This window comes from Silurus meridionalis, chromosome 11 (genome assembly GCF_014805685.1).
Source record: "Silurus meridionalis isolate SWU-2019-XX chromosome 11, ASM1480568v1, whole genome shotgun sequence".
NCBI lineage: Eukaryota > Metazoa > Chordata > Actinopteri > Siluriformes > Siluridae > Silurus > Silurus meridionalis.
This window is the reverse complement of record NC_060894.1, coordinates 9900001-10155000: the sequence shown is the minus strand read 5'-3', so window position 1 is coordinate 10155000 and position 255000 is coordinate 9900001. Positions and strand designations below refer to the sequence as shown.

Here is a 255000-nt window from a genome sequence, read left to right as displayed (position 1 = left end):
TGGAGGAGTTGCAACAACTACGTTATGTAGCGAGCTTTATAGGAATAGGAAATGTAGTTGGTAAACAACCCTGTTAGCTTTATTTTTAATTTACTGCCCTATTAAAACTAAAGATTGTATATCATTAAAAAATAACTTATCTTTGTCTAAAATATCATACAAACATAATGGGAAAATATACCCAAGATACTGTAACAAAGGGCCGTGCATTTTTTTCGTTTGTTTGTTTGTTTACAATGTCAATATAAAATGATGCTGCTTATGAGCATAGTGAGCATGTAGAAGTTTCCTTTGTTTTTAACCAGTGTAAGGACGCTAAAAACGTTCTTGTGTTTTCATTTTTGTCCTGTGTAACTAAGTGCTATGTTTTTGTGTTCCCTGTCCAGCACGCAAACAGGAGATCATAAAAATCACAGAGCAGCTAATTGAGGCTGTGAACAATGGGGACTTCGAGGCCTACGCGTGAGTCACTGCCTCTTAGTGCGCTACAATTAGCCTTCAGTATTGGGCACCTCTTATTTAAAGTGTGTCCTGATCTTAGACCTGATCATGGAACACTGAATCATATGTGCAGAAATAGCTAACACTGCTGGCACTTTGGCAACATAATTGATGCAATTTTTAATTTATTTTTTTTTGTAACAGGAAGATCTGTGACCCTGGACTGACTTCCTTCGAACCTGAAGCCTTGGGTAATCTGGTAGAAGGCATGGACTTTCATCGATTTTACTTTGAGAACTGTAAGTCAGTTAAAATATCTAAAGTTATAAAATATGCATAGTGCTATTTTGCTACTCATGATCATGTGAATTTACGCATCTTTACCTTGTATAAAATGGAATGGAATTCAGACATTTTCACGTTTTCTCACTTCTGTAGAAACTAGAAGTCAAAGTCAAAACAGTAATGCGTCTTTGTCGCTTCAAGCCACAGATGTTTTGGGCCATTTGAAAACATTTAAAAGGAATTTATTTTACAGCCATTTTAACCAAGAGACTTGATCAAAGATAATGCAGTATACAGTCAATCTTTAAAAAAAAAAAAAAAAAAAATCATACAGTATTGCAAAACACTTTTCTGTGAATATTCTACAAAAATGGTTTCTTATTTGCTATTAAGTAATACTGTTTACCCTACCCTATATACTGAAACTCACAAAAATGAGTACACCCCTCACATTTCAGCAACCATTTAAGTGTAACTTTTCAAGGGACAATACTACAAGTCAAGTCAAGTCAAGTCAAGTTCATTTGTATAGCGCTTTTCACAACAGACATTGTTTAAAAGCAGCTTTACAGAAATCAACAGTCAAGGTGAATGGTGTGCATTTATCCCTGATGAGCAGCCATGGCGACTGTAGCAAGGAAAAACTCCCTTAGATGTTATGAGGAAGAAACCTTGAGAGGAACCAGACTCAAAAGCGGAACCCATCCTCATTTGGGTGACATCAAGAGTTTGATCATAAATCTTTCAACAATACAGAACACTGGAGAGTGAGAACTAACATGAGCACTGGAGTATAAGATTATAAGTAAATGTTTTTTCTACAGTCTTTGGTATAAAAGTAGGAGCTACTGAGCTCAACAGAACTACAGAAATGAAACTTGGATATATTTTACAGTAGGCAATGTGCAGCTTCTATAGCAGTACAGATTTACTGTCATCTAAAAATAACTTAACATACAGCCATTATTGTGTAAATAACTGACAACAAAAGTGAGTACTCCAAGTGAACATGTCAAAACTGTGTCCAAAGTGTCAACATTTTGTATGAGCACTATTGTTATGTGGCACTGCCTGAATCCTCCTGGGCATGGAATTCACCAGAACTGCACAGGTTGTTGCTGGGATCCTCTTCCACTCTTCCATAATGACGTCACGGTGCTGCTGGATGTTAGACGCATGGCTTTCTCCACCTTTCGCTTGAGGATCCCCACAGGTGCTCAATAGGGTTCAGGTCTGGAGACATACTTGGCCACTCCATTACCTTCACCTTCAGCTTCCTCAGTAAGGCAGTTGTCATCTTGGCGGTGTGTTTGGAGTTGTTATTTTGTTGGTAAACGGCAGTTTGACCCAGTTTCTGAAGGGAGGGCATCATGTTCTGCTTCAGAATGTCACAGTACATGTTGGAATCCATGTTTCCCTCAATGAACCAGCAGCACACATGCAGCCCCAAACCATGGGATCCATTTTACCACCAGGGATCGGCAGTATTTATAATACATGTATTTGATTGATACATTGTATTTATAAATGCGTATTTAAAAAATAGAAAATAGGATTTTTTTAATTAGAATTTAATAGGGTTGATGAATATGGCTTCATATTTTGTATCGAAATACTTTAGTGTTTTGTATTTTTTGTATTTTTAAAATACTGTAAAATACTTTGTAAGAAGTCTACATGATGACATCATAAAAAAGCAGCCTCTGATTAGTGAATACTCAGTAGTTCACCCAGACTTGTTGAGACCAGAACAGAAAATTCATCCATAAGGAAAAAGTTGGTGAAGGTAAGAAACGTGCAGAACGCCAGCTTCCAAATAAGTGTCCAATGATTGATAAATAAATATTTGATTGCGAAATATTGTACCCTAATTGAAGTAGGATTATGATTTTGCATATCATTGTGTCAGTGTTGCTGATGCAAAGTAACCCTTCATTACCAAACACAAAGTAACTAAATTAGGATACAATTCTGAGTCATTCGCAAACTGTTAAACATTAAACTGTTGGTTACTTTAAAACTAACCTTCATCTGGGAGATCACAGGGTTTATGTATGTAAATATTTGATATTTGGTTGCATATGTCAGATTTACTGCATGACTCAGCCAGAGAAAAGCTGTTGCTATCAAACATTGTTTACTTAATCAACTGAGACAGGGTAATGGTAAAGATGACCAAATAGGCCAATTGATGGAAGGTTTACGAAGAAATGTCATGCTCCCTTCTAAAGTATTTTTTAGCATTTTTACAATACAAAAATACTGTAGAGTATTTTGATTTCAAGTTTATCTGTCTCATCAGACCACCGAACATGCTTCCAGTAATTCATGCTCTTGGGCAGGTTGTCTTCAGCAAACTGTTTGCAGGCTTTCTTGTGTGCCAGCTTCAGAAGAGACTTCCTTCTGAGATGACGGCCATGCAAACCCACTTGTTGCAGTGTGCGGTGTATGGTCTGAGCACTGAGAAGCGGACCTTTCGCTTCTGCAACCTCTAAAGCAATGCTGGCAGCACTTATTTGTTTGTTTTGAAGCAGCTTCTGCACCTGACACACAGCACAAGGACTCAACTTCTTTCGAGTGGAACCTGTTTTGTAAAACTTCTGTATGACCCTGCCCAGTGTACTGTAACTCAGTTTCAGGGTTTTACAGATCTTCTTATAGCCTAGGAAACATTTGTGGAGAGCAACAATTCTAATTCTCAAATCCTCAGAGTCTTTGCCATGAGGTGCCATGTTAAACATCAAGTGGTCAGTAGGAGAGAATTGTACTCAAAGTACCAAATATTAACTGCTCTAATACAAGATACACAAATACGTATGGTCCTGTCCAGCAGACAAAAACATGAACATGATAAATAGGACATGTGGCTTTGCAAAGTTACACAACGTACAGCTGTAATCACTTAGGGTGTACTCTCTTTTTTGACAATTATAGCTGTATGTTGGAGGACAGTAAATCTATACTGCTATACAACCTGCAGAATGACTACTCTAACATATATCCAAGTTTCATTTCTATAGTATTGTCTCTTGAGGAGACATCCTAAAATGGTTGCTGAAATGTGAGGGGTGTACTCACTTTTGTGAAAAACTGTACATTTCCTAAACAGTTTTTCTTCAGTAACTGTACTACCTAAAGTGTTTCTTAAATAGACTTAAACTTAAACATCCTATTCCAAAAACATGGGCATTAATATTAAGGGTTTTTTTTCTTTTGCCGCTATGACAGCCTTCAAAAGACAAGTCAATGCAAAAGTTTTTTATTCATGGCATACCCATTCAAACAGCAGTGCTCAGTCAGCCACACTTCAGCAAATGCCCATGAGAGCATTAAAAAATGACATGTTACAGTTAGATTCAGTCACTTTTTTAAGAGATGCTGTGTTCTTGTTGATGGTCATTTGAAGTATTGCTAAGTATTATACAAATACAAATCTAAAGCACAGACATTTTAGAAATACACTAGCATTGTAGCAGCAAAATATGGTTTGTTGTAAAATCTTCTGTTGTTCAGATTCAGAAAAATCTTTTAATGGTTTCCCAAAAGCAACAAACAGAAAAAAAGGAAATTAAATCCTAAATTTTTACTTTTTTGTATCACCTTTACATTAAAAGGTACAAAGAATATTCATGTTGCCATGAAATACAATCCTTGCACTTCTGTTGCAGTGCTGTCTAAGAACAGTAAGCCCATCCACACCACAATCCTGAACCCCCATGTGCACCTGATCGGCGAGGACGCTGCCTGCATCGCCTACATCCGCCTTACTCAGTTTGTGGATGGCCAGGGCCGGCCGCGTAGCAGCCAGTCAGAGGAGACCCGTGTCTGGCATCGCCGTGACTCAAAATGGCAGAACGTGCACTTCCACTGCTCGGGAGCTCCTGCCGCCCCACTCCAGTGAAGGTGACACTTACTCAAGACACAGTTTTTATACAGTGCTCTGATACAGTGTTCTGCTCTTTGGTGATGTATGTTCAGTTCAAAGGTTTAGGAGTGTACACTGTAATAAGATCTAAAATACTAATGTTGACCTTCAGTGATAGTGGTCAGAAAAATGTAACACATAAGCAATAAAACAAAGTTGCCAATTATTTTTGTTAAATATATGAATTTACACATTGTGCTTATAACCATTTATAATAACATTTAGAGTTAAATTGTTTTTATAAATTGCTAAAACTGTTGTTTCCTCACTCTTTGTTTGGGAAACTTCTTCGACAAAAATTGAATAAAAATCAACCATTTTTAAATAGAAGTTCAAATATTTTGCTAGATTTTCAGATTTGGTGAGGTTTCACCATACAAATTCATGTAATTGAAATGTTTGGGGGAAAAAATGTATCCCCATGTCCAGTTTTCCATTTGTTTTACTGCCACAGCTTTAATAATGTTTTTAAAATGACTCTGTGACATTTGGGTAATTTGTAGAGTGGGATGGCAGTGGGACGTGTTTCGACACTTGGTGAGAAGAACGAGAGGGAGGATCAGCGGGGACGGCAGGAAGAGTCCATCATTGGAGAGCTCTGAAGTTTTCAGCTTTCCAGTTCTGGTCACAGCTGTCCACACCTGCATGCAAAACCTATACCTGTGTCTCTACCTAATGGAATGCACTAAAACAATTATATCCTATTACACTTCCCTGCCACTCTAAACCTTTGCAATACACAACACAACATTGGCACCAATGCACACACACACATACACACACACACACACACACACACACACACATACACACACATACAAACCCCATACATACATCTTCATTGAAAGCAAGCACAGACTCCAGGTTCAGTGATATAGCCTGTGCAATGCCTTTGACCTGCATAATCCCCTCCTCCCTGCCTCACTCTCATCTCCATTGGCCTTATAACCCTTGTGCCCAGGCACTCCTCACTATAATAGTTCATGTGTTAATGAAGTACTATAATCAGCATTGTTATGATTGTTGTAACAGCTACTACTTTTTATTATTACTACTTCTATCATTTCAAGTATTGGTGTTGTTTTATTGTTTATTTAGTAAAAAAAAATATAGTGTATAAATAGTCAAATTATCGATTTCAATTGGTTGGAAGAGTTCTCCTGGAAGCAAGAATAATTTTTTCTTTATCTAGTGGGGGTTTTATATGTCTACGTGAGTCAAACTGTGTTTACTCCGGCAGCACGATGCAGGGTATAAATGAGCGTCTACTAATTACCGTATACACATCAAGAGAGGACACCTTTCAGACTATGGTTAACGTCTCTGTCTTATGTTTCTACAGCTTGGTAACGATTGTCTGTAGTCACAGTGTGCATCTTAAGGGATATTTGGGATTTTTATTTGTATTTATTTGAGGGGGAGGTGGGGGGTACACACTTGTGGGAAAAGTCATTTTGTCCCCTTTTTTAAAGCCACTTATAAGAAACTAAGTTTGTGATTCATGATTTCAGTTCACTGTTAGAGATATGATGGGATTTGACATGATTGGAAAAGTGTGTGCAATGTTTCCTGCCTATAGTGTATGGGACAATCAAAAAAGCAGATGTTATTAAGAGTTAAGGCACATTATGAATTGAGATCATCTTAATGGTTAGGATATGAAACATGAGATATTTATCTAAAACTAAGTTTGTTTTATCTGTCTGTATACAGAGTATTTACACGTTTCTGCATTTCAAAAAAATATATTTATTTGAATGCAAGAGGTGTTTTTTTTCTTCATTAGTCTTTTGAAAATTATGTAATGAGGCTGTATTTCATAAGTTTCCCCATTGATATGAGGATGAACAGTCTTCTTTTGACATTTTGAATGTGTTTAATATAAATTAATGGGAAGCTAATGTCCGTTTCCTATAAATACATGAGCTATGGTATGCAGAGGAGAAATCACCAATAGTTTTCCCCTAGATTATGAAAAGAATGGGAAAAAGCCACAGGATTACACGTGAAAAGTGTGTGTGTGTCTGTGTGTGTGTGTGTGTGTGTGTGTGTGTGAGAGAGTGTGAGAGTGTGACTGATTTTTATAATGCTGTTGTTAAGGTATCTCTGTTTGAGGAGCACCTCATTCTCAACCTGTCAAGGAAATTCACTGGAAGACTGCAGATTTTTTGTATTTATTTTTCATTTATTTCTCATTCATTCATTCACATTTTATTCTGAAATGTGAATACGGTTTTGTAGTATGTTGTTTTTTCGAAGCCCCACATATCACTCCACGGACGACCTCTTTGTAAGCGGTGAACGGTTGTGAGACAGCTTGCAGCAGCATGTCAGCATCCTGTAGTGTTGTAGTGGTTCTTTCTTTCTTCTGTGTGTTTAGTATTGCGAGGAATCCTTGAGATCTATAACAAGAGTTCCAGGTTTTTTTTTTAGCAAAATAGATATTTTGTATAATCGCTATGTAGTGCTAACATAATATAAGTGGCAATTAAATTGCATGACCTTTGGCATCTTTTTTTCTTTTTTTTTCTTTTTTTTTTTTGGTGATTTGATTTTTCATTCGATTATTGCTTTCTTTTCTACTGAATGCTAGTGAATTATGCTATCGCTACCAGTTCTCAGAGTTTTTTTGTAAGTGTGTATGACTATTTTAGGTCTCTAAATAATGATTATGATCAGCTCTGGCTATCACAGTAAACCATGTCATGATAATTGTATGGCATGCTTTTTGTACAGTGTTTTGGTGTTGTCTGAGCAGTGTTTGGAAAATCAGAATTGGAGTGTGCCATGAGGTAGCTTTTGACACAAGCATTTCAGATATGTTTTTATTAATATTCAAACCTAGGGTCTAAATATTTACCAATGGAAACATACTGTTTCTTGTCTAAAACTGTTCTAAGCATCTATGCCATTTTGCCTGCTATAATTTTATTTGTCCACAAAAAAAAGGGTGCTGGCCATTTGCATGACTAATGCAACATATTTCTATAATTAATTAATTAAAAGTATAATAATGTAAATGATCAACATTTATCATTAGCTAGAATTGAACTTGTTAGCTACTTGAGTTAGTCTGAATTTCCACTCTCAAAGAAGTCTAACTTAGTTACATATATTTACAGCATATTGGCTAAATATATCTTAGCATGCTTTCATCTCTTCTAGAGAGCCATTTTTATACTAGTCTTTGTTTATTCTGGCATTTTGAAACATTTTACTGAGGTAGGCACAGGAGGGTTCATCCTCCATTTCAGCAATGGAGTGTTAAGACACAAACCGATAGCTAGAGCACAGATGACAATTTTTTTATATATATATATGGATTTATTGGACTGAACTGATTGCTAAACTGATTTTGGCATATAGTCATAGACATTTTGAATGTATGGGGCACCCAGAATGCATAAGTTTTAAATATGCCAATAATAATAATGATAACACTTGAGTATAGTAACAGTAAAGTAGGTCTCTCACCCGATCACATGCAATGAATATTTAAGAATTTCCCTATTGGTGGCAGTAAAAAAATAAAAAATCATTTGTCCTGTTTACCAATACATATTACAACTGTTTGTAAGAAATTTGCCAGCTAAGCAAAAATATTGCACATGGAATTTACTGATCTTGCAAGTTCACCTCTTGCCTTTTAACAGCAACCAATTTAGATAAGACAGCATTAAGAAATATGTCTGAATGATGTAACCTCATGGCCTAAAACTGGGATTGTGTGTGTGTGTGTGCGTGTTGAGGAGAGTGAATAAATCGGAATTGAATCAGTTGTGTTTCACATACAGCTGCTCTTACAACATCAAGCCAATAACTATTTGTAGTGTTCTAATAAAATATCCCTCTTTTGTTCATAGTCGGTTTTTTGGTTTGTTTGGTTTTTTTTTGCCTTTTTTGAAATTTATTCAGCACTGAACCTTCACAATGTATCAGGATTCATTTTTGAAGGGTTTGTATACAATCTCTTTAACGTACATTGAGATTATGTGAAACTCATATAATGATGATGATTATTATTATTAGAAAATTAGTTTACTATGAGTCCCATGTTTCTCTTTATTCTTCCAGTGTTTTCTTTTTCTCGCTTTCTCCTGTATAAACTTAAAGGAAATGTATTAAGATGTTATCAATATGTTACCAATAAAAACAATTATATTGTCACAATGAATAAGGCCAGTTTTTTTTTCAGAGCTATTTCACAACCAAATAAACAAAACAGTTCTGTCTTGCATTCTCTGCTGCATTAGGCAATAATTCCAAAAAGCTGGAATGCTATGAAAAAATAAATTAGAATGCAATGATTTGCAAATCTCATAAATACATATTTTACTCACAATAGAAAATAGAAAACTGAGGAAATGTACAATTTTAAGCGGAAAAATGTGGATAGTTATACATTTTATGGCTGAACATGTCTCAGAAATGTTTAACATTGTGTAACTTTTTTTTTTTAACAACAAACAGTCTGGGAAGTGAGTAGACCAGTTGCTGAGCTTTTTTTGTTTGTTTTTTGTATCCGTCTGATACAGGATTTTATCTGCTCAAAATCCCTGTGTCTTCTCTGTCATTTTTTTTAACGTACTTCTCTAATACAAAGCCATGCTGTTGTAATAAATGATGTATGCAGTTTACCAATGTCTTGCTGAAATATGCAAGACCTTCCCTGAAAAGACATTGGATAGAAGCCATGTTGCTCTTAAACCTGTATATACCTTTCAGCAATGATGGTGCATCTCTGATGGTATGCATTAGTGCCTATAGAATGAGCAGCTTGCACATTCAGACCTTTTCAAATGTGCAAGCCGTTCATTCCATAGGCATTAATGTATACCATAAGAGATGCAGACGTTTGAACTGAGTGCTGGTAACAAGCCGGATGGTCCCTCTCCTCTCTAGTCTGGAGGATGCCACATTCATGGTTTCCAAAATAATTTCAAATTTTGTTTTGTCAGACCACAGAACAGTTTTCCACTTTGATTCAGTCAATTTTAAATGAGCTTTGGGCCAAAGAATACAGCAGTGCTTCTGGATCATGTTTACATACTGCTTCTTCTTTGCATAATAAAGCTTTAACCTGCATTTGTAAATGTTGTGACAAACTGTGTTCACAGCCAATGATTTCTGAGCCCCTGCAGTGAGTTCCATTACAGAATTCTGCTTGTTTAATGCAGTGCTTATTGTGGGCACCCAGTATTGATTTTTGCCCTTGTCTCTTGCACGCAGAGATTTTTCCAGGTTCTCAAATCTCGATTATATTAGGTCCTGTTGAATGGATTTTAAATTTTTTTGCAATTTATTGTTGATTACCATTATTCTGTAAGTTTCACAATTGGTAGACAGCTTTTGCACACTAGTGAACCTCTGCCCATCTTAACTTTTGAGAGACTCTGCTTTGCTAAGAAACTCTTTTTACGCCCAAACATGTTGCTGATCGTTTGCCAAACAACCTATTTAGACGCAAAATGTTCTTCAAGCAGTTTCTTTTTAGTAATACTTTTCCAGCCTTTTCTTGCCCCTGTCCCAACAATGTTGCAGCCATCAAATTCAAAATGACACTATATTTTCTTTAAAATGGTGCAATTCCTCTATTAAAACATATGTTTTCTATGTTCTATTGTGAAAAAAATATCGGTTTATGAGATTAATACTTTTTTTTCCCCAATTCCAATTCCAACTTTTTTGGAATTGGAGGTTTGGGGTTGAACAATAAAGTGATCAGTTAACTAAATGGCACGGCTGTAAATTATATGTGAACATTGCACACAATTACAAAGGACAAACTTTGCTATCTGCAAAGCTGCTGACTGCTTTCTCCTAAGGTCCAATTTAGACACGTTATTATCTCTATGCTTTTGTTTAGACCCTTTGAGCTTGTTTGTGTGCCTTGATCACATCAATCAGCAGTTTGTTCTTGTCTGGTTTTCTAAATCCATTATCTGTGATAGTGGAATGAGTCAAATTTACTTTCACAAGTTGTAATATATTATTGTATAATCAGTTGGTTTAAATAGTGGCATGCAAATTATGTGGCAATTTTGGCCAACTTATTTTTTCAAATATTAATGTACATTTTGTGTACAAAGTTTGTCCATTCTTCTCAATACGTATTTGGTAGGACCCCCTTTGGCAGGTATGACAGATTTTACATTTGCCTTCACTGGAAATAAGGGACAACATTGTTTATGTGCACTAACTAATTAACTAACTAATATTAGGATAGTTTGCTAATGTTTGGTGTGGAAGAATTTGAGTGGCCTACACAACAATCAGTTAGATCATTTAGAGCATCAGTCCTTCTTGTCTGAAATCAAATCTCAAAATCATGATTTATCATATTCCATTGGAAAGCCTAGCAAAAAGCCTTCCCAGAAGAGCGGGTGCTGTAGAGCAGCCAACTCCATATTAATGCCCTTGATTCAACCACACATACAAGAGTGAAATATCTTTGTGGATTCTGAGGTACAATTTGGATCATTGTCCTGTCTTACAAGCAAATCAGACTGACTGTGTCCCATTTGCTTCCAGAATTTGTAATGTATCCTGGAATAAATTTTTTTATCTACCTCTGCAATTGTTCTGCACGGCTGGCTGCTGTACAACCTCAAAGTATAAGGTATTAACCCGCCCACCTTTTCCTCTCATTGCGTTCCTGTTTGATGGTAGGCAAGGTTGCCTTCCAATGGTTCTTCAGTGGAGAGCATAATCGAATACTTATGCTCCAGGATAAGTATTTTTAATGACAGTTCTACCGAGCAAGTAGTTCAGTTTATCTTAAATGAGATTGCAGTGGCTCAAAGCAATTTTACAATCTGGAGCAAATTAAAGAAAAGTGTGCAGAATAGAGTTCATAAGCATGCTTAACAGAGGGACTGAGGTGTTGTGCATGCACACAAAGTTAACTATGAGGACTAAACAGTGCATATACAGTAACAGTAATATATCACTGTACCTTGAGAGCAGAATCAGATATAATTATATACTTAACTCAATTGTAAATCAACATTTATATCGGTTGACCAAAGTTGTCACCCATGTGTACACCAGATGTTATCTCCTAACACAAGTTCAATTCAAATCATTTTTATTTGTATAGCACTTTTAACAATGAACATTGTCTCAAAGCAGCTTTACACAGATAATGTGGTGATTAAAAGTAAATATGTTCTTTATGTGTAAGTTTGTCCCTGATGAGCGAGTCGGTGGCGACTGTGGCAAGGAAAAACTCCCCGAGATGGCATAAGGAAGAAACCTTGAGAGGAACCAGACTCAAGAGGGAACCCATCCTCTTCTGGGTTGCACCGAATGTCCATTTATAGCAGATATATGATGTTGCGGGGTACAGCAATGGTGATCAGAAGCGAAAAGTAGTCCTGAGTCAATGTAGCAGACTGTTGACATTAACTACAGTCCAATCCATCCTCAAAGCTCCCGTTCTTACTTCGGAATTTCATGGAACCACCCAAGCCGTTGATGAGAAACCGTCCCAAACTGCACAGAGTGGCCTCCAGTCGAAGAGAAGGTGACCTAAAACAAGTGACAAGTGTCACATAAAATGCCTTTATAAACATAGAGTGGGCTAGAAAGAAACCAGGCCCAGCCTCATTTTTTTCCATACAATGCAGTGTTGCCCTTTCTTCAACAAAAATGTCTCTGAGCTTTTGTAGCTTCTAATGTGAATGCCAAAGGTAAACCTTGTAATGACTCTATAATAAAGTACTTTTTAAAAGATTGCCTTGAATTGGCCTCCATGCTGCTAAACATTTTGACACACCCTTGTTTGCTATGTACGATACATGGGCTGGACCTCTGCACATGACGCCACATCCTTGCAATGACGTAATCCCATGAGCTGCCGGTGTTTGAAACTTGGCACACACACACACACACACACACACCAGTGATGGTGCTGGTGCTGGCTATGACATCGAGAATTCCAGCAATTGTGTAAAACGTTAAATTGAACTGTCAAAATTGTGAAGATTCTCCATCACGGTCACGAGGAAGAGAAGGTAAACTTTCAAAGATCAAAAGCTAATCCATTACTTGTGTGTGTATATATATATATATATATATATATATATATATATATATATATATATATATATATAAAGTTAGCCACCTTATAGCCGTTACATACAATGTTACAACTGTATTGTAGTCACCAGTGCGCATGTCAGGCACCTGGTCTGGTCTTACTGTATTGCTCGCATACACGCTGCTGTATGTCTTATTAACTAGTTTATTTTGATTTCATTTTAATTTCTGTATATTGCATTAGTCCTGGACTCCCTTCACAGTCCCTAATATCTAGTGTTTTTTCTAATCATTGACTGCATTTATCAGCCGAAGGCTTAGCCAGCCGCAAGATAGAAAAGTGTTATAATGCTTCCTAGCGCCATGCCTATGGCTCTTAGCTAACGGTAATTATCTCATTTCCACAGAAACGGTCGCTGGCAGTTAACCGGCGAGAAAATGAGCAGAATAAGTGGGTTGTTTTCTCCCGCTAGCATAGCTGCAGTGTTGTTAACTTCTTTCAGGGGAAAGTAGCTGACGTCTGCTTAAAACGCTGCGCGAAGCGTCCAGGTGACGTCACGGCGTATTTGCATATTCGTTACGCCGATATGGTCATGTGCATGTCATGATGTGTTCCATGAATAGATCAATAAGTATATAATAAGTATTTATCTATTCTGGATCTTCTTCATGGAAGAAGAAGAAGAAGATCCAGAATAGATAAAAAAGTATATAATAAGTATTTAGACCCCTTTAACTTTTTTTCAAATTTATGTTACAACCTGATATTACAATTGTTGAAATAGATAATTTTTTCCCATTAATCTACACTTAGTAACCTATAATGATACACTGGAACAAATTTCTAAAAACATTTTTTTTTTTCTAAAAGAAAAACTGAAAAACTACATATACATTATATTCTGACCCTTTACTCAGTACTTGGTTGAAGCACCTTTGACAGCAATTACAGCCTCAAGTCTTTTTGGGTAAGATGCAACAATCTTTGCACACCTGGATTGGGGGATTTTCTGCCATTCTTCATGGCGAATCCTGATCCTAAAGATGGATCAGGTTGGATGGGGATCGTCAGTGGAAAGCCACTTTTAGGTCTCTCAAGAGATGTTAAATAGGGTTCAAATCAGCGCTTTGGCTGGGCCACTCAACAACATTCCCAAAGTTGTACCTAAGCCACTTTACACACTTTTTCTTTATTAAAGAACAATACTAAATATACAAGAGAAAATAAGACAGGTCTCTTAGGTCACACAAGTAATTTGTTTACTTTTTTATTGCTGAAATTGCAGACAAGAATATCTGCGAAAACTAAACCCATTTAGTGCATTCAATTGGCATATTATAATAAAATGCAAATACAAATATAGAAATTAAAAAAATCTTAAATTAACAAAATATAAAAATTTATTTCAAATTACTTTTAAAAAATGTAAACGCAATGTACGCTGTATTTTTAGTTTGTAAAGATCCCTGACTTTAGAAATCTTCTCCTCGCCCTCGCTGTTTTCTCCCTGTTCCGCCATTTTTTGTTCTGCAGCGTCTTCTGTGTTTACCTGTTCAGAGCGCTCCAGAGTTTAGCGTGCGGTGCTACACAGTGCTCCATGTGTAGTTAAATGGTCTAAATGGACCATAATGAAGAAATAATTTGCCCCAATGCTTTTCGTATTTCAAACAGAAGAGAAATTCAATCAATATTTGGTGTGACCAGCTTTTGCCTGCAAAACAGCATCAATAATTCTAGGTACACTTGCACACAGACAGACTTGAGAGCAGGCCTAATCATCATTCCCAGATCTCCTTGTTCTTCTTTACGTTGAAGACAGTTCTTAATATCATTGACTGTGTGTTTGAGGTTTTTGTCCTGCTGCAGGTTAAATTTGGGGCCAATCAGATGCCTCCCTAATGGTATTGAATGATGGATAATAACTGCCCGTATTTCACAGCTTTGTCCTCAAACTCCATTTGCAAATATTTGGCCCCAAACTTGCAAAAAACCTCCACCATGCTTTACTGTTGCCAGCAGACACTTATTATTGAACAACTCTCCAGCTCTTTGGCAAACAACTTGTTTCCATGTTGGAGGTATGGCTTTTTGGCCCAAATTATTTCCATGAAGAGCGCTTCTGGCCGGACTTCTGCAGGTTTCGTCCAGTTCTTTGTCTACGGCACTGCTGGACCTTCCAATGTTGAAGGGATAAACAAATGATGTGTCTTAGTTTTCTTGGCCAACCACTGCATCTCTGATCCACGTTTCTATGTGCTTTTTCAAAAAACAAAACAAAAACACATCTTGAAACCCCAGTCTGCTTCGAAATCTTTGCCTGGGAGAGAGCAGTGTAAATAACACTTTTATTTTTGAAGTCATTCCCACTTTTCAGCAGTTTTAAAATGATTTGAACTGCCTAAAAAATAATGCACAGTTGTATGTGTCTGTCTTTGTGATTAAATGTCTAAAATTTCTATAAAAGCAAAAATTATTGTTTGTTCAACAATTATTAATATCATTAAGAAACAAGACGTGTGAGTGGAACAAGGTTAATGGTCAGTTGGAACACTCCTTGCATTTGACTTATCTTGGAGGTCTGTAATGGGAAGTCAGCGTTTAGACTGAGGTCATTTTTGAGCTCAGTGTGTTCGAGGTACAAGGTCGGAAAAACCTTTGTTCTTTTAATATTTTCCAAACAGGAACTTTTCTTGTTTAGGAAAATTTCTACTATTTTGATTGATGCACATTTTCTGTTTATTTTATAAGCCTAACAGTTGAAGGACTCGGCACATTAAAGATGCTGCAAAATATTTCGTTTCTGTAAGTTTTAGACTATTTTAGATTTAATGAGCATTTACATTGACTTATGGTCAGTTAGTCAGGGAGGTGATAAGTGATAAGACGACTGCTGAGTGCTGGATGTTCTAGCACTGAATAAACATACAGTGAATGTACAACACAGGCTTTGACTGATATAAGCAGAAAAGTACATATGGCATGAAAAAGATAAAGAAACCAACCAGACGAACTACAGCACTAGAAAGAACAACCTTCACAGAAAGTTGTTCTTTTATGAAAGGTAATAATGCACCTCAAAACAAAATTCCATCTTGTGACTTTACCGTAAATGTTTAGTGTAACATCATTTGATTGCCATACAATATTCAATTGAACACTTTTCTGTGAATATTCTACAAAAATGGTTACTTACACTATCTTATATTATATTCTGAAACTCACAAAAATGAGTACACCCCTCACATTTCAGCAACCATTTTAGTGTATTTTCCCAAGTGTCAATACTATAAAAATGAAACTTGGATATATTTTACAGTAGGCAATGTGCATGTCAAAACTGTGTCCAAAATGTCAAGATTTTGTGTGAACACCATTGTATCTATTATTATTGATTTCGGCTCGATCTCGAACCATGGTGACTGGATGGATAAACAATCTATAGGAAGTTCGATCATGTGCAAGTCTAGTTAGGTAGCCAGGGTCTTCTCCACTGTTATTGTAATTGTGTCGAGCCATCGAATTGATGGTCTTCCTTTTCGCCTTGTTCCTACTGTTCTTCCAAACATGATGTCCTTGTGATCGCTCTCTTTGTATGATGTGTCCAAAGTAGGCAAGTCGTAGCTTGATGATCCTTGATTCGAGTGACATGTCTGTGTTGATTTTTTTTGAAAATTGACTAGTTTGTTCTTCTGCCCGTGCATTGTATTGATGACATCCTTCTCCAGCACCACATTTTGAAGGTGTCTATTTGTCGTCTGTCTTGTTTCTTTATAGTCCAGATTTTGCATCTGTATGTTACCACAAAAAGACCACAATATGCAAGAGCCGTGTATTTGTCAATTGTTATCTAGCATTGCCTTAATCCTCCTAGACATGGAATTCAACAGAGCTGCACAGATTGTTGCCGGGATCCTCTTCCACTCTTTCATAATGACATCACGGAGCTGCTGTATGTTAGACACATGACGCGTCTCCACCTTCGGCTTGACGATGCCCCACTGGTGCTCAATAGGGTTCAGGTTTGGAGGCATACTTGGCCACTCCATCACCTTCAGAAAGGCAGATGTCATCATGCCGTTGTGTTGGGGGTCTTTAGTATTTTGGAAAACTGCAGCGCGGCCTCGTTTCTGAAGGGAAGGCATCATATTTTGCTTAAGAATGTCACAGTACATGTTGGAATCCATGTTTCCCTCAATGAACCACGGCTCCACAGTACCAGCAGCACTGGTACTGAAGCACCCTAAACCATGATGCTACAACCTCCATGCTAGTAGGCAAGTTTTCTTGGTACTTCTCAGCAGGGCGTCGCCACACATGCTGGACACCATCTGAGCCAAACAAGTTTATCTTAGTCTCATCAGACCACCAGACATGGTTCCAGTAATTCATGCTCTTGGGCAGGTTGCCTTCAACAAACTGTTTGCAGGCTCTCTTGTGAGTCATCTTCAAAAAAAGCCAGTTTTCTTCTGGGACGACTGCCATGCACCAAGGACTGAACTTCAATTCAATTCAATTCATTTTTATTTGTATAGCGCTTTTAACAATGAACATTGTCTCAAAGCAGCTTTACACAGATAATGTGGTGATTAAACATAAATATGTTCTTTGTAAGTATGTTTGTCCCTGATGAGCAACTGTGGCAAGGAAAAACTCCCCGAGATGAAGGAAGAAACCTTGAGAGGAACCAGACTCAAGAGGGAACCCATCCTCATCTGGGTTGCACCAAATGTCCATTTGAAGCAGATATACAATGTTGTGGGGTACAGTGATGATGATCAGAAGCAAACTGCACTCCCGAGTCAGTGCAGCAGACCGCCGACACCAACTACAGTCCAATCCGTCCTCAAAGCACCCGTTCTACTCCGAATTAAGAGACCGTCCCGAGCTGCACAGAAGTGTGAAGATCCAAGGAGGAGAGGGGCAGGAACACTGGTCACTGGAGCCTCAGGAGCATGTTTAACTCGACCGAGAGAGAGAGAGAGAGAGAGAGAGGGTGACGGAAGAGAAGGATATGGATTATTAAGTGTAACTATTGGTGTACGAAAGTTAATGTCACTGTGCAGTTTGGACTCCGCAAGACTCGCTATGGCAGCATAACTAAAAGGGAGAACCAGAAGGTAACACAGACATGAGGGATCTCTGGGATGAGGCGACCCACCACACCACCGTCAACAAACCTGAGTGAGCGTGTGAATGTGAGGGGCGACAGCATACAAATATACCAGTTCACCAAACACTCTATATCCATGTTCCTCCAGATCTGTGCCTTTACCTAAGAAATCTACTGATAAAAGGCTTGACTAAATAAATACGTTTTCAACCTCGACTTGAACACTGAGACTGTGTCTGAGTCCCGAACACTGATTGGAAGGCTGTTCCATAACTGTGGGGCTTTATAAGAAAGATCTGCCCCTGCTGTAGTCTTCATTATTTGAGGAACCAACAGATAGCCAGCACCTTTTGATCTAAGTAGGCGTGGAGGATCATACTGGTACAGAAGTTCACTCAGATACTGCGGTGCGAGACCATTGAGTGCTTTATACGTCAGTAGTAATATTTTATAGTCAATGCGAGATTTGATTGGGAGCCAGTGTAGACTGATTAAAACAGGGGTGATGTGGTCATATTTCCTAGATCTAGTGAGGACCCTTGCTGCTGCATTCTGGATTAACTGAAGCTTATTGATGCACTTACTCGCACACCCAGACAGTAAAGCGTTACAGTAGTCTAATCTAGAAGTAACAAAAGCATGAACCAGTTTTTCTGCATCCTGTAACGACATCATATTTCTAATCTTAGCAATATTTCTAAGGTGAAAGAAGGCGAACTTCTTTGATCGACCCTTGCGAGGCCTGTTCGGAGTGGAATCCATCTTGGAAATCCTCTGTGAGCCTGGCTAGTGTACTGTAACTCAGTTTCAGGGTGTTACCGATCTGTTTATAGCCTAGGCCATCTTTGTGGAGAGCAAAAATTCTAATTCACAAATCCTTAGAGAGTTCCTCAGAGAAAAAGTTATAAATTTGTACTGCTGCACATTGACTATTCTAAAATATATCCAAATTTTGTTTCTAAAGTATTGTCCTTTATAAGCTATACTAAAATGGTTGCTAAAATATACTTACTTTTGTGAGATACTATATATGCCATATAGAAAAACAGTTTGTGGACATCTGACACTAAGATTTGTAAGTGCTTTTTGAACATACCATTTCACATTTAGTCTTCATATGCTCTTGTTATTAAAAACAACATTTTTTTGGAAAGATTTAAAAAGTGTGGTTGTTAATATTTGTGCTCATTTAGCCACAAGGGTGTTAGTAAAGTCATGTACTACTGTAGAGTGAGGAGGCCTCTGGTGCAGTCAGCCTACCAATTCATCCCAAAGGTGTTCAGTAGGGTTGAGGTCAGAGCTCTATATCAGACCACTCACGATCTTTCAGTCCAAATAATGTAAATCATATTTTCATGGAGCTTACATTGTGTACAGGGGGAACTATCATGTTTGGATCTCCTAGTTCAAATACATGGAAAATTGAATGCTAGACAAGACATCATATACCTCCAACTGATTAATAACAATTTGGGTTTACCAGTACTTTTGTCCATGTGATAGTTTATTTACCTTTAGCTGAAATTTCTGCATTGAGAAAAGAACGAGGAACTCTCTGTGCTATATGTAAGATATTGAATGACTTGGTGCATTATTAGTACCAGACAGATTATTATAGTGTAACATGGCAAAAATGCACTGATGAATGTTGTTGTACTAGTTTGGTGTTTAAAATATTTAAATGCTTTTTGCCAGTTTAGCTTGTGGAACTGCCCAGACAAGAAGACATCTGTTAACATCAGGCGAGGTGTTTCTCTGTTGTTTTGGCACTAAGGAGTGACTTCTGGCTGTTCATTTGGATTGATAAAGAAGAGCAGAGCTGATTTAAAGACTGCAATGTATCACTTAAGGACTTGTGCTGCTCGTCTTCGGCCTCTCACAGCTGCAAAGGGGACTCAGAATGTTCTGCAGCAGAGGTCAGCAGCTTGTGCACTAAGGACATTTCAGCCATCCAGGTGCTACACGACGCCTGTTGTTGCTGAGCCTTTCCTCAATGGTACAAGTTCAAACTATTTGGAGGAGATGTACTATGCATGGCTGGAGAACCCTGGGAGTGTACATAAGGTAAGCTGGTTAAAAAATGTGCATTAAGGCCAAAACGTGGTATGCTTTTCAGTACAATGTTCAGTATATGCAAATATATTCCTACAAACAAGCAATGGAAGCTGTAGGTTAAATGTATGTGTTGATGTTGAGTAAAGATCTGACTTCAATTTACAATCTCAATGTAACTGATTCATTTGAATCCAGTAAATAATTTTTGTGAAATTGAATAATCACACACAAATTAGCAATTTTATTGTGTAACTGAATCATCTCTAAGTCAAGTTATGGTTTTAGAAGTATTTCACCGATTATTCCATCGATTAATCAGAAAATATCTTTTTTTTTTATATATTAAAAAGCAATACTAAATATACAAGCGAAAATATAACCGGTCTCTTAAAATGAAAATGAAAGAAATTAGTTTTTTCTTTTTTTCAAAAAATTTACATTTTTATTGCTGGAATTGCAGACAAGAATATCTGTGAAAACCCATTCAGTGCATGTAATTGCCATATTACATCAAAATACAAATATATGAATTAAAAAATCATAAATATTAAAATAAAAATTAATTTCAAGTTACTTAAAAAAATATTTTTAAAAACTCACTGTACAATGTTTTCCTTATGTTTTAGTGTGAAATTATCCAAAAATTTGGAAACCTTTTGTTGTGTTCTTTGGCCTAAAATCTAGAACTTTTTTTTTTATTTATTTTTTTATTCTTTTTTTTTATTTGGGTTTTTAATATTGTAATACCATTTACCTAACAGTTGTGTTTCTGGTTCACGTCTCTCACTCAGTCTTGGGACACCTTCTTTCGCAATGCTAACGCTGGCGTTCCACCTGGCACTGCCTACCAAAGTCCTTATTCACCTGCAGCGATAACATCAGCGCTTCCTCAGGAGCTGGTTGGATCTCAAGCCAAAGTAGAGAAGCTAGTTGAGGACCACCTGGCTGTGCAGTCTCTCATCCGTGCATACCAGGTAGACATCTCACTCTCCCAAACATATAGGAACCAAATTGTGTTCACTAAGGCACTTATTATTTTATTTACTCAAGATACACTTTGGTAATACAGTCCATGAGCAATGATGTGAATTTTTGCTGCTTTATTACTGATCCTGTTAATTGTTTTTCCCCTTTTTAAATAGGTGAAAACAGACTAATGCATTTGTCTGCGCCGATATGAAATTGTGTAATTGTACGAGCTGAAATATATTTTTTGTATTATTACTTATAGTTAATGTTGTTATTCAGAATGTGTCCAGTATAATTTGAACTCGTAATTAAATCATGTCTACACTACTTTGTTATTCCTCATATTAATTGAACGCTGTCCAGACAGAACATTGTGTTGAATTTATTTTAATTAACAGTAAAACTACACAAAATAAGATCCCCCAAAATAATATAGCATTTGCTTACCATTATAAGTGGTAATAAAACACTCAGTTATTTAGATAGCTCTGTTGCCTTGTTTGCAGGTGAGAGGTCACCACGTGGCCAAACTTGATCCTTTGGGCATCAATTGTGTAAATTTTGACGCTTCCCCGGTTACAGTGGGGTTCCACCAAGTGGGTGAGAAGCTCTTGTGCGGTGTCGTGTCTGTTTGAGCAACCTTGACCAGTCTGTGTTCATTTTGCTTTTATTTTTTCTTTCTGTTTTCATCCTTTCTGGCTGTTTTGGCTTTAACTGTTTCGCTTTCTTTCGGATTACTGTCTGTCTGTCTGTCTGTCTGTCTGTCTGTCTCTCTCTCTCTCTCTCTCTCTCTCTCTCTCTCTCTCTCTCTCTCTCTCTCTCTCTCTACTTCTTCTTTCCCCTTTTTATCACTTATCTATCCTTAAAACCTAAACTCTTACAGATACGTGGGCATCACGTTGCCCAGCTGGACCCCTTGGGAATTATGGATGCTGATCTTGATTTGTGTGTCCCCATGGATATTGTCACGTCTTCCAGTAAGCTTGGTGAGGTTACGTCTCGAGTCTGCGTGAAGAGAGGGGTTTTGGGGATTTAATGTTACCCTGTCCAAAAAGTTTGCACGTTCATCCACACTATGCTCGACTCTGCTTTACCTTGCATGACATGTCACTTCAGCCTGACTTGGCTGTTTTCAATGGGTAGGCCAAGTTCACTACAGGTTCAGTAGGGGGAAAGGGGAATAGACCGAATAAGCAGGAAGTCTAACGATCCTGTATGTTTGCCCATTGGAAACTGTTCATGTGACCTGTAGCTGTTTGTTGTCTTTCATGTAGTTGCTTATTTTCTTTTTAGAGTGTTCCGCAATGTTTTTATCATTGCTGTCTGTATTTCCTTGAACAACACTCTTTGTATTTCACTTTGAATTGTCCTCATGTCATTTATAGAGTTTACACCCAAACACACTTCTAATCAGGTGACACAAAAGACTAATTGCATAAAGGTTATCTAGCTTAAAAGTTGTGTTTTTGGCTCCAGTTTCTGCATTGTTTTGTCCCTAAGGCCATAATTTATATGAAAAGATGTTCCACTAGATGTTGGAGTGTGATTGTGGAGATTTGTGCTCATTCAGCCACAAGGGTGTTGGTAAAGTCAGGTACTGATGGAGGGTGAGGAGGACTGGGGTGCAGTCATCGTTCTAATTCATCCCAAAGGTGTTCAATAGAGTTGAGGTCAGAGCTCTATAGCAGGTCACTCAAGATCTTCCACGCTTACACATGTAAATCATATCTTCATAGAGCTTGCTTTATGCACAGGGGCAGTTCCATGCTGGAACAGGTTTGGACCTCTTAGTGTATGTGATGAGACAATGTACTGCTAATACAGCCAAAGACATATTGTACAATTCTGTGTCAATTTGGGTAACCATTTAGGAAAAAAACCACACGCAGTGCCTGTCAGAAGTTTGGAAACACCTAGTCTTTTCTTTTTTTGAGAGACATGCATGTTTATTCTGTTTATATGCACCAAACTAGGTTATTAAACACTATGAAGATCTACTTTGACTAAACAAATCTAGAAATGTAGAGATAAATCCTCCCTTAGCTTGAATAAAAGTTTTAAACACTTTTGGAAGCCAGACAGTTGTCAAACATTGCCGCTTGTAAAACTTGGCAAAAGTGTTCTTTGCTAGTTGGATATAATATCCACTTTATCCAAGAGACGTTTATTAGGATTTAGGTTCAGTGACTGGGCAGGCCTTGTTCAGGTCATGACTCGGTTTGGTCTTGTTATATAGTTAGGTTGATTCCAATAAGCCACAGTCTAGATGGAATTGTATGGCATTGAAGTATGGAATGGTAAAGAGTACACACATCCTTCACTCAAGTAGAAGTAAAAATACTCATGTTTTAAATGACCACGTTTTCACTTAAGTTAAAGTAAAGAAGTTTGGGCTCTGACATGTACTTACGTAAAAAGTAGCCATTACTACTACCTGTTTTATTGTCATGCTGGCAACTGGACCTCAATATATTAATATATTAATAGAAACAAATTTCAAATTTGGTTTCCTATTGAATGTATCCAGGATGAACAACCACCATATAGAACACAAGTAGAGAAAAGATGATGATGATCAGGTGATCAGGAATGTCTCATTCACGTTCGCCCCATACTTATTGTTGCCTTCTGCCTTGCTTGTTGTTATCTTTTTAAACTAGCCTACATCTGTGGTGTGTGTGAGCCAGGAAATGATGCATCAGTGGCAGGTTGAAAAAGTCGCGCAATATCAAGAAATAGGTTGATGGGCTGAAAATTGCAAACAATGAGAATAAAAAATATTAATTATGTAACCAAATAGATTCAAAATAAAGTAATGAGTCTGGTTTGATAATGTAAGACGTAGGAAGTACAGATATTTGTGTAAAAAATTTAATGGGTAAAAGTAAAAAGTAAAACAATATATATAGTGAAGTTAAGTACTGATACCAGAAAAATCAACTTCTGTACAATAAGTATTTTGTTCTTCATTACTTCCCACCTCTGCATGTCGGGGCATTATTCCTTGCACCCGGAATTCCCTACTTCCCAACCTTTAAGCTTTAATTTTCATGTTTGACTGTAGGAATGAGGCAGTCAGGTAATATCTTCTTTCCTGCTCTTTGTCTTACATAATTTCTTCTATTTGAGCCAAAAATGTCAAATTTTGTCAATTTTTTTGTCTCTTTTTTGCCCATATAGTCTAAATGTTGAGAAATCAGCATAGTGCGATGTGCTGTCATTGGAAACTATTCAGTATTTAAAAAGATATTCATTCAAGCCATTGGAAAACTTCAAGTCTAGGTTCATCAGGTGTTCAACATAAGGCCCCTGACCCAGGTGACCCAGCTGGGGATGATTAGGCCCTGGGTTTGTCTCCTCACCTAAAATGTCAACATATTAATCATCACAAGTTTGAGTGCATTGGTACTATAGAAACGATCACATATTAGAAAGAGTGCATTCAAATAAACCTGTGATTTACTTTCAAACCTGTAAAATCACAGCCTCTGTAATAGAAAATGTATTCATGCCTTTTTTGACATATTCAGCAGCGCTAATTTGTCAAAGAGGAAATAAAAAAATAATTTGAGTTACACCAAACAGTTCTATGATTACCGAAATCAGGATTGATATCTCTGCATTTGGATGCACCCACAGGGCTACATTCTTACATTGTGACTCTTCTGTGATTATAAATGGTTTTTCCTGCTTTCACTTTCCCTTTTAGCATTATGGTTAGAGGCAAAACAACTCCCACACTCAAACAAGGACTGGCTGCTGTTTTTCTGTCTGAAGATTCAGGCTGTGGGAACAGGGGTAGCTCAGTGGTTCAGATGCTGGACTGCTGATTAGAAGGTTGTGAGTTTAAATCCCACCACCACTACGCTGCCACTGCTCGACCGTTGAGCAAGGCTCCTAACCCACAACTGCTCAGTTGTATGAACTAGATCATTGTAAATCGCTCCGGATAAAGGCGTCTGCCAAATGCCATAAATGTAAATGTAGGCGTTCAGCCGAGCCCCTGGATGCTTTAGTGGTGCTGTGGAGAGGAGCATGTTAAAGAGGTTTCATTCAAATTGAATCGTGCACAATTGACTTGTAGGTTTGCAGTCTTCAAAATATTGACCTCAGAGTTTAGTGTAATACATTTTTACTTTAGATTTGGAGGACACAACAACCCGCTTGCTACTGTATCTTCCCTCCATTCTATTACAGATAAAAATAATGTAATAATTTTTTGTTTTTTTAGAGCCGGTAAGGACATTGAGTTTGTTCACATTTAGAGCCTGTACAATAATTGAGAAATTGGTTACGTCAAAGCAGTGCTTGTGGCTGTTTGAGTACGAAATCTTTGTATAGTGACAAATTGGGAAAATCAAGGCATGCATTATTGTTATTATATTATTTTTGTACTTCATGTAAGGAGTGGTCTTGAACACAGGCCTTTTGAAGAACAATCTTCTTGTGAATCTGGTGCTTATGCATCACTAAAATCTGCCGACTTTTCACCTAGAATGTCAACTTGTAGAATGTAAGGCAGTTTTCGGAACACATCAATGGAAAAAAGTGACCATAAATTACAGTACATGACTTCATGTTCCTACAATCTTTTCATCACTTTTTTTTTTTTTTTTTTTTTGCTGTCTTTCATATTCTCTGCATGCATCATTAACGTGATTTTTTTTTCTCACGCTCTCTCTCTCACTCTTGCTCTTTTTTCTCTTTTTCTCTTTCTGGTTTGGGTATGTTTGTTGAAGGTGACGGTTTGTTTTAGTCTTCTCTGTCTCTGTGTTTAGGTTTCTACGGTTTGAGTGATTCGGACCTGGATACAGTGTTCCGACTTCCCACCACCACCTTCATCGGGGGCAGTGAAAGTGTCCTGCCACTCAGGGAGATTATTCACCGTTTAGAGGTGCACATTCCACATAGCTGTATTTGACTTCTGATACTTCAGCATGTTGGATCTAGAGGTTTGGTTCAGGCAGACTGTGATCAGGTGAAATGAAAGTGAGGTATATGGAAAGAATGATAGCAATTTTTATTTTTATTTTTTTTTTAATTAAGAGAGCCTGTACAGTTATATTTTTGAGTAAGAAAACAAAAGAGGTTAATTCGAGCTGCTCGAACTTGTGAAAACAGGAATGAAATGACTTCCATATTATTTAATGTAATGGTTAAAAAAAGATTCTAAAAATATATTTTGTGTTTAAATAAATAAACATTGTTAATAAAGTGTGTAAAATAAGGAGGATACATTTTTTTTAATAAAAAAAATGTATTAAAAAAACACTCTGTCATTGTTTTTGCTAATTGTACTTAAACCCAAGTACTGAAAGTTATAGTTTAGTGTTAAACTATTCCTTTAAACACTGTTCTGTTCTTGCATGGTTATGAACAGATTGGTTTGCAGTGGAAGGATGTTTTAATGTTTTAATGCTTTCCCCTGCTTGCAGATGGCCTACTGTCAGCATATTGGAGTGGAGTTTATGTTCATCAACAATTTAGAGCAGTGCCAATGGATCCGGCGGAAGTTTGAAACGCCTGGCACGATGCAGTTTACTCCAGAGGAGAAACGAAATCTTCTGGCCCGCATGGTTCGCTCTACTCGGTGGGCAGTATTTTCCCAAATCTTTTCCAGCTGAAATGAAATGAGTTTTGTGGTTCCTTTCGCAGACATGCTAATTTTTTGTGTATTATGCCTGGTTGTGGTGGATTTTCTTTGCTTCTCAAAGGTTTGAAGAGTTCCTGCAGAGAAAATGGTCCTCAGAGAAGCGTTTTGGACTTGAGGGATGCGAAGCACTCATCCCTGCCCTTAAGACAATCATTGACAAGTCGAGTGAGAATGGCGTAGAGAATGTGATCTTGGGCATGCCCCATAGGTACCTCGGACACTTCTCAGATTTCTTCCTCTCGGTTTAAATGTTTGCCACTTTTTAGTCATTGCACAAGCTTCGGTATGTTTAAGATTGCATGCATCAAGCAAGTTTCATATCAATATTTTTTCCAACAGAGGACGTTTGAATGTACTGGCCAACGTCATCCGTAAAGAGCTGGAGCAAATTTTTTGCCAGTTTGATTCCAAACTCGAGGCTGCTGACGAGGTTAACTTTTTTCAATTTCTTTGTCACACTAATCATGACTGCTCATAACTGTAAATATCCAAGCTGATTTAAAAATATTTTTTTGCATGTTTGTCACACTTTAATGTTTCATATCATCAAACTAATTTAAATATTAGTAAAAGATAACACAAGTGAACACAACACGCAGTTTTTAAATAAAGGTAAACAAAACCCAAAACTAAATAGCCCTGTGTGAAAAAGTGTTTGCCCCCCTGTTAAAAATGTGGTTTATCACACTTGAGTTTATCATACCTCTAGCCACACCCAGGCCTGATTACTGCCACATCGGTTTACATGCCGAGATCCAAAGAAATTCACTCTCTCTAACTTTTTATCACAAATCACTCCTGCCACTCTTCTCCACCCACTTCACCCTGCCTGCACTCTTTTCCTCACTTCCACTCTAACACACTCTCCATTACTTCGCTTTGTTGACCCCAAGTACCTGAACTCCTCCACCTTTTCTTCTACAACTGCACCACTCCACTGCCCTCCCTCTCATTCACACACATGTACTCTGTCTTACTCCTACTGACTTTCATTCCCCTTCTCTCCAGCGCATACCTCCACCTCTCCAGGCTCTTCTCAACCTGCTCCCTACTCTCACCACAAATCACAATATCATCCGCAAACATCATAGTCCAGGGAGACTCCTGTCTGACCTCGTCCGTCAACCTGTCCATCACCACTGCAAACAGGAAAGAGCTCGGAGCCGATCCTTGATGCAGGCCAAACTCCACCACAGTTCATCATACATGTCCTGCATACATCTCTGAGACTTCTGACTTCCTTTTACAATACCACAACTGCTTACTGCTTCACCATCTCCACATAATCCAACCTTCTCTCTCTCTCTCTCTCTCTCTCTCTCTCTCTCTCTCTCTCTCTCTCTCATTTTTCTCATTTATCATAATTTAGTAATGTTTAATATTCCCAAATAATAATAACAAATATGAAATCTAATGATAGTAAAATAATTTACAAACAATTTCACAGTATCTGTTTTATAATGTCAGCCAGCCTTCAGTCACACCCTTCTAAATGAGAAGACTAAATCCATTCAAAGTATAAAAAGAAAGAAATTTAAAGAATTCGAATTCCAGTGGATGTTGCACATATTTGTTGTCCTGCTTAGTATTTGCCAACCTGAACAACTTGAACCTCTACAATTTGGAACATTTCCAGCATTTCATTCTGTTTTCTTTCTGTTTCCCTTTCTGTTGTCTGTCTGCCAGGGTTCAGGTGACGTTAAGTATCACCTGGGGATGTATCACAGACGAATTAACCGTGGGACTGATCGTAACATCACCCTGTCCCTGGTGGCCAATCCCTCTCACTTGGAAGCAGTAAACCCAGTAGTGCAGGGCAAGACCAAAGCTGAGCAGTTTTACTGTGGGGACACTGAAGGCAACAGGGTCTGCACTTAACATATATATCATAACACAAACTTTCCTTCTAGATGATCCCCTAGGCAATACATAGTAAATTATTAAACATAATAAACTGCTTATATCTTGTTTAACTTAAAGTCTGTTGCATGCTTGTTCAACGTACATAATTTGTATCCTAAAATTCTGCATACAGTCTTTGTCTTTAAATTGGAATGCACATTACTTTCAATATCTGTGCAAATTGGGACATTACAGGCAGGTGGCAAAATAAAACAAACAACAACGAAGTGTTTAAAGCTTTTGGGTCCCATGAAAGGCCCAGTCATCCTAAAAGACACACACTCACATTAGAAATGTTTCAATTAGGGTATACAATAATTTTGTATGGCTTTTCACTGACACTTCCCTTTAAAAGGACGCAATCTGTGCCAGCAGACCTCAGTACCATTCTCTTGACATATACCACTCATTCTCTTTTCTACGTCTTGGGAACATAGTTGAATAAAGGTGACTTACATGCCCTCTCTGTAGACTGATAAATGTTTTTCATGGTATACCTAAGAAAAAGATCTGTACTTTCTTTTCATTCAGTTACTCAGATTTTACCTGTAATTTGAACTCTTCTTACATATGTTCTATACATACTTTCATTCTGTAGAATCTTACCTGGCCAGCTTTTAACTTTTATGAGAACAGGGGTTGCAACATAGACATCTTGAATGTTTTTACCTGCTTCATTATAGCAGACTACAGTGTTGCTGTGTACAATTGTGCAACATTAATGTGAAAACACCTGCCACCTTCCTCACAGGTGATGTCTATCCTGCTGCATGGAGATGCTGCATTTGCTGGGCAGGGCATTGTGTATGAGACCTTTCACCTGAGTGATCTACCCTCCTACACCACTCATGGGACAGTACATGTGGTAGTCAACAACCAGGTGTGTACTATCCCCTGATTTCAGATGAACCTGCTTAAGTCAGCTACAGCAAACCTTCAGCTACACTATATGGAGAAAAGACACCTGATGTTTCCAGCCATATGTGGTTGTTCCTCAATCTGTTAACACAAAGTTTGAGGCATACAATTGTATAGGATGTCTTTGGATGCAGTAGCATAAAATTTTTTATAAATAAAATGGGAGATCCAGACCTGTTACAATATGACAATGCACCTGTGCACAAAGCAAGATCCATTACTATATGATTTACATGGTTTGGAGTGGAAGTTCTTGGCATTTAGTATTATACAATACAAACACTTTGTGGGCATATAAACATTAATGGAGACATGACTGAATAAAATTACCAGTGTTGGACAGTAATCAAGTAAATGTAATTCATTACTGTACATATGTAGCTTCTTCATGTATAAGTACCTTGCTGAAATATTTTCTTCTTGTCCTTTACTTTAACTTTATTACATTTAAAAGTCAAGTATTTTACATTTTACTCTACATTTTATTTACTTACATTTAACTACATTTGTGAAATCAAACATTCTTCTTATTTTTTAGTGGATAAAAACGTAACCGGTCAAGCACCCAGCAAGCCACCAATCAGGGTAGAGTTTGCGCTCTGTTTTGAACTTGTTTTGATTGGCGCTTGATGGTATCTACTTAGCACAAACATACATCAGTTCAACAGCAAGCAGAAGATTTTTAAAGGAATAAATAATGGAAGAAACTTCTGACTCTAACTTGCAACAGCACCCGTGCCCTTATTTGTATGATTTTTTGAAGTCGTTGAAAAGGAGGTTTTGTGCTCATTATCATTTATTAGATATCAATCAGTGTTTGACTCATTAATATCATTCTATTAATAGATTGTTGTGCTTAGAGTAACATTAAAGTATTTTTACATTAACTGAGTTTATTAAGCAAAGAGTCTTGTGAATAAAATGATAATAAGACATTTTTGCCATAATAAATCATAGTACTTGAATTTTTAAGTGCATTTTAAGGCAAATACTTTTGCTCAAGTGAAGGTTTAAAAGGGGGGCACTTTTACTGGAGTAATAGTTTACCTACTGTATCTCTACTTTCACTCAAGTACATGCTTTGTGTATTTTGTCCACCACTGCCATTAAGTGAAATCCATGTGCTTAAAATCTTTACCGGATACTACCCAAATATATGAAATGGTCCCATGAAAACAGGCTATTTACGGATGACTTTATATATGACCTTGTGTTGCCTTATTAGATCGGCTTCACCACTGACCCACGAATGGCTCGCTCTTCCCCCTATCCCACTGACGTGGCTCGGGTGGTTAATGCCCCCATCTTCCACGTCAATGCTGATGACCCAGAGGCTGTGATGTATGTGTGCAATGTTGCTGCCGAGTGGAGGGCGACATTCCATAAAGACGTGGTAGTGGACTTGGTAAACTGCTGTCTCCTTGTTCTTTCCTACTGAAAAGCATTACCTCGTAGTACCATTTACATCTTATGTGTTTGGTTCAGTTTCTCTTTCTATTTTAATATATGGATGGACTTGTAGGTATGTTACCGGAGGAACGGGCACAACGAGATGGATGAGCCAATGTTCACTCAGCCTCTGATGTATAAACAGATTAAAACGCAGAAGCCTGTGTTGCAGAAATATGCTGAAAAGCTCATATCAGAGGGAGTTGTCACCAGCCAGGAGTATGAGGTCAGATGGCATGATGTCTGTCTACAATGAAATCACAATTTAGCACATGTAGACATAACACTCATTAAAAGAATAGTAGATCGTTTTTGGAATTATAAAATTATAAAATGAATGTTTTTTTTCTGTGCACCATTAGGAAGAGGTTGCCAGTTATGACAAGATCTGCGAGGAGGCTTACGCTCGCTCCAAAGACAAGAAGATCCTCCACATTAAGCACTGGCTTGACTCTCCTTGGCCTGGTATGTGTCTGTGACAGTGTGTTCTTTATTTCTACTATAGAGTTGCTCATAACCTTCTCGTAGAGGTGTTTCACATATTCTACTTCTGTACTAGTGATAAAAAGAAATGCATCCTAGTTGTAGTCTTATTGACTTGGGAATGACTGGGTGTGCAGATTTCTTCATGCTGGATGGCCAGCCGAAGAGCATGAGCTGTCCCTCCACTGGTCTAAAGGAAGAGCAGCTTGTACACATTGGAAAGGTGGCCTCTACTGTGCCTGTTGATGGTTTCACCATCCATGGAGGTGTGTTTAATTTTTATATATAGTATAATTCATTATCACTTTCACTCTACAAACTTTAACAACTTCTCAAATCTATTTTTCTCTACCTACAAGGTCTGAGCCGCATCCTGAGGAGCAGAGAGGCGATGGTAGAGAATCGGACAGTGGATTGGGCCCTGGGCGAGTACATGGCGTTTGGCTCCCTGCTGAAGGAGGGCATCCATGTTCGGCTTAGCGGGCAAGACGTGGAGAGAGGCACCTTCAGGTTCTTCTCACATCAGTGCTCCTATTGCAGTGTTGATTGTTTACCTCTGACATGACTGGAAATTTGTCAGATTGTTAGAAGGTTCTCTAATGGACTTGTTTTGTCCTGACCACAGCCACCGCCACCATGTTCTGCACGATCAGAAGGTAGACAAGAGAACCTGTATCCCTATGAATTACATCGACCCAAACCAGGCTCCTTACACTGTGTGCAATAGTTCACTCTCTGAGTATGGGGTATTAGGTAAATGTTTTAGATCACAGAATTTTTTTCTAACACTGAATGCAGTCTGACATTATTGGTTCACATGACATGCATAGGTAAACAGATAACAGTTGGATATTGGGATGGATTTTTAGACACAACTTCTACCTATAATGTGTGATTGTTAACCGTATCTTCATCTAGGCTTTGAGCTGGGCTTTGCGATGGCAAGCCCTAATGCACTGGTGCTCTGGGAGGCACAATTCGGAGACTTCCACAACACAGCGCAGTGCATCATCGACCAGTTCATATGTGCTGGCCAGGCCAAGTGGGTGCGCCAAAATGGCATTGTTCTGCTGCTTCCCCATGGCATGGAGGGAATGGTTTGTTCCAGTTCTCCTAATATTCTATTTATTTATTTGAAATCTTAACTCGTCATAACACACAGCGGATGTACTTAGGGTCCCGAACACTCCTCTGCACGTCCGGAGCGTTTTCTTCAGATGTGCAACGATGACCCTGATGTTTTCCCTGTAGGTCTAACACAACATACTTTTCAGTTGGTGCAAATGTCAAGTAATAGATACTTGTGTGACTGCTGCTATTTTTATTCATTTCAGAAAATCACAGCAAACTTTGAGGTTCAGAACCTGTATGACTGTAACTGGATTGTAGTGAACTGCTCCACTCCAGCCAACTACTTTCATGTGCTAAGGAGGCAGATCCTTCAAACCTTTCGCAAACCTGTGAGAGCTAAAATCACACATTTACACTCCACTATTTAATACCTAAAGTTTACTTGGATTCTTGGAGTTCATGTAAATTCTACCAGCTACTACAAAAACCAATTAACCCAATTTCCTTTTAGACTTTTTGAAATTCTTAAGAGTTTCATTTAATTTAATTTTATTAAACCCAAAGAAATGTCTCTGGACAACAAGAAATGGTAATATATAAACCTGAGACCCTTACCTTGTTGAAAGATTCTGGCTTGATACTATTTAGACTTCAGGATATTATTTCTTTCTTACAAAAATGCTGCAAGGCTGTTGAGGTGATCTGTTCTGGACTTGATTTCCCATTATTTCGAAAAATGTATCATATTTTGTTACATTTCGTGTCACTTTACTCAGGACATTTTTATTATGCAAATAAAGTGATTTATTTATAAAAACAACAAAAAATGTATCTCTTCTGAACTTGCAGTAAAATGGAAAATGTGTAACTCTTTTTATTTGTATCTACAGCTCATTATTTTCACGCCCAAATCCTTGTTACGCCACCCAGAAGCCAAGTCCACATTCGATGACATGCTCCAAGGTGAGTGCTTTTAGTACATTAAAATTTTTTTTTGCCACTGAAACGTTTTTTTCTTGTATCAAATTTAGGGCAGTACCATTTCAATATAAAACAACAATGAATTAATGATTGTTATTCGACACAGTGGGGTTGTAATGAGACTGGATTGTGCACATTCGTTTCTGACAGAAAGATTGATCCGCTTTCTGTGTGCCGGTTTCCTGTGTGTTTCTGCCTTCAAAGACATTTATAGCGAATGAGTGTATTGGAGACTTTAAGTTATTTGGGATTGGAGAATTAGGCTCTGAGCCTTGATTTTACCATTTTACATCTAATTAATGTAGTTTTATAGATTTTTCCTTTGTTTCTGAGTGAAGTACTTCAAACGAACACACAGACCAAACTACTGGTCACTGCACTTTAACGTACACTATATGTACAAATGTATTAGGGCACCTGACGTTTTTCAGCTATATGTAGTTTTTCCCCCAAACTGTAGGAGGCTCACAACTCGATGTCTTCATGTGTGGTAGCATAACATTTTCCATTCACCTGAACTAGGAGACCCAAACCTGTTGCATCATGACAATGCCCCTGTACACAAAGCGAGATGTGGTTCACAAATCTTCACAAGCACACAATAAGTCGAATGAATTCTCAGAAGATTATTAGAACAACAAAAAGGACTAAATGTAAAATGAGACGTTCGAAAAGCCCATACGAATCTTATGGTCAGGTGTCCACAAACTTTTGTCTTTTTTTTTTTTTTTTTTACCTTTATGAAAAGGTTTGTGTTGTTTGGATGTGTAGGTACACACTTCAAGCGTTTGATCCCAGAGGAGGGCTTAGCATCCCAGAATCCAGCTGGAGTGAAGCGCATAATCTTCTGCACTGGAAAGGTGTACTATGACCTGACCAAACAGCGCAAGAACAAAGAAATGGAGGCTACGGTGGCCATTGCACGCATTGAACAGGTGCTATGCACAGACACATGCTGAACATGACCATGCAAGAAGCTGAAATTCTGTGATCATAATGTTCTTTAGATCATTGATCACTGCTGATTTTAGCTAGATTTACATTTACAAAACACTGCTGCAGATTTGAAAAATAAAACTTGCTTGTAGTACGTACAATATTAACATATAGGAAGGTGTTGGTATGATAATGAGTGTTACGTTTTAATGCTGTGTTAATGTATTATGCAATATTATACTGAATGAGTGGCATTTTAGTGCAGAAACGTATGTATTATTCTACTAGACAAGTACACACTTTAGCCAAAAGTTTGTGGACACCTGACAATCACACTCCTATGGTCAGGGAACGTTCCCCACACTGTTGTCACAAATTGTATATTTCTATTCTAAAGCATTACAGTTTCACAATTTAGCTAACTTTTAATGTTTTTGCAGCTCTCGCCGTTCCCATTTGACTTGGTAAAAGCAGAGATTGATAAGTATCCAGAGGCTGATCTGGTGTGGTGCCAAGAGGAGCACAAGAACCAGGGTTACTATGATTACATCAGGCCACGCATCCACACCACCATCGCCCGGGCACGTTCTGTCTGGTAAGCTTTTCTCCACCTCTCAGAAGTCTCTTTTTTTTCCATGTGTCCTGTTCACAGCAGGCTTTATGTTGTGTTAATCTTATCCTCAGGTACGCTGGCCGTGAGTCTGCTGCTGCCCCAGCCACTGGGAACAAGAAAGCCCACCTACTTGAGCTGGATCGTTTTCTAAATACTGCCTTCAGCCTGGATGCCTTTCGTGACCAGTCCTAAATACCAGTCAACCCCACCACAGTTATATACCGAAACCATTTTCCAGTCATTACACTGGCACCTCTCTGTATTGCTACAGTAGAAATGGAGCATAAGAGATGGTAAGTCAGGTTACACTTTGGTGCAATAATTGTTTTATTTTATTAAGTTCAAAACACTGGTTACATTGAAACTGGGAACATTGTTGCTGGTATTCTAGGAGAACGGAGAGACTGGTTGCATATTATAAATATTGCTGCTTTTACTGCTGACGAGATGCATGAATCAATAAAGACATTTTAGCCTTTTTATTTTCTTATTTTGTTTACACTATTTATGTATCCAAATGCACGCAAAAATGCAAAAGGATTGTGACACAAATTCATGTCCAATTGTGTGTGTTTAACCAGGTGGATAAGGCCAGTAAAAGTTTAATGAGCAAGTGGAAACAAATGGACGTTTTCATTAATTTGAATGTGTGTATATTGTTTTTAAACAAATGGAATGGAATAGAATGTTCTGTGCTTGCCTGTTTTAGTTATTAAATTTCACTGATTAATTGATTGTACACAAGATCCTGTTTTAATTGTCCTGTGTATGTGTATCTTCTGTTATTTATATCCTCATCAATTTTTATCAGACCTCTATGCAAAAAACTCAGGATGCTACCGAGGTCAAAATATAAAGTATTATTTTATTGTCAGCAGGATGCCAAACAGACCAAACTAGTGCAAGGGAATTTTGTTTATTTTCTTATATTGCACATTGGACAATAAAAATACCTCATTCAATAAAAGTATATTGGTTTTGTTGATTTTCTTTTATTTTGTTTCCCGGATTATATGTACACAGTGTTGCAATTAAACACATTTTTAATTAGATGTACAAAAAGAAAAAACACTGCATTACTTATTAAAAGATTTATCTACTCTGATTATTTGAAAACCCCCTTAAAACATATACAGTGCTTCACACCAAAGAAAAAAAATATTTACCGGTAAGTTTAAACTGCGGTTAAATGTAAACCCTGAAACCAAGTTTGGTATAACATTTTTTTTTCATTAGGAGAAAGACAGTATTGATTTAATATATTGCTTCCTAAGAACTGATGGTTTTCACAGCTGGCTTGGGTGAACACCCATTTTCTCACTGATGTAGTCAGACACACTCTTCACATGATGATGATGATGATGATGATGCTTACAGTAGTCCAGCAGCAGGTTGTATAACTTGCCTGTGGAAGGATGGAAACTTTTATTAAGATTATACTATCAACATTTTGTTAGCATTATGTTCATTTAGGATATATGTCCTACCCTGTTTCACTACTGTTTGAAATAGATTGAGAATAGATTAAAACTCATGTGCTACTCACCCACAGTCACCTTGTGACTCTTCAGTAGCTTGTACGTTCTCTTCAGATCCTCTGCCTGCTTCTTATTGCCGAAGGTGAAGTAGGCCAAGTCTCGGTGAGCCACAGCTGCAGCCATCATCTGGATAAGAGCTTTTACAGGCCAGTGAGTGTTTAGTTCCAAAAATGTTTTCAGATATGCTAATGTCTATTATATACAGCAAAACATGATGTTTGAGGCTGGTATTGTGACTTACCTTTAAGCATTGGATCACCTTTAAAAGCTCCACATCCCCAGTTACCAGTTGCAATTGCAGGAGTGTAATCAGTAGGAATTTGAGGATCTCCTTTGAAACCGACGTACGCCTTTAAACACAAACGATGGAAATTCAGCCCAGCACAATATAAGGAACAGTATAAAGTACAAAGTTGTGCATGACGGCTGTAGAGAGACCTTGAGCAGCTCTCGTTTTATGTTTTTCTCACTGTACTGCTGTCTTGGGTCATCAAATTTTATAGCATCAATGGCAACAATCTGACAGTAACGCCGTTTCCATTCATCTCTACAACAAAGAGATAGAGATAAAACCTCCACTTACAATGCTTCATCACTGAAACTAAGGCATAATGGATAATTAATTATTACATTATCAAAATAAATTCATTAATAAATAAGATAATCTTCAGCATTATTCATCATGTCAAATTGTAAGTCCCAGATTTCTAGATTACTTCAGTCGAGCTTGTTTGCATTTTCTTGTTTTGGTATTTACCTTTGGGTGCTGTCTGTATGGGGGCTGTTACACTGAAAGCTATCGCTGTAGCCGGTGGTATTGCTGTATACCTGGGCACCTGAAGAAACAATTTCTTTTTGTATTAAGTGCATTTAAATTATTATTATTTTTTTTTTTTTTTTTTTTTTAGCACTGGGTGGAAATTCAGTTGTTTGTTGTGGAGTTATAGAAAAGTGCCAGTAATTCTTTCATTCTGACAGCATGCAAGGGCTCGATTTTAGGGTCCGAAATCACTACAGTGTACACTGTACCAGCAGTAAATGTTCAGCTCACTGATTATTGAATTGTGCTCCTTTAAACCCATGTGTTGTTGCTAATATTAAGACTTCCTTTACTTTTTATTTGCTGATATTCCTTCTGGTACATTTTCTCACTTGATTCAGCTGATACTTATTAACTTCAACATATTTCTGCCTTTTTAGTTGAACAGCATTACTAGTTGTTGTTTTTTTCTAAATATTCCTGTTTGGCATTTGCTTGTATTCCAGGGCCATGTTGCCATCCAATAAGAAGATTTGTTATATACATGCTAAAAACAAAAATGACTTGTATCTGTTCATTTGTTTTTTTTACATTGTTCATGTGTTATTAAATTTACATTTTAGTGAATATTCAGAGCCTTTGGTTTTTGCTGCTAGTATTTGATAATGCCACACAAGCCCTATTACTTAAGATGGCTGAACATCTCAGAAAACCTAGACAAGCCTTACCTGTGATCTTTAAGCATTCATTGTCTCCTAGTTTTTCAGTAAAGAGTCTGGCTACGATCAGTTCAGGGCACTGTATGAAGCGAATCTCTTCCTGCACCAATCCTTGATTGAGCACTCCTCCACCGATCATGTTGGAAGCAAAATCCACCTTTTCAGAGTGAACAGGAAAATGATCATGATGTTTCTACTGGTTAAACTTAACTAAGCACATCTCAACACAAAGCTCTTAAAAAATAAAATAATGATCCCAAAAATGACCAGTAATCTGCAACAACCAACCTTAGTGTTGAGTTTAAAAGACTAACCTGCAGCATTCCTTGACCCTCTTTTTCAATAAAGCCGTTCAAATACACATGGAGGTTCGTCATATTTTCTTTCTGCCTAAAGTTCAATTGAATTAATAAGAACTTGCTCTGTATGATTGCATTTACTTTAAAAAACAAATGAAGTTCACTTACTTGCTCCAATTTGGGAATTCAGATTGTGAAAGGCAAATTCTTTCGAAGGTGACCAGTCCTTTTGGTTTGGTGGCTGTTCCACAACACAGAACAATGTAAATGCACTAACAGTGTTATTTATTTGTCAGAATGAGTTGGGAGAGAGTGTTAAAACTTTAATAAGCTTCACATCTGCTCATGATCAAACAATTAAAGCAAGACACTGTTTTAATGGCAATATACTGATGCGCCTTACCCTCTTCAGTTACAGTGTTGAAGTAGTAAAAAATGGCTTTCAGCTTCTGAAGCGTCCGTGGAGATGCATTAGACAAAAGGCTGTGCAAAGAACAGAAGCAGAATGCATGATTTAGACTTGTGTCTTTAGTGGCTTCATGTGTCTCAGGGAAGCACATTCAAGCATTCACCCTCCCCGATGGTCACGTTATAGCTAAACCTGACAAATGACTAAAATGGAAAGAAAACTGAGGTAAAAAATATTTAGAAATAAAAGCTGCAGTGCACTTCAGCAACAAATGTATTGTTTGGAAAAATCTGAAAGGGCAGCCTGCCTACGTTGATAAGCACCTTTTCAAATAAAGTGCATCTACACAAAGAAGCATGTAGTACAAAAGAAAGTGAAGAAAAGTAATCTGTGACACCTGCTGAAGTTGATGGTGGGGAAATTGCTGTATTCACTACCCGGCTGCGTTGTGTTCCTGTGGGGAAAGGTGCAAAAAAATGCATTGGCCAGCAGGCAGGCGATCTGTTCCTGGGACATCGTTATGGCATGGGATTGGTTCTGTCTCAGCATAGGGATTTTCTGAAACAGAAACAAATGAATCCCCCAAAATAATGAAATGGTGAAAACAATTTACAATATTTGTATGAAAATGGAAAACCTTTAAAGACTTAATACATGGAATGCTAAAGAGATGCTTACCGTTTGAACAAGGGAAGGCAGTGTTAATGCCAGCTGGGCTATTTTTGAGATCACAGAGGAAAAATAGCTCCTTGATCCACTCTAGTAAACAAATTCATAAACAACCAATCACTATTGTGTAGAATATATCACTAGGTTACTTTAAAGTTATAGTGTAGCCCAGCTGATGCTATTCACAAATTCACTCCCTCTCGATTCTATATAATGGCCAGGGACCACTAAAGGACCACAGCAGAGACGGGTGAAATCTGTATAATGAACAATTTTCAGTCAGCAGTGACATGGACACAATTGTGTTTATCAGGCAGAGTAGCATTATTTATTTATTTATTTATTTATTTATTTATTTATTTATTTATTTATTTATTTTTTGGTCACTGATCACTGTGTTTGACAAAGCTACTTTGTTGTTCCAATTGGTAGGTATACAGTAGGCCATTTTTATACTTGGTGTGAATAAAGCACCTACACATGTCCCATTATTCACAAACTCATCTGCATACTTTTCCTAACTCTCGAAAACCTATATGACCACTTCTGCTATACAGCTGAACAATGAAAGATGATATGATTATGATAACATGTATCTTTAGAAAGCGGCAGAATCTGTGGAAGTGGTGTCAAAGTAGATGGGAACCAACATTGAACCAATCTTGTTGTGACACCAAATATTTTACAGATGCTGCTTATGTTCTTCAGTGCATTGCAGAGGGAGTGTGGCCACTTCAACTGGTTTGTGGTTTGATTCTCTCCCTCTCAAGTAGGTCAACTGGCTATACTAAATGACCCCTAGGTGTGAGCCGGCATGTGCAACACCCAAAATATATCTGGTAAGCTGTGGTCCTCTGATCGTCTTTGTTTACTGATCTACTACATCACATAAATTGCTTCACTGACCTCATAAAATCTGTAAAGAGTATTGAACCTCCAGTCAGTCTTGTGCTTGTGATTGTAAGTTTTAATGGCCATCTGAAATAACAAAAGACACCTAGATGACACTCTCTGTACATACCTTGTATATTTATGTTGTTCATACATTACGATACCTCTACATCTTTGGCTGAAGCACCTCTAGTAAGCTTTCTCTCTTTAAGTGCTTTTTCTGTGACTGCCCAGCGAGACTCAATGCCATTTTGCAGTGGCTGGGGAAAAAAAAATCACAACATAATTACATTTTCAGAGCATAGGATCCCCTCTAAAAATGTATTCCCAAAGGTGTTGGAAACAAAATACTTACATAATTGTGGGGTAATTTCACAAAATGGCTATTCCAAACATGCTGTCCCTTATGTGGAACTATTCTTCCAGCCATAAATTCATTTGTCTGTTGAGAGATGAGTCAAACAGATGTTATTACTTTAATGCCACAAGCTGCTTAACAAATACAGCCTGGCATGTTGCTTTTTTATGATTTGATATCAATGTTAAGTCTCTTACATCTATAAGCACTGTGTGATTTTGGTTTGGGAACAGTTTGTCCAGCTGCATGTGGCACTCAGGTTCCTTCTTCAGCTTTCCTTCACCCCATGGATCGCTTGATTGTGCCTCAGCACCCGTTTTTTGCTTCTGGTCATCAGCTTCAGTTTTGTAGGACTGACTATGTCTTCTTTTCGTGTTTAATCCACCCATGTTCTCTTGGCTGCAATCTGCTTTGCTTTCCTCTGCTGCGTCTGTGTGTTGAATCTGTTGATTTGAATCTGCTTTGTTTTCCTTGGCCACATCTGTATGTGTGAGGCAATCCCTCACTTGAGAACTGTCATTTATTTTATCCATCTAATGGGAAACAGGGTGAAAGTGGATTCATTTCCAATCTATTTCTATTTTCATCCAGTTCCGACAATAGCTGTATAACTATTTATCCTGATTAGAATTTAAAATGAAAATGCAAATACAAAATTCTTCAGGTCCAGGGTTCCGGGGATGCACTCTGAAAGCACAGAGAACCTGAAGATGAATGAATTTTTTATGAATAAATATAAAATATTTCCACATTGTTATGGCTAACACACCATCGACAGGCATTAAGTTAACAAAATTACCATCCATATTAATTTTTTGGTCACTTCATTAAGATACAAACAGAAAATACAAGTGTACACTGAATAAAAAAACACCATTTTCACAACAAAGGGGTTCAGGCAAAAGTCTGTATTTAGTGTGACCTCCCTTTGCACTAAGCACATCTTGACATCTTTTAGGGAGATAGTCCTAAAGTTTTCTGAAGTAATCTTCTGGTATATTACACCAGGCTTCTTTCAGCACTTCCCAAAGTTCTTCTTTACATTTCGGTTGTCTTGTTTTTTTCTCTGTCCAGGTGCCCCTATAATATTCAGGTCTGGACTCTGTGAAGATCAGTCCATGACTGTCAGTGTTTAATCAACTGTTTCTCTCTTCAACGTTTGATTTGCAGTGTCCAAGATTCTTCAGACTGTAGAAAGGTCAAGTTGGCATTCTGAAGAAGCTGCCAGAGACTGCGCCATGAGCTTGGTAAACAACTTCTGGTCTCTCAAAGAAGAACCTCTGAGTAACCTCTCATTAGATTTTGAAAGTTTTCTTGCCCAGTATACAGTTTGTTTACTGATGCAAAAGTTTCATTTGACAACTGTCTATTTTTTAACATTTTGATTGAATGATGTGACTGAAAGTTGGTCTAATAGCAAATAGTAACATAGCGTATGTAATGCTCAAGCATGTCTTGCACAAACCTGGTGTAATAGCAGTCGTTTTGACGTGAACTAGGACAAATACAGGTGTTAACAATGACATTAATTAGGGTTCCATTCCTTTAAGGATTATAAGAACCAGGTTTCTGTTATTGCTCATGTGTATGAGGAGGTCACACTAAATATTTTTGTATTTATTTGTTTTTATAAAGCATACACATTTCTTGTATTTTCTGGGTGCATTCACCTAAAGAGACTGAGAATGAATTATGTATGATCACCTTTATTTAGTGCTTATTCTTCTGCCATCGCACAAAACACATACAGCAAGGAGTTTTTGGTGTCATTTAAAGAGATTATTACTCTTAGGCAATATTTAGCTAGACTTAGGAATTGAGACTTTTCTTGTTTTCTTGCACAATGCAACGCCCGAACAGTGAGTAAACAAAATATGGTTAACGAACAACAAGGACGTTTCCTACTAAATAAATCGGATTAGAGAGCTGTGTTACTGACTGGTTTAATGTTAACAGATGAAACTATTCGGCTATGTCATGTCTAATGCCATGTATAAAGTCGGCAGCTTATTTACTCACAGTGTGTCGGTCTGCTCCGTCCACAGTGAATGCTGCATGGGAGAAACGAATGTGAAAGTAAAGAGGGCGAGTTTCGTTTTACACACACACACACACACACACACACACACACTCTGGGTTTGACCTCGGAGTAAAATGTTATGACTGTAACTGCTACAAAACAACGAAATATCGCATAAATGTCTTCATGTTAATCTTTTAACTTCTCAACAGGAAGGCTAATGTATTTTTGTGTGTGTGTGTTGTCTTTTTTACCTCTTATTTTCCTCTCACTTTACGCAGCGTTTACATCCTAAATTCATTTGAATAGCGTGAAAAAAAAATCTAATTTTAAAGCGGAAATAAAAAAGTTCACGGATCGCATATATGAATTTCCACTGCAAAACATACGACTCTTAGCCTAGCTTGGTCACGTGACAGTACAAAGACGAGTCAAAACAATGAAATTACGGTAAATTATTTTAGTCTGTTTATCGTGTTTATCGTGTACAAACGCAAACAACTGGTTTTGAATGAACAAAAGCTCACATATACCAATGGTTACTTAGCTCGATGTATCATTGCTAAGCATCATATTTAAAAAAAAAAAAAAAAAAAAAGGTAACTGATGGTGCTTTGAAACATATTTTTCCTGAGCACTGAGGCGGTGTGATCTATTATGCGCCTATACACCAGGTTTTACGTTTTAAAAAAATCCGACGGCAAACTAAATACATTTCTTTGAACTTTGCACGCGCGCTTTTAGTTGGTTGAAATAAACAATATAATTAATATACAATTAAATAATCTTTCTCCAGTATAAAAACTTTATACATGTTTAGGCATATATTATATACAAAATGTCAGTTATAATATATAACATGAGATAATATTAGATCTTCTTCCTCTTCATTGGGCTTCTCCCATTAGGGGTCGCTACAGCGGATCATCCGTCTCCAAACCCCCTGTTCTCTACATCTTCCTCTTTCAACCCAACAACCTGCATGTCCTCCCTCACCACATGCATTAATTTTGTTCCCAAAACGTCCCCTAATCCTGAATATTATATACATGGCATAATACTTGTACAGAAATGTTGCACATCATTTTGAATAATTTTAAAAAGCTTTTATATATAGCATATAGTGTTGGGTTTACCTGCAGAAGTGATTCATGCCCAAGCAGCAGGTGTCTAAAGTTCCTTTGCTGCATTCAGGTTGCTTTGGACTTTATAGCGTTCTAAAACCTCAGTGGGCGTGGCCTTGAAATAACACTGGCTCAGTACAAAAATTCACACTGTAACATTCTTACATTATACTATAGAATCACACTACTGGGTATACTGGTGTAGTTGGTCAAACCCTTCAAGTGTCCACCACAGTGTTGCGCTGCTATAGGTCTATCAGCAGTGTTATACTGGGCTTTTTAACTTCGAACTCTCTCACAAGCCATTGCTTTTTGGTCACCTGCTGGATTTCCAAGCACTTCCTTAGTGCCCAGGTTTTGGCCACGGGACAACTTTTAGCTCCACAGCAGTACTGAGGCTTCACTTCCTACAAAAAGCTGCCTATTGACTCGTAGATCACTTTTCAAATTCAAAATAAAACTAATGAAGGATGCCTTGCATTGCATGAATATTGCATGAGTATTGCAAGAAGAAGTAAAGCAGGTTCTTTAAAATTGTCGTGCAACAAGTACAAGGTACCATCTGATTTCCCTACAACTTAAACAACATTCCACACACAGAAAGAAAAAGAGAAAGAGATATGATGCAACTGTAAATGATTTGCAACCAAATATGAATGTGGTTTAGTTTTTACAGTTCACTGCCCGTAGTGTTTTTAATATGTCGCAAAGCATATAATAAAACACTTGTTTTGAATCCGAATCAAATCTAAAACAGGACTTTTGGGATTTAGGTATACAATCTAATACTTGTTACACTTTTTTGTATTTTTAAGAGAAGCTCCATATGTTCAAATCTTCTGAGTGGTATGTCAGGTAGTTGTATATAATTGTATTTGTTGTATATAAATACTTATATATAGTATGTATATAGTTGTATATAGTTGTATATAAATACTAACAGCTAATACTAAATTAATTAAAACCCCACACATTTACAAAGTTGTTGTTATAAAATACTCAAATACACATTAGGGATAAACCATATGAGACGAATTTGTACTGCAAATCTAGAACCACTCGAAGACTTGGGTAGTTTAATAAAGTCTTGTGTCATGTTAAAGGTTAAATTTAGATTTGTATTACATCCATTGTAGTATTTTAAAAAGCTTTCTTTCATGGTGGAAATCATTTTGAAAAATCCATATCTTAAAATTAATATTGTTTGCCTTCATTAAGTTTAATGTAGACATTCCAGTTTACTGCAGTATGGGGATGGTTAGCCAATGTCTGAGACAGTGATATTAGCTAGCTGAGTGGACTAGAATACACACCATGGCCAAATGTTTGTGGACAACATGTTATCACACCCATATGTACTTGCTGAACATCTCATTCCAGATTTTGTTGAACCTTTTGCTATTATAGTAAACTCATGTTTGGCAACAAATATGCAATCAAGTTTTAATGCACCAAATGTTATAACACTACTTTAGATTATTCTGAACATAATAATATGGATTTATTTATAAGTCAGGCTAGTTTGACAGATCCCACAGCCTCCATCTCATGTTAAGAATGTGTTACTTCGATGATGTGAATGACAATTTTAAAAATGAAAGGAAAGTGTGATGGATCAAGAGAGACAGAGAAATGAAAAGTGAGGAGAGAGAAGAGATGGAAATAGTTTTATAACAAATGAAACTGCAAAATTTTTTTAATTAAATTAATTAAAATAACTAAATTCATTGCATGGTATTACAAGACCACCTGCTGTAAGTGTAATTCTACCAATAGATGGCGCTACCACTCAAGTCAAAACATTATATACACCGTTTCAATAAAGTGAACGTAATAAACGCTTTGTGATGATACTGCGCATGTCTGGCCCTAAAACATTTCCAGTGGCGCCATGTTTAAAGCACAGAGCTGTCAAAACAAAATGACCAACACCTACTTTTTAGTCTAGGTAAAATAGAACTAAAAGAGTATTTCAATCTGGGTGAGGCCGAGTGCATCTACACGAGAGTAGCCGTTAAGATTTATCGTATTCTGGGTGCCTACAATTACTTCCCTAGTGGAAAAGTCGGAAACATTTAGTCATACAATGTGGATGATATTTATCTTGTGTTTGGTTTGAATCGTTGTTCCATCATGACTTTTATACATAATTATTTCACAAGTTTCTAAATGTTTGTGGTTAGATTAGGACACGTGTGTAGCCATGCTGTGGTGGGAGTGTGTGAGAGAGGGTTTGAATCTGTGCGATCTGATAAACAAGAAGGTACATGCAATTTTTTTATCTAATTTATACTGAATTCAAATTCATCATGTGTTGTTGGTTTTAGATAAAAGCAGATATGCTCAAGTTGCGCATCAGTATGCAGCCTTCTCTCTTCACTGTTGCAATCCAAGCCTCACGTTGCGTTTTTCTTACGGAAATCTAAACATTGTCAATTTTCAGACAGCAAGTTAGTTCCTGGTCTGAGAGAGCTTGAACAACATACGGTCCCAGATTTAATTTAGACATTTTTAATCGCAAGAATAAATAAACTGTCACAACATCACTGGGTAAAAGCCATCCCCCGCCATTGTTTTGAATGTAAGATAACCGGAAACGTCTAAGGACCAAATATGTCACTTCCTTACATGAACGAATGCCTTTTAAATGGAAATAAAACTCAGTTTCAAACATTGTATATCTACCAACACTAATGTAGAATACTGTATAAAACAACAACAACAACAAAAAAACCCAGCATTTCAACTAATCATAACAAAAATTTTATTGCACAGTGGTTCATGGGGCACTGCATGTTTTTTTATTTTATTTTAGTTTATTTAAGTTTGTTAAAATTAATTTTCTAATGTTATAACCTCTCGCTGACAAATGCAGATCCGTCCTCGCTGATTCAACGACAAAAGTCCTCTGACCACCTCTGCAGGACATCATTCATAGAAAATCACCTCTGGCAACCAGAACAACAAGCCACTTTAAATGCAAAAAGCCCTCCCTGTTTGAGTCAGATGGTTCTGACCCCCCCTTATCTTCTACACTATCACATAATTGGACTCTTATCTTAATGCCTGTCTTATCTGTGCTGCTAAAGCTTGATTAAATTATACTAGAGATCACCTCTGTTTACTGTTTAATTATAGTTCCTGTTGTTGCTAATTTATGTTTCTGTTGCACTGTAAGTGTCTGACTGGGTGTTGACTGTTAACAGTGAACATCTTTCACAGTGACAATGTTTACTACACCAGCACATGGCCAACAGGAATCACAACACTTCCTATTTCAGTGAGAAAGGAGCTGTCCTCTTGGAGATTCCAACTGACATACTTTCTCTGGAGCCTTGGCTCTTTTCATCCTAATTAGGAATGCCACAGTGTGATTGAGTGGGACAGAATGCCTGCTTCAATCTCTGTTACTCCGAATGATGTGGCTGTTAACGTCCTTCCGAGTTACGCCGCTGTTACCCACAGGCTTGCACAAGTTCTCCTTTTTCCTTTGAGGTGACTTCTTATTCATCTACATGAAAACAGCTGTATGAAATTATGAACCATGCTCAAATGTGCTCTTGTAGGCTTCAAAAGGATATCATTTGTCATATGAATGGTTTTGTTCACATTATTATTATTATTATTATTATTATTAATTTTTGATATTTGATTTTTTATGTAAGAGCCCTGATTTCCATGCTGCATTGTTGTGTCACTGGCTCAGACAAGGTGGGAGAGAACCCTCTCTTCCTTAACCCCCCCAAGCCCCCTCCTTTTTTTCAATGCTGTTAGCCACTTCCCGGGAATGTTCCTCTCCACGCCAGGGAGAAGTCACTACAATGGAATGCAGAGCATGGCCCCTCCAAAAAGCACTGTTGACTTTAAAAGGCCAGAAAATGAAATCAAACACTCTGAGTTTCAGTTCCTCATGAGCTTGCTTCATGTGATCCAAGATTTGTGCTTCACTTCTGGGCTTCAGCTTCACAAATATTGTTCTGAACAGCAGATAAATCTCTGACAATAATAAAAAGAAAATAAATACAGCTGCACTATTGACAAATTCATCCATCACTCTAGTGCAGATCATACATGTGTCTTAGACAGTTGCACACAGTTGGAATAGGAAAGCAGGCGGGAATGTGTTGCTCTTTTCTCTCATATTCTTCTTTGTCTGTATTCTTTCTCTGAACCTACTTGAATGGTTCAGGCTTGCAGGGTTAGAGAAGTGGACGCAGCAATGGATAAAATCCACCAGCACTTTTTGTAAGCAGTAACTGGGTGCTGTTTGACCCTGATATGGCGGGCTTTTCATTCTTGGAGGGCAAAAAAGGGGGGAGTTGGACTGTTCTGGCCTGTGACATTGTTAAATGACTGCAGTAGATGGGAATGGGGAAGAGGAAGGGGGGCATGCAGCAGGTCGTGGGGGAAGGGAGATTGTGGGAGGTGGCACTGACATCGATAGCGAGGAGAAAAAGATGGGGAAAAAAGGCAAAGAATCTCAGCACCTGTTTCCAGGGCAACAGGGAGCTGCTGAGCATAAGTCTGACTTAACCCCCCCGCCCCGCCTTTGCAGCACTGGCCTCACACAGTGATGCAGGCACTTCAAGTGACTGATCTCACTCACAAAGCGTAATGCAATGATAATGTTTTCAGTGATGCCTTTTTATTTCCTTGCTCTTAAAAAGCCTCTCTTGTCTTGCTGACCTGTGGAACGTGTGTCCAACTCGATTTGATCTCTTTTGCATTAGGTGACATCTAATCTAATTAACTAATTGAATAAATGAAAGATCAATATTGCTTGTGAGAATGTAATGCTTTGATGGGCTCCAATTTGTCCTCTCATTACCTGGTCAGCTGACTCCTTTTGTTCCCTGCACCTCTGACAAAGAGCTCACTCCCTACAGCACTTGTCTGGTTCCAAACCTCTAGAGTCGCATTCAGTCACGCTCATCAAGACTGCAGATCTATTGTTCTTTTCTCAGCAGCTTCAGTCTAGCCTCTCTCTCTCTCTCTCTCTCTCTCTCTCTCTCTCTCTCTATATCTCTCTCTTTCTCCCTCCCTCCTGCTGTCTCTCTCTGCTGGATAATTCCCATGATATGTTCTTGCCATCGGCATGGAACGTACCATTCCCAAACAATGGAAGCAAACTACAACATTCAAACCCTATCTGACCACAATGCCATTCTGCCTCATGTACACTTTATAGCTTTTAACAAATGTGATACATATGGTGCTATAAATTATTCTGTATTATCCAGATTATCCTTTCTTTTCACCCCTCTCCTTCCAGCTCGGAGCTGCAGTGGTATAATCCATTCCCCTCTTGGCATGGTAAAGTGTCTGTTTTATTGACTCAGTGTCTTAAGGGCAGTTCTTTTCCTCTTTTACTGCAGATATGGCATTGCCCTGTGAGATCTTAACAAGATATAACAAGGAACGAATATCAATTACACTCCAGCAAAAGAGCAAGGGATTGACAAACAAAAGGAACATGTAGACATAATTGACTTAAAAAAATGTTCCTGGTGATGTCTACCAGCTGAATCATTTTTAAAAGATCAGTGGAGGGATAAGATGCATAAACAAACCTTGTAAGGCAAATTCAAGCAATGGGCTCGTTTAAAATTCTCTAAATTGAGAAACAACTAAAATAATAAACGAATGAATTAAGATTTGGAATACGTTTTTAGGGAAAGCATAAATAATAATTAGTCACATGCTAAAAATGATTCACAGTCATTTACATTGAATAAGGCTTTTTGGGATGTATAGGTATGCCTAGGACCTAAATTTCTATATTCAAGAGATCCAAGTGATTTTGAAATAGAGTTCATTATTGGTGCAAAGATAGCAAGAGCACCTTGTTTCGGCTTCTTCCATTAGGTGTCGCCTCAGCGGATCATCCAACTTCATACCTGTCCTCTACATCTGCTTCTTTCAAATCAACTACCTGCATGTCTTCCTTCACCACATCCATAAACCTCCTTCCTCTTTACCTCCTTCCTGGCAGCTCCATCCTTAGCATTCTTTTTGTCCCTTCGCTGTGCATGTACAAACCATCTCAATCAAGCCTCTCTCACCTTGTCTTCCAAACGTCCTGCATGCACGATCCCTCTAATAAAGTAATTTCTAATCTTGTCCATCCTCGTCACGCCCAATGAAAATCTCAACATTTTCAGCTCTGCTACCTCCAGCTCCACCTTCTGTCTTTTAGTCAATGTCACTGTCTCTAAACCATACAACTTTGCAGGTCTCACCTCAGTCCTATAAACTTTCCCTTCCACTCGCACAGATAACCTTCTATCACAAATCACTCCTCTCACTCTTCTTCACCCACTCCACCCTGCCCACACTCTTTTTTTTCCACTTCTCTAACACACTCTCCATTACTTTGCACTGTTGACCTCAGGTACCTGAACTCCTCCACCTTCTCCACCTCTTCTCCCTGCAACTGCACCACTCCACTGCCCTCCCTCTCATTCACACACATGTACTCTGTCTTACTCCTACTGACCTAACCACAAATAACAATCATCTACAAACATCATAGTCCACAGAGACTCCTGTCTGACCTTTTCTGTCAACCTGTCCATCACCACTGCAAGCAGAAAAGGGCTCAGAGCCGATCCTTGATGTAGTCCAACCTCCACCTTGAACCAGTCTGTCGTTCCTACTGCACACTTTACTGCTTTCACACTGCCCTCATACATGTCCTGCACAACCCTCACATACTTCTCTGACACACCAGACTTCTTCATCCAATACCACAACTCCTCTCACCACCGTCGTACACTTTCTCTAAATCCACAAACACACAATGCAACTCCTTCTGACCTTCTCTATACTTCTCCATCAACATTCTCAAAGCAAATAATGCGTCTGTGGTGCTCTTCCTTGGCATAAAACCATACATGCTAACAAATGGTCATCTCTTCTCTCAGTCTGGCTTCCACTTCTCTTTCCCATAACTTCATGGTGTGACTGATCAACTTTTACTGCAGGTCTGCACAGCTCCCTTATTCTTAAAAACCGGTACCAGCACACTCCTCCATTCCTCAGGCATCCTCCCACCTTCCAAACAAATCTTGTTAAACAATCTGGTTAAAAACTCCACAGCCATCTCTCCTAAACATCGCCATGCTACTACCGGAGTGTCATCTGGTTCTACTGACTTTCCACTCTTCATCCTCTTAATCGCTGCTTTCCCTTCCTCCTTACTAATCATATCCTCTTCCTGTTTCCCCATTTCCAAATCATCCAACCTTCTCTCTTTCTAATTTTCCTCATTCATCAGCTGCTCAAAATACTCCCTCCACCTTCTCAAAACACTCTCCTTACTAGTCAACACATTTCCATCTCCATCCTTTATTGCTCAAACACCTTCCAAGCTCAGCCCCTCTGCCTGGCCAATCTGTATAAATCCTTTTCTCCTTTCTCCGGGTCCAACTTCACATACAGCTCCTCATATGCTTCCTGTCTACTATCTCTCTGCCGATCCCAATCCTGTTCCGCCAACTTCTTTCTCGTTATGCTTTCTTGCAATTCCTCATTCCACCACCACGTCTCTTTGTCTTCCTTTCTATTTCCCAATATCACACCAAATACCTTTCTTGCTGTATCTCTTATCACATCTGCAGTAGTTGCCCAATCATCCAGCACCCACCACCGAGCACTTGTCTGACCTCTTCCCTGAACCTTACACACCCTACACCTCCTCTTCACCTCTGTTCCCTTTAACAACATGCCCATTAAAGCCTGCCCCAATCACTAATCTTTCTTTCCTAGGTACACTCTCCACCACTTCATCTAACTCACTCTAGAATTTTTCTTTCTCCTCCATCTCACAGCCGACTTGTAAATCATAAGCATTGATGACATTTATCATCACCCCTTCTACTTCCAGCTTCACATTCATCACTCTATCAGAAACACTCTTAAACTTTTCTACAGTCTTACTGTACTCTCCCTTCAGAATCACCCCTACACAATTTCTCTTTCCATCCACACCATGATAGAACAGTTTAAAGCCACCTCCAATTTTCCTGGCTTTACTCCCTTTCCACTTGGTCTCCTGAACACACAACATATCTACCTTTCTCCTCTCCATCATATCAGCTAACTCCTTTACCAGTCATAGTACCAAGAATTTAAGTACCGGTACCAACCCTAACCTTCACTCTCCTACACTTCTCTTTTTCCTGCTGTCTCTGTAGATGTCTTCCACCTCTCCTTCTCCTTCTTCGGCCAACAGCAGCCCAATTTCCACCGGTACCCTGTTGGCTAACAATACCTGCGGCGGTCGTTGGTAACCCGGGTCTCGACCGATCCGGTATGAATTTCTCTTTCGTGATCCACATATTTGATTTGGCACATGTTTTACACTGGATGCCCTTCCTAACGCAACCCTCCCCATTTTTTCAGGCTTGGGACCGGCACTAAGAGTGCACTGGCTCATGCAACCCTAATGGCTGGGTTTCTACAGCCATTAACAGTTAATTAAAGTTCCCTTAACTAGCATAATTACTGCATAGGTGAACATTAACAAGCCATTAACTTCATCATCAAAAAGCCACAATGAACTACTTAGCAGAGAAAACCTGTCTTCATTGACCTGTTACTAAAGTTTAACTGAGCAAAAATTGTATTACATCATGTCTTAAATCATGGCATAAGACAGCACTTCTTCAGGGGTTACCTGTTTCAACCTCAGCTCATGTTACTGTCTATGCAGCATTTACATGGTCTTTCCTGGGTTTACTTCTGGGTTTGTAGGTTTTCTCACACCTCGTAAATAAATAGGTCATTAGGTGGATTGGTGATTTTATTTGTGAATTATTGTAGTATGTTTGGATTCTTGCCCCAGGATTGTTTCTGGATACAACACTAAATGCTCCTAATCGCTGTCCTGAACTCTAATCTACTTAATGATTTTTTTTCAGCCTCTATTACTCCAGTTAATAACTGCCAACATATTCATTAAGGCTCATTAATTATATAAATTATTAGTTAATAGGTGAATATTTGGCTGTTTTGCCAATAGAAAAATCTAAACAATACTTAATACAAGTGTAAAGTTCTTGGTTAGTTGTAATTACAGTGTTTTAATGATGTTAACTAATGTGTTATAACATGTTGCCTTTTATTGTGATCTTTTTCCGAACAGTTTTAATCGTTAATACAATTACTGATTAGTGTTTCTTTATTCATAGACTTAATCGGTTTACCCTTTAGATTCACCCTTAATAATTAAAGCACTCATTTAGAGACCTGGTAAGAGAATGGCCAGTAATTAAGGCACATACAGGTATTTGCTTATATGTAATGTCTTTCTGATTAGTCTCTGAATAGCTTTAGGCTTTAAACATTAGTAAATCCTGCTTCATGTAAGTGTTGAAAACCTGACAACATCTGTGCATTTTATTATCTTTTTTTTTTTTACTAGCATCTGCGACAAGTCTTCATGAGCAACATTTTAGTATTTCCCAAAATTATATTTCTTATAACTTCTTTTAACATGACACTACTAGTAACAACCAGTGCTGCTGGCTAATCCAAAACTTGCACACTTAGGAAACTTTTACTCAGATCTAATTACAAGGTCAACTAATCTTGCCATGCCATTAAATAAATTATGCATTTTGCAATATGGTAAAATGAGGTTATGACACCAATAAGAAAATAAGGCTGCAAATAATGAATTTAGACAAACAACAATTAATTTAAAATTATACAATGACCTAGGTTTTCCAATAAATAATGTCATAATAAATTCAAGTATTTTGATTCATATATTTGTATTTTTTTTTATTTCAGGGGTTGTTGGTATGCATAGTATTTGGAAGCTTTGAGCTCTGCATTTGTGGAACTGCATGGTCCAGAACATCCCTTCATCACTTGTCTAATTAAATATGGAATGTTAAATTGCTTCATATAAAAATTTACATCTAAGCTGTGACCTATAGGGATTAGTGGTTGGTTATGAAGTTGCTGCACTGTGAATTTCTGTGATTTTCACTTTAAGTGCACCCAACAAATAGCACTTTGTCGACATACAGAAAAGCAAGTTAAATATTTTTTATAAAAGATTGATTGACCAGACAAGGTTGTTTACACCTGATCTCTGTTAATTAAATTAATCTCTGTAATTAAGCTCTGTAATATTAAACTATGCATTTTGAGCCACAGAAATGACTTATTGAAATGGTTATGTTGCATGTACTATACAAACAGTAACACATGATCTTAATCTGTAAGGTTGGTTGTACTGTAGTAAAACAAGAAAAATTGTCTCATTTAAATTTCTGTAAACAAAAAAAAAAAGCCATTTAAAAAAAGTTATTTTTTAATATTAAATAGTGTCCAAATAAATAGAAGATTTTAAAGTAGATGTTTTGAGACTGGTGGTGTTTCAACACTGCCTACTTACAAATATTGATGTGGATTTCTATTTCTATAATCTTAAAAAAAGGATATTATTAGTGTTGTGATTATTATTGTTAAATATGCACTTTATTGATTAAAAAGGAAAACCATTATACACTGGACTCCCCCCAAAACAGCACAAAACCCCCCAAAACACAAAGGTTTTATAAAAGTGTGCAAATGTTTTAGGCAGTTGTTTAAAAAAAAAGCTGTACAGCGAAAATGCTTTAAAAAATAAAACATGTTAATTTATTTTTATCAATAAAAAAACTTTGCCTGCAAAACAGCATAAATTCTTCTAGGTAGAATTGCATTTCTACGTATGTAGGTTGTTCCAAACATCTTGGAGAACTAACCACAACTCTGTGGTTGTTGGCTGCCTCAAATCTTTGTCTCTTTATGTCATGCCAGACAGACTTGACGTTAGGATCAGGGCTCTGTGGGGTCCAAAATTATTACATTCACAACTCATTGTTCTTCTCTACACTGAAGAAAGTTCTTGATGACATTGGCTGTTTGTGGTCATTGTCCTGCTGCAGAACACACACACACACACACACACACATTATATATATATATATATATATATATATATATATATATATATATATATATATATATATATATATATATATAATTACTGGTGATACATAAATAAAATCAAACACTATAGTAAATACCGCACTACACTAAATAAATACTTGGGCCACATGTCAGACTGCAATCTACTGTACTGAAGCGTATGCGGGCTGCATCCCCAACCGCATCCTACTGTAATAAATAGTGCACTTATGTTTAAACAGCAGCGTGACTGAATAGCGGCTGGTTAAAGTTAGTGTTGGGTGGCGCGCGAGTTTAACAGACTCTTTAGTGTCCCAGCCCACGGTTTGAGACGGAACCTGTGTCACCGAGGGATCGTCAAGTCGCTCGATGTGCTGATCTGTTAATCTGGCCTGAAGAGACGGGGGTGATGGGGTGAGCAACAAAAACTGCTTCTATTTCCTTTTGATACAGGAGAGAGAGAGAGAGAGAGAGAGAGAGAGAGAGAGAGAGAGAGAGAGAGAGACACACACACACACACACACACACACACACACACACACGGGGAGGGAGGGAGGGAGGGAGAGAGCGAGAGAGGGGGGGAGAGAGAGAGAGAGACTTCGTCCCCGTGAGCTCATGAATAAATTATAGCGGCTCATTGTGCAATAGAGGGAGGAATGCGGTTGAGCTTGGCAAAATACGGCCGAGTGGGTAACGTTACGGACTATACACACTCTCACACACACTCACTCCGAGCGCTCGTCTGTTTTAATAGTAGAGCAGCCGCTGGTTATGCTGCGGTCTCACCGCCGGACTCCGGGGAGCTCCACTGCTAGAGACACGCACAGAGCCCGGGAGCTTCACTGGTAGCCCGAGCGCTTAGCCTCGCTTCCACGCCGCTCCTAGATGGATTACAGGCAGGACTAGGGCGACTAGGCTCGGTGTCGCGACTTCACTTCGCATTAAACCGATTCAGGGCGAAGGAGAAAACAAGGGGGAAATTAACTCTGTCTCTTGGTAGCAGTCGGAGGAGCGGTTTAAGGGTTCCATTGTCTTTTCGACTCCTACACGCTTCAACAAGCCGAGCAACCGCGGGCAGCCGGAGGAGTCTCAAGGTAAGAGTCCATAATGTAGCTCTACAGCTAATTAGCCTGTAGCAAAGCTATCCTCTGCTTCTAAAGCTGCTTCTATTCTCCTTACATCTAACCAGCCGGGATTATTGCCCAGCTCGGGCACACGTTTCTACACATTCATTACGTGTCTCTTGTTTTTACAAAGTTTGAGGGTATTTTCTAAATTCCTGCTACCAGTTCCTTAGCTAGCTGAGCTACGCTAACATGCTAGCATTACTATGTTTTACACGCATCTCGTGTCCGTGTTTTGTGGTTAATGTAAAAAAAACACACACGGTGTGTGAAATTGTGGTTTGTAGGGAAACGTGTGTAATTGGTTGTGTAGAATATAATATTGTATAATCAGAAGAACAGTAGTTTCAGTGTAGCCGCGGTTGGAGTAAGTGAGAGAGATGCACCACGGATGGGTTTCATTTGCATTGTAAGATCACTTTTAGTCAAAAGCGACTGGTACTAGGTTTTGGATTAGTTTCTTCCACAATTTGAATTTGTCTTCAGTGTCGCCACTCTATTAATTCTCATCTAATCTGAGATGCAATAAGGGATGTTTTATGCAGCTGTACATTTTGCCCAGTTTCATTCCAAAAACTTGAGACTGAAATGTTGATTGTGCTGCTGATGGACCCAAGAGTTACAGCAAGACTTGGATTTGAACTTCAGACCTTCGGCCTTAACTGCATATTTCAGATACTTTACACAACATAGTGTGTTTATTGTTCTGTACATTTTATTGCCCTATACTCACCTCACACTGATTATTTTCACATCATGTATTTTCATGAATGCTTGTGTGTTAGTCATTTTAGTCTGTTGTATACAAGCTTTATACAGGAACAGCATTTAAAGCCTGTGAGTAGAAGTCATTTGTAAAGCATGCTGGGTAAAAGATGCAAAGACCATGTTCTCGATAGTTTTTTCCAGTGGTTAGCAATCATATTGGCATGTATTAATAGATTTCTGGTGTCAGTGTGGATCGCTGGAGCAGTATTTTCTGCACACATGCTTATTTAGCACAAGTTTGTATCCAGAATGATTTGCTGTTAATGAATTTCGATATGTTGGTGGTGCTCGCAAAAACTTCTGCTTTCATTCTGGGTGTTTGATGACGTCAGCATGCGTTACGTGAGCGTTACATGGTTTGGCAGATCTTCCACATGAACGCTGAGCAGCACGCTGCTTTTGCATGTTTGACGTTTTGCATAAGTTGTCAACAAAAAGCTTGTCGAGAGTGAGCCGAGTTCCTGCGACAGTGTCAGATAATTCGGAGAGATCCGATGGCACTGTTGGAAAAGAGTGATTGGTGCATCCAGACAGAACCAATCGAGTTTTAAAAATACTTGGTGTGAACGCTCCACCTATATGCTTTATATGATGGAAGCATGTTGGAATAGGCAGGCTTTGTGCACTAGTCAAATGATTAATTAGCTTCGTATTGCACATAGTTGTCTGCTTTCTATGAATGCCAAACCCATGGCCCAGGTCAGAAAAGGTGGTGATGGGGACAGATGGTGTGGTTCTTGTTAAAAGCCAGGATCCATGATGCAGGCTTTGTGTTTGTGGGTCAGAGAACAGGTAGGCTACAGTTGCCTTTTCCAAGGGTCAAATCATGACCACCTGGCTCCTTTATTATCTGATGTCTTTAACATTCGTTTAACATCCCACCATTGTTTGTAGCACCACAACAAAAGTTTCATAAAATATAGTAATGCACTTTTATGCACGGGTATTAATAATGTATACAAAGAATTTAGACAAAAAACAAATTAATAAAGCCAGGATTTTTTTTCTCAAAAGCATATTAAGGAACTGTGTGGAAACCGATTTGCTACCTGATTGCATTCGGATGCTATCAGTCAGAAAGTGAAATGTCGGACCCACCAAAGTGGGTACTCTTAAAAAGGCCTAATCTTACCTTTAAGATATGTTGTTATGAGCTATTTGTGACCTTAATTGCATTGATCAGCATTTTATGATTTTTTTCAATGCAGCAAAGAGTCAGGACCCCGCACAAATCTGGCCCTTATATAAGGGACACTTAGGTGAGTCTGTGCTCTGTTTAGAGTCAGTTTATTTTGCTTAGCTCCTGGAGTAAAATCCTAGCTGATCTTTAGCTTTTGTAGCTCTTCTGCCTTTATGTTGTGTGTCTTGAAATGCTTTTCCACTTACCATGGTTCTCATAAGAGCCATTATGTCAAAGCCACTGTCTTCCCCCATGGGAACGTTGTGAATTTTGATCCGTGTTAATGTATTGTTCTGCTGATATATGAAGAGCGAACAAACAGGCATTTTTAATAAAATGGACAGTCTGTGTACTTCATGAAAGACTTCTTGTCATAAGAGTTTAGTAAATTATTGATAAGTGGACTGGCGTTAAGTGGATCTCGATGTTCAGAAAATGAGCACTGCACATTTACACTTCCTAGTGTTCCCAGTCATCCATGCTGTTTTTAGATCCTCGTGTGTTTTTAGGAGTTTGTGATGTTAGTCAGAGCATCCCACTCATTTCCGTTCATTTCTTTGCTCCTGACGTAAAAACATGGGTCATTAATAAACTGCGTATTTTGAGATGGTTTGATTCATGCCATCTCAAATGGTATACAACCTAATAATCTCTCTCTCGCTCTCTCTCGCTCACACACACACACACACACACACACACACACAAATAGAGCAAAAAGAAGAAGCTTTATAATCTTTTAATCATATCTTAATTGAGTCTACTACCTTCAGTTCGAACATATTAATAAGCCCCTTCAATTAAAACGTCCTTGGAATGAGCCTGGGTTGAAATAGTGCCAGTCACCCTTTAAATTTATCTTTTTTCTTTTAAACCTTGGAATATAAAACACACTGCTCTTGGGCCAGAGATGCATTGTGGAGACAGCATTTTTTTTTCATGTTCAGGGCATGTCAACAGGAGCTCTGAATGCAAAACATAAGAGCAAGCAGGTAATTTAATTTAGAGCTTATATAACGAGACAATAAATGATTTAGGAGGATTGGCTCCCTCGTACCTTAAGTCATGCCTTAAAAAAACAAAAGCCGCACTTGCTTATTGAATAAACTGTTTAATTGGCATTTACAGTGCCTTCATTAATACTTTATCATTTGGACAGTAAGGATTAATAGGGAAAGGCGAAAACCCCTTTGTGTTACAACAAAAAAATGATGGCTAAGAAACAATCCTCTCAGATTGACGTTTTTGCATATTATCTTTTATAATTATCGTTTTAATACTTCATACCTAACATCTGCTCTTCATTGCTGTCCACAATTTTTTTCTCTCCAAATGAACATTTTTCCTATTGAGTTGAGTTTGTTTAGTTTCCTAAACTTTCCTGAAGTTTCCATTCATCTTATTCAACTGAAGTGATGCAGCAACACATTAGTCCTTTAGTCCGACATCCTCATCTGTACTGTCATCTGCACTATAAAACTTGTTCCTTGCAAAGAGCAACGTTTTTATTTTAATTTATTAAAATCATTTATTAAATAAACATTTACCACCTCTTGTATACCAGGAAGAACGAATTCTATCATGTCTTTAAAAAGCCCAATAACGTGTTTACCTTTTTTGATACACTGACTGATTCTTTTTTATTTTTATTTTATTTATTTATTTTAAGTTGTTTGCTTGATAGTTGTGGTTGAGGATTAAAGACTTGTAAAGCACCAATATGTGAAGCGATGACTAAAAGACTCGCTGAGGAAATGACCTTGACTGGGGATTTGGGTTCACTATGAATAGCCAGCAGTTACTGCTAACATGCTGTGAGGAATTTCTGTAATAGCCACACCTCGGCACTGGTAAGTGTCTAAATATATATTTTTCTTGGTTGTTTAAGCTTTGTCAGCATATTCTTTGGAATTGAGCACTTATGTATTGGTGGCTATCTCAGTGCTTGTATTCAGTTCTCTTGTCTGCATCGTGCAGGCGCTAAGCAATGAGGCTTTTTTTTTTTTTTTAAACAACCGCAGCCCGAGCTGTGCCAGCCGTGTTGGAATAATCAGCCTGCAGTGCCTGCTAGGATCGTCTCATTGTGGTTGCGCTGAAGGATCACATTATGTCAGGTTCCGCTCTCAAGTGCTGGTTTGCGGTCATCGTAGTTAATTGAGTGGGATTCAGTTTCCGAGGAATGCCCCTTTCGTTAACATGCAAACGGGTCGCCCTGAGACGGGACCCCCTACTCAGGGGAGAGATGTGCTTTAAACAAGTTTATTAGATCATAGGACAACAGCACATGGGGGATTGTCCACCATTAAACATTGAAAGTTGTAAAATCAATCTCATCAATGGCCAAGGTGGAAGTGTGGCCACACTGAGGCACAAAAACATTTCATCTATCCTAAATATTATATGGTATCATTTGTTATATGGACAAAAGTTTGTGGACACCTGACCATAAGCTTCCTATGTGCTGTTGCAACATCCCTTTCCACGTTTAGTCCACATTTGCTACACCCTTCTGTGAAGATGTTCTACTGGATTGTGGAGATTTGTGCTCGTTTAGCCATCAGTTCATCCCAGAGGTGTTCTGTAGGGCTGCTCAAGTGTACGCAGGTCACTTAAGAGCTTCCACTCCAACACAGGTAAAGCATATCGATATGGATCTCATATACACAAGGACATTGTAAGGCTGAAAAAGGTTTGGGTCTCCTAATTTAAGGGAAGGGAAAATTTAATCCTACTGCATCTAAAGACCAATCCAATTTGTTAGTAACAGTTTGATGAATAACCACATCTGGGTGGAAATGTCAGATGTACAAAAGTATTGTATCTGAAATTGGCCTCTTTGGTTTAAAATGACAAAGCCTTAATAACTGATCAATTATCAATTATTATCCAATTCATGTTCAGATGATTGGTTCTGCAATGAGTAATATACTGCAATGCACTAGGATAGATAGAAATAAACAGGTTGCCACAGCCTTAAATGCTCTTGCAGGTCTATTTCAAGACAGCATAGTTACTTAACTATGACTTTGCATGCAAAAACGCTTGAGCAATAGTAACTAACATCCTAAGCACTGCGCATAGATGTATGTCTGTTGGTAATGTTGCTGTGGATATCTCTGTTAATTAAAGTTGATTAGCAAATATGGTTTAAATCAGAGATTGGAGTACCTTTGTGATTTGAGAATAAAAACTCCTCTCATATATCATTTATCTCATTTTAATACCGTTTGCTTGTTTTTGGCCATGTTGCATATTGTGCAAGGTCACTGGTAGATGGTCACATGACCATATATGGTATGACCATTTTCACATCATCATAAAGCGTCACTACTCTGGCAAGTCCCAACTGTACTCCCTATTTACTGTTCTGTGTTTTAAACTTGCGCAATGCTTGTTTTTATGTTTTCCTTGAGGGAAGAAAAACAAAGATTTGCTATAGTGTTTTTGTTTTGTTTTAAGATGAATCATGATAACTTGTTTCTTTTAGGTACAACAGAATCTTAACAATCGTATTTTTTATAAAACCTCCGCACTTGTCAGTATTTGACACTTGGACTTTGTAAGATAAAAATATTGTATGGTTGCAAGCACAAGTGGCAGAAAAAAAAAACTAGGCATCCTTTAAGCTAATTGTCCAGCCAGACTTGCTCTAAACCCATGACACCCCTATCATAGAACCCAACTTAGCCGATACACTGTAAATAACCACATTCATTAATAGCGTTAGCCCGGGATGTTCATCTAACGGTAATCCCTAAGCAGGACAGTCCCTAGCATCAGAGAGCAGAACATAGACACAGGTGTTACTCAGACAACAACACTAGTGTTAACATAAGGTTGACAGTAAGAGTGAACAGCCTGAAGATCATCAGATAGCTCTGCCTGTGTAATCTGTCTATGCCTTTCTTTCCGTTCGCCCCCCTTGCTCTTGCAGTGCATTTCCAGGCAGATGGAGAAAGAGATGGCTGACCTCCTATTGACTGGCTTAGCGCACAGCAAAGATCTTTAGTAGCTGACTGCTTCATTACACCCCCCTCCCTGATCAAAAGCAGAGACTAGGGGTCATCAACTTGCATAATAAACGGAATAATGTCCAAGCAGCACTGCTGTATGGAACAACTTCGATCTTTTTTCCTTACTTAAGACAAGACTCATTTGTTCTGCACGGTCTCTTGTGAAACCATTTAGCCAGAATTTAAGCTGCCGTTCTTTTGTTAGTTAAGCCACAGGCAGAGGGTTTGCCAAAGTCTTGAGCATGCTCAAGCTACCTTGTGGCCATCACAGCATGATTAGAGCTCCGAGATGTAGCCAGGATCACTACAAATTGTCTTGTGCCCAGAGGAACCTGGAAAACCCAGACTGGACTGTACGTGCCCAACACCACATCACAAAAACTTTTTTGCAGGCAAGACAGAATAAAGTGCGTCCTCTCATTGTCTTGTAAAATCGTCAAAAATGCAACAGTAAAGAAAATGAAATGATGTGGCTGTGTTCAATGCTGAACACGTGTCTGCTTCAGATCTTTTTGTTATGGAAGTGTAATGGCTGTTAAAATGACTAAAGGCTACACTCTTGGGATTGGGGGAAGGGTTGGTCTGTGCAGTGCAGTGGGGGCAGGTAACTCTCCCTTTTTGGAACAGCTGCCGTTTGCTGTGCAAACTGATGTTCCTTTGCTCCCCCCGGTGTGTTTGGCTACACAGGAACAGCTTTGATCTCTATAGGACGCAAGGCTTTTTGGACCACTCACTTAAATTGCTCCTGTAGGCCCTGTGGCCTGGGGACTGTTGATTCTTTTGAAAGATGAGGCGGGAAAAGACATTTTGTGTTGGATATATACGTGCAAAAGTGCACTGAGGTCAGCCCAGAGTACCGTAATACCAGCTGCTGGGAATCTTGAGAATTTGAGTGAAGAGGGTGTTCAGATGAAAGACCGGCTACTAATGGATTCTCTTTTTTATTCTCCTCTTTACTAAATATGTTAAGTTATGCTTGTGAATGTGCCAGGCTTTTTTTTTTTCCAGTTATGTGCCTTACTGTCATGTTGATATATATGTGTATGAATTATAATACAAATTGATTTTAAAGAGCAGTCGACACTCTATAGGAGCGTAGTAGAATGTTTGAACCACTAATTAATAATAGATGCAAAGAAGCTGTTAATAACTATTTCTTGGTGGTCTTTACAACCTTCTGCTTCAGTAGTCCAGATGCTTAACACGTGTGTTATGACATTGAGTTGGTACATAGCCTCTTGATCCATCAGTGTCTATGGATTTTCTCAAGTGCTTTGCCTCAGCACCCTTAAGGCAGGTTTATGCTCTCGAAGCCTTCAGAAGTTTAAAAAAAAATATTTAATGTGTGGTCGCAAGGCAATTGTGAAGCATAAACCTCTGACCATGAAACTGCAAGCGGTGGAAATCGGTTTGATCTGTAGCTTTGAACTTTGTCCAAGTTGCACTGTTGTGAAAAATGTCACTGTAAGTGACAGTAATTAGTTCAGTTGCATTTCCCATAAGCAAGGTGAATGTGGAGTTCATTTCTTTTACTAAGCAATACCAAACCAATTAATCTTTTATTACTCTTATACATAAGCAGATTGCCAACACTGCTACTTTTACACCCGTCAATTTATATTTACAGTTATTGTTGTGGAACATCTGGGAAACAACTGATCACTTACGATTCAGCAGATATAAATAGTTTCCTTAATGCCCCCTGCCTCCACACACACACACACACACACACACACACACACACACACACACACACACACACACACACACACACACACACACACACACACACACACACACACACCTTCTTTAGGTTAATAAGACAAAACCTGTGGTGGACAACTTTATTTCTGACTGATACAAAGTGCTGATTCTGGAGACTTCTTCCAAAAAAATGCTCATTAAATGTCTTTTGAATTTACTTTCACCAAATTAGCAGTTATGTGATTTTTGCCATAAAATCCGTACTGTCTGTTTCTGTAGAAGTGCTAGAAGCTTTAGAATAAGCTCATAACCTCTTCTTTCCATACAGACAGAACTTCTGTTAGAGTTTTCTTTTTTTCACCCTGCTGGAAAAAGTCAAACTGAAACCAAACTTACTCATAAATGCACCTCGTGTATAATGCTGATAAATTGTTGTAAAATGTATTTAACAAACTGTAATAAATAAATTGTGTGTCCTGTTGTTAGGGCAGACTGCATGAAAATGATTACACTCTCAATTTAAATGCTGTTGATGTGAATATGCAGTGAACATTTAAATAGAAATGATTAGACAGACAGAATTTTTCATCTTTAAAGTACTAATGCATAATCTTGATGAATACTAATATATAATAATATAAAATATACTATATACTAATATACTGCTCTCCTAGCATATGGATTTGTGCACTTTTTCAGCTTATAATGACATGATGAATCCTGACAACATAATAGATTAATGGTGTCATTTAAAGTGTCATTCTCAAATATTGTATACCAAGAAAGAAAAAGTAGTGGGTTTCATCTATTTAATAATAATAATAAAAAAGATTTGAAAATTGCAATTAGTTTATATAAATTTTCACCACATGCTTTTGATCATATCAACAATTTTGATAACATGACAAATGTCCTGTTATATAAGTATTAGGCTAGACAAGTGACGAAAGATCATGGCATTATATTGCCTGCTTTCTTCCTGTGGTTTTCATCTGTGAAATCGGCCTCTGTCTAATCTTCCCATCAGCCCTTTGCCTGGCTCTGGTGCAGTTTTGCCACCACTCTGCCCAGCTGTGTGGCTATTCAACAAATAAACCTGCTTTCCTTTAATCTGGCCACCAGCAGAAAACAGCCCCATGTCATCACTCACACTCTTCACATGATGTTGCCTTCTTGTGTACGGAGGTACAGTACAAAAGATCATTATATGGACAAAAGGAAGGTGAGAGTGAGGGGTTCCAAGCCCTGTCTCTCACTCATTTGCTTACATTAGGGTAACATTTGAACATTTAGTTCAGAACATGGGCTGCTTTGCATCACCTGAATTGCTCACTGTGTTATTTTGGTTATACTTGTATTAGGCCTCCTCAGATAATTGCATTCATTATTTCCGTAGCAATCCTACTATTAGCATCACAGTGAGGCATTTCTGTTTGTCATCAAAGAACTTTTGGATAAATATGTAGAGCAATCTGGTACTGTAAAGTCTGAAAGGCCGCGTGAGCTTTGTGTAAAGAGAAGCATTTGCTTATTAGTCCGCGAGTTTGATTTGGATTGGAAATGAAATTCAAATCACTATTAAGTACGCCACATGAAATGCTCAGCACAAGTGGACTCTTGATACCTTTTACGTCCTCCTTCAGAAGAGATGCAGGTTGGTCTGGTGTAAAGAGACTCAACTGGCTGACTGGAAAAGGTTCTTTGTCAGGTTCTTCCTCAGGCAGAGCTGAGCAGCAGCCATGCAAGGTCATGCGGGTTAATGGATTCTCTGTACCAAGTGATTGGGACATCATGGACAATGACGGACGCCTCATTAGCGTCACGTCTCATCACGATCCCCCTTGCGTTGACCAAGCAAAACCAGACGCTGGGTTATCAGTTGTTATAGATAGTAGTTTAGACAAAGCTTATGATGTTCTTATCACCACAGTTGTATGTTTTGTTTTTTGTTGTTGTTTTGACAATGGAGTTCTAGCATCTTAGCAACACCAGAATGCCTTTTAGTAGGAACAAGCTGATGGCTGTGAAATAGAATTGCGTGTTATACCAACACTCTAAAAGACTTGATCAAAAGTGTATATTCTGTGTATTTTGATATAATAAGTGGCAAAAAAAACATTATTGTAGAGAGTTGTTTTGCTACCAAGAATGACCCATTCAGTCAATTAACAAATGTCCGATACAAGCAGCATAGTATAGATTTTTTTTTTCAGTCCCTCTGAATGTACGTTGTGTATAGATTGGAGGTGCCACAAAATAGTTTATGAAGAATAGTTTCTGTAGCATTAAGAAGTCATCAGAAGTTGTGGAGGAGGTGGAAGGGTTACTAAATGACACCCAGATGGACCTCTAATAATTGGTTTGTTCTACAAGATGTAGAATCTTAAATTAATTTTCTTTTGGCTTCTCCCGTTAGGGGTCGCCACAGCGGACCATCCGCATGTTTGATTTGGCACATGTTTTTACGCTGGGTGCCCTTCCTAACGCAACCCTCCCCAATTTATCCGGGCTTGGGACCGGCACTGAAAGTGGCTGGGGTTGGTTCCCTGACCGGGGATCGAACCCGGGCCACAGCGGTGAGAGCACCGCATCCTAACCACTAGACAACCAGGGAACCTATGTAGACTCTTAAATGATATTTAAAATATTTTCAGTATTTATGATTTTTGACTCGACCCTACAGTGAAATAAGAGATGCCTGTAAACTAGAAAGCGATTATCAGACCTATCAGAACCTGAAAAATCCAGTTCAGTGAAAGAGAAAGCAAAAAGGAATGTCAAATATGCATATTTGTGCATGCTGTTGTCTAATTTTACTTTTCACAGACTTCACAGAGGTGAAATTTGCAGAATGATTTGATATCCCACCCAAATAGTTTTCTGTTTACATCAATGACACAAACAAGTGCAGCACATGGGGTGAGTTTAATTGCCCTTTCAGATCATGTCAAGTAAGTCATAATACAGCGTTTGTGCACGTGGCTGTTTGTGGTAACGTCATTCAGATGTCTACGCCATGGGTATGTGGTTATTTACGGGTAGCAAAGCCGTGTACTTTGTGTTTGACACATGCCATGATGCTCTCTTCTGTTTTGAATTGTTGAGTAAGCTTTGGGACATTAATTTTTCTGGGACACAGCAAAAAAAATCGTCTTGTCTGTATTTTGTATTGCAATATCCGAGATGTAACAGGTTTGTGAGTAGATCTAGGAGTGTTTTGTAGTGCAGCGTATTTAAGTGCAGCATCTGGGCAGGCAAGCATTTTCAACTAAACAAGTCTAAATTGTAGACAATTTTGAGACACCATCCTGTAGTGTGGTTCAGACATAAAACAGCAGAGGACTAACCACAGTGCTAACTTACACTGTACCTCTGAATTCGTCCGAAATGTAAAAAAAAGTTCTCCTAAAAAGGTGCCTCAGTAGTCTACACGGATATATTTTCGGAGTTTTAACACTAATTAATGAAAAGATTTTATATTGAGAATTTAATGTTGCTTTACCATCTTCGTATAATTTTTATTATGAGAGTATATATTTCTCAGGTGAAAGATTCACTGATTTTCTTAGGTCAGTTCAGAATTTACATTTATGTATGTAAGTCAATTCAACAACGAGAAGAGCATAAGAACACACGGAGCGCTCAATATGCAACGCATCATAATTTGCAGGACCACTATACAAGTTCAATTCAAGAGCACGAGACACAGGGTGCAATTCCCGGAACCTTGCTCTGGGTTTTTATTTCTTTTTTTTTTTTCCTTTTTTTTGGGAGCCCACTGATATAGTGGGCTGGGTGACCACGTGCTCTCCATTCAAAGTGTTCAAACATCATATCATTGTAAAAATTAACTGTGAGGAGTTTACTGCTTTTAACTCTCATCATCAAAAAACATAAACAAAGCTTTAAACAGAAGGTTCCATGACAACATTATTGCTTTATATTTGGTGTGTGGCTCATATTGGTGCTTTTACACAGTCTGGAAAAAAATGGTGGTTTGTACAACAGCGAGGACAGGTTGATTACAGCAGAGATTTCCAGTTCTGTACTTGGTCCTGAGAAACAAAATTCTACCCTAAAAAGTTTCCATGGCTTGGCCTTCTTCTCTATAACCTTGCAGCTTCTATGCACCATATTTGTTAAGAATTTGCAAATATGCCGGGTGCTGGAACAATGTACATTTGCATGTGTGTGTGTGTGTGAATGTAAGCAAGAAAGAGCTTGCAGTGTGTTTGTGTCAGATTGGAATGATTCAGCACCGAGTGCAGAGGGTGGAACTCCCTTGTCTGACGGACGCTGTGACCCTGCGTAGCACCCCCGCAACTGTGACACGGAAGACCCAGGCTTTCTGACAACTCCACACCAAACGCCTCGTCACTGTCTTGTTTTGTCTTTCCGAGGCTGATGTAGCTGACCACAGCCTACGCCCACTGACTGGAAACCCAATTGTTCCATCAGTCTGCATCTTTGATTCATAGGGTGCTCACATCAGTGTGTGTGTGTGTGTGTGTGTGTGTGTGTGTGTGTGTGTGTGTGTGTGTAAGGTTTTATTTCTTGGAAAACCAGCTGCACTTCTTGAATGTCCTCCGATCTTTTAGCAATCGCGTTGACCAGAATTGACCTTGCGAAGACCATGTGTGCAGCTGGATACAATTCGACTAGCTCTTATTCATTGCTACTGTTTACTTACCACTCTAGCCTATAAAAGTCTGAGAAAGTGTTGACGTGGGTCAAAAAAGGCGATCCTCGGCTGCTCGTTCCACATGTGACCAACGTGGATTTAAATGCCCCGAGTGGATTGTGGTCTTACGCTTTCTGCCAGCACGTCGCTCACCGACTGCAAGCTGTGCACGAGAGATGGATCCTCACAGCTCTATTTTAAGCCTGAAGGCCACGCATGTGAACTGTGTCCTGAGCTCACCTCGAGAGCGCCCTAGTTAAATAAAAGAGGAGAAATGTCTTGTGTAAACATTTCCCCCGTGAAATGTTTAGTCTGATCTCTGACTTAAACTGTGACACACTCTATGAGTTTGAGGTGAGGCTGGTAAGGCTACAAATATCAACCGTCTGTAAAATCTCTTTCTGAAGAAGAGCGTAATGAGCTGAGCTGGCCTATTAGCGGTGTTCATTATTCAAAGCTAGAAGTCATTGTTTAACTTGTTGCAGGTTATGGACAGGGTCAAGCAAAGCGCTTTTAAAGAGGTGCGTCTGTTTGATTTGATTTACCTATTGAACAGAAGTGACACCGAATAGGATTCTGTTCTTCTAAAACTGTATACTGTAAAGTCTAAGTGTGTTGAAAGGGTGTTACTGTGTAATGCGAATATGTCCTGGAACAAGCACAGCACCTGTTCTTGGGTATAACACCACTGACAATATTTTTACTCCTAGATAATCGCTGCCCTGCAGTAGCTTCTTGGCATGCTTTTCCTACCCAAAGCTGGAAGAATAATGTGGCTTTTGTCAGCGAGGCAGGGCAGCAGTAAGCTGCCTGTGCACAAGTCTCCGTCGGGTGCTCGCGTCACCGTTAATCAGGTGAACCATCAGTCAGTCAACCTGTTTTCTCCCCTCTACAGCACTAAAAGTGAGAAAGCCAACACTGTGCAGAGTGAGTCACGTTGCAGAGGAAAGAGCGTGGGGAAATGGGGGGGCGGGGGGTGCGTGTTGAAGTCAGACAAGTTTATCAAGCAGAGGCCCTTGAGCGAACCAGCCGAAGCTGCTTTTATAAAGGACAGTCAGTGGCGTAACAAAGTCGTTAAAAAGGAATCAATACAACGTGGCTCCATTTGCATTCGCGGCACCTCGATTCAAAGCGGCTCATGCGGGGAAAATGAGCTTTGGAGCACCAGGAGATCCTACTCTACACCATGAGCAGTATTCTGAGAAATGTTTGTGCTGTAAAAGAGTTTTTGATCTGTTTCTGTACATTCCAGTTGCTTAATGTAAATATGCTTGACCATGGCAATTTCAGGACAGATGAATGCATTGCGTTTTTGAAGTCGTTTTTTTTTCCTGCTGCATTGGTATATTGTCTGACAAACTATCTGACAAGCAAGAAAAATCAATTAGACTCTTTATTTAATGTTATTTAATTCAAATTCATTAAATTCATTTTTGTGTCATATTTTTCACAATAGAAGTTGCCACAAAGCAGATTTTCGGAAATAGATTAAATGCATGCAATCAAATTATGATTTATTTTACTCCTTATTGTAAACAGTGAGACTTTGCTCTTGTTAATCACTCAACTTGTATAAACCCTGTTTACTTTCATTACCTGCCTATACAAGATATGGCATCATTTGCAACTAACACCTGTTAAAGCAAGGTGAACGTTTGTTGGGGGGTTTTTTTTGTTTGTTTTTTTGTTTTTTTTAATAAATCTTGTTTGGCAAACCCAATTCACTCCCACATGAGAGAGTATGCAAGACGAAACAATGGTATGCAGGTTATTTTGTATGTTTACTTATAAGAATCTTGTCTTCAAGGTAACTAGGGTGGGCACTAAGTATTTTTAGTTAACTTTGGACCTGAAACTAAAGAAAGAGCGCATGATTAAAAACTGTGGCACCCTTGACCTGGAGAAAACTCTCACTGCACCATTAATTTTGCTGAGTAGAGATAGTCTCGTTCCACTCTGCTGCTGCAGTTACTCAGCCTTGGCTTGCTGCCTTTCAGCTAGACACAAACAAACCTGCACACCACTTACAGATGTCTCATGGAACACTAAGGCTTAGGGGATGCCATGTCAACAAATGCATACCTGCATGGCAGGCGTTAACATTACTGCAAGCTGTGTGAGGACGTAAGGCTTGTCACACTGAGCGATTAAACCCGTATGCCAGACTGGATTTATAAACTCATCCTGTGATAGCGAGTGACGTCTGATCAGTTTATTCAGAGGGAGGTGTCAGAAGAATGCTACATGAGCACACAAGGCCTATAGGTATGAGTAAGGCAAACAAGATTTAAAACACTGGACTGTCTACTATGCAAACACAGCTGACCTGGGAGACGAAACAGACTAAACCCCTCCCCATACACACACACACACACACACACACACCCCAGGGCTCATGTGCACAAACCAAGGTGTGTAGTGCATGCTCAAAAAAGTTGCTAGAAATCACCAGATGACTGCATGGACTTGATAATCTGCATTTTCATTGAATATTTATATTCATTATCAACACTACATGAAATATGTCCATATTTTCAGATCCTACATGAGCTCTGTATCATGCACAGGACAGTTGCTAACTCATGCTTGGGGGGGTGGGGGGGTAGAAGCCTCGCCCACAAACTACCTTACATACAAGAATCTGACTCTCTGTGGCTTCCTGCCTGTTTGTTTACTGGTTTTTATCACTTCCTTGGGTAAAAAGCCCTGTTTACTCACTTTGTGTTTTCACTTTAACTCATTGCCAATTCCCAACTTACCGCTGCATGTTTGGGAACCCGACCAGTACATTTTTACAAACTGCTGCCTTTTTGCTCAGGGTGCACAACCAGACACAGACGGTAAGTACATTGTCAAGATTCCAGTTCACCCATTTCCTGACAAAAGCACAACTTTACTGAGCACAATAGCTACTAAACCCTAGCAATTGCAAAAACCCTGCTGGTTTACACTGGCAAGTCCAACAATAAGGAAGGAAATCCATTTATATTCATCTTTAACTTGTGCTTGGGCTTTTGTGTCCTCGAGGACAAGTCTTTTCTTAGTTGCTGTCTGCTTAAAATTGACACAGCATTGAGTTGTGAATTGGTAAGCCAAAAACATTTTGAAGAGTAATCGTCGCAATAAACTAGCAATTCCATGTCAGTTTCTGTGCCGTAGGTATTCAACTTTTTTCCAAAGAAAAATATTTGAAGTATTAAATAGTTCACATTCCCACAGTGTAGAACTGATCCGTGTAAATGCCACCGCACATCTTTTGGTTTGTTAATTCAATTTTCTTCCGTTATTCCCTCTGTTTGTGTGTGACTTGCTGTCCTGTTATTTTGATTGCCTTAAACCTACTCTATTTACAGTGGTGGTAAAGTTAATGATTTTTGCAGTGCTCGTCATATGTGTGGTCAACCTGGTGTGTGCAGGAATGTGTTATCAGACCCAGTCTTCCTGTGGCTCCTAATCCCCTTCCCCCTGGCTACCCTCCCCCGTGTGTCTATTCTCTTGTGTGTGTGGTTTTACGGCCTCTAAACTAAGCGACATTGTCATGTGACTAGAGTTGCTCTGAGTTTGGCATGTGGACAATTGGCAGATTTTGGATTGCAGGCCCAAGTGGGTCATTAAACTCATTTTGTCTTTACTGATGCTCCATTTTGAGATATTGACTCGTGATCGAGTAGACATTACAAAAATCTATTTGATAAAGCTAAAACAGGGCTTCTGTTGTTTTAGCTTGATGCTGTTAAACAGTAGCCTACAGGTCAAACATGGAGAACCACACTGCACTTACTTTTCACCAGTTTTTTTAAATCCCAGTTTTACTGGTGTAGGTTCTCTTTTCTTGCCTGATGTCTATTCTGCTCTACTACATGGTTGCACATTTAAACCACCATGTCCCCTCAGAGAGCTGAATCTGCACTCCTGGTTTAAGAGCGCTGACACACAGCCATTTCTGTGGCCTATCAGAAATAAAATTAAATAAAAAAAAGCCTGCAGGGCCCATGCGTGCTGCCTTTTAGAAAAGCGTAGGTGTTCAGTCAATGCTCAGTGCACATGCTTGTTTAATTGAAATGCGCTGTAAAAGATATATTTGTCATTTATACCTACACTATACTCATGTCTCAATTCCTGTAGTAGAGTCCTGCCTCAGGCCCTGCCCATATTTTCCTGTTTTGCGAGCACAACCTGTGACACAAACAGAAAAATTTAAAGTGTAAGACAGAGGAATGGCAGTGTAAGAGAAGACACTGAGATTTCACAAGAAGGAGGGAGATGGTTGTTAGCAAGTGTGCTTTGGTGAAGGGGGGCACAGCAGAAAGATCTGGGCACTGCAGGCAACGGGAGGAATGAGAGATGGATAAATCCACCTAGGAAAGAGTGAAGGAAAGAACAGCGTGTTCTGTTCCTTGTGGAGTCAGAACAGTTTGTGCTATTATCAATCACACACACACACACACACACACACACACAGAGGCCCAAACATAGAAAGAAAGTGAGGAGAGACAGAGATCAGGATGCTGAAGTACACTACCCAGGGGCTCGTAAATAAGATCCAGTGGTTTACGAGTGTGTGTGTGTGTGCGTGTGCCGTCTGCATGGTGCCAAGCTGCGTTGTACCTTTTTTGGCTGCCGCCATGACGCATAGCTTATGGTTTCTGCACTTTAAACCGCTCATTCAGAAGGCGCCGTGCGTGGTATACGAGGGTGCGCACGCGAGAGAAAGCTGCAGTGTCGCGTTTAGCTACGCCAGCAGATGCGTTACTGTAATTTGTAGTACCAGTTTGGATGGCTGCTCCTTTGCACGCCACTAATAATCACAGAGGTTGGCTTTTCAAGTGCAGGCCTAATTAGACACAGACAGTTCAGTCCATCAGCCCTTCAGTGGACATTAATTAAATTGAGACCGTATAAAGCACGGCGAGGGCGTTCAGACGCCGTTAGGAGGCTAAACACATAAATGTGTCCACATGCTTTTGATGTGTTGCAGTGTGGGAAGGCCAAGATTTAACAAACCGTGATGGCACGTGGCTGAAAAAGAGAACAGTGTGAACATGTTAATATTATTAAGCCTGCTTCAATCAAGTGGTTATCCAAACACAACTGGGTGAGCGTATTCATCTAAATCTCCTTTTTCTGTTACTAATCACACATGCACACAAACATATACGTGTGTGTGTGTGTGTGTGTGTGTGTGTGTGTACATCATATGTATATTTTTAGTTTACTTGCTCAACAGTTTCTGAATGTTTTACATTCTATAGCCTTTATTATTTATTTGTTGTACATATATTTGCATATTTATCAGCACTTGTCAGTTTGTACAACGCTACTATTTGCAGTTCTGGTAGATGCTAATCTCCATTTTGTTGCTGTGTCCCTGTACTATAGAACGTTAAAGCTGTATCTGTCTATCTTTACACACACACATATATAGCACTGTGCAAAAGTCTTCAGCCATCACCAGATTGTTGGCTTAAGTGTTTTAATGATCGTCCATATATTTTTTTTTTAATTATACATATCTCTAATAAAGGGAAATTCCATACTAAAATCCATACCTCTAATATTTAGGTCTGGACTGTGAAGGCCAGTCAGTGACTGTCTGGGTATTATTAGCTGTTTTTCTCTCCAAATATGATTTCACTGCATCAGCGGTGTGCTTAGGATTGTTATGCTGAAAAATAAAACCAATCAGACACTTTCCAGAAGGAATGGAATGATTAATCAGTTCAGACAATATCGCCAACACCACTGGCAGAAATGCCCAAACCAGGACAGACTTTCCAATGTTTCACTGAATACAGCAAGCACTCATTCTTTTTCCCATCTCTATTCAAATCATCTTCTCATATTGCAGGCTCAAAAATGTCTCTCTGTAATACCCTTTTTAAATGATCATTATAATTTTGTAAGCTTTAGCAGATCTGTCTTTTCAAGTGGTTTTTGTGTGTGTGTGTGTGTGTGTGTGTGTGTGTGTGTGTGTGTGTGTGTGTGTGTGTGTGTGTGTGTGTGTGTGTGTGTGTGTGTGTGTGTGTGTGTGTGTGTGTGTGTGTGTGTCTGCTGCCATTCCACAAAGACCATTACTGATCTTCTTTAAATTGTAGAAGGGTCAACTTGGCGTCCCAATTGAATGAAGCTGTTCTATGCTGAGCTAGGTATATACAGCCACATACAGGTGTTAGCAATGGCATTAATTAGGGTTTCACTCCATTTAGGTTTATGAGAACCAGGTTTCTGCTCATTCTCAAGTGTGATGGGAGATCTGGCTACATACTTGCCACTTAAGTTTTTTTTAATACTGCATCCATATTTCCTGCATTCTCTGGTTGTATACTACTAAAGAGACTGGGAAATAGTTATATATGGTAATTATACCATTGCCGAAGCAACAAATCGAATGGTGGCCCAAGTCTTTTGCACAGTACAATATAGGCGCACATAATTTCTCTCACTCCTCTTCTCATTATCCCTGTAGGTGACCCTCTCACGGATAAACTCTGTCTCTCCCCTCCTCCCCTCTCAGCCTCTTCTCCTTCCCTCTTTTCCGAGCTGTAGGGCGTCTGACCTAAATCTGTACAGAAAGAGAGAGGGAAAGAAAGGGGTGGAGAATTTGGGGTTGGAGGGGTGGGTGGTTGACAGGCACTGATGTTGGCAGCAAATTAGCATGTCTGTTAATGGTGCTTACCCTCGAGATAGGAGACAGACACAGGGGAATTGAACAAAAGAAAAGGATAGGATAACGCTTTGATGAAGGGGTGTGTGTGTGTTTGGAGGTGGGGGTGATGTCATTACTTAACGAGTGCAATCCACACACACACACACACACAGATAGCCAAGGGACAAGCAAAGCCACCACTTCTTCTAACAAGCTTCCCTAGTCACTCTGAATAATTGATGGGGGGTTGAAGGCATTATCTTCAAGAAGGGCTTGATTCGCACACATACCACCACAAGATCCTGAGCTGCTTTTTCCACACTGCATTTTTCTCTTCCTTTTGAAATCAAAGCGCTATAAATAGCCCCCTCGTCTCCCTCCCTCTCCTACTCTCTCGATGGAGAGGAGGAATCTACAACCAGTCAGTGATGTTTGGAGCATGGTTCTACTTGCTTGTCCACAAACACCTCTAAAATCTATCTTCTCTGTCCCTCTAGTAACTCGCGCACAAAAAAAACCCCTCAGTATTTTGTTTTGTCTTTTGTTTTCTTGAGCTATCCAGCCGGAAATGAGTTCTCTCTGATCTCCATCCCCATCACTAAGGGGATTCTGAGAGGATTGTGTGCATTCTGAAAAAACGGTTTCTTTGTGTGTTTTTTTTTTGTTTGTGCTGTGATTGGTGCAGCTCGAGCAATGCTTGCAAAATGTGTGTTATTGAAGTGTGGGGGTGAGTGGAGATGGGTCCCAGTGCTCTGCGCTTGGTGATTAACCCGTTCTGCTGAAGGGGCTGAACTGCCGCCATCAAAGTAAAACTGCACAATGCCACTGCTCTCAACACCACATGCCCTCAGTGACTCATAACCGAAAAAAAAAAAAAACACCTTTTGTTTCAGTCAATCTGACATTTTGTTTCTTTCAGACTGCCTGCCAGGTTGAGGTGATTCGGGGTTCTCCGCTGACCCCCACGTTCCTCAGATGAACCCCATCAACTCCATGAAACCTGCCCTGCCTCCAACGCCACACAGGTGCGTGCAATGTTTGTGCGTTTGCATGTGCATGCAAGAACAAACTGTCTGCTCTCCTTTTCTTCATGTGTCAGTACAGTGTGTGTGTGTGTGTGTGTGTGTGTGTGTGTGTGTGTGTGTGTGTGTGTGTGTGTGTGTGTGTGTGTGTGTGTGTGTGTGTGTCTGTCTCTCTCTTCCACACTTCACCCACACACACTTCCTTCTCGAAAATGGCACACTCGAGCCCCTGATTTTTTTTTTCGATCTGTCACTCGGTTCCTCGTGTTCCCAAAAGACTCTTAAGCCACATGCTCAAACTTTCTGCTTGCTTATCAGTATTGCTGATGTAACACACCAGACACTCATTTAAGATTTACAACATTTAAGATACATCAAATAACATCTGAGATTAATTTCTTCTAACTGTAATGTAGAATTGCTGAACCGAAATGATTCTTTCCTTCCAGTAATAGTGCTCTTTGTGTATAGGATTTAGTACAAGTGGTAAGGGGAATCTAATTAACCAAATCTGAAAAGTGAAAATTTGCCTTACAAAAGAACCGCAGTGGTGATGGCTTCGTTACTCCTCTACAGCCTGCCAAATCCTCGCCTGTCATTCGCCAAGCCTCAGATATGCCTTGCCGTTGATTTAAATTCTGATTGGCTGTGTTGTCAGCTCTGCGTTGATTGGGCGCCTTTTGGGTTTGGCTCCGGAACAGCGGTTTCCTGTTTCAGTGCGGGTGGGTTGATGTTTGGCCAGGGGGAGGGGGGTGGAGGTGTATGATTGAAGAGCATCTGGTGGGATTTTCTTCTTTTTTTTTTTTTCAAAGAAAAAAAATACATCAGCCTCCTGTGGAAAGCTTTGTGTCATTGATGGCAAGCTGGTCTGCTCACACGACTCTACAAATCCTGTGACGACTGCCAACCGCTGGAGGCCATCACTCAGAGCCCCAATATCCATTGGGCTGCGAGGCCAGTAATAAACGAACACTGGTTGAGCTAGAAATGTGTTCAGCCAGGCTCTGTAGCTTCCACAGCGATGCTGTTAATATCGAGTGTGAGAGGATGCTCAAGGTTAAACGTTCAGCTTACAGCTGTGCCATGTATAAAGAGCTCACTGTTGGCCATGTTGTGATGATAAAATTAAAAATTTATTGTGGATTTGATTTCAGCACCCGATATTCTCTATGCTAATTTAATTAAATCGACAAAATATTGTTCTCTATTGTGCTCTGTGTTGTACACAGAAAATAATTTGGTATTTTTCTCTTTAGGCTGCTTATACAGTAACAGAATTGATATTTAAGTTTCATTTTGAAGCAAAATGAGGTGTGTATTCGCATGCTGATATTTTTTACCAGCTGTATTTTCTCCACTTTGATCTGCTGCACTGCCTAATGTAGTTTGGCTAATTTTGGAAAGATTAAATGAGAGCAATCTGGTTTGATCCAGTTATGCAGAAAACAGTAGGTACTCTAACACACACACACACACACACACACACACACACACACACACACACACACACACACACACACACACACAACCGTGAGCACACACATACACAGGCTCCTTTCTCTCCCTCCTCCTCTCTCTCTCTCTCTCTCTCACACACACACACACACACACACACACACACACACACACACACACACACACACACACACCTCCCTTGGCATAGCTACTTTTTCCTGTCTCTAAGTGACTGTAGTCGCCATGGAAACATTGCGCCATGCACCTCTAGAGCATGTGGCTGTAGCACATTCAAGTCACACAAAGACTTCCAAATGCACATGTACACACACACACACACACACACACACACACACACACACACACACACACACACACGCATGCTTTCTCTCTCTCATTCATACGCTGTTTCTGTTAACGCCATTTGTCAGTATCACATGAAGACATGAGCGCAAAACTCCATTATGTCATTTTAGCCCTGTCAATTCGGCAGTCAGATCAGCGTACAGCAGGTAAAGCAAACATTCGCCACCTGCCCGGTCACATGGTCAAAAGGAAACAGCGTTGAACACAAAGAGGGAAAATGTCTAGCATTTCTGTTTCTTCTGCTAATCTTAACCTTGGCGTCCTTGTCTGCTGTCCCTTTCCCACAGTGACGGCTCGTACCCCTATGACCCAGCGTCCTGGCAGCAAGGCACCAACCAGCCCCCCGGCTCCCTGTCTGTGGTAACCACAGTGTGGGGGGTTACCAGTCCTTCACCCAGCCAGGTAAGCCTGGCCTCATCAGCATCTGAAGAGATTTCAGTTCAGATCGATATGTACCACTGTGTTGTTCAATTCTCAAAACTAAATGTTCAGAAGTTGTTGATTTATATTTTTGTAACATCAGATGTTCTAACTGTAAATCAGGTCGCAGTTTTATATTAATGTATTTGAAATAGTAATAACTATTGTATAGCTGTAGTAACAACTATATAACATTTACTTGTATGGTAGATGATCTAAATAATGTAGTTATTTTAAAAAAAAGCTAAAGATAAAAAAAATGAATATTAAAAGAATCTTCTGTAAGGAGACTCTTATTTAAAACGAATGAATGTGGTCTCTCATGTTAGTTTTCAGCCATGGGAAAGTCTTGACCTTTCTACGTATAATTTCGAGAGAAAGAAAAAAGAGGCTGTGAGGGGATGACTATTAATAGCTGCTAAAACATGATTGATAACACAAACTATAAACAGTTAAAATGCATAGTGTGTCATTTATTAAAAGAAAACTATTATAATTGTTAACTAGTACTTCCTAAAAGCAATAAAACACTTTGGGGAAATAATGCACTGTGGTTGGAAAATAATGAACTTCTTGAGATGACATGGCACACTGACTTTTCATTTTTTAAATAAAACACCCAAAGTGTTTTCTTCCTAACTTATATTTAATGTTACCTGTACAATAGAAAAATATCTGGTCTGGATGATGCCGGTCCAGATACTAAAGTTTTGATTCTGGTGTAATTCTGTTTTTCTTTTTTAATGTTTAGTTTGAAATCCAAAGTAAATTAACAATGTAAAGTAAATTAACAATGTACTCTGTCTCTTTTAGGTATTTGGTGCACCTATGGGACCGGGTGGCAATTCAGCTGGTGGTCACATGATGCCTGGTAACAGCCCTGGCATGAACTCTCCCCAGTTCATGGGGCAGCAGGGCTACCCGGAGCCCAAGGGCTACATACAGCAAGGGATGTATGGCCGCCCAAGCGGAGGCTACCCAACAGGACCTGCGTATGGTGGCAGGTAAGAGCCTTGTTGTCATATAAATTAACTTTTAAAGGAGCTGTGATCAGGCACTGAATGGTGAGGCAGTAGGACGACATCACTGTTTTGGTTCAGTGTCACTACTGTGGGGGCTGAGAATGCTCTCGCTTCGGTATGTGTCAGAGAGGAGTCCCGCCCCTGCACTGACTCACCTACTTAGTGACACACATCCCCCTCAATCTCCTCCCCTGTACATTTATTTGCATAGCAATATATGTTCAGACTCTGACATGCATAATCAGCTACACACGCACACCATGTTCTCAAATATGTAACATCTGTTTTTCGATAGTCAGTAATGGTCTCTTGTTGTGTTGAATAGGAAGATGATGTGAGTCAGCATGAATGACAGGTTTGTGTGATTTGTTTGTGCCTGTGTTTTTAGTTACCCCAATAATGGTGGCGGATCCCTCGGGATGCCTCCTCATGGCGTTCGCCCTCCCACTGACTTTACCCAGGCCGCTGCTGCCGCTGCTGTCGCCGCCGCCGCTGCCACAGCAACCGCCACTGCCACGGCGACTGTTGCCGCAATACAGGAAAAGCAGAACCAGGAGATGAACTACGGGCCTGTAAGGAGCATCTTCTGTTTGTCTTTGTGTGTTTAATTGTTATCAGCACATCTTGCTCACATTTGACCACACAGGACATTTTATTGCACAAAAAGGAATGTCACTTGACTAAAGCCAGGTGACCTTTATTTTGACACTTGCTTCATTCGATAAAAGAGCAGGAAAACAAAGAGCATGTCATCTGTTATGTTCTTGTTGATGAAGGTGTACAGATTTCAGCTCAAATTTCTTTTTATATGTTGAGCACTCTGTTAGAAATTTAGCATGCCATTGTCTGGTACAAGTTTATGGTCAAACTCAATATGCCCCCCCTGCTGGTGGAACTTTAAATCACACAATTCCAGTTCAAGAATATGGCTTTAATTAGTTTAAATGGAGATGTTTTCCTCTGCCTTTCCATCATTCTCATAAAACCCCCCCCCCCAAAAAAAACAGACTTTACACACTGGCAGACCAGCACTAGACATCACATCATAACCGCAGTGCTAAGAGCGGATTTGATTCCCCATGATGGTGACCTAGTTGTTGTTTTCCTATCTATGCTCAGTGCATGTCAGTGGCAGGCAAATCTCCAGCCATTGTTTAAAGCCTGCTAGGTCTGATGGGCGTAGGGGACTTTTTGTATTTGACACTTTTTTCTTTCCCCCTCTTTTTCCTTGCAGATGGGTGGTGCTTCCTCTTACAGCACTCAGTTCATGCCCCACCCTGGACCCCGTGGCCCACCAGGCATGGCCTCCTCTGGGATGGTGGGATCCAGACCACCCTCTATGGGAGGCATGTACGGTTCGCCGGGTCAGCGTATGCCCCAACACTCTGGTTATCCCGGGGGCCAGCAGGGACCTCCGCCACGACACCAGCAGGGGCTGAAGCGCCCTTACAACTCTGAGGTTTTGTGAACATTAATAATTGTTATTGTGAACATTTTGAATCTAACAAATTAAAGATATAAAGTATTTGTTTCTTTGTGCAAGATCCTGAATTACATTGTTGTACTAGGGTGATGCTTTTAGTTATACAAACTGATATTGTTAGTACTTTTGAGCATATCTACTGTTTAATATCAGTATAAACTGCTTGTTTACAGCAGTGTTTTTGGCACTCTGGCCTCTGTCTTTGAGCAATATGATATATTTCTTCAGTATTTATTCTGATGCATATAAACGGTTTTCTCTCACAGGGATTTCCAGGGCAACAGTATGGCTCCGGGATGGGAGGTGCAGGTCCTTACCCTGGCCAACCCATGCAGTACCATGGCCCTGGCCCACAGCGATCTGCACCTTCACCTTCATACACGGGCCACAGAATGCCACTACAGCAGACCAACATGGGCCAGTATCCTGCAGGACCAGGAAACCCAGGCCAATATTACAAGGTGGAACATTCGCTTACTAACAATCACAGCGGAATACATTTCAAAAGATTTTGACAACTCTTACATCTTCTCTCTGCAAGCGGCTTATGCTGCACTGTAGCAGGCTAGCAGTATCAGATTTCGTGGCAAAGAGGTTCCTGCGTCTGTATTTTGTGGTAGACAAACTGCTGCTTTGTGAGAGCAAATGCGCTGGAATCTGATACGTGCTGCTGCCCCAGTGAACATGAACAGATCTTGTAAATGTCGCACACAGCAAAGACCAGTCAGATGTGGTTTGTGGGTTTAAAAGATCCAGAAGTACTAATGTTCTGTTCAAATCGTTGTTCAGGATTGTTTCAATTTTATTTGTAAATGCTGAACAGCCATTAATATGTGGTGGTGTAATAGCAGACGTGTGATTATGTAAAATGATCATGAAGCACTGAATAAAATATTTACTAACAGCCATTTAAAATTGAAAAGACTGACATTAATATAAATAATTTGTTTCTCAGGCAGATCAGTTCAACGGGCAAGGAAACAACCATGGAAGTATGGCTACAGGAGTGGGTGGAGGTGGAGGGTACAGCACTTTTAACCAAGGGGCTGTGAACGGGGTCAGTTTCCATTCTCTCTATATTTTTTTTTCTCTCTTCACTTTCATTTCCTCTATGTAGGTCCAGTTAATATTTAACAATTTCATAATCACCCTGTTTGACTTTCTCAATGAACACTTCCTCCAAAGACGCAAATGTGTTTACTAAAGCAGTAGGTTAGCCTAATGTAATACATGTGACTAGTTTAGCTTTTAATAGCCATATTCTGTATAGACTGTGTGTGCATATGTGTGTATGAAGTTTGCATTTCATTGCTAGCATTTTTGATGTGTAACAGCTTTAAATTTTTTCCCTCAGCCTGGGCGGGCCATGCCTGGCTACCCTAGCTCACCCCTGCCAGGGAACCCTACTCCTCCCATGACACCTGGCAGCTCAATGCCACCTTATATGTCACCTGGACAGGATGTGAAATCTCCCTTCCTCCCTGATGTCAAGCCCAATATTAACACAATGCAGCCCCCTACAGGTACCAGAGCTCATCCAGTCTCAGTATAGTCTCTCTTAGTACTGCAATACAATACATGTTTCTATAGCCCTCATTTTAAACAGTTCACAATACAAATATATTACTAAACATGTTTTCATAAAATAGAAACCAGCACTATTTATTTTTTACTTTGAACTAATTTATGACATCTGAACACATTTCATGATGTGCTTGTTATAAAAACACCCTTATTGGGATAACAAGAACTAAAAGCACATTTGCCATATTAATTGTTGAGGGAGCCTCTCTTTTATGTACATTTAAATTACACAACATCAGTTATTTTAGACTTTCCCCCAAAGGTTTTGTATTAACTTTGTCTATAGTATATGCGCTACAAATGCAGGCAACGAAAAATGCAGGAGTATTTCTTTGATTTCTTTGCTATGCTTTTTTCCCCCTCAGCCTAACTCTGCCCTCTGTATACAGGGAACCCAAGCGATGACCTGCGTCTGACTTTCCCTGTTCGGGACGGGGTGGTGCTGGAACCTTTCCGACTGGAGCACAACCTGGCTGTCAGCAACCATGTCTTCCAGCTGCGCGACTCCGTCTACAAGACACTCATGATGAGGTCAGATACAGTGTTCACACTTACTGCACACTGGGGACTTGTCCCATGATCTAATCCCAAACTCCTGACGCGTCCTCAGTCTTTCCTTGAAGTTTTGAGTGATAATTTGTATCCTAAGTGTTTAATATAAATGTATATATTTAGTTCTTGAAATAATATTTGGTGTCTGTATTCTTAGCTAGAAGAACCAACCAACCACTAAACTCTGGACCGCTTTGGTGTCTCATTTATAAACGTCGCTAGAAACGTGTGTATGCCACTTTCCATGCAAAGATTGTGCTCGCTATCTGTGTCGCCAGTTCCCCCTTCTCTGTTTTTACTTTGTGCGTACGCAGGGCTCAGAACTTTTTATGAATCACAACCTTGGCATGGAAAGTGCACATTTTCAGCCTTGTTTTGTGCATACGCCACATTTATAAATGAGACCACTGGACAGGTAAACACAGAAGACACTGCAGAATGAAAAATGAAGGAACAGGGAGAAAACAGTGAGATTCAGGCCAATTTATTTATGATTCTTTTTAACTTATTTAAATATTTGTATTTGCATTTTGATGTAATATGGCAATTACATGAACTAAATGGGTTTAGATTTTACAGCCTGCAATTTCAGCAATAAAAATTTAACTTTTTCTAAAAATGAAACTAATTACTTCAATTTAAGAGACGTGTCTTTATTTTCTTTTGTATATTTAGTATTGCTCTTTAATGAAAAAAAGAATCGATTAATCGATGGACTAATCTGTATAATACAAGAATAATTGATAGTTGCAGTCCTAATTTAAACACTACAAACACTGACGGTAATCAGTTATCATTTATTTCTGCTGAGCTAAAGCAAGTGTTTAACTGAATAAGAATAAAGTTGAAGGGGAAGGACACAGGATGTGCACATTTGTTGTGGGTAGAGGCTCCAACTGGCAAGAAAGGAACTGTTCAGATTTGTGTTGTTGAAATTCAGGAACTGCTTATTATTTAGAAGTGCTCAAGTTTTGCCCCTTTACTTTCCTTTGTACTCAGTGTATTTGACCAAATGCAGTTATCCTGTTAAATAGATACTTTTTTTGTGGTAAAATAAATGTTTTCCCCCATTCTGACTGGTGGGAATTTTATTGTAAGCAACTTTGGCTTGCCTGGGTGTGTGCTTACAACCCAGAGAACTCCACATCAGTGGCTGTAATATTGACTGTTACCACAGATGCCCATTCATATGTCATTCAGCTGTAATGTATCAATGATTCCCTGTTTTTATTTTCCTAGGCCAGATCTGGAGTTGCAGTTTAAGTGTTATCATCATGAGGACCGGCAGATGAACACCAATTGGCCTGCCTCGGTGCAAGTGAGCGTGAACGCCACGCCCCTTACCATCGAGCGAGGAGACAACAAAACCTCCCACAAGCCTCTCTACCTGAAACAGGTGTGCCAGCCAGGTCGGAACACCATCCAGATTACAGTCACCGCCTGCTGCTGTGTAAGTGTTTGTGCCTATGTGGTTTGGGTTTAACACAACTTTATTAGAATAAAATAGAGCTACACGGCTATTACAAAACTATTATATATTTAAATATATGTATGTATGTATGTATGTATGTATATGAAATATATTTGTAAAGATGTGTTTTCTCTTCTCCAGTCTCATTTGTTCGTGCTGCAGCTAGTCCACCGCCCTCGGTGCGGTCTGTTCTGCAGGGTCTTATGAAGAAGAGGCTCCTACCTGCCGAGCACTGTGTCACCAAAAGTAAGTCCCAGTTTTAGCAGTTCATACTGTTTTTTTTTTTTTTTTTTTTTTTTTTTTTTATTGTGCAAAATGTTTTACATTACTAATTTTTGCTGTTATTCATCTTCACTATTCTGCTTCTAGTCAAGAGGAACTTCAGCAGTGGAACCATACCAGGAACCCCTGGGCTAAACGGTGAGGATGGTGTGGAGCAGACAGCCATCAAAGTTTCCCTGAAGTGTCCAATCACTTTCCGACGCATCCAGCTTCCAGCACGTGGCCACGACTGTAGGCACATACAGGTAAGAGTATTTTATATATCGGTAAATTGGCTCTATAGAGTTGCCTATAAAATGGCAATGGCAATTAAATCTGCACACTAGTTGCTCTAATTACTGGTTTTTGTACCTTTTAAACACAATGTCATGCTTTTATAGATATGTAAATGTTCCCTTCTCTGTGCCTGTGTTTGCCTTGCAGTGTTTTGACCTGGAGTCGTACCTGCAGCTTAACTGTGAGAGAGGGACTTGGCGCTGTCCTGTTTGCAAGTAAGAGTCTTTTTCTGTTGCATCGGGAAATTTATAGTTAACAGAATTAGAGGAAGTGCTTAAAAAATGCATGCTACCCCCAGGCACTGTTAGTTATTAAAGCATGGCTTGTGAGTTATAAATTGAGGCAGTCAGTTAACGGCCTACATAAACTTTAACACGCACAAACACTCGTTTAATGGTTTAAAGCAAATGTCCACCATACCCTGAGAAGGTAAAGCTTACACACATCAGCTGGAGGAGAATACAATTATAAAACTTTTACTTAACCAGCAAACTAGCTGGTCATGTGTTATTAAATTAAGTAAAGTATAAGCCATTACACAACGTGCTTTTTATGAACCATATTTACAGGTCTGTTTACAATTACATAAAAAAAAAATATATATATATATATATATATATATATATATATATATATATATATATATATATATATATATATATATAGGATTGCCTTTTCCTTTGATTAAAGCGATGACGATTCATCAGACCACACCAGAGTCGAATCTTTTTGCTGCCCAGCAAATTATAGCTTTTTTCCCCCAATTAGCCTGACATTAGCCTGTTTTCTTAAGGCAACAAAGCTGTTTTAGTCCTGATCCCTTGAGTTTTCTTGACACTGTGTGTTTGGAAATGCTCTTAATTTCACTATTTAAGATTACTTTTGTGTTTGTACGATTCGATTTGCAATCAGAACTAGCTTTAAATGTTACATGCAGAACACCAAAGTTGACCAGATTAACTATTATCTTAATATAGCAATACCCGTATAGCTTTTCATGCATTATTTTGTTTACTCTTATTTATTTTACTCTTTATTAATCCCTATAAATCAAGCTCATGGTTTTACTTTCAAAACAAAGCAATTGCCTGCATCCACTTTAATTGCAACATAGCTGATAAAAACCAGAACTACCATCACAGTTTATGATAAAAGACTGAACTGAATGAACTTCTATGAAAATCCTCTTGGTCTTTGCAGTAAGACAGCTCTCTTGGAGGGACTAGAAGTGGATCAGTATATGCTGGGCATTCTCATCTATATCCAGAAGTAAGTAATCACTATGACTTTAGGTCAGTTAATTTGAAACAGTTACTTTCCAATGCTCTTTAACATGAATCTGCTTTTTATAGTTCAGACTATGAGGAGATCACTATCGATCCAGTGTGTAGTTGGAAACCAGTCCCTGTAAAGCCTGACCTGCATATTAAAGAAGATCCGGATGGTCCAGCGTTGAAACGATGTCGCACACTTAGTCCCAGTCACATGATCCTGCCTAGCGTTATGGAGATGATTGCTGCACTGGGCCCAGCCTCATCGCCGTACCAATCCATGTCACAAGGTGGCAGCAGCAGTACACCTGATTACCCAAGCCAAGGTTATTCTTTTTTTTTTTTTATGTTTGTGATGCTGACTTTATGGCTGTAAAATATACTTTGTGCTTTAGAAATAGTATGACTGAATGTATAATGATCTCATTAAGTCTCATGAATTCTAGTGCTGTCTCTTGTAGCTGTAAATTTTCGAGAGCAAAACAGACCAGGGATTCACACCAATCAGTTATGAATGTCTGAGAGCCCATGCATATTGAAAGCATTAAATCTTCCCTTTATGCATACTGAGTTGCCAAAATGGTGCTGAAGAAGTGGCAGTTTAAAAACTTTGACTTTCATGTTGACTTTCCTCAGACAAGATCGTTAGCTGAAAATATAGCTTGAACAATAATAATTATAGCTTTGTAGACAGACAAGCAAAACCTGAATGTGGAAGTCCAATTTTCGCTTGAACGCTGATTGTATATACACTTTGTTTTCTGTGTCTCAGCTGGTTCAGGATATTCCAATCAGCCTGGCTTCTCTGACTTCCCCAACGCTCCCGGCACTCCAAACTTGGTCGAATTTTCCTCGGGACCCCCACCCCTCTCCTACCAGGCCGACATTCCCAGTGGCCTACTGACCACTGAGAAACCAGTAGGGCACTCCATGTCTGGACAGGTAGCACATCTACACTATTTCTGCATGGATATCGTATTTTTATTATTTTATTTTAAGGTTTTACAAAAAAATAAAAAGAAATTTTATAATAATTTAGATACAATTCTGGGATAATTCTGATCTTAACTGTATAATCCCAATAGTATTATCATGCATTAGTTGCATTCATATCATTCACTACCTCACTAAAGGTAGATGATATCTTTTACTGCCTCTCGTGTGCTGTTGGTGAGAGTAAGAGCTCCTTGACAGGATCTGGAGGCAACAGCATGATCTGCTGCAGCCTCAGCCATGTCACTGACAGCTGCTTCTATAAATCTCTGCTTTTATACACTCAAAGCTTCTCTGTATTCTCTTTTTCTGTATGCATTTGCAGTTTCATGATCACTTACTGCTCTTTGATCGGCCTTAATTTTTTTTTTTTTGCTGTAGATTCCCCACTCTAGTCGCATGGACCCATCCCACAACCCCCTCCAACAGCAGCAGCAGCAGCAACAGCAGCAGCATCAAACACTCCACGGCAGTTCCAACCTGGGCGGCCCAGGAGGACCCATGCATTCACGCAACTCCAACCAGAATCCCCGGCTGCACACAGATAGCTTTGGCCTGGGTGGCCCCGGGGGACCAGGAGATGTAACTGAGCCCGGCCTTGATGTGAGTCATTTGGTTTATGCCCATTCTTAAGAAATGTATGACAGGTCAACAACTCTAATACCGTCTTTCCTCTTCTGCTTCTCCAGCTGCTCCCAGAGCTAACAAACCCAGATGAGCTGCTGACCTACCTGGGTCCTCCTGACCTCCCTAACAACAGCAATGATGACCTGCTCTCGCTGTTTGAGAGCAACTGAGTGCATATAAAGCTTGTTCACCACCTACAGCTTTGCCACACCATCCTTAAAACAAACCCACCTCCCAGCAGTACATACACTCAGCACGCTACAAGGAGGTTTGGGGGGATCAGGGCGTGGAATCCTCGCAAACATTGAGTGTAATTATTGGCCTGCTCTGTTCCTCTGAGACTGGAATGCAGAAATGCTCAAAGTAAAGAAGGTGCAGAAGTTTTTATCCAACATTGACTTTACTGTTAGTCTGCCTCTGAAAAATGTCATGGTTTTATTGTGTTTTTTTCCCCCTAAATTGAAGAGATATTCCCAGCACCTGCAAAATCCATTTGTAGAAAAAGCAGCACCCCTTCTGATGTCTGACTTGTGCTTGGTGTAAACTACATTGCATTTGAAGTCTATGGAATTTGCCCATTGTTGTTTATTCTAGATCATATTTTAATCACATGTGAAGTACCGACATTCTTAAGAATTTGTCATAAACAAGAAGAACCGTATTTTGATAAAGCTACGGGCTCTTTAAGAAGAATGATACCAGAAAAAAGCCAAAATATGTCTGGCCTCTGTTGTAACTTGAATGCATGTAAAAGCTGGGAATGCCAATGGACCCTGCAAACACAAGACACAGACATGCCTTACCTCAAGAGGTTGAAAAAAAAAATATTCCTCCAGCAAGCTAGCATGCTATCATATATGCCATTACTTGATCTCACAAATTTGTACTTGAAGTCCAGGAGATATATTTTGTGTTGGGAGCCTCTTTACAGCCTGCATGCCCTTGTCCTTTGCCTTGTTGTTTAGAGATGCAGGCATATCTTGCTGTAGCATCAAATAAACATACTGTACTCATTTGCCAAACTTAAAAAATGAGGTTGTGTCCAGAGGGATCTTCGATCATGCAGCCACTGTCAATGTGAGAAAAATCATTTGATCCCTGCAAGTGTGTTTACACAGAATGAAATACAAGAAGCACACATTAACTTGCAGACATACCACAAATGACACCAAGTAGGTTTCTGGCACACCCTTATTCTACTCAGTTCTTTGCCTCCTTAATCATTTTTTTCACCTTTTATTTAAACACTGGTGTCTTCCTGCACTGTTGGCACAAAGTCTTGTGCTGATTGTACATGTCTGAGCTACACAAGAGAAGGACCAACATCTCAATCCTGATGGTTCTCTATTTACCTTTACTTACTAGGCATCGTGTTCTTTTAGTTGCTTTAGATATGCAATTTCCCATCATTTAGCAGAAGGACTTTTCAGAAAGAAGAGGTCTCGCAGAGCACAAGCAACCCAAACACACACACACACACACACACACACGTCAGACAGGGTAGATCTCTCGCAAATGCACACTCAAGCTCACAAAATGCAACTCTGTTAGTTTCAGAGTGCGTTCAGGTCCTAAACTATAGCAGTCTCACATTTTGTATCCGACATCTGGATATTTTGATAGTTGTTGCAGTATGATGGCCTCCTAATAGTCCGGTCTAATTGCAGTACCCATTACTTGTTTCTGCTAAGGAACAATTAGGGAGCTGTGTTGAAAATATGTACAGATATAGGATTATTATTGTTGCAGATGTATACGCGCTCCTGTACCCCATGATAAAACACGCAAACACTTTAAACACTATGACAATGTTCATTTCTGTCCAAAAAAGCTCTTGTTCCTTTTAAGTTTGAATGCAAAAGAGACTCCATTGAGAGAGAAGGACAGTCTGCTGCCCTGTATCTTGTCTTGTCTTACTTTTATTTATGATTGCTCTCTGGATGCTGTCGGCTATGTGCAGTTTGTATCCTAAACAATCCGGGGGGGGTCAGGAGTTCTTGGATGTGCAATTGTTTTTTTGAAGACATTTGTGTATCATACAATTTTATCTTTTGATTATATAATTATTGTTATTATAATAATTATAAAGATAATTGGTGGGCCTGTATGCATCTCTCTTGTGTGTTATCTAGCAAAGTTTATGAATTTGTTAAAAAAAGAAAGGAAAAAAAGTACATTTCACCATCAGATCTGTGACCATGAAGGGTTTCAATAAGAGAGCGGGAAAGCGTCTTTGAGACCAGCAGCAAGTCACATATTACTGTTCATCCAACTGTTAAAAAAAAAAAAGTTTGACTGTCATGTGTAGGTGAATCTTTTACGTTTTAACGATTGAATTAAACTTGTAAAATCTTAATCATTTTTTTTTTGTTTGTTTTTCTAAAGATGTGAAATATTTCCATTATGTTTTTTAAGTAAAGATTTAATCCCCATCCTGTTGCATTGGAGTTTTTTTGTTTGTGATCATGTGAATAAGATCATTCCTGCTGAGGGGAAAAAATCCAAAAGGTCGAGTAGAAGTTTAAAGATGTAGATGCACTTGGTTCAGTTATAAATCCAAATTATATTCGATGTGTAATTTTTTTACTAAACCTATAAGAACTGATATAAATCTATATAAAACGTGATATATTGATGAGTCTTGAAGGTTGTGACTTTCACTAATGTACCTCATTAGAGTAATCATAGCCTCTTGTCTTTTCTACTTCCAGCCCTCTGGAATATCACAGAGCTCTTTAAGTTTCATTAAAATACCATTAAATCACAGCATGTTTGCACAAACATATAATTAATGATACTCCTGTAGGACATACTTAAATCCCATTAGAGAGACACCAAACAGGTGAATCCCATGTGAGCTGTTAAACACTCCGGTCCCTTTACACGGTAATATCAGAACAATGAAAAGTACTATAATAGCATCAATGTGCATTAATACGCCATTACACAACCTCCAGGGAATAAAAACCTCTAATGGCTTCCATGATTTATATTTTTTTTCCCAGGAAGACCGACTTCCATTTTTCCCGTTTCTTATTTTAATGTTTGTATATTGACAGTAGACAAGCAAGGGAGAGCCCCTTACACTTCAAACTTGTGTTTCCTGAACAGCAAATCGCGCTTCATAATCATCAGTGCCATAATGGCGAATTTAATCCCCGGCCGACGCCCTCGCGCCATGACACACGTCACTAACGGCGCGAACACAGACCCACACCCACATCGTTTAAACAACGCTCATTGGATAAGAGTTGGTGACGTCATTGATGCTAGGCGCAACCGCCCAATCAGAGGATGGCCCGCGGTAATTGGAACGCGGTGATAATTGTATGCGAAAGCCCAGTCTCTGATTGGCTGTATCACCTGTCTATCAGCGAGCTCACGTCTACTTATGTTCCAATAGGAAGCGGTTTCCGCACTGCTTCTATATATTCAAGTTTTCCGCTAACATTTCGGTCCTCCACATCCTGGTTACGGTTGTCCCGAGTCTTCTTTAATATTAGACCGTAAAACTCGTCTGTATCCGACATGGCGAACCCAAAAGTGTTTTTTGACCTCGCCATCGATGGGAAACGTTTAGGGAGAATTGTGATGGAGGTGAGAAAATGAACACTGACTGCAGCAGAATTAAACATTTGCTTAAATGACTATAGCTGTATAATTATAATGAATCTTTTCCCGTTAATGTGTGAATGTTATTTATTGCACAATGTATAAAAAATTGTTTATTCCAGGATATTTAGGAAGCGTTTAACTGTGCACGTGTGTGTTGGTAAGTAAGCGGTGCAGCACTTGGCAGTAGTATTAATACTCGATGTGGGCGACCTCGTGTCATTTTTAGTCTCCGCCAGGTTTTGGGCTTGAATTCTCAGTTTCCCCAAGGCTTCATTTTTATGTTAAAGGGAGTTTAAGAAAAAAATGTACGGCGCAGTTTTTTTTTTTTTTTGTTGGCACTCATCGCTGAAGCGATTCCGTTTTAGGCCAACTTGGGGGAAAAAAAGTTTCCCCACAATCCTCCAGTGCACGTTTTTATCTTATACCGGACGCCATCTTCATTTCAATACTCAGAAAGAAGCCATTTTGAATCGCCATTAAACTACAAATATGGGCATGTTCGTGAAAAGTTGTCTGCTTTTTTTTTTATCGTGTTTTAAGGCGTTTATCTTCACCTAGACGTTTTAATCGCGTATCTTCAAGGTTGTTAAACAGAAATCTTGAATTAATTCTTACATTTTAAATTTATCTGCGCACACAAATCATCGCGCATGCGCGCACCACTTTCTAGTCTATTAACACACTTGGTAGTTTTTTTTTTCTTTTAAAGCAGTTTTTTAACCGCTTAATGTATTAAATAAAGGTTCACCTTGAGGTGGGAACAAAGTCTCCACATGTAGTGGACTAATTTAGAGTTCTCCTGACTCGGCCTGTCCTCACGTGTCCAAAAAATGAGTTTAGAAGAGTCGAATGGCGATGAGGGATTAATACAGCGATTAAAACGCACTTCAACTGGCACCAAAATCCGCTCATTCGACTGCTTATTCTAGATATGGTTTGTCCAAAACGTGTCTTGAAACTCAAACCATTTTCAGCACACTTAAATCTGTGTAGGCAGTCGTTTTTCCGGTGAGTCACATTGGCAGGCTCGACTTATTTTTTCTTTTTTTGCTTGGATATGTCGTAACACTCGATTGCCTATATCCAGGTGTCTCTAATGAATCTTGGGGTTTTTGTGGCACACATGCTGCGATTTGATATTAAACTGATTTCTTACAAATGCAGCGGAGAACTCGTTTTCAGAGGCTAAATTGAGTCAAACGTGAACAATTGTTAGGCCGACAGGGGGCGCTACACGAGGCATGGCTGTGAGGCAAGAGTCAGCCTCTGACTTGCACTGATTTTCTCCAGTTTTGTGAAGACAGAAATGGCATTACATAACAGAAGCACCTTTGTTTGCTAATTGAAACTAATTATTTAAACTATTTGAGAACTATTTGAATAGCTAGGTCATATTGGTTTATAATGCACTTTTTTTTTTTACTTAGGAACATGGTATTTTAGAGAAAACTGGCTAAAATTGATTTACAAGCTAAGTTACTTGCGCACAAATTTCCATAGCACTAGAGTTCAGGCATTAGGTAGACACCCAGTTACGCGTTTGTTTTTAGCCTTTTGGAAAATGGCAAGAATGACCAGACTCTGAGATGCAATCACACCCTGTATAACCATTCAGAAATTACAATCTGGTATTTCCCTTCCTGAGCTCTTTAAAACGAAATTGTCTTATCTTGGCACTTGGTAAGTTTCATGATCAGTTTTTAAGGAGAAATTCTTGTTTACAAACCTGGACACACAGGAACATTTTAAAGATTTCTCAAGTTAAGAGGGAAGAAAGTTGATGTCTAATCTAACTATCGTTATATATTTGTGTGTAAAAATGCGTGTGCATACAGTGTGAAACAGTTGTTGATTGCATTTAAAGCTAAGTCATTATAGATCGATTGCATGTGGCTCTGTTAATCATGGTCAGACAGCAGTTCTGTTTTTCGTGTTCTGCCTGTCTGGCCGCCTGCTGATGCTTTTTCAGTTTCCCAGGCTTTTATTCCTAAGACTGCTTTGTGAATTATACTTTGAAATGCAGTGAAAACTGTAAATAATTGGGCAAATGTGAATTTGCCTGTCACTTGTCAGTTTAACTGCTAAGTGGTAGTAAAGCATGTCTGCTCTTGGATTGATTTGTTACTAATTCTGCTTGGGTCGCTGTGGTTAACATGTGGTCTGTCCACAGAGGGTCATGGCACAGGACCCACTGTGGACACACAGGAAGTTTTGTAGATAAATATTTAAAAAGAAGCAAATTTGCCAATGAAGGATATGAAATGTCTCGTTTAAAAGAAAGTTAGTTCACAGAACAGTAAACATTTCTGGTGTTAATCATGTAAATGTTCCTTTTTGTTTCTCCTCAGCTGAGGGCCGACGTGGTCCCGAAGACTGCTGGTAAGTTTTTCTTTGAAGTTTCTTTCATGTGTAATAAATAAATCCTTGATTTTAAAAATTAATGTATTTCTATGATCTACGCAGAGAATTTCCGAGCTCTGTGCACCGGAGAGAAGGGTTTTGGCTACAAAGGTTCTGGCTTCCACCGTGTCATTCCAGAATTCATGTGCCAGGTAATGTCCTACTCAAATTTTATAAGGATTTGAAAGTGTTACTTTTTGTTGTTGTTGTTGTTGTTGTTGTTGACTGGATCTGAAATGCTGTTTCAACTCTTTAGGGTGGCGACTTCACAAAACATAATGGAACTGGTGGGAGGTCCATCTATGGCGAAAAGTTTGCGGATGAGAACTTCATTCTGAAGCACACAGGAGCTGGCATTCTGTCCATGGCTAATGCTGGACCCAACACCAATGGCTCACAGTTCTTCATCTGCACTGCAAAAACCAGCTGGTGAGGGCTCTCAGTATCTTCTCATTTCCCTTTGCTTGGCATATTGCAGGCATTCAAATTCAACATGTTTGAAATGGAGACATCTGATACCAGACTGAGTTTTGCTTGTCCATGTGTTAATGTTGTGGATAGTCTTTTGTTCCCCAACATTACAACTTGTTTGCTGTAATGCAAGTGATAATGGAACTTCAAATTGTAATTTCTCTCAAGGGTGTGCTTATTTTTCCTGATCTCAAAGATGGTTAATGTAGCTTAGTTATCCAGTTTGAAGATTCTGCTGTAGTGGAAATACCTTTTTAGTTTTACTTTTGACTTTCATGAAGTGAAGACGAGTGAACTTGTGCCTTCTATAGCCTCAGATTCCTAATTTTGGTTGACAGGCATGAACCTGGATGTTGGTCTTCTGCTGTTTTACCCTAGCTCCTTTAAGGTTTCATATGTTGGTGGTTTCTGTTCAACCTATTTCTAAAAAGTGGTTATGTTGCTGTAACCTTTTGGCTTTTTTTCTTCAGACTCTTCACTGTGTAGAACTGAACTCTAAAGACTGCTGTGCATTAAACGTGCAGTTGATCGCTTAAAAAAAACAAACAAGCAAAAAAGAACTTAAACCAGCAATTACCTTTCCTTTCATACCTATTTTAATGTAAGCCTCATGATTGCTTTGACATGATTGGCTGATAGAATTGTTCCCCAATAAAGTGGACTTGTTCATTTTTATTTTACTTTTTAATATAAATTGTGCCTCTCTTTAAACAGGCTGGATGGCAAGCACGTTGTTTTCGGGAGTGTTGTTGACGGTCTTGACTATATCAAGAAAGTTGAAAGCCTGGGAAGCCAAAGCGGGAAATGTTCTGCCAAGATCACCATCGCTGACTGTGGGCAACTTTAAATACCACTTCCACTTAAACACCTAGCCTCAATCTTGTGCATTCCGTTCCCTTCCTTTAATTTCCTTATTCCTATTGTTAAAACAGTTGTTACACCAAACATTGATTATGATGACTCAAAAAAAATTTGTTTAACAAAATAAAAGTGGAACAATAATCCTTTTGATCTGTTTTATTGTGATTGCTTTCATTAATATTGAATAGAATCAGGCTCTCAAACCATGGGCACAAGTGTTTATAAAATTGGTTTTGATTTTACCCCATTTTCCTCTTTTGCACTGGAATAAATACAAACTTCACATTTCTATAGATGGATAATACATGTTGAAAGCCTGCAACTATTGAGGAAAATAAATTGTAAAAAGTAATGTTTTGTCCTATGTAGGGTTTTTTTTTTTTTTTTTTTCCCTTCTCCCCCTTTTTAAGTCAAAATCCAGTGACTGGCTTTTTGTTTTCAAATACATTTTTACTAAACTTTTATACTGTCAATTAAGTGCAGTGTAACATGTCAGTAACATATCAGTTGCACTGACTTATAACTGGTTTTATCACTTACAAATCCAGATGTGTGTTTGGCTGAATGCTCCCTGGTCAGTTTGTGTGGAAGAATTTGCTTGTGCCACTTTATACCAGTTCATCCAGTATGTTGCTGATGTGCTTGGTAGGCGCACTGATCGGTTTGTTGCACATGGGACACACGCAGCGCACCTCCAGCCATTTTAACAGACACCTGCAGCAGATGTGAAGGAACATCCACAAAAGCGTTACATACTGGCAGGGACATAATAAAGAGGAGTAAACATTAAGTATTTGAACTAAGCGGCCATGAGTGTACAACAGTATTGAGGTGTTAAGGATGGATTAAAGAAGACGGTTCTCATTACATCAAAGTTTTATGTACAAGTGATGAAATACGATACTGGGAAGTAGAAGGTAATTTACTAAATGTGTAGTTTTGTCATGCAGATTGGCAAACCTTTCAGTCAAAGTAGATGTTATGAACTAATCAGACAAAATTCATTTAAGAGGAAAATCAAACATTTTAATGCTGCCCCTAATGTCAAGCTCAACTAAGCATATGGGAAATTTGACAACTGATATGCCTTCACAGACTCGTTAAAATAAGCTGTTGTGAGTTTGAGCTGCTGTTTAAAAGCAATAACAGGAACTACTTGTTTTACAATAATAGAGATACAAAAACAATTTAGTAGGTTCTTCCTGTTACCTATTAGACACATTGTATCTTCAAAACAGGATGGAAACTTCCCAAATTGGAAAGGAATTTCCCAAAATCTAGCAGAACATCTTCCCAGATGAGTGGAATTTGTAACAAATAAGGGGACTATGTGTAAAATGGTATGTTCAAAAAATGCACATCCCGTTCTTATGGTCAGGTGTCCAAAAATGTTGTCCATATAGTGCATTTTTTGAATTCGAGACCATCTTACCACAAGGCAGATTTAGGAAAGCAGAGCTCAAGGACTCATGTCAAGTTTATTTCTATAGCGCATTTCACAACAGACATTGTCTAAACGAGACGAGACGAAACCAACAAAACACTACGCAAAAAAACACAATAAGTTACACTCGGGTATCTTCCTGCTGCGGCGAATATGTACCAATCAACAACATGTGCTATGATCAAGTTCATCCACTACACACTGTCACAATCAGACCGCGACTGAAGGCTACTCCCACACTCATCAGTGACATTTTTAGTACTTATGCTAACAAGCTGCAATGTATTTCCCATCTATGAATTATTAACATAATGAAGACCCTCTGCACCTCTTCGTTGTTTAAAGGTTACCTTTTGTGAAAGCCGTGTTGGCATGGCAACACTGCAAGTTCGTCTTTTATTTTGAAGTCCTCTAAACACACTGCACACGTTTGCTAATGAACAGAAAAATATCAGGTTAGTTATTACCCTCTTTCTTTTTTTTTCTTTGTTTCTTCTTTCGTTTCAACTTACCCCATGGATATTCAAGTGCTTTGTATCATCTCTTAATACAACCTGCAACACAGAACAAGGGCACTTAAACATTTACTCTAATCTTTATCCAGCAGGTGGTTTTGTTGTGGTTGTGGATCCGTCCTTACCAGCTTGTAAGCCAATCTTTCAGACCGGGCTTGGTGTCGCAGTTTACTGAAAAGACAAAGACCCATAATGAGTTGACACACAGGACTGAAGATCAATTTCAACCATGCTACAGCTCTCTGTTTTGAATTATTACCATCTGATCCTTTTTTTCTGTAGATTAGCTGGAATATACTTTTTGTTGTATATACAAAACTTTATTTTTATAGCAAATAAGGAACATAGTTTTGAAAATAATGCTTTCTTTTTGGAAATGCAAGTGCTTTTGGAAGCGCTGTTTCCACTTTTACCGAAATATACAATTTGGAATTGAGATTTTGCAGTTTTTAAAAATATTAAGCCCCTAAAAAAAATAAAGATTATCAGCCCATAAAGTCAATCAGTGTGCCCATAACTAAGTGAGTAAGGAGTCTGTCAGTCTGAAGGGTGAATGTATTAGTGCATGTTATTTCAAAGGTGGGTGGGTGAGTAAGTCAATCAGTCTGTCCATGGGTGGGTGAGTGCATCAGTGAGTAAGTAAATTATTTAAAGGCAAGCTCATGAGCTACTGCTGATCTAAACAGTGAACAATACACGAACAAGAGAACAAGCATGGTACGTCTAGCAATTAGTGTTCACAGTGTTTATAAAATCCTAAAAACCACCACCACCCACACCCCCATGTGGGCCTGTAATAGTCTTGTGGTCCATTTCCGTTTCATAACATAGTAAAGCAGTACAGCACAGATGGCCTAATCCTATATTTGAACATGCACATCAGGGGTCACCAACGTGGTGCCCGCGGGCACTAGGTAGCCCGCATGGACCACATAAGTAGCCTGCGGGCCTTTTCTAAAAACAGCTGTTTCCTACTTTGTTAAATCATTGTTGATAATTATTATTAGAAATCATTAAAATGATCAGTGTCTTCACACAGATGTATTTCATTAATTATTAATAATAAAATATAATAAAAGGTAAATTGAGCAAATGTTAATCGGTACCCAAGAAGTAGCTCTCAGTTTCAAAAAGGTTGGTGACCCCTGATCTACATTGTGTGGTTATACAATAGGTCTTACATGAAATGGCTAATGAGTGTAGCTAGGTGTCACTGTTCACTTTCCTGTTTAAAATGATCCCACATGCATAATATCACAAAACAAAACAAAACTGTTGATAGAACAACTTCTGACAGACTATTACAATGCTAATCTTACACTCTGATTTCATTCTAATGGATTTCTCAAACAAAGGTCATGAGTGCTAAAAATAGCAACAGGAAGAAAGATGGGATGATAGGATCTGATGCTGAATTGTTTGAGCCAGGAAGTATCTCTGGCTAGAGGAAGTCCTTAGGAGCCTGTGTCTATCAAATACATTATTCAAAATGACAGTAGTCTAAAAAGAGTGTGTGCAAATGTAGTTTACTCTTTCACAAACATTAGAAGTTGTTTTTCCCCTAAATCCAGTACCTCACCCTCTTGGACCAGGTCCGAAGCTCCTTCCAAATAATTGTGTCCAAAATAAAGTACCCAGAAAGCTGGGACATAGTAAAAGTGATGACCAGATCCAAAGCAAATCATGTTCATAAACATCTGATGACAAAGGAGCAAACAATGATGCTTGGCTGCATACAAACTAAATTTACCTTATAAAGCAGCAGCAAAATATTAGACTCAAGACGAAGACAAATGTCCCGGTGCCAAAGATGACTATGTAAATATTCAAAACCAGGTCCTGAAAGGCAACTGCAGGCATAGTGCTCTCAAAACGGATCATTCCCTGTATTTTGAGGTCCCCTAAGAGAGAAAAGATACAAGATTGATGCTTGTAGGTATATCATTGTATAGTTTGACAGTTTTTACATATTTCTCAATATAGACGCCATAACATTTCATGAAAGAGACTAGTATTTTGGTTTCAATCGAGTGGCCAGTCAGTTTCTACTGTTAATTATTTGGTGGTCAGCAACAATGATGGGAGCCTTAATCACATGCAGTACTGACTTTATGCAAATGAAATACAAACATTTACAGTATTGTGCAAAAGTTTTAAAGCCATTTGTTAATTGTTATTTGTCCTACTATTTCATGCGGTGAAAATGTCTATTACACCAGCTTTGCGCAAGACATGCTTAAGTATTACATACATGTTTTATGAGCTCAGTTCCTTGGAAGCTTGACAACAATAAACATAAGAAATCAGCAAACAAACTGGATGCACAAATGTGGTATTCATCTATATTGAAAAAACAGAAAAGGTCATGGACAAAGAAAGGACTGGAACGCCAAGAAAACTTTCAAAATCCGATGAGAGGTTTCTGAGAGTTTCATCTTTGAGAAAAGTGCTTGCAGCCTTCAGTGAAACATGGTGGAGGGGCTGTCCTGGTTTGGAGCTTCATTTCAAATCAAATCAAATCAAATCAAGTCAAATTTTATTTGTCACATACACATACATACCGGTGATGAGACATGCAGTGAAATGCTTTTTACGACGGTCTGGCATGAGGGAATAGGATGGGGAGAAAAATAATACAAGGAAAAAGAAGGCAGATAAATAAAGTTTTAAAAAACTATATAAAAATATAAGAATATATAAAGATATATATTGGAAACAAAGGTGTATATACAAAATCTTTATATATTATAATATATATTTCTGCCCCTGCTGCTGTCCAAACTGATGAGATTATGAATGCCGAAAAGTACAGACAGGTTTTAACTCATCAATCCATTCCTTCTGGAAAGCAGGACAAACCAAACGATTCCCACCACACTATTAATGCTGTAAAATCATATTTGGAGAGGAAAACAGCTGATAAAACACAAACAGTCATGGACGGCCCTCCAGAGTCCAGACCTGAATATTATAAAGGCAATATGGAGACACTTGGACAAAGAAATAAAAAACGGATCTATAATATAGATATTATAGAAAGATTACAATGTTCCCCAAAAGATGTGCTTAATGAAAGGAGGTCACACTAAATACTGACTTTTGCCTGAAGAAGCCATTTTGTTCTGAAAATTTTTTGTGTGTGTGTGTGTACGCACATTTTGTTTCCTGCATTCTTCTGAATGTATTATTAAAGAGACCGAAAATAAATAAAGATGGTCATTAAAATGTTGCTAAAACAACAGAAATGGTGGTGGATTGAGACTATTGCACAGTAAAGTACACATTGTTTGTACTGTTGTGTGACATTCAGTTGTCAATGTTCATGAATCACAAAAAGGTATAAAACTGTATGCGTCCTGTAAATGGTATTTATTAGCATTTTATAAATAAACGACTCCATAACTGCTTGGCTAAAATTTTTATTAATTTACTGTATATTTTCCCATCATTATTGTTTGTCACCAAGTAAATTAACAGTAGACACCGACAGTCTATTTCACAAAGTAAAATGGTGGTTTCCTAATAGTGTCAATACAATAAATACACTATTGATGTAGAATCAGGTAGATAATAAGAACAATGACTATCGTATTACAAAACTATTTCACAACTATTTCTGGTTGAACAATACACAAATCGGCAATATAAACAGAAACTGTGTCGACCAAACTGTTTTGTTTGCTGAATTATTTCCCAGAGGAGCACGAGCTCGATTTTATTGTGTTCACTGTAATAACTGTATTAAAAAAAACTCACCATATTGAAAGGCTTCGGTGAAGATTTGGAAAATGGTGCCTCTGTTTCCAAATATTTAAGTCGGTATTTCTGAAAAGAAATCATTCTCCAGGTGAAATGAAAAGACTCCTGAGGTTGTTAGCAGAGCTCCATGCACGGCGGAGAGGGCGGAGGATGCGGTCACGACACATTGATGCTACTGTTTATGTTTCTGCCATGATGGCGCTGTGCTCAGGGGAAGAGGATGCGATACACCAATTATAACTGCGTTACAGAATAACCACATCCCCTTCACACCTCTTCAGGTTTATTTGATTTGTGGGGTTTTTTCTACACGTATTTTACACGTGGTTATGTAACTCGTGTCTGATCACGTGAAAAACACGTGGAATGTCCCTAAATAATTGCACGTGTATATTTCACATGCAAAGTGCTGTATGCAATGTAAAACATCTCAAGATAACTATTTCAGTTTGTCTAACAGTATTTTCTGAGAGACATCGAGAACTATTAATTTATAGATATAAATAAATGTATATAACTAAATATCGACTGTGTGTCAAGTATTATGGAAAGAGACAAAGGAAATATGTACCCCTGAGTGCATATTTCCATTTTCTCTTTCTGTTAATTTGTCAGTGTTTTGTTTGCAGCAAGTTAAGCAAAAGAAATGTAAATGCTCAGAAGCTGACTGTGTTTTGACAGGCGATCTGAGAGAGCTGGACAGACTACAGGATTAAACTTATAGTGCATTAACAGAGTGCATTCATCGGAAAGTTATAATTCACAATGACATTTTTATTGTTGAATCAGAGGCATGAAAACAAGAACTGAAAACTTGACAACCTTTGAATTTAATGTCATTCATAATTTGTGGGGTAAAAAAAATTCTCTCAGCCACACTGTGGTGAAGCGATGAAAAGCAGGGGGCAGGGTGAATGGTTTTTTGTGTTTGTCAAATTTCTGTTATTGCAGTAGTGTGATCAATTCCTGCCAGAACAGTAACTGATGATTGGGATGGAAAAAAAAAATTGAAAAAAAAAAACCTTACAACATGGGAATCTTCAGTGTTCAGCAGCACTGATGGCAAGTATAAATACAATTTATGTTTTTATACAAGAGAACCAAAACTTCAAACAAACTTATTTTAATATCAGTTTCCAAATTATTGGATTGAACAGAATAAACCAAACAGTAACACAGTAAATATAAGGACAATAATACATTTCAATACATCTCTGCAGGCTAAGATGCTACTCAAACATGAATTTAAATTTAGTTTGTTTCCTTTTTTATATATTTTTTTAACAAAACCTGAAGTTTGCCAAGCGTGCCACTGAAATACCAAGCTGAACATTTTGAGGTTGGAAAATAAAAATGTACAACTCCATTAACAAAAAAAGAGGTTTAAAAACGCTGAAAAAAATCTGATTGAGGTTTTTAAAACACCCCTGCTGACTTTGCCATTTGAAGAAACTGTTAGTCTTTCATGTCTTTTGCTCTTGTAAGGCTTGTTGTCTGTAAAGTAAAAATAAAAGTAAGTGTCTTCATTGTTCTTCACGAACAGAATAATAAAAATAAAAAAAAACTTTTCAGTCTTTACCTGATCTACCATTTTTTGCATCTTCTCAATGACAGTGAGCATGTGGCCAGCATTCTCTTTTAGATTCTTCTCATAGGTTTTGTTGAGTGCTTCAACTTTTTCTAATCTGTTCTTCAGCTGCTCCTGTTCATCTGACACTGGCCTCGCCTTGGCCTCCTCTGAAAAACACAAATACGCATCCATGGTTAATTAAACATGAGAAGCCTAGAAACAGTTATTACCGTAATTTCCGGACTGTAAAGCACACCCTTATATAAGCCGCTGATAGTCACCCACTGAATTTGACAAAGATTTAAATTTTTATCATAAATAAGCCACACCTGTCTATAAGCCGCAGGTGTCTACACTGAAACTAATGAACTTTACACAGGCTTTTTAACGAAAGACACTAAATGCAATATGTTGCGCTTCTATTAAGAGCATAGCGGTATATTGGAAATAGCACGCCACTGCATTCTCACGGTATTACTGCGTGTGTGGAGACCGAGGATTATGTCCTTATTATTTTCTGATGCTCATTTCTAAGTTTCTTTGACTAACCCATAACGCTGTTGCCAAAGAAAAATAAAAAAAGCAAGAGTTTTGGAAACCTGTCTGTGCTTATATTATTTCTGTTGCAACTGGAGTTAGTGAGCTCTCCCTTCACCCAGAACGTGGGGGAAAAAGTAGCGGCTTATAGTCCGAAAAATACGGTAATTGGTGCTACAATATGGGTGATAACAGGCACTAGGCAGTGTTGTAGTCATTCTACATTTCCTCTTTTCCCCCTTCCTGGTGGCTCCATCCTCAGCATTCTCCTACCAATGTACCCCATGTCCCTCTTCTGCACATGTCCAAACCATCTCAATCTCGCCTCCCTAACCTTGTCTCCAAATCGTCCTACATGCGCTGTCCCTCTAATAAACTCATTTCTAATCCTGTTCATCCTCGTCACTCCCAACGAAAACCTCAACATCTCCAGCTCTGCCTCCTGTCTTTTAGTCAATGCCACTGTCTCTAAACCATACAACATCACAGGTCTCACCACAGTCCTATACACTTTCCCTTTCACTCTCACAGATACCCTTCCATCACATACTTCTAAACCAACTCTACTGTTAAATAGCTGATTGAAGCTATTGATTAATTGAAGTGAATAAGAACCTCAGCTGTCATGTTTTGAAATGAGTTTACTCAATTTTCACTTCCCACAAAAGGACAAACATATTGAGAAATGAAGCACTAAGGGGTTTCCTTCACATATGCACCACATCACCTCTACCAGTAAACCGTCTAGAGAAGGAGTGAGTCTTCTCCTTTTCGTACCGAGCATTGCCTGTAGGTCAGCGATCCGTTTCTCCATCTCGTGTTGTGCTGCTTTGCTGCTCTCAAGATGCTGCAGCAGGTTGGGGATGTTCAGAACCGTCCCTTTGAAGTTTATAATGTCTTGGTTGACGTTGCTGGACGTGCGACGAGAAGAGGCCTTCTCCTTACGAACCACAGCTGGCAGCATGGATTTATTTCCTGATTACATAGAGGGTAATGCAAAACAAGGTGAGGAGCACATTCTCAGAAGTGTGTATCTGAGCAAGTTGGACGTCTTTATGTCGTACCCTCGGCACTGAGGTCACAGGTCACTTCATCTGTGTCAGTCCAGTGAGAGCACAGCTTGCGGTACATGCACTTCCCATCCACTGACATCTTTCTGACAAGATCCTGTGCCTGAGAAATTTAATTGACAAAAATCTACATTGTATCGTTCCCTGTTTATTTAAAAAAAAAAAAATTCCTTAAATCCTTAATTTTTTTAATGAAAGAGACCTGCGCAGTGGTGAGGTAGAGCCCGAGCGAGAGCAGGATATTCTGAACGTCCTCTTCTCTCAGGGAGCCAGAGAGCTGTCTGTCGAAAAACACCCAGGACAAAAGAACCCTACGGGGAAGCTCCTTTAGAGGAAGGGGAAAAAAAAAACAAAGAATAATTGAAATGTTAAATCCACTGCTAGGAAAACGAGCAACTTGTGATAAGAAAATCATCTTAATGTTATAAATATTCGCTAAAATAGTGTATCATGGACAGAATTTCATCTTTTCAAAAAATTATTTTTTTCAAGGTCTTGTCATCTTATATGCAGGTAAGAAGTCAAATAAAAATAATATCTTAAAGTGGTATTATGAATTAAACTGATATTCTGAAATGTTATGTTAGGAGGAATTGAGATTTGAAATAGTCAATAGGTTTTCCACCCTCAAGTGGGAAAGCCAAAAACGAGGCTGATGAGATTTTGAGCTGTTTTGTGGATGTCCTGCAACAATTCTCGTAATCATAAATGGATAGTTTACTCTAATGATACTCTTTTATAGTTTTACTCTTTAACTAGTGAAACACAGTTAGAGCTGGCAAACTGCTTTGATGTCAGGAATAAAACACTAGACATGCTGTTGAAGAACAATTAGTCAAATTAAGGATAACCTGCCTCACATAGAGCTGCACATCACACTACCCAGTCATTGATTAATTTCCGGTAACAGCATGCCTGGATGAGTTTTATTTCTTAACCAAGATGTAGATGATGATCTGCCTCTTGGTTAATATGATAAAACTGTCATTACAGGGACAAGAAAAAAAAGAACATTTCATAATATCATGTAAGTGTATTTGCTCTTACTATGTCTTTGAGTGACTGACTGTCGAGCACATCTGTGGTCATTGCTTCTTCACCCTCCATGTGGCTCTCAGCCTCATCTTGTTCCTCTGACTGGTGTTCGCCCTGTTCCTGTTCATACTCCATTTTAATCTCTTCCTCTTCCTCCCCATCCTTGTTAGTCATTTTCTTCGGATCACTTGCTCCTTTCTTTCCCACATCCTTACTCGCCTTTTTTGCCTCATCATCCTGATGGAGAAAATGAAAGAAAAAAAAGTGCAACATACTTTCAGTTTGCAAATTGCTGAGAGGGGACTATATTGTTTAATCCAGTTCACATGAGATGTATGTACCTGAGCAGCACTGCTGTCTTCTCCCTGTATTTCAGGCTCAGGCGCTGAAGTCAGAGGCAGGCTGCAAAGGGAGTGGTACAACTGCAGACCAAAATCCCTCTGGAGCATCTCGCTGAAGAGCTCGCTTACCAAACCCACCTAATAACACACACATGCAGATTCACTGCTGCTGTTCTTTCATCACTCTTACTTTTCCATTCATCCCTGCAGTTCTTTTTATTTTTATATATATATAATAAATGGTCAAAACAGAAAATTCAAATTCCCTTTGTGTCTGCATGGATACAAACCTCAAAAGCATCTCTGCTCTGTGACATCCGTGGCTCTAATAAAGACAAGAGAGAGACTGTAGATGGTGTAAAACCTGCAGAGGGTTGAACAACCAGTGAGGGCACATCGGGAAGAGGTGACTCGTCTTCCTGAAAATTTCCAAAACAAATACAACATTAAAAATGGCACTAAACATTTTTCAGGTGATTGATAATATTAACATGCTGTATGTGTGACCTAACCCCTCGCTCTCCCTGTAACTTGGCCCATTCTTCTGCTGTGGGCACCAGGTTCCACACATCTGGCATCAAGATGATGGCTGTCTCTGTTTTATCCCCGGAAAGTAATCTCAACTCGGCCATTTTATGCCTTGAAAAGAGAAGCACAGTTGAACGTCATAACAAACTAATATGCCCGAACATGTTGCATCACAGAGAATCAGCCACAACGGGAAACCATGTTTACATCCTGCATTTACTGACCATTGTGTGCAAGCTGAAAGGTCTAGAGCCATCTGCTCCATCACACAGCGCATTGCAGTGCGTACAATTCCGCTGCTGTCTTTGGCTGGATTGGCTCCGTCCTCTTTCGACCAAGAACCTCCAGGGAGATGCAGCTCGCCTGCTTTTTCCAGTAATAGAAACTAATACAGGAAATAACAAGGGAAAATGTATGAGATCCATTCTGACCATGAACAGAATACATACGCTTACTCAAAATGAATGGCAGATAGGTACTAACTTTCCTACCCACACTCACCTGAATATATTATAAACAACCTTACGTGTGTTCAGGATACATTCAATGTACAGTAATCCTGTTTATCGCAGGGGTTACGTTTCAAAACCGCCTGCGATAAATGAAAAATCGCAATAAACGGACACCACCCGAAAAAATGCTATTTTATGTGTACAGTACTGTATTGACATTTTACTTCATTTTAGAATTAATAATTATATTTTTATTAATACATTTTTTATTTCAACATTAAACTCCATAAAAACTATTCCCTATAGGAATGGGGAGGAGATACAAAATGCAGTAAAGTGGGGGATTACTGTATGTGATTTTTATTTTATTTTTTTTGCCTTTGCCAATAATCTGATGTGATTTAAATTATGCTACAAACAAAAAAAAAAAATCCACAAACTTAAACACTATAATATAAGAACTTTAAAGTACATCAAATGGACCACATAGGTCAAAAAAATAAGAGAGGACGATAAATGCTAACTTTGAACAACGCTGCAGGGTGGACTGCATCTCCATGTGGCTTCCCATCATCTCCATAGTTACAACACTGAGTGTAAAAGTCCTCAATGCCAGGCATGGACAGTAACAGCACCTGCAAAAGCAATATAAAAAAAAAGCAGCACTGTAAATGACTAGGCAAGAATATTTAGCAGTTTTTGTGAGGGAGGGGGTGTAATACCGTATACACTCTTTTGCAACAGTTTAAAAAAAAAAAAACATACAGCGTATACCTGGCTTTAGATGGACAATCCTTATTTTACCTTAACAGAGATAATGGAGTTGTCTGTAGAGTCTGGAGATGGAGTCAGTTCTGTCTGAGGTTGTTGCGTGCCTACGTGGAAGAAACAAGGCCCTGCGAGAGGAAACGGCTGGCTGGGAGGGAAGCTCTCAGGCCAGCCAAGCTGCACGTGAAAGAGAGACGGAGGAGCGTGGAGGTGTGGGTAACGGCGCTGCAGCTCCAGACTATCACACGCCTGACTGAAAGAGGGGAAATGAAAGGGATACTGTGATACCTTGTCCTTTGATCAACCTCACACAATTTTGGTGCAACAGGACCTACCTGTCTCGTGGGAAAAACGAGAAGAAAGGCGAGCTCATGCTGGTTTGAGAGGTGCTCTTTTTGTATGTTTCTTCCTCAGATGGTGGTTTCCATCGTCGTCTTTTTTGATGTGCGTTGTCTCCTCCCCAAGAGCCACCAGGTTCCTCCCTAAATCGAAAATAAACAGAAAGATGAAGGTTTTTTCCTCCCTATGGTTTGGGCCACATGTTGAGACACATGCAGTATGAGTTGGTTCACCAGTTAACCCAGAGAAGGAACTAGTTAGTATTTCATCCAGTGGAGCAATGTGCACGTTAGCACACATCTTTTGATTTCATATTGCAGCATATAACAATGGAAATGATACCAAAAAAGTCATCTGCTTTGGGACTTGACTTTAATTTCTTAATTCTTAATTTGTTACTGTCCACCACTCACCAGTGTCGTCCTCTCCGGCCAACCACAACCTCATTATGTCTCTTCCTGCTTCCGCCACCCCAGGAAACAGACCATGGTAGCTGCTGGTGGTGAGGCATCTGCAGCATGCCACCTGAGAACAAAATCAACGCATATTTGTCAACATGTTTACATTTAAAAACAGTATACTGTACATAAGAACTGTACAACATAGCTGTTTCTGGTTATGCTGTTACCATTTACCTGGGGACGGCTGCATGCCAGGAATAAGTGGTGGTATTTTAGGTGATTTTAGCAGTGGTTGCCGCTTGTTTCCCAAAATCCCAGGCGCCAGGTTAGGTGTCGCAGAGTGCAGCAGTGGCGGAGGAGATTTAAATGGCTTGTGAAAGTAAAAAAAAAAAAAAAAATTTGTTGTTTGTAATCAAGTAAAAAAAATTCGGAAGCAAAATATTGCAAGGATGCAGTGAGAACTTACCTGGCCATTGAGAACCTGCACTCTTTGGGCTGTCCACTTGACAGAAGGCGAAGGATCCTGCACCGCCTTTACCAGCACTTTCTCACCGACCAAGGGTGCTCTGCCTACAACAGCACTAGAGAAACAGAAAGTCCAGCGTAAGCACAGAACCCTATCGCAAAGCGATCTCCACCTCGAAGCATTTTAAGGCTGAGACAGACCTCATTGCAAAGCGTACATCCCGGTCTACAGTCCCATGGCGGTCCTGCAGCTGTGTCACAACCCCGGTGAAGACTCGCTGCCTCATCTGTGAAGAAATTCTTTCATTAATCACAAATTTAGTTATGCAGGTCATATCCTGAATGTTTGGAAGTAGTATATCTAGACTAAGCTAGCCTTGGTAGTAATCTTGATGGTTTTTCATGCAGATCAGTAGTAAAACGTCTTTCCGGATCATAACATCAAAACACATCTAATCATCTTGGCTTAAAATTACAGATAATTGAACATGTTTAAGAGAACTAGTGCTGACTGTCTAGATATTAAGATTAGTATGGGGGAGGGGTGACAGCATAACAAAACATCAGCAATGATGAGTACAATGAAAACAATATCATCTGTTTTTACCAGGAACATAAAGCATGTACCAGTGTTGCACAATTTGATGCGACCTCAAATCAATGCTAATTCTAGGTATTGTGAATGCTAGCTGAAGCTAGTCAGCTCGTGCACCGAATGGTATTTATTAAAACAATTATTTTTTGTAATTTAGCTCTCTATCGGCGCAACAGTAAGACGTTGATAGATGTTAAATGTGCTCTTTTTACAAAATGCTATAAAAGTTCAACAATTTCAACGCAAAGACCCACCTCAATTCCGGGTATGTATTAATTTTTCGCTATTGTCGTCGTCTTCTTCTTGTTGAAGTGAAATGTAACGTGTATCATGGTTTAGACGCATCATCGCCTCTAGTGGCGTTACCGAGTACTTCTATTTTAACAGTAGTGTCTAAAGCCTTATTAAGACAAAATTGGTTTTGGTTTTACATGTAGAGTTGAGTATATGTAATTATATATATATATATATATATATATATATATATATATATATATATATATATATATATATATATATATACATAAACGCACCTCTACATGTAAACCAACCATGTAAAATATAAAAATAAGAACTACGTGTTGTATAATTTATACAACACGTAGTTCTTATTTTTTATATTGATATTTTGCCCATTTCTAGCCAGAATCCCACTGAAACACTTACTATAGATCAGATACTCCTTCATGAACTTGACTTTTGATTTACAACATGAAAGCTTGTCATATGAATATGAAAATTAAGAATAAAAGACAATTTTCTGGACTGAGTACTTTTAACTGGAATGTACAAATTATTGTGAGCCAGCTAGCTCAATGCAATCAGTGAGTATGGCTTCTTTTGGCTCCAAAATAATAATGTCACCAAAAATAAAAACGTTGTAAAAAAAAAAAATTATATATATATATATATATATATATATATATATATATATATATATATATATATATATATATATATATATATTTTTTTTTTTTTTTTTTTTCTATTCTTTTATTTTGTAGCGTTTCTCTTGGCTGCACTGCTTCCAAAACGTGTATGTAGATATTCGATTTTTTTGTCCAATCAGATTTCAGCCTCTATGTGCAGCCATGTCAATCTAATCAGTCAATCAGTTTACATAGACATAACATTCATCAAAGTAATTCTTGCTTGTTTTGCCTTGTTGTGTTTCTTGTGTTTATACTATTATGATTATACTATTCTCATTTAAGTTAAGAAGTCAAGGGAATGGTCCCCTACTGGCTCATGTCTTATTTGACTGATGGTTATCAGTTTGTACACATAAATAGGGTCTTCTAAATACTTTCTAAGATAAAGTTTGTTGTTCCACAAAAATCCCACTGCTTTTTCTTTAAATATGCTAAATCTTTAGCTCCCAAACACATTTAACACTAATTAAAATATCTACTAAAATATAAATTACATTGCAATACCTGAGCAAACTTTTGGTCTGTTGGTCTGTTGGTCTGTTGGTCTGTTATTATCTGTCATGTCTACTTCAGTATAAAGGTGCAGGCTATTTGTTGGTAACTTAAATAGTGAAGACTATTGGAAATTGTTTATCGACTGCTTTGGTGAAATGGGATGTTTATCGACTGCTTTTGGTGAAATGGGATGTTTGGATGTTGTTGCCTGTAAGATACTTGAATGACAGGAGGAGTCAGTCGTGATCTTAAGAACCTCAAATGAACATATTGCTGTATTATCCATACATCTTAACTTGTGCCTGTGCTAGGAACACACTAAACATTGCACATCACTTTCACTGGATGAAACTAGTAACACATTTCCAGTCCTCTTAAAGGAACCCCACCATTGCAATACACAACCAAAACACTACACCCCCTTCACCCAGTCCACAAAATCTGAAAACCTTCTTGGGGGCTGACAATCTTGCACAGGGTACCTCCTAGGGGCAGGGGACTCAGACACACCCTCGGCCCTGGCAAGCTCTCTACAAGGTGTTTCCTCCTTGCAGTAGGTAGCTGCATGTCAGGTCTGCCACTGCAAAGTCCAGCAGAAGGACAGTGTAGCCACCTGGCTTGGACCTTGTCTTCTGAGAGTGCCACCCTGTCCAGCAGCTGATCAACATGCCTTTGGTGCACCTGCCCATCACCAGTCCTGACCTTGTATGACAAGGGGCCTGTGACATAAATTATGATGCCAGTTATAGACTTATAATCTTTGATGTAACTTCTCATGTACACCAAGTAATTTGTTCTAAACTCTCTTACAGTACCAGGGCATTCTTCAGCAGTCAGTTCCTGTCTGTGGAGCATATGACCTTCATGTTCGGGGTGCAAACGATCCAGGGCAGTGGTCAGATGCCGCTTTTTTAAGCAACTCAGCACATTTCACTGTTGATGAATTTGGTGTGACGTGCTGTGACAGCAAAAACAAGCAAGTCGGGTCTGCTACTCACGAAGCAGCACCGTTGTCTTAGACAATTACATCGGGCAACCCACGCATTGCAAAAAGAAGTCTAAGTGTGTTGATAACTGATGACTATAACATGGAACTCATCAGAGACACCTTTAACCACTTGCTGTGTGCATCAACGACTATGAGGAATATTTTGCCTAGAATTGGGCCAGCAAAGTCAATATGCGGCTAGGACCATTTATTTGTCATCCACTCCCAAGGATGCACTTTAGCCTTAAAAGGCACGTGACGTGACTTGAGACAAGTTTCGCATGCATAGACATTTTCCTTTATATCTTTGTCCCTGCCCGGCCACCACACATAACTCCTTGCAAGTCCCTTCATGTGTACAATGCCTGAGTGTGAATCATGCAGCATAGCGAGTACCTCCCTCCTCGCCAAGCTAGGAACAACAACACGGCTTCCACAAAGCACACAGTTCTTATGTACGGAGAGTTCATTGTAGCAAAAAAAAAGTTCTGAACCGGCTATCTGGTACAACATCCTGCCACCCATGTAGCACCCAGCGTAGTACTTGTGACATGACAGGGTCCTTAAGAGTTAGGTTTGCAATTCGTTCAGCATGCATTCGTGCATATGGCACCATTTCAAGCAGCTATACTTCCACAGGCGGTGGCGTAACTGCATCAGACAACGACAGGGGTAAGCGACTCAGGGCATCAGCATTGCCTATGTGTTTGCCAGGTCTGCAGCGTAGCTTATAGTCGTAAGCTCCAATGATCTCAACAGCACAGTTTAGAACTTCGTACGTCTCTTTGATTTTGTGTTGAAATGTATCCTGAGCTGAAATTATGCCAAATGCAAGGTGCCAAAATCTATATAATCCAAATATGGTGTTGACACCTTAGACGATTCCTCTACTAGTTTATTCCCCAGTTCCCTGAATGGGCATGTAAATGACTGAAGTATTTTGCACCCGTTACCTTGGTCATAATGTCTTCTGTCATTGGTAAGGGTTAGTGTGGATGCTGAATCGCCTTATGAAGGTCACAAGGATCCAAACATATTCTGAGCTTGTGGGTTATATTTTTTTTCTATAACTATTAGTGTGTTTACCAAGCCGGTGGGCTCTGTTACCCTTACTAACTTCAGTTTGATCTTTTACAAGCAGTATGTTTGCAAATGCTTTTTAACCCAGCCATTAGGGGGGCACAAGCCAGTGCACTCTTAGTGCCGGTCCCAAGCCCGGGTAAATGGGGAGGGTTGCGTTAGGAAGGGCATCCAGCGTAAAACATGTGCCAAATCAAATATGCGGATCACAAAGGAGAATTTCATACCGGATCGGTCGAGGCCCGGGTTAACAACGACTGCCACAGGTATCGTTAGCCGACAGGGTACCGGTGGAAATTGGGCTACTGTTGGCCGAAGGAGGAGAAGGAGAGGAGGAAGACGTCTACAGAGACGGCAGGAAAAGGAGCAGTGTAGGAGAGTAGAGGTTCGGGTTGGTACTTTAAATGTTGGTACTATGATGGGTAAAGGGAGAGAGATAGCTGATATGATGGAGAGGAGAAAGGTAGATATGCTGTCTGTTCAGGAGACTAAGTGGAAAGGGAGTAAGGCCAGGAACATTGGAGGTGGATTCAAACTGTTCTATCATGGTGTGGATGGGAAGAGAAATGGTGTAGGGGTGATTCTGAAGGAAGAGTACAGTAAGAGTGTAGTGGAGGTGAAGAGAGTTTCTGATAGGGTGATGATCGTGAAGGTGGAAGTTGAAGGATGATGATAAATGTCATCAGTGCCTATGCTCCACAAGTTGGCTGTGAGATGGAGGAAAAGGAAAGATTCTGGAGTGAATTAGATGAAGTGGTAGATGGTGTACCTAGGAAAGAACGATTGGTGATTGGGGCAGACTTTAATGGGCATGTAGGTGAAGGGAACAGAGGTGATGAGGAGGTGATGGGTAGGTATGGTTTTAAGGAGAGGAATGTGGAAGGGCAGATGGTGGTAGATTTTGCTAAAAGGATGGAAATGGCAGTGGTGAACACGTATTTTAAGAAGAAGGAGGATCATAGGGTGGCGTATAAGAGTGGAGGAAGGTGCACACAGGTGGACTATGTGCTATGCAGGAGATGCAACCTGAAGGAGATTGGAGACTGTAAGGTGTTGGCGGGGACAGTGTAGCTAGACAGCATCGGATGGTGGTCTGTAGGATGGTTTTGGAGGCGAAGAAGAAGAGGAGGAAAGTAAGGATTGAAAGAAGAATAAGATGGTGGAAACTGAAGGAGGAAGAGTGTAGTGTGAGGTTCAGGAAGAGGTCAGACAGGGGCTTGGTGGTGGTGAAGAGGTGCGGATGATTGGGCAACTACTGCAGGAGTGATGAGGGAGGCAGCTAGAAAAGTACTTGGTGTGACATCTGGAAATAGAAAGCAAGACAAGGAGACGTGGTGGTGGAATGAGGAAGTGCAGGAGAGCATTAGGGAAAGAGGTTGGCAAAACAGAAGTGGGATCGACAGAGTGATGAGAAAAGTAGGCAGGAGTACAAGGAGATGCGGCAGCAGGTAAAAGGATGTGGCGAAAGCCAAGGAAAAGGCATATGAGGAGCTGTATAAGAGGTTGGACACTAAGGAAGGAGAAAAGGATTTATACCGATTGGCCAGGCAGAGGGACCGAGCTGGGAAGGATGTACTGCAAGTTAGAGCAATAAAGGATGGAGAGGAAATGTGTTGACTAGTGAGGAGAGTGTGTTGAGAAGGTGGAGGAGTATTTTGAGCAGCTGATGAATGAGGAAAATCACAGAGAGAGAAGGTTGGAGGATGTGGAGTTGGTGAAGCAGGATGTAGATAGGATTAGTAAGGAGGAAGTGAGAGCAGCGATTAAGAGGATGAAGAATGGAAAGTCGGTTGGACCAGATGACATACCGGTAGAAGCGTGGAGATGTTTAGGAGAGATGGCAGTGGAGTTTTTAACCAGATTGTTTAACAGGATTCTGGAAGGGGAGAGGATGCCTGAGGAATGGAGAAGGAGTGTGCTGGTACCGATCTTTAAGCATAAGGGAGATGTGCAGACCTGCAGTAACTACAGGGGAATTAAGTTGATCAGTCACACCATGAAGTTATGGGAAAGAGTAGTGGAAGCCAGGCTGAGAGAAGAGGTGACCATCTGTGAGCAACAGTATGGTTTCATGCCGAGGAAGAGCACCACAGATGCCTTATTTGCTTTGAGGATGTTGATGGAGAAGTATAGAGAAGGACAGAAGGAATTGCATTGTGTATTTGTGGATTTAGAGAAAGCGACGACAGAGTGCCAAGAGAGGAGTTGTGGTATTGTATGAGGAAGTCAGGTGTGTCAGAGAAGTATGTGAGGGTGGTGCAGGACATGTATGAGGACAGTGTGACGGCAGTGAAGTGTGCAGTAGGTACGACAGACTGGTTCAGGGTGAAGGTTGGACTGCATCAAGGATCGGCCCTGAGCCCTTTCCTGTTTGCAGTGGTGATGGACAGGTTGACGGACGAGGTCAGACAGGAGTCTCCTGGACTATGATGTTTGCAGATGATATTGTGATTTGTGGTGAGAGTAGAGAGCAGGTTGAGAAGAGCCTGGAGAGGTGGAGATATGCGCTGGAGAGAAGGGGAATGAAAGTCAGTAGGAGTAAGACAGAGTACATGTGTGTGAATGAGAGGGAGGGCAGTGGAGTGATGCGGTTGCAGGGAGAAGAGGTGGAGAAGGTGGAGGAGTTCAGGTACCTGGGGTCAACAGTGCAAAGTAATGGAGAGTGTGTTAGAGAAGTAAAGAAAAGAGTGCAGGCAGGGTGGAGTGGGTGGAGAAGAGTGACAGGAGTGATTTGTGATAGTAGGGTATCTGCAAGAATGAAAGGGAAAGTTTATAGGACTGTGGTGAGACCTGCGATGTTGTATGGATTAGAGACAGTGGCATTGAGTAAAAGGCAGGAGGCAGAGCTGGAGGTAGCAGAACTGAAGATGTTAAGGTTTTCGTTGGGAGTGACGAGGATGGACAAGATTAGAAATGAGTTTATTAGAGGGACAGCGCATGTAGGATGTTTAGGTGACAAGGTGAGGGAGGCGAGATTGAGATGGTTTGGACATGTGCAGAGAAGGGACATGAATTATATTGGTAGAAGAATGCTGAAGATGGAGCCACCAGGTAGGAGGAAAAGAGGAAGGCCAAGGAGGAGGTTCATGGATGTGGTGAGGGAAGACATGCAGGTAGTTGGTGTGAAAGAGGCAGATGTAGAGGACAGGGTGGTATGGAGACGGATGATCCGCTGTGGCGACCCCTAATGGGAGCAGCCGAAAGAAGAAGAAGAAGATGTTTGCAAATGCTTTTTCCGTGTCACACAGCTTTTGCAAAAACAAATTTTGCCAAAACTCTGCAGGTGGGTCTACTTCATCATTCAATCGCTGCATGAACATTTGACACACTTTAGTGAAATTATTGCATTTTCCACATTTGACACATTGTTTACACATAGATTAGCAGGGCATTTCTCAGACAGCCCATGAGCCTGATTGAAATAGTAACCGCAAGTTTTGCTGGGCTCCATGATGTCATTGCTGCTTTGATTCAAAACTTTAATTCCTGCTTTCCTTGCTCACTTCTGTGACTCTTTCTGGGTAGTGGCTGCATGCACTGCTTCATCATGGAGATTGCTTGTGCTCTTTGCAATATTTGGAGCTGAGCTTGTGCAAATTTGTGTCATCTGGCTAGATCCATAGACTTGTCTAGCATTAACTCTTAGCCGACTCTCAGCAGCCTCTCCTGCACTTGCGGAGAGTGAATGCCTTACCTTTGCTTCATCTGTTGTCAGTGCACAGGTTTTGAATATATCTCTTCCTATTTCTCCAATTCACAGGACAAAATAACTGTAATTTTGTCTTCTCCCCCTTTTTTTACATAACCATGAACATGAACTCTGCACAAGTTAGATGTTTAGACAAGTTAGATAAATTCTTGTTCTTTGTTTGCTGGGGTTTTTGTGTGTGTAGGGCATTCATTTATAAATAAAGAGGTGGACAGTGAGTACCGTACAAAACTTATATCTTGTCTTTTATTTATCCATGTGCAGCTGTCTTACATCATGTCACTTAGCCAAATCCTTCCGCACATCTCTTGCCTTAGTTCTGTAAATTAGTGTCAAAAATATTTAGTGCTTACCTAAATTTTACATGTACTTAAGGAGCTTTTTGGGGTCTCTGTACTTTACTGAAGTATTTTCATTTGGAGAGACTTTTACTTTAATGTTACTACATTTCAAAATCAAATGTCTTACTTTTTACTCAACTACATTTCGTTACATCAGTCGTTCATTTTTATTTATGCGTGAATAAAAACTGAATTTGTTCCAGTACGCAGCAAGTCACCAATCAGGGTAGAGTTTGCGCTCTGTTTTGAACTTCTTTTGATTTCCGCTTGGTGGTATCAACTTAGCATGGACATACAGTTCAGCATCAGTTTAAAAGCAGAACATTTTCAGAGAAATAAATGATGGAAGAAACTTCTGACTCTAACTTGCCACAGCACCCGTGGCCTTTTTTTGTGTGATTTTTTTTTAATAGTTGGAAAAAAGGTTTTGGACTCATGATATCTTTAATAGATGTAAATTGGTGTTTGACTAATTAATATCATTCTATTACTAGATTGGTGTGCTAAAAGTAACATTGAAGTCTTTTCACATAAACTGAATTGATTAAGCAAGAGTTAAAAAAAAAGACAAATATTATAATAGGATGTTATAGCCATAATAATTCATAGTACTTTGGATACTTGAGTAGATTTGAAGGCAAATACTTTTGTACTTTTGTTCAAGTGAAAGCTTACAGGGAGCACTTTTAATTTTACAGGAGTAATATTTTACTTGGTGTCTTCTTCTTCTTCTTCTTCTTCTTCTTTCGGCTTCTCCTATTAGAAGTCGCCATAGTGGATCATCCGTCTCCATACCCCTCTGTCCTCTACATCTTCCTCTTTCACCCCAACTACCTGCATGTCTTCCCTCACCACATCCATAAATCTTCTCCTTGGTCTGGTGGCTCCATCCTCAGCATTCTCCTACAGATATACCCCATGTCCCTCCTCTGCACATGTCCAAACCATCTCAATCTCGCCTCCCTCACTGTGTCTCCAAAACATCCTACATGCGCTGTCCCTTCAATAAACTCATTTCTAATCCTGTCCATCCTCATCACTCCCAACAAAAACCTCAACATCTTCAGCTCTGCTACCTCCAGCTCCACCGCCTGTCTTTTACTCAGTGCCACTGTCTCTAAACCATACAACATCACAGGTCTCACCACAGTCCTATAAACTTTCCCTTTTACTCTTGCAGATACCCTTCTATCACAAATCACTTCTGCCACTCTTCTCCACCCACTCCACCCTGTCTGCTCTCTTTTCTTCACTTTTCTAACACACTCTTCATTACTTTGCACTGTTGACCTCAGGTACCTGAACTCCTCCACCTTCTCCACCTCTTCTCCCTGCAACCGCACCACTCCACTGCCCTCCCTCTCATTCACACACATGTACTCTGTCTTACTCCTACTGACCTACATTCACCTTCTCTCCAGTGCGTACCTCCACCTCTCCAGGCTCTTCCCAACCTGCTCCCTACTCTCACCACAAATCACAATATCATTCGCAAACATCATAGTCCAGGGACACTCCTGTCTGACCCCGTCCGTCAACGTGTCCATCACCATTGCAAACAGGAAAGGGCTCAGAGCCGATCCTTGATGCAGTCTAACCTCCATCTTGAACCAGTCTGTCGTTCCTACTGCACACTTCACTGCTGTCGCACTGTCCTCATACATGTCCTGCACCACCCTCACATACTTCTCTGACACACCTGAATTCCTTATACAGTACCACATATTTCACTTAGTGTATATCTACTTTAACTTAAGTACATGGTTTGCGTACTTTGTCCACCACTGAGTGCCAACTTCCACTGCTTCATGGTCCAGTTATGATGCCCCATGCCCATTGCTTTTGGTAGTGGATATGGTTCATGTGGACACTTAGACTGGTCTGCAGCTACACAGCTACATATACAGTACTGTAATTAATGTCCCTCCCTTGGACCACTTCGAAGGGAACAAATCAGTGCACCACGTAAATGCCCCTCAAGATCTGCCGGTCTAGCACCATTGATCACCAACCATGACCCACAGATCATGACGTCTCTCGTACGTAATGTTTCCACGCCTACTAGAACCACGTTTGGCGAAAGCATGGATTCCGACAAAATGCAATTCCACGAGATGGGTTTGGATGACCGTATTTTAAAGGTACACTTGTCGAAACTAAACATAAGCAGTTTGGAATGATCCGAACTAATGACATCGGAATAATTAAGGACAGCTGTTAATCGGTTAACGATAACCTGGACTGCTAGCTAGCTCGAAGCCGTGTGGGTTTTATCCTACAGCAGCATCTGTTTGCTAAATATTCAAATCGTTGATCCGATATTATGTAACGTTATTAACTAGCTATTGGTTTAGCTATTATTAGCTATTAGTTCCCTTTACCAGTATCAACCCAGAGTGCCAGCTCCTGCCAAGCTAAACTAACCAGTAAAAGAGACATTTTAATGAAATTGTGATGGTAGCATAATGCTAACATGACGCCGGCCATGTTTTTAAAGTTTTCAAAATTGAAATGTAAATGTTATTTGTCACATACACATTCATACAGTGTACGACATGTAGTGAAATGTTTTTTTTTTTACTACTGTCCAACATGCAAACATTAAATAGAAACAGAATACAAGTATAAAAAGAAGTAAAATAAAGTATAAGTATATTAAAATTATAAGTATAATATATACACACTAGAAAGTATATATTTATATCTATATATACACCAATTGCACATAGGGATGGATATGTGTATGACAGATATTGACAAAAGTACAGATTAAAGTAATTCGGTGTGATTTGTCCTTAAAGTGTCCATGTGCTGGAATAGGTGACGTAAAGTGACACTGTGCTGTGCCAGTCCTGAGTTAAAGTGACAGTCCAGAGTTAAAGTGGCATAAACAAAAATAATTGAGCAGCGAAGGAAAAGTGAGATGGAGAGAGAAGTCCAGGTACTAGTTAGTTTCCTGGTTTAGACACCGAAGCTCCAAAGATGTAGAGGGCCTGAGCAAACACCTGAGTGGACAGTTGTTTCTAAATGACTACCGTATTTTCCAGACTATAAGCCGCTACTTGCCAATAGAAAAACTCTCGAGAGAAATTGTTGTGAAAGGAAGGAGGAAGACAGTGAACAATGACTTTCTTGGTAGGATACTGTTTAGATACAAGCCGTGTAACAGACACTTTCTTTCGTTAAAGCCTGTGTAAAGTTCATTAGTTTCAATGTAAAATTCAGTGGGTGCGGCTTATATTTGGGTGCGCTTAATAGTACGGGAATTACCGTAGGTTTGGGACAAGATGATGATGATGTGTAAATGAATCACCTGGGATGACGTGCAGTTCAGTTTTTCTGGGTTTCAGTTGAAGAGCTGCCATTCACAATAAGATATCTGAGTGGAAACAAGACTGTAGAGGGAAGGAGAGAATTAGTTGAGTGTCATCTGCATAGGAATGATATAAAAACTAGTGTGAGGAAAAGGAAAGGACTACATACTGAGCCTTGTGGGGCACTAGTGGAGAACCTACATGGAGATGATTTGGGTTCTCTATATCATCTAATGTGACAAGGCAGGATATTGGAGGTTGTTCTGTGGAAATAGTTATTTATGGATAATAATAATAAAGAAGAATAGGGATACCTTTTGTTTTTTTTTGGGAATAAATGTTGCTGAAAACTAAATGTTGCTATTTGAATAATGCAATTTATATTCTGGGACTAGTTTTATGTTTTTTTTGTGTGGGTTTTGAAATGTATTTGAGCTGCGAATGTCCCTGAAGTATTGTTGGACAAAATTAATGTCTAAAACTACACAGAACAATCTGCTAGACTGTTTTTCGGATGACTGGATGATGTCGATTTTGAACTGCCTATAGTTGCCTGAAAACTATGTCCCTGTACAGCATTAGTAAAACTTTAGACGCTTCGACCTGCATTTCCGGCTTTTCTTTGAACTGTCGCAGCAATGACTACAAATACATCATCGTTTCTGATCTGCAAAAAATTGCATCTATAAATTGTGGAACAATTTTCATATCAAATATTGAAGATTTTGAATAGCTCATCATCTGTTGTACTTAATATCAGAAGATTCAATGAATCTGGAGATTTTGTAATCGACATTACTTCATGTGCTTAGAAATACCTTCAGAAAGTATTGTCTGTAAACACAGTTTGTCAGGCCATCCAAAAATACAGGTTAAAGTTCTATCATTTAAAAAAAAAAAGCCATATGTGAACATGATCCAGAAATGCCACTGTCTTCTCTGGGCTCATTTTAAAATTGACTGAGGCAAAGTAAAAAACTGTTCTGTGGTCACAATAATTAAAATGTTTAATTATTTTTGTACGCCTCATTTCAGGGACTAAAGATGGCTTGTAATTAGTGGCTCAGTTCAAAAGTCTGTATCTCTGATGGTATGGGGTGAATTAGTGCCTATGAAATGGGCAGCTTGCACATCTGAAAAGGCAACACAAATGCTGAAAGGTTTATACAGGTTTTAAAGCAAAATATGCTGCCATTCAAACAGTGTCTTTTTCAGGGAAAGCCTTGCATCTATTACAGTAGCATGGCTTCATAGTAGAAGAGTCTGGGTGCTGAACTGGCCTGCCTGCAGTCCAGACCTTTCACCAATTGAAAACCAATTTGGCACATCAGGAAATAAAAATATATGACAAAGAAGACTTAGGATTGAGCCAGAAACCTGTATCAGACACAAATGGGACAACATTCCTCTTGTAAAACCCCAGCAACTAATCTAATTTCCCAAACATATAAAAACTGTTGTTAAAAGAATCAGGGATGCTACACAGTGGTTAACATGGGCCTAATAAAAAAAATATATTACACATCCTTTTAAACAGGTAAAAGTAACTGTTTTTACATTTGTGTTTATAATCCTATGTGTTGACAGGCAGTAGCCGACCTTGGATGGGCCCAGCCGACACTCATTCAAGAAAAAGCGATACCACTGGCTCTTGATGGGAAGGATCTTTTGGCAAGAGCTCGAACTGGTTCAGGGAAGACTGCTGCTTACGCTGTACCGATGATTCAGCAGATTCTCACCTCTAAGCAGGTAGCTTAGCACGCTTTTTATATTCAATGTTTGACACTAGAAGTTGACCGATATGTTTTTTTTTTTTTTTTTTTTTTTTGTCTGGATAATATTTAGAAATCAGGGCAGCCAATGGCTGATATATGATGATGATTTCTTTTTTGGCCTGTTTGTTTGGCAGAGTTCCTTTTTTTCTCGACCTCATTAAATCGACCAGTTAATTACTAAGAAGTGATACAGAAAATTGCTTAAATTAAACATTTACTGAACAACACAAGCATCTTCAATTAGTGCATTTGTTACCAGGTTGTAGCACCTGTGCGTACCTGTAGCCTAAACTACATCTGGTTGAAGGCTCGCTAAAAATACAGTTAAAAAAAATTACTCGCATTCTCTCTTTAAAAAGTAGCATCATATTTAACCAACGGAGTGTATAAGGCTAGATAAAGAACGAAGGATTAGAACTTACAGAGCAGGACACAGCAAGCCGATCATCCGTCAGCTTTAGTTGTCCGTGGTGTGTTCTGTCGAATCGGTGGCAGAGCTCGTCTGCAAGAAATTTCAGTAAAAGAAAACTGAATTGACAAAAAATTACGGAGTAAAGAGGGACACAGCGTATAAATTAAACTTAGCAGATATGATTGAAAAAAGCTCCACAAATCTGTTAGTAATGATTGCAGCAGGTGTAAACGCTGCTGTTTTATATATTCGCAGTTCTAGTTCTCCTGGTTTTCCTGTTCCCTCAATAGAATCACTTAAAAGCTGTCTAATCGACACTGTTACTGCATATAGATTTAGCTGTTTTTTTCATATAATGAACTTTAATTTCATAGTAAAGGCAACACATTTCTAAACTTTTGAATTAAGACAAAATGCTGCTGGGTGAAAAAGAATTGCTGTGTTGGCTAAGCTGTCATGTATGTGGATTCTAGTATAGTGTAAAGAATATAATTTTGTTATAGGTTTACACAACCAAAATATTTACATACAACTGCTGTGTATACTGTTGATTGGACAAGAGTTTCATGAAAAACTGGAAAAACCTGGTGAATGGAACTGACCAAATAATAATATAAATATTGAAATAACAGATGACAATGAACTGCACTTGAGAGATTTTATTGTCTTATTTCTGTGACAGACGGTGCGAGAGCAGGCAGTGCGAGCTTTAGTCCTCGTTCCCACCAAAGAGCTGGGACAACAGGTACAGGCTATGATTCGCCAGCTCACTGCATACTGTGTCAGAGACGTTCGTGTGGCCGACATTTCGGGCAAAACAGAGTTATCGGCGCAGAGGTGAGTGTAATTAATTACTATTAACTATTTTTTCCTGTATGAAGAACCGAAAATAGGGAATATAATAACATTTTCTCTGAATTTAACAATGTAGGGTTCACTATATAAATATTGTCCAGTACATCAAAAAGTTAAGGAGCAAGTAAAATTTTGTTTAATAAGTAATTTCTAATTCATTTATTCATTTTTAATGAATAGGTCTCTTGCATTTCCACCACACTCACCTGAGGGTAAGGGAATGGAGGCATATTCTATACACACACTATCCTCACACACACTCATCGTTTTTTCCCTCAAACTTTACAGTCAATTCTTTTTTATTTCCGCTGCTCACACTCATATTCACTGAATTAAAGGAAGGAAATATATTGGACTTAAAGACATTAAATATTTGTCACTCCTCTTCCCTCTCGCTCACCCAACAAAGACTTCATACTAAAGAGTTCATTAAATGCCATGTTGGCCGTTGTGAAATTAAGAGCCTTTCTCTATGGCTTTGTTTTTTTAGTTTTATGGGGAAACATGCTTATCGAGAAGAGCATAGTCAAAGATATTTTAAACTTGATTGTCCATTTTAGACCAAAATATAAAACCAGTGCTCTCTAATGTCGCTCTTTTACCTGAAAAAAAACCTTACGGAGCCATTCTCAAAACGGCAGCCATTTTTTTTTCTGGAAACATGAGCATGTGAAATCACTCACAAGTGCAAGTACATTAGCAATATATTGTTGTTCTTGCATACTTAGAAGAAATTAAAACGTTACCTTTTACCAGCATAACAGCGTTGTCTAGTCGTCTAGTGGAGAGTAGTTGTCTACTCTCTGATTGTTAGGTGCTGCGGAACTTTGTTTTTTATTTGCATGCTGCAAGACGTCACTTCCCCTTCCATTATCAGAGGTATCAGTGATTTTCGAGTAGTTTTTGCGATGCAAATTGCTGAATTTTTGAGTTAAGACACAAATTTGCATACAGCATCTGTATTTTATGTCTCTAAAAAAAAAAAAAGGGGCCACAAAATTAAAAAATATTAAATAGACTGACAGATAAATAAATAAATAGTTAAAGAGTGTGCACTTTTTAAAACTATTTTTAAAGAGCTTTTTTATTTTATATATATAACCATAAAGCTGCAATAGCTTTCAGTTTAAAAGAGACACTCAATACAGGCATTATCATGTTTTTACAGACACCAGTCTGAGAAACTAATGTAGTGACTGATCATTTTAATAGTTCTTTCTATACCAAGCTTTTGACATTGAACTAGTACTGAAGTTACTTCAGTGACTCTGCCTCCTGTTGTTGTTGATCACCAGCTTTTATTGTTGTTAATGTGACTTTTATTTAAAAAAAAACATTGCAAAGTGAGGTTGAAATGTGTGTTCTTGTAGGCCGATTCTGATGGAAAAACCAGATGTTGTGGTAGGAACACCGTCTCGAGTGCAAGCTCATATCAAAGCCCAGAACCTGGCGCTAAATGCTTTGGAGATGCTCGTCATTGATGAAGCGGATCTTCTTTTCTCTTTTGGTTTTGAGGCTGATCTGAAGAACCTCATTTGGTGAGTGTTTAAAACACCTTGTCCTAATTTATTCTATGCTCAATGGGAATGAAGAATAAAGTTCCTAAAAATTTGCTTCATTCTTTTCCCGCAGTCACTTGCCCAAGATCTATCAGGCTTTCTTGATGTCTGCTACACTCAATGACGATGTTCAGGCCTTGAAGGAGCTCGTTCTACACAACCCTGTACGTATAAGCACCATTGATTTACCACAGCAAAAGTTTTATTAGATTGACTTATTAGATTGTTGATAGTAAAAGCAGATACCTTTCTTTAAAATAAAAAGTTAGATTAAACATAATGCTCGAAAATAAATCAGAATTCACCTTTGAAAAATCACATACACATCACACAAGTTTTTTTTTTCTTTTTTTTCATGGTACATTTAACCACATGCGTGTTGTGCTTGCAGGACTATTAGATGATGACTTAGACTTTACCTGGTTCAGTTTTGTCAGTCTTTTTTTATTCGGTTTCTTTTTCCTATCTTCCTCCTGTGTGTTTGTAGGTAACACTAAAGCTGCAAGGCTCTCAGCTTCCGGACAGCTCCCAGCTTCAGCAGTACAGTGTGAAATGTGAAGAGGAGGACAAGTTCCTTCTCATCTACACGCTCCTAAAACTGGGCCTGGTGCGAGGCAAGACGCTCATATTCGTCGGCAGTCTGGATCGCTGCTACAGGCTCAAGCTTTTTTTGGAGCAGTTCAGCATTCCTTCCTGCGTTCTCAACTCCGAACTTCCTGTGCACTCAAGGCAAGTATTGGCAGGCTTATAAATATAAGAGAAAATGTGTAGTGTAAATACATATACTGACCACTTTATTATGAACACTTGTATCTAATCAGCGAACGTTTTGTTTTGATTTGTTTTTGATTTGGGCGTGCCTCATAATTTAGAAAGGCTCCGTCAATGCTGAATGGTATATACAGGTTTTAGAGCAAGAAATATTTCCATCCAGAAAATGTCTTTTTGGGAAAAGGCCCTGCATATTTGAGCAAAACAATGTTTTCTGCATTGACACACACAAGGAATTTGGTTCCACCAACAGTTGGCCAATTAGCCTGATTCTGATCTATTACAATAGCATGACTTCGTAGTAGAAGAGTTCGGTCATAAACTGGCCTGCCTGCAGTCTAGACCATTTGAAAACATAGTTCTACCTATATATATATATATATATATATATATATATATATATATATACTGACTGACCAGGCATAACATTATATGTGGGATATATTAGGCGGCGAGTGAACATTTTCTCCTCAAAGTTGATGTGTTACTAGTAGGAAAAATGGGAAAGCGTAAGGATTTGCGCGAGTTTGAAAAGGGTCAAATTGTGATGACTAGAAGACCAGGTCAGAGCATCTCCAAAACTACAGCTCTTGTGGGCTCTTTTCGGTCTGCAGTGGTCAGTATCTTTGAAAAGTGGTCCAAGGAAGTTATAGCGGTAAACCAGTGACAGGGTCATGGCCGGCCAAGGGCCATTGATGCACATGGGGAACGAAGGCTGACCCGTGTGGTGTGATTCAGCAGATGAGATTCTGTAGCTCAAATGTCTGATGGAGTGAATACTGTTAATGCTCGGTGGGTCATGGCTGTTTTGGCAGCAACACTATAAAAGACTGGTGGTTATAATGTTATGCCCGAATGGTGGCCATAAAGTTATGCCTCTGGGGTGGGTGGGTGGGTGGGTGGGTGTGTGTGTGTGTGTGTGTGTGTGTGTGTGTGTGTGTGTGTGTGTGTGTGTGTGTGTGTGTGTGTGTGTGTGTCAGTGGTGGACAGTAACAAAGTAAATGTTATACTTAAGTAGTTTTTGTGTATCAAAGTCATATATCATAGATGCATTTGCGCAAATGCGGAGTACAAATATTGTTTTTTTGGTACAGATTAAGTAACTACACTAATTGGGCAAAGTGACTGAATGTTTAGGTTGGAAGTTCCACCCATAGTCTGTGCAAAGCCTCATGGGGTGTAGGAAACTATGGGATATTAACGCTAACATTAGTGAATGGCCTTATGCTAGTACTTCCTGTCACTGTTTAAGTTGAGGATATAAACTCAAAACAAAACAACTGCCATGAATCTTATGAATTAAAAAAAAAAAAAAAGTATATTACTTTTTTTGAGAATCGATACATTATGGCCAAACAAAATATCACAATACTCGCATGTATCAATATTTTCTTACAACCTTAACAAATAAGTGGAGTCACTTAGCGTGCATGCGTGGTGACTCCTATTAGAAGATAAATAAATTTTTTATTAATGTCACATGATCCACCATTGCAGTCTCCTGGTCGATCACAATCGAAGTATTGGGTATCTCTTACATAAAGGATATAACATGCATATACATAAACAACATATGGTCCTATTCTGTGCTTCCATCTTCCATTAATAGTAATGTAATATCAATAGTGTTTTCATTATTATCATAGATTATATATAGTTCATATCCTAACATTTTTTACATAAATCAACATAAATTGTTTTTTATTTATTTTATTTTTTGTAATTACAGGTGTCACATCATATCACAGTTTAATCAGGGATTCTACGATTACATTATAGCCACAGACGAGCAAGGGCTTGACAACCCGATTGCTGATTCCCAGAGTGGTGAGAGCAAAGGGAAAAAGAAGAAAAAGAAGAATGCGAAGAATAAAACGTATGGAATTTCTGCTTAATCACTATATTCACACTGCATGTATGGTTCATGACATTGTACTAAATACTGAAAACATTTTCACTATATCTTGTGTGCCCTCCAGAATTATTCGCACCCGTTTAAAGCAAATATTCCACTGAAACAATAGGGAAATGATTATTTATTTCTTTAAAAAAAAAAAAAGATAAGAGTTGTAGTTGTGTAAGAGTCTGTGCAAATGAGGTGACGTATATAAGAATACATAATTTCTTAGCAATTAGGCTTCTGAGTGTGAACAAGAGGAAAAGAGTCTAAAGATACCAGCATTAGAATTACACAGTTCTTTTCTCTTTTGGCTTCAAGACCAGTCTTAAGAACCTTATTTAATGAGTGTTGAAATCCCTCTAACTATTTTTGTGGCTAACAATATCTCTAAGTCTGCCTCATCGATGAGGATTCGAGGACAAACGCCTTTTCCAAATCAACACGGAAATGTATTTATTTATATATTAGTTTGTTTTCCAGGATAGGCATAAAAACTTTTTTTTGCCTCAAGAAATGACCTTTTGGTTCATAATATTTTCAGAGGCAAAGATAAAGAATATGGTGTGTCCAGAGGTGTCGACTTCCAGAACATCGCAAACGTCATAAACTTTGATTTTCCCACTTCAGTTGAATCCTACATCCACAGAGTTGGCAGGTAAATGTATATATTTTTTAAACATTTACACCTGTTGTTTATACTAATGCACATTGCTCATATTTTGCTGTCTAATGCCATTTTCGCAGGACCGCACGAGCAGACAACAAAGGCACAGCTCTCACTTTTGTCTCCCATTCAGAGCTCTTGTTGCTGGAGGAGGTTGAGTGTTCTCTTACAGAAGGTAACTTTGGAAAAAATAATTATAGAATATATAGTTCTGGAAATGTCTGAAACAAATGCTTTATATTAATTCTATAATAATATTTATTGTTTGCAATAGATAATCGTATATTGCATTATTTTATTTATTTGTGTGTGTGTGTGTGTGTGTGTGTGTGTGGGGGGTCTTTGAATACGGTAGAATTCGGTGTTTCTATCACTTGAAATAGGAGACCCAAACCTGTTCCATTATGACAGTGCCTCTGTGCACAAAGCAGAATGAAGAAATGGGTTTTATTATTGCCTTTGGTACACTGTTAGTACACTCAGTTAAATCAAACTAGGTTTGACTCTTGGCAGTATTTTAAATCACAGACTGCACATTTAATGTTTAATATTATTTGTGTTCATCACGTACAGACAGTGGAAACTGCGCCCTGAAACCTTACGGGTTCAAAATGGACGAAATAGAAGGATTTCGGTACAGATGTCGGGTATTGAAACACATTTAAACACATTCTTGTTATTCATCAATTTAACATATAGGAGTCTTTAAACTTGACTAGGCTTAACAGTATTTAAAGCTTTTTATTGTTTGTTGGAAAGTACATAATATTTTCAACAAATGATTATTATAAATCCCTATAGGATGCAATGAGGTCTGTGACCAAACAAGCAGTGAAGGAAGCAAGATTAAAGGAGATCAAGCAGGAGCTGCTCAACTCAGAAAAGCTTAAGGTTTGCATCAAAGTTTATCATTTGTTATAAGCTTTGAAAAGGCCAGCTTCTGACATCCCCCCTCTCCCCCCCATCCAGATGTACTTCGAGGACAACCCAAGAGACCTGCAATTGCTCCGCCATGATAAAGACCTCCATCCTGCCATCATCAAACCCCACCTGAGAAATGTCCCAGACTACTTGAGTAAGACATTGTTAATATTAATACAGTGGAACCCACTTATCTCGACCTCGGTTAACTCGCCAACCCTATTAAGTCGACGTTTTTGAAGTGGAACCGCCAAATTCTCGCTTTGTCTTAGCATTTTTTAATCGGTTATGTTGATTTTTTTTATGTCGCTGAACCCTAATATCTCGAGCACAATGGGGGCAAATTTGCCACTTAACGTCGGTTATGTCAGGAATCCCCCTGCCACGCCCCCTTCGGCGGCGGCATTCCCCGAAGCACCCTGCTTCTTCTCCCGCACGGAGCTCCTCGCAGTCATGCTGATCACACACATCTGACTCTCATTCACTCACTCATCCCATCTCCTATTTAAGCCCCTCACCTCCACACACTCGCGGTCCGTTATTGTTTGTGCATAATCGTATGTGTTGGTTCATGTCGGTCTGTGTAATCGCGTATATGTATCCCGCTATGTACCCTTCTTCTCGGACTCCGCATTCTCTCAACGGCACCCCGGATTACCCCGATCCTGCTGTTTTCCATGTTCACGCTGTCTGCACCACGTTTATCCGTTGCTGCCCAGCACTGCGCTTTGCATAGCGCAGATCCGTGGATTCTCTACACGAACTGTCTCTGCTTTCACAGAACTTCGCAACGCTGTTGTGTAAAAAAACTTCCAAAAACACGTGCATGCACATTCTCATTTAATAACGCACATCATGTACATAAAGAAATTTCAAGCACGTTAATATATTACTGCCATATTGGTTTTCATTTGTCTCGATCCTCAGTTATCTCAACGCTTTTTGCCGTCCCCTAGGCCGGCAACATAACCGGGTTCCACTGTAGTTTGCAGTTGTAGAGTTATTAAAGCATGAGAGTTTTTTTGGAAGATAAAAAAGGTTGTTTGATTTGAAAACATTCTTCCTAATATGTATTTCAGTTCCATCAACAATGAAAAGTCTGGTCAACCCCCTCTTACGCCGCAAGAAGAAGATCAAGCCCAATCCAAAGGGAGTCATGAAAACTGCCTTCAAGGTGAGACTAAGCTGACTGAGACTGATATTCCACAACATTTAATGTAACTAGAAATGGTTAAATAGTATGAAAGCTAATCACACCCCCCCCAGAACTGCATGTATAGTACAGCATTTTAAACAAAGGTTTCAGAATACTTCAAATATATTAGTGTATATTGGAAAGTGATGTGATTTGTTATTCATCTAATGTGTTGGTTAGAGTAAATGCCATTACTAATAAGTAACCAGAGTATACATCATATCTGAATGTGTCCTGTGTCCTGTTTGCAGAAGAATATCAGAGGGAAGAACCCACTGAAGAGTTTTCGCTATGCTGGGAAGCAGAAAAACAAATCCTAACAGCACAGGACTAAATTTTTCTTCAAACCAGTAGAGACATGGGGATGGAAAATGCTCATTAATCCTCAACGTGACGAGCTGGATGGACGTTCTGTGAGGACACATCTGCTTCGAATACTTGGACAATGCGAAGAGACTGAACTGAAATATAAAATAAAGTTTTTTTCATGGCAGTAAAGAAATCTGATTTTTATAAAGTGTGCTGCTGAACAACATACCCACTGAGGTAGAGCTGATATGTGGTGATGGTCAGTGTTGTTGACATGTGGGATCATACTGACTTTATTAATTGGTTTAATCTTTTTGTTTAACAAGCTTTGAGGAGCTTGCTCGTCACTGGAATTATTTAAAACTAAATCTAATGTCCTATCCCAATCTTTAGAAAAATTGTGTTAGAATAAATTCCAGACACTTTCATCCTTCAAACCTTCTGTGATTACTTAACAATTTTTGATTGGTATTTTTATTCCCGAGCAACAAGTCTTTATACTTGATCTTTTCTACTATAAAACACAATGACAGCAAAATGTAATCATTGTTAAACTTTCCATATTGGTTTCAGTTTTTAATTTGTTGACCATCCTTAAATTATTTCCATATAAGACTAAGAATAAAATCTCACACCCCCACAGATTCAACAAGGTGATATTTCATTTTCACAAATTGAGGAACTTTCCTGCTTGATACAACTGCAGTGTTAATTGTACATTTATACAGTGAGCACATTAAGATGAGCATATGATTAAAAACTACAGTACAAAGCGGATTAACTGCATTAATCTGAAGAAGGAAAGTGTTACACCATATTTAACGCCTAATAATACCCAACATGTTGCCTATAATTTCTCTTTAGTGTACATGTCAGGAGTACATTTATGCCAAGTTTTATACACAACTACACAAAACATGGTGCCATTCAATCTTTATGACTGAATGAGCTGCAGGTATTTGGCAATTACCAAAAAAAAGGCACCTCAAAAGGTCCTCCAGAGAAGTGTTTCCTTTTTTTGACAAGGAAACACCTTATTTTATACAATGTTACCCTGACATTGCATAAGGAGACACACGCACACACACACACACACAAGCCACACAGATTTGAGCAACAACTCTGCATAAAGTAAAACACCATCCGGTCACGAAAACTTTTCATGGCATGGAATCACAAAATGTTCATAAAATAAACCCAAACATTACAAGTGTCCTTAATGAGCATCAGCCACACTACACGCTGGATATTTGACAGTCTTAAACCCTTCTCTAATGAATATACACAAAGAGGAGTTTTAGAACTTTAAAAAGGTCCTAGACATTAAACATTTCAAGAGGCGTTGAAGTACAAAACGCCCGAGATGGGGATGAAATAATAAATAAAATTACTTCAGCTTGGGCCAAATGTAAAGAAAGAAAAAAATCAAAACATTATAGAGATGGAGCATCTACTGTGATTCAAACCTTAACACTGATTGTAGAGAGACAAAGACTGTAAAGTATGGACAATTCACATTTTAGTTCTGCTCAAAAATAGGAGAACTAGAAACTTTATATCGTCATGAAATGTAATTTAAGGGTAAGGGACTGATTTCAGAGACCACACATTAAGAAAGCAATAAAATAAAATAAAATAAAATTCAAGACCTTTAACACAAGGGCTTATCTGGATAAAACAGGGAATGTGAAAATACTATTAAATATATATATATATTTTCAAATAATTGCTCAATTTACAATTAAAAAAAATATATATAGGCAAAGTAAAAGCCAGTCTGAAGTAATGCACTGAAAATGAATTTATTTTACCATTTGGAAAGAATTGAATGTATACACACTATAAGACATTAGCATTGAAACCTGGTCATCACTCATGATCAATGCATTTTCCACTATTAAAAAGACAAGAAAATGTAAACCATTTTCCCCACACTAGAGCCCATCATTGAAATGTTCACTTTTAAGGCTAATTGAACGCAAAGCCACTTAAAGTAAGGCACAATGGAGATTTTATGTCTTAACCTTTACTTTGCGCTGTGTACTTTCTAAACCCGGTGGATGCCAGGCCTTAAGTGGACTGTTTTAGACCACGGAAGAAAAAGCAAACCCTCTTACAGTGCAGTTTAATGTGGTGCAGTCTGGGAAATCAGTCCCTCTAACCCATCTGAGCAAGAAAAAAAAAAAGAAAGAACATCATATTCTCTCTATCCTTGAACTCTAGAACTGCTGTGTCGGCTGTGTGTGAGCTCCAGGCTGAGAGAGAGACAGAGAAATAAGAGAGGACGAAAACGAGGAAAAGGTGGTCCAGAAGTGCCTAATCAGTCTGATTCATCACATCACCTCACAGCAAGAGTTCTGCTTCCGAGCCTGACAGGGACACAATCCAGACATGTGCAAGGTTAGTGTATTATCTAAATAGAATATCCATGACAAAAGTCAATGACTTATAATTCATCACAATGTTAAGCACCAAGCTTAATGTTCATTATACCACAGCATTACTGAAATTTTCTAATCTGATTGGTCAGCCCCTGCTGTTTTTCAGGTCAAGGATCCCTTGAGACATGGGGCAGGGACCCCCGATACAAAATGTGTAAAAAATAGCGACTGATGTTATTAGAAACCAATCATATTGCGCTAGTTATATTACGTTAAGACAATTAGAACTGTATAACATGCATTATTGTCTGTATATTTTCATATCTTTCACGCATCATATTTGTTTTGCAATTAAAATCAATGTAATAAAGTTGTTCACAGCTGTCATTCATTTATCAATTTGTAGTTTCATACATTTCCCTTTAACTATCAGCATACATTTAATTTAACATTTAAATTTACTGTCAGGTGGAAAATCAGCTTTAAGTTTAACAGAACTTTAATGTAATAATTATAATATTTTTTTTATGTAATATTTTATCTTTGATGTTTTTGCCAATGTTTTTTAACAAAATAAATGATTTGGTGATTCAATATTATTCAGCGGACCCCCTGCAGGACCACAGTAGACCACCTAGGGGTTGCAGAACACCAGTTGAAGACCTTTGTTTTAGAATATACTACAACAGCGCGACTCAACGAAGGTTTCAGCTACAAGGTTCAGATTATAGAGACGCTTGTGGGCGCATGACTAATTAGGTCAGAAACAAACTCATCTTCCACAACATTAAATCTTATAAGAAACTGTTAAAGTGTAATGTGGTAGTCATTAATGAATTGAACACTGTGACATTGCAGAATCTCCAATTTCACCCCATGTGGATTATGTTTGTAGAACAGCAATATCTGTTGGTTGTTATTCCTCACATAAACTAGGAAGAACACTAACGCTAGTTAGTTCTACTAACCGTTTTATAAAAGGCTTTTGATTGGTTTCCCAAGTGCTCCGATTTCTGTACCAAGTCATCCAGCTTTTCTCCTCTTTCCAGAAGTGACTCCATTGTGTTGTGCTGCAGAGGACAACAGAAAATCATTAGATAAGTGAAATTGTTTATAAGATAAATGATGTAGGACTGCAAAAATGCTCGAGTGAACATGTAATCAATTACTGCAGTGATGCTGTTGTCACCAATATCGCTTACATTTGATCAGACATTTTCTTTTTGCCAGCAGAGAGATAATTACAGAGGATGACACAAGGATGGTCTGTTATTTAAAATTTAAGATGATTATCTGATAGTATCTACTCTACTGAAGAAGCAGGCCAGAGTTATTGGGCATGGCTTGAAAACTAAAACCACTTCAACAGGAACCAGCATTCAGATGAACACATTACAGCACCGATCTCACGATCAAATATTCAATACACTCTTTTAATAATTTATTATTCTCATGTGATGACATTTACTTACCAGAATAATTTTGGTTTCATCCAGTTCAGCTTGCACTTTGCTCATGGCATCGGCTTCACGCGGATTCTGTGGAAAAAATTAACAGATTTATGAACGATTGGTTCTTTTGGTTTTGAAGAAAAAAAAAAAACCCAAGTCAGCAATTACTGTCAACATTTTATGTTCTGTCAGCGGTAAGTTTAGAAATAACAGTTTAGTGGCCTCAATACATCAATTATTTTGCAAGTGGGGTTTTAATCACAGTCTTTTTCTTCTTTCGGCTTCTCCCATTAGGGGTCGCCCCAGCGGATCATCGTCTCAAATTTCTCTTTCGTCATCCGCATATTTGATTTGGCACGTTTTACACTGAATCGCCTTCCTAACAAAACCTCCCCATTTATCCAGACTTGGGACCGGCACTAAGAGTGCACTGGCTTGTGGAACCCTAACAGCTGGGTTGTTTTAATCACAGTATGTTAATTAAATATAATCTGTACTGAGAAGGTCTGTGGAATGTGTTACATTAAAAAAGGGAATTTTATTAGATATTTTTACTTAAACTATGATGTCATTTTCTTTTGATATTTTTACCTAACACAAATTTAATGTGTTGTGTGTGAAATGTCTTCAGAGTCGTAGCTGGTAGATTTTCACCCACATCTTAAAAAACTTGGGACAGGGTCATGTTTACCACTGTGTAGCTCATTTAACAATAGCCTGTATATGTCTGGGAGCTGAGATTTTGAAAGAAAAGTTGTCCCATTTTCTTTTGATAGAGGCTTCTAGCTGCTCAACAGTCCTGGATCTATTTTTTGTCATATTTTCTCATTTCAAGATGCGCCTAATGTTTTCAATTGGTGAAAGGTTTGGAGTGCAGGTAGGCCAGTTCAGCACCTCAACTCCTCTAGTACGAAGCCATGCTGCTGTAATAGATGCCGATTAACTTTGTCTTGCTGACATGGGCCTTCCCTGAAAACGATGCTGTCTGAATGGGAGCATTTGATGCTCCCATTCTTCTTCTTCTTCTTTCGGCTGCTCCCATTAGGGGTCGCCACAGCGGATCATCCGTCTCCATACCACCGTGTCCTCTACATCTGCCTCTTTTACACCAACTACCTGCATGTCTTCCCTCACCACATCCATGAACCTCCTTCTTGGCCTTCCTCTTTTCCTCCTACCTGGTGGCTCCATCCTCAGCATTCTTCTACCAATATAATTCATGTCCCTCCTCTGCACATGTCCAAACCATCTCAATCTCGCCTCCCTCACCTTGTCACCAAAACATCCTACATGCGCTGTCCCTCTAATAAACTCATTTCTAATCTTATCCATCCTCGTCACTCCCAACGAAAACCTCAACATCTTCAGCTCTGCTACCTCCAGCTCCACCTCCTGTCTTTTACTCAATTCCACTGTCTCTAATCCATACAACATCGCAGGTCTCACCACAGTCCTATAAACTTTCCCTTTCATTTGTGCAGATACCCTACTATCACAAATCACTCCTGTCACTCTTCTCCACCCACTCCACCCTGCCTGCACTCTTTTCTTCACTTCTCTAACACACTCTCCATTACTTTGCACTGTTGACCCCAGGTACCTGAATTCCTCCACCTTCTGAAGCTCTTCTCCCTGCAACCGCACCACTCCAATGCCCTCCCTCTCATTCACACACACATGTATTCTGTCTTACTCCTACTGAGTTTCATTCCCCTTCTCTCCAGCGCATATCTCCAGCTCTCCAGGCTCTTCTCAACCTGCTCCCTACTCTCACAACAAATCACAATATCATCCATAAACATCATAGTCCAGGAGACTCCTGTCTGACCTCGTCCGTCAACCTGTCCATCACCACTGCAAACAGAAAAGGGCTCAGGGCCGATCCTTGATGCAGTCCAACCTTCACCCTAAACCAGTCTGTCGTACCTACTGCACACTTAACTGCCGTCACACTGTCCTCATACATGTCCTGCACCACCCTCACATACTTCTCTGACACACCTGACTTCCTCATACAATACCACAACTCCTCTCTTGGCACCCTGTCGTAGGCTTTCTCTAAATCCACAAATACACAATGCAATTCCTTCTGTCCTTCTCTATACTTCTCCATCAACAAGCATTTGATGCTCCCATTATTAACAATTAAATTTTAACTATAAATCCATCTGACCACAAACCAAATTTTTAACTTCGTCTCAGTCCATTTTAAATGAGCTTTGGTGCAGAGAAGATGGTGGCATTTCTGGATCATGTTCACATATGGCTTATTCTTTGCATAATAAGAGCTTTTACCTGCATTCTTGGATGAAACTAAGGACACATAACATTCACAGAATTATTTCTAAAGGTGTTTCTAAGCCCATGCAGTGATTTTCATAAGGGAATTATGTCTGAATGTTTTCTTGTATTTTTAATAATTTTTTTTATGCAGCAATCACAGCCAAAGATCACAGTCATCCAATGTTGATTTTTGCCCTTGTCCCTTGTGCACAGTTGATATGTACTGTAGAATAGATATTACAATTTACATTATACTAGCGCTATAATACATACACTATAATTGTATTGCAATCGCGATGTCAGCTTGTGCAACGGCAAACTTTGCGATTTAATTAAATAAATAAGTGCATGTGTGTACACATACATTATGAGAACAGTTAAGATTTTACACGCTGATAACAAAACAAAAAAATACCATATAGCTTCAGTTTAGGCAGTGCACGTGTGTGGTCACGTGACTTTCTTTTCATCTTTTATTTTTCATTCACTTTTCCCCTCCTCTTTCCTTTCCTCGTACTCACGCCAGGACACACACACACATTAGCGGTTACGAACATCTTTCCTCAATGCCAACATGTAACCTGTGCACACTCGTGGATTGGCGCATGATTGGCATCCTCCGCTTTTCTACGCACATCCCCATGCTGTGTAAACAGGGCCGTTTCTAGCCTTTTGGAACTCTGGGCAAGTTCCCTATTGTCACCCCCTCCCCCGTGGCTCTGCCCTCCCACCGCAAAGCTCCACTCCCACACCATACAAATCATTAGCAATCTTCAACTAAAATATGGTTTAAACAGAATAATAATGGTTGCAAAATTGCCTGGATTAAAGTATGTAATCATATACTGTATCTTAAATACAGCAGAAGCAATGCAGTCCCTGTTTTTTTGGACAAAATGTTCAAATATCTTATTTTGTAAAAGTGGATGTTTTTATTTATTGTTTTATTTAATTCAGCTGTACCTTGGAGAAATTTTGTTTACATTAATGAAAAAAGTTTTCATTTTGTAAAAAATTTTTCATTTTGAAAACCTTTATAGTTTTACAAATACACATTTCAGCAATTTTTTGGAATTGGGGTTATAGGTGCTTTAAAGGAGAATGCATGAATGTATGTATGTATGTATGTAATTTTCACACAATACTATAATAATATAATACTATACTAATAAATAGTATGTATTAAAATATATTGCAGTATAAATTTAAAGCAAACGAGTATGCATCTCACCTGATACTTGGCCAGGTAGCTGTCTAAAGCAGTGTACTGAACTGTAGCTGGTGAGCCTGAGGGCCAGTCTATGCTGTTCACTTGCCGACTGAACTCTTCCAAAACCTTCAACAGAAGTGAACCAAATTAAATATTGATATATTAGCTGGACCAAAGTAGACTAGATTTTAGAGTGTGCTCATGGAGATTTGTGCTCATTCAGACTCAAGGGCATTAGTAATTTCAGGTACTAATGTAGGGTGGTAGAGGGTTGGGGTGCAGTCAGCGTTCCATTTTATCCCAAGGGTGGTAAATAATGTTAAAGTCACAGCTGTATAGCAGGACACTTAAGATCTTATGCTCAAACCTTTGTAAACAATATCTTCATGGATTTTGCACAATTTGATTCTACCGTATCCAAAAATCTCCTTTATAAAATTATTAACAGTTTGTGAAAAAAACATATATGGCTGGAAAAGTCAGTAATTACAATACTTTGTCCAGATTCTGTTAAACAACCTGAGCTCCTTTAGCACACTATATAAGATAAATCCTCGCAGTAGTTTATTCTACAGTGTTCTGAAAAGCAGTTTGAGAAGTCACTCACTACAAAAAGAAACGTCTTTTTAAACTTTGTACTGATTTGCAGTGATAAACCCAAACCATGGCAGCAAATAAATACATCCCATAAAACAGTCACTGTTCTTTCCCTTAAATTGAATTTCTATGAAGTACACAAAGCACTGTCATTCCTGCAAGGTGACTTTGCAGGCTGTGGGATTTATAATATACTCATTGCAGTTTGTTCAAACAGCCAACAAACATGGATGCTTTCACCTAATTGTTTTTAAAAGTCTTATGGAGACAGACTGCAAAAACCTGACACTGCTGATTTAAACATTCCAGGATGTCAGGCATTTAATGTCTGGCATTCATCAATTACACTTCAAGAAAGTTAGAAAATTGCTAATCATATAAACCCACCTTATCGAGCAAAGTAAAGCACACTCTGGAGGGGTACTCATTATCTGCAATCACTACTCCGCTGAGACAGTCATTTCGGACGTACACATGACACAAGTATTCTGTGGAAAAGAAAAAAGTGAGAAAGACATTGTCTATGGCACACATCTAGAGGGTATTTTTGCACATAAAAGTGAGCAAGTAAAGAAAGCAGCCATTGGAAAAGAATAGACAATGGTGTAACTTAGGAGACCATGTACAAGAAATGTACTGTTATTACTCCAAATTTATTTATTCTATATACCAGCACGCCTTGATTGTGTTTTGAACCCCTGATGTCAGGACTTCTGTTACAGAAAATTATTTGGCACACTGCCATAAGTCTGCAGTAACACTTCTCCAGACGGCCCACTATTACTGCAATAGCATTAATCATTTAAGCATGTTAATGGTGAACACAATTTAATTAAGACAAACATGATTTAATCTGCTAGATATAATTGGAAGCTGGATTATTATTATTTTTATTTTTTTTTTATAAAACTTGAACACTAAGGAATCAAACTGTACCATTTTGCTGTGCTTAATTCAACTGCACATCCTTTTCAAAACCATCCAGCTCTCAAAGATGCACTTTAGATGCTAATCACATCAGCATGTCCTGAGTAGGAAATCATTGCCTTCAATCTAAATAGAAATCACTTCTGAATAAAGGAATCAATAAAATAAAAATCTCCATCAGGCAAATCACAGAGAAACCAGCAGATTAAGCAATAGAAGCAGGTCAGAATCAGAGCTTGATGCACATCAGCTGGTTAGATTGTTCTTCTAATTACTGTGAACCTCTGTTGACTCATTCAACATGTTTTCCAGCCACAGTAAAAGTAATCACTGGGTCAGAATGACAACATCTTCCTGCACAAATATCAATGTTGTGCTTCAGCGAACCTTCACTAACCTTGTTCTTTGACGGACGCACGGCTTCCTAATGAGGAGCGCTCGACTATCAGGCTGCTGGTGAATGTCATGAATTCTTGTACACTGAAAGACAGGATTTAGGCACACAATTCAAGATAAGTATTTACATTGATCCGAACCACAGGTGGTCCGATAACGTGACAAATTTCTTTCACCTAATTATAATCACTTGAGCCAAACGGTGTTAAGAGTTGAAACAGTGCTGTATAAACAAAGAACGGGACTCCAAATTTAACCACTAATACATTATTAACTCATTTTATTGGAACAGAAGTCAGTCTTCCTTTTTTAACTATTATTCTTATGTGTCACAAATCAAAACAACTTCTACTTCTTTACTTCTCATAGTCCCAGCGGTTCTGTGCACCAGGCCTTTTATAGTTATGTGTCCGTCACCATGACCACATGCAAATGAGCTGTGTCTGGAATGCACTATGGTTAAAAAATATGATAAATATGTTGAGGATGCTGCATTATACATTATTGTCAATGTAGCTAATGAACATAACCATATAATGCATTCAAATGTTCAGTTAAAACAAAGCAAATTAGTTTGTATTAAAATGGAGTAAATGCAGTATTCATGGTATTTTGAGTATCAGGACCTGCATGTGTACATAGTGCAAGTCTCCCATGTGTGTGGTGTATCCAGTCTGCAAAGTCATCAAAGGGAAAAATGAACTCGTTATGCCTGATGGGAAAAGAGGAGGTCATGTTGTTACCTGGATCTCTGAAAAAAACTAAATGAAGACAAATCATAGGCTGCTTTAAGAAGATTGGCCTTGTTTGATCCTTTGTACACCACACACAAACTGTAGAGCTTCATGGTTCTTATTAAGGTTGGGTTATCAGCAGACCTGGAAAACACACACAGATAATAATCACCTTGACAGCCAGAAACTCTTTCGTATCATGTGCCATTCAACTGAAACTGAGTAATGATTAGATTTACACTACAGCCATCATCGTATTAAACAAGTTTATTATACAGAATTATATCAGTGACAGTGTTGTAGGTTTACATATTTTCAAACCTAAAAAACACTTCACTTTCTGTGCCACTCACTTCACGCAAGCTCGTTTTCTCAAGAAAAGATTAGCGTATAACTAGCATTAGTAGCATACCGAGTGTGTTATATGTTTCTACCCGTATTCTGACAAATTCCAACATTTGGGTAGGCTCCCTCTATCCAGCCTCTTTCGCTCTGATTGGCTAACAGATCGCGGTCAGGCTCCCAATTGGACACTGTCAATTCTAATTTTAGCCAATTAGGTCTCAGAAGGCGGGGTTTGTCTTAATACTGGTAGACGTGTCACTTAAATATTTTACAGCGTTAGCAAGCTAGCAAAAGAAAAAAGTAACCCAAGGTAAAATTATTCATTATTTCAATTTAAAGAGATACAGACCAGGCTTTAGAAACACTGTGTTTGCGGTGACATTTTCAAATCTTACCTGTAAGGTTTGTTCTGGGGAAAATGAACGCTAGCAAGATGAGGCTAATTCCACCCAGACTCCAAGAACTTAGGAAGCGACTAGCTCCAGAGGCTAGCCGGGTTGCTAAGTTTCTTAATCCTGGCTTTTAAAACATTACAACGACTGCTTCACTAAAAAGTCAGAATCATTATTTTAATTAAACTAAAACACGAAATGAATCGATTATTCGAGTGTCACAGAAGCGCTACAGATAATAGCCGTGTAATCAGCAGAGTCTCGTTACTGAAACTTGGCCTCTAACTGGCTGACAGTCTGCGCTTAGGAAGAAGGCTGTGATACAAACAGCTTCATAGTTCCTATATTAGTGCACTACGAAGGAAACATAAACTCAAGAGCGTCACACCCTATGTAGTGCACTAGATATGAAATTAGAAGTCATTTGAGGGACCAGCGACTGGAAAAAAGTACGACAGCACTGAGAGGATTACAGTGTAAATTTAATGCCATTTAATCTGAATATCTCCAAAGCAGACTTTTACAAACTTTTCTATTATTAGAAACAAATATAACTTAGATTTTAGGCTTGTAATTTAAATGTGTCCAAAATCCTGTTTATTAAAACCATGGAGTTGATGATGGTGATGATGATGATGACCATTATCCCAAAACTTTCCATTACAGAACACCTCCAAGCTTACATAATTTATTTATAATTTTTCAGTTTATTTGTATTTAAGTTTATGGTTTGGAATAAATCTGTTCACTTTGAATGATTGGTTAAATAAGATTTTATCTATGTTTAACTTAATTACCAATACATTTAATAATGTTGAGTTGTGATTTCCACAACTTTAAATGAATAAATATGAATATAGATTATACATGTCAAACTCAAGGCCCCCGGGCCACTTCTGGCTCTTGGAACCATTATATCCAGCCCAAGGGTAATATATTTCTATTATAACTGGCAAAGTTTGACACTTTGGGCACTGTACAGTTTCTACAGACCATTTCTGAAATATCTCCCGTCTCTGCCAATCTCTGCTTGAAGGAGCCGCATGTTTGGAAGTACATATTATCATGAGGAACTTTTCACTGTTTCTCTTAAAATGAGAAAAAGTACACACACAATCGTCTCACTGAGTCACAAATTCACTCTATCCTTTGAGTTGCCCCAGCACAGAACCTAACCCCAAACATTAATGACCTGACAGCCATTAAACAATCCCAAGCAACTTACTCAGGTCAGTGTGCATAAGAGCAAAATGTACTGTTGTACTGCTGCCTGTCTTGTTGTTGATTAAACGTAGACAGAGTTCGGCCCTCTACTTAGACCCAGTATTTCATTTCGGTCCCATCTATGATTGAATTTCACACCAATGTTGTAGATGAATTAAGCAGCCCAGTAATGCATTCCAATAATCTTCTATTTTCTTTATTTATTGAATAACACTGTAGACCATAATGTAATCCAGGCATTTTTATTATAAAAACGTGACAATATAAAAAAAGAGTGCACTTCTGTAAGTTGAACACAAGGTAGACTTAGATTTATATAGGATTTGTTAAATCTGATAAGAACAATATCCAAAAAATGTTGACGCACTCTGTTCCACAGAGTGAATGTCCATAGAAAATAAAGGTATAAGCTGCAGTACTGCTGAGGTGGGATCTATCATGTGCTCAATAATCATCTATTTTATACTCAAAGGTGTAGTCTCGTGTTGGTTCCGTCTCCGGGAGCTCGAACTCCAAAGTATCTGCGGTGTCTGTGTTGTCTGTTACAAACCACGAGTCGAACCATGAGTCAGTGGTCTCCGTCATCAGCTCTGTGGTGCTGGTGGGAAATGGAGTGGTTGTTGTGGTGGTGGTGGTTGTTGTGGTGGAGGTCGGCACTACAGTAGTGGTCATCTTGCCTCTCAGCCTCTGCATACGCAGCCTGCGCAGACGCAACATACGCAGACGTCGTAGACGCTCACTGCCTCCCCCAACAGGCAGGTTAGTTTTATTTGGATCAGCATTGCTTGTGCTTCCAGTCTGGGTCCTTGTGACCACACGGACTGGTTTGTTCTTACTCTGAGACATGATCTCTCTAATTCGGGCCCAGTTAGACTTGGTTAACGCAAAGCTGCATCGTGACGCACCTGCCTCGTAGCCTACCATGCACAAGCGAGTCTGCGATGTGTAACCTTCAGCTCTTGCAGTCACACGATACTCGCCTGGGTTTAGAAGGCGCCAGTAATCACCAGTGGAAGCTTGATTGAGGAAAAACACAAAATATAAAAAAATATAGAACTTCCAATCCCAATCCAAGAGTATACCTATACTGCCTGTGTTTTTATTTAGTTTTCTGTGCTTGAGAAAGAAATATTACAGAATGTGCCAAAATGATACCCCAGGACAAAGAATAGGAACTACTCAAATACCCTATGCAGAAAAAGACATTCATATATAGCATGTGTTACCTGTTTTGACGTCATGTCTAATGCCCTCCACTGATATTGTAGCATTTGCAATAGCATTTCCATCAGTGTCCTTTACCACACCTTTGATGCCACGGTGAACCTAGTTGACAAGATTAAAGATGACACGACAGCTCATATATGCTCTCAAGGCTTCTTAACTACGACACATCTTCCTGCGAAAAGTTCTTACCTGCTCGATGAAAGCAAGCAAAGCTTCGCGGTTTCTCTCCCACTCCAAAGGCAGCTCACTTTCATGCGGAAACTTGTCGCATCCCAGGAAGATGGATATTTCAAAGCAGTTCGTGTGAAGGTAACTGAAATCATTCATGCCTATGGGAGTGCAGATTAAATGATGTGCAATCTAAAGCAATATATAACAGAATATAAACAGAAAAGTCATGAGTACAGCATATTATTTCTCACTCACTGCCTACAACAGGTTTCCAGCTTGCCCGATTAATGATACCCTGGCCACCAGTGATATCATCACTGTGGCATAAGCTGTGCTGAGTCTCTGTCATAGTGAGGTGGCTGTGGGCGTAGGTCATGGCCAGCCAGCGGAACATGTTCTCGTCTGGTGTCTCGCGTAGAGCACCTTCGTTTTGCCTCTGTATCCGGGCCCATGTCTCTGCGTTCATGTTGTAGTTCGGATGCCCACCTGTGCCAGTGACCTGGGGTGGATGCTGCATGTCAAATGGGTATGTCACAAGATTCTCACCTCCCTGCAGGTTTGCTCCCAGGACAAAGGGTGTTCGTTGCATCCAGGAGATGATGGCTTTTGTCTCTGTAGCCACCTGCAAACATATTGTGATGTGGTGATGGATCCCGTGTAATGCTTCCAACAATAACCATTATTTACAGGAGTGTATATCGTGACAATTGTTATAATCTAAGACTAATAATAAAGAGACAGAAACATGTGGCATAATTTAACAAATAAAAATGCATTAACACTGATATGCTGAAGATGATTTATGGAAGTGATCACAGATGTTCTACAACATAAAATAACAACTTTAAGTCATAATGCACTGATGTACAAAATAGGACGTGTTGTTCCTGGAATATTTTGAACCGGCCGCATTTAAAGCTACTCTGTTTTTAAACCTGTAAAATGTAGTTTGAAGATTATTACAAATAATGAATGATATGAATACAATAATTGTATAATACATACAGTAATCGTTACATTACTGCAGTAAATTATTGTACTGGTAAACTGTCAAACTAAAAATAAAGTCTAAGCCTGAGAAACCTCACATTATAATTATGAAATGCTTTGTTTTTGGTTACCGAGCCATTCAGGAAGTTGTCGGGTACGGGGATATGGTGGTTTGGTATAATTCGAGGAACCCAGCCCCTGTCTTCTGCACTCCACAAGATGCTATTAAGGTCAGGAAAGTTCTGGAAAATGTCGTAACCTTCCTGGGTCCAGTGCCCCAGCGCCCAGTTTCCCATTTCTGAGCCCTGATGCAAAATGATGATTGTTGAAACAAATGATTATTAAGATTTTTAACAGTGATAGTGTGGGTTAATAAAGTGTAAACCTGCAATACCATTTCATAAGCCAGCTCGTAAGCATCTGGGTTGAGTGAGGGCACTATATGGATGCGCACGCCCTCCACCAGGCGTCGCACTCGAGGGTTGTCATCATTGTACTCTTTGCAGAGGAACTGCATGAGCAGTAGAAGGAGCTCTCTGCCTAGAACTTCGTTCCCATGCAGACCTGCAGTGTAGCGAAATTCTGGCTCGCCTGAAACATAATACAGGACAATCGTTTAACATGCTTCCTAGTTTGTAATGGGTTGCTGTGTGTGTCTCTTCCTCTTTAGCAAATACACTGCCTGCCAAATGTTTGGAAACACCTAGTCTTTTGTCATTTTTGAGACACATGCATGTTCCTTTGGTTTATATGCAACAAACTATTTAATGATTTGATATACTGTACAAAATGTTTTCAGCTTTACACTCTCTCGGCATCCAGGCAGTTCCTTTCTTCAAACGTTTAGCTGATACTTTGCCGTGCCTCCTGTAAAATTTGCCAAATGTGTCCTACGCTAGTTGGATATATATTTCTGGCCTTCCATTTCACTTCATCCCAGAGCAGTTCAATAAGATTTATGTCATTGTCTTCTTGTATAGTGAAGTTGGTTCCAATTAGCAATAGTAAAGACAGAATTGCGTGGTGTTGAAGTATGGAATGGTAGTAATGTTGGTTCAGTATTCCGTTCACCCAGAATAAATCTGAAACCTTTCCTGCTCCAAAACAACCCCAAACTGTTAAATGTCAACCTCCATGTTTGATTGTGGATGTGAGGCAGGCATGTAACATCTTTTCTACTGTTCTCCGTTTTACATACGCTTTTCTTTTAGAAGCAAAAATGTCAAATTTGGACTTATTAGTCCACAGAACATTCTTTCAGTCACTCACTGTCCAATTGTTGTGTGCTTTTGTCTTGAAAAAACAAAGTTTGTTGCATATAAGCAAAAGGATCATGCTTGTGTCTCTAAAACAATAAAACAATAGGGGTTTTTAAACTTCACAGGCACTGTATGGTGTGTATTTCTTAAATAGTGTGTGTATTAATAAATGTAGTGTATTTATATATTAAAGATGACAAATGAAAGGCAATGGAAAATGTTACCGATTATTAAATCACCTGGTATCTAAAAGGATTACTCTGTCCACACCTACGAGGCCTTACTGAATGATTTCATGAGTTAAAAATGATATAAATGATTTTATGGCCTTCGTGTTTATTAAATCGCAAAACAGCTCACACCTATGAAAGATTTTATAATAGAAAGTGTTCACTACTTTTACTAAAACACTAATAAGGGGAATGATTTTTGTAAGAACCGTGTTCATTGCTCCAGTACAGTTCTAGAGACAGTATATATGTCAAAGTGAACTGAAGCTGTTATAGCACCTCATAGTGCACCAAAATACATTATTTCTTTTTTTTTTTTCCTTCAATTTGTCACCCATCTGTGTATAGACTGAATGTTTTGGACCTATCTCATGCTCTCCTGGGTTGTCCGAGATCTCCATTGCATACATCTTTAGCCCTTGAAAGCTCTTGCCAATGTTGTAGATTTTAGTGATTTTAGGGCACTCTTCATTTATCACTTTCATCATCTGCACAAAAGAGAGAGAACAATAGGAAGTTGGATGGCAGACAAGTGAAGAGTTAAAGATCAACAAGAGGCAAAGCAGAAGACTGCACATGTTCAAACAGGAGGTCTGCCCTTTAACTTTAACATGCTGGTACTTTGCATTATGAAAATGGGGCTCGTTGGCCTCACCTGCCTCATCTCCTTGTAGTTGTGATGTCTGTAATCCAAGTCATCAGTGGGAGTGACATCATTCTCTGTTGGGTAACTATCTATTCAAAACAAGTTTGTTTATGAGAAAGGTCCTTAAAAGCAGAATAAACAAAACAACAAAAAGCTTTTTTATTCTCTAGTTTTAAAGCTTACTTGGCAGGGGGCAGGCAAGCACCTCCAGCCTCATGCACAGACTGCCATTCCAGCTCTGGGGCAGGATTCGAATGTATCGTGCAACCACAGACTGTGAGAACTGTGTCTTCACTGGAGTGTCTTTGTCAACATTGCCGTAGAAAAGCTAGAGCATCAAATTCATAATGACTGAATAAAGCCTGGCTTATGTATTACACCCATGAATATAATCCGTTAATTAGTTAGTATATAATGTGCAGTAATATATTAATTGTTGTTAAAAATAATGAAAAGATCTGAATACCCATTCAGCATAGCCATCATGAAGCACTGTCCATTCACGAGAGTCATTACTGAAGGCCACAAAATATGATGAAACAAAGTCGTCGCTGCAAGGACAAATTTTGTTTGCTTAGAAACCTGGGTTGTACATATCTGAGCCAAATAAGATGACTCAAATATTCTAACACAAGTCCTTTTGAATGGGGACAAATGTACAAAGACTTTTAAAAATCAGTGTTTATTTACTTACTGTGTATCGGAGTCCCTGCCCTGAGTTATGATCCCGGTGTACTCCACCTCTCGCCTGCAATCCAGCTGAAACCAGTGTTCTTTCTCTTCAGTGTCTGCACACCAGGCCCCTCCGTAAACATCTTCCTCATTATTCGAGGCCTGGAACAGCAAACCAAAGTAGATCAAACGTTTAATATTGTTTAAACTGCTAAACATCTGAAGCACATAAATTCATTTTTGGTATTAGCATAAGCACATATTTAAATAACACAAAAAAAAAATGCTCTCAGCAGTACAGTCAAATTATAAAAAAGTGTGATTCAAAGTATTTGCCCTTAAAAAAGGCAAATCTGCACATTGTTCATTGTTCTTCTGTGGTTTCTGATGTCTAATATAAAATAAACACTATATTATTGATGTATTATTATTATCATTTCAGCACAGCTTCTGTAGTTAATAAAAGTATAAAAGAACCCAGGAAATATAAAACATGATGGGACATGCTGTTATAGACAATAATCAATAATAAAATAGATTGTGGAATCCCATATAAGAGCAGTGTTTTATTCCTTAGTTATAAGTTATAAGCAAATGTACAACCAATGCAATTGTTTACTTATTAATTTATAGCTACATGTTAGTCCCTAATTAGCTGCAGCTCTAAACAGTTGTTACTTCACCTTCACTTGAAGATAATAAGAATATTTAATAAACCACATCCCATACCCTTAGAATTTTCTACTTGAGATTTAAATGATTATAAACTTTGTAGTTGGAACGACTGTCTGTACTGGTGTTATAGAAAAAACACTGTGGTATTTGGAGACAATGGTTGACTTATAGATTGTCTAAAAAAGATCAAGGCAATTATAAAGGGGGAGCAATACTTTTATCAGAGCAAACTACAGTATTGCCATCAGCACCTGCATATTCAAACGGCCTCTCTGGGCTGCAAATCCAAGATTGGATGTAGAGGACGACGAAATTTGGTCATCATCCACACGATGGGATTCCATGCCCAATGGAGGACAATCTGCAATGAGACAAATCTCTTTTCAGTAAAACCTTTTTTACTGCATTATCCATAACAGACCAAAAACCTGTTTTTAATAAGTGTGCATTTTTTTTAACAAAGCAACAACAAAAAAAAAGGATTAAATGTGTGCACAGTGGTTACGCTATGTGTTGTCCTGCAATTATTTTTTGTCTTGTGCCTGAATGAGCAACAGAGCCTTGACTAAACCCCAACTACACATCTAAGGCATACTTTTTGCTCTTGGTCATAAAAGCCCTGTCACTGTATTGTGCAGGATGAGAATGAGTGATGACTCCGACTAACTGATTCCACCCCAGAATGAGAGAGGCCTTTTGGGAGGAGAAACTCATTTGAACTAAGAACAGGATGGAGTGCGAGCCAACAGAAACGATGGCTCATTCTTTTAAACACCCTACACTGGGACTCACTCAGGGACTGCAGGCCTTGCTCCAGCTGGACATGAAACAGACTGCGGGGGAAGTAAACTAATAGCATTTAAAAATAAAAGCAAATTTAACTAGTATATTTGTGGACATAAATTCTGCATTTCATGCACTCTTGGTTTATTGGTGGCACTGTTCAAACTGTACATATTACATAACCAGTGTGTTTTGCAAAGACTTACTTTTGGGTTCGACATAAACAGGAGTTTGCTTTCTTCTCTCTTCTTCCTCCTCCTCCCATTTTTTCCTGAGTTTTTCAGCTGTTTTAGGAGAAAAATTTGGAGTTTAGTATTTAAAGTAAGTTTAAAGTGTATTAGTTCTAAAATAAAATAAAAAACAAGGAGGTAATAGTTAAAGTCTTAGGTTAAATAAGTACTTGCAGTGTTTAAGTAACATGCACTTGGTACAAAAAACCCCACCATTTATAACAGAGAACATTGCTCATTTCTTACATCACACCACACAGACCACCATGAAGAAAAAATGAGGTCTGAAATGTTATTGCAAAAGAGATACAGAAAAATATTTATACCCTTCTCCTCCTTCTCTTTCCGCTGTTTCTCCATCTCCTCCTCCAGCTTCTTTGCTGCCACTGATTACAGAGATAAAGAGAGAGAGACAAAGAGAGAGAGAGAGAGAGAGAGAGAGAGAGAGAGAGAAGGCAAAACTGAAACAAACATATTACATATACAATTATGCTTTGACTCTTTAAATGCAATATTTTATTCACACAATAAAAAGTAAAGTAAATGGTGTCAACATACAGTCAGAATAATCGAACTCTTCATACCAGGGGGGTACAAATGGTGTGGCTGTAGTCTCCTCTACACACACACACACACACACACACACACACACACAAAATGACCAAAATTACATACAGCTCTTAAAATACACATATTGTCTAATCACATACATTTCTGTGGCTATATAAGTGTAATTATATCTAAATTTTTATTTTTTGAGGGGTTTATGGGTCTTCCTCCATCTCAGCCCACACATGCATCTTAGGACAATTATCTTTAAAATACCTGGAATGGGTAAATAGATGCTGGGGTCCTCTGTGATGGGGTTGGTCTCATTGATTTTAGGCAGGAGATCCAACTCTGTAACTTCATCTATAAGGAAAATATATGAAGATTTAAAAGGTTCTAGTCTGTTCCAGGTCCTCATTTACTTAATCCTGCTTTACATTCACACACACACACACACACACACACACACACACACACACACACACACACACATATATATATATATATATATATATATATATATATATATATATATATATATATATATATATATATATAACATATAGAACAAGAACATCAATATGTCATAAAGTGTTAGACTTACATACATGTCTTTTGTGGAACATTTGAATTTTGTTTCAAATTCAAACTTCACAAAACAGCAAAAGATTTTAAATAAATGCTTAAATGCAGCCATGTTTAAGGTCTGAAATTAATGGGTAGACGCATATTTTAGACATTTGTGCAAGTTCATCATCAACAAAAATACACTAAATGGTATGAAGAAGCGAGTCTGGGATGGATTTCTTTTGAGCCCAGACTGTAGATTCATGCACCTTATCAGTGACTGTTAATTAAAATAAATTTCCCAGTAACTTTGATCTCTATTTGGACCAGTCTTTTTCAGTCCACTTTGCTGACACATCTGTAACCCATCATCAGTAAATGAGAAGGTGTGGGTGTAATGAAAATGAACAAGATGGATATTTACTCAACTGTTTTTACCCCCATGCAGACTACGCACACAGAAGCCAATTAAAGTACAATTTACACAATGTAAGTTTCAATGAAAGGGTTAGAACTTTTCTGTTTATGGTATTGGGAATTAGAAGAAAACACAGCATAAAGCCAGTAACATATCAAATCTGCACAATTCTGCCTTATGTGACAGACTTGGCAAATACCTACATTTGTCCAATCCAAGCTCGGTGTGAAATTTTTCCTCCTCCTCTTCCTTTGACAGCTTTTCTTCATACTTTGGGGTGGCCTTGACGACTTTGGGTTTCTTGGTTGGTTTGGGAGGTTTGGGTTTCTTGGTTGGTTTTGGTGGTTTGGGCTTTTTGGTTGGTTTTGGTGGTTTGGGCTTTTTAGTTGGTTTAGGCTTCTTTGTTGGTTTCGGAGGCTTGGGAGCCTTGGTGGGCTTGGGGGCTTTTGGTTTCTTTGCTTTGGCTTCCTTCTCTGCTGCTTTCTTTGCCTTATCTTATGCAGAAGAAAAGGAAATAACACTACAGTAAAAACTGTATCACCAAATCAAAAAGAAATGAAGCACAACCTAGCTTGCACAGAGAAGCCTATTATTAAAAGTGTGTTAAAAGTTATACAAATTATATAAAAGCTCTATTTTTCTTGACATCCAACCAAGTAAGAGAAGTTAACCACATACCATATACACTTTTCATGTAGTCTTATGCAAGAAAAGTAGTTTAGACATTGTATATAGATAACACTTCTTTACTTGCTAGCTGCTCATAGTTGCAGTGCAGAACTAAGGACTTAAGGAAAAACTGTACACCTGCTCATTCACACAGCTATTTGACCTGCAGCAGAGCAATTTCATAAAATCATGCAGATACAGGTCAAATAGCTTCAGTTAATGTTGGCACAACACAAAACATCATCATGGGGTAAAAGTGTGATTACTTTGATTTTAATCTTGGCATGATTGCTTGTGACAAGTGAGCTGGTTTAAATATTTCAGAACCTGTTGTGGAAACAGAGTTAACAAAAGCTTTCAATTGAGAATGGCTGTGCTGGTTTAAGCAGACAGGAAGGCTACTGTAACTTAACTAACCACACTTTACAATAAAGGCAAAATGTAAAGTAACCTCAGAATGCAAAACACATTGACCCTTGAGGCTACAGCAGTTCAGGACCACATTGGTTTCCACTCCTGTCAGCCAAAAACAGGAATCTGAAGCTAGAGTGGGTACAGACTCAGCAAACATTTTTCCAGTCTTCAACTGTCCAGTTTAAACTGCCCAGGGTACAGTTGTTCCTGTCTTACTGCCATCAAAACACAATGGTGTTGAATGAAATCCAGGCCACAAATATAAATCTCATGCTTGTTTCCAAATAAACAAGTAAAAAAAATTCCTCTTTTCTAATATTGCTGACCCATGACAATCTACTATGCATTTTTGTGTACTTTATTTTGTGTCTTTCTCATCCTAAAGAATTTACAGTTAAGGATTTTAAGACAGATAGCTATGACCCTAATCCAAACAAAACTTTAGGCATGTTTCTTTTCCTGACATCACTTTTCTTTTTTTTTTTTAAAGCAAAATAGAGTTTAGGAGGCATGCTTGGAAGGGGGGAATTACAGCTATGTTTTACTTGGCCATGCTGCCATCTGTGATTGCCATCTTCTCCCTTACTTATGCCTGTAATCTCTTTTCCATTCACTTCTCTCACAGCAAAATACAGTATATATTGTTTTAGTCGACTGAATGATTTAAGTTTGTTGACTGCCTTGCATAAAAGGAAGAAAATTCATGCCAGATCTGTCAATGTGACAAAAAACAGTGAAAGTGATCTCAAGTTAATTGAATTATGGTTTGACAAAGAACTTCCCTTATAACCTTAAACATATGCACATGCTTTACCACTGTATAGTCTTCTTGATATAATTTACCTGCTAGGAGCTCTTCAGGTGACTTTTTACTGCTCGGCTTCTCATTTTTCCCCTCCACATCTGCACTGGGCTCGTCCAACTGAGTGTCTTCTGACTGTAATTCTTTTCTCTGCTCATTATCAGCAGCTGATTGCCTTCTGAGACCTTTGGTGGGCTTCCCAGGCCTGATGATGCCGGATGCTTCCACGTCGTGAAAGCATGATAAAGTCAAGCAGAGCGCAAACAAGGTAAGACTGAGCATAACCTTCAACCTCTGCATCTTCTTTCAAGATTCCCCTTGTGCAGTGAAATGGAGAATAAAGGATGGTGGAGATTCCGATTTGCTGTCACAGAAGAATGTTGCCAAGGCACCAAAGCGTTTTATTTTGCTATAAAACAAGCAGGGTGCTGTTTAAAAACGGCCTTCCTACTTTAAAGGCAACACACTAATCTGAACCAGAGGAAGAATCAACGAGGCCGACAGTGAAATCAGATGTAGAGTTTGCTTGCTTTCTGGTCCTGAACAATTCCTCCAGCCGAATTCCTCCGACAGCCCCCTCTGAGTGAGTGGTGGGAAGTCTTAAGGAAAAAAGGATCGCCGTCTGAGGAGGGCTTGAAGAAGGGGGAGGGTGTATGGTTTGAGAAAAAAAACTACAAATAATTTTGAAAGTCTTGTATTACATGGATTTCATAAAATATTGATTACAGTTCTTATACTGTTGTTTCAACTTGAATGATGTGCATTTTCTTAGCTAAACCATCTCTAGTGTGTGAACATATAAGAAATTGTTTGTTTTTATTAAATAAGAATTAGTCGTTTGTTTCCATGTTGGGTATATTTTTTTTCACTATCCTCCCCCACTGACTATAGTGTCTTTAATTCCATGGAATCTTTTTGCTTAAAGAAAACCTCATGCAGTTAAAATTCCCGCAGAACCCAACAGAGAGGAATAGGCCTAGTTATTTGCAGAAAAATGGTGCAGAGACAAATAACTGCATTAACCAGTGTATATTCCCAGTCAGTCTGGAAACCCAAACTAGAAATCAGACAGCTGTGATCTTTTTAGCTGGGCAGGATATTAAATTCTACTACTTCTCAGTAGCTTGGGGGTCAAGCCAAATGGTGTCATTGTAGGTGTAATATGTATGTATGTATGTATGTAATATGTAGTATGTGCAGTAATGAAGGAACACATTCATGCTATGTCTCTTTTGATAAGAATGACTAGTTTGGTCTAGAAAGTATAAGCCGTATTCTTGACTTCATATCATTCTTTGTATTTTTACATATTGTAATTGTTGGTGGTTGCATACTATATACTCTATATGCTACAGTATATACGACATTTCACTTTAGTTGAATCACTCCAGACAATTCCAGATGCTCATCTGGTTTGGTTAAATAGAGCACACAGTCATTCTAATAAAAAGCTGCTTTAAAACACCACGTGACATGCAAATCACATGTATAGCAGATAGGACGTTAGAATCCCAGCCAGATTCTTTTATAATGGTCCAATGTTTAAGGACATTATTAATCCTTCGTGCTTCTTTAATCACAGTGGTTTCCAGCGAAGAACGCAGCTGGAGTGTGTCACTATTTTTTTTTTATTCATTTGGCAAAATACCTTATGCAATTCAAGATAGAGCTAGTAATCCTGTCTGCTGAGATAACACCATTCCCATGATTCTCTGCTTTTAATTTAGTTGGCAAAAATTTGCAGTTTTCTAATTGGCCCAAACTTGTTTCACCATGACAATGCCCCTGGGCACAAAATGAGGTCTGTGAGGTGATTGTTTGGCAAAGTTGGAGTGAAAGAACTCAAGTAGTCTACACAGTCCCCTGACCTCAACCCTACTGAACTACTACTTTGAAATGAACTGGGACACTGACTGACCCCCAGGCCTTTTCACCCTACATCACTGCCAGATCTCACTAATCCACTAATCCCCACAGTCATACAATAAAACCATTGCAAAGCTGTTCCAGAAGAATGGAGAATTATAACAACAACAGGAGGACTAAACCTGGAATGCGATGGTCAGATGTCTGTATAGTCGCCGTATAGTACATATTATGTGAAACGCTTGGGAACCTTTTGTACAACCATGAAAACCTTTATAAGTTATCAGTGTTGTGGACAAGACAGCTGAAGTTAATAGAAACCATGTCTTTAGTTGCAGACAGATGTGGTACTTCAATATTCATTTGGAATTTTTTCAAACATCTTTTTTTCCTTAGTTTTGTGTGTTGGAATGGCTCCTCCTAATATCCTGTCTGTCTCGACGATCTGTTCTCCATATGTGCACGCCCCTCTCTTGTTCTCCCTCATCCCAAAAATGGTTACAGTATTAACATTAAAACTAAACAGTGCATAGGATAAAGTGTTTAGATTTTTTATTACATTTTATTCACTGGTTATATACACCAAGAAACACAAAGCAGCGATGTTAATCATCTCATTAAAAAAAGTAGTTTAGCTGTTAAATGAGAAATAAATATTTGACTGCAAAAATATACATTTTCTTTTTTTTTTTTTAAGAAAAAGTTACAAAAAACAGTAAACCTGCTTGCAACATATTAAAACAATCAGAAATGTGATAAATATGCAAATTAAACTCATAAATATTACATGACTTAAATAAGTATAGAATGATAGGAAATCTCTGTATAGAAATGACCTAAAGCCAACTTCCTTGCTCTGGCTAGTCAATTTGTTTTCCCCCGTTCAGTAAACTACCCATGGCGATACGACTTATTTGCCGATTTGTTTCTAAGAAAAGTGAACTAGGCAAATGTTCAATTTAACACACAGAGCATTCTCCAAACTTCAGGTAAATCAAAAGTGGACATCAAAAGTTGTTTTGGAAGTTTTGGTTAGGTCGAGAACTATCTAACAACCATATTTGGAGTTGAATTGTTGCCGTAACACTTTGTTTAAATTCACAGAATAAGAAACCTTTATTATTATTATTATTATTATTATTATTATTATTATTATAATCAAACCAGACATCACACACAATTTTTTAATGAATAATAGTTCCATGTTATCTTATGTTTAGTGAGCTATGGGGCTGTTCCAGTTTAGTGAGGCCTAAAATAATTTTGTTAATAATTGTACTGGTCCAATGACTCCTACATTAACCAAATTATGTCTACTTCGACTACTACAGTATTCTCCCTTTGCTAACTACCTATTTTCCTGGCTAAGTGGATAAAAAAAATCCCATTTTTTATATTACAGTAGCTTGCCGAGCTAAGACTCGTTTCACTTGTTTGCTAATAATACACACCATGTAGACCAGTGTTTTTGCCTGTTACCCTCAAACATGGCAAATAATAAAATACAAAATCACAATCAATTTTAAAGAAGCAAATCAATTGCCAAAATGTTCGATTTGAATCATTTCACTTCAGTCTTTCAAAACCAAAATGTCTGTGAAAAGGAACAGAGTCGTTTGTGAGTCAAATCTGGCCTCAGAACAATGTAAGTGCAGGATAAGTGGTCAGGAGGTTACGTGCTGGGTAGAAATGCACTGGACTAGACCTGTTGCAGGAGGCAGTACTGAGAGGCAGCGTGGTAGGTACAACTACTGGTGCTATCGTGGCACAATGGTAGAGCTCCTCCAGCTCTCGTCCCTCTTGCTCTTTCTTCCACTTGGTTCGCCTGTTCTGAAACCAGATCTTAACCTGCGTCTCGGACAGCTCCAAGGCCTTGGCGATGACGTGGCGTTCAAACACCGACAGATAGTGGCTATTCTGGAAGCTGCGCTCAAGCACGTGTAGCTGGTCCAGTGTGAAAGCCGTGCGCATGCGTCGGCCCTTGATTTTAGCTTTACTGCTGATATGAGGGCTCTCCTTTGCTTCTGAAGCTGCCGAAACCTCATCTGAGCCCTCAGTATTTTCGTCACCGGATAATTCATCTGAAATGGAGAATACATGACATGAAAGATGTAAACTAAAAGTTTGTACTAAAGCCTCAAATACATAACTTCCTTTCAATTCATTTCAGAGCTGGGAGTCAAAATAGCACATTACAATTTCTCTGCAGTAGGTTTGCACACATGTTCAATACTGTATGCTTTATTTCAAGACTTATTATTATTATTATTTTATTTAATTTTAACTAATCATAAGTCAACCAAGGCAGTGTCCTTGTGTTATTTTATTTCCATTCTACACATCTACAGTTTTAGAGATTATAGATGTATACAATATTAGACACTTAGTAATCGTATAAACACAAACAAGCTATAAACAGTTCATTCTATTTCAAAACAATGATATATATGACATATAAGAGGCTATTTTACTAAAATAAGTGAGCATATGATCAGAGCTGACTCGGGCCCTTTGTCCCTAATGATGCCCTAAATCCTGTAATTTGCAAAGAAAAAATTTGACATGCATTAAATCCTCTCAAGTCCTTGAGTGTGCACTGATCTTGAAAAAGGGGCGGCTTCAGACAATATCATTAAACACGGGTACCAATCATAAAAACTCTGTGACATGGACGCGTGTATGATAGACTATGGCTAATGACCTAGCGACTTGGCTGCAGATGGGTCTTAGTATATTTTTTTCTTCCAAGACTAAACCTCCAGTTCACAGTAGAGTCCAGCTGACAGTGTTTTGCATTCTTCCATGTTTTAGCTTTGTCAGTCACAAACAGCCACTAGGAAAATTAAGCTGCACCTTCTGCCATAGAAGAATCTGTTTCCCCATTTGTCTTCTGTGTGTGAGGAACCATAGAAGATATAACTGCCAAGCTTATTATATTAAATGTATCTCTTGTAAAAACGTATATATTTATATTTAAGACATTTGTCAGATGCGCTTATCCAGAGCGACTTACCATTATCTCATTTCTACAAGAGAGCAGGGTGAGGCTTCAGGTTCTTTCTCAAGGGCCCAGTTTAGTGTTGCTGGGATTTGAACTCACAATGTTCTGATTAGAAGCACCTTTTTTTCTGATGGTACACAATGGATAAGAGTACCTTTTTTTTTTTTTTACACTGCACCTTTTACTTAAAAAGCTAATACATTTAAGTCAGATCAGTGGTTAAATTATTTAGAAAAGCCTGCTATAAACTATTTTTTAATGTAAATGATGGCACTAAAGTTATATATGGACAGGGAACCCTTGGACCTTTTGGACTCCTTGTGATATCCCAGACCTGTATGAGACCCAAAGTAACCAAGCTATGTTTTATTTTAACTTAAAAGGTGTATATGAATTACCTTGACTTTTTGAGAGTAGCTAGTTAGTTAAGTTTACATAGGGTATCTTAAATAAAGTTTAAATTGGGTTACACAATAGTCAGATTTCCAGGTCAATGACAGAAAAGATGTACACTTAATTGTGTAATGTATTTACACATGGATGTCTTGATTGATTACAGGAAACTTAAAGGATGTATTTATTATATTATTTAATTCTAATCATTCAAAGCAAATCATTGAACAGAAAGTTTGTGTTTTGTGCTTTAAAAAGTCTTAAAGGTTTCAGTAACTTTATAAAGTTTTGTAAATAAACACTGTGGCACATACTTGGCAGTTTATTACACTTATAAAAAATGGAGGTTTTATTTTATAAAAATTATTAAACTTCTTTTTTGTTTTGGGGAAATTTGTGCTCAAATGTGCCCTCTTGTGGATGTAAAAAAAAAAAAAAGAAAGAAAAAAAAGATTGGATTAAAGAGTTGTTCCTGAGGATCAAACTCCAAAACAGAAACAATCCCTTTGAACTCACCGCAGTTTCGTTTGTGTCTGTAGTCAGAAGGTTTGTCGCTTCGCGCATCCCGATGCCTCCCTGTGAATTTTGAAGGATCTAGGATGTCGGCGATGGAAAAAGAAGAAATCCGCGGAGGTTTGCCGTGTTCTTGTTGCATGTTCACGCGCACTGGCGGGGATCCAAACCACGGGAGCTGAACAAGGTGGCAGTAAAGGAGTGACAGGGAAGCGTGCTGGTCCTCGCCCTTTAGAAAAGTTGCCCAATCCTCGCGCATTTATACCGAGGGAGCACACGACTTTCACGCGTGTATAAAATTAACATTTAAAAAAGACTAGTCTTGAAAGAAAGAAAGAAAGAAAAAAAAAACACCAAACCCCTTCTTCCCGAATGCATAAACTCTCTTGTCATTATTGTAAACAGCCCTCCCCTTCCCCTCTCTCAACCAACACACACACACTCACACACACTCTTATACTTTAAAATGCAAATGCTCACTTCTCAGCGGGTAACTCTCCCTCGGCCATTTATTACCCCGCATCTGGTTAAAATGTGCTCTTTTCTTAAAGAGCGTGTAGTTTTTTTGTTGCGACCTTGTCGTTATTTGCAATTGACTGATTTGACGAAAGCGCGGTGCGCGAGCTCTGGTTGTCTTGGGAATTAATCGACTCGGACCATAACTTGTCAATACGTGAGGATTGTTCAGCTTTTAAACACAGGCAATGCGTTGATTTCTCTAAAAAAAACTTTTTTCATATATCAATTTATTTGTTAAAAAATAACCCTAATGTGTTATTTTAAAGAATTGCTCTTTTTCTTAAAGAAATATAGGTTAATTCCTTAAAATCCCCCCCCCCTTTAAAACAACACGATGTATTTTATTTGTATGTCAACATAAGCAGGTTTACAAAGAAAATCCATGAAAGGTGAAAACATCTCCCTCCTCTATCAAAGCAGGCATTTGTAAAGGAAATAGTATACAAAATGTATAATCATCATCATCAGTATCATATTGAAATCTGTAATATTGGACACAAGCTGTCCAAACAGATGAATGACTGTATCAACCGCTGTGGTGTGATCAGATTAGTCCAGCGCTGTAAATAATCCCCAGTGCCTCCAGAGGTGGTCTTGCATGGCAGATGCCAGAGTCCTCCCAGGTGTCAACACCAACTAAAGCACTGGTATTTGGGGAGTGAGGCTTAGCCGGCCCACCAGGACAATTAGCAGATGTCACGAGTTCTGCTGACCCTCGCCGACCTCCCTCTTTGTCTATCGAGATGATTGTTCGAATTTTTCTCAGCAAGGGGTCAGCCACGAAAAGTGTGCCTGAACATCCTCGGTTTTAAAGCCCAGTTACGTTCTCCACAGGAGATGTGGGCATGCCGAGTTAAACCACGAAAATAAATTAACCTTATTAACCTTATCATGTGGGTAACTGAGCGCCTTTTGAGCTGAATATTCAGTTATCATGTGCTTATTAAGTGTAATGTGGTGGATTTGCAACTAATTATGGCTTTTATAAAACCCTGATTTAGTCTCCTTTTATTATTGTAGTATTCCTAATAGGGGAAATTTCATGTAGGTTATTTTAGATTTCTACAGATTGCAACCAGAAGAAGTGGACTCGAGGTGGAAAGAATAAAAAAACAGATGGATTTTGATAAGTCCCATCAGATCTTCTCTACCATCGTGTGCTACTGTATGAATGTATAAGAAGATACTGTGATGTATGATATACTCCTACAAAATTAAGAAGGCATTCTTGGCCTCTTTTTTCAGAAGTATTAAAGAACACATTTTGGAAGAGTTTCTCAAAACTTTTCCCACACAGCTCCCATGTAATGATTTTTTCCTTTGTGGAATCTTGCAATATTTTATTTTTGTATCACTCCATGGATTAGTCGGTAGTTCGATTGCTAGTGAAAACTTGTGTCATTAAGAGTGGAAAAGTTAATAACTCAAGATCTTGCTTGACCAAGATGTAGAAAAAACATCTCTACTTTGAAAGCAAATATTTGCTGTTTTTCATATATAATTATACCTTGCAATTTATCTACAACCAAAAGTGCAGCAACAATCCAGTCCACACTAAACACTAACGTCTTATTATGGTCTCTTTTTCAGCTTCTGCAAACGTGGTATTTGTTTACTGACCTAATTGAGTCATCAGCGCTTTCTTTCTGGAATCTTTGACATTTCAAGCATAATGTTTCTTGCATGGATTTTCAAGTAAAATCACCCAAGTGTCTTGCTGAGAGGTTAAACTGTGCCTTTTGAAGTGTTCATTCAGAAATAAAGTATGTAGGGGGCATTTCATTACAGACTATAACAGTTCATCCCCTCTGGCATTGTCCACAAATCACAGATGGCCAACAATAGATCACAGAGGAAAACAATGAAAACAATCATGGATTCCAGCAATTGTCCTTTATTCATCTGGCCACATTTTACATTCCACAAAGAGGGTAATTACCTCGTTGGTTGTCTGGCCGCCACGTTTAACAACAGACTTAGCAATAATTGCCTTGTACTTTTTTGAAAGGAGAATAGCACTCGTACTGGTAATAGATGTTTGAAGCATGTTCTACGGGTTTATGGGTCGTTCGTGGGCTGTGACATTTGGAGCAATTTGACGTTTAGGTTTTAAAAGAGATTGAAAAAGGATGATGAGGATATGTATGAGGAATAGAATTATTCGGTTATCATTTTGGCTAGGTTGGCAATTTTTCACTTTCTATTAAAATAAAATTTGACATTGAAGCTTTTTCTCCTGTCTGTTTTTTTTTTTTTTTGTTCCATAGTGCTTACAAAGTTCTAAAACATAAGAAACATAACAATGTAATTTTTTAACCTAGGAGTCAACGTATGCGTAAAATAAAAGTGGATTTGAGTAAAAAAAGAAAATCTCAATTTGCAGTAACATGCTTTAATATTGGAAGACTACTGCAAACAATTCCGCCCCTAAGAAATTTCATATTTGTCAAATTCCCTGGTTTGGTTTATGTTTCTTGTTTTCACCTTCAGGGAAAGAGGGAATTTTACTCTAGCCAACGACTTTCTGACAAGAGGCAGTCACGTGATGTTTGGCCACACCTTACAAACTGGCCTTGTTACAATAGTAATGGAAATTTTTCAGATGGTCTACTTCAGTTGACTTACCGATAGGAGTCGTCTCTTTTAGCTTCCAAAAAGTCAGTGGCATTTCAACCAGCAAAATTTCCAATTATTTTGATCTCCTGAACACTTTTATGCAATAAAAATACAATTGTTCACTGCATTATAGTTTTCATTGCATTCGAGATACATAAAAACTATTTTAATATATTTAAAAACATCAAGCTTTTGCATAATTTAATAATAAAAAAAACCCTACAGTTTAATAAGAATTGTTTTTTAAGTATTCCACTGTCTGCATTGTAATCAATATATATTGTTTTGATTGTTGATCTGGCTCTGAATGGTTTTGTTGCACTACACAACTCAGATTTGCCAAATTCTTATTATTTATGTTTATGTAAAGTGTATGATTAGTAGCATTACACAGTCATGAAGATAAAATAGTGATACATTTACAGCATGAATTATTAATGATATGATTTATTAGTCTTCCTCCTTATAAAAAAAAAAATCCTAATAAATTATCTAAAAGATTTTACACATCTCGTTAAGGTTAATAAATGAATAATAACTGATATGCTATTTAATAATTAAAAAGCTCTACATTACTCTATTTATATTCTATGTAAAGTAGGTATAAACAACAGAATTTAGCTAATAGCATTTTGTCCCCTTATAAGGGAGAACCTGCAGTAAGTGTGTGTCTGATATATGCAAACCAGTGGCATGCCGATGTTACTGCTATCTATCAAACAAACACCCACCAAAAAAAAATCTAACGTTGTCTGCTCAGCTATAAATTTTAGTGGCTGGCAGATTATGTATAGTACCAAACAGACTATAATCATATACATTAATAAGAGGTTTACTGGAGGTAAGAAACAAATAGTATATATACAAATACCCCATTTAACAAAGTTAAGCATGATGCACACATTATGTGGTCAAAAGTATGTGGACTCCTGATAATGACTTATATTTGTGTTTATTGCATATCCCATTTAAAATCAAATCTCAGTAGCATAGAGTTTATTCTCCCTTTCCATCTTAAAGTGTGGCTGAAGGGTTTTTTTCTCCTTCTTTGTCGGGCACTGAGGTTAAGGTAGAAGCTTGGCGTGCTGTCTGCCTGGCTTGAAGTCATTGCTCCTTTGCACAGCTATTTTGAATATGTCTCTTGGTCCATTGAGGAGAAATCTTAATGCTACAGTATACAAAGGCTGTCTATACGATTTTATGTTTTCAGCAGTTTGGGGATTTATGGGCAGGTGTCCTCATAAAGTACTTTTGGCCAGAGAGTGTACCAATAAGATTTAGGATCCATTGCAACCTATAGGTGGCAGGACGTATCAAATCTAAGTGCCCAGTGAACAGAGAAGAAGACGCTGTTCTCGCGAGATTTCTTTTAATCCCGTGATTTAGTTTTCAAACATGGCTTCCGAGGCAGAGGCGGGCGCCGCATCTGTTGTTAAAGGAGAATCTGCGGAAAGGCGAGTTTCAATGAAAACTGCGTTTCAAATAGTTATTATATCTTAAATAATAATACAAAAACACTTTATGGACATAGCTAGCTGGGTTTTGCTTTGAGTTCTCAGTGTTAGATCTAAAGTTGAGTATTAAAGAGTCAACAGTTTCATTGTAACGACTCATTATGCTAGTCAGCAGTGTTTACAGCACAGTCCTGTCTGTCACTGCACGCTAGAGAGAGCAAGAATTCTCATGAAAATCTTATGCATATTTTATCATGTGCGATAAAAGTTATGCAAATATAGCTATATAATGTAGTGAGCTCTTCCTTTGACTTGTTCCATAGAATTTGTGTGAATCTGTGTGAATTTGTTTGTGCGCCCTTGCAGAGATGCATCATTAGGAGATCTAACAGCAAGTATGGAGTCTGAGTCTTCTAGTGGAAAAGATCCTGCGGTAGGTTCACAAAGAACTTCCATTAACAAAAATGCATGCAATAAAAAAGATCGATTCATCCATTTCCTGGTCATCTAGGCTTATTTCAGAGTTTCATAAACCTTTGACCAGATTTCACATTTCATATGTCATGAAATACAATTAAATCACTTCTCTGGCCTCTATAAAGACTGCTGATGCTTTTTCTGTTTTGTCAGGTGGGTGAGGGCACCGAGGGCACCGACACTCACACGGGGTCAGGAGATGAGGAGAATGGACGACAGCTGGGTGAAATAGAGCTACAGTGTGCGCTGTGCATGAAGTGGTTCACGGCAGACACGTTTGGCATTGACACTACGTAAGAACCCAGTCGATTCACCTGCGGTCACACTTTTATAGATGTATATCTTGGCAGTACTAGGAATTGAAAATGTTACCTTACTGCTAGCAAAGCAAAACTTTACGCTCGCAAAGGTTCAAATGAAGATCAGTAGAATCAGTATCAGTAGAGTGACAAATCCAAATTTGAAATTTTCAAATTCACTTGTTGACAATACATAAGAATAAAATTTCGAGAGAGGTTGCAGAAGAAGTTCTTATGACCTTCAGTAAGACATATTGGAGTGTGTCCTGGTTTGGGACTGCATTTCTGCATGTGGTGGTGATACTGTTTGAATTGATAGGATCATGAATGCTGAAAATTATGATATGATCCCAAGCGCACTGCTAATGCAGTGAAATTATATTTGGAGAGAAAAACAGCTGATAAAACCCTGACAGTCATGGACTCGCCCCCAGACGTAAATATTATAGATGCGGTATGGAGTCACCCGTACAGCGAAATAATGTGTACAGCGAAAAAATGTAAATCCTAAAAAGAAATTTAATAAAATAATGGGATGTGGTGAAAGAAGCTCAGTATTACTTAAGAATTCTACTTCAGAAAACTTTGTGACAGTTTCTCCAAGAGTTCAAAAACTAAATGCTGAAGACTTTTGCCTGAAGAGCTATTTTGTTCTGAAACTTTTTGGTGTACAGTTTGTTTCTTGTATTTACTGTTTGTGTCAAAGAAAAAAAAAGTAATAAAAAATAGAGTAAAAAATAAATATGGATGGACATTAAAACTTTGCTAAAACAACAAAGAATGCGGTGGCAGCCTAAGGCTTTTGAACAGTACTATATTATGTAGAGAATAGATGTGTATTAGTATAGTTGTTTACTTACTTGTTCTCTTCCACACAGAACCTGCCTTCCATTCATGACCAATTATGTGTTTCACTGCAACGTGTGTCATCATAGCGGAAATACGTACTTCCTGAGAAAACAAGCGAGTGAGTGTTTTTTTTGTATCTGATCTCTGTACAGTTGAACAACACTGATTTCTAATTCTGTTTCATGTTTATTAAAATCGTTCTCAGACCTGAAGGAGATGTGCCTTACAGCCCTGGCTAATCTGACATGGTCACGGACTAGAGAAGAGCATCCAAAGACCATGTTTTCCAAAGATAAGGTAATGTATTGAGATCTATGATTATTGAGCGTGACTGTGTATTAGGGCTAAAGGGGAAAAGACGGTTTTGTGCAAGAGACTGAAGTACATTTAATTTGAAATAACGGATTCTTTTGTTTATTATATAGCATATGTTGTTGTTGTTTTTTTTTTTTTTTTAATGCTACAGATGTAGGTCAGACCTTGACTAAGATAATTATATTGCTTTATTTTCCAGGATATTATTCCCTTCATTGATAAGTACTGGGAGTGTATGACAACTCGGCAGAGACCAGGAAAGCTGACATGGCCGAATAATATTGTAAAGACCATGGTAAGTAGATTTATTTATTTATTTTTATTATTATTAAATTTTTTTTCAGCTTATACAAGATTTCTTCTGTGTTTTTTTTATAGAGTAAAGAGCGTGATGTGTTCCTTGTGAAGGAACATCCTGACCCTGGCAGTAAAGATCCTGAGGAAGAATACCCCAAGTTTGGTTTGCTTGATCAGGTGTCATTTATAGTGCCTTTAGAAAGTATTCATACCTCTTCCTTTTAATACGTCATTATACATCATTTTAGAATTTTACGAGCAGCAAAACTCCTGAGGGAACTGCAGCTCAGTCCAGCAGAACAAATAAGGGAGGTTAATAAAACAGCTAAAGATCACTTTGAGACGAGTCCAGAACTTCCAACAGTCTCTGTGAATAGCATTTCAGACTAAAGCTCTAAAGTTTGCATAATGTTTACCAAGTGCCACCTAAAGAATTCTGTAGGTCATTCAATTTCATAGCTGGTAGAAACTAAGATTGGTGTTCACTGCTCGCTCATTATTATTCTCCTGTGTGTGTCGTGCTGCTGGTTGACTGGTAGACATCAGAGGATTGAGAGAGAAATGTTAACAAAAACACAATAAGGGAGGCGGACAAAAATATACATAAGGAATATTGACTTTGTTTCAAGTATGTGTGCATTCTTGCTTGGACAATATCTGAGATTATATATATATATATATATATATATATATATATATATATATATATATATATATATATATATATATATATATATATCTGAAGCAAGGCCCCAGAACCCCCCCAGTGTATTAAAAGTACTGTAAACCTGCTTTTGAAGGTTCACTTTAATTTAGCTGTATATGGTTTAATCATACAGCCTGTTAGCTGCATAATATGTAATTACCCAAATGGAGCAAATTTGTTGTCTTAATACTCTTAAATGCAGTATAGTGATTTTGAATGTCTGTTGTCTGTTGGACAAGGACTTGGCCAATATCGGACCATCTTACGACAGCCAAAAGCAAACAACCACTGTTACAACAGGAGGCAGTCTAAATGGTAAGGTGTCTTTCAAGTTCCTTAAATGTGAATTTCATTAAATGATTTACAGGGCAATTGGATATCGCATGTAATGTACATGATGCAAACCTGTTTAGTTTAATTAGATTAATCTTTTCCATAATTACATGCCCAAATCTTTAAATAATGTATTTAAAATTTATTTTAAAATTATTTTAACTGCATTAGGCAATTTAATTCCATAAAAATTGGTTTAATAGTGCATTCAGAAAGTTTTCAGACCCGCTTCGCTTTTTATTTTATGTTGCAGCCTGAAACTACTAGTTGTTCAAATTAAAATAATGTTGTGAGATTGATGGCTGCAACAGGTCTCAACCCTTTTTAACTGTGTGCTGATAACAAGCCGGATGGTCCGACTCCTCTTTAGTCAGTAGGACATGGTTTCCAAAAAGAAATTATTTCAATTCGTCTGACCACAGGTCTGTTTTCCACTTTGCCTCAGTAAATTTTAAATGGTTTTTTTCTAGAGAGGATGAGGGCATTTCTGAATCATCTTCACACATGCACAATAGAGATTTAACCTGCATTTGTGGATGACATGGCAAATTGTGTCCACAGACAATGAATTCTGGATGTGTTCATGAGCCCATGCAGTGATTTTTATTACAGAATCATGACTGTTTTAAATGCAGTGCTGCCTGAGGGCCCAAAGATCACAGGCATCCAATATTTATTTTATCCCTTGTCCTTTGTGTGAAGAGATTTCTCATATTCTTTGAAACATTTGATGTTCTGTAAATGATGAAATATTCAAATGTTTTGCATGTTTATGTTGAACATTATTGTGAAATTGTTCCACAATTGGTAGACACAGTCTCTCAGTTTGTTAAACTTTACTTCTGAGAGACTCTGGGTATAAATAGTTATCTTAGACACCTGTGGTAAATTAAATATATTTGGACATGATTTGGAAAGGCACACACTTCTCTATAGAAGGTATATCAAAGCATAAACCAAGCCATGAGGTCAAAGGAACTGCCTGCAGATGTACCTGACAGGATTGTTTCCAGAGATCAGAGATCTTGGGCAGGCAAAAAAAATAAATAATAATCTGCTGCCTTGAAGATTCCTAAGAGCACAGTGGCCTCCATAATTCTGAAAATGGTGTGGCACATCTCTTTCAAGAGCTGGTTGCCTGGCCAAACTGAGCAATTGGGTGAGGAAGGCTCTTAGTAAGTAGGTGGCCAAGATCCTGATAGCCACTCTGACTGGGCTCCAGACATCCTGTGTGGAGATGGGACAGAGTTCCAGATAGACAAAAATGACTGCAGCTTTTCACTGATCTTGGCTTCATGGCAGTGTGGCTGTATGGAAACCTCTCCTCAGTGAAAAACATATGAAAGCCAGCTTGGAGCTTGCAAAAAAGCACATGAAGGTCTCTCAGACTGTGATGAACAAGATTCTCTGATCCGATGATGCCAAACCTTTCAATCTTGGTTTCAATTCTAAATGTTATGTCTGGAGGAAACCAGGCACTGCCCATCACCTGCCCAAAACCATCCCAAAAGTGAAGCATGATGGTTGCAGCATCATGCTGTGGGGGTGTTTTTCAGCAGCAGGGCCGGTCCCTGGTCAGGGTTGAGAGAAAGCTGAATGGAGCAAAGTACATAGTTATCTCCAATAAAAACTTGTTCCACAGTGCTCAGGACTTTAATCTGGAAGTTTCAACTTCCTACATAACAACTCTAAGCACACAGTCAATGTTCTTGAGTGGCCCTGACTTAAACCCTATTGAACATCTCTGAAGAGATCTGAAAATGACTGTCCACTGACGGTCCTTATCCAACCTGACCCAGTTTGAGAGGATTTGCCAAGAAGAATGGAAGAAAATCCACAAATGCAGGTGTGCAAAGTATGTTGCATAATACCCAAAAAGACTTGAGGCTGTAATTGCTGCCAATAAATGCTTCAACTAAATACTGAGTGAAAGAGAAAAAACAGAATTTGCACAATTGTAGTATCAGGCTGCAACATAATTTTTTTTAAGTGGGTCTTATTACTTTCTGAATGCACTGTATATTGGAAAATGTTAAACATCATGGACAAATTAGTTGGTACTGCTACACACAAAAAAGAACCCACAATTTTCTCTAAAACTTCTTGAAACAGACAAAAGTAATTGGTGTCCAACAATGTTTATTTAACCAAATGGTTTAAATTATAAAACAAATGAAAAATGCATGAATAAATTGACCTAAAAATATAAATCTATGGATTATAGTAATATTTTAAATTAATTGTTTTCCTCAATTATTACCATGCATATTTTCAATCTTATCAGTCATTCAGCCTATTTAAATATCTGTTTGGTATTATTGTGTAACCACACTGAACATGGTCCATGGACTAGGAAGGAGAGAGTTGTCTCAGGATATCAAAAAGAAAAAAAAAGACAAAATGTAAAGGACCATTTCCAAGCAGCTTTATGTTTCTGTGAGCTTTAAGTTTATAATCCATGGGACTGTAATCAACCTCTTTTGGACATGTCCACAAGAAACGGAAACGTGACCCCAGTTTGAAGAGACACCTACTGTAGTCATAAAGGGTAGAAAAAGAGCCAAGGAAAACATCCAAAGAGATACACACATGGCCAAAATTGTTTGTACCCTTCAGTCAATAAAAGAAAAACTCACCAGACAACACAGTGCCTACCTGGAGCCCTATATTTATATAGGCCCACTGACTGATTACAAGATTGTAGACACCTGTGATGCTAATTAGTGGACACACCTTGAATTAACATGTCCCTTTGGTCACATTATTTTCAGTCTTTTCTAGGGGTACCATCAATTTTGTCTAGGCCTGTTTCATGAGTATTATTTATTTTCATTGACTTTCATTGGTTAACATTCATAGAATTTTTATTTATTATTATTTTTGTCAGATTAAATTTTTTTCTGAGACCATTGTTAGTTTTTCTTTCATTGACCGAAGGGTACCAACAATTTTGGCCACGTTTGTAAAAGCTGGACTCAAACTCAAACTCGGTTAAAAGTAAAACGCACAAAAAAAAAAAAAAAAAAGCAAGATCAGATCAGCCCTGATCAGAATCCTAACAGACATCTAAGGAAGTAGTTGAAATATGCAGTCTGACAAAGACACCCTTCAAACCTGAAACAGTTGCAGCAGTTTGCTCATGAAGACTGGGCCACAGTACCTGTTGATGGATGCTCATTAAAAGCTACAGAAATTGCTTGTTTGCAGTGATCACCTCTAAAGGTTCTGCAATAAAATGTATGGCTTCTGGATTTTTGTTTGTTCTTTTCATTTTCTTTGTTATTTAAAATACTTGAATCAAGAGAAATCAAAAGCTAGGTCTGATTTTAATGAAAAATAGAATAAACAATAATGGATGCAGTTACTTTTGTCTGTTTCAACTGATTTAAGAGAATTTTTAGTATTTTATATTTTTTCTTTTTGTCTGTTATATTTGGTGTGTTAATACTGGTGTTAGTGATGTTTTCATAAATGCAATTGTTTAGCATGCCCTTTAACCTTCTACATATTATATTCTAGGTGGATCATCCTTTTCAGGTGAATATGTAACCTAATGTTTGTGGCATTTGGAGCGCTCTGCTTTTTTGTGTGCGCTCCTTCTAATCCTTTTTGCTCCTTGACTTTGTTTTCCTTATCTTAAGCTTTGCGTGTTGTTTGGTTTTTAAGCTTGTAATTTGCCTTCCTCCTATCGGGGTGTACTGTCCTCAACCTTCATCCTGACGTGTCCACTAATTCCTGCTTATTTGTGCTTTGCGCTTGTCCTCTTCGCCGCAACCAAATCAAATGGAAATTTATGTGCCATGGCCTATGGTGTTGGGGCTTACCGAAATTCTGCCTGCACGGGTTTGAATAGAGATTTTGTCTAATCCTGAGGCTATTAGATAACTAGCCAAGCCCTGGTCAGACCTCTGTCCTTGGTGGTAGTAAATGTACCCTAACCTGTACATCTAAGTGTCTCTTTCATTGAATGTTTTGTTCCCCCCCCCCTCCCTCCAGGTTTAATTATATCGGTCTATAATTACAGGACTTTGAGATTGCTTCTTGGGTTTGGTTTTCCAAAAACAAGCAATGCAGCACAATAATGAGTAATGACCAATCTAGTATCCAAGTTTATGACTATTTATGGCAATATTAATAGTACTAGATGATTTTATACACTATTGATTTTGGAAAACTGAATCTTAAGCACTGATAGCAGTTTCTTTTTTATTCTTCTTATTCAGATTAAGAATGTTTTCTGCGTGTGTGTATGTGTGTGTGTTGCTTTTTTTTAAGGGATACAGGACCAGTTTAATGCACTGCTTTTTAAAGGCTTAGCATGTTCTCACACTAATAGTTTGTTTGCTGAGTTTGAATCCAAGTGCAGTCTCTTCTTTAGTTTGTTTATAGTTTTGGTTTCAGGCTGCACAACCAAATTAACTTCACTTGTTAAATAAAATGAATAAATAAAGCAAACCTTTTGTTAAATGAGCATGAACATCACCAGTCACTCGAGCTTGGAGAGCACAGCGCTGGTGATGAATAAATGAATATCTTTATACAGCATAAACAATTATTTTCTAATATTTTGTCCATTACATACAGCATTTATTTTCACTTTTGGTTTGTTGGTCCAAATATCCAAGAGGCATTGTATATCTGTAACACTACAGCTTATTTAATTTAAACAGACTAAAACACAGTATATGTGAAAGCACCATAAGTCAGTTTGTACAGTCTCTATTATTTAGATTATCTTTTGCAGAGCAGCGCCAAAAAAATCATTCTATCATTTAGCAGCAAAACCTCACCATTTCAATTAATCATGTTTATTGAGATCTGCATTCTTACACCACTGTCTTTATCAAGGTGGCCTTCCTCCACCTGGTACAGGTAAAGGCCGGGGCGCCAAGCGCAAGCAGCAACAGCAGCAGGATGGAGCTGCTGCAGGAACAGCGAAGAGGACACGCAGGTATACATTGAGTTCATATGCATGTGCATTTTTTTTTTGTTGTTATTCCTTTGTTTTGCTCTAATTGGTGTTTTCTTTCCCCCTAGTGATCCTCTATTTTCAGCACAGCGCCTACCTCCTCACGGTTATCCTCTTGAGCATCCATTTAACAAAGATGGGTATCGCTACATCCTGGCTGAGCCAGACCCGCATGCACCCGACCCAGAGAAGCTGGAGCTGGATTGTTGGGCTGGAAAGCCCATCCCCGGAGACCTGTACCGAGCGTGTCTTTATGAGAGAGTGCTGCTCGCCCTGCACGATCGAGGTTCGTGTCTAAGTTATTAGTATTGGATTAAAAGTAATAATTATACACAATTATATTAGCAATCGTGAAATCAGTTGATTTAAAAAAAAAATAATAATACAGGAATTTCTTTATTCTGCATATTAACCAATGGGATCCCCACTTAATGTTTTTTAAGCTCCCCAGCTGAAGATCTCTGACGATCGTCTGACTGTGACTGGAGAAAAAGGCTACTCAATGGTGCGAGCCTCTCATGGGGTACGAAAGGGGGCATGGTACTTTGAGGTGACAATAGATGAGATGCCGGCTGACACCGCTGCCCGTCTTGGCTGGTCCCAGCCTTTAGGTTAGTATTATTTTAACGGAAAAAGTTTAAAAACAGAAAATACTAATAAGCAATAGATTGTATTATGAAAATGAAATGAAGGCAATGCATCTTGCCTCTCTGTGAGTTTGATATTTGTTTTTTTTTCTTGAAAACACCCAGCCAAATTTATCCCATATTCAAAAAAAAAAAAAAAGCTTAACCCCCAGGAGATACAGTAGGCCATCAAGTTGAGTGTCTGTGTCTATGACCAACAGAAGACCTATTAACAAAAATGCAAACAAGGATCCCAGTCCAGAAGACAGTTGTCTGACTTCGTTTTCTCAGCCAATTCTTATGCTTGTGCTAAGGAAAAGGCAATTTTTTTGGTCATGTTTTACATATTTTTTTAATTATTCGAAAAAATGACAAACTGCCTCTTTTGCACTATTGTACCAGTACTAAAAAACGTTTTTGTTTTTAAATACAGTAAATGGCAGCATCTAACAATTGACAAATTTTTATTAATTCTTTTCTGACAATAATTTGTTGCTGCTATGTTGTAGGGAATCTTCAGGCTCCTCTGGGCTACGATAAGTTCAGCTATTCGTGGCGCAGTAAAAAGGGCACACGCTTCCATCAGTCCATTGGGAAACATTACTCTGATAGCTACGGACAGGGAGACATCTTGGGCTTCTTCATCGAGATACCAGACAATACCGAGACTGCAAGGGCACTGCCAGACACGTACAAGGACAAAGTATGAGTGTTTGCCGTGTTCTCTGTGGAAATTGTTCTAAAAAAAAAAAAAACCATGCTAAATAACAAACTCATGAGTTTCTTGATCAAGTCTTCTTCTTTCTTGCAGGCACTGATTAAATTTAAAAGCTACCTCTACTTTGAGGAGAAGGATTATGTGGATAAGGCAGAGAAGAGCTTAAAGGCAATGAATAAAAGTCGAGTGAGTAAATCCTGTTCTAAATTTGTACACTGGGTTTTGGAACTTGCACTCATAATGCTGTGTCTGATTTAATCTTTCTAGATGATTTTTTACAAGAACGGCATGAATCAGGGGGTGGCTTTTGAGAACCTGTATGAGGGCATGTATTTTCCTGCCATATCGCTTTACAAAAATTGTCAGGTACGATACTTTATTCTCTATTATTTTTTCTTTTTTTTTACATAGAAGCTGCGATGCTTGAGATAGTCTATCAAAACGGTGAGGTGGTATCAAAAAGGTTTTGAGACTAATGGTGCTAACTGGTGCTATTCTGGCCATGTGCGTTACCTTGTCTGCGACTTTATCATGAATAGCAAGTTAGAACAAAGAGCAAACGTGAAATTCTGTGTGAAACTGGGCAAATCTGCCACAGAGATGTGTGGCATACGGGCGATGCTGCAATGAGTCGTTCAAGGTGTTTTGAGTAGCACGCGTGCTTCAAGAGCGGGAGAATCAGGAAGACCTTCAACGAGCTCAAAACCCGAAAACGTCTAAACCATTCAGCAACTTGTACATGATTATCCTCGGAGAACAATCCACACGATCTCACTTTCACACCCACCCTAGTCGCCAGATTTGTCTCCTGCAGACTTCACCCTCTTTCAGAAGATGCAGCTCAAAATGGTCGTTTGGACACCATTGCGAAGATCCAGCACACAGAAGCTGCTTGACACATTTAGAAAAGAAGACTTCCAGTACATATTTCAAACGTGGCAGGAATGCTGGAAGCACTGTATTGTTGTGCAAGGGGACTATTTCAAAGGCGATGGTGTGTAAACATATATAAATCAAATACTTTATTGTCAAAAGAGCAAGTTTGATACTCTTTTGATACCAACTTGTAGCAATGTTGTTGAACGCAACAAGGTCATGATGAGATGGATTAAAACGCTGACAAAGTTATATGTTTGGGGTATTAGATTTTTATTCTTGGTTCACTTTTTTTTTGTCTCAGATTTAAAAACAAAGAATGCTGTAAATAAGCACTCTGCAAATCTCACCATCTGCTGCAATACACGTCAGCCTAAGCAGCATGATCTAGTTATCAGACATGCTTGTCTGACATACAACATGAACACATGGCCAGTTTTTTCATCTGGTTTTTGAACATACATTTATTTAAAATAAAACAGGATGAATTTGCCTCAGAATTTTCCAAGGATCAGTTGTTTTCCCTTCCAATATATCAGCTTTTATCTCGAGGTCCTTAACCCATGTTTTTATTATTTCTTTTAGAACGTGTCTTATTTTTCCCACCTTTAGTTGCAGTTCTGTATATGAAACTCTAGGTGGTGATGCTGGCAGTATATTCTATATGACAGTTTGAATCTCTATCTGCAGATATCGGTTAATTTTGGACCACATTTCAGATACCCACCAAAAGATGTCAAGTTTCAGCCAGTGAGTACAGTAAATACATTCATGGTGCTTTATAGGTTTGTTTTTGTTTTTGTTTTGTTTTTAAGCTGTGTTTCATTTTGTGTTCAGATGAGTGATATGGGCTGGGGTGCAGTGATCGAGCATTCCCTCGCAGACATCCTTTACCATGTGGAGACAGAGGTCGATGGCCGGCGCAGCCCTCCATGGGAAGGCTAAATGCTGTTTTCTGCAGCTACATGCATCAAAGGAAGTGCTTTTCCCCCAAATAATGTCTGTCTGCTCGATCTGTAGCATGTGGCCACGTTTTCTGGTATTAAGAAAAAAAAATTAAGAACTCCTTTCCATTAAAGTCGTAATTCATGCATATTATAGCTGTAAGAGTTCATAAACGAGTATGCGTATAGAATATGCATACTCGCTTATTAACTCTTCCACCCCAAAACATCTGTCTGTGACCTAAATTTATAAATAAGGTTTGATGGGGTTCATGGTATTTATTTTTCTTAGTAAAATGAAACGTGCCTGTTCCTGTCCATGGTTTTTGCGCATACATTACAGATGCAATAGATAGAGATTATATTGAAAAATGCTGGTCTGTTTCTTTAATGTGAAGCCCAAACATCATTTCCTGTGGAGCGATTTCATGTTTTCATTTGTAAGTGATTCTTGTTGCACACAAGAAGTTTTAGAGAAATGTAAGGCTCTGACAAATATCTAGCAAGCAAGACGTCTTGGTTGCCAGTTACACTGTTAAACTGCGATGCTAGATCTATATTCATCAATGGTTAAGCATTTGTGAGTCAGAATGCAACTTGCACCTGTTATCCAGTGTGTATTGTTATGAAACACAAACAAAAAATTGTATTACATCAGTACCAAGGGTTGTGGCTGTGTGCCTTTGTTTTAAAGCTCATTGTACATAAAACAGTGACCTGAATAGAGTATAGTTGGGTTTATAATGGTCCAACAATAGCAAAATCTCTTCTGTTGTATATCTGACACCAGAAATAACAGGCCATAGATATAGTTCTTGTCCTTTCTTTGAGTGCTGTTTTCTGGTTTGTTTTTTCTTCCTTTAGTAAATTCCTTAACAGTTGTTCACACAGGTGTAATGTATGATTTTATTGTTTTTCAGTATCCCTAAAACTTGTTTTATACTGAGCCTCGTTTTAATAAAATTCCACATTCTAAGACGCTGTTCATTTCAGCCATTTGCTAATGGCAGTGTGTTCTTTTCTGGTTACTGAATAACAAAATGTACAACAAAATGATTTCACTGATTTTTCAGTCATATATTTAAGTGAGACATAGTATAAAATGTGAAAACGTCAAAGTAATCATAAAGTAAGGCACATACATTTACTCCTTCATACAATGAATAATCCATTTAATGTTAGCACCAGTCCTGCGAGTTTATATCCTAGTTAAATCTTTTAACTAGTCACGAGTCCTTTCAGCAAAATTAAATGTGTATTACACTTATAGAAACTTGAATCTACTTGTAAAAAGTGTTAGTATTTAGATGAATTCATATGAAGAGTCTAATAAGTTCATTCGATGCTCATCAGGGCTCTTTTTTGATGCCCTGCTCTTCGGCTGTGGAGGCTCGTCACGATCCTGAAAAAACAAATTCCAGTATGAATGGATGCACTGACATGCAGGTACTGGAAATGCAACCTTTAGTCACAATCATTTTTTTTTTTAGGAACACCTCAGCATTTATACACTTATGCAATCATCTGAGTCTTTGGCACACAACAGTCTTTAGAGTTTACAGAGACACAAAACACCTTGATGACAATATGTCTGAGAAGAATGGTCAGATTTGTTGAGCTGACATGAAGGCTTTGGTAACTGAAATAACCATTCTTTACAACTGTGATGAACAGAAAAAACATTTGAAGTCAAAACATGTCAACCTTGAAGGGATGCAACACCATAAAGAACACCAGATTTCACTCAGACAAGAGCGGTAATCTGAGGTTACACTGGCTAGCATTTCTTTTAAAACTGTACAGTTAAATACCAGAAAGAAATGGCCTGGTATTTTTTCCAGTCTTTCACTGTCCAGTTTTAGTACATCTAGCCTAAGATTCCTTCTCTTCTGATGCATCCAATCTCCCACAATGTTTGAAGTGGTATGTGCTTTTCTGCTCATCAAATTTGTAATGTGATTTTGAAGGAGGTATTTCCACCTGCAGAACTGGTACTCACTTGACCATTCATCACAGTCACCAAGGCTCATAGACATTAATCCGCTTGAGTTGATTAAATGATTGGATAAATGCACAAATGTACAGATATTCCTATATTCCTAACAAATGTAGGCTGTAAAAATCCCTTACATGTCTTTTGAAGATTCTATCAATCAGCCTGTGTCGAGAATTTGGCTTTAGTTGGCGCATGCTCTTATGGGGTGATTGGGGTATCTGGGCAAACTGAATTGTACGATCGAGATCTGGTGTCCTCTTGCCTTTGGGGCCAAATACGTTCAGATCCTTAAAACACTCCGTCTCAATCATCTGTATTAGGCAGAAAAGTGAGACTGTAGCAAAGTTTGATGTAACAGACAGTATTTTCTACACTTATTATTGTTTTAGTACCTCATTTTGCCATGGAATGGCCATGCTGCCTGTGCTGAATTTAGTGTAAAAGTCTTCATCTATCACATCAAGGTTGACGCCCTTTACTGTGGAGAACTGGTCAATATCCACAACGTCTTGGCAGTACACAGCTTTTGGCTGTGGAAACAGAGACACTAAGTTATCATGAGCTTTGATCATCACTTAATGGTTTATGGAGTATTGTCATGGGCCATAATACATGCTATTAATGCAAAACAAATGAAGTTGGTCTGTTTATAAACCACAGATGCATGAGTCAAATGACGTCAAATGACTTTTGAATACTGCAGTGGATCTCTACTTCAATTGTAGTTTATGAGTTATACTTACATTTGGCACAAAAGGGGGATCCAGCATTCCAGCCTCTAATCGCCTAAAGTTGATGTCCTTGAAGAACACATGATCTTTTACCTCGTTTACACCACCAGCACCACATCCCAGTCTTTCCTCTGGATTTTTTGCCAAGAGCTGAGTAAAACAGTCAATAAGTAACAGCAGTTTTAAAACTACATTTTAATATAAACTTCTTATTATTCTTTTGGGTGTTCCAGTTAAAGGTTGCCACAGTGGGTCATCCATCTCCATGCCCCTCTGTCCTCTACATCTGCCTCTTTGAAACCAACTACCTGCATGTCTTCCTTCACCACATCCATAATGCTCCTCCTTGGTCTTTTTTCTTTTCCTTTTGCCTGTCGGCTCCCTCCTCAGCATTCTTTAACTGATATACCCCATGTCCCATCTCTGCACTCTCCCACCTTGTCTCCCAAATGTTCTACATGCGCTGTCCATATAATAAACTAATTTCTAATCCTGTCCATCCTCGTCAATCCCAATGAAAATCTCAGCATTTTAAGCTCTGCCCCCTCCAGCTCCACCTCATGTCTTTTACTCAATGCCACTGTCTCTAAATTATAAAACATCACAGGTCTCACCACAGTCCTATAAACTTTGCCTTTCACTCTTGCATATATCACAAACTTATCACAAATCACTCCCGCCACTCTTCTACACCCACTCCACCCTGCCTGTACTCTGTTCTTCACTTAAGTACTTCTCTAACAAACTCTCTATTACTTTACACTGTTGACCCCAGGTACCTAAACTCCTCCACCTTCACCACCTCTTCTCCCTGCAACTGCACCACTCCACTGCGCTCCCTCTCATTCACACAAATTTACTCTGTTTTACTCCTGCTGACCTTCATTCCTCTTTTTTCCGCACGTACCTCCACCTCCCCAGGCTCTTCTCAACCTGCTCACTACTCTCACCACAAATCATAATATCATCCGTAAACATTATAGTCCATTGAGACCCCTGTCTGACCTCATCTATCAACCTGTCCATCACCAATGCAAACAGAAAAGAGCTCAGTGCCGATCCTTGATGCAGTCCCACCTCCACCTTGAACCAGACTTTTGTTCCTACTGCACCCATCACTGCTATCACACTGTTCTCATACATGTCTTGCACCACCCTCACATACTTCTCTGCCACACCTGACTTCCTCATACAATACCACAACTCCTCTCTCGGCACCCTGTCATACGCTTTATTTAAATCCACAGACACACATTGCAACTCCTTCTAACCTTCTCTAAACTTCCCCAGAAATCTTTAAGCAAATATTGCATTTGTAGTGCTCCTCCTCAGCAAGAAAGATGGTCACCTCTTCTCTCAGCCTGGCTTCCACTACTCTTTCACCCTTTACTATTTACTCTTTCATATATATATATATATATATATATATATATATATATATATATATATATATATATATATATATATATATATATAAAAACACCAATTTATATATCACATAATAAATGTACAATAATTTACATATTTTAATAGACTATTAAAATACCACCTTTGTCTATGTTTGTACAGCAAATGCTTATTAAACATTCAGTGGATTTAAGTTTTATCCAGTTTACCCTGACTGGCAACATTTATGCATGCAGTAAAAAAAGAACAACCCATAAAAAAATAAAAAAATAAAAAACAGAAAGTTCAACAAACTGCAAATGATTTTTGTATGTATTTTACTAAATCTTTGTAGTCTTTATTAGTCTACATTAAGTCTTTATTTATAAGTCTTTATTTAGTACAATGACAAAAAATAAAATAAAAATCAGGTGTTGCTTTATTAAGTCATTGGATTAAAAAAAGACTTCAGGGTCTTTTACAAAGATTTAGTAAAATACATACAAAATATGAACAAAAAATCATTTACAGTTTTTTGTTGATATTTTTGGAACAAATAAGCTATTTTTCTTTATCTTGTAACTTATCTTTTTCTAAAGAAAAATACAACTTTTTATTTTCATTTTCTGATTTAGTTTTATGTTTCATGTTTCCTCATACTCTGATGCCACTGATGTGATGTTGAAGACAAACAATCACTCATGAGGAAGCAGAAGCTAATGGTGAACTTTCCCTTTAAGTGAAAGTAAAACGTCTGGACCCAGTCTTATTATATTCATCCTTCAACTAATAAAAAAGTATTACATTGCAGATGTTGATTTTGCTTACATTTTAGTTATTTATAATTTGATATTCATATGTAAAAAGTTTACATGTGACTCCAGTTGGAACTGGCTTTTTCCTGCTTACCCCTAAACAATGTTAATGACTTAATGTTAATGTTAAATGTCGTAGGGTTTAAAGTATTTTTCCTGGAGTTGAGTCTTCAAAAGAGTAAAAGTTTCTGTAACCATTTCTGGTTAACTCCATTTTGTGAGAAAGGCCATGTCTGATGCCTTCCCTTTCTAGATTAATTCCAGTAATTTCTCTTCCTCTATTTGTGAAGAAGTTTCAACAACCACAACTCTTTTCTAGTATTTAACAATTCATTTTAGTCTTTAGTGGTGTGCCAAAGAATTCCAGTCGAATCGCTCAAAGCTAAGTTTGAAACATGGACACCACTCGTCACATTAACATTTTGCAAATGTAGGTATTCCTGCTTTGATAAGTGAGTTTAGATGAAAAGGATTTGAATGTATACATAAAGGATTATCAAATGTAGAGTTCAATCGAATTTCAGCAAAAAACAACAAGTTTAGGTAGCTAACATGGAAATGACCTATTAACTGGCCGAATGCCTGCATTATTGATAGGCATAATAGTTGACGTAACTCTTGTTAGATAATGATCTGGACTTTGTAACACTAAGATAATTCAGAAGATGTTATGCTAGATATGGCTTTTTGGAAATTTTGCTGAATCAAAGGCAAATGTTAACTGCATCTGTATTTTTATATGTGATAGACATTCTACTCGGGTAAACTTTATCTAATTTTGATATGGATTACTATTCTGTCCCATGCTAGATTGCCACCTCAATAGCAGAATTTTACTTGCACACACACTGTTACTGAATATTCAAATGTGTACACTTAGTGAGGTTTTCATACCACTTGGCAGATGTCTTTCGTGTCCGCTGTGAACCTGACCCCATAGTGCTCTTTGGTTTCCAGCACTCTTTTCTCAAGCTCCTTCCGATGCAGTCTCTCATTGCGCTCACGGAACGGCATAGCTGCTGCGGTCATCTCGTAGATGAGACAGCCGAGTCCCCACCAGTCAGCACTTACATTGTAATGCTTATCACTGATGACCTCTGGAGCTGAGTGCAGAAACAGACATATATAAATATACTATAAATATACATATTTACTGAATTTAAATGCTAGAAATAGCAATAGGACAGTTGTACTAATTTGGCTGTACAAGCTGAAATTATATGATAATACTAAAAAGTTGAAAGCATTATTTTTACATAAGAAATGCCATATAGGGTATTTCTATTGTAAAAATAATGCTTTAAACTTGTCCTGTGGTTTACTAATGAGAACAGGACATACCCATGTATCCAACTGTTCCCACTCTGCCACGAACAAACTCTCCTTTTTTAATAATTACTGACAAGCCCAGGTCAGATATGCGTATATGTCCTGTAAAAAAAAGAAAGCACCACTATAAATGAATGAAATGATAGTTTACACATTAATAACACATAAACCTTTGGGGAATGTGCCCATATAAACCCATAGTTTATATAGAACACAATAAACCAAAGCATTTCACTGCATGTCGTACTCTGTATGTGTGTGTATGTGACAAATAAAATTTGATTTGATTTGATTTGAAACCATAGAAAACATATTAATTGTTTAACCTGAGCCATTTTAAGGAAAAAAATATGGTAATTTAGATTTTGATATGTGCAACACATCTCAGAAAGCTGGGACGGGACCATGTTTACCTCTGTGTAGCTTTCCCCGAAAAGGACGTTGTCTGGGTGGAAGCATATGTTGCTTTAAAATCTGTATATATCTTTTAGCATTTATGGTGTCTTTCTAGATTTGAAAGCTGCCATTCAAATGGCACTAATGCACCTCATACCATCAGAGATGCAGGCTTTGGAACTGAGCACTGATAATAAGCCGGTTGGTCCCTCTCTTCTTCAGTATGTAGGTCGCCACCTCCATGATTTCCCAAAAGAATATAACATTTTAATTTGTGTGACAGTGTAAATTTTGCCTCAGTCGATTATTTATGATGATTTAAATGATTAAATGAGCTTTGGCCCTGAGACAATTGTGGCATGTCACATATGGCTTTTTTCTTTGCACGATAATGCTTTAACCTGCATTGTGGATGACACGACCTACTGTATTAACAGAGGATGAGTTCTGAATTCTGAGCCCATGCAGTGATTTCCATTAAAGAGTCATGTATATTTTTAATGCAAGGCTCAAAGATCACAGACAAATTTATGTTGAGGAACATTATTATGAAATTGTTCCATGAGATTTAAAAACAGTTTTTCACAGATTGGTGAACCTCTTCCCATCTTTACTTCTGGGCGACTCTGCCTCTCTAAGCCCAACTTTTATTTAGATGTGTTGCAGCCATCAAATTATAAAATATCTTATTTTTTTCCTAAAAAGGTACAATACCTCAGTCATAGCATTTGATAGATTTTCTACATTTTACTGTGAATAAAATATGGATTTATGAGATTTAAAAATCATTACATCATGTTTTAATGTATCACTTTTTTAAATGATGTTGTATAACACATTATATGGACCAAACCTCAAACCTATAATGTTGCAGGTCCACAATTGTACACAATGCATTTGAATGTGGTAGTTTTAAAATTCCTTCCACTTAAACAAGAAAACAGATACGTGTACTAGCATGACAAAGCGCTTGTGCACAAAGCCAGGTCCATGAATATATGGTTTACATGGGTTGGAGTGGCAGATCTTGAATGTCCTGCTATAGAGCTCTAACCGCAACCCTACTGAACACCTTTGTAATACAATAAAATGCAGGCTGTGGCCCAGTGTGGAGCTTATTATCACAGCAAATGGGGACTATTTGTGGAATGAGATGTTCAAAAAGCACAGACCACTCTTATGGTCAGGTTTTAAAAAACTTTTATCCATGTATTGTATCAAAGCCTGCACATTTATATAAACTATGTAATGTTAGAGCTGCTTTTACGGGAAAATTATTTAGCATCTCCCAACCAATCAGATTTGACAGTACGCTAGTGCTGTGGTTTATTATGTACAGTCAACCCCTGATAATTCACGGCTCGGAAGATTTGCGGGTTCTCATTTGGAACCTAATGAACAGCAAATAATTTTTTTTTAAAACACAGTATTGTATTAAAGTAACATAATGTCTAGATGAATTCCCTAAGGTACCAAAGAAGCTGCAGGGGTGCGTCCAAAATTTGCGTTTTGTCCGGACTCCTCCCCTCAACCCCCCTAAAAAAATTTTTAAGAAATTTGTCGTCTTAGAACGTCTTAGAAAGTAACCCCCACGAGTTCTGGGGGACCAATGTATAATAATCTCTTTCTCATGAAATGGTTTCCTGTTATGTTTCTTAGAATTTTCAGTGAAAAATTACATAAGCAGAGTGACTGTGAATCAGATTCAGTGGAAATGAATTCAAAATCATTGTTTCCTGGACTTAAAATAGAATGTGACCAGTAAAAAAAAAAAAAACAATGCACATAATGCCCAGTGCATTCCTGAATTCATTTCCTCATATAAGTTTAGATAATATTTGACAAAGAGAGCAGGTGGAGGTAAGCAAGGCTTGCTTGTGAAGCTATTATGTTGGGGAAGATTAACTCATCTTTACAACATACAACAGTTAAATCACATTTGTTGTATTTGATGTGTTTATCTGCATAGATGGATGCACTAACCATAATCATCCAAGAGGATGTTTTCAGGCTTTAAATCCCTGAAATGAAATTAAAATTGATTATGTTTTCAGAAATTGAGGTAAGTAAATTTTAAGTATGTATAATCAAGCTTTATAAATCAGGATACCTGTAAATAACATTGTTTTGGTGAAGGTGATCCAAGCCACAAAGGACCTGAGCTGCATAAAACTGCACCCTGTCCTTGCTGAATCCTGGAATGCCCATCTTATATAAATGAAATTTCAGCTCTCCACCATTCATTATTGTCAGCACCAGGCAAAGAGCTTCCTTAGTCTCATACGCATAAGCTAAGCTGACCTGTTGCACAACAAACACAACAAGAACAACTTTCTTATATGAAAGACACTATAATGCTTTTATCAGTGCTGTGTTTAAATATAAATTCTCACCACAAATCTGCTGTTAACTTTCTCCAGGATTTGCTTCTCATTGAGAGCCAGAATTTCTGCCTTTTGCTTCTTGATGCGTTTCTTTTCTAGTTTCTTACAGGCGTACATTTTACCAGATGCCCGAACTTGGCATGCACATACCTGAGGTGTGAAGTGTCAGGTGAGTGGCACATAGTTTCATTTTGATATTTCACTCTAGACAGAATGCTATTTTATTCACACCTATAAAATAGAATTTGAGTTACGTGACTTTGGGAATATTCTAAAACAGTTGCTATTTTAAGTAACTGGATCCTTACCTCCCCAAAGCCTCCCTTTCCCAAAATCCGATATTCTCGAAATGTGTTCCTTGTGACTGGTTTTCTGTGGGCAAAAAAAACCAACAACCTGTTTAGCTAGTCTTTTTAAATGGACTGATTATGCAACATCATCTTTGCTCTATATTGTATTTCATGTTGTTCTGCTAAAATAGCACAGATGTGTTTGCACCTTTCAACCATTTTCCACTGCAGGAAACGGTCAAAATACATGCTCTTCTGATAATCTTTGAAAGGCTCTCTGCTCAAATAGTCATGTACTGCTCTGAAACAAGAAAAACCCAAAAGTTTAATGTGTATTCATGATAGATATTACTGTTGACACATTTACAAAGCAAGACTCACTTCCTGCAGTCGTTGAAGAGATTGTGGGAGATGTTGAGCTCCAGGTTCTGCTTGCATATCTCCCGATGGTTATCTGGTATCTCCTGCACATATTGAGGAGACTGAACATATACATAAGCTAATAGAAACAAAAATAAAAACTAGAGATGTACGGATGCCAGCCTATTACTATTTTTATATAACTACAGATATTGCATTTGCATACGATACTACTAGACTACTGAAGGTTAATAATACTGACTAACATGGTCCATTTTATATAATCATAACATCATAGCACTGGCAAGACATATAATCAGGAATTAAATATGGATTTGGGGAGCTCTATTTCTTACTATAGCCCTAACCAAACGGGCATACAAACTTCAATAATTGGTTAGTGTTACAGTGATTGACAGGCGAGAGTACTACCATCCTGCCCACTCAAAGAGAAAGGCTCTCTTGCACACAAACCATCAATCTCCTGATGATAAAACAAACTATTCAACCATTCTGGAGACTTACGTCTCTCAGGTAACATATATATTGAGTCCTACTGTTGATGGTTTGTGTACAAGAGAGCCTTTCTCTTTGGGTGGGCAGGATGGTAGTACTCTCGCCTGTCAATCACTGTAACACTAACCAATTATTGAAGTTTGTATGCCCGTTTGGTTAGGGCTATAGTCAAGTCTGTCAATGGCAAGTGCAATATTAGTGCAAGCTTAGCCAAGAATGAATCAATATCATGTCTTATTGAAAGTTTAGGCCAAATCAAGTTCAAGTCATAAAAACTATCAAATCAATTTCAAGGTTAAGCCCTTAATTCATGCATTGTGCCAATGAGTAGGCTCTTTTCTTAACAAATAAACAAAACACTTTTTTTTAATTCATAAAATCTTGGTTAAGTGCAAAACTTTTTTTTTTTAGCAAGAACAATCATTTAACCTGTAAGACTTTTGTAAAACTTGTAAGACCTTAAATTCTCCATTTGCTATAAATTATGTCTTTCACCAATCATTTACATTTTAATCAAATTATATATTTCTGAAGGTCTTCTTCGTTTTTCTTTCTTTCTGTTGCTCACAGATGGTCACCTCTTCTCTCAGCCTGACTTCCACTTCTCTTTCCCTTAACTTCATGGTGTGACTGATCAACTTTATTCCCCTGTAGTTACTGCAGGTCTGCACATCTCCCTCATTCTTAAAGATCGGTACCAGCAAACTCCTACTCCATTCCTCAGGCATCCTCTCACCTTCCAAAATCTTGTTGAACAATCTGGTTAAAAACTTCACTGCCATCTCTTCTAAACATCTTCATACTTCTATTGTTATGTCATCTGGTCCAACTGACTTTCCACTCTTCATTCTCTTAATCGCTGCTCTCACTTCCTCCTTACTAATCCTATCTACATCCTGCTTCACCATCTCCACACCATCCAACCTTCTCTCTCTCTCATTTTCCTCATTCATCAGCTGCTTAACTAGTTCAGTACTATTGTGTCCAGTATTAGAAGATATATGTGCATGTTCAATAGAAATTGAATAGTACATTTATTGCAATGTTTATATTTTGATTTGTTTACCTCAATGTTGAGATACTTTGAAACAATTTCGTTCCCATAGCTCTTCCATTTCTCAACTGGTATGACCTCATGCTCATCCTGGACAAAAAAAGGCAAAGACCTCAGCATCTATCTATATGCAGAAAACATTTATATACAAAGAAGAATATATATACATTTCGTAGTTATTATGATGTTAGTAATAACAGGAACTAACTTGTTATGTGACAACTGTGATATAATTGTTTATTATTATTTTATTCCTTATTTATACATTATTTGACCAAATGTTTGTGGGCAATTCAGTTCAGCATGTTTAGCTGGAATGAGGTCATGGCTCTGTGCATACCGTTGCATCCAGGAAGTCAATGCAGCATTTCAGCGCTGGTCTTGTCTCACAGTAGAGTTGGAATAATGCCTTCCCTATAGGCTGTTCCACGCACAAGGAATAGTAGTCTCGTTCTGTAACCCACATATCATTGCATCCGTTATCTGCATTCTTATTTACTTAAAGAAAAAAGGTTTTATTCTTTTATATCTTACCAATAGTGCTTTCCAGCTCTGCACACTCGTTAATGTGAGGAAATTGCAACAACTCTCGCCATCTCCTGCTTCTTCCTTTGTGTTTGCCACCACCACCTTCAGGGACATGAGAGAAATGTTCATCAATATCAGAATGAGAAAACACAAAACTATTTACAAAGTGAGCCTCTAATCTAACCCTGAACGCTGCAAAGTTTGGTTATAAGCTGTCTGTAATTTAAAATTTAGAAAAAAAACTTTTAAGGAATGCATGGTCTTAAAAAGGGAACACACACACGTGAACAACTAATACTTGAATTGGCATACCATATGTTAGTCAAGAATAGAGTAATCTTACTCAAGAAATATTATTTGGACTGTCCTTGTAAAAATATAATAATAAAAACAGTCCTATTCGCCAGTGTGACCAGCAGATGATGATCTTTCAGGGAATTTGCTGTAACTAGTTTAAAGATCGTCATCTTTCTGTTAAATAATGATGACATCATTTGACAAATATTTTAATTAGACATTGCACTATGTTGATATGTTTAGTATTATTGGATTTATTATTAAATTTCTTTTGTGGGAAATTAAAAAGAAACTTCATGTCTGATGTTATGATGTTATGATAACTGTGACATAATGAAGAGCAGCCATAACACAGAACAAGGTCAACACATGTCTAAAATACAGTATTAGACAGAATTATAGAAATATACAAATGTGTTTTTCATTTTGGTTAATATGTCAATAGAAAAGATATTTCACATGTACCTAATGCACAGTGTTTTCATTGCTGCCTTTCAACACATTAATAAGCAGAAGCATTGAAAATAATAAATATTTAGACATGAATATTTCATATAGTAAGCGGGAAAACGAACAAATTAGTAACCTTTTTTGGAAGCAGTATCAGCACTGTGTATTGCTGTTTAAAGCTAATAGGAAGTAACATTTTAAAATCACAACATTATTTGTAATTAAAAAGGATAAAAAAGTGCAAAAAGTCATAATAGTTCTAACTGGAAGTTTTTAATAGCTTGCATTTCTTTTGAATGAAAGACACGTTATCTACATGCACAATCTAAAAACCAGTTCGTGATAAACCAGAAATTCAATCTTTGTCCTGTGTCTGTGTAATTGACATGGTAAAAAATCTCAGTAGAGCCACTCTGATTATATCAGCTTACATTGCTAAGGTAGTAGCTATTCTTGAAAGTATAAGTGCACCTGGAAATGAACTTTTGCTTGTACCTGGTTCTTCTTGTTTATCAACTGCAGATACGTGGAATTGTAAACTTGGCTATGAAGAGGTGTGGATTTTTATATGCACATACGTTTCACTTTATATGTTGAAATGGGTTAGAGAATGGTGGATGCTAAAGCAAAGTAGTGAAAGCATGTCATATAAAAGTAAAAGTATATAAAAAGTATACTTAATATATATATATATATATATATATATATATATATATATATATATATATATATATATATATATATAGCTCTACTATGCAGCATGCATAGAATATGTTTTTGATGGTGTTATAATCATAGTTTTAACCTCTTCTAATAAACTTCTAATAAGCTTGTATTTATATTAAAATCTATTACATAAAAATATTTTCTTTCTATAAGAAAGAAAATTATAATAATAATATTATTTATTATTATATTATATTTGAGGGGACACTTCATTGCATTTAACTTCCAGTGTTTAATGCTGGCTTCAATTGACCACTAGTAAAAATCCTTCCTTTTGGCAATTACTTAATACTTAGTACAAATATAGAGATTATTAATGATATAATTAGCAACAGTTTAAATGAACGTAAATTTATATAAATATTTATATATTCGGAATTCGGTAGGTTCTCCTTTTTGCTCTATTGACAACATGCATTGACACCACACTTTTGTTAAAAAAAACCTGATGATCAAAGTTTGATCTGTGTGCTATCTGTACATCTATTTAATTGAAGGGATAAGACTCATACCGACTTTTTGATCTGACCTTTTGTACAAAAGTTTTAACATAGTTAATATAACAAATTTACCTAAATGTAAATAATGACAAGTTGTACATTCAAATCTGTAATGCATACAATATATCCACAGTTGCAATCCATTTGTGATTAAAACTTTATTAAATAGGGTTTAGAAAGCTTGATGAAGAAAGTAATATGGTAGTTAATGGTAGAATAGGTACACGTTTTCCTAATGCAACTGCAATGCAATGTGAACTGTTTTTACTATTTATTTTTTCTATGTATTTTAATGCTTATTATTGATTTGATTGAGCTGAACCCTACCAAATGAGTACATGTGCACAAATTCGGAAATAAATATAACATATTAAACTTTAACTATTATATTTACATAGCCATATATATTTTGATGGCCATTCCATTAAAAAAAACCCTGAACAGGCCACTTTATTTTTGCTTCCACTAATTACTTTATAACCATTTAATTACCATGATATTAGAAGGTGTGTCGGAGCAAAACAATAAAAACAAAAAAAAGCACACACACTAAATAAAAAACACTGCTTTGGATTTCAGTCTAATGAAACTGGAATTGGACATCTCTTCTACAAATGATTGTTTCCCAAATATGTCTTTACCGATCCCCAGGCAATTCTTTTGCTTTTTTGTACCAAATGTTTCCTGCTCCAGCTTGTGTGGAAAGGCAAAAAAAGATTCATAGGTATCCAAGCATAAAAAGCTGCATGTCTAGCAAGTTAATTAGGCTTAATAGTTAATTAATATGTAATAACCATTGTGTAACAAATATAAAGGCACATTTGCAACAAAACTAATTTAATTCAATCATTTACAGAACTAACTATTGAAATGAAATTAATTTAAATTTAGTAGTTAAATCATTACTAAGTGTAACACTTACTTAAAAAGCTTCTTTGGGTTTAATAGGCAATTCTAAGGATTTATATATAAAAATCAAATATCTCAAAAATCTGTTCTTGCTATTGAAAAAGTACTACATACATATATATATATATATATATATATATATATATATATATATATATATATATATATATATATATAATTTAATGTATATATACATCATAAAATATATATCTGGGACTTACACTGTCTATTTTTAGTATTTTCTTTTATTTCTATTACATCTGAGTGGACTGTGTTTGTGGACTGCTTTGGTATCAAGCAACTTAAAATATCTTGGAATGCACAGACTTGTCTTTGTGTCTATATATAATGACTGAATAAATGGCCTGGTTATCAATTTTGCTAATAGTTGAGTTTATAAACATCCTAAGTATTAACTGTTATAACAAAATGCGTAGGTTAAACTTGCAGGAAGTAATGGATGTTTCAGATAGCATCACTTTTGAAATGTTATCTTCACCACACCTGCTTTTTGCCTCACATACTGGAAACCTAAATAGTGTGAGACAAAAGAATCTTAGTTCAATCTATACTAACTTAATAAAAATTGTCATATTTGTCCAGAATTTGCATCTGATTTTATTTTTTAAAAATATCCTGCAGGTGTTTATTAAATATTAGATTAGTCAGATTAAACTTTTATAGGTGTAGTTACTTATAATTTACACAAAAACATTTAAAAGGCCTTTTCCCAAATAGGAAACATACTGTATTTTCAGCAATGGTGAAAATGATGTATGAATATTTTGACATGATTAAGAATTGTTCCTTTGCTCTTTATGAATCAACCAACAGGTTCGCAATTTATCGTTCTAATTTTAGCACTTGCACAAATAGACACGAGCTGCAATTGTGAGAAAAGAAGTCAAACCTGTTTGGAAACCTTAAGTCATCAGATTTGTGTCTGTTTTCTGAGTGCTGTGATTTGCTTTATATGGGCAAGGACAGAAAAAGGAGAGAGAAAGTGGAGAAGAAAGAGAGAAAGAGAGACAGAGAGAAAGAGAGACAGAGAGAGAAATGTGAAATGTGCTGTTTAAACTTACAAATCATCAATCAGGGTTAAAGAAAAAAGGAAATAGCAACTTTAGGATTTTGAATATTATAGAGTATAGATTTCTAAAGGTCTAATTTATTCATATGCATTTCCTAAAAATACTACTAGTTTACTACACAGAATGAAATGGTTTTAGTCGTTAGATTCGTTCAAAATATTTTGCGATAGTAGGTCTTCTTGAAATATTTGCAAAACATTCTCAAGACTAAGTTGCATACATGTCTGCATGAACAGGCAAAGAAAACAGAACTCTATTCGTTTTAAATTGAGGCCGCTTTTAAACATGTTAGAGTAAACTTTGAACTTTGTGTACTTCTTCAACACAATTCTATTCATGTACATTTTTGCCACATTTCTCCTCTATATTAGAAATGTAATGAAATAAAAGCTGTCTTACCTTCTCTAGCCTTGATCAGTGCAGTGTTTGCTGCCATAGACTCGATCTCCATCACTGCACTTTGCCAGAAATCAGCACACACACAAAAAATCTGAAAATTGTCTGGAGTTGTGTTTACGCCTCTAAAGTAAGATTGTAAAGGAAAGGATTCTACTTTTTAAATTTCTGTCAAAAGTAATTTCTTTGTCATATCCATGTTGTAAGTGTATCTTCTACTGTAAATGGACTTATACTACCAAGCCTGGTAGCTCTGAATTCAGTGCTTAAATAGAGAAGGAGGATAAAATATGTGACACTCGTCACCCTACCAGCTGGTCATGCTTACTGCGTTTGACGTCACTAGGTAGCACAGCTTTGCCCTGAAGGCAAAAGGAGGTAGCAGAAACACTGGTTTACTAAAATATAATAGCAGATGGGTGTAGGTATGTAACCAATGGCGGTCTTGTCAGGATATTTTGGTTGTCGTTTACTCTGCGCAATTACGAAAGATAATAGACACCTACAGCACCAAATTAGCTCTCAGTTCATGTGTTTAGCTAGACTCTATAGACATTAAAGTTAACACTTTAATATCAGGTCCACAGATAACCAGTATTTTAATAATTTACTAATGCCTTCTTACTGATAGATTCCTCACTAATATCTCACTCTTGTCAATACAACTCCTCCGCACCATGAAAAGTCTGTGACATGAAACATACATTGCTAAAATCATGTTTATAATCTAAACTTAGTCTTTTGTGACTACTATTATTAACATTTTACAGCCTTTCTTTTGTCTTGAACAGATCGGTCCTTCAGTAAAAAGATCAGCATACCTAATTATTCTTTATAAAAATATAAGATTAGAATCTTATAAAGTAAAAGTTTTTTGGGTTCAGACTGCAAATTAAATTTTGTCCCATGTTACATATAAAGTTTGACATTTTGGCTAACATACATTGTGGACAAAAAGACTACATTATGTATTGTTTCATTACAATGAATGAACAGAATCAGTTAACACAATACTCATTTCTCATTTCTTTATGTCTAGGAAATGTTACTGGCATAATAATTAATATTTTGCTTATCTGCAGACCTCAAAGTAAATTCCTACAAAATTAATTGATTACATGTACTGTATATAGTGTACTATTATATACTGTATTATGTATGTAGTACTCAAAACATGACCAAACCTGTGGGACTGAATACTAAAAATTCAGTCCTATGGGAATTTGAAACCAATATGTTCACTTTATTATTAAGTAATATAGTTATATAATCATGCATCTAATAAAAAGGTGAATAATGAAGTACTAATGTTTGAGCACTTTTTGAATTAATGTGGTAGTTCTTATATAAGCATGGTGGAATAGTTATATAATAATAGATACTTTAAGAATTACTCAGTTCAAATGAATATTTGTGCAAAGATTTAATTTACACATTTTTCCTCCATCACCCTAAATATTAATGAATATGGATGTCTGAACTGTATTTTTTTCCAATGCAAAAAATGGAATTGAAATACCTTGAATATTTTTTTTTCTAAATCGGTTTAGCTGTGTGCAAACTTTATACCCAAATCTTTACATTCTCTTCAACTCTTCATATCTTTAAACTATGTAAGGTTTTTAAAATATCAAATGTTACTCATAGATACACTTAGGAGCTCACATGCGCCCACTATTGGCTTATTTTGCTGAGAATAAGGGAGATGTGCGGACTTGCAGTATCTACAGGGGAATAAAGTACAGTATATATTTTAAGTATAAAAGGCTTAAAATATAATATAAATGATAAGAGGAAATTGTTTTTGCATAGATTTTTGCACAACAATAATCATAACTTTAAATGGAACGAAAGATATTATGTTTTGTTTCTTAATAAATAAAGAGCATTCTCACTTTGGTATAAAAGGACAAGACTTTTAATACACGCTCTTGATATAATGGAAGAGATAACATAAACTAGCTTGTCACAGATGTTCCACAACACTAAAATCATGTGCATAGTCAGGGTAACACCTTACATAAAATAACATTATTTTTCTGTAACAGCATATATCTTGGAAATGCAACATTCAGGATCCACATCTGTGCAATCAGCACACCATATTTTGTTGCAATCCTGCCCTTATTTATAGCAGTGACACTGCACATCACAGTGAGGCAAAGTTAAGGGTTTTGCACTTCATTGTGTATTGCTGGAAATTACAGCTGAACTGCATGAATGGCATTTATATCACAGATCAGAGAGAAAATGCTTTGATTAAAAAAAATCAACCTCTCCCTGGAACAGTCAGATTTCCCCTCATCCTTCAAACATTCCACCATTGTTTCTGTCCCGAAGAAGCCCCAGCCCGCCTGCCTCAACGACTACCACCTTGTAGCCCTGACCTCAGTAATGATGAAGTGCTTTGAAAGACTGGTCAGAGACTTCATCACTGCATCGCTACCAGACACACTGGATCCACTACAGTTTCCGTACCAGCAGAACTGCTCTACTGAGGACACCATTGCTCATCTTCTCCACACTACGATGAGCCAGGACCCCAGGGGAGAGAGTGGACAGTTTTTAGTACCTAGGTGTTCACATTACACAGGACCTGTCTTGGTCCTGTCACATCAACACCCTGGTGAAGAAGGCCCGGCAGCGTCTGAACCATCTGAGACGCTTAATGGACTTTAAACTACCCCCTTAGGTGCTAAAGACTTTCTATACCTGCACCATTGAAAGCGTCCTGACAGGTAGCATCACTTCCTGGTTTAGGAACAGCGCCATGCAAGACAGGCGAGCCCGCCAGAGGGTGGTGCAGTCAGATGAACGTACCATCCACAACGAGCTCCCTGACCTGCAGGACATCTACAGCACGCGGTGCCGAACCAGGGCCAGGAAGATTTTGAAGGACCTTAGCCATCCCAACAATGGACTCTTTTCTTTGTTGTGTTCAGGGGAGCACTTCCACCCCTTGAAAGCAAACACAGAGAGAATGAGGAGCGTCTTCCCGCAGGCCATTCGGAGTTTAAACCAGGAAACACCCAGGACCTAGTACTGCACCTCTCTCTCTCCATCTTCACTCATTTCTGCACAACTTTTTTTTGCACTATGACACTTTCACTTTTGACTTGCACAGCACAGTGCCACTTTAAACCACACCACACTGCACATGGACACTTTAAGGACAATCACTAAATCACTTTAATTTGTACTATCAATATCTGCCATACGCATCCATGTAAATACATATATTTTTATCCTTAAATTCCATTCCTTATTATGTTAAAATGCCGGACAGATGTAAAAAGCATTTTACTGCATGTCGTACTCTGTATGTATGTGACAAATAAAATTTGGTTTGATTTGATTAGATTTTAACTGCACGTTATGCTTTGTGGTAACTGACAGCTAAATTGTGAAATTTTACAGACGTGTTATATTTTCAAGAGCCAAGATAATTTCCTTTGACTAAAGGCAAACTGAACAATTTATTATTTGATTTTTTAACTAGTCGATCGTGATAGTCCGGGAAATTAAAAGGTATGACTGTAGTGCATATTGTCAGAAATATCATAAGCCGCCGTGCGTTTAAATGCTTTTAGCCAATGAGCATCGAGCTCGCGAATGCGCGATTCCTATTGGTGCGTCGTGTCAATCCGGGTTCCTGAGTAAAAAGCCCTTTTAGTATCCGAAAGGTACCAATATGGCGGAGGTAAGATTGAAAAAAGATGGGATAGGCTACGTTATTTTAAGGTTTATTTTTCGTTTTATAGCCCGCTATACCGAAACATTTCTATAGCATTAGGACGATGAACGTTTTATGATTGCGAAATGATGTTTTTGATTAGAAAAATACCGGTTTTTGACGCTATAAATGCGACGGGACTCTGATCGGAGTTTTAGGCCGGGCGTCGGTGTTCGGCGTCAGCTTTGCTAGCTTGTTTAGCCGCTAGCTGGCTTGCTATCTAAGCCAGTGATGCTTCTTCGTCTGGGAAATGGTTAGCCGTCTTCGCCTCTGTAGATAGCTTTGGTTACTTCATCAATTATTTTATTCTGTACGGTTGTGGGTTTACCGTTTAAAATGCGCTTATTAGAAAAGCTGAATTATTTCCTATATATTTATCTCCCGTGGAGTTTTTTTGGAAAAGGTTTCAGGGAGTAATATTGAAGTGTTTTTACCGAGCGCTAGCCTGCTAGCTGGATTGCCTCAGCAAAGTGACGACATCCGACGGCAAAATCGTTCATTATAATTATGTAATAGTAGGTCGATGCTAAATCGATTTCGGTATATATAACACGGTTCCGCACCTTCGCATATCGCGCTGAATATTCACAGAGTGTAAAAAATAATAGTAAAAATTATTGTACAGAGAAGTTTGAAGGTAGTTTTTAAAGCAACCAGTTATGAGCTGGAACTTGGGTCGTACCTGCCCGCTATCCGACAGAGTTCAGTTCACTTCTTACCTGAAGGACTCATTTACGTTTAATAAACATTTGAGAAGTATTAAAACCCCATAAATGCTACTTTAGTCCTTTTTTAAATAGGCCTAAGCGAGTTATTTCTATTATATGGTGTGATCTAACGCGGTCTCCTATTTTGGTCCTCCAGGCTTCCTTAGGAAGTACAAGCCCAGGTAAGCTTAATTTGAATTATTTCTTACCTTGATTTATTTCTTAATGTATTTACATTAAATCATCAATTGGTCTAACCAGATCAGTCCTACAGCCAAAATAATTCCTTTTTTTTTATTTTTTATTTTTTGCAAAGTAATTACAAATTCTTATTTACACTATGTTTATTAATATGGCAAAAGTAATAATGGGCATAAAAATGTTTGGTTACATTTGAAATTGAGACATTTTCAGTATGATTATTACAATACACATCATCGCAGACCAGGGCTTTTTTTATATAACTAAAAAAAATTGGCTTGTTTTGGCAGTTGGCTCTTTGTCATCAGAAGATCACGATTTTGACCCAACAGCAGACATGTTGGTCCATGACTATGACGACGAGCACACTTTAGAGGAAGAGGAGATGCGAGAAGGGGAGTCGAATGGAAGTTCGGAGATAGCCGATCTGGAGAAGGTAAACTTTTATTTATTTACTTTTACAATTTACAGTGTATGTTTTGAGTCCAATTATGAGACAACTTTATTAAACAGGAGGGGAACATGCCATTGGAAGAGCTGCTTGCCTTGTATAGGTATGAACCATCAGCCAGCACAGTTGGAGGTTCGAGTGCAGACAGCTCTTCTGTTGAACTGACAGACGAGTTACCTGACATGACGTTAGACAAGGTGGGTCAGAAAATGTTTTCATATATGTCTTGATGTGCAATTTTTGCTTGTAAATTAAGAGTGGATTATGTATTGGTCTCATTTCTTTTCATAGTACAGTTCTGTGTAAATGTTTTTATAAGACAGACAGACTTAAAATTGCCTTAGTATTTAAAATCATGTTAGAAACACTGAGTTTCTTTGTATAAGCGTAAATGGTGATGAAAGTAAATGGCATATTAATTACCAGGCATGCTCAATAAATTTGTGCAAAAAAACACATTTAAAACTTGATCATGTGTATAAAAATGTAGTTAGATAATTAGATTTGATTTTCTTTTTTTTTCTTTTAATTTAGTCATCTTTTTATGCATATTTGCTGAAATTGTAATTGCATTTATTTCTATTCGAACAGGAAGAGATTGCCAAAGATCTGCTGTCTGGGGATGATGAAGAAACCCAGTCTTCTGCTGATGATCTCACACCTTCGGTGACGTCGCATGAAACCACAGATTTCTTTCCCAGAACTCTTCGCTGTAAGTATTTTTTTTTTATTTTTTTATTTTTTTGGTAACTGATTTCCCTACTGTAGTTATTTACTATAAAAAAAAAAAGTTTTTAGCATTCACAACTAAGAAATCTTTATCTTGTAAAGAGTCGTTATTAGTCATTACTTAAAGAAAAGGGCGTTTTTTTTAGTTTTTGAATTACCGTTTTGATAACGGTGACCATAACAGGATTTGTATGCATTTTGTCAAGGTATAAAAAATCGTAGCACTTGATTTGAGTGATATCCAAGTCTGGAACAATGTTTGTGTTCCCATACTATTGGCTTATTTGGTTTTTCTAAAATAGAAAATTGAGTATTTGTAAAAATACTTTTTTATAAAACAAAGGCAATAATACACTAATCCAGATAAATTTGAAAACGGCGTTTTCGTATAAAACTGCTCCATGTCCACACTTTTGTTTTTAATCTTTTCCCGAAGTTTCTCGTCCACATTGAAACGTCTGAAACTGCTTGAGTCCCTGTACTACACATGAGCAAAATGTAAGAACCTTCGACCTGCGTCGTTTCCGCCTGGCATTTATTTTCTTTCTGGCTATTTGGAATGTTGCGGCAATGACTGAAAATGCAATTTTTTTTTTTTTTTTAAGCATTTTTTTTCGCAGTCCACACTGTGACAAAAAAATAGCATTTTCAAATCTATCCACTTTGGAAGGTGTTTTCAAAAAGCTAAGTTTTTGTTGGCTGTCTCAGTTTGAAAAAAAATTTGCGTTTTTAAATGAAAAGATATTAGTGTGGACATGGGCAAAAGTTGTAGGAATTTTTTTTATTTTAAATTATACGATGTAAGGAGCAGATTCTCGGTGCTGATAGATCAGTGCTAGACTGGATCTGCAGAGCTGTCACTGGTTGTGAGGTATCAGCTGCCATGACAGTAGAGGGCCCCAGACAGTGTGACTAAACGTGCATGGAAAACATCAGAGATCGTAACATAAAGCATGTTATAGTTGATGTTTGTCTAACAGAAAATGTACAGCATGTTTTTTAAATTGCTATGTACATGAACTGGACAGAGTTGTCTTTGCTCAGATGTGCCTCTAATACCCATCACGTACATAGGATATATTAGTTTTTAAATATAACCCTGAAATAATGACAGATTGACACATTTGTCAAATTGACAGAGGAATTCAGAATTTTTTTTTTTTAATGAGATTATTTTTTATTTTTTTGTAATTCTATTATGTCCCAGTAAGATTTATTATCCAATAAGGTTCTGGGGTTGGGAGTGAAAGGTAGTCTGATATGTAGAGACCCTGGTCTATCTAACATTTTCTGGTTTTAACCAAATTAGCCCCTATCTTCCAACACCATTTGTCTTTGTGTTTGTTTTAGAGTAGCTAACCTGCATGCAAAACATAATGAACCATACACACTATTGATTTTTACATTGCTATGCTTGTATACGTCCAGTGTATTTGTCCATATTGATGTTAGAAATTATAATTCTGACTTTTTCCCACTTGCTGTTAATAAACACCTGAGTTGTGATTGTTTTAGAAGTCCATTTAGATGTGCAGTGTGATTAAATCAGTTTTTGTTTGGGTAGTAAAGCAGGTTGTGGTCATTTCTCCAGGTTTTACTGTGTTTTATTTTGATGTCAGAGTTGACAGAGAATATTGAAAACTTAAGGTCTGTAGTTTGTAAAACCAGTTGCTTATGATAAACTGAGTAAAGACATTACATTCCTTCTAATTTCAAGGAGAGGATCACAACACATCTTGAAACATTTTATTTCAGTGTTACCCTTGACAGACAATTTAAGTTTTAACTTAAGTTCTTATCTGACTTGAAAATGTCATGGTGGATGTCCAAATGTCTCCATTATTTACAGTTCTAAAAGTGGAAGTGAAGTGTAAATTTTAATAGGAATGACGATGCTAACTAATAAAGATGATGCCATTGTAAATATTTTTCCTGGTTATGCAGCTAATGCTATTTATGATGGAGATAAAGAGTCTGAAGGTGAGGAGGATGGTCTGACCACAGAGGACTCTCGAAAGGTGAGCCTTTATTTTCAGAGTTGTTTTGGGTTGGGGGGCTTCTTGTTGAGCAGCAGAAATTTTAGTGGACTAACTTAAATGTGAAATAATTAAACAAAACCGGGGGGGTGGGGGTGTAAAAAATCTCTCTCTCTCTCTCTCTCTCACTCACACTCACTCTCACACACACACACACACACACACACACACACACACACACACACACACGTGTGTATGTATGTGTGTGCATATGTAATGAATATATCTTTCATTTCAACAGGAAATAATGGTTGGATCTCAGTATCAAGCTGAAATCCCTCCCCTTACCTGTTATGAACATGAGAGAGGTAAGTTGCTAAATTTGAAAAGAATATTCAATCGTTACATTAATATATTAAAATATTACATGACTTAATAACGGTAGATATATTTGTCATAATCCTGAAATTTCCACAAAGGTCACTTGTTTTTAACCAAAACTCCACCTTTATCAACATTATTTTTTTATATTTATCAACATATCTAGTTACACATGAACACAGCTTCACTGAAATGGGAGCAAAAAGTGTCATAAAGGTGGAGTTTTGGTTAAAAACAAGTGACCTTTGTGGAAATTTCAGGATTATGACAAATATATCTACCGTTATTAAGTCATGTAATATTTTGCTCAGACAATATTGTTGGTGTTTTTACATAAATTTTATTTAATCCTCAGTTTATGAGAATGAAGATCAGTTACTGTGGCAGCCAGATATACTGCCAGAGTCGAAAGTAAAAGACTTTTTGCATGAGGCCACTTTTTCATTTGCTGATGGTGCTATGAGGGATCGAAAAGGTCTTGTTAAAGACAATGAACAGGTAAGACTTAGAGTTTTTTTAGAGGATGAATATCCATTAATTTGGTATTTGTTGATTCCTTGCTCAAATGTTAAATATTAGACTTCTTTACATCATAAATTGATGGTGGACAAAAAAGTAAATCCTCCTGATTTTATTTTCTCCAGGCATTGTATGAGCTTGTTAAATGCAACTACAATGTCCATGACGCTCTTAAAAGATATCGCAGCAAAGAAAAATCATCAAAGGGTACGTTGGTTTGCGTAGTGTTTAATATAACTGGGTATGTTTGGTACAGGGGCAAAATTGATCTAACAAGTATTTCTTTTCAGATGAAATGCTCCCATGGACTGAAGAAGAATGCAGAAACTTTGAACATGCACTTCTTTTGTATGAGAAGAATTTCCACCTCATTCAGAAACACAAAGTAAGATAAATACTTACATTGTTGGGCTTTTGAACAGTAGGCTTCATATTTCAAGCTAAATATGAACATCCTTTTTTTTTTTTTTTTTACACTAGATCTTAGTGTCTTGTTGCACTAAAAACACATTTTCTGGTTTGAACATTTGGTAATTTTCAGGTGATTAGTATTTATCAACATATCTAGTTACACATGAACACAGCTTCACTGAAATGTTAAAAATGTAATTTGGCAAGGAATTGTAGTTTTGGTTGTCCTATATTTGCACGTTATCATGCTCAGTGGTTGTTGCCCGTGTTTGTCAGTTCCATAAAGTGTAAACTTTATCAAGGAAGTTGCAAACATCGTAAACATCAGGGACACAGAACTTTTAAGTGTCTATCTGTGTCTGTAAGAACTGCTTTAGTCAAGATATTGGTATCAGCCAGTAAATATGAAGGTTGGCAAATGTAATACAACCCAAATAAACAAAAGTTGAGACTCAGAATGGGATTCAATAAAGGAATTTTATTGAAAATCAAAGCAAATCTCAAGTCCATCTTTAGTCACAATGAAACAAATCAATGTTTAAACTGAGAAAATGTAATAATTTACTGTAAAAAAAAAAACAGTCTACAAATGTTTAAGGAATTTCAGAATAATGTTCCTGGACATAAAATAGTGAAATACTTTTACTTCAGAACATATCAAAAGATTCTTAAAAAATCTGGAGAAATCTCTATGTAAGGGACCAGGTCAGCTATAGGGTAGAAGGACCACTGGGATGATCAGTGCTCAATTCCAAAGCCTGCATCTATTATGGTGTGGGGTTGCATTAGTGCCTATGGAATGGGCAGCTTGCACATCTGGAAAGGAAGCATAAATGCAGAAATGTATATACATTTCAGAGCAACATGTGCTTCCTTTCTTGCATGAAAAACAGCATACAGAATCTATTACTGCATGGCTTCATAGTACAAGAGTCTGGATGCTAGAGTGCAGACCTTTCACTAATTGAGAAAACTTGGTGTATTATGAAATTAAAAATGACAAAATACTCAGGACTGTTGAGCAGCTAGAATCCTGTATCAAACACAAATGGGAGAGCATTCCTTTCCCAATACTATAGCAGTTCTCCTCACTTCCCAGATGTATACAGACTCATGTTAAAAGATTTGCGGATGCTACAGTGTTATCCATAGCCCTGTCCCAATTTTTAAGGTGTTGTGTTGCCATTAGATAAAAGTTCAAAATGTTCTTTAAAATAAGCAATTTCTTCAGTCTAAACGTTTGATGTGTCCTAATGTGAATAAAATATGGGGCTCTAGAGTTGCAAATTATTGCATTCTGGTTTATTTGCATTTTAAAAAGTCCCAACTTTTTTTTAAATTGGGCTTGTATATTCTTTAGATGAAAGTCTTGTTTAAATATTTGACTCTGTTTATATATTACAAAAATACTTTAAGTTTTAAAGATGGTAAATTTGAACAGACAATGAGAACATTGCAACTCTGGAACTGTTTCTTATTTGTCTTGAATTGTTTTTTTGAAGGTGCACACAAGGACTGTGGCAGAATGTGTCGCGTTTTACTACATGTGGAAAAAGTCAGAGCGCTTTGACTTCTTTGTCCAACAAAACCGGTTTGGAAAAAAGAAGTTCAGCAGTTATCCTGGAGTAACGTGAGTTTCTCATATGCTCATTCTGACCTAAAACATAAATGTGTTAAAATCTCTTATCTGCAGTTGCAAAGGCTTACTTATGCTAATGTGTTTTGTCTGCAGGGACCTAATGGACCGACTGGTGGATGAAGCCGAGGGTCTGGTGGATAGCTCGGGTTCAGTTTGCTCTAACAGCAGCGGCAGGATAGAGGGCTCAGCTGACCAGCAGCTTAATATCCTCAATTCCATCACTGCCAGTGACCTCTCAGGTGAGTTCATACCACCACTGATGCAATGTTAGTGTATTAATGTGACACATTACTGTTGCTTTAATTGGTGGTTTATTCAAATATGGATTTAGACAAAAGGAAGTCTAAAGAAATGTTTAACATGTATAATACTAAAGCAGAATAATTTTAATTTAAAGGAACACTTATTGATTGGTTTATCTTTATCCCATAGCTACTGTAAAAGTAAATACATTGAATGTCTGGTAGTAAGTTATGTAGGCATTAAGGCATAATTGATCAATTAAACAGATTGGTTAACCTCCTATGAGAGTTTGTTGCATATGTAGAAATGGAAATTTGATCTAGATCTATGTCCTCCAGCGCTTACCAGCAGTGTGGCATCAGTGTGCAACCCCAGCGATGTGGGCTGCCTGGACTCCTATAGCTTCCCGTCACTTGATGGCCTCCACCGCTCTTCCCTGAACCACAGCGAGCCGCTTAGCTTCTCTGGCAACAGTGACGGAGACTGCCTCAACCTCCTGGATGCTGGCTTCTACCATTCAGAGCTAGGGCAGCTGAATGTGTGTGGTGAGGATTGCGAGAGACCTCCCGCTAAGAGGCTCAAGATGGGCCTGCCCGAACCCTTCCTTAACGAGCGTAGCATGGCCGTGGACTTTACTAGTACCAAAATGGCTGTCTCAGTTACTGACTTCAGTGATTCAGGCAGCTACATAGCAAGCCATGCGTTACATCAGCACACAGCGCTGCAGTCTGAGTGAAAACAAAATGCCTCGCTCCACTTCACTCTCGGACCATGTACATAGCCTCTCACTGAAAAATTCTATTCCTGTTTGGGTTTTTTTTTTTTTTTTTTTATGTGTATGTATATATGTACAGAATCCTTTTTTTACTATGACATCAGTGATGTCTTATTGTACAGATCGTAATCTTGAGTTTTCAAGAGTTAATAACAGCCATTTATTTCCAGTCTGTAATATTTTGTTGTCACACCTGTCTTGTCCGAATACTGTGGAAAGTGAAACCTTGGTAGAGGTGAAATTTAAAAACTTTGATGGCAGTAATTCCCACAAAACAAAGCAGCCTTTTTTTTTTTTTTTCGACTGCCTTCTCTCCTTTTGAGCTATTAGTCATGGTGCATCTTAAAATGCGAGACCCGCTGGGCGGTAACTACGCCCTGCATCATGTCATGTACTGACTCAAAATATTTTGAAATGGTTTGATTTGTAGCAAAAGACTTACAAAATTTGAGCCACTGTGCCTCTTGCAGGAGCACTTCTCTGAGCTGCAGTGACTAGTGAATGCTTATCTTAATATTGATATCCATTCAGGTGGCCCTGAGATTAAGGCTCGAGACACTTCAGTTTGAGAAATACACATTACCATAATTTGTTAAAATGCTCCTCTTTTATGTCTAGTCACACTAGCTTTTGTGTAACTAACCAATTAGTACATTTCTATGAATGATTAGTAGTCGTTATTGTTTCATCCACAAAATTTGAGTACTTGTAGATCTTTTTCGTTGTCAGAAAGAAGGAAAACACTGCTCCACAGGCCATGATTGATTTTTTAAACTGTTTTTGGTTATATGCTTAATTTTGCATTCTTGTTTGTAGTGTTTGATCACTTTGGGGGATGGGGTGGGGGGGTATTTATTTGCTCTAAACACCATTGAACTGCACATTTGTAACTAAACCAGGTGGCAAGTGTGGAATTTGCTGGCACATGTCCTTTTTCTATGTTTTGATGTGTTCTGTCCCGTTTTTGTTGCCTCGAGTGACTGCGAATTTGATAGTTTGCATGGGCGTCTCTAGCAAGCTTGCGCTGAGTAGATGCAGTTGTTATTTCTGAAGGTTTTTTGTATGGATCAGTTTATCCCCATTCTCAGTTATGAATATATTTATATTACCTATGTTGTGTGGCCCTTGGGTCTAATGGTCACTGCCAGGATCATTTTTTTCCCCCACTCATATAGAAGAGAAATGTAATGCTATACTAGATATCTAAACGATCCACAGAGTGATCACACTAAATTGATCTATGCATTTATTATAGTAATTTCAACCTGTGTATGGTTATCAATTATTTGAGCAAGCTGATCGATTGTCTTATCTTTCAATTCACATATCGACAAACCGACTTACCCTCATTCAGCGAGCTTGTTATAAGCTCTGTCCTTCTCGTACTGACATGATCATGCGTGTTTACCTCAATCTTTTTTTTTTGTTTGTTTGTTTTATCTCCATGAACTCTTGCGTACTCTCATATGGCAATAATTTGTAAATATGTACAGATTTGGATGTAAAAAAAAAATAACTTCCCACATTCTCTTCCTTGGCAAACAGACTTGAACTTGAAAATTCTGTGCTTTTGAGTCTGTAACTTAAGTATTCCACAGAAATGCCTTTACTTGCTTTACCGTTTAGCTGATTATATATATATAAATATCTCTATTTTTCTTTTTTTTTGGATTTGCTTTACAAGAGATTTGCTTAAAAAGAAGTTATTTATTTATTTATTCACTTACACTGCAAGTGGGTGTAGTGTGTTGTAAAGATCAGTAAATGGTGCATGTGAAGCTCTTGGACCTCAGTGCTCCATTGCAGGTTCACATGCAGGTGCAGACGGAATACGTCAGCGCTACGTCTTCACACAGGACTTTGAAGTAGTTGAATGTACAGTATTACAACATGTTAGGGGGTTTACTGAACTCCTCTGGAAAGAGAGAATGTTTTGCTGGTTAAGGCACGACCCTGGTTTTGCAGTTTTGCCTTAACGTTCATTACTCATTCAGAAACCTTGCATGTTCAGATCAACCTGGAAAAACACTTGCAGAAACAGCGGCCTCTCCGAGTGATGGACGTTTTATAGACTAATGTCTTTGCTGAGGAGATTTAAGAATTGCAAGAGAGTGACAAGTATGGTTTAACTTTTTTTTTTTGTTTGTTTGTTAGATACTTGAAGGATGTGCATTGATGCCATTATTTAATACACTTATAAAAAAAACAATACTCAAGTCCTGTAGGTTGTGCAATTAATTTCTCCTGTCCTTCCAAGGATTAAGCAGAGCTTTAGGAAATTGTGTTAAAGTAACTTATTCCTGTCCAAAGTTTGTATGAAAGTACTAGCATACAATTGTTGTAAATTTAGTGATGGTTGTTTGCTTAAAGAGGCATACAAATTTATTGTAAATGTAGAGACCCTCCTTATCAGTTTTTTTTTTTTTTCCCCCATATGTTGACTGTGCTGGGGGAACAAAAAAAGACAAGCATTACAGTTTAAAAAAATAATTTAACACTTATTTTGGTGTAAAGATATTCTAGTGTTAAATAGACAATCAAACAGCAATTATTCAAAAGAAAATTATCATTCATAATGTTTGTACATAGACATTGTTTCTGTTGGTTTTTATTTTGTATTATGTTCTACTTTAACTGTTTAAATAAACAGTTTTCCAGGAATAAAGTTCTGGAAATATTGAAAAATTGATAAAGCTTTTATACAGTGTGATGTCTGTGTAGTACTGTGTGAACTTGATGATCTGGTTAAAATGTACAGACTTGATGACCTGTTATTAACCTGTACACAATGAGGTTCTACTGTAACTGTGGCTGCATATAGTAGCAAGTAGCTTAGATTCTATGATTTTCCATCTTTAAAAAAAAAAAAAAATGTATCTAGATAAACCTGATGTGAAAGCAGCCATATTTTACAAACACACATCCTCTAATAACTAGTTAAAAATAAGGCATAATAATCAATTATAAAACAGTTGACTAAACTTTGACACTATTTGTTAAGGGATGGGCCACTCGTCATCCTGTTGAGTCTTTAGTTGCTGCTTTTGCTGAATGACACAAGAAGCAAAAAAACACCACTCAGACTATTTTAAAATATAAGAAAAACCTTTACTATGAAACAAGTTGTGGGCAAATGTCATGTTTTCATGTTAAGAATCGTGCACTATGGTGTAGTAATTGGAGAAAAGTTCCTCCCCCTTGTTAATATCTCTTAACGACACCAGAACAATGCAGCGCAGCCTCCTGAAAGAGAAAGATCATCTTTAGTGGCGATGAACAAGACGGACATTTTTAGTAATATTGAAATCAGGTTCATGGAAACAGAATTTTAACCACTCTTGCCTTTGCATGTTAGGTCTGTAATTAACATTAGGAAGATATTGATGAAGCTCTATGGGGAAATCCTCAGGCACATCAAATTCCTGATAACAGACATTAGCAGCCTTCTCTGCAAATTGAAACGAGAACAGGATCATTGAAGAAAGAAAAAAGTCTCCAGTGTGCTAGAAAGAGTGACATTTCAACAGATCCTTCAGTTTACCATCATAATATAAAGACAGTATATGTTTATGAAGTAAGCTAAAATCATTGAATAATTAAAGGAAAGATTTCAGTGAACAACGTGCATAATGTTTAGGAGAGCGATGCTGCCGTGCTTTAATCTTTCATTCTGTACAGTGCTACTTAAACTGATCACGTTCATGCTAATACTACCATCTTATATATTGCTATCTAGCAAAGTCAGGCTTTTTTTTTTGCTAGAACTCTACTAAGCTGAGCAACTTGTCCCACATGTAACCGTGCTAGCAACTTTCTTACAGCGATGATGGAAATAAACCAACCAACATATTGGCACCAGAATTGTGAAACACATCAGAACTACTTTTAATATAAACAATGTGCATCAGTGTAGAAATTCCCTTTAAATATTATGCATTACCACTTCAACGAATCACATCATAAACATTGGCCTGATACAATGCATTAGGTGAGATTGGATAACAGGATAAAAAATAAACTCAGACATTGTTTACCTGAACCACTGAAATTAGCAACACAAACCTGCTTCCTTTATATTCTAACTTAAGTGAAAGATTTCAGCTGACCTCCGCAACTGTCATTCTAACATGAGACCCCTTCATGTCCAGCTTTATTTCACTTTCTTTTTTTACTAAACAATTATGAAGCAACTTGCCCTTAGAGCAGTTGTTGACATACTGTCCCACGGCAAGAGGGTTTTCTGGACGGGGCGTCAACCAGGAGTGGTCACACAAATGAAATGGGCCGAGCTGGTCCCGTCCACTGCATGACCTATAGGTTATATATACACAAAAAAAAAAAAAAAAAAAAAAAAGGCTGAAAGTGCTTCTTTAAACATCTGTCGTTTATGATCTGTGCCATGCAAAATGGAGTTACCTAAAAACTAGCCTGGAGAGCCCTCTATCATTGCCATCGATCAAAACGCCATCGATGCATCGGAATATAAATGGGTTTCGAATGGACTGGAAAAGAATTGGCTCGTCTGCCTGATAGATGGTCCCTGTGGAAATGGAACTAATTATTCTTAGGATTAGAATGCAACATCCATGCACCATGGGGTTCAAATCGATATTTAACCACATTCAAAATTTCCTCTATTTACAATCCATCTCAGTATGAAATACTACCAATTTCTGAAGCTCTAAAACAGGATTACAGGGCAAATAAGCATTATTAAGGTTTAAGACTTCTTCATGGTGTAATAGGGATGAGCTGATGAGATGAGAAATACACTGTACCTGGAAAAAACCAAATTTAGATTTATTTATGTATTGATTCTATTTTGTGTACAGACTCCAACACATCATTCAAATGTAATAACAGTATATGTTAAGATATAAAGCATACACAGGGGTTAGAAAATCGATGTCGTAGATATTCCAATTCCAGGCAATTATGTCAATAGTAGCTCATCAGACTAGTGACAAACAGGCCTATATACATTAAGTCAATAAAGCATGACATTTTTAGATTTTCAGAACTGTTTGATTTTAACTACCTTGATGACAGTGCTTGATGATCTGGCTGATGTAAATACCATATGTTTACTGACATTTTTGTACTGAATGAGGATGAAACTTGCTCCAAATTACCAAACTATATTTAAAATGGTTTTCAGTCAGTCATAACAAAACTAGAAAGAGATACATCTTTGGATTAAGCTACCTGTATATATTTTTTATTTTGCATGTACAAAGTTAATACACTGAGGATTTTCAAAAATGTATTTGTTTAGAAGACTTTGTTTTATCAAACACAAGAAAGCATAAACAATGAGGAATTTCTGAAACTAACCCAATACCTCTAGGCTCCAGACTCAATGAACTCAGAAATATTTCCTATTATTTTTCATAAATATAACACACACCCCCTACATACAGTTTCTACAGGTTCTACAGAGGGTGAATGAACAGTTCCTGAATATGTGGTTATCACTGTGAACCATGTGGGGGTGCTGAGCTGGTTGGTGTTTTAGTCCAAATTAATGGTACACTTAACCAGCATCACTACCACATCATTTGGCAGCAACATACCTTCCCATCTGGTTTGCACTTAGTGGTACCATCATTTTTCCAACAGGACAATGACTCAACACACACCTATAGGTTATGTAAGAGCTATCTGTTGAAGGAGGCAGGTGATCAGATGATGCTGCCTCCACAATCACCCGTCCTAAATCCAGTTGAGATAAGTTGTACCAGAGAGACTGAAGGAAAAGCAGCCAACAAGAACTCAATACCTCTGGGAAAAAGTTTGTTGGAAAACCATTCAAGAAAAGTTCACAGCTGTCATTAAAGCAAAATGTGGCTACTTTAAAGAATCGGGAATACAAAACATTCTGGGTTATTAAACACATTTTTGTTTACTGCATCATTTCAAATGTGTTCTTTTATTTGGATGTCTTTAGTATTAAATGTACAATTTTAAATATAATACATGAAAAAACACTGAATGATCCTCCAAACTTTTTTTTGCATTCCACGTTGCTTACAATTGACATTGCAAAACTTAAGTTAGACAAACAATGCCATTTCTTAAAATCAGTCTTAGCTAGCCCAAATGGTAATTCATTTAAAAACCATGTTGAGTGTCAAATGTTGGTCAACAAGTCCTACTTCAAATCTACTTTGCCAACACTGGCTTAATAGCAGCGAGTGTCAGTGACTTCCAGACACATTTAAATCAAACCTGCAGACGTTATTTGGCTTATGATTGATGAATTGCTCCCTGGGTTAGGGCCAAAATAGCCACCCAAAACAATCTTTGGACCAAAGTCTGTCTGCTACAGGGCATAGATTTACAGTAAAATCTACACAGTCTTCTTGTAAATCTAGGTCTTGTAAAGGTTATTTAATATCCAATACAGAAAGGGTTTGATCAAAAAATACCCTCCTCACCAGGAGTTAGATATGAACTTGAACTGTAAATGAGATATATTTGAGGTCAGATTTTTGGTGAAATTTGTGTTTTAGTTTGACAGTGCTTGTGGATTTGATTTGAGGTATATCAGTGTCTGAGGTACCTGGATACATGGCTACAGGTACACCTTTAGGGACCTGGCCCCGGGAAACAAACACCCCTATTCCCGCAGCTGGAAGCGAGCTGGCCATTTTCTCCACACAGAAGCCCAGTGTGTGCAGCATAATCTCGCAAGGTGACACTTCCGGACTTCGCACTGCAGCATTGTGGGTAATGTAGTAATCTCGCGAGGAAGACCGGAGCAGGCGAAGCTGTTCAGTTTGATTGCTCGCGTCGTTTCTAAGCAGCTCGGTAAAAAGATTCAGGAGGAAAGAGATGACTCGGTCATCGTCCAACCGCTTGTCTTCGTCCAGGTGTTTGACCTGGCGCAATGTCCTGCACAACAGAATAACAGCAAGGAAACATACACGCTATGAAACTACACACGTTTCTGCAATACATAAAAACGTCCAAACAGCAGTTAAGGGACAGTTGGTTGGGTACGACGCACTTTTTAAAAGACTAAAAAGAATGAATACCTGAATACCTTTCATTTTTACCCAGATTTAAAGCAATCCAGGGAACGAATCTGTGCCTGTAACTCTTCCAGCTCTCCCCCAGAACTCTTAATAAATTCTTCCTCATGCTACGCATTTGAGAGCTGCCGGTCTGACTATTTAAAATGCGCTCAATAGCTCCGCTGTCGCCCTCTAGCGGCGGGGAGAGCGCCTCACTGCTTACCTGATCTCACACACACCGAGGAACCTGTTTGTACCTGATCCACGGATTATTCTTGCGATCACACAGGGTTCCTCAAACTAACATTAATGTTTAATGGTTATTTTGATTCTCGGAGTTGTATTTTTTTCCAGCTCGAACCAGTGTATATGTTTTCGAAACAGTCTTACATCACGGATCATTTTCACGAGACAATATTTCCACGGACCAGGGGGCGGGTGTGACACGCATAACTAAACGCAATAACTTGCATATGATCACTATTATACTATGGTTTAATTATTGATTTAAGAATTACAAAATTGTTTTGACTCAACCCACCATAATGCAGGATCTGAATCAGAATGCGATCTGAATGTATGCATACATACCAAAGTATTGATCACAAAACAAAAAAACATTCGATTTTAAACTTATGTTAAAATGCATCGCATTGTTTGCGACTCTCTCTACAAAAGTATTTAAAAACAATTGTTTAAAGCATTATAAAAGATGTCTGTCTTTATCAAATTCGTAAAATTGAATAAATGTGTGCATATTTAAATCAGACAAAGCCTCGTTTACATGATATAACTAACTGCACGTGGATCCAGTTGATATGAGTATACTGTAGATGGTGCATATATTATGCATTTAATACTAACAAATTAATACTATTATATTTATTAGAAATACCAAAAACCCTTAGAATACTGAAAATAAAATATCCGATTGTGAGTCATGATCATCTCAAGCTGTTTATTTGAGTTCGTTTTCGCCATTTAAAAAGGCCGTGTGGCGAAACCGCGGTAATTGATCACACTGTCAGTGGATCTTCCTGCGTGTTATTGGTCAACACCAGACATATGGGCGTGGTCAACGTCAGCAAGAATCTGATTGGAGGCGCCGTGGAGCCACGCCACTCCCCCCAGCGCGAGACTCTGTACCGCAGGAGTAATGAAGATAACGTTTGATGAATGTGTGGATATTTAGGATACAGGGTGGGTTTTTCCCGGGTTTGTTTTAACCTGCAGTCTCGCGGTGGTTGTTTAACGGGCGACGGATTAGGACGAACGACGCAATCGATTCCGGGGCCGCAATCCTAAGATCGCGCGCAAGCTCGTTACTGAAAGCATCGTTCAGGATGGCGAGCGCGACGGCGAGCGGAGGCTGTCAGAAGATTCGCGGCACTCAGCTGCACGAGCTGCTCGAGTCCAAGCACAACGTGCTGTTCGACTGCGACGGCGTGATCTGGAACGGGGAGACGGCGGTGGCGGGAGCGCCCGAGGTGGTGCGCGCGCTGAAGCAGCACGGGAAGCGGGTGTTCTTCGTCACCAATAACTGCACCAGGCCGAGGCAGAGCTACGTGCAGAAGTTCGCGCGGCTCGGATTTGCCGACATCGGCGAGCAGGAGATCTTCAGCTCGGCATACTGCTCGGCCGCGTACCTGCGCGATGTGGTCACCTTCAGCGGCAAGGTGTTTGCCATCGGCTGCCCGGGCGTGCACGAGGAACTGCGCGACGCCGGTATCGCCGTGGTCGAGGAGGAAGATGATGGACCGGATGTCAACATTTCCAACTGCGCACTGGACCCAGACGTGCGTGCTGTGCTCGTGGGCTACGACGAGCAATTTAGCTTCATGAAGTTGGCTAAAGCCTGCTGCTACTTGCGGGACTCCGAGTGTCTGTTCTTGGCCACTGATCCCGACCCCTGGCACCCTCTCCGTGGAGGAAGGATCACTCCAGGTAAAAAGTGTTCATGCTGCCAGCTGTTAGCAACGCTGCACCTGTTACCAATCCTATACCAGCACCAACATTTCATTCAATACAGACTGACAACACCTAGACTGCTTCTGCAGTAAAACCCTGTGCACTTCTAATGGACACTTTAAGTCTTGTTATATTAAACAATGTAATTATATAGAAAAGGTCATGCTGCTATTGGGCGCCATAATGTGATTGACCCAACACACAGTTAATACACAGCTCAATTACAGGCTGCAACAACCTCATTGCATTTCCCCAATTATACTTACATTTCATGTTTAAAAATATCACTATTGTAATCTCTGAATCAGGATCCACTTGTAGGTACAAATGACCACCTACATTTCCCTTGTGGTGATGGACCATATTTCTGCTCATTTGTCTCATGATCTTTCATCAACTGACATGTATTTCTTTGTAAAAAATAGTTTCCCACCTGTCTTTTTCTATTTCAGTTAGCTCACCAGCCTCCAGTCTGTTACAAAACCCTTTACGTATGTAGATTTGACTATCTACAGACCATTCCATGTAATAAACAGTCAAATATATCTTACATGTTGCTTTAAATCAAGCTTTCATGGGTTTGAAATAGCCCTGTATTATAAAATATTCTACAAAATAGTTTGAGCCATTGTTTTAGCATTATTGTAATATGTTAGAAAACCTGCATGGGCAACATCATTGCATCTTTCTGTCAGTCTGTTCAGAAAGAGAAGTAGTAGTGGTAAGTGTCCTACCCAGCCATATCATTTTTTTTTAGCCAGACAAAATCTGTTGGGCTTTGGAGAGAGTTAATAACAAGCAATGCAGCAGGAGGATGAGTGTTTAGTAGATGGAGATGGAGATATTCATTGTATTAATGCAGCTATTCATAGATTGATTCTGATTCGATCTGATGTCATGCATCCACTGACAGTACAGTTCCACTAGTCTTTTGCAGTGTCATGCCTCCTATTGTGGTAAATATGTGGACTGAAACAATGTCATGGTCAACAAACACAGATTTTTTTAATGCCTGAATTGATGCTAAAATCCAGGTCCCCTGGTGGTCTAGTGGTTAGGATGCGGCGCTCTCACTGCTGCGGCTCGGGTTCGATCCCCGGTCAGGAAACCAACCCCAGCCACTCTTAGTGCCGGTCCCAAGCCCGGATAAATGGGGAGGGTTGCGTTAGGAAGGGCATCCAGTGTAAAAACATGTGCCAAATCAAATATGCGGATGATCCGCTGTGGCGACCCCTGATGGGAGAAGCCGAAAGAAAGTTTTATTGATGCTAAAATTCAGAAAGAATTGTGCCTGTGAACAATTGAACCTTTTAAATTAAACAATAGTACAGAGAGTAACAGTGTTAAAAGGGAACCAAAATAGAGAGAGTGGATACATTTTTGCCATAACAGCTGAAACAAGTGCTGGCCATAAAGCACAACGTTTATACTATTGAGTGTGTTCTATCTCATGGAGGTGTCGAGTGGATTCTTTATGTAATGGTTGATAATGAATGAGTCTCCAGTGTCAGACTTTGTAACAGAGCATTTTGGTTTCTGTATAACATGACAAGCTGCATTTTTTTTTTTTTTGGTTAAGTTCAATAGACTTGGTGCTGTAACAATAGTGAAATTTTTAGACATGATCTGATACTCTAACTAGGGGAAGATGCAATAAGGTTATAAAAGCTATGATATAAGCTGTGTTTTGGGTCAAACTCCATCACACTGTCATCCTTGATTATTGTCCTACAGTTGAATTTCCCATTGTATTTTTTCCTTACTTCACTAATATCCAGTTTAATATAGTTGTAAGTTATAACATACTTTGAATGGTTTATTCTTGTTCAGCTGTGAAAAAATGCCTTATAATTAGCAATATTATTTGGGTTAATTTAAAAAAAAAGATGATATAAACCAGAACTTTTAATTACACCTTACTTGTATTCTACACATTGTGTTGTCAGTGGTGTCCAAATTATCTGCTTTGTACATTGTGGTACATGTTCATCGTTAAAGTGGACAATTGAGGTGAACTGAAAGAAGTAGCTTATGGAGAGTAAATGAAAGAAAGAGCGCAGCCTGAAGGGAACAAAAGAAAAGATTATCCTTTCATGATTTTAGCTAAATAGTCATAATTCACATTTGTTAACTTTTTTTTTTGTCTTGTGCATGTGTATTGTGTATTAAATAACTCCTGGTTGTGCATTATGCACAGTCTACACCTGGTGTGTATTGTAGACTTGGAGAGAGCTCTGTAGTGATGAATGCTGTCTCTTTTGTGGAAGGCATTTAGGACCCCCAGCAAGGACAAAAGGGTGGTTTCAATAAATGTCATCCTATTGTTTTAACACTGACTCTGTTTTTGCATTTACAGGTTCTGGGAGTCTCACTGCAGCTCTGGAAACAGCCAGTAGCCGAAAGGCCACGGTGATCGGCAAGCCGAGTCGTTTCATGTTTGAGTGCATCGCCAGCCAGTTCGATTTAGAACCGGAGAGCTCTTTGATGGTGGGCGACCGCTTAGAGACTGATATCGTCTTCGGCATTAACTGTGGCCTTTCTACAATGCTCACGCTAACAGGTGTCTCGACCTTTGAGCAAGCACAGGTATACAAGGACAGTGGTGAGCCAGAGAAGAAGGACTTTGTCCCTGATTATGTGGTGGAGAGCATTGCAGATTTCTTGGAGGCTTTGGAGGCATAGGAAAGAGAATGACTGGCAGATATGAACGCTGTAATTAAACCGCAGAACGCACAGCTTTTGCCTGGAATCCCACGGTCATTACTGTATGTCTAATGCTGGTTTTTCATGGTGTACAATTATATGTACATGTCATCATAGTTGGAATTCTTAGTGTATCATTACTGTATTTGATGACATGGACATACCATGTTTGGTAAAGTACTTGAATGAATTATGAGCACATTCTAAAAGGATTAGCTTAGCCAAACAAATAGGTGAAGTTATTTCTTAAGCCCAGATGTTGCCGATCACAAGTTTGCTGTTTATTTAGAGAGGGAAATCTTAAGAGAAGCTTAGCCACTGTCTACTTTTTCTATCTGAATATATCACTATTCATATTCAAGTGAAGAAAGTGGTTAGAAACAGTTGATAGAAAGCTAGTGCAGAAAACAAAGAGCCTTGAGAAGGAAAGCGTGTTGAGTTGAGACAGATCTATAGGAAAAAGGATGTCTAATATGATATAGTTGATCATATTTGACATTAGTGAGCGTGGCTTCCAGTGAGTGACAATTACACACTTGTCGCAATTTTCCGTTGTTTCAGATTCACATGCTGATTAAATCCTTTCATGTTTTAGTGCAGTAAAAAGAGATGTAAAATGTTGGCAGGTCTGTTATTTGTTTTTGGATCAACCAGAATACGAATCAGTATTGATTACACAGGATCTGGAAACCTTTGTATAATACGCACACGTTCAATTATAATTCAGTTGAGTGTTAAAGCAATGTGTGACTTTCTTGAAGAGATTTTTGTCTGAGAAGAACTTTGTGATGAGAAAGAAAGTGATTTTTCTACTGTTTTAGCTACACAATGTCCTTTTAGTAGACGATCGGCTTCATCTGGGTCTTTATACGTTTTTGTGTCATCTAAGCTATTCCTTTCAGTGTTTCAAGCACATTCTAAAGATGGTCATGCAAAACCACATCATTCCTGCTGTAATTATTACAAAGCATGGCACACATAATCCTGTTGGTAAAGAAACTCTTTGGGGCGATGAAGATACGGCATGCCATACACGCCCGAACAAAAAAAAAATATATCATTGCTAATAAAATTATGAATTGTGTACATTATACAATTTTTTTTTTAGGTGAAACCTCCTGCCCTAAAACAGAAGCTCTTTTGGAAGTTTGATTTCAATTGCATAATATAATTTTAAAATGTAACCACTAGTGAGATCCTGGCATCATAAGAAGTTTTTTTAATTCTCCATTCTGATCAGAAGGACTTTTTATAAAAAGCAGATCTAAAATAAGTTTTGGCTGTGAGGTTTATATACAGTGACTGCATTATTGGTTTTATTTTAAAAACATAGCCATTGGTTTGTATAGTGGATGCACCATATAAGCAATTTTAAAAATGTGTTAACATGGTGGACAGTTTTCTGTAAGATGGAGCTTGATTAGGCATTGTTCATTGTGCATTAACAGAAAAAACACAAGCTTTGTGACATGGGAAAGGACTTTGCAGTTTGTAGATTTTAACTTAAAGAGAGAAGAAAAGTAATCCTGTGAAATGTTTATTGCTGCTATATAGTGTAAGTAATAACAGGAAGTCATTTGTATTTATAAGCACATTAAAACGTATAAAGTGTTAATATATAATACACAAGAATTGTCTGATGGCCAAATTACTGTAGTAAAAAAGGAATAAAACACTTCTGAATGCACCGTTATTGGAAAATAATCTGCTTCGGGATAAAAGTTACTTCAGCCTGTGATGTTTTTATTCTTTACATAATATATAAATATTGTGCAGCATCTCTCTAGCTTTAGTTATCCACATGAAATGGATTTCTTATAATTTATATCTTACAAAATTACATAAGTGACAATCAGTTTAATTTCTAACTGTTGTGGTGCATTCTATCTAGCACTCAGTACATAGTCTGTTGTCCGTGTGCGGTCTGAGATGGTAGCAGGTGTGTACTCATGACATACTATAATACATTTTAATGAATATAAAGTTGATGCAGTCTGTAACACGTAGCTGGAGTTGACATTCAGTTAGTGAAATTGTACTGTCTTTTCTAGCAACTCTTAATGTGTGGTGCAGTGTGTGTCATCCCAAACAAAGTGTTCTCTAAGACTTTATAAAGCCATTTGGGATTTTCCAAGCATTAGTTAAAGTAAAGGGCCTGTCTCACATTGTTCCTTTAAAAAAAAAAAAAAAAATCAACCTAGATATTATATATTTTTTTTAAAGTATAGTGAACATTTTCTGTAATCTTACCAGAAGTTTATTCTTTCGTCATTAAATGATAAGTGGCAAAATAGTGCCATAAAACAGTTATATTTCAATAAAGAAATGCACATCACATTATTGGCTGATTTATTTTATCTGTTTAATTTTCTTAAATTCAATGCGAGTGTAACTGGAACTCAAGCGTATTACTGTTTATAAAATAATTATTGGTCAGTATTCGGTTCTATACTGCACTTATGTGACTAATCTAGAGCTTGTGTGACCGTGTCCATATGTCTTTATCTAGACTGGACATTCTGTACTTGATGGAATATAATTTTTTTTTAAAGAAATAAAGTAGTGAATTTATTTAATGCCAAATCTTTGCTGTGAAAATAACGTATACATGCTGTGACCCGGTTTGGCCTTTCTGGTAGTACATTTCTGTGATGCTAAATTGCCTTTTTAATAAAACATTACCCTCATATTGAAATGTTTTTTGTTTCTCTACACGCAAATGAATATAAAATGTTAGAATAAAGCTTTATTATAAGTTTAGCATAAATATTAACATAAATGTTATATACAGAGCATCTGGAAAGCATTCACAGCACTTCACTTTTCCCACATTTTATGTTACAGCCTTATTCCAAAACGGATTAAATTCATATTTTCTTTAAAATTCTACAAAAAATACCCCATAATGACAACATTTAAAAATTTTAATTTAAAAATAAACAACAAAATAAATTACTTGTACATAAATATTCACATCCTTTGCTCAATACTTTGTTGAAGCACCTTTGGCACCAATTACAGCCTCGAGTCTTTTTGATTATAATGCTACAGGCTTGGCACCTATTTTTGAGCAGTTTCTTCCATTCTTCTTTGCAGAACCTCTCAAGCTCCAACAGGTTGAATAGAAAGTGTCAGTGCACAGCCATTTTCAGATCTCTCCAGAGATGTTTGTGTTCAAGCCTGGGCTCTGGCAAGAATCACAGCGTTGTCCTGTAGCCACTCATTTAGTATCTTGGCTGTGTGTTTAGAGATATTGTCCTGTTGGAAGATGAACCGTGGCCCCAGTCTGAGGTCCAGAGCGCTCTGAAGCAGGTTTTCATTAAGGATGTCTCTGTACATGGCTGAATTCATCTTTCCCTCTATCCTGACTAGTCTCCCAGTTTCTGCTTTTGAAAAACATCCCCACAGCTTGATGCTGCCACCACCATGATTTAGTTGAGGGATGGTAATGGCCAGGTGATGAGCGATGCTTGGTTTCCTTGAGACACGATGCTTTGCATTAGAAAAAGAATTCAATGGTCTGAGAGTCCTTCAAGTGCCTTTTTGGCAAACACTAGATGGGCTGTCATGTGCCTTTTACTGAGGAATGGCTTCTGTCTGGCCAATCTACCATACAGGTCTGATTGGTGGAGGGCTGCAGAGATGGTTGTTATTCTGGAAGGTTCTCCTCGCTCCACAAAGAAACTTCGGGACCTTATGTAGACTGGTGTGTGCCTTTCCAAATCATGTCCATTCAACTGAATTTACCACAGCTGGACTCCAATCAAGTTGTAGAAACAGCTCAAGGATGATCAGTGGAAACCGGATGCACCTGAGCTTAATTTTGAGTGTCATGAAAAAGGCTGTGAATACTTATGTACATGTGATACTTTGAATTTGTATTCATTCATTAGGTGCCCTCATATTCAACATTCAGATGATATACTGATTATTTTATGTGATTATATATTTGAAGGGTAGTTATAGTGTGCTGCAAAGTCGTATTGTATTCATATTCTTTTGTTATTTATTCGAAATCTTTGCACCAAGTGTAGTAAGGAAAATGTATCTATATATATATATATATATATATATATATATATATATATATATATATATATATATATAAAAACAGTGGCCGGCGGTCAGGCGGTCTCTGCTGGCCTAAACACTATCAGAAGCACTGACCTACATTTACAACCTAAATTCTAATATTTGTTCTATGAAATTGTATTAATTTATTCACAAGGTTATTATCTTAATTTCATAGCCTTTCTCTTGTCTGCACTGCTTCCAGTACGTGTATGTGGACGTTATATTTTTTTGTCCAATCAGATTTCAGCCTCTATGTGCTGCCATGTCAATCTAATCTCCCCAGGGCCTTTAAATGTAATACTGCAGGCTCTTTTACTATAGTCTCCTTAAGAATTAGCTCTGTTTCTTTAACTAATCAGATTTCAAATTCGCCTCACAGGAACAGCTAGCTGGCCCAAAATACGTTCTCTGATTGGTTGGTCAGAGGGAAACCGTTATAGCCATGTTCACTGTGGAAAATCCCAGAATTGTTCAGTTTGCTTTCGCTGTCTAAGTCCTGAGCCTGCATTTTTATTATTAGCATAAATGTGAGTTATGCACATAAAAATTTTGTGCATAACTCACATTAGACACAAGTCAGGGACTGTAATGCTTTTCTTTGCTTTTCTTTGCTACTGAAATAATTTTTTTATGTGCTCCTAAAACGCCATTGTAATACATAATGTGTTGCAGAAAATAATCAAATAATAGGCTAATAATCTAGTAGCGTTCTGTTAATTATTGGATTAGAAAAAGCAAGACACCGTAAATCTTCTGAGACGCTGTAATTCTTTTTTTGTAATTATTAGACGTTGTGTTATTGTTGTAATTCTTTACAGGACCAGTAGGGGGAAATAACGTACACATACAGGTAATTTTAGTACCCATCCATTCATATTGAGAAATAGATTGTCCATGTCTAGGAATACTACCCGTAAATAAAGATAATTCTATTTTTAACAAACAAAATATTGCAACCTTTGTGTGCATATAAATACACACACACACACACACACACACACACCAGAGGTGGGAAGTAACGGAGTACAAATACTTCGTTACTGTACTTAAGTAGATTTTTTCGGTATCAGTACTTTACTCCACTATTTATTTTTCAGACAACTTTTTACTTTTACTCATTACATTTTTACACAAATATCTGTACTTTCTACTTCTTACATTTTCAAAACAGACTCGTTACTTTAGTTTTAATCCATTGATTTGGATAATATATATATTTTTTTATTTTCACTGCGCGCTGATTTCAACCGAACAACCGATTTCCTGTTACTGCGTGTCTTTTTCAGTCCACTGGTGTATAAAGTACGGACTCTCACTCACCACAGAAGGCAGTAAGAAGGTTGGGGTTAATGTGGATGAGACAGAGGGAGTCAGTGATGTAAACATGACTGAGAACAGACACATTCATGATCATCATCATCTTTTCTCTGTTTGTGTTCTATATGTGCCTGTTTGTGTTCTTCAGCCTGGACGCAGCCTGGTAACAACATTTTTAATTAGTTTTGTATTAATATATATATATATATATATATATATATATATATATATATATATATATATATATATATGGCTGTCAAAATTCAAATTATTTTAAACGGCACGAAATTTTGCCCTTTCTTTACTTAGATATAAAATAAATAAATTAACTCCAGATAAAAATATTTTTAATCAGTAAACTTTTGTTTTATTTCTGAGTCTCAAATCAAACACCAAAATCCGCCATGATTCTCACAATTTACACTCTGGGTGGCGTTTTGTGGGTTTTTCCCTCATAATGGCGACACAAACTTAAATTACTGTCTTTATTGATTGTACAGAGAAAAACAATACATCATTTAAATCTGTAAAATGTCTATAATTTTATATATATATATATATATATATATATATATATATATATATATATATATATATATATATATATATATATATAAGCTTCCTGACTTGACTTGAAGAGGTGCATTTTCTCCGGTATCACCTCATTAACTGTCCGTGTGGAAACATAGCAAAGGCTCTAAATGATGTCCACACGTCTCTGCACTGATATAGCCTTTATATTTAATCAGTGTTCATATGCTTACATATATATCACATGCTGTAAATATGATACATGTTTAACATCTCCACGCTGCCAGTTTCGGTACCTGAGCAAGCCCTTAACTCACTACTTCTCATTTAGTAAATGAGATCATTAAGAGTCGCTCGGGATAAACACTTCCAACAGGAAGTGGCTATATCTCGCTATCTTTGTCTCTCTATTTTCTCTATCTAATTGTCTCTGTGTCTCTTTTAGTAAATGTCTCTGTCTCACGGTATATGTCTCTCTCTTGCTGTCTCTCTATTTGTTTCTCACTCTTTCTAAAGCTGTGTCTGTGTCTCTTTGTCTTTGTCTCTGTCTTTCCTGCTTATTTACATGTCAAACAAAGTTTTGAGTTTTGAAGTAATGCCATTAGCGATCGATGATGAAAGACTTTCCTGGTTCGATTCTTACCTCTAGTTTCATATTGATCATTATAAGAAGTTTTTAAAAACAGAACAATGAAAGATCATTAAAATTGGTTGCTGGCAAATCATGGTATATCAGTGGTGCAGGTGTTGGAGATGTGGTTCTTGTACCTGAGTCACTTCTCATAGACTTTGAGTTAATGAGAGAATGTACAGGAAGGAGAAGTTTTGACCCTCTACCGTCATGATCTAAGAGAAAACGCTCCTAACTATAGAAAAGCCAAGAGTCCAATAAGCAAAGGCTTGTTTGCCTCTCCTGTGTTGGTGTAATGGTCAGGGAAGTGGTTGCTGCTATCTGACTTATCCGGTTCGATTCCTAAACCTTAGCTTTCCTTTAAATTGTTTAATAAGTTTTTAAAGAGAACCAAAAAAGGTCCTAAAAATCAGGTTTTTGCAGGAGATCCTGTGGCTCAATTGGAAGAGCTTTACCTCTGGGTTGAGAGGTTGCCGGTTCAAAACACTGGCCAGGGCTCAAAGTTAAGAGTGTGGAAGGTTCCAGTGGCCGTACTAAGGAAGGTGTCAGAAATGGCTGCGTGGAAGGTTGGATGTGGTTTCGGAGGGTGTATCCTGAAGCAGGGGGGCAATATCCGGGCATCTGCCCCCCTGGTGTCTGAGAAGCTGAAAACAGGGGGGTTATGAAGCAAAAACGCTCAAAAAAGTATCGACTTAGTTTTGCATGTATAGGGAAAAATTTTGCCAAAAACCTATCACCCCCACTTTTTTCTGAGGCTGTAAAGCAGCCAGTATTTACAGACTTTGTTTACAGTCAACTACCTCATTGCTCACCAGACACTACTTTCCACACAGCTTACCCAGTGTGGGGACAAGCCAGATTCAAACCAACAACCTCTGAGGTCAGAGGCAAGGCTTTTATCACAAAGCCATAAAGTCCCACAATGCACCTTCTTTTTTTGGGGGGGGGTTATTGTTTGTTTCATGCGTCAAAGCAAGAAATTCAGACCAGACAGAAACACAGAAAGCAGAATTCAAACCCCTAACCCCACCAACAGTGAAATACCAGTCTTAACCCACTGAACCATCGGGAAGGACCGGCTGCGACGATTGTTTAAAGCAGGTCTATCTTTTCTTTCAAACCATCAACACAAGAATATAATGCTAAAGACAGACATAGGAAGCAAACCCATAGCGTGACTAGCAGGGACAAAGCAGGATTCAAACGCTGATTCACGCCATTGCATTAACCCATTGCATTGCACCAGCATTAACCCACTGAACCATCAGGAAGGACAAGCTGGGAAGCTTGTTTAGAGCAGGTCTATCTTTGTTTTTTAACCCATCAAAACAAGAATATGAAGATGTAGGAATCAGGAATTTAACCTACCTCATGACTTGCAGACAGAAAGCCAGGTTTGAACCCTGACCACCAACATTAGCAAAGTATCAGCCTTAACCCACTAAGCCATCAGAAAAAAAAACAGGCTGGGAAGCTTGATTAGAGCAGGTCTATCATTCTTTTCAAACCATCAACACAAGAATTTAACGCTAAAGAAAGATGTAGGAAGCAAATACAGATGTAAGTAACTAATGTAAGTAACAGGAAGAAAGCAGGATCCGAACCATGACCCCCACCACCAGCGAGATACCAAGCTTAACCCTTTGAACCACTGGTGAGGACAGGCTAGGAAGCTTATTTAGAGCAGATCTATCTTTCTTTTCAACCCATTAAAAACAAAAATATATTGCTAAAGAAAGATGTAGGAAGTGAATCCTGATCGTGACTGGCAGACAGAAAGCAGGATTCGAACCCTGAACCCCACCAAAAGCAAGAAATCTGATTTAACCCACTGAACCATCAGGGAAGACTGGCTGGGAGGCTTGTTTAGAGCAGGTCTAAGTTTCAAGTACTTCAAATGAATTCCCAACTGCAATGGTCAAAACCATAAAACTCTATGATACACAGGCTCTCTTGAGGACCGCTCGAGGAGAGGAAGAATCAGGAGCTACTTCTGCTGCAGAGGATAAGTTTATTAGAATTACTAGCCCTCGAAACTGCCAATTTACATAATTGCTTCTTGGTGTTCAAGTGGGAGACATATTTTATCATCCACTGTTCAGAGAAGACTGCATGAGTCAGGCCTTCATTGTCAAATTGTGGCAAAGAGATCATTACTTTGGAAGAACAACAAGTAGAAGTGACTTTGCTTGGGCCAAGAAACACAAGAAATGGACAAACTGTCTCTTTGGTCCAAATTTGAGATTTTTTGTTCTAATTGGCATGTCCTGGTTAAATGTAGAAAAAATTAACTGGCGGTTTTCCCTTTCCTCTGCACAAGACAACAGATGGTCTAAAGCACATCAAAAAGGCAAGAAATGTCACAAAGTAACTCTTGACAAGGCACACGTGAATTGAAAACATTCCAGGTGATTACCTCGTAAATCTAATGAGAAAATGCTATTTGTTTGTCAAGATGTAATCAACACTAAATATAGCTACTGTGAATAATCTAAAATACAAAACATATTCTTGGTTATTTAACAGGTTTTTGTTTATGACATAATTCCATATGTGTTCTTTCATACACGTTGAGTCTCATTTAGCAACATCCTCCGCAGTAACAGCAGCAGTGGGAACACAAGTCTTCTTGAGCCAGAAACCCCAGACTACAATAGATAATAAATTATAAAATATCAAGCATAAATTCTACCTCCTCCTTTCAAATTCTATTTCATTGCTTAGTCTTTTAGGGGTAAGAGCTAATTATCAAACTATAAATACTTCTTACTGTTCAGTGCAAAAAAAACAGTGTAAGAAATGAGTAAAGGTATTTTTGTTCTGTTCCCAGACTGCTACATTTTATAACATGTACAGTCCACTGGAAGTATACAGCAAGATTAACGATTGGGATTGAACCCCAGAGAAGTCAAAAACTATACACTATACATACTCCTATACATTTCATTAAAAAGTTATGAATCGAGGTAATAAAGAGAAACAAAGTGTCTTTAAGACAAAAGTGTGTTTATTGAACATGATTAGTGAATCATAGTTCACTTTACTTTTTTTTGAAAAATATGTAAAAATGCCCTGCGTATTTCACTGTTTAGCTGCTTAAGAAGACAACATTTTTTAGTGCTTTATTTCACAAACTTGTCCTTAAAACATTTTTCATAAAATGAAATAAAGGCTTTGTGGCAAACTCTCAATAATTACTGTTCACTTGCAGGTGTTTAGCCTAACAGGTTACAATCATACATTACCCTGAGTCATTTTCTTCCTTTTCACAAAGACTTTTGAATTTTATTGTAATTATAAACATATTTAAAACACATTTATGATAAACTTTCTAAAAACACCAGTGGTCTTTCACTTGAATAATTTTACTGATAATAAAATCTTATATATATATTTTTTAATAATTGAAATGAATGAATTTTTAAACCATTTTCCTTGACAATAGCAAATCAGAATGAATTTTTATGGCTTACTGAGTCATCGGCAGTAAAAACACAGGAGCTCAGTTACATCTCAGACAATTGACTGTTTGGGGTTGATCTTTTGCAGATGTTTCTTTTGCCGTAATGGTGCGCACAAAGTCTTCCCATTGACATGCAGTCTGTAATCAGAGAGGTTTTGATTTTATCATTTGCACACACAGAGCTTCATAGTCTTGTAATTCAGAATCACATTAAAACTTACACAAGGGCTTCAATATCACAGAGACTGCGATTTTGTACTGAGAATTTCTCCACTCGCTTCAGCAGCCGTGGATTCACTGGAGCTGTTTTAACACAGCATCGTGGAATGAAACCTGAAATTCACATGTGGTTAAATAACAAGAACAACGGCGGTGACAAGTGAACACATTTATTACCCTCTGTTAAAATGAATAAAGGTAATAAACGTAATTCTTCAAGGCATTTTTTTTTTTACATAAAATTCTATTTTTCCAAGTTCAGAGTGCTCACAACAACCAGCAAACTTCATTCATTTAATAATATTTTACACAATAGATTTAATGATTTACCTTGGACAGAAACAAAGGTGATGCACAGAAAGAGCAGAAGAATTTTGAAATCCATTTCCATAGGTATAAACTCTGACGCGATCTTCACGCTTTACTATGGGTATAGCTCTGTGATCCTGTCATGTTTCCCCTGCTGTTATATGCCAGACACGCCTCTTAAAGTGGGCGTCAATGTTTGTAGCCAAGTTTGACGTTAAATGCTGAATATTCAGAGCAGTGCACCATCATGTGTAGTACATTATTCTTCATATTTACCCAATCAGTGTATTGCTGTGCACCTTATTTAATCAGTTCTTCACAATGATCATGGTAAAGTGTTTATAAGTTTGACGTACTGAACATAAATACCAAAATGTTTCTAATATAATGTTTCTAATAATTAAATATGTTAAAAAACAAACAAAAGTGGCTTTAATAAATAAGCAAAATATTATTATTATATAATACAAACTTTTAAAATCTGATTAGAAGTTTCTGAGAGTTTTTACTTTGAGAGACTGAAAGAAGCCTAGTAAAGAGCTCAGCCTCTGGAAGCTTCATTAGAATGCCAAGTTGACACTTCTACAGTCTGAAAAAGCTTGAACAGGAATGGTTTTTGTTGAAGGGTAGCAGCCAAGAAACTACTTTTTTTTTGAAAGGGGAACAGGGTAAAAAAGCTAAAATATGCTAAGGCTCAAAACGATTGAAATGTAAATCAGTGGAATAAAAAAAAGAAAAAAGAAAGAAAGCCATTTTTGGGTCCAATTGTTGATATTGTATGAGAAGATGATTTGGAGAAAGATGCAAGAATGAGTGCTTGTATTTTTCAGTGAAACATGGTAGAGGGTCTGTTCTTGTTTTAAAGCTGCATTTTTGCCAGTGGTGTTGGCAATAGTGTTCAGAGTGATAGGATCATGAATGCTGAAGAATACAGTCAGGTTTTAATTGATCATTTAATTACTCCTGGAAAGCACCTGATTTTGAAGTCATCAAAATGATAACAATCAGTGTTGACAAAACACTGATAGTCATGGACTGGCCTCCACAGAGTACAGACCTGAATATTATAGAAGCAGTATGGGATCAACTGAACAGAGAAAGAAATAAAATACAGCTAATATTAGAACAACAACTCTGAGAAGTGCTGAAAAAAAAAGTGCTGAAAAAAAAGCCTGGTGTAATATATAAGATATTCAGGACCGTGTGCTTAATGCAAAGGGAGGTCACACTAAATACTGACTTTCACCTGAAAAAAATATATATTTAAAATTTTCTGCCCATAATTTCTGTTATCTGTTTGTATCTTAATAAAAAAATGTCTCAAGCTTGGACAGGGATGTGTGTATATATATATATATATATATATATATATATATATATATATATATATATATATATATATATATATAAAAAGTGAAGGGGGTCTGCATATTTTCAGAATGCACTGTATATCCCCCCCCCCGTGGGCTTTTTCTTAATCAACCAAAACCTGCCTTTTTGTAAGTGATGTGTAGACGTTTTAATTTTTATTTTATAGCAACAAGACACTTTTTATGTTATGTTAAATCATATGGAGTTGATTTACATCACATATCTATTTTACATTATGTTAACTATCCATAAGTGTTTAAAAAAAGTTTAGTCATCTTTGGGATTTAAAAAGGTTTTGTTTCATTCACTGACTGCTACATTTTAGTGCCTGTATAGTAGACTATAGGCATACATCAAGATGAAGGATTAGGACTGAACTCCAGATAATGATTGTGCACATTTAATTAAAAAGTTACGATTAGGAAAAAATAAAGAGAAACAACACCTTTAGGCAAAGTTGTGTTTATTGAATATGATTAGTGTATCACATCTGTAACTTAGTTTCTTGAAATATGATAAACAGGGACAGAGAAAGGCAAACATTTCCTGCATATTTCATTGTTTACCTGCTTAAAGATAAAATATTTATGGTGCTGTAATTCACAAATTTAGCCTTAAAACTTTTCACCAGCATGTGTTCTCACCTTTTAAAACAAATTCATGATAAACTTTCTAATAACCTTAGAGATGCTGAAAAACTTATCATAATTAAAAATTGTGGAATTTATATAACGGTTTTCCTTTACAATAGCAAGTCGCAAAATAATGATTTATTTATATTTTATTGGCTTACTGTTGCACCAGCAGTTAAAACACTGCAGCTCAGTTACATCTCAGAAAATGGATGGATTAAATTATTTCAGATGTTTCTTTTGCCATAATGGTGCGCACAACAACTTCCTATTCATATGCAGTCTATCAGAGAGGATTTAGTTTTATAACTTGTACCCAGAGTGCTTAATAGTCTTGTAATTCAGAGTCACATTAAAACTTACACAGAGCATCAATTTTACAGAGACTGTAATTTTGGATTGTAAATGTCTTCACTTGACTCAGCACCTTTTTTTTTACCTACTCAAGCTGTTGCAATACAGCATGATGGAATGGCAGCTGGAATTCGAAGGTGGTTGAATGGTTGAACAAGGAACACGACAGTAACGAGAGAACAGATTTATTACTCAATCATGGTTATTCTTTTAGGTAATCCTAAGTCTCTATAAAATATTATTCATCAAGGTAATGTTCCTTGGCATGCATCAAACAAATTGCAAAAAAGGGGTCCAAAGTGCTCACAACAACCAGTAAAGGTGACTAATGTGATGCACAGAACCAACAAAAACAATTTTGTAGGACGAGAAATGCTGAATATTCAGAGAAGTGCATCACCATGAGTGAATTATTTTTCCTAATTACCCAATCATTGTATTGCTGTGCACTTTATTTAATCTGTTCTTCACAATAATCATGGTAAAGTGTTTACTAGCTTGACTTACTGATCATAAATACCAAAATGTATATAATAATAATAATATTTATTACAAATTTTATTCTTGTGTAGAAGTTAAATTTATTGGCTTAAATAAATAAACTGAATATAATTGTGCACATTTAAATAGTTATATAGTTTAAAAGGTATTTGTACTAAAGGGATTGAAGATTCTTTGTTATTACAGTAACCTTACAGTAACCTGGTTAACCAATCACTACTATACATTTAAAGATCAGTTGTTTCTGTAGGCTTATCTCGACATCATCCTGGTTTTATCTGACTGTAGAGGCCATGGTGCTTCCAAAGCATCTACTGTAGAGTGGTGAATTATTTATTCAGCAGAAAAGATTTAAAAAGACTATCAACAGCAAATGGAGAAAATGGGACACCAAAGTGAGATGAGCAGGACAGGAATATCTGCCTGAAATTCCTGGCATGTAACACTGATCTCATATTCTTTACTCGCCTGGGCTATGAGGAGGGATGGCTAGACAGAACAAGACAAAACAAATAAAACAATCAAACTTGTGTTCTAGTCTGATGAGACTACGGTAAAATGTTGACACATTTGGCACCGTGCTGAAGCATGGTGGTGGCAGAATCATCCTATTTGGTTGCTTCGTTTCAGATGGACTTGGTTCTCTAATCAGGTGAGAGGGAATCTTGGAATCACAAAATGTGTATGCCTCTTTCATTTTTCAACAATGAGAGTGACCCGAATTAAACAAAGTAATCAGGAAGATGATAAAGATCAACATTTTGGAATGGAATGTGGAAATAAATCCTACTGAAAACCTGTGGAATGACTTAAGTCACAATCTAGATCTGGAGCATTGTTTTCTGGAAGAGTGGAAGAAATTTCCCAAATCATTCTGAACCAAAATGTGCTTTTAAAAAAAGTATTAGTTGAGCTGTGTGCACACACACAACCAGGTCACTGCAAAAGATTTCATTATCATTTTTAATACACCTTTTGTAATTTTCACTTGAATTTTGTTGGTTGATAAATTAGATTAAAAGGGAAAATATAGATTTTTGGTCTTCTTTGGCACATATATTCAAAATAGATCATGCATCATACTCTGCTATCTGTTCTCAGTTTATCAGCTAATGTTGTATTCATTGTAACATGTAAGATCTATACCTCTGTGGTGGTTAATTTCAATTTGATAAATAACCTCCAGTAGGTCAGTGCACCAAATTCAAACAGCTGCCTTTTTTTTTTTTAAAAAAACACTGGGCTTGTAAAAGCACACTAAGACTCTTTTTAGATTTATTACTACTGCCACAAGTGATGGAAGTCTGCAAAATCAGACAGTGTTTATTAAGTGCCCTATGTGATCAATACATAATTTAAAAGTAATAAAGAAACTAAACCCAAACAGCCCCATGTAACAAAAGTCGAAAAGTTTGCCTCCATTTGTTCAAGTTCAAGTCCCATTCACATAAAAACCTCCCCTCCTTTCTTTCAGCTGTTCACATTCTGATGTAGGTAGCAGCAAAAAAAAAACCCCTATGTTGTTATCCATCCTTCCTTTAGGGATCTGGAATACAGGAAAACATGTTATGTAAATGTAAGATAGACCTGTACACACAAGCCCAGAATAATCTGTTGAGCATTTACCTTTCTTCCCCCAGGGTGTCCAGTGGTTTTGGGAGTTTTGTGGTTGGTTGGCTGAGAACTGCTGTGCATGCTAGAAAGAAATTAAACAAGTTTATACAGAGACCACCCAATGGCTTTACGCCCTAATAAAAGGTGCTCTGTAACTACTAATAAAAGGAAGAACCTTTACTGACACAGAGTAGCATGTCTGAACAAGAGGAAAAAAAAAAAAAACTCCTTTTCTTAGTCACAACAGATGTGCAGTGTTCTGAATGGCTGTTTGGCATTTATCGCGAGCAGTAAATCATGAATGGATTTTTTTTAAATACGTTAATTGTGTGATATATTGGTTGTGAATACGGAAAAAAATTTCTCCACTACACTAATTCCCCTTGGTAAACCAATTTTCTAGAAATACCCTAATAAGAACCATCACAGCAGCTCGTGTCAGTTATTTACTCAGACAGCATGGCCTTATTGGTAAAAACTTGTGTAAAGTACACCAAAGTTTAGCATCACCCACTTTACATTTGAGAAAATTGGAAGTTCTCATAGGTACTAAAAAGTCACTAGTAATAATACTTTTTACTTGTCTGTACAAGATGAATATTAAACTCGGAAGAACACAGCAATTTATTTCTGTTCCTCGAGGCTTTACTGGCACATAGATATTTCTAGGTGCATCCGCTTAAACACGCAAACGGTTAAAGCAGGTCCTGCTTTTTGTCAGAGGTACACAAGAGCCTAAAAGTTGCAAGTGTAACTTGTTTTCTCATTTTGTTTGTTTCTTTTATAATAATTGTATTAAAAAATTATTTAATGGCAGAATATACTACTGTACACAGTTAGGGATGACCATATACTCTATTTTTATATTGTAGAAACACCCCAGAGAATTTCTATTTTTGTCACATCATTCCCCCAACTATTCTGGCAAATATGAGTTAATATGTCAGCTAATCTGTTTTACACCCAAAGTATTTTACAAGTATTTAAAAAAATCTTTTGTCAAAAATCATAATTATCTGGTTTGACGTTTAAAAAGAAAACTTGCCTTAGTAATCTTACCATGATGGAGCTGACAGAAAGAGTTGAGGTATTGTAAACAACTTGTAGTCATTTGATTTTAAACAAATGTCAAGTTGTGCTCTTGCTTTTCTTAATCATTTCTTTCTCATGCACGTACAGTGGTGTGAAACTGTTTGCCCCCTTCCTGATTTCTTATTTTTTTGCATGTTTGTCACACTTAAAATGTTTCAGATCATCAAACTAATTGAATTATTAGTAAAAGATGACACAAGTGAACACAACATGCGGTTTTTAAATGAGGGAAAACAAAATCCAAAACTACATGGCCCTGTGTGAAAAAGTGTTTGCCCCCCTGTTAGAACGGTGGTTTATCACACCAGAGTTCAATTTCTCTCACCACACCCAGGACTGATTACTGCCACGCCTGTACACAATCAAGAAATCTCTTAAATAGGACCTGCCTAACAAAGTGAAGTAGACCAAAAGATCCTCAAAAGCTAGACGTCATGTCGAGATCTAAAGAAATTCAGAAACAAATGAGAAAGCATGTAATTGAGACCTATCAGTGTGGAAAAGGTTATAAAACCATTTCTAAAGCTTTGGGACTCCAGCGAACCACAGCGAGAGCCATTATTTACAAATGGCAAAAACATAGAACAGTGGAGAACCTTCCCAGGAGTGGCCCAGCTGACCAAAATTACCCCAAGAGTACAGTGACGACTCATCCAAGAGGTCACAAAAGACCCCACATCATCATCCAAACAACTACAGGCCTCACTTTCCTCAGTTAAGGTCAGTGTTCATGACTCAATCATAAGAAAGAGACTGGGCAAAAAAATCATCATACCAACAGTAAAATATGGTGTTGGTGTGATGGTCTGGGGCTGTTTTGCTGCTTCAGGACCTGGAAGACTGTTATAAATGGAACCATGAATTCTGCCATTAACCAAAAAATCCTGAAGGAGAATCTCCGGCCATCTGTTCGTGACCTTAAGCTGAAGCGAACTTGGGTTCTGCAGCAGGACAATAATCCAAAACACACCAGCAAGTCCACCTCTAAATGGCTGAAGAAAAACAAAATTAAGACTTTGGAGTGGCCTAGTTAAAGTCCTGACCTGAATCCTTTTGAGATGCTGTGGCATGACCTTAAAAAGGCGGTTCATGTTTGAAAACCCTCCAATGTGGCTGAATTACAACAATTCTGCATAGACTAGTGGAGCAAAATTCCTTTACAGCGCTGTAACAGACTCACTGCAAGACTTATTGCGAACGATTGATTGCAGTTGTTGCTGCTAAGGGTGGCCCAACCAGTTATTAGTTTTAGGGGGCAAACACTTTTCCACACAGGGCCATGTAGTTTTGGATTTTGTTTTCCTTCAATAATATAAACTTTCATTTAAAAACTGCATGTTGTTTTCACTTGTGTTATCTTTTACTAAGATTTTAAATTAGTTTGATGATCTGAAACAAAGTGTGACAAAAAAAAAAAAAGAAATCAATAAGGGGGCAAACACTTTCACACCACTGTATTTGCAACATTGCTGTTTTTTTTTTTTTTGTATTTTTTTACACTTCACAGTACCGTATTTTCTGGACTATAAGCCGGTACTTTTTCCCCACTCTTTGAACCCCGCATCTTAAACAAGGAAGCGGCTAATTTATGGATTTTTCGGTTTCACAAGCTTCAAGCCAAAAGACTGAGCCCTATAACACTAGACCAATGAAATTGGCGAAAGGGTTAAAGTGAACGAATGAAACTCTTTATATTAAATTGGCTGCGCTCCCACTGAATCGGGCCGCACCACATCATAAATATAGTTTATGTTCCTCTGGCGTTTGACCTGCCGCTCACTCGGACTGTCTACAGGAAAAGCGAATCATTCGTCACGCTGAAAACAACCGGGCATGAAAAAACGCACTTCACCTGTGTTCTGTGCTGCACAGCATCGGAAGAAAAGCTTCACCGATGGTGATTTTTAAACGCACGACGATGCCAAAAGATAAACTTTTTAAAGAAATAAAGAAACTGTTGTGAAAGGAAGGAGGAAGACAGTGAACAATGACTTTCTTGATAGCCTACTGTTTATATACAAACCGTGTAACAGGCACTGTCTTTCATTAAAGCCTGTGTAAAGTTTATTAGTATCAATGTAGGAACCTGCGGCTTATAGACAGGTGTGGCTTTTTTATGTTCAAAATACAAATCTTTGTAAAATTCAGTGGGTGCGGCTTATATTTGGGTGCGCTTAATAGTCCGGAAATTACGGTACTTATGTTTTGGTTATTTTATGATTATCAGTGGAGCGTGGAAGTGCATTTAGACCTGTTGGATCTGCTGGATCTCCCTCATGGCTAAGCGAATAGAAGGGTAGAGGCGGGGAAAAGCTTTTACTTCCCCTGAATCCTCGTCTCCTTTCTGCTCTAACCCAGTTGCCTCCACATGTCTGTATCTGTCTGACACACGCCTCAGGACAGGGGCTTTAGAAGCTTCTAGTTCCGGATTTTTGCCTGGAGGCTGAAAGATCCTCTGCATTTCGACATGCACATGGTCCTTATCTTTGTGGTTGTTTTCTCTGCAATGTGTATTGCTGCTGTCAGGCAAACCAGGCCCCAGCAACGTCTTCAGCTCTTCGTAATCTGGGACATGGTCGCATGTCTGTTTTAGACCGAGATGGAAAGACAGAGAGCGTTATTACATTGTCTGCACCCTAAAATCAACAGAATTAATAATCTCCTGTTTTTGTTTTTAGTTTATTTACTAATATTAATATGCATCCTACATGTGTCTTTTTTTATCACACAATTATACATTTCAATAACTTAGATCAAAATCATTAAAAAGTTTATTTTAGTAATTCAATACAAAAAGTGAAACTTGTATGTTATATAGATTCATCACACACAGACTGGTGTAATTAAAGTGTTTATTACTTTAAATTGTGATTATTTTGGCTCACAATTAACAAAAACCCACCAATTCACTATCTAAAAAAATGTGAATAGTTCATAAGAATGGATAAAAATGTTTTAGTAAATTGTTGGCCTTCTGGAACGTATGTTTATTAACTTTATATGTACTCAATATATGGGGTTCAGGTCTGGTGAGTTTGCTGGCCAGTCAAGCACACCAACACCATGGACATTTAAACAACTTTTGGTGCTGTTGGCAGTGTGGGCAGGTGCCAAATCCTGCTGGAAAATGAAATCAGCATCTCCATAAAGCTGGTCAGCAGAGGGAAGCATGAAGTGCTCTAAAACATGCTGGTAGATGGATGTGCTGACCTCAGACCTGATAAAACACAGTATATGTGCCTCCCCATAATGTGCCTGGATACAGCACTCTGTGAACAGCAGCTTCTTTTTGAGATGACCTTTTATGTCTTACCCTTCATGTGCAGAGTGTCAATGATCGTCTGAGACAACATTTAAAGGCTCAGGAAACCTTTGATTTTATTAGCTGATTAGAGTGTGACACCACAAATCTCTAATACTGAACGTTTCACAATATTCTAATTTTCTGAGATACTGAATTTCGGGTTTTCATTAGCTGTAAGCCAAAATAATCAAAAATTAAAAGAAATAAACACTCAGTCTGTGTGTGATGAATCTATATAATATCCGAGTTTCACTTTTTGTATTGAATTACTAAAATAAATAACATTTTTCAAGATATTCTAATTTATTGAAATGTACCTGTATAAATATGTATACCTGTATGTATGTATGAGATTGGTGCCATAGCGTGTGTGTGTGTGTGTGTGTGTGTATGTATATATATATATATATATATATATATATATATATATATATATATATATATATATATATATATACATACACACACACACACACACGCCATGACACTCACCAATTGCCAGCAGCAGATCAGTAAGTTAAAGGTTGAGATTTTACCTTTTTAATTAATTACTAAGAGTTGGGCTAGATAAGTGTAAATGGGCAACATTGTTTATATGTTTAAGAAAACTTAGAATTCAGTACTCAGAATCTTTTACTGAATGCAGCTAAATAGCATGATAGGTAGTTAGCCAAAATTATGGTAACTGTTGGTTTATAACTGAAATGCTTATAGTCAGTAAATGTCAATTGTTTATAATATATAAATATATAAATGTTTTACTTATGATTAGTACTTGATTGTACGATTAGTACCAGTAACTTTCATATTTTTACTAAATGAAACTGGTAGCACGTGTAATGGTGTAACGCCAAGCACTCAAAACAAAACAAAACCAAACAAACAAACCCCCCCCAATAACCTCAATCTTGAGTTCACATTTTCATTGTTGTAATTTATAATAATTATATGTACTATGAAGAAGGTGAATGGTGAGGCCATTCAATTGCCAGCTTAGGAATGAAGGCTATAAAATCCCATACAATTTCAACCAATAATCGCCGAACTCGGAACAGAGAACAAGTAACAAGGACCTTATAACAATTTTTGATGTATTAAAGTGTAACTCACTTGTCCGCATGGCTCAGTAAGGAGCTCCATAAATGGCTTGATACCCACTTGTGTATGATATTGAACCAAATCGAGCAGAGAAGCATGCACTCTGTCCTCACCCAGGATTACATACTTCCCATTACTCTGCATCTCGATCATATAGTGCCGAAGCCGGTCAGCTCCCCTGCATTTCAGAATCATCCGCGTTAGGAAACAGTCATTTTATATTACACACAAAAAAATAAAAATAAAAATCAGAGTGGCTTTATTGCCCACACTTCATGACTTTTAGCAGTTTTGTGGATGCAGTAGTGTGCATCCTACAAGCCTACTCGTGTATTTACAGATTGCTCACTACTGTATGTGCACCCAATCCCCCCAAAAATCTTTGCTTTCTCATCAAAATAATTGAGCAAGCAGTCTAAAACCTCTCTGCACTCTTCTGAAACAAGGTGTCGAGGAAGGATTGAGGAGCTTCTATATTATTCATCACACAGAATCATGTCATGCTTATTTGTGTTTTCCCTAAGAATCACTGAGTATGACATAACGTTTTATTGGTGCATAATTGGTGCTTGACATGACAATGTTTTATTGGCTCAAGGATCTGATGCCAGAGAAATTCGATTTTGTGGCAGTACAGGAGCAGTGAGAAGAAAAAAGAGCAAACTGTGCTGTGTAAACTCAGCAGCTTGGGTGGACTGTTATAAATTTAAGAATGATTTTAGTCTTAAAAGGTTTACCTGTATGTAAGGGTATATCCTTCTCGACTTTGTCCCACTCTAATTAAAAAGCAGCCAAGAGGCTTGTCAGTCAACAGATCCTCAGCTTGTCTTAAAAAAAAAAAAAAAAAAAAAAAAAAAAGAATGAGGTCACAACCATCATGTATGGTCTGAAAAACAGCAGAAAGGTAATAACTCTAAAATGGCCAAACCTTCGAGGGATCAAGCCATGGAACCAGCAAGGAAAACTGCCATTTTTGGCTACTTTGCGGGCTTGTGTTTCTTTGAACCACCGAATGGTGTTGCTCCTCTTCTTCCTTTTCTCATTTGCCCACTCCTCATCCACCTCCTGAGCCAGAAGTGTCATCACATCGCTGTTCTCCTGCTGGTGGTTATCAAACGGCGTCGCCTATACAACACAGATGTTAAAGATGATTTGTGTTTTGCCATTAGCCACTAAAGGTGTTTTAATATGGACCAGCTTATAACAAACCGATCTCTGGGTTCTTTTTTTTTTTAATGTGTGTATAATTAGTTTTACACGGTTTAAAAATATTAGTCTAAAAATATTAGTCTAAAAATCATCTGAGCTCATGCAAGAAGCAACATGTAGTGTCGAGAGGGGCATGCAACAACATTAACCGTGTGTTTAATCTCCTTGCTCTTGTTTTTACTATAGTCAAATTGCACAGCAAAACGTAACAGACATCAAGAAATAGTGTTTGTATGCTTTTGACTTTGGCATCTTTATTGAAAAGGAGCAAAACAAAATACCAAATACAATAAATGATATTTTAATATCTATTTATTTAGGGTTATGAGAATGCTATACATGCTATTGCTAATACTTGCCACTCTAGCCGATGGAAGCCTTTTTTGTTTCGTTTTTTTTTTTTTAAACTGCATAATGGGAAATAATGGTAATTTTACTATTGCTGCACCAACAAATCTAATGGTGGCCTAAGAATTTGGTACAGTACTTGTGTGAGTGTGTGTGTGTGTGTGTGTGTATGTGTATATATAGATCACACACACACACACACACACACACACACACACACACACACACACACACACACACACACAGTATGTTAGATACTTTGTATGGGTCAACAGGAACCTTGTTTATTTACATATATGAAAATATTCTAATATAAATATGTTTAATAATATATTGTAGAACATATGCCTTTAAATAAAGAGCTTTAATAATAATTTAAAAAGTTTGTTCGGTTTTGTTTGTGTGGAAAATTATGTAATTGTGTAAGTAAATCTCTCTGCACGAGTCATGGGTGAATGCAAAAGTAATGTAAATGCGCATTTACATTTATCTGCTCATTGCAGGCTCCACCCCAGTATTTAGTAGTGTGTAGTGTCCGAGGAATGTGTTGAAGCAGATATTGACTCTTACCTCGAAGTGCCTACTGCGGGGGCGAGGTACGGGCGCTAGATGAGGCGCGAGGGCAATTGCGGCAAGTATGGCTCGAGGTCTGGGCTGAGGTTTTTTCTTTCTGGGTAAAGGAACTGGGGGAGAAACTGGCCCTAAAGTGACATAGATGAAAAGCAAACTTTAATTTCCTCATAGAGCATGAAAACAAGGAAAAAGGTATCTTGGTATCTCACTCTTGTTTTCTTGCTCCACCAGCAAACGTTTGTTTCTCTCTTGCTCTATCAGAAGCTCCTGTCTCCGTCTTTCCTCTTCTTCCCTTTCTTCCCTCTCTTGCTGGGCCTGCTGTTGGCGTTTAACTTCAGCCAGCAGGCCTAAGTACCTTTTCCTACAGCTCACTGCACGGTAATCTTTAAAACAGAACATCACAAGAGAAACATTCAGGTACAATAGTATCTAATAGTGGTGTAAAATAAATTATATATAATTATGCCGTTATGTTATGCTTCAGTCCCCATCCTGCTTGACATTTGTAAACTATACAGTTTTGTGCTAATGTCACAATTTATTAACAACTTATTTTTTCCTAGATCATAAATTGTGTTATACCATAGGGCTGCACAGTTATATCCATCTTTGGGGATCTGTATTTAACTTTCTTTTTCGTCGCTATTGCCACTAATAAAAACATATTCCCAGCAAAAAAAGACCAATCTTGGAACTGCTGTAGCTTCCAGACAATTGGAACACCTTTTAGCAGTCGAGTGCACTACATTATATATTAGAAGTCATTTCGGATTATTTCCTTCATGTCTAGGCATCTTCCTGATTTTTGTTCATAGAATCATAACTGACATAACTGATAAATGCAAGTGTTTTCTTTTCTTGTCTAGATAGAGAAGGCAGAGTGAGACCTAAAGAAACCTTTGAGTGTGCTATTTCCCATATTCTGCCTCAAGTTATCAAACATACAAAGCAAGTTTTATGCACAGGGACCCTGCTGGTTATAGTTTTAAATTTTTCATTAGCATTAGTTCACATACATGATTTCATTTCTAAAGTCTGTACGACTCTTATTTTATCCGTTACACCTCTATATATTTAGACTTATCTTGTATCAGATCCACCTACCATATGTAGGCATACACTTACTGTCTGAAGTCCATCTGTTGCAGTGCACAATGCATCAGCTCCTTACCTGTCCATCAGTCATAACCACAGTGTGTCCATCATGTTATGATCAGATGTTAGATATATAGTGGTTCATTCTTTATTCAGCAGTGCTGGTGACATGGTAGTGTGCGTGTGTGCATCATTAGCGTAAAATGAGTCTTTAAACACCAGGGTCAGGGGAAAAACATGAGTCACCGGTGAAGGATTAAAGAATGACTGACAAGGTACACCACATTGAAAGGTTTGTGGACATCTGATTATAAGATTGCTATGTGCTTTCTGGACATCCTATTCCACATTTAGATCTTTTTATTTTCTGATTTAAAAACCTCTAGGTTCCACTAGATTTTGGAGTGTGTTTGTGGAGATTTGTGCTCATTCAGTCATGGGGGTGTTAGTAAATTACAATTACTGATGTAAAGTGAAGGGGACTGGCATGGTCAGAGTTCATCCTAAATGTATTTAATAGGGTTGAGGTCAGAGATTAATAGCAGGCCACTCAATATCTTCTGCTCCAAACCATGTAAACTATATCTTCATGAAGCTTGCTTTGTATATAGGGGCATAGAAACCAAGTCTGGGTTTCTCAGTTTAAGGGAAGAGAAAATGTAATGTTGCCACGTCCAAGGACATTGTATACAATTATGCGTCTCCAACTTTGGCGGTAACAGTTTTGAAAAGACCCACAAATGGCTGGAGTTCAGGTTTCCCAGTACTTTTGCCCATATAGTGTATAATAGAGATAATGCTCGAACAATACATCTAAAAAGATACACCAGTAAAGTTCTAGATACATTTGTACCAGCAGCACATGCATTAAAATTTCCACAACTTCATTCAGTCCAACAAATGATCATACTTATTATATATCACTATACTGTAAATAGCTAATCCATGCATGCATTTTTTGTCATTTTCAACAACCAGACCATGCTTGCTACTGCCAGGCATATTTGAAATGCTGAGCAACATTACTCTGTTCCCAAGCTATTTTTGTTTCTGTTTTCTAAAAACAAAACATGGATGGGGTATTACTGAGACAAATGATTTGAAACTCCATAAAGCTGCACCATGATTAAAAAAAACGAAACGCCTTTTGAAACAGAACAAACATTTCTACCGGTTCTTTCATTCTGTAGTGTATTAAACTGAAAGTGTAAAGCAAAGAGATAAAAAAAAAAAAAAAAAAAAAATGCACAGTTCAAGTTTGATCATGTTCTTTCGTGACTGCATCAGTGTTCCAGTCCAGCTATGTGTCAATGTAACTACTTGGGTGATTTGAAAAATCTTGTTGCTTGTTGTCAAAGAACTTTGACAAGCAATTACCGGAAATGATTGCAGTTACCGATTTACTTGCTCCTTTATTCAAAGGATAAAACAAAGAATACGTTTTTAGTGCTACTCACTCTTCTGAATGACAACAGCTGCTTTCCCAAGCCTCTCTAGGAGTCGGGCCAACTCGTCCTGTTGCCAGTATTTGAAAAACAATCGTGATGAACTGAAAAGAATAGGTGAAAGGTTAATCTTTTATGCTGCTTGATATGTTATGAAACATTTACTGGAAATATATGTGCGCTCTCTCTCTCTCTCTCGCTTTCTCAGAACCTACCCGCATTTCCAGCCATGCAGCTCTGTGCCATTTAGAATCGACATACAGCTGGCAAAATAAAACAAAGATTTAGCTATTAAAATACATAAAATATACTTTCATAAAATGAATAAAAGAACATGACTCATACACATTATATAAAGAGTCAAGGATTTGTTCACCTTTCCTTGTCCAGAGGCAGATCCGGTTTAAGCAGCAGGATGTTGTACCTGATGAATAAAAATATTATATTGAACACTGATAACACTAAAATTAGACCCTGAATTTTTTCATTTATTTATTTTTTTTATGAGATGCACATATATGATTATTAGTAGAGGAATGCTGAGGATGGAGCCACTAGGAAGTAAGAAAAGAGGAAGGCCAAGGAGGAGGTTTATGGATGTGGTGAGGGAAGACATGCAGGTAGTTGGTTTGAAAGAGGAAGATGTAGAGGACAGAGGGGTATGTAGACAGATGATTCGCTGTGGCGACCCCTAATGGGAGCAGCCAAAAAAGAAGAAGAAGAAGAAGAAGAAGAAGAAGAAGAAGAAGAAGATGATGCACATAGATCATTATTTACCTCTGCGCAAATTCTTTGAAAGATGGTCGCCAGGAGAAACCTTCTTTTCGAATGCGGATTGTTTCCAACAGGCCATTGTACCTTAGCTACACAGGATCGGAAAAACTCAAGTTGTATATGATGATTTATTTTTCACATCACAGCAGTATATTTATATAATTATAACAGCGCAGAGTAAAATAACGATAATCAACCTGATAATCTATCAGTTACATGTGCAGAACAGTAGTGACAATCTTTGGATTTAATTTAACCATAATTAATATTTTTTCAAGAACTGTCCATTTTTATTTGCATTATTATTATCATCATTAGATCACAAGATAATTATCTTTAAAAGAAGATCATTTAAATGTATTAATTATTGTTAAGGAAACAGCAAGTAGTTTCTTAACTCTAAAACTACTGTTTAATGTTTTTTTTTTTTACTTAACTTATTTTAATTGACTTCAATAAGTATGGGTTTGACTATACTGATATGTTAATGAAAGGAAACATTTTAACGAAACAGCACTTTAACTGTTTGCACAGTAGGTGGTGCTAGAGTAAAAGACATGCTGATTTTACTTTTTAGTCTGTCATATGACCTTTAAAAAACTTAGGACTCCACCTAAACATATCATTATCAGGAATATACATTACAGAAACGTTAATAATTAAATATTTCACACAATTCACACAGATGCTGGACTGTTTGTTGGGCCCAGAAATGATAAAAGCACTGCTCTTATGGAGGACAGCAGAAAATGTGTGTAGATCGACAGGCAAAATGTTGCAGTGTGAAAAACACTTAAGACAAAGTAAAAATGGTATTAACAATAAAAAAATGTGGCCCTTTAAATGTTACCTACTTGATCCATGATGAGTTTACTGTCCATCTGATTGGGCAATTTGCTGCCGTTGGGTTTAATGCATCTTACAAAGTGCGGATTGGCTGCAAACATCTTCTCCATCAATACAGTCAGGGAATGCTGTACAAAAACTATTGCATTTAATTCAATCATAGGTGTGAGGTTAATCGGAAAAGCTTTCATTAGCAGGAAAAGCCCTTTACCTTGAACTGTGTGCCCACAGACTGCTTCCTGGTTGAGTTGAAATTGTCATCTACAAAGTTTACCATCTTTCAAAAACAACAAAAATGGTCACAAAATGATGTTTTCTTTCTAAAGACATTTATTCTAGAACAGATAATTAAGGAAAAACAACAATTTTTACCTTTGCTTTACGTGGCATCAATGTCCCTGTTCTGGAAATTGTGGCTAAAAGAAATGTATATATATTTAACAATAAAAGTCTATATTGATGATCAGCAATATAACTTACAGAGCCCTATATCTGGGCTGCATTCACTTACATTTTAACTTTATCTTATTGCCCTGAACCATGTAATAAAGATGTATGGACACTGAATTGGGCCATTGTAGTTTTTAAAGTTTTTAAAACGAGTACCTAAAACGATTGACAATAGTGCACTTTATGTTGCACAGTAGGTGGTGCTGCAGTAAAAGAAAAGCTGCTTTTCGTTTTCGTCTTTTGTAATGTAATAATTTTACTATAATTATGATTTAATATATAAGGTTTAGTGCATAAGATTAAAATTGTTAAATCGAATACAACGGAGGTGTCCGTTGTGAACTCAAATGAATGCAGGTTTTTGTATCATCATACCTGCAAGCTGTAATTTAAGCATGGTTGAAAAACAGGGCTTATTAATAAATAAATAGCTGAAAACTCCTTAGTGGTCCAATACAAACAAAAAGGTGTTAACCCAGTATGATCCTCACTGTTTAAATAAAGAACTGTAAACTGCTTTAAATACAAACTAGTAGCTCAGAATTAATTTATTATTTGTGCATTCTCTATATGAATCCAACATACCAGCAAAGAGGACACTAAGAAGAGGTGTAACACTATTGATGAAGAGAGTGCGAATGCTCGCTGGAATGTTGTCTCTGTTCTTTTCCAGAAATCCACTGGCATTATACTGTACCTGAACAAGCCAGAAAGTCAGCATTAGTTATTGCTTATATTCCAACATGTGACAAAATCTTTTTTTAAAAGCTTATCTGTTCTACCTTTCCAGCATAGTGCACAACAGTAAAGAGAGGGCTATGGCTCCGGACCACCTCAAAGTGGGGATTGGCTTTGAATTTGCTGTTCAGCTTGTCTACAAAGTTTCCATCTGTGGCCTGCAAGAGGAGGGAAAAAATCTCTAGGAATTAAAGGAACATTTATATTAATCACATGGCACCATTTTCTAAACCACTGAAACACACAAACCCTTAAATTAGAGATTTTGTAAAGCAAGAGATCTTGTATTTTATTCACAATAGAACATAAAAAAAAAATGTAACTGAAGAAATATACCATTAAAAAAAAAAAAAAAAAAAAACACAATAGGGCATTTTTTGAATCTGATAGGTAAAACATCTGAAAAGTTGGGATGGGGCAACAAAATGCAAGTCTCTAAAGATCAGAGAATAAAAGATCTGCAAAAAACGGTGTTTACAGTTTGTGAAACAATTTCTGAATAATGTTCCTCAACATTGTGAATACTTGGAATATTTAATTACAGTACAAAATATCATGACAAAATTCAGAGAGTCTGGAGAAATGCCTGTGCACAAGACAACTGTGAAAGTCAATACTGCATGCCCATGATCTTCGAGCCCTCAGGCATCACTGCATTAAAAACAGTCATAAGTCTGTAAAGAAAATCACTGCATGGACTAAGAAATACCTCTAAAGATCATTGTCCAAAAATGAAGTTCACAGTGTCATCCAGAATTGCAGGTTCAAGCTCTTTAATGCAAAGCAGCCAAATGTGAAGACGATCCAGAAATGCCACAGTCTTCTCTGGGCCAAAGCTTATTTAAAATGGACCGAGGAAAGTTGTAAAATTGTTCTGTGGTTTAAATGAACTGAAATTTGTCATTCTTTTCAGAAACCTCCAGACTACAAAGAAGAGGGACCATTATACTTGTTCTGAAATGGACCCTTCACCTATTGAAAACATTTGGCACATCATGAAACAAAAAATATGGCCCCAGGACTGTTCAGCTAGAATCCTGTATCAGACACGAATTGAACAAAGTTCCTTTTTTAAAACTGCAGTAACTAGTCTCCTTAATTTCCAGATGTATAGTGACTTTTTAAAAGATTACATTTCCCAACATTTAAAACTACGGAAATTGGGGTTGTATGATTAATGCTTAAGCAGATAATGTAATATGTAGCTTTCAAAAGAGCCATTGAATTTTGCTTCAATTACATCTATTCCTTCAGTACATTGCATAAGTATTCCCTCCTTATGAACTTTCCCATTTTGTAGTGTTAAAACCTAAAACAGATCTGGACACTGGATTAGGATTGTGCAAGAAATATACCTATAATTAACCTAAAATATTGAAAAAGACAATACAAACTAATTAGGGTCATAAGCATCCATCCCTTTGCTTGTTCAAACAGGTTTTTGATGATAGTTATCCTGCAAGAACCGGTGTATTTATATAATCACGATACTTTTAATGCAAACAGGTCAACTCTATTCAACTACGTCTCTACAATTCCGTATATATTCATGAAATATACTCCAAATCAGATCCACTTTAGTTCCAGATTGAATAATGAAAACATTCAAAAGGGTGAATATATATGCAAGATTCGGTATATATAATGAGCTCTAGCATTATCAAACAATGATAATTTCACTTGCAAAGCCACCAGGATGTATGCAAACAAATGTACCCATCCACTGCTCCCAAATGATTCATGTGTGGTTCTAACCTCATCCGCTCACCTGAGGAAAGGCACTCTGCTCATCCAGCAAGGACAAAATCCCAATCGGCTTCGTTAAGAACAGGTCCTGAGGGAGAAAAACGTTTGCTAATCATTACAGCTGCAACTGACATCGGCTGAGCCTTTACTTTTATTTATTTTTATCTGGAACTACCAATTCTTAAATAGGACACGTAATGTAACAAAGTTCACAACCCACAATCCATTAATAAAAAATAAAAAAAAGACAATAATAAATCTGATAAATCTTATGATTAAGTGCTTTTTTATTAATCATTTTTTATTTATTTATCTGTTATAGTTTTAATTAAATTATTTCGATTCGATCCTCGTTACCTTAATAACAAGCAGTCCTACAAATAATGAATGAAAATAAAGGGAATATGTATACAAAACAAAAAAGATTTATTTTTTCAGAACAATATGGCTTCTTCAGGCAAAAGTCAGTATCTTTTTTTACAATAAGCACTTAATCTCTTTTGGGGAGGCTGCCAGAGTTTTTGAATTAATCCTCTGCTATATTAGTGCTTCTTTAGACTTAGGATGTCTTTTATACTTTTCCCTATTTAAGTGATCCTATACTGCCCCCAAATGCTATTTTATGTATATAGAACTGTACTGTATTAACATTTTACTTCATTTTATAATTAATTATTATATTTGTATTATTAAATGTCATTATTTCAACATTAAACTACACAAAAACAATTCCCTAAAATAAGCTAAACAAATCAGTTATGTGGCAAATGCAATTCCGTAATAACGTTTATGAATGTTACTTGTTTATCAGCGGTCAGTGTATGATTTCACTGCATTAGCAGAGTGCTTGGGATCATGATCATGCGGTAATACTGATTTTCACAAGTAACGGAATAATGAATTAGAACGTGTCTGTACATTTCGGTATTCGTGTTCACTTCAGTTTTTTGACAGATTAATCACCACCACTGGCTGAAATGCAGCCCCAAACCAGGACCACCTTCTACCATTTTTCACTGAAGGACTGAATTGGAACGGAACTCTTCTCACATACAGTCGACAATTGGCAACCCAAAATGTTCACACTCCGTAACACTTTATTTTTTTTACTAAATCTACCTTCCAATCTTCAATAGCTTTTGCACATCATAGCATTTTCATTTTTTCTTAGCCTGTTATCCTTCCAAAAAAGTGGTTTCTTTGCTGCTATTCTCTCACGAAGATCATTCCTGATCAACTTTCTACAGTCCGAAAGAATCTTGGTCTTGCAAGCTTCCAATGAATTAAACTCATACAACATGTGCATGTAATGCACCCATTTTGACTTGAAACAGGTGTTAGCAATGACATCAATTATAGTCCCATTTCATTTCAGGCTTATGAGCACTAGGTTCCTGTTCATTCTCAAAGCCACAGTAAATACTTTTCACTGTATTGCACAGAAGGAATTTTTATTTTATTTTATTTGTCAGATTTTTGTTTTTTAATACTGCATACAAAATGTTTTGTATTTTCTGGTTGTATTCTATACAAAAGATGATATGGTATGGTCATTATACCATTGCTGAAACAACAAATCTAATAGTTGTCTAAGATTAGTGTACATTAAGTGTGTACAGTCATACTTTAGATATAAAATAGAAAATGAGCCTGTTATCTGAATAGAAATTTAATCAATACTGAGATTTTAATCTATCTATAATCCCTGGCAACTAAAGGATAGAGAACGCACTATTTAAAAGTTTTAATGATATATTTGAAGGATGGACAACGCAAAAGTAATTAAATGCTGCAAAGAGAAAGTATGTAGCTTCCTGTAATTTACCCCAAAATAAATGTGCTCCCTTAGGGAGGAGGAGCAGCAGCTGCAGCTGCACACATCTGTAATTACTGCTCAGAGTTAATATTTCCCAGGCAATGTGAGATATGCTTAAATTTCCCCACAGCAAACACAATACAACAAAACCATCGTCCCCACACCCAGACTATAACCTTTATGAGTTGACCTTTATTTCTTCGAAGGGGTCTTAAGAAAGAAAAGATGCAAGACAGCGATATGAGAAGCTAAAACGCACTTCTATGTGGCTAAAAATGTAGACGTGGTCCACACACTCAGCATTTCCTGTTCCTGGGATTTTACCACAGAACTCCAGGATGCCAAACTTTCTGCTGCTGCTGTCTCACAGACAGAAAAGACAGGAAAAACAAGAGGAAAATGAGAATATATTGTGAAAGATAGAGATCGAGAGAGAACCTACCAGAATTGGTTTGTTATCCTTGAAGCTGATGGTCTCCCAATGGATGCCCTCCTCTTTGTACTCATTTTGCTCCATTAGAAAAATGTGCTGTGGAAAGAGAAAGGTCTGGCATTAACTCCTTTAAATGAAATGAATGTAATAAAACATGATATCGTGTAGCAAATTGGAGAAAATCCTTACAAAAAAAATTGTTGCAGCCACTCACAAATCAACAGCATTTTTTTGTCTTTTTTCCTTTCTTTGTGTATGTGTATTTGTGTATGACTTAATTTAAAAGTGTGCTATATTGGCATGACTATTGAGTACCAATTTTGCCAAAAGTAAAGCATATTAAATGAAAAATACACTGATAATCAGAGTTAATAAATTAATAGAAAACAATAACAAACAATGCGAGAAGTATGGATGAGGATACTTCTGCTACCAACACCTACTCCTTTTGGTCACAAATGCGTATTCCAGAAATACCCTTAAATAATGGTCCAATCATATAAAAAGTTATGATCACATTGTTGGGACCTGGGATCTATTCCATAACTGTATCGGTTCAAATGATGATTCCATGTAAATCCTACAAACGTTCAACCATTCTTGCTTGAGATGATCACCACTTTAATAGAAGGTTAATTGAATGAATGAATGAATGAATAGGATAACATGAAGCTATGTAATATTTATATCAGTGTATATAAATGATTATATACAGAAGCTCTGGGTTACTAATTGGAAGGTCGGGGGTTCAAGCCCCGGTAGCGCCAAGTTGCCACTCTTGGTCCCTTGAGCAAGGCTCAATAACATGTATATTACACACACACACACACGCACACAAGCACACACACTAAAGATTATCTATAATGTATTATTATTTATATTAGTCTCACTCCCCCTTGAATAACTGCATTGTGTTGTACTTTTGTTCTTGATAATTACATTAACATATGTTAATCAATGTGCTTGTGATCTTTTCACCTTGTGAAAAATACCTTAATTTCTCTCTTTATATATCCCTTCATTATCTGCCATAAACATTTCAGGCCTCTGACCACTAAGTGTTCAGTAAATGTCGATGGAAAAAAGGCAGTAAATGTAGGAAATAAACCAACATGTCATTGGGTCATGTGTGCATGTGTAAAAACTTACATGATTAAAAAAATACTGTAGCTGCTCATTAGCAAGGTTAATGCAGAGCTGCTCGAAACGGTTCACGGCAAAGTTCTCAAACCCAAAAATGTCAAGAATACCTGCAAAGAGTTAAAACAAGGCAAAATTACATATTACAAATCATGTCTGCTTGCTCCTGTCCCAGTCCTTACAAAATGTGCGAATTGTCAGAACACTATGTCAAAACATAACGTAAAAAAATAACTAAATGAGAGACCCTAGCGCATCATGAACTATACCACTCAAATATTTACCTATTTCGCTCAGCTCAACATTTGTATCCAGTTTATGCGTCAGCAGCTCATTAATTTTACTAACGATCCAGCCAAACACTCTGCCGTACACCACTTTGGCGATCGAATCTCGGGCATCTGAAAGAGAACAAGATCAGACGCAGGTGATTTGCCTAATCATGTAAAGCTTGAGTCACTGATTACATTTGGATTTGCCTGTCAAAAATCACCCTAGTTAACAAACAGTCAATTATTTAAGCTAATTCTTCCAAATAGAAGTTTCAGTCACTGTGCAGTTTTGGCAGTGGAAGGAAGCAGAGTTTTCTTTAAAATGCAGTGTCACTGTGAAAACTGATTAACCATATTAGTCAGGAAATTGCACCTTCAGCTTGTTGCTGGTTGTGAAAGCGGTGGATGGATTCCCCTCGAGTAACTGACATAGTGCAAGTGAGGCACCTCATCAGGTCATCCTCCTGAACACCAAACTGACCCTGAGAGGGTTAAAAAAAAAAAAAAAAAAAGGCTTAAAATAATAATAATCCAATCCTGAATACATTGAGATTAAACAATATGCTTTTACTATAAGTAGCAAGCCTCTCTAAGAAAAAGTCAATTAAAATATTCCGTTAAACATATGTATTTTATTAAGGTTCCTCTCTACAATAATCTTCTCTCATAACAGGTTGAAAAGTTGTTGTCTTTTGTAACAACTAGGTGTTACTCTGCTCTAGTTTTATTATCATCGTGGATCATTTTACGGTATCACTAACGTAGGTGTAGTAACGCTACAGGAAGTGGGTTAAGCAGTTAGAAGCTGTCAACAGATGATTCACCATTAATGATTAGCTATATATGTAGTCACACAGAAATCATGGTACAGACACAATAAAGCCACCTGTGACATTTAACAGCTCCTCCCATCTTATCACGAACAGCCAGATGTAGCCAGCGCAACAATGCAACCTTTGCACCGAGGAGCTTAATTGTACCAGAGCAGGTCACAATTCATTAGTTTGTCTATCAGGTGGGGGAGAGAGAGGCAGTTGTATGGCTACTTAACCTTCCTTCATACAGAATAAAGGCCTGAGGTCCTCATCCAAGCTGGGGGCATTTGGGAAAACAATGTCTCTGTTTATTTTACTACGCATGTGCAGGAGAGATAAATTCTACAGCTTCACCAACTCCTCACTTCTGTACAATCACGTTTGAGCACAGAAACACAGCTCCACAATGAGCCTGAATAGTCTAACATAGAATTTTCGCACCTATATTCGACAGCGGAACTTCAGGTTTGCACAAGTAGTGAGACTAAATGTACATTCATGTCAAATGATCACGAGAAGAGGAAGTAGTTTCTATGAACAAAATTTTACAGTAAAAATTGTGAAATGGTTCAAATGAAAAATATTAATATCAAAACTCCAGGGAATTTTCGAAATTTTGGAAAGTAGGAGTGGTTGTGATTCAAATCACAGGTTTATATTCATTATTATTTTATATATATATATATATATATATATATATATATATATATATATATATATATATATATATATATATATATAACTCTATTCACATCCGCATGAAACCTGCCTGTTTGTTTCAAGAAAGCATTTTCACACATCGATATAGTGATACTTTTTACACCCTTTTTGTAGTGAGCCAACTCACCGCAGTAGCTTTGAGCCAGCCCTGTGAAGTCTTGCTCACTTTCAGTGCGTCGTTCTCAGTCGGCTCGAACGTGATATTTCCCAGAGACAAGATCCCAGCCAGGATTGTCAACATGTCCACCTTTTCCTGAAAGTGCAATGTGAGAACGTGTGTAAGCAAGTAGAACAGTCTGAAAGAAGGTTGTGATCTTAGAATGCACACTGGGACAGAAGAGAAAATTTTCACCTGCTCCTCAAAGCCCACCATATCCATGGCGTTGCTCACTTCATTGTACTTTTCACTCCAGTGCTGCACCATATCGGCCTGACCAAATCGGCCATTCAGGTAACTAGGACACAGAAAAGCAGATATCTATGTCTTACAGCACTGTGACATAATGAGATAAAAGGAGTGGGAAAGAAAACAAAAAGAAATTCCACAAAAGCTTTAAAAAGGTGTTGTGCTTTAACACACAATGAAAAGGGCACACTGACAAAACCACACCTTTCTGTATAGCAAAACCAAGATAGAGACAGGACAACCCTGTATGATATAAACCGGAGTGTGTAATTCCTGAAATAGTTTCTATCCTGAAAAGAATGACGTCTTTTGCAACAGCTGCTATAATCTGGTATGTGACGTTTCAGGGTGTTGCTACACAACATCAGCAGTTGACTCACCGGTATTGAGTAGGGTCCAGGAGGCCATACATCTCCTTGTCCTGTGCAGAAATGCCAGCAAGCATACAGTAGAAAATGTGGAAGTTCCTCTCGCCTTCATCTTGGTGGACCACACGGGACTTTTCTAGGAGGTACTCGTTGATTTTGGCTCCTTTTACTGCAAGAGTATAGACTGTGTTAAGAAAGACAACATACTGAAAGAAAACCACAAAGAAAGTGCAATATACAAAGTGAAGGAAAAGTAGTAGCATTCAGACACATTGTTTTTTGTTATTTAGCACACTTGCATATGTCCATGCATATGTCCATGCAAATGCATATATCCACTTCAGAGTTATACACAATGCTCTCTTTTCTTATGCTACTTATCATGCTGGGAAATCTTGTATGTCTTTGTTCAGGGATTTTTATTGTCTTTACTATTTATGGTTGCTTTTCGGACTATTAAGCGCACCCATATATAAGCCACTGAATTTGACAAAGATTTTTATTTTGAGCATAAATAAGCCGCACCTGTATATAAGCCGCATGAACTTTACACGGGCTTTAAGGAAAGACAGTGTCTTTTACACGGTGTAACGGGTGAAATATGTTGTGGCTCCTTTAAGAGTAGAGCGGCATTTTGGGAATAGCCTGCCGCCGCATTTTTCCGGTATTACTGCATGTGTGCAAGACCTAGGAATATGTCCGTATTATTTTCTGATGCTCATTTCTAAGTTTCTTTGACTAACCCGTAACGCTGTTGCCAAGAAAAATAAAAAAGAACATGTTTTGGAAACCTGTCTGTGCTTATATGATTTCTGTTGCAACTGGAGTGAGCAGCAGGTCAAACGTCAGAGAAACCTCATCCATATTTATCATGTGGTACAGTCTGATTCAGTGGGAGCGCATCTGATTTAATATAAAAAGAGTTTCATTGGTTCACCTTAACCTGTTCCGCAATTTCATTGGTCTAGTAGCTCAAGTAGCTTCTTATAGTCCGGAAAATACGGTACATTCCAATGGTGGTTCATTAGAGCCTAGACTAAAGATACAAACAATCTTTTGAGAGGGAAAGTTGTAAGAAATAGATTATTAATATGTAATTATTAATTACAAATAGATGTATTAACTGCTAATTAATAACTGCTGGAAGGGGGAACATTACTAGGCAAAAGTCTTAGACCACCATTAGATTTGCTGTTTCACCAATGGTATAATGACCGTACATATTTCGACAAATATTTAGTAGAATACAAGAAGAAAATACAGGAAAAAATTATATGCAGTATTTAAAAAGATCTTCTATCGACTTAAAAGGCCGGTATTAAGTGTGACTTCCCCTTACACTTCAGCAATAACAGGAACCTGGCTCTTAAATGGAATGAAATCCTGATTAATGTCATTGCTCATGCCTGCATTTGTTCTACTGTCATGTCAAAATGACTGCTGTGAAAAGGTCTATTAAACCAGGTTTGTGCAAGACATGCTTGAGCATTACATATATATGTTGTATGAGTTTAATTCAATTACATCATTCCATTCAAAATGCAAAAATAATCACAGAAATTGACAGACATTAAAAATCACACTTTTGCATCAGAAAGGCCGCTCTCATAGGAAAAATAGCAAAGCCTGGAAATCCTTTAAAATCTGATGAGACATTTCTCAGAGTTTCTTATTCGAGAGACCAAAAGTCGTCCAACAAGTAGCTCATCATCTGCCAGCTTTACTGGAATGTCAAGTTCACCCTTCTACAGTCCGAAAAATCTTTATCAGAAATAGTCTTTGTGGAAGGGTAACAGCCAAGAAACCCCTTTTTTTGAATAGGGGAACAGGGTGTCACAAAGATTGGAGTGATGATCAGTGGAACCAAGTATTATAGCATGACAAATCAAATGGTGACTTTTTTGGGTCCAATTGTCCACAATATGTAAGAAGACGACTTGGAGAGAGAGAAGAATGATTGCTTGCGACCTTCAGTGAAACAGTGTGATTCTGTCTTGGCGTGGGACTGCATTTCTGGCAGTGGTATTGCCTGTACAGAGGAAGAAATAAAAGACCAACTAAATCTAACAAAGAACTCTGAGAATTGCTAAAAGAAGCCTGATATAATACACTTAAAGATAACCTCAGGACAGTCTCAGGGGGTCACCTAAAAAAGCGGCCTGAAAAAGCCCTGGATGGTCATTAAAACATTGCTAACACAACAAAGCTGATGATGGCCTAGAACTTATGCACAGTACTGCAAGTCTTTTGACATTGTTTGAAGCTTGCTAAAGACTGCTGTTTGGACATCAAGTGCAAGTTTGTTTCACCATCTAAATGGCAAAACAGAGAAGAGTCTTGAAGAATGTCTCTCATAACCAGAAAGTTGGTGGAACCAGTTTAGCAGGAGGATCAGAGGAAGCTTTGTGCAGCAGGAGGTAATAGAGATATGAGGCATTGGGGTACAGTAATCCATCGCCTATCTCGGGGGTTACGTTTCAGACCACACCCCCACGCGATAGGCAAAAATCCTCGAAGTGGCAACCAAATATGTACACAGTACAGTATACAAAATACCGCTATATTTTAAGGCTTTATAAACCATCCTGGCACTCTTATAACCTTTTCCTCTTCTCTTAAACACTTTCAATATTCTTAAACCAACGTAATTTTAACAAAACATTCTATATGGGTACTCACCAGTGAAGATACAACTTGAATGATGAAGATGATGGTGAATTAAGTGTGCAGTACTAATGATGATGAAGGTGATGACTATGAAATTAATGTACTGCATACCCAAGAAGAGCATTACAGCTCTTCTGAACGGCTCAATTTTTATTTTCAGGCTAGAAAATGCTTGTTTAATGGCAAAAAATAATTTAAATAACTTAATTTTTAGCATCAGTGTTTTAGATCTATACTTTTTTTGGGTTCACATTTATAAATAAGAGCAAAGGCATTATGTGTAAAAGGAAAAGACATTGTGTGTTAATCTGAAATGGGGACAGGAAGTATATTAAATAACAAGCAAACAAAAAATAAAGTGTCTGAATACTTACTTCCCATTACTGTGCATCATCATCAGTGAGGCACAATGTTGGACTTTTTATTCAGCTCTTTATTGCGGTGTTGAATGAACTTACCTGAAGAGTTCTGAAAGCGCAGCTGTATATACTTTCCAAACCGACTACTGTTGTCATTCATGACTGTCTGGGCATTTCCAAACACCTCCAGAAGAGGGTTCACCTTTTTTTTAAGGTGGAGGAGAAAAAAATAAATAAATCCCATAAGTGTTGATACAAACATTATCACAAACCACAGTGTTTATATAAAAAATATCTGGTTGCTATAGTGAAACGCTGTGGAGAAAAATGTAAAAGATCACTCAAAAAATGACTGAATTCCATAACTCATCACTCAACAAGTATTACTCAATTTCTATAATCAAAATGAAAATAAATATTGTTGAGCAATTAATTATATTATGCCACAATCACAATGCTATAAAATATTACACATTCATGCATTTGTTAAGAAAAAAACTGGCAAAAAAAAAATCCTCATACTCTTTACACCGGCCATCACACCCCCTTTAAAACCTGATTTCCACTGCTAATAATAATAATTCAAGCAAATAACAAACCTGCAGCAAATAAGAGTGTGTGGGTTTAGAAAAGAAAACCAAACCACTTTCACACATGGTTAATAAAAAGAAATAAAAAAACGCTTCAGACTAAGCATGAGCCTTATATTTATGACTAAAACCTTACATGCAGAAAATTTAATGTCTTTATATAAAGTTTGAATAATGAAATATGGAGAGCGAATGGATGAGTTCCAACACAAAAATATTGGGGGGTGAAAAGGTGCCACGTGGGCAGATCAAGACATCCCCTATAGCAAGCCAATGAATATGTGCTGTTTAAGCAGCTTTGCCTGAAGTCAGCAGTTAACAAACCACTGGGAAGGAAACCCCAAAACAGAAATGAGGCCTGGAAAAACAGTGTGTTTTGACTTGTGGAACTCTTATGCTCTTTCTGGAGATCCTCCCATGACTCAAGTTACCCTCGAGCAACCGCATCTACAAATATATCGCATGACAGACTTTTGCTTCATGAACAAAGGCTCTTCTAAAGGTGTATGCAGGAAAACGTAATAAATAAATGAATAGGGTGACCAGTATGAAAGTCAATTCCCTGGAAGGCAGTCCTTTTGAAAGGCATGCTAACCAGCCTGAGGGCAGACTTGTGCCAAGTTGCTCAGCCATATGACACAATGTCCCAGAGGGCAGTGCTTCCCATACTTACTAAAGTTTCACAGTCCCTCACGCCTTTTAAATACCCCCTCCCCCACCACCGCTTCCCAACATCCTGTCCTGATGAGGCACATAGGAAAACATGGAAAATGCTTATGCAGCCATCACTAAAACATATACTAAAGCATATTCCAGAGAAAGTCTACACAATTAAGTGTTTTGTCAGATGGAAATGCATTGCAAAAGTCTATTATTAAGGGAATATATATATCCTTAATTATTATTATTATATATATATATATATATATATATATATATATATATATATATATATATATATATATACATTTTACCTATGATTATTAATAATAATAATAATAATAATAATAATAAAAGAGGTAAAATTTTCTGAAATTCCACATTGTAAAATCATTGATTACAGGTAGTCGTCGACTTACGACCTATGCAACTTACGACCACAATCCCTAGCTGCGCTGTACGACAGTGCGTACCAGCTTCCGCATCATTTCACAGTACTGTACATATAGCCTACTCTACTTACGACCAAATCGTGTGTATGTGTGTGTATATAATATATAATATACATATTTTATATATATAATATACATATATATATATATATATATATATATATATATATATATATATATATAAAAAAAAATGCACCTGATGACATTATAAAAAGGTGAACCCACTGATTTGTATGATTTAATGCAGTTGTAATCAAAGTAAAGGTAAAAACAGCTTCCTACGCATTTTTTAAAAGCTGCCATGCCATAGCCAAGACCATAAACAGCTTGGTCACAATGAATGATTTGATAACATGCACATTTTATAACACGCTCTCAGACTAAAGATGAGGATGGAAAGAGAAAAGAAGCCAGTCAGTGGAAAAAATTAATTTTAGGACAACCTGAGAGCAGCAGGAACAACAGTTATATGCAAAAAGCTAAGTCACAATGAACACCATTCCAGCAACTCTGCTAAAAGAAAAAGAAGCCAAGAGAAGGATATTTAAAATGAGCGTTAGAACACATTAGAAATATCAAATATCAAAAATATCAAAAGACAAAAGAACATTTTTTTAACTCATTCAGTTTATGTTTGGAGAAATATTAAACCCAGTGGTGAGATAGTTAACATGAAGTTGCCTTTCTGAAACTTGTTTCTCTGAAAATTGTTCATTACATGCCACCTCATACCTTGGCCTAGAAGCTAAACTATAAAAGACGCAGCACATTTCAACAAGAACGAAACTATAGACATACAGCCAAAAAAATAAATAAATGAAGGCAGGGTTTGGAAAAAAAAAAACCCCAAACAAAAATAAAAAGCATCTACTGATATTTATGCAGGATATTGAGGTCCTCCATAGAGACCATCTATCTAACTTTAGGAAACTAAACACTATTTACTAAGCGAAATGGATCAAAAATCAAACACAATGCTGCAAAAAAACCAAACAAGCAGAACATGTTACTGCTGTGACAACACCGGCTTTTTGACAAAGTA

The 255000-nt window shown here is 37.8% G+C and overlaps 18 protein-coding genes and 1 long non-coding RNA gene across 50 annotated transcripts in view; 8 read left to right on the top strand and 11 right to left on the bottom strand.

Annotated features, from left to right (window-relative positions):
- Positions 1–8818, top strand: part of LOC124393628 (calcium/calmodulin-dependent protein kinase type II subunit beta) — a 65164-nt gene extending 56346 nt beyond the window's left edge. For all 13 annotated transcript variants that reach the window (XM_046861565.1, XM_046861575.1, XM_046861576.1 and 10 more), the window contains 4 exons: positions 387–462; positions 646–740; positions 4395–4629; positions 5155–8818. In XM_046861565.1, the coding sequence (XP_046717521.1) occupies positions 387–462; positions 646–740; positions 4395–4627 (404 nt within the window). In that variant the 3' untranslated portion in view covers positions 4628–4629; positions 5155–8818. The remainder of the gene's footprint in view (positions 1–386; positions 463–645; positions 741–4394; positions 4630–5154) is intronic.
- Positions 8819–12508: 3690 nt separating this feature from the next.
- Positions 12509–35817, top strand: ogdhb (oxoglutarate dehydrogenase b). Of its 8 annotated transcripts, none has more exons than XM_046860844.1 (24): positions 12509–12666; positions 19498–19866; positions 20649–20831; positions 21333–21422; positions 21710–21803; positions 25605–25720; positions 26262–26416; positions 26541–26687; positions 26819–26909; positions 28166–28345; positions 29133–29261; positions 30525–30704; positions 30822–30974; positions 31111–31213; positions 31369–31497; positions 31591–31741; positions 31857–31984; positions 32150–32328; positions 32407–32478; positions 32566–32691; positions 33193–33265; positions 34055–34218; positions 34660–34814; positions 34904–35817. In XM_046860844.1, exons 2-24 carry the CDS (start codon positions 19639–19641, stop codon positions 35022–35024), a joined length of 3147 nt encoding a protein of 1048 aa, XP_046716800.1. In that variant the 5' UTR covers positions 12509–12666; positions 19498–19638; the 3' UTR covers positions 35025–35817. The 8 variants fall into 8 exon arrangements, with proteins under 8 accessions (XP_046716800.1, XP_046716797.1, XP_046716803.1 ...); XM_046860841.1 differs by having other exon boundaries at positions 21710–21812; XM_046860842.1 differs by having other exon boundaries at positions 12511–12666; positions 19503–19866; positions 21710–21812.
- Positions 35805–43700, bottom strand: pargl (poly (ADP-ribose) glycohydrolase, like). 8 transcript variants are annotated; one of them, XM_046860849.1, is made up of 18 exons: positions 43632–43700; positions 42495–42526; positions 41128–41179; positions 40673–41008; positions 40473–40559; positions 40282–40377; positions 40133–40204; positions 39236–39316; positions 38955–39115; positions 38552–38631; positions 38317–38389; positions 38164–38239; positions 37859–38006; positions 37128–37206; positions 36809–36917; positions 36612–36720; positions 36379–36507; positions 35805–36237 (listed from the first exon to the last, which is right to left on the bottom strand). In XM_046860849.1, exons 1-18 carry the CDS (start codon positions 43683–43685, stop codon positions 36119–36121), a joined length of 1893 nt encoding a protein of 630 aa, XP_046716805.1. In that variant the 5' UTR covers positions 43686–43700; the 3' UTR covers positions 35805–36118. The 8 variants fall into 8 exon arrangements, with proteins under 8 accessions (XP_046716805.1, XP_046716813.1, XP_046716812.1 ...); XM_046860857.1 differs by lacking the exon at positions 43632–43700 and adding an exon at positions 42750–42916 and having other exon boundaries at positions 41128–41162; XM_046860856.1 differs by lacking the exon at positions 41128–41179 and having other exon boundaries at positions 43632–43650.
- A 14015-nt stretch (positions 43701–57715) lies between these two features.
- On the top strand, positions 57716–89953 carry zmiz2 (zinc finger, MIZ-type containing 2). Its single transcript, XM_046861870.1, is given in 20 exon segments — positions 57716–57735; positions 75617–75722; positions 77828–77942; positions 78774–78964; positions 79371–79554; positions 80217–80441; positions 80732–80926; positions 81421–81522; positions 81820–81988; positions 82439–82580; positions 83841–84051; positions 84214–84247; positions 84250–84318; positions 84442–84599; positions 84778–84845; positions 85831–85899; positions 85983–86227; positions 86674–86843; positions 87276–87497; positions 87584–89953. Coding segments are annotated over 19 exon segments (2727 nt in total). The 5' UTR covers positions 57716–57735; positions 75617–75672; the 3' UTR covers positions 87692–89953.
- Positions 89954–90936: 983 nt separating this feature from the next.
- Positions 90937–95009, top strand: ppiab (peptidylprolyl isomerase Ab (cyclophilin A)). The gene is made up of 5 exons (XM_046861871.1): positions 90937–91118; positions 93485–93515; positions 93600–93688; positions 93793–93965; positions 94722–95009. Exons 1-5 carry the CDS (start codon positions 91050–91052, stop codon positions 94852–94854), a joined length of 495 nt encoding a protein of 164 aa, XP_046717827.1. The 5' UTR covers positions 90937–91049; the 3' UTR covers positions 94855–95009.
- A 261-nt stretch (positions 95010–95270) lies between these two features.
- Positions 95271–100876, bottom strand: LOC124393839 (RING finger protein 122). Its single transcript, XM_046861872.1, has 6 exons — positions 100584–100876; positions 98578–98728; positions 96953–96998; positions 96825–96866; positions 96663–96745; positions 95271–95582 (listed from the first exon to the last, which is right to left on the bottom strand). Exons 2-6 carry the CDS (start codon positions 98706–98708, stop codon positions 95477–95479), a joined length of 408 nt encoding a protein of 135 aa, XP_046717828.1. The 5' UTR covers positions 98709–98728; positions 100584–100876; the 3' UTR covers positions 95271–95476.
- Positions 100877–101339: 463 nt separating this feature from the next.
- On the bottom strand, positions 101340–119617 carry ccar2 (cell cycle and apoptosis regulator 2). Of its 2 annotated transcripts, none has more exons than XM_046860884.1 (18): positions 119546–119617; positions 108294–108379; positions 108094–108208; positions 107862–107997; positions 107640–107751; positions 107223–107369; positions 106924–107140; positions 106644–106754; positions 105892–106052; positions 105652–105778; positions 105430–105558; positions 105140–105277; positions 104811–105035; positions 103966–104088; positions 103758–103866; positions 103471–103668; positions 102166–102323; positions 101340–102080 (listed from the first exon to the last, which is right to left on the bottom strand). In XM_046860884.1, the coding sequence occupies exons 2-18, from the start codon at positions 108377–108379 to the stop codon at positions 102042–102044; spliced, it is 2331 nt and encodes a 776-aa protein (XP_046716840.1). In that variant the 5' UTR covers positions 119546–119617; the 3' UTR covers positions 101340–102041. The 2 variants fall into 2 exon arrangements, with proteins under 2 accessions (XP_046716840.1, XP_046716839.1); XM_046860883.1 differs by lacking the exon at positions 119546–119617 and adding an exon at positions 108942–109051.
- ddx56 (DEAD (Asp-Glu-Ala-Asp) box helicase 56) lies at positions 115348–130100 on the top strand. Of its 2 annotated transcripts, none has more exons than XM_046860885.1 (14): positions 115348–115465; positions 121134–121295; positions 122416–122570; positions 123959–124126; positions 124221–124311; positions 124635–124876; positions 126648–126794; positions 127360–127473; positions 127563–127657; positions 128056–128129; positions 128284–128373; positions 128452–128557; positions 129483–129577; positions 129850–130100. In XM_046860885.1, the coding sequence occupies exons 1-14, from the start codon at positions 115370–115372 to the stop codon at positions 129916–129918; spliced, it is 1704 nt and encodes a 567-aa protein (XP_046716841.1). In that variant the 5' UTR covers positions 115348–115369; the 3' UTR covers positions 129919–130100. The 2 variants fall into 2 exon arrangements, with proteins under 2 accessions (XP_046716841.1, XP_046716843.1); XM_046860887.1 differs by lacking the exon at positions 115348–115465 and adding an exon at positions 118223–118373.
- Positions 130101–131690: 1590 nt separating this feature from the next.
- ykt6 (YKT6 v-SNARE homolog (S. cerevisiae)) lies at positions 131691–140940 on the bottom strand. Of its 2 annotated transcripts, none has more exons than XM_046860888.1 (8): positions 140627–140940; positions 139896–140030; positions 139154–139236; positions 138217–138317; positions 137254–137358; positions 133761–133826; positions 133257–133358; positions 131691–132276 (listed from the first exon to the last, which is right to left on the bottom strand). In XM_046860888.1, exons 2-8 carry the CDS (start codon positions 139997–139999, stop codon positions 132241–132243), a joined length of 597 nt encoding a protein of 198 aa, XP_046716844.1. In that variant the 5' UTR covers positions 140000–140030; positions 140627–140940; the 3' UTR covers positions 131691–132240. The 2 variants fall into 2 exon arrangements, with proteins under 2 accessions (XP_046716844.1, XP_046716845.1); XM_046860889.1 differs by lacking the exon at positions 140627–140940 and adding an exon at positions 140240–140341.
- A 1133-nt stretch (positions 140941–142073) lies between these two features.
- Positions 142074–152731, bottom strand: aebp1a (AE binding protein 1a). Its single transcript, XM_046861879.1, has 18 exons — positions 152191–152731; positions 150468–150758; positions 149556–149642; positions 149289–149348; positions 149057–149116; positions 148707–148784; positions 147969–148078; positions 147065–147204; positions 146837–146921; positions 146554–146698; positions 146380–146459; positions 146089–146212; positions 144630–144826; positions 144367–144540; positions 143501–143867; positions 143264–143403; positions 143074–143173; positions 142074–142863 (listed from the first exon to the last, which is right to left on the bottom strand). Exons 1-18 carry the CDS (start codon positions 152447–152449, stop codon positions 142292–142294), a joined length of 3069 nt encoding a protein of 1022 aa, XP_046717835.1. The 5' UTR covers positions 152450–152731; the 3' UTR covers positions 142074–142291.
- A 1819-nt stretch (positions 152732–154550) lies between these two features.
- pnx (posterior neuron-specific homeobox) lies at positions 154551–158573 on the bottom strand. The gene is made up of 2 exons (XM_046862081.1): positions 157926–158573; positions 154551–156096 (listed from the first exon to the last, which is right to left on the bottom strand). Exons 1-2 carry the CDS (start codon positions 158179–158181, stop codon positions 155651–155653), a joined length of 702 nt encoding a protein of 233 aa, XP_046718037.1. The 5' UTR covers positions 158182–158573; the 3' UTR covers positions 154551–155650.
- A 3420-nt stretch (positions 158574–161993) lies between these two features.
- LOC124393289 lies at positions 161994–164239 on the bottom strand. The gene is made up of 2 exons (XR_006927306.1): positions 164148–164239; positions 161994–162501 (listed from the first exon to the last, which is right to left on the bottom strand). It is a non-coding gene; the product is annotated as an uncharacterized LOC124393289 (long non-coding RNA).
- On the top strand, positions 162399–174898 carry ash2l (ash2 like, histone lysine methyltransferase complex subunit). 2 transcript variants are annotated; one of them, XM_046860967.1, is made up of 17 exons: positions 162399–162511; positions 162878–162944; positions 163142–163281; positions 164166–164254; positions 164342–164433; positions 164651–164746; positions 164830–164925; positions 165694–165769; positions 169307–169324; positions 170636–170738; positions 170825–171042; positions 171200–171367; positions 171892–172085; positions 172194–172286; positions 172368–172466; positions 173667–173726; positions 173814–174898. In XM_046860967.1, the coding sequence occupies exons 1-17, from the start codon at positions 162453–162455 to the stop codon at positions 173919–173921; spliced, it is 1776 nt and encodes a 591-aa protein (XP_046716923.1). In that variant the 5' UTR covers positions 162399–162452; the 3' UTR covers positions 173922–174898. The 2 variants fall into 2 exon arrangements, with proteins under 2 accessions (XP_046716923.1, XP_046716924.1); XM_046860968.1 differs by lacking the exon at positions 169307–169324.
- Positions 174899–174973: 75 nt separating this feature from the next.
- Positions 174974–190413, bottom strand: grk5 (G protein-coupled receptor kinase 5). Of its 2 annotated transcripts, none has more exons than XM_046860964.1 (16): positions 190078–190413; positions 185712–185807; positions 185518–185630; positions 185190–185267; positions 183629–183729; positions 183456–183548; positions 183266–183329; positions 182967–183107; positions 182684–182874; positions 182557–182594; positions 180190–180279; positions 179743–179951; positions 176660–176797; positions 176309–176446; positions 176051–176227; positions 174974–175322 (listed from the first exon to the last, which is right to left on the bottom strand). In XM_046860964.1, exons 1-16 carry the CDS (start codon positions 190127–190129, stop codon positions 175224–175226), a joined length of 1818 nt encoding a protein of 605 aa, XP_046716920.1. In that variant the 5' UTR covers positions 190130–190413; the 3' UTR covers positions 174974–175223. The 2 variants fall into 2 exon arrangements, with proteins under 2 accessions (XP_046716920.1, XP_046716921.1); XM_046860965.1 differs by having other exon boundaries at positions 183629–183711; positions 190078–190408.
- Positions 190414–193712: 3299 nt separating this feature from the next.
- Positions 193713–204528, top strand: mier3a (mesoderm induction early response 1, family member 3 a). Its single transcript, XM_046860705.1, has 13 exons — positions 193713–193774; positions 194672–194696; positions 195006–195151; positions 195229–195363; positions 195758–195878; positions 197840–197913; positions 198173–198239; positions 198608–198750; positions 198897–198978; positions 199062–199156; positions 200685–200812; positions 200915–201060; positions 201403–204528. The coding sequence occupies exons 1-13, from the start codon at positions 193766–193768 to the stop codon at positions 201798–201800; spliced, it is 1569 nt and encodes a 522-aa protein (XP_046716661.1). The 5' UTR covers positions 193713–193765; the 3' UTR covers positions 201801–204528.
- Positions 204529–204925: 397 nt separating this feature from the next.
- setd9 (SET domain containing 9) lies at positions 204926–209086 on the bottom strand. The gene is made up of 6 exons (XM_046860707.1): positions 208885–209086; positions 208402–208733; positions 206256–206379; positions 206035–206150; positions 205182–205287; positions 204926–205082 (listed from the first exon to the last, which is right to left on the bottom strand). The coding sequence occupies exons 1-6, from the start codon at positions 208989–208991 to the stop codon at positions 204989–204991; spliced, it is 879 nt and encodes a 292-aa protein (XP_046716663.1). The 5' UTR covers positions 208992–209086; the 3' UTR covers positions 204926–204988.
- A 506-nt stretch (positions 209087–209592) lies between these two features.
- Positions 209593–216213, top strand: LOC124393180 (pyridoxal (pyridoxine, vitamin B6) phosphatase). The gene is made up of 2 exons (XM_046860706.1): positions 209593–210799; positions 213180–216213. Exons 1-2 carry the CDS (start codon positions 210199–210201, stop codon positions 213503–213505), a joined length of 927 nt encoding a protein of 308 aa, XP_046716662.1. The 5' UTR covers positions 209593–210198; the 3' UTR covers positions 213506–216213.
- A 6855-nt stretch (positions 216214–223068) lies between these two features.
- ccl27b (chemokine (C-C motif) ligand 27b) lies at positions 223069–224240 on the bottom strand. The gene is made up of 3 exons (XM_046861779.1): positions 224092–224240; positions 223764–223875; positions 223069–223680 (listed from the first exon to the last, which is right to left on the bottom strand). Exons 1-3 carry the CDS (start codon positions 224150–224152, stop codon positions 223593–223595), a joined length of 261 nt encoding a protein of 86 aa, XP_046717735.1. The 5' UTR covers positions 224153–224240; the 3' UTR covers positions 223069–223592.
- Positions 224241–228222: 3982 nt separating this feature from the next.
- Positions 228223–255000, bottom strand: part of LOC124393624 (myosin-IIIa) — a 33162-nt gene continuing 6384 nt past the window's right edge. Inside the window, exons 5-30 of the mRNA XM_046861559.1 lie at positions 252356–252458; positions 249243–249399; positions 248809–248911; positions 248584–248709; positions 247295–247403; positions 246934–247050; positions 246659–246759; positions 245519–245605; positions 243283–243348; positions 241559–241672; positions 241362–241473; positions 240699–240742; positions 240538–240603; positions 240335–240454; positions 239484–239569; positions 239083–239130; positions 238922–238969; positions 238719–238810; positions 236376–236549; positions 236164–236294; positions 234965–235161; positions 234774–234863; positions 234049–234214; positions 231886–232218; positions 228555–228624; positions 228223–228474 (exon numbers count right to left, since the gene is read on the bottom strand). Of these exons, the coding sequence (XP_046717515.1) occupies positions 228467–228474; positions 228555–228624; positions 231886–232218; positions 234049–234214; positions 234774–234863; positions 234965–235161; positions 236164–236294; positions 236376–236549; positions 238719–238810; positions 238922–238969; positions 239083–239130; positions 239484–239569; positions 240335–240454; positions 240538–240603; positions 240699–240742; positions 241362–241473; positions 241559–241672; positions 243283–243348; positions 245519–245605; positions 246659–246759; positions 246934–247050; positions 247295–247403; positions 248584–248709; positions 248809–248911; positions 249243–249399; positions 252356–252458 (2868 nt within the window). The 3' untranslated portion in view covers positions 228223–228466. The remainder of the gene's footprint in view (positions 228475–228554; positions 228625–231885; positions 232219–234048; positions 234215–234773; positions 234864–234964; positions 235162–236163; positions 236295–236375; positions 236550–238718; positions 238811–238921; positions 238970–239082; positions 239131–239483; positions 239570–240334; positions 240455–240537; positions 240604–240698; positions 240743–241361; positions 241474–241558; positions 241673–243282; positions 243349–245518; positions 245606–246658; positions 246760–246933; positions 247051–247294; positions 247404–248583; positions 248710–248808; positions 248912–249242; positions 249400–252355; positions 252459–255000) is intronic.

Bases quoted from the DNA above. Each gene is read 5' to 3' on its own strand.
- pargl (XM_046860849.1), bottom strand. From the start codon at position 43,685: ATGCAGCAAAGGAACTTTAGACACCTGCTGCTTGGGCATGAATCACTT. The intron at 41,180-42,494 runs GTGAGTAAATAA...ATTCATCTTCAG, and splicing joins ACGGAGCAGACCGACACACT to GTTCTCTGTGCTTTCAGAGT. The intron at 36,238-36,378 runs GTGAGTAGCACA...ATCCTTCCACAG, and splicing joins GAGTCACAAGGTGACTGTGG to GCAAGTTATACAACCTGCTG.
- aebp1a (XM_046861879.1), bottom strand. From the start codon at position 152,449: ATGCAGAGGTTGAAGGTTATGCTCAGTCTTACCTTGTTTGCGCTCTGC. The intron at 148,079-148,706 runs GTAAGTCTTTGC...GTCTCATTGCAG, and splicing joins TGTTTATGTCGAACCCAAAA to ATTGTCCTCCATTGGGCATG. The intron at 146,460-146,553 runs GTAAGCTTTAAA...TGTTTTGAATAG, and splicing joins GCTTGCCTGCCCCCTGCCAA to ATAGTTACCCAACAGAGAAT.
- setd9 (XM_046860707.1), bottom strand. From the start codon at position 208,991: ATGCGTAGCATGAGGAAGAATTTATTAAGAGTTCTGGGGGAGAGCTGG. The intron at 208,734-208,884 runs GTATTCAGGTAT...TCTGTTGTGCAG, and splicing joins AATCTGGGTAAAAATGAAAG to GACATTGCGCCAGGTCAAAC. The intron at 205,288-206,034 runs GCAAGTTGCTTC...TTCAATTTGCAG, and splicing joins TGTCAACAACTGCTCTAAGG to AGAAGGCTGCTAATGTCTGT.
- grk5 (XM_046860964.1), bottom strand. From the start codon at position 190,129: ATGGAGATCGAGTCTATGGCAGCAAACACTGCACTGATCAAGGCTAGA. The intron at 183,330-183,455 runs GTGCAAACACAT...TTTTGCCCACAG, and splicing joins CAGTGGAAAATGGTTGAAAG to AAAACCAGTCACAAGGAACA. The intron at 182,875-182,966 runs GTGAGAATTTAT...GTTGTGCAACAG, and splicing joins AAGTTAACAGCAGATTTGTG to GTCAGCTTAGCTTATGCGTA.
- mier3a (XM_046860705.1), top strand. The intron at 198,979-199,061 runs GTACGTTGGTTT...ATTTCTTTTCAG, and splicing joins CAAAGAAAAATCATCAAAGG to ATGAAATGCTCCCATGGACT. The intron at 200,813-200,914 runs GTGAGTTTCTCA...TTTTGTCTGCAG, and splicing joins AGCAGTTATCCTGGAGTAAC to GGACCTAATGGACCGACTGG.
- ogdhb (XM_046860841.1), top strand. From the start codon at position 19,639: ATGTATCACTTAAGGACTTGTGCTGCTCGTCTTCGGCCTCTCACAGCT. The intron at 21,423-21,709 runs GTGGGTGAGAAG...AAACTCTTACAG, and splicing joins TTACAGTGGGGTTCCACCAA to ATACGTGGGCATCACGTTGC. The intron at 30,975-31,110 runs GTCAGATGGCAT...GTGCACCATTAG, and splicing joins TCACCAGCCAGGAGTATGAG to GAAGAGGTTGCCAGTTATGA.
- LOC124393180 (XM_046860706.1), top strand. From the start codon at position 210,199: ATGGCGAGCGCGACGGCGAGCGGAGGCTGTCAGAAGATTCGCGGCACT. The intron at 210,800-213,179 runs GTAAAAAGTGTT...TTGCATTTACAG, and splicing joins TGGAGGAAGGATCACTCCAG to GTTCTGGGAGTCTCACTGCA.
- ash2l (XM_046860967.1), top strand. From the start codon at position 162,453: ATGGCTTCCGAGGCAGAGGCGGGCGCCGCATCTGTTGTTAAAGGAGAA. The intron at 164,434-164,650 runs GTAATGTATTGA...TTTATTTTCCAG, and splicing joins CCATGTTTTCCAAAGATAAG to GATATTATTCCCTTCATTGA. The intron at 172,086-172,193 runs GTATGAGTGTTT...TCTTTCTTGCAG, and splicing joins CAGACACGTACAAGGACAAA to GCACTGATTAAATTTAAAAG.
- ccar2 (XM_046860884.1), bottom strand. From the start codon at position 108,379: ATGAGGCAGCGAGTCTTCACCGGGGTTGTGACACAGCTGCAGGACCGC. The intron at 108,209-108,293 runs GTCTGTCTCAGC...CTGTTTCTCTAG, and splicing joins GATGTACGCTTTGCAATGAG to TGCTGTTGTAGGCAGAGCAC. The intron at 105,559-105,651 runs GTTAGGTCACAC...GGAAATTTTCAG, and splicing joins AGTTACAGGGAGAGCGAGGG to GAAGACGAGTCACCTCTTCC.
- LOC124393839 (XM_046861872.1), bottom strand. From the start codon at position 98,708: ATGATCCGTTTTGAGAGCACTATGCCTGCAGTTGCCTTTCAGGACCTG. The intron at 96,999-98,577 runs GTAAATTTAGTT...TTGTCTTTTCAG, and splicing joins TTTTGCTGCTGCTTTATAAG to TAAACTGCGACACCAAGCCC. The intron at 96,867-96,952 runs GTAAGGACGGAT...TCTGTGTTGCAG, and splicing joins AAAGATTGGCTTACAAGCTG to GTTGTATTAAGAGATGATAC.
- ppiab (XM_046861871.1), top strand. From the start codon at position 91,050: ATGGCGAACCCAAAAGTGTTTTTTGACCTCGCCATCGATGGGAAACGT. The intron at 93,516-93,599 runs GTAAGTTTTTCT...TGATCTACGCAG, and splicing joins CGTGGTCCCGAAGACTGCTG to AGAATTTCCGAGCTCTGTGC. The intron at 93,966-94,721 runs GTGAGGGCTCTC...CTCTTTAAACAG, and splicing joins TGCACTGCAAAAACCAGCTG to GCTGGATGGCAAGCACGTTG.
- ddx56 (XM_046860887.1), top strand. From the start codon at position 118,260: ATGACGTCTCTCGTACGTAATGTTTCCACGCCTACTAGAACCACGTTT. The intron at 127,474-127,562 runs GTAAATGTATAT...CCATTTTCGCAG, and splicing joins TACATCCACAGAGTTGGCAG to GACCGCACGAGCAGACAACA. The intron at 127,658-128,055 runs GTAACTTTGGAA...CATCACGTACAG, and splicing joins TGAGTGTTCTCTTACAGAAG to ACAGTGGAAACTGCGCCCTG.
- pnx (XM_046862081.1), bottom strand. From the start codon at position 158,181: ATGCGCGAGGATTGGGCAACTTTTCTAAAGGGCGAGGACCAGCACGCT. The intron at 156,097-157,925 runs GTGAGTTCAAAG...TCTCCATTTCAG, and splicing joins CAGACACAAACGAAACTGCG to ATGAATTATCCGGTGACGAA.
- ccl27b (XM_046861779.1), bottom strand. From the start codon at position 224,152: ATGGAAATGGATTTCAAAATTCTTCTGCTCTTTCTGTGCATCACCTTT. The intron at 223,876-224,091 runs GTAAATCATTAA...TGTGAATTTCAG, and splicing joins CACCTTTGTTTCTGTCCAAG to GTTTCATTCCACGATGCTGT. The intron at 223,681-223,763 runs GTAAGTTTTAAT...CTCTGATTACAG, and splicing joins TGTGATATTGAAGCCCTTGT to ACTGCATGTCAATGGGAAGA.
- ykt6 (XM_046860888.1), bottom strand. From the start codon at position 139,999: ATGAAGCTCTACAGTTTGTGTGTGGTGTACAAAGGATCAAACAAGGCC. The intron at 137,359-138,216 runs GTGGGTTTATAT...CTTCTGTTGAAG, and splicing joins GCTTTACTTTGCTCGATAAG to GTTTTGGAAGAGTTCAGTCG. The intron at 132,277-133,256 runs GTTAGTAGAACT...TGTCCCTGTCAG, and splicing joins CAAAAGCCTTTTATAAAACG to GCTCGGAAGCAGAACTCTTG.